Source organism: Leuciscus leuciscus, assembly GCF_965113295.1.
Source record: "Leuciscus leuciscus genome assembly, chromosome: 16".
NCBI classification, from domain to species: Eukaryota; Metazoa; Chordata; class Actinopteri; order Cypriniformes; family Leuciscidae; genus Leuciscus; species Leuciscus leuciscus.
In genome coordinates, this window is record NC_138740.1 from 15699338 (window position 1) to 15902934 (window position 203597).

Here is a 203597-nt window from a genome sequence, read left to right on the forward strand (position 1 = left end):
ATATTTAATGGATTTATTATGTTATTATATCTAATAATAATAGCCCATATAACAAACTCTTATTCCTCTTTTTCTTATAATCATTATTATTACACAAAATACAATACAAAGCAATGCCATTTTTATGCTCACACCTTCCATCATGCTGATGTGTGTATAACAGTAACGTCACCTTTTACAAACTAAAATACTTAATTTGTAAAGTTCGCCTTGCACACAGCAAAGTTTATAGCAGCAAAGTGCTTTGTGTATAGCGGTCCAACTCCCATTTGAACTATTTGGACTGTTGATCCAAATGGCATTGTGTCAAGACTCAGAGAAAAGGCATTTATAAAATAAGAAAGATCTGTCTAAAATAGGGGAACAGATCATGGCATACCCTAATGTGTGTTCGACAGTGTAAGAAAAAGAAATCAGCTTGTCCCTGGGTGGGAACTGGATGAGGGCCAGTGCAGTCGAATCTGGTATTAATCAGAACCACACAGAAAACATGGCTTGTTTCTATGCGATTCCCATTTAAGGCAGTGCAGTGGGAGTTTTAGTGGACGGCCTGCACACCATCCGTCTGCAATGCACTTGCACATTCAGGAACATGCAATACATCAGTCAATATACTGACTGACTGACCAGTCTGTTCCATTTCAGACCTTATAGATTTAAACAAATGTACCCTGCAGACACGACACACTTATTTAATGTCAAGCTCAGAGTACATCTGTGAGTGGGAAGCAGTGCCAGCCAAAAAGCCATGAAGCATTCTGTAAATACAGCGTCACTTTGCCATCAGCTAATTTTAACGTCTCTCCATCATCTCTGCTTCTGCTTAATGTTTTTTTTAATATATATATATATATATATATCTGAGTCACTGCTCGTCTGTGTAGCCTTTACTCTAGTTCAGTGTTCTTCTGACAGCAACAGTGAGGCTTATTGGAGAGAAGCAGCAGATAAGAAGAGAGGAAGGGTAAGGTCGGAATCACAGGAAACAATCCTCATGCTAGTGTGAAAGAGGCGATGACTCACGCGCCCCAGTTTATTTTCTCTGGAGATTCGAATGTGACTTATGAATATTTTCCCTGAAGAAACGAAAAGTAAATTTAAACACACTTGAGTGATGAACGAGATCGCTGTCACCGTATTCCTGTTTTGCGCTCTGTTTTGTTTAATGTTATTGTATGAGCTCGGCGTCAGAGCGGTTACATGATGGCTGAAAGGAAAAGACAGCAGTTCGTTATATATGTGCTCATAAAGGACCACACAACTTTATGAATTACTGTTGTGTTTTTCGTGCAAGTGTGAGTTTTTGTTACCGGTTATTGGGACAATGCTGATTTAATTATATTTTCATGAAAGTCGCCATGAAATCAAAATTAACCTTTTTTTTTTATTATTACTGTGCCCTCATAATCTGTACTTAAAATAACTTCGCCTCCCTCTTGCAATGATGTGTTTACTGGCGTGTGGGCGGGGCAACCTGTCACTCACATGAGATCGACCAATAGCAAACTACAACCATCCAATCAATGGACAAAATCAAGTCCCGCCCTACATTTTTTCTTGTTCAAGAAGCCGTTTCGCTCTGATACGTCACAATAGGGAAGACTATACTATAAAGTCATCTTGAAATCAAAGCTGAAAAAATCGTATTTCTATGGAATATTGCAGTGTATTATAAAAAATGAATGGCAACGTTTTGATCATTTAGAAATTTGTGAATCAAATATGATACAGTAGGCGTTATAGGGTTAAGTGATTCATAATGCTACAGCTGAAAGTCTATTCGAATCATTTGTCTGAATTGTTTAGAGTTTCTGCGTTTACAACCATGTTTCTACAAATGGTTTCACACAGTACAAATGTATTTCTAATAGCTTTTCCTCATTGCTTCAATGAGTCGACTTTTCATTATGCTGATAAATGGCTTGTGTGTTTTTATGGCAGATGCTCCAGTGTAATGTCTGTTGCTGATGTCAGTGTCCCTTGAAAACAAACATGAGATCACTATGGAAATACCGTCAGACTAGAAGAGGAAAGTCATTCATTAATTACTGCAATAATATTTTTGCCCACTTGAATGACCGCACAGGTCACGGCCCATAAAAGGTCGACTCTTGTGCCACACCTGCGACAACAACACCTGCTTTTTTTCATGCAACACGCAGATCACGCTAAATACATTTGAAGAATGCAAAAAACATATTAATAATGCACAGTTGGCCGACGCATGTGGGAAAAATCTGCCAAGAATGAAGCTCTCGGTCTTGGCATCCTTGGGGAAAAGGGAACAGCAATGGAGCAAAATACACACACACACACACACAAGACAAACAGTCTCAACCCGCTGGGGCAGCAGTGAGGCGTATTGTGAGGACATATCCCAGAAAGCCCGTGTGGCAGCAGACGTACGGTCCGGTCCAACTCTTGTCATGCTGTTTACGTAAACACAACGTTTCAATTCCGCCATTCACAGCGCCTTCTGCAAACAGAACCTGAAAACATATTAGACTTTTGTTTATCTGAAACTCTGTTTGGCAATGATTTTCTTCTCCCGCACTGAATTGCCGGGTTTGACCTTTTCTTTTCCTTTCTCTAAACATTAGGTCATGGCCTGCTTAGCTTGTGTAGCTTGGCATTGTCATTATCATGCAAACTGATGTCATTGCTACTATAGATGACATCGATAAATTGTTTAAGCATCCAGTATAGCCCGACAAAGCGATTGACTCAACCAATGGTGTGAGTTTGGGGCGGGACAATCTGTTTGGTTGACCAATGAGACATGGGAAGATATGATCAGGAAAAATGTCAGCTTTAAGGCATGCATTACTATTACTGTTAATATCCACGTTGTGCTGTAGACATGAATGATACCTCAAATCGTGCAGCTTGTTAAGGAGAGGTGTGTTCTGTGTCTCTGTTACGTTTCTAAGTGATGAGACTTTTCCTGAAAGTCTTTTTCACCTGAGACTGAGAGATAATGAAAAATCCCATTGACCTACATTGAAGGAGGGATTTGAGTCATATCTAGATGGGAATATCTTGGGGGTGGGTTGTATTCAGCAACCACCAGTCCCACTTTATATTATATGTCTTTGACTACTATAGACTAACATTTAAATTAATAATTTGATACAATGCACGTACATGTACTGTCACGATCCACACATACAGGAAAGGGAGAGAAACAGCCCACTAAACATTGGACGTCGGATAGACGTGCAGATCATGTCTATATTGGGTCCGTCGGTCCATGACCAATTCTGGACATCTATTCGACATCCAAACTAGGTCCACTATTTGGACGTCCAACCATGACCCAACTTGGACGTCATATTTACAGTAGAGCGTTGGCGCTTGGAACAGAAGATCATGAGTTCGATTCCCAGGTAAAGCAAGGAGTGTGTGTGTGTGTGTGTGTGTGTGTGTGTGTGTGTGTGTGTGTGTGTGTGTGTGTGTGTGTAGGAGAAGCCACTGTTTTGTTTGAGAGCACTGAGCGCGATTTATTGTAAACAAACTTTTGTGGACGGACGTCAACATTAGACGTGCGGAAGACGTCGAAAAAAGACGTCGCATGGCGTTACAAAACAACCCCTTCAATGGACCAAATTTGGACGTCCAAAAATTACATGAAAATGACGTCACTACGACGTCACATTGCGCAGTGGGAGGTGGATCCAAAAACAGCAATTTTATTAGTAGGGCAATCCAATTCGTCGTCATCCATGCAGGGGTCAAAATCCATATTACCAGTCCAAAGATACAAAATAAACAAACAAGGAACAGAACAAGAACAGGGGCCTGTACCATGAAGCCGGTTTAGGTGGCTAGCCAGCTATGTTTCAGTTTAGTTTCCGCCAACCCTGGGTTTTAGGTACTATGAAAGTAGCTTGGCTTGAATCGGTGTTCGTTGCCATGGTATCTTTCGCTGCACGGCTAACCTGCTCCGGGGCAGGTTATGTTCTGGATTCAAGATCTCAGACTGAAGTTTGACCAATCAGCTGAGAGCAAAGAAACATATAGGTGACGTAACTTATTCCCAGTGTCTGTTGCAATGACTTCACCTTTTCTTCCAAATCCTGTGACATCTCAGCGCAAATTGTTTGACGAGCACTTCGTAGAGAAAGAGTTTTTAGCCAGACAAAATCCCCTTGCCTTTCCTGATAGTTACTTGTATGAAAGATACAGATTTTCCGCGGAAGGAATGTCTTATCTTTGCGAACTTCTTGAGCCGCACATAAAGAATTTAACACGTCGAATTCATGCACTTACTGTGCCGCAAATATTGCGTTGCGTTTTTTTTGTTGCAAGTGGTACATTCCTGCACGGTGGGGGACGCACAGAAGCTCGGGGAAAACACGGTTTGTCGAACCATTCGTAAGGTGGTCCTCGCTCTGCAGGAGTACATGAATAGTTTCATTAATAGTGTTCCCCGGACATTTATCGGCCATGTCCATAAAAGAGGGCTTTTATAAAATTGCCGGTAAGATATATTGATAGGGTGACATCACATGAACACATTTTATTTTTATTTTTTCAAAAAGCAAATTGCACAAATGTAGGCTACTATACAATATAATACATGTTAAGAATTATTTTAAATCTTTAGTATTATTCTGTTAATCTTATGATAGGATTCCCTAGCTTTCTTAGTAGTACAAATACGTTCTATATTTATGTAAAATTATGTATAATATATGTATGTGTAGCCTATGTGTAATATAGCCTATAGCCTATTTTTATAATATATAAAAAATGTGCATGTATCATTTTTTATATATTATAAAAATAGGCTATATTACACATATAGGCTACACATACATACATAATTTTACATAAATATAGAACGTATTTGTTTAACTTACACATTAACAATCAGCAATCTTTCTCCAACAGTCTTCTCTTGCTTTGGCAGCAGAGACCGTATTGTTTCGAGCTTGAAATACATATTTAAATTCATCGTAATTCTGAATGATTATCTCTTGCTCCTCCGCGGGAAAATATATCGCTCACGCTCTACCCGCGATTGGTTGTTCAGTGTCGACGTCACTCTTTTATGTGCACGCGCGCGTGGAGTAATCATAGCTTAAGGATCAAAGAAAGCCTGAGTTGACAGAGAAAGTTGATGAGCTGCATCATGGTACCAATAAAGCCTGATTGCATCGGTTTGGTTTTGTCAACTCAAAACTAATCCTGTAACCCCGAGTTTGTTCAGCTACCTTCATGGTACAGGCCCCAGATCAAGACCAAACGAGGAACAGACTTGCGAAGTGGCATGATATACAACAAGGAGTCCGTAACACATACTAAAACAGACAGGGTATAAATACACAGGTAAATGACAATGCTAATGGGGAATTGGCTGAGTGTAATAATGAGTGACAAGGGACAGCTGAGTGCAATGAAGAGACAAGGATCATGGGGAATGTAGTTCGAATGTGACAGACACCGTGGGGAAGGAGGACATCTAGTGGTGACCCAAAGAACACAACCCAGACACTGTGACATGTACATGTTTTTACATTGTCCTAAAAAAACAGATACATTTCTGTATAATTGACATCTATAATTGCACTGTTGACCCTTCCCTTACACTTTACCCACGCTTAAACCTGTCCCTAACCTTACGCGTAATTATTATAAATATGCAACTAATCCAAAACCAAACCCTATACTTGTTGCCCAATTAATATTGTGCATGATATTTAATTGTGCGTGGTCATTTCCTCTATTTTTACATTAATATATATATATTTTTTTACCAATACTTCATTGTGTTTTTCTTACAAACAAAGTTACCATCATTAGCCCTGACAAATTTTCACTGAATGAATTCAGTGTGGAGGACATAAAAAATATAAAACGTATATACACAAGAGAAACGGATACACATACATAAAGAATGAGAAAAAAAAGGGAAAAAAAGAGAACTATATACATAATGTCAGAGATGGATGATTTACAGGCAGAAAGTGTCTATTAAAGGTGTCTATTAAAATAAAAGTAAAACAGATTAAGAAAGAAAAGGAAACAGATCAAATTTAAAACAAAAAAGAAAATTATACAGTCCCATTTGCCTTGATCTACATCTTGGTCTACTCTACTTTAGATCACTTCAGTTTTAAGAATAGAAATCAAGCTGTCATGAGTTCAAAAGTGCACGTTTTTGAAAACAGTACTGTTATCGTCTCCATGTAAATGGCAAAAACGCGAATTTGTGAAATCGGTGATGTCATGAGCATGTGACATGTTCAGATAATAGATGCGTAGTGTTTCTTTATAAAGTAACATAAGGCCTGGCAGCAGAATGTGCGTTTTTAATCGTTTTCACAGATCCATGTGAACGGGGATGTTTTTGACAATGATGTCGTCTGTACGCGAAAAAAAACAAAGGAAACACCTTTCCGTTGTTAGTACATCGTTGTCGTCGTGTAAACGCACCCCAAATACACAAGTTATAAACTGAACAGGGAACTGGGGAACTAATTAGAAACCATAACAACTAATGAATGAATGAGAACTCAGGCAAAACAGGCGACAGGGAAAATGAAACAGAACAAGGCAATGAAATTAAACAGAACATGACTGTGACAGTATCAGCCATAATATCTCTGCATCCCTATTCAGAACACCCAGTTTTGCTCAGGCAAACACACTCATATTATCTTCAGAAAATATCTTTCTTTTTTTTTAGGTTCCACTTTAAAAGTTTCAAATGTCATTCATGTATGATAGTTTACCCTATAGCTATTACTTTTCCCCCTCTACTAAATTTTCTTCTTGTCAAGGCTGAATTTGTTATGATTTATTTAAAGTAATTTCAAATGTATTACTCCAGATTGCATCTGCTGATTTCAAATTCCCTTCCTATATACCAGAACTTCCCATGGGAACCTTGATTAAGGAACAGGATAGACATGCCTTAATAGTCTTTTCTTCCCCTCATAGTTTTTTTTTTTAAAGTAAATAGTACAATGCCGTGAGTGGCAGTAAGTGAATGAGGACATTTAGATAAGGTGTATTGAACGATCTGACCATTGCCAGACCAGAGCTGAATTACTTGACATGGATGCCATTGCAGCATTTATTTAGATGCCCTTAAACATGGATGACTTCAGCCTTCATCGCCGTAAATATCATGCTGGTTTGAGGATTCCCATGTGTTAAGATTTTTTTGAGAGTGCAAGGTATCTACGATGGTAGGGGACATGTTAAAAATGGTTGAAAGTACAAAAGCTGAAAGCATTGTACTGTAGAAAGTGTTTGCTTGGACCGCAAATCCCTTTTACAACTACAGAGATTGTAAAAAAAAAAAAAAAAAAAACTTTTACTGTTTCCTATTATACTGACTGTTTTCCCCCTGAAATACAACTCGGGCATCCTCTTTTCCTTTCGGAGGCCCCATTTCTTCTCTGTTGTTCCAAATTCTGGTGACTCCTTCACAGATGTAGGTCATTATGAAATGAATTGACTGATATCTGAACAACGGAACAATGCATGTGTGCTGCAGGGAGTCACCCGAGGTCTAGTGTTTGTATTCTACTGGGAGAATTAAATTGAATTATTTTGATTTTTTTTTTATTTTTTTTTTACATCATCTACTGAGCAAAAAAATATGTTTTTTAGGATGCTAAGAGCCTTTATTTCAGTTGAACAATATGGATTTGTTGGTTAATTTATTCTAGCCTTCACAGTAAAAACACACTTAAACCTCAAACACACACATGCACAGTCTGTTTCTCTTTCCTTGTTCCTCCAGTGATGTCAAAGATTGTTGTTGGATCTGTTCCAGACCTGACCACCAATGCTCCACCAACCATAATGCAAATGCCTCAGTAAATGTTGCCCAGCACCTCCGTTCTTATCTTAATCCGTCACTTTATGTTGGTCTTTTTAAAATCATACTTTGTCAAAACAAATCAAACCTTATGTCACTCTCTCTATCACATTCAGTGGCCCCATAAAGGGAATGTCCTTAGATAACAATAGTGGCATTTTTAATGAAAGGTAGAACAAGCACACTTCTCAAGCAAGACATTTCACAATAATGTTTGTTAGGTTGTATTTGATTATTTAAAAAAAGTATTTGGACACATTCTGGTTTTCAGGCGTTAGTGAATCATGTGTGATGAACTAAACCAGGTTTTATTCTTCTAGAAAATCTGACTTAATACATCCACTAAAAAAACCCTTGACTGTAAAAATGGCAAAGTAAGTAAATAAAGTTAGTTCTGAGAAGAGATCTAGCAGCTTTTGTTTGCAGATGGTTTGATATTCTGTATCTTGTGATAATTTTATCTTGCCATCTGACTTTGTCTTTTTTTTAAATGTATCTCACAATTACCATTAAAAAAAAAATCTTCTGGTTGGGCTTCTTTAATTCTTATCCTTTGGCCTATGCTTGTGAAAAAGAAGTGGACTTGTTGAGTGTGAACTTGTAGAATGTCTTTTAAATGTTATTTTTAAAAACTGTACTTGCAGAAAAAAATATTGATGAAATAAAAGCTCACTTTAGTGCACTTATAGAGAGTACACTTTCATGACTATGTTTCTTAACATAAAGCCCGTAGTGTCAAATTAAACACTTTTTACTTTAAAGTACATTTTAAATCATTATGTTTTAATAACCTTTTAACATCATCAAGTACACTTGTAAAGTACTTGATATAATTTTAAACTGTATGTATTTTTCAGTATTAAATTTCAAGTTAATACATTATAAAAGTACATTGTAACTTAATCACTACAAATCTGTAACTACAAATATATTATTTAAAAACATGAAATTACTTTAAAACATATTTTACTTTATAAATGCTTGTCGGTACATTTGGCAGTTCACTTACAATAGAAGCGTTTAGATTCAACTAACTACATTTAATTTGATTTAAACTATAATCAATTTTTATTTAATTGTAAATAACATGCAATTAAGTTTCCGAAAACATTCGGTTTGCACTTAAAAGTTGGTAATCTTTTCTTCCCTATTGTGACGTATATCCAAGTTAAACGGCTTCTCGAACAAGAATAAATGTAGGGCGGGACTTGATTTTGTCCATCAGGAATTGATTGGATGGTCGTGGTTTGCTATTGGTCGATCTCATGTGAGTGACAGGTTGCCCCGCCCCTGCCTGTAAAAGCGTCATTAGAGAAGAGAAGTTCTGGCAAGACAGTGAAAGATTACGAGGGCACATGGATTAAAAAAAGAATAATGATGAGCACACAAATTATTTGTAATAAATACTCCAATGTTCCATAATAATTGTAAATTCCATATTTATGTTCCATAAAATAATTGTAAAGTTTGATTTCATGGTGACTTTCTTTTAAAAGTGTATCATTTCAATGATATGTAAAAAAAAAAGTAGGCTAAAGTGTATTTCTTTTTCAAAAGTGTAGATATGCAGAAGGTGCCCATCTTTGTGCCCGACGAGCTGATGCAGGCTCATGCCCTAAACTCCTGCCTACGTAGGCAGCTCACTAGTTTTCTGGAACAGAGCCACGGTCTTAGGATGGTGTATCACAGACAGCAGACACAATCAGCCCCACATTGCAATAAACCCAGTGTGTGGAACATTATCACACTGGCAGCGCTGACAGATTGACCGCGATATCACAATTAAAACAATGTTCCTGGTCAAATACCATGAACGTTTTCAGCTTCAGGCAGTGAAGTCATCCACAGATAACAGTTGAGGCTCGCTTCTATCTTGAATGAGCATGGGAAGGATGTTTAGACGTTAGTGACTTACTATCACTGGGACAAGCTGAATATTTCAGAGACATTTGAGTAATTGGTTCTGTGGTGACTATAAGAATGATCATTATTCATAATTAAGCTCAAAGCAGCTGCAGCAGCTCAAACACAATATCGCTGTCGCAAAGTTATCGCAAGTAAAGTTCCCCGGCACTGATGCTTTCGTCTACACTGAAGTCTTTCAATCTCATTACTGGTTATGGAACAAATGCAATGCAAACTTGGGCCTGTTGTGCAAAGCAACATTTTCAACATTTCCTTGCAATCTGTGTCAGCATGCAGTATTGTATTCTTGTATCTTAAGGAAGGATTTATCTTGTTTTATGCCTAATACTGTCAGAGTGTATTGTCTGTCTTATTTTGTTCTGCATAATTCAATTGCCTTTGCAATATTTCGCATTTATATTTTTTGTATATATTTTATAGTTTTCACATGATTTGATATAATTTTATTGGTTAGTTTGTTAAATACACACACTTTATCTGTTTGATCATTGTATTATGTTTAATACAGTATCTCTTCAGTTTAACCATATACGCATGCTGTCCACGAAAGTGGACATCTGAAAATCTCTTTGAAAAATGTGTAAAAAAATAAAATAATAAATTCAAATCTTGTTTTTCATGCCCTAAGAGCAATAAAAACACATAGGGAAAAAAAAATCCTGACTGAGGTTATCATAATTCAAGCATGAAAGGGTTAAAGTGAAGAAAGCCAATATACACTGCCTGGCCAAAAGAAAAAGTCACTGTTTGGATTTAAATAGGCAAATGCTTTACATAGTGCTTGACTCTTGCATTGTCAATACAAGGTCTTGACCAAAAATGTATGGAAAAATAACATCACAACATTTATTTCCATCAAGAGGAGCATCGTTTTTTGGTCAAGAGTCGAGCACTCTGTAAAGTCTCCTCCAGCACATCCCAAAGACTTTCAATGAATTTACGGTCTGGACTCTCGATTCATGTGTGAAAATGATCCTTCATGCTCCTCCCAACCATTCTTTCACAATTTGAGCCTGATGAATCTTAACATTGTCGTCCTGGAATGCGCATGATGTCTCTTCCTACATGCTTGTTTAAGAAATGAAAAGCTACACACTCCATCAATTAGAGTTAGAAGAACTTTTGCCACACATATAACATGCTAGAAACATCATAATCACTGCAATAATGATCCAATCATTGACTCTTAAGCATTTGCCTATTTAAATCCAAACAGCGTTTTTTTTTGTGTGTGTTTTTTGACCGGCAGTACGTCTGTGTTCTTGTAGTTATTTCCTGCTAATGAAATCTTGGGACGGTTTGGGTTTTGAAGTTGAGACCAAACACATTACCACATTCTCAGTGTTGTTCTCTTGGTACAAAGTGACCTTACATAAAAAAGTCTGTTTTAACAAACAATAAAACACATTAATGATCAAAAGGACGACTCTCATTCTAATGACATGTTTTACAAACAAAATCCCTTTATCCTCTCAATTTACAGCACTGCGAATGAGAAGAACGTGTACTGGGACAGCTAATAAAGGGATTTCTATTCATAGTCGCAGCATTAAGTTCTTGGCTTCCTTACGAGCCAGACGCTCTAAATTCAATATTTATATCCCTCTTCTGTGATAAGTGCTGATTCTATGTATGGTAACAGCTCACAGGTATGTGCCCGAAAGAAAGCCTTCGCCTTAGCCAGAATGTTGACGGACAGCTAACCCCCCCCCCCCCCCCCCCCCCCCCATTTCTTTGCTCCGTTTCGCTCTGATTAAATTCTCCAGCATTGTTTGTTCAGTGATTCACACTGTAAGCTCTAATGTTGTATATATAATGTGCTCACAACTATGGCATTTAACATATTCAACACACTCTCATTCTACAGCGATATGGGCGCGTGATTTATGTAATGACACGCTGGGGAGGGCTTAACTTTTTTATCTTTTTCATTGTCCGACAGGATGTTTGCCAAAAAGATGACGCAAGACAGGTGTCTCGATTACTATATCACAGCCTGAAGCCAAGAGTGAGCGTGTTTTACTTGTGCAGTTTGCAAGAAGGCTGTGTATAAGGAGATACACTAAGAATTGTGTACCTACTACATCACCATTGCTTCTCAGTGCAAATAATTCAAAAATCATAACATGCACGGGGAAGCCTATAGCATCATGCATGGGGAAGCCTAGCAACCCTGTGTTACATAATTATTTTAATTCAGCTCAAATCAAATACCAGCTTGTTTGTTATCAGGGAGCAGCTGTAGACATAATTGAGCTTATCTGACCGGCAACAATCTGCACCATGAATCACTTTGCAGCAGTTTGATAGGAGGCCAGAAACTCCTGTTATAAAATGAAGTTGTTAATGAGGAATTATTATGTGATTAGCTTTTAAAACAGACCCTTATGGTTCATTGGGTCTGTATGGATCACTAAACATCAAGTGCTTGACTGAGTGATCAATTGGCAGAAATTCAACTGAAGCAAATGACACCATGTTTGCATGGCTGACCTTAAGTATACAGTCGAAGAGGTTTGTTTTAGCTGTAAAATCAAAGTGATTGACACATTGTTACAGTATAAAATTGCACCGTTGATTGAAGTTTAAAAGTTCAGTTTACCTAATTTCTCTCTTATCTTCGACACTAGATTAGATTAAGTAGTTTTTGCTTGTGTCTCTAGTTCTTTTGGAAATAGTTCAATGCTTAAAAATGCTAACAAATGTACTACAGTAAAAGGATTATATTTTTTTGGAGTTCCATTATTCAAAATATGGATGGGAACATTACATTACAATGACTTCAGAAGAGAAACTTCGACAAATCTGATTTAGAGTGTTTCCAGCTGGATGATTTTGATTTGATGTTAATGATACGGCTCATGTCTATTTTTGTTGGGTCAACTACAATGGTCAGAAGATGACTTCAGAATTGGATGGGGCAAATATAAAGTTTGAAACACTTCTGAAGTTAAACAAATAGTATGGTTATATACAAATATGAATTAAAATGAGGGTGAAAAGTTCAACACATTAATATAAATTTTCCATCTATTTTTAAGAATCTGAACAAAAAAAGGTCCATATTACACACAACACTATCACTGCGATATCAGATCTATTTTCACAAATATTCTTTGATTGTTTTGTTTCATATCCTCCTGGTACTACTAACTACTGTTATTAGATTTTATATTTTCCAGTGCAAACCTAACAACACAATCTGAGACAGATAAACAATGGAAGAAATATAGATCACAATAATATGATCTGTTGATTTATATAATCAATTTAGTCACTGAAAATCATTTTTAATGTTTTTCTCTTGGGTTATTTTATTGGTGTGAAAACAGAATTTTCTCCTCATGTGTATTTTTCATGAAGTCCTTATTCTATACTAAAAATATATTACGTCAAGAACCAAATCTTTTATTGATACAATAATTTTTGAAACGGTTAAGGACACAAAGTTATATCATGTAATTTGATGAGGTTATGTGTTACTGCTTTTCCATGTGTGACAGATTCTTTTGATCGGTTTAAAGTAGGGCTTTTCACACTGCGCTTAACTCCGGGTTATCCTCGTTCTAAACACCGATTTTAACCCTGGATAAAGGAACGTTGCATAATTGTAATTTTGAAGCAGGATTATCACCGCTTTTGCGCTGCCGAAATTGCACAGTGTGAAACGATGCAGTGTTCACAGAAAATCACGTTCACACAGAACTTGTTTTTCCATTACACTGCGATACTTTTCCATAGTTTTTCAATGTAAACACGTACTAGACGAACGTCTTTAACCGCTGCATCTCGCGCATGACACGGTATCCTAAAAAAGCGGCGCTCAAGTTAAAAGAAGTTCAACTCTTAAAAAAACGCGTCTCTAGACCTTGTGCTTTTTTTCATTCCACTGACCTGCGTCTCGCTTTTTTAACAGCAAAAATTAGTTCTGTGTGAACCTGCCCTTAGAATGACTATATGATTAGCAATTGACAACCAATAGCATGCCGTGCCTCATATTTTTAAACAGTATGAACAGTTCTGTCATGACAACTCTCTGAGAGATTGGCATAGTAATGGATATGGCAATGTTAATGTTTTCGGTCTTGGTGGAATAGATCTGCTACGCTGCTGCAGAGCAAGTAGTAAGTACAGAGATTTGCTTCTGCCAATACACTCACAGACATTTCTGTGAGCATGTAAGATATGCTGCTGCTGCTGCACATGTAACATATATAACCGCCATAGCAGATCTATACAGGTGGAGCTGGGGAAGGTGGAGGGTTTCTGAAAGCATGATGCAGACTGCTAACAGGATTTGTTTGAATGTTGAGCCGCAGCTCATTGGCCGCTGATGCAACAGCAACCAATCAGCTGTGCTATGTAGATAGTGACAGAAAATTCGAGTGAAGAAGAGACCGTTTCATATGTACCTTTATCTAGTCCAAAAAGTCTATTCAGAATTTCTTTTTATAGTACAGTCTGCATTATATGTAATATTAGGAGGACGTGCAATGCTAGAGCCTTTATGTAAACAACGTGTGCAGCGTTCGTCCAATCAGTGACACTGACACAGCAAATATGCAAATAAGGACATTAACCAAGGGTTTAGGAATGAACAATGTGAAAGATGATTGTTGACCCCGGGTAAATTATAAGCAAAGTGAAACATGAAGCAAGATATCAAAGGATTTAATTTACCTGGGGGTATAAAATGACCTTGGGTTAGCCCTTTGAAATAGTTAAACCTGGGTCATTCTGGGTAAAACTAATTCTGGGTTATAATGTAATTCTGGGTTATCTTGCTTCTCCTTTCTAAATTACAAGTTTGAAACATTCCTTTTCCCCAGGGTAAATGCAGGGTTTAGAATGAATGTTGATAACCCGGGGTTAAGGACATTGTGAAAAGAAATAAACAAATAAACCACTTAGCTACACCATAGCAACCATCCAGAATCACTTGCTTTGCAATGTTTTGGCAACTACTACTCAATTTTTTTTTTTTTTTTTTTTGTGCTGTGTAAACAATTCTCAACTTTGACCTGAATGATTATATGATCATCTTCAATGTTTCATCAGAGGTCTCTTGGCAACTGTTGTTCCTGTTTTTGCTGGCGGCTTCGGCTCCTGGTAGGATGATCTCACACTATGCTTGAGTTACGTTGTCGTATTTCCTGTCTCTGGCTCAGTCTCTTTCTGCTTGAAGTGAAGCCTCATTTGCAGCAGACCTGAAATCAAGTTCTTACCTCAGTCATCTTTAGGGACATGGAATGTAAAACATCTGCAATCCAATGAGGTGAAGAAATGTTCCTGAATTACGCCAGAATGCTGGCACATCTAATTTCCTACTGTTAGAAAGCGAATCCAATTATTTGTTTTGGGGTTCAGTGTTCCTGCTTAACCCTAAAATTAGTTCTGGATTAAATTACTCTCAGAACTCAGATAATTCGGCTGTTGTGACTATACATTTCTGTTTTGACATGAATGATTGTCCTTGTCAGCCTGAAAAAAAGGAGCTGTTCAAAAGACGTCGATCACCCTATTGTTTAATGAAATGGATAAACCAAAAAGGGAAAACATTTAGGATCATAATTTGATATTTGAGTTGGAATAAAATCCTTATGCTTAAGTTATTCAGGAGACATGTAGTCATATTTATAGGAATTTGGTCATATGTTCTTAGCTATATTTCTCCTGCGGCGCCTCAATGTAGAACTGAGGACAATCGTGGATGTATTTCGAAATGGCTACTCATTTCATGAGAAACCCAATAAGAACATGAAGATTTCAGAGTAAGCTTTGTTTTCCCACAATCCTCTTGGCCTGGCTACTTGACATTTTGATTAATGACGCCCTTGCACTGCACTCCTTTTAATAGTTTCCCTAAGACACAGTTATTGTTGTGTGATTGTTTTCAATCCCCTGAATCACTAAATTGCATTGACGCATGGGATGAGGACTTGACAGGGCAGGCGACATCATGCGGCATAACTCATGTGACGTCAGACACTTGACAACAATGTTGTCTTTAAAGCTGTGTCACAGGAATATTAGTGTTGTTATTTCAGTAAATTATGTTCTTAGCAATGACCCTTATTCAGCAAGTGTCTGACCTCTATTTGTAATTACACCTCTTAAGATGTCAGATCAGTCGTTTTACTTGAGGCTCTTTAACACAATATATGTCAGTAAATGATTGTGCGTTATATAGTGTATTGCTTCACCCAAGTCAATTTTATATTTTACTTTTGTTTGCCTTACAATTTGGCCAGTTTTTTTTTTCCTTTACACACACATTGCTGTGAAGTCAAAAATGGAACAGACTTTACCTCATAAAAATCACAGTGTGTGTTTACTCAGTCTAAATCAATCAAACGATGTCCAGTCGCGTTCTCACACTATTCCTGTCACCAGGTTAAATGCTGGATAGTATACTGTTAGTCTGATCTGGTGTTATTCCTGCTGTAACCAATAGCAAAATGATCACTTCATTGGGAATCAGGTTGTGAAAAAATTCCCAGGAGTCCCCCTGTAAAGTGCACAAACGTAGAGGATTCATTTTGGGACTTCGTCATGAAATATTTATGCTGATGTTGATAACTGGTTCAGCTTAGGTTTTTGATCTCTTAACCAATCACATTCATAAACACAGATGAGAATCCTTGGCATTGGCATATCTTGTATTATGTAATTTGTAACAATTCATTTAAGGGGTGGTCACTGGTCACAACACTTTTCATTCCATTGACTTCCATATAAATGCTTATGAATGCAATAGACAGGGAATGCAAGCTTTCAACAAGTTTTCACTGCATTCCAAAGCAAATTCGTATCATGTGAAGACGTGTGACCAATAGAAGATTGATATGCCTGCATGACAACAACTTTAAATCTGCAGGATTGCAGTAAAGTGGAGTAGATTGCATAAGTGTAAATTGTGTGACTGTGGCAAGCAGTGCGGGGCAGAGAGCTGTGGGAACGGAGCGAGGCCGGTGGCGTGAGTGCGTCACCTGCGCGCCACAGCGGTCTCGAGCCCCACGGAGGAGCTCTGGCAAAGATGAAAGGAGTCACAACAGTGCAAGACGGCTCTCGGCCCCACCCTGCTTGCCACAGTGACATCATTTTGCGACCGTTGCAGTGTCCGTAGAAATTTAGACTCAAAATCTAGTGTGACCGTGGCTATTCATAGTTTTCACGTGACGACACACACTTATAGAAACGCCTTCCTGGAGGGCAAAAACCAGGCTTTCCTCCCTTTCCCGCCAGTCATTTTTACCAGGTTTGTGCTAATGGTGTGTTCAAGTCCTCCAGGGAAGTTCATATTTATGAGGTGGGAAACCGTGTTTCAGGGGAGTTCAAAGTCACTTTCGTCAGAGTAAGATGGCGGTGTACCTTCTATTAATTAATTAATATACAGCAAGGTTTTTTAACTCTACTTTTAGAAAATGATCAAAGAATGTGCATCAGGTGTCTTTTGCTTTTTAATGTTTTTAATTAATTTATGAAGCCAATGTAAATTTTACATATTATATTGTTATATTATAATGCTATCATTTTTTTGTGCAGGCAATTACCTTACTTCGTTGAAAATCCTGACAACGTCATTGCGAAATACGACAAGTATTGTGGTATTCCGCCATGCTTCTCACTGACACGCCCCCAACTCGTAAACATCCGGGCTTAGTGAAAATCCTGAGCTTCCCACTCGTATTTATGACATTGTGATGGTGTTCGTGTGCATTCAACTCGTAAATACGATCTTTCCGACATGACTTGAACACACCATAAGTTTAATGTAGCAAGACCGTGATATTAAAAGACCAAATTCAGTATACACCTTATTGATGATGCAAACTATATACAGGCTAGCAGTGTTCGGGGTAACACATTACTTTTACATTAAGTAACTCAAGTTACGTAATTAGATTACTTATTTTTCAAGTAACTAGTAAAGTAAAGCATTACTTTTAAATGTACTACAAAATACTTTCCAAATAAGCAAACATTTTCAAATAAGCCCATGTTGAGAGAAATCAGGAGGCGTTGTGTGCACTGCGTTAACATGACGCTGCTTATTGTAGTTAGAACTAAATGTAAGCATGAATTTACTCATCTCACATCACACAAAAACAGATTCAGTTTCTCAAAATGAATAAAAACAAACTCAGAACATAATGCAAACCTGCAATAATTAAATATGTTAAATAATATAAATTACTTTATGTATTTAATCGAACCTTATTTACCAATCAATCACACTACTGTACAGGCGTGAATTTGCATTTCCTTCAGCCTGAGGCTTATTCATTTCAATTGTGATGTGAAAAGGCCTTTCGCCAAAAATATAACTTTTTCTTTTGCTATTAAAAAACAAGCAAGCCCAGCCCAGATGAGAAAAGTAATGCAAAAGTAACATAATGCATTACTTTCCATAAAAAGTAACTAAGTAACTCAATTTGCTACTTTTTTAGGGAGTGACGCAATATTGTAATGCATTACAAAAGTAACTTTCCCCAACACCGCAGGCAAGCACAAACATTCGTAGTTTTTCGTTGAGCTTTTTCCCATATAGAAAACCATTATAAAGAAAACGCTTAACCATTTGGCATATATTCTGGGTTCATCTGCTCGCCTGTATATAATATGCATTATCAGTAAGTGTATACTGAATTTGATTAATACATTAAGGATCTTTTAAGTGTTTTTCATTTTGAATGTTTTAGAATATCCCGCCGTTTTTAGTGATTAAAATACTGCAGCAGTGCTGTATATGGACCACAAGTGCCCAAAACTTGCATTATGTTCACATATTTTTGGTTTTCTTCTTTTGAGATGGGAATTTGACTGGCCTGTAATGCAGTTCTATAGATGTTTTGCCCTCCAGGTCTCAGCACCAGTCACGTTACTGAAAACTATGAATAGCATAATTAATCCACAAAAGTGGGGTTGAAAAATATCCGAGACCACATTGAAAATCTTATCCCCCCCCCCCCCCCCCTCCCTCCCCCCTTTACATTTAAAACTGTAAATTTTACATATTTTATACATTCTTATTTTTCAGTTCCACTTTTCCCTCAAATGATTTTGCTGATATTATAATTTTATACTATAAATTGAATACGAACCCCCCTCTATATTGGTGTTAACCATCTTGCAGTATGCAAATTTACTATTCTTTCCATTACATTGACTGTGGCCTATGCACCTGCTCAAACCCTCATTTGTTTAAATATTCAAGCCCACCACATCTTTTTGTATAGCCCACACTGCAATAAAATGAGAGAAATGAGCTGAGAAATCTCAGCAGCAGTGCCAGCTTATCTGAAGGACACTTGGAAACCTATTCTGATACCCCTCCTCGCTTTAAAACCTGAGGCAGTTTCCCTCACCCTGCCTCAGTGTGCCGGCCCTTATATAGACAGCAGACATTAGGTAAACTGAAGGTAGACATTAGGTAAACTGAAAACAGGCACTTTTCAGTCAACAGCTGTATGCACAACTGCGATATGCTTCTCTGCACTGGCACTGGGCACTCCACTGCAAGATTGTGTGCATAACTGTTTTATGTGAATAGGGGGGTGGTAGGGTTTACAAAAAGCAGCTGTTGGAACACAAGAAAATTCAGGTGGTGCGGTACTGGATATATTTGTATTACTTTAATAGAGTTAGATTTTTAGGTCAGAGATCCTCAGCAAAACAAAACGCATGCCAAGTCTGCATGTGTGCTTATTGGATCAAGCATTATCAATGGACACAATGTTCTCAAGCTTTTCCTCAAATTACTTTATCAGCTTAGCAGAGGCATATATCTCCTTTGTTTATGTATAGTTATTTTTATTCCACATTTGTTTCACCACATAACTACATATTCCTCCATCAAAGTGGCCATGCAAAACCATTTCAACCATGTTTTGTGAAAGTCAGTAAAACAGACTTTCTGTCCAATTACAGGATTGTAGTGCAGAGAAAACACCCTGTTCTACTACATATCCACCTCTTAAAAAAAAAAAGAGTGACATTTGGCTGAATCAGCTGTCAACCTGATTCAGAGTGTAACTGGGTCAGTAGATAACTGGCTTATCGCTTTTCACCCAGGCCAAACATAGCGTTCAGCTTGTTTTAAAACAGTCTGCTTATTGGATATCAAGTTCACATGTGTGTGTTAATATGGGAAACTTTTCAAAAGAGACAGAAGGGGCTTGCCTCTCATTTTAGAATATGGGAGCATCATGTTTTCCTTTTTAGTAATGCTTACTATTGGGCAAGCATCATGCTTAATTAAATGTGTACAAATTCCCAACCCTAATAAATTAAACTATTCGTGATATGGACATGAATGATCGCTCAAATCTTTTGTAGCTTGTTGATGAAAGGTGTGCTGTTACTTTTTTTTAAAGCAATCAGAATTAAAATGTGTTCCTGGTGGACCATAAAACAAGCTAAGAAAAAACAGACCTACAGTACATTAAAGGAGGAACCACAATATCCTAGAGACTTAGAATGTGTTTACACTTTGCAGTTTTGGTTTGATTAAAACAAACTCTGTTGTGATTGCTCTGTTAGTGCAGTTCATTTGAACATGTGTGAACGCTGCCATCTGAACCCTGGTGCGCACCAAACAAGCAGATCAAGACAGATGAAAAGATGGATCTCGGTCCGCTTCCAAACAAACTCTGGTGAGGTTCGACTGAAATATTAACGCAACACGGACCAAAGACATGCAAACAAACCAAAACAGGACGTGATGTCACCAGATGCGACCCTAAAAAGGGCAGAATGCTCAAGCATACATGTTTTTTCTCATCATAGGAGCTACATTGCCCAATTAAGTTTGGTACAGGCGTCAGAACCGCCTCGCCGCATCTCATTTTATAAGCTCTTTATGAATTCTCAGCTTGTCAAAATGGCATCATACGTCTGCACATAAAACAAGCACATTTAGCCCAGCACACAGCATTGTTTTGGATGTTCATAAGTTTCGTCGCAAAATTTGTGGAATTTTGGACACTTCATGGACTCAACACCCTAGCAACTACCCAGAACACCCTAGCAACTGCATGGCAGTCCCCTCTCCGAATGTCCTGGAAACTAAATAGCAACACCCTAACAACCACCGAGAACTCCCTTTGAACCGTATATCAACTCCATAGCAACACCCTAGCAACTATCCAGGACACCCTAGCAAGCACTAGCAATGCCCAAGCAACAACCCAGAACACCCTAGCAACTGCATAGCAATGACCTAGCAGCCACATCACAATGCAATAAAAACCACTCAGGGCACTTTAGAAAACACAGCAACATTCTGGTAAAGTTTTACACAGGCAAACGCTCTTACGTTTTCAGAAAGTGTAAAACTCTGGTTCTATTTGATGCAAATTTACAGAGACAGACTCATTATTAGATCTTTTTACAACTAGCATGTGCCATTTAATGCTTAGTTGTCAGTGCTTTCTGCACATGATCATTGCACAGTTATGGGCATAGATCATCCATTCATTCTTCATTCTTGATTACTGAGATATGCTTCTTGTCAGCACTTCCTTTCTGAACCTCCAAACACACACATAAAGGTATTCACATGTACACCGTTTTACATTGAATTCAAATAAGCGTCTATCAGTAGAGGAATGACCTAATCTTAGTCCTTGCCAATAGCCTGAAACACAACTAGTGCTTGAACGCAGACTTTTTGGCAAAACTCCTCCAGACCAAACAAGGAGTGCTAGACAATCTGGGTTTAAAACTCAGCAAGGGGTGGGGAGGGGGATATGGTACCTTTCCAGAAAACCCCCTTGGTTTCTTTACAAAATTTGACACAAACTGCCAGAATGTATGTATGTGCAAGAATCTAACAGGCAGTTGCGAGCGATTATTACAACAGTCCATGAGTGTAAGTGACCAGTCATATAGAATGATAGCTTTGAAGATAACTGTCAAGATAAGACGTTCACAGCAGTTTTAGCATAAAGTATGAATCAAACTTGAATCTTCTGGACGTCATTCAGCCTAAAAGACTGTTTGAAGTTTGAAGTACATGACAATTTATTGCCTATTAAGGAGAGAATCAACTTAATTTACGAAAAGGCTATTTATGTATTGGTCCCAGTTGTAAGCCTCCATTCTCAGAGGTCACATTGAGCCTTAAAGATGCACCGATATTTCAAAAGTCTTCATGACTTAGCCGTCAACACCCCAGTTGGATCTAAAGGCTTTGGGGCTAGAGGGGTTATTAAAATCTGTGTTGTCAACCTTCAATAATGTGTTCCAACACACACCCATTCAGTGTTTTTCCATCACATACATGATTTCATGTGTTCCTCAGGGACTCATATGTTAATAACAATAGAGTGATAGCTGGAGGCTGTCCAAGTGGCCAAGCTCTCTTCCTTCTTGAATGATTGAATAATAGGTCCGGGCCTTAAATGTTACTTACACCCCCGTAGCTGGAAACAATAGATCACGTAATAACCTTATCTGGAGTGATTTCTTACTGCTTTTGATTGGATAAAAAATAAATGCTCTCCATGAGAATATCTGGCAGACGTTTCTCTTGGTGAGGTAGATGTTAAGAGAGAGAGAGATTTTCTCCCTCTCCCTATCCTCAAATATCTGTTGTTATTTTTTTGGCAAAGGCTTTGACTCATGTTGGCAGAAGTGACCCAAATAAATGCACTAGCACCAGTCATTTAGGGGGGGTTAGGGGTGGGGTTAGAAAAAACAGAAAAAAACAACATAATGTACAAGACCCAAGTGTGCTAGTTTCCCTAATTACGTAGTGTTCCTTCATCCTTACTTTTTTTCTCTCTCTCTCTCTTTCATTCTGACCCCCCACCCCTTATCCTTCTTGTTTAAGACATGGGTGTGTAATGATTTGCTTTTGGGGGATAAAACCCACAGTTTGGAAGTGGAGAGGGATATTACAGAGCAGGATGGCCCGGAGTAAGGTACCTCTGCTCTTGCATGGATTTCTCCTGCTGTTTCTGTGTAGACCCTCCCTTCAAGGAGGTAAGGTGTCTTCAAACTCATTTGGCTTTTTATATCTTATTGCATTACAGGTGTACTGCTGTTTTGGCAATAGCATCACACGCTCTCTTAATATCAGTACAATATTGCCAATAGTGGATGCAGTTATTTGTTATCTGTATTCTCAATGTTTTACAGGTAATGGATGGATGAATACAAAGTAAGCAATTGTTATTTAAAAGTCCTTTACTGAGGACATGCTGTGTTTTATTGTTGCAGGATGGTTTATTGTGTCAGTGAAATTTGACTTAAGTCTTGTTCCTGCATTATCTTTTAATCTTAATTAAACTTTACAGCGATAAGGCAACATTGCCCATCCATGATTCGGTAAAGCTACAAGCTCTTCAAATAAAATGAGCTGATATAGCAAATATAGAATATATATTTGACTTAATCATACTTTTTTTATTTTTGGATTATGTAGTTTAAACTAAATATTAGTATTAGAGTGAAATCTGATGTTTTTGCATTTGGTGAAAGTTTTTGATACAAAGACAAATAGTACATAAAACCAGATGGATTCTTATAAACAATGTAAATTGCATTTTTAAAGGATTTTAATTCACTTTTCACTTTCATTTTGGATAAAACAAGGTTTCCCACATGTCATCTTTTATTAATGTGGAAGGAAAGATCTGAGAAGTTCTAGTCCAGATCATTACAATATGCGATCATACACTAACAACCCATAAGCTTGTCCCAGAGGGTTTGTCCCAGAGGACTTGAGCTTTTTAGTTCTAAGCTCTTGGATAAGGTCATGTATAGGATGATGTTCTTCATATGAATCAAATCCATTCTCTGTTCCCCTATGCCTCCGAACCTTAAACAACAAGGTGATAGGACACACACAAATGCATGTGGTACTGCATTTGATGCTGTTTGAGGCTTCACATAAAAGACTAGATGTGGAGATTAGATAGAACCCCTTTGGGTATGTGGCATCATCACTGAGTAAAGAACAAGAATGGTCCTCATAAACTGGTAATGTGTTGCAGGAGTGAGATCCTAATATGCATCGTCTGACATAATAAAAAAAATGTTTTTAATGGGTTTGCAGTGCGGTGATATTCACAGCAGATTTGGTCATTTCTACGAATAATGTTTCAGAAAATATTCTCTTTATTCCCCTCATCAGTTTCTGCCTTTCTTTGTAGTTTGTCAGGTCAAACACACAACTAAATGCTTCCTTATGTCCTCAGTCTGGCATGCTATCCTGCATGGGACATATTAATAAAGAAGTTTATTAATGTTCTCTTTCTCTCTCAGGTATCTACATACCAGCTGGTGCAGGGGGAGGAGCTGGAGCTGGATTAGGGGCTGGTGTTGGAACTGGAGCTGGACTTGGAACCAATATAGGAACTGGTCCAGGAGGTGGACTTGGTTATGGAATCGGAGGTGTTGGGCCAGGAGTTGGTCCTGGAGGAGTTGGAACAGGATTAGGTCTAGGTGCTGGTCCTGGTGGATTTGGAACAGGGCCAGGAATTGGAGTCAGACCTGGAACTGGTGAGGTTTTACATTTATTCTTAAACAATTTGTGTGCAATTAGTGTCTATACCTTGCATATCAGTGCTCTGTTAATCCTATATATCATTTATGTATATAATGTCTATATGGGGGGCAAGGTGCTGGACAGGGTATTGGAGGTCTTGGGGGAGTTGGGCCTGGTGGTGGAGGGCTTGGTACAGGAGGACTTGGTACTGGTGGATTAGGCACTGGAGGACTTGGAACAGGTTGCTGAAATTTTCTGCACATATTACTTGGAATTTAACTTAAACTGCTGTTGCATGATTGAAAGAAAATTAATAAACAAGTGTCATTTTTCATTATTTACTTTTATAAAATTGTATTAATTGTATTATCTCAGATTAACATAATAAACTATTCAAGGACATGCTATCAAGGCACAAAAAGGACCTAAATATGTAATAACCAATTTAATGTTTTCTAATAGGGCCATTTGTGAAGCCACCTAAAACAGGTGCGTTGTAACTCATGTTAAAATTTTGGATAAATGTTATTGATGAAGTTTGCCAGAGACATTGATTTTACATCAGATGAGAAGTTCATTGTGTCAACACAGGAGGATATCTACCAGGAATTGGACCAGGTGGTACAGGTGTTTTTCCTGGAGCTGGATCACTTAGACCTGGAGGAGTTGGTCCTGGAGGTATTGGACCTGGTGGCATTGGTCCAGGAGGTATTGGACCTGGTGGCATTGGTCCAGGAGGTATTGTTCCTGGTGGCATTGGTCCAGGAGGCTTTGGAGCCGTGGGAACTAGACCTGGAGGGACTGGCCCTGGTGCTGGTGTTGGAACTGGAAGCCTTGGAGCAGGTATAGTTTATTTAAAAGTAATTTTACTAATAAGTAATCAAACATATCTCAACTATTCCTTAACAAGGTTCTGCTGTCTTTGTGGTATTGTAGAATAACTCAATTACCTGTGCCAAATAATACTGGAAAATTCATAATGGTTGGGTAAGGGGGTAGACTGAGATTTGTCTATTTCTGGGAAGCACTTTTTTCCCTCACCCTATATTTTTTATCTGTAGGTGTTGGTGGCAAACCCCCTAAACCTGGTGAGTGGGAGAAAACTGCTGTCAATAAAGTGCTTGTATATATTAACAATTTTAACTACATACATTAAATTAAGCAAACAATGCATTGGTTTCATTGAGGTTTGCATGAGTCTTTCTTCACACAAACAGGTTATGGGGGTATTCCAGGCACTCTTGGAGCTGGAGGTCTTGGTGGTGCTGGTGGTCTTGGGGGCCTTGGACTGAGGCCAGGGGGTGCTGGCCTTGGAGGTTTAGTACCTGGTGGTTTTGGTGTTGGTCCAGGAGCTGGTGGTTTTGGCACAGGACTACCTGGACAAGGTAGATAAACTCCACTGTACTCCACAAAGTTAAACTTTAAGGTAGACAATCTTTTATGGTGATGTTTCTAAGAATTTTGGGGGTTTTCAGGAGTTGGTGTGGGCACTGGTGTGGGAGGGCTTGGTACTGGTGGAGTTGGTCCAGGAGGTGCTGGAAGAGGTTAGACATTTAATAAAACTGCTGTAAATGTTAACTATTTATGGATATTTAAAAGCATAACCCCAAACATAGGTTTAGTTTAGTGCAGTTTTTTATTTATTTTTATTTTTATTTCCTGCTTCTAGGTGTGGGAGGAAAACCCCCCAAACCAGGTTAGCAATCTGTAAGATGCACTGTTTAAGATTTATGTTGGACTTTGGTCTTATATATATATATATACACACACATTATTTACAGGTTATGGAGGCCTTGGTGGCTTTGGACAAGGTGGCATTGTCCCTGGTGGATATGGACCAGGAGGCATTGTCCCAGGTGGTGTTGGACCAGGTGGCATTGTTCCTGGTGGAGTTGGACCAGGTGGCATTGTCCCAGGTGGAGTTGGACCAGGTGGCATTGTCCCAGGTGGTGTTGGACCAGGTGGCTTTGGACCAGGTGTCTTGAGTCCTGATAATACATCTTTATTATTAATAGTAGACAAAGAACAGTAGTTGTTTTAATACCTTTATACTGATCCTTTTCACTGTACTATTTCAATAAAATAAATAATTTTGCATTGTCACAGGAGCAGGCAGAAAACCTGGGAAACCAGGTATGATGTAAATATAAAAAGTATTTTGCAATTACTACAAAAACACTGTGCACTCACACTTCAAATCCACATTTTGTTTTCACTGTGAACGTTACTATTTCTTATTAATTCTTATAGCTACTGCATTCAGAAATATCTTAAGTTTGAAAGCGCCATACTGTCAGCGGTTTTGAAGTGCATTTACCTTTGATGGTCTAAATTTAGGTTATGGCTGGCCTGGGGGTTTCGGTGGTGGACCGTATGGAACAGGAAGTCTTGGAGCAGGAGATCCCAGGATTGGTGCTATTCCACTTACACCTGGAGGTGCTGGAACAGGCTACCCATCAGGTGGTAAGGATACACTTTCTTTCCTCCTAGGTTATAGACATAAAATAAAGAACATTTTACTGCAGTTATGAAAAACTGGGATAAAATGTTACAATAAAACTAATACCATTTTAAAAAAGCATAAAGTGATCATATTTTTCTTTCTGAGGTAAAAATGAAAAACAAACGTGCTTTGGTGCTTAAAAAATTGAATTTGATTTTAGGCAGCTATGGTGGATACGGTGGGCCTGGAGGTCTTTATCCTGGAGCTGGAACAGCTGGCCAGAAGCCACCAAAACCAGGTAAAACTAGATCTATGGACATGAGTATTGGCATAAATAAAGGTGTGATACTTTGTTACTTGTGGTAGGACACAAATCTTGATTAAAGCATCTTGTTTTACATCACAGCAAAAAAAGTCTTCTTGGCATAAGATTTAAAGCACATTTTTTTCCAAGAAAACATATTTAAACTGCTTGATCTTTCTGAAATGGGATTTGTACCTGGTGGTGCAGGATTTGGTCCAGGTGGTGCAGGAATTGGACCTGGTGGTGCAGGAGTTCGGCCTGGAGGTGTAGGAATTGGACCAGGAGGCACAGGAATTGGACCAGGTGGCACAGGAGTTGGTCCAGGTGGAGCAGGAGTTGGTCCTGGAGGTGTAGGAATTGGACCTGGTGGTGCAGGAGTTCGGCCTGGAGGTGTAGGAATTGGACCAGGAGGCACAGGAATTGGACAAGGTGGTGTAGGGATTGGTCCAGGTGGCACAGGAATTGGACCAGGTGGCACAGGATTTGGTCCAGGTGGAGTAGGAGTTGGTCCTGGAGGTGTAGGAATTGGACCAGGTGGCACAGGACTTGGTCCAGGTGGAGCAGGAGTTGGTCCTGGAGGTGTAGGAATTGGACCTGGTGGCACTGGAACTGGAATTGGAGGAGCAGGAGTTGCACCTGGTGGAGGTAGGTTTTGAGTGGCACTGATTTTTTATTAAAGTATCTTAATAATAAATATTATCATAATAAATTGTTTGCAACTTCATTATGGCTCCTAGCACCTTTTCTCCCCCAAACTGGATTACCTGGAACTGGGACAGGCACTGGGGGCAAAGTCGGAAAGACTGGGAAGGCACCAGTGCCAGGTAATCGGCGTCTATTGATAGAGCTCCCCTTTTCTGGAATAGTTTTAACAAATCTTTGATAAGAAAGCATTGTTTTATATTTTCTCTTTTTCTGCATTCAAACAAGGTGTTGGGATCCCTGGGTTATACCAAGGGGGTATTGTTCCTGGACAAGGTGAGTGACTGAAATATTTGACAGTTACAAGATTTTCCAGTGTTTCTAGAATATTCACACAGATATAACAAATCTGCATTTTTGTTTTTATGTGTAGGCTTTGGTGGTAGAGGCATTCTGCCAGGTGTAGCCACAGGATCTCAAACTGGTAATTATTTGCTATAATAATTTATAGCTTTATCCAACAATGAAAATGCTTTCTGAAGCGCTCTCTCCTATTTTGTTGTTTATAGGGCAGCTTGGTCAAGGTGCAGTTGGAGCCAATGGTAAATTAAATTACTGAAAGAACAATTCTTTCAATAAGGTATGAAAACTACTTATAACAGAGATCACTTCTCTTTTCTCTTGCAGGAGGCCGCGGAGGTTTTGGTCAACAAATACCAGGCGTGTTCCGTGGATATCCTCTTATATCACCTAAGTCTGGAGGTAGTAGGCATTTAAAATTGGCTATTTATCCATGGTAGTTATTCACATTTGATATAAACCATCATACACTATACTTGCCAAATGATTACAGAGTTTTAGAGTATTTATAGAAATTTACTTTCTACCTCATTCAAGGCACAAGCGCTGCAAAGTCTCAGGCTAAAGCTGCCAAGTATGGTAAGTCATGCAGGAACAATATTTCAATACATGTCAAAAGAACATGCTTGATATTTTTGACTCTCCTTTCAGGTGCTGGTAGTGTTCCTGGTCTAGGTGGTGGGCTTGGTGTAAGAGGTGTACCTGGTGCAGGTGGAGTCATTCCTGGAACTGGTGGCGCAACTCCTGGAGTCTTATATCCGGGAGCTGGTGGTGTTTATCCTGGAGGTAAATTTAGGGTTTACTATAAATAGACTGAAATATTTAGAGTTAATCTAAAACAGTGACAATTGCTCAAGTATTATAATATCTATGAATTGTCTTTCATCGGGAGCTGGGGCAAAAGCTCAGAAATATGGTAAGAAAACCTTTAAATTCTTGTTATATACAATCACCTGGCTGACAACTGTCTCTTTCATGGAAATGGATAGGTGTTAATAAATTACAGCAGATATAAGGGTGAAACCAGGGTGACATTTTTCATCAGTTACTTTATAAAGTAGACATGCAAAATGAAGAGCTGATTTTGCTTGTTTGACATTTATCATGCAGCATTTAGCAAATGCTCTTGGCAAATATATTAACAGAATCATCTTAATTTGTATTAATTTTGGGTTGTCTATTTTACAGCATCAGGGATAGGAATTGGTGGAGCGGGAGGACTTCCTGGTTCTGGCTTGGGAGTGGGTGGCCTTGGAGCTGGAGGACTTCCTGGTTCTGGCTTGGGAGTGGGTGGCCTTGGAGCTGGAGGACTTCCTGGTTCTGGCTTGGGTGGTCTTGGTGGACCCCTTGGTTCTGGTTTAGGAGCTAGTGGACTCCCTGGAGCTGGAGTTGGTCCTGAAGGTATCTTGAAAATAATAATAGTAGTTGAAAATGACGTTGTTTTGCTGCTGAAAGTTAATATTATTATTAACCGCACAACTATGTCTACTATTCTGTCATTTTTTAGGATATGCTGCGGCTAAAGCAAGAAAATATGGTATGACTTTACATTCTGCATTTTGCAATGTGATAGATCTATTGAAACGCAAAAAAAAATAATAATGGAATTGTTAAAAGTCTTCAGTGTCCATAAATTATATATATCTGACTGAGCAACTCTGCTCCTGGAGAGTTACAGTACCTTCCTGTCCACCTAAATTAGGGTGCTGAGGATTACTTTAAAATTACAGGAAGGTGTGTTCAGACAGGAAGGAACTCAGGAAGGTAGCTCTCCAGGAACGAGGTTGGCTGTACCTGCCCTAGCTTTTCACAGAATGCATGAGAAATGATTTGTCATGATTGAATGCTATGCAGATTTGTTAAGTATTATGTATGCAATGAGATTCCCCAACCTTATTGTAGGAGGTCAGTCAAAATTTCTGACTTAATTCTTGTCTCTTTTTAATCAAAGATAAAAAGGAAAATATTATAAATGTCCCTCTTAATGATTTAGTAAATATTGTATACCCTACATCAGGACTCCTCAACTAGTGTCCCACAGGCCAAATCCGGCCCTAATAATTATTTATTAGATCCTCTGATTGTTTTAGATTAAATCACTGTATGATATATCTGTACTCTCCACCCAAAACTCAAGACTTTATGATTTTATTACATATAAGTTGTGAGATTCTACCACAGTCATAGAAACCGTAAGAAAGGAATAACATTAATATTCATTGATAATTGCTTTGTAGCTCAGCTTGGACGTCATGGTGGGACTTTAGGTACTGGAGGATTACCAGGTGGAGCAGCCGGTGTTGGACTTGGTGGACTACCTGGTGGAGGTCTTGGGACTGGTGGACTACCTGGTGGGGGTCTTGGGACTGGTGGACTACCTGGTGGAGGTCTTGGGACTGGTGGACTACCTGGTGGAGGTCTTGGGACTGGAGGACTACCTGGTGGAGGTTTTGGGACTGGTGGGCTACCTGGTGGAGGTCTTGGGACTGGTGGGCTACCTGGAGGTGGACTTGGTGGATTACCTGGTGGAGGAGCTGGTGGACTGCCTGGTGGTGGATTTGGTGGTCTTCCTAGAGGTGGTTTTGGAGGACTTCCTGGCTCTGGTACAAAATGATACCATCATATTGTATGATGTAAATTTTATTATAACGTTTTGAGGTCATATTACATACTCTCATGCTTTGCAGGATATGCAGAGGCAAAAGCTCGTAAATATGGTAAAACAACAGTTAATTCAATCCTTTAACTAACTGTTAAAATAATTTTGATGGTTTATTGATAGCATTTATTATCCAAACTTTATTGTAGCTTACAACCAAATATATTATTTTTGCCTTTTTAGGTCTACTTGGTGGAGGTGCTGGTTTAGGCCCAGGCACTGGATTAGCTGCAGGTATTCCAGGTGGATTACCAGGCACTGGTTTCGGACTAGGTGGGGCAGGGGGTATACCAGGAACTGGAGTTGGATCTGGTGTGGGTTACGGTCCAGGAGGTGTACCCAGTGGTGGGTTTGGTCCTGGAAGTGCATTTGGACCTGAAGGTAAATTGGTATTTACAATTATTAAAAAAGTAAGTCTAAATAGTTTTGAAAGAAATGATTTTTAAATCAGTAGAAAACCAGAAAAGGTCATGGTAATTTTCCACCAGGACATTATCTGTTAAGCTTACGAACATTTCTTCTAACCCTAAAACACAACACAATGTGTAATTCAAAAAGTAGGTAAAGCACCTGTGAAAAATCAACACGTAAAAAATCTTTGTATTAACAGTACATTGTGGCCTATTTTTAAGAACTTTTCTCAGACTGTAGTTTACTCCCATGTGTTGCTCTAGTATATATATATATATATATATATATATATATATATATATATATATATATATTGTTGTTGTTGTTGTTGTTTTAAGAAAAAGAGGGGAAAAAGAGAACGAGAAGGAAGGTTACTAACCACCAGACTTGACTGAGAGTACCCTTGATAGCCCATAGCATTTCTGTATTTCCCCCTCAACAATGTGGTAAAAAGATTAAAATTCTTAAGTGTAAGGGACCACAAAGACAATGCATTGATATACTTTGCACGGAATATTGACTGTTGAGGAGTGTGAAAGGATGTTGCACAACTCAGTTTTACAGCTTTCTCTACACAACTGCCTATTGAGTTTCTTCTATCTAGACAGTCTATGAATAATGTACAAGGTTTGACATTCTTTTTGCAGGAATTCATAGACAGGCAAAGCATCTCAAAAAAAAAAAACCTCACAAACCATAGAAATGCAATGTCATAAGAAAATGATAGCTTTGGCCTTTCTTGGAGTTTAATTAAACCCTGGCCAATCTGGAAACCTAAGTAACATGTCTAGCCAGATGACCTTTCTTTGGGTTGGCTGTAAGTTTAGCCATCACATTCTTGGTCACATTCTAGTGTCTTATCAGTGTTCTCAGAGGGGATAACTGCATCATTCAAATACACGGCAATGTAAGTTTAGCGTGGTTGGAGCACAATGTTGGTTTATCTACTGGATGGTGCTTTAAGCATAGGTAGTTTTTCCATACTCTGCTCTTCTTTCTTTATAGTTCACTAATGTGTAGTCATGCATGACCACATTGGCCTGGCCAAGGTTTTTCCATAATCTGCTCTTCTTTCTTTATAGTTCACTAATGTGTAGTCATGCATGACCACATTGGCCTAGCCAAGGTTTTCTGAGGTGACATCTTGAATTTGCTAGACTGGAGTTTTTTTTATTAGCAGGTGAACAGAGGTAAAGATCTGGATGTTCCTGCTCAGATGCCCCAGATAGGAGTGTTGCAGTCAGTGTATTTTTCGAGGGTATGCAGTGATGCAAGGATCAGTGGAGGTCCCCACAGGGGCACTAATTGGGCTATAAGACCTTGCTTTTTTTGTGTGGTTTACTCTGATTTGAGACACTGAGATAAAAGAAATTGAAATCCTAATAGTAACACTGTTTTTACACAATTAGCTAAAAGGTTTAAAGTTTCAAAATAAGAATTGTATGTAGCTTAAACCACTGAAAAATCTAAATTCTTCTCAAACATTGTCTTCTTATATTCTAGGATATGCTAGGGCCAAAGCTCGCAAATATGGTAAGGGGAAGTTAAATAATTTTGTTCTCAAATTTTTAGAGCCCATGTAGAAAAATCTAATTATAAATGACATTTTTTAATGCATTTTTGGAAAAAGGGGTTCCTGGTGGAGCTGGTGGAATAGGAGGGTCACTTGGTAGCGGAACAGCTGGAGCTGGAGGAGGAACACCAGGTGCTGGAATTGGACCAGGCGGTGGTTATGGGCCAGGAGGAGTACCTGCTGGAGGATATGGACCTGGCTCTGGAAGTATGCTGACAAACTTTTCCCCCCGGTTTCACAGACAAGGCTTAAACTAATCCCAGACTAAAATGCATGTTTGAGCTGTTTTAACTGAAAGCAACTTAAAACTGAAAGTAATGGCATATCTTAAAATATGTTGTTTTATCTCAAGATTCAGACCAGTAATGTTTTTTTCTAAGGCACTTAAATGCCTTAATTGAACTAATCTGTTAAACTGGGCCTGAATTACATGCAGTTAGGAGGTTCTGTTAATTTCCATTTCTACATTTATTCTTTTTATCTCACTTTGAATGCAGCCTATCCAGGTGGACCAAAGGCTCTTAAATATGGTAGGATATTTTAAATCAGTATTGACATAGTGGGGGTTTTTTTCTACAACTTGGCATTAACACTTATTAAATTGTTTTAATTCAGGTCCTGGTGGGAGCGGAGGGGCTCCAGGACTTGGTCTGCAGGGTCAGGTAGGAACCGGTCCAGCAGGAGGATTTGGTACAGGGGCAGGGCCAGTTGGAGGTTATGGTCCAGGGACTGTAGGAGGTCCTGGGTCTGGATTTGCTGGATCAGGACTGCCTGGTAGTGCTGTTGGAGCAGGAAGCAGAGGAGGGCTTGGGCCTGGGTATGGAACAGGTGCTGGAGGTAAATTAAGCGAGTCAAAAATGGGTAATTTACACAGGCATTAGAAAATGTGTATTATTAAAGCTGTATCTGATCTACATGTCTTTCAATTTACACATAATGCCCTATAGGATATGGACCTGGATCAAAAGCAGCTAAATATGGCAAGTTTAAATATATAATTGTACTACATACACTTACATATGTCTTGCAAGTGGCTGTTGATCATTAGTTAATTTACTCTACATTCAAAAAGTTATAAACGTTATTAAATATTTTATTAATATATTTGTTTTTTCAAATATATATTCATATTTCATGTACATTAAATACTAATATTTAAATAATTATGTTATGTTTAATATCAACTTATTGATATTATATACTTACATTTAAAATTTTAAATGAAATGTTTGCCTTGTAATGACAAAAAATGAGTCTAAACCCCTTAATATTTTGACAGGTTTACCTGGTTCTGGAGGTGTGTTAGGAGCAGGAGCAGGAGCAGGAGCTGTACCAGGAGTGGGAGGAGGTGCAGGAGGTATGTGAAGCAATTTGACATGCAACTGTTTTTTTGTTTTGTTTTTCTCTCTTTAAAGGGATACTCCACCCAAAAATGAAAACTCTGCATTTAAGCACCCTCATGTCGTTTCAAAACCTGTTTGCCTTTCTTTCTTCCGTGGAATATAAAAAAAGATAATTTGAGAAATGTCAAGTGTTTTTTCATACAATAAGTAATTGTTTGGTTCTCAACATTCTTCAAAATATCTTCTTTTGTTTTTCTGCAGAATAAATAATTATATACAGGTTTAGAACCACAGGGTGAGTAAATTAGCACGTTTACATGGACGCTGATAACTCCCAAAATTCAGCTTATTGAAATAATCTATTGTCCCAGTTTACATGCAAACCAATAACCCGGCAATGCAAGTAAACCGTGCTTACAAGATTTTATTAATAAATCAGGTTATTTCCCACAAGTGACATCAAAATGTAATCATTCTTGTATCTGTCTTTGAGTATTCCAGCCAGTTATGTCAGTTGTGATGTTAAATCAAGTATGAAAAACAGAGTATTCCAACATCTCAGTGCAAATCTTACGGACTCATATATTATCCTCTCACGCAGCATTTTGACTGTACCACTTCTACTTTGGCTGCACGAGATGAGAATGCGTTAGCAATATATTTCCTCCTCCTAATCAAAAAACACTCGCTCTGTCTGGATGCTCTTAAATCCGCAGTAAGGACGCTTTCCTGTCACATATCACATGTGTACTTCAATAAGCCAACAGAAGACAGGTTAATATGTATACATGCTGGGCGAAGGGGCAAAATGTCGATCAGTTTATGCTTAAGCCGTTTATGACCATACTCCGATAATGGAAAACGGGTTAACGTGTTTACATGAGCACATGCATTGTTTGCTTATTAAGCATAATCGGGTTAAGATATGTGCATGTAAATGTGCTCAATGATGACAGAATTTTCATTTTTGGTTTGAGTATCCCTTTAAGATAAGCATAACACACCCTAAAATTTGAATAGATTATCAGACATTTTACAAACCAAACTAACAACTGATTTGTATGCTGAATTTGAATAATAAGTTTTGAATAACTTATTTAACTCTTTTTTTCAGTTCTGCCATATGGGGGGTATGGAGGTAAAGTTAAAAAAAAACTAGATGTGCAATGCTGATCACTAAACTTGAGACATAAAATACTGTTTTAAAACATTTGGTTTAAACATCTGTGGGTGAATCTCTTGTTTTGTTATATTTCATTCTAAAGGGTATCGAGGAGCACAAAAACCACCTAAATATGGTAAACCACTTATTGTGCCTAACTTTCACAATTAAAATACCACATGTATTCAGGCTAAGATTTGACCCCATGCATCTGCATCTAACAGGACAACCAGCTGGTGGGGTTGGAGGTGGGTCGGTACCAGCAACTGGTGGAACTGGGGCCACAGGAACTGGAGTTGGAACTGGTGGGTGATCACTGCTAAAAGAGGACTAAACTAAACAACAGTTAATAGATACAGGAAGGAATTCGTTTACATGCTCAGCGTTTCATCTCATGTGGTGTAGGTGGGGCTGGAGGTATACAAGGTTCAGGAACCAAACAAGACAAATATGGTGAGTTTGTGATCTTTGGTTATATCATCTCTCCAGTATAATATAATATTACCGTTCTAATTTTTTATTTAAATCCAGGGGTACCAGGCATCGCAGGAGGACCAACAATTCCAGGTAGTACAGATGCTTCCGGAACAGATCGTGGAGCAGGTCCTAAACCTGGAGTTGATGGAGGTAATGCAATTAATGAATTAATGTTCTTTAATGTACTTTATTAAGATACACGCATGTAATATCCAAAATAGTGCCATAACTACCAGTCTTATCTGATCCCTGTTTAGTGATTGGCAGTCCTGATGGTGGAACTCGTAGGGATGGAGGTCAAGGACATTACTTTTTTTCTATCAATTATAGACATTTATTATTTGTTGTTTAGCTGTTGTTTAACAAATTTGTTTGTTCCTGCATTGTAATTTTAACATTTTGTTAAACACACAGGTGGAACAAAAGCTCCCAAGACTGGTAAGAAAATGTTCAATTTTCTTCTTTCCACCCCATATATCGAATCAGGCGATTCCTTTTAGCCACCAGTTTTATTTTGTGATCATTTTAGAATCTGGAGGATCAATAGAGGGATCAGGTGGGTCCATTGGAGGTTGTGTTATAAGTATTTAATGAACAATGGAACATTTTACGGCCTTACGTTTGATTTCCAACTTTCGGAAAATGATAGGAACTGAGCAGTATGTAATATTTTTCAGGTGTTACTGGTGGCCCCATTGAAGCTGATGGGCTTGATGGAGCTGCTGGGACAAGAACACCCATCTTAGCGGGAGAACGACCAGGTAGACCCTTCCTGTTCAGTGAGCTTGTAGACATCCTTATCCTTTGCATGTTTCCATTTATTTTTGGTCACTGTATTATGGACAGATGGACTTGAAGGTGCCAGGTGCTGTCTTTCATATTTGTACTTTTCCACTCTCCACTGTATGTAAATGTACTTACAACACTTATTTTTAAAGTCTATTATAAGCTTACAAATCTGTGTTTTAAAGGAATAGTTCACACAGAAAAGGAAATTGTCAACATTACCTCATGATGATATTCCATGAGTTGTATGAAAAACGTTCATGATACTTGTATGAGGTTTTGTCCAAATATTCTTTAAAAATCTCAGCTTTTTGGTCACCAGAAGAATCAAAGTCCATACAGGTTTTGGAGTAAATTATGGCATAATTTTATTTTTTAGCCAATTATTCTTATGATGGTAAAACAAGCTATTCATATTTACATTTACAGTGGAATTATATTATATTCCTGTCAGTTTACTATATAGCAGCTGTTTCTTCATGTGGATCATGTTATAGCAAAAGAAAATGAAGAGCTACATAATACCACATTTTTAGTTCATGTTTTAGGTGTGTAATTTGTCTAATTTGTATTTAGCTTCTAGTTGTGATATCAGTCATTTATTAAGTTTGAAAAATCCCAATTACCACTGACAATTACAACTGACATTCTCTCTTTTCAGGGGGAACGGGATTGCCAAGGCCAGAGAGTAAGATCTGTCTTCATAACTTTAAAAATAATGACCTCACAAGTAATCACTGAGCTCAAGATTATTTTCTCAGTTTCTTCTTTTGGTTGGTGGTGGAGTTATTTGAGCTGATTTATACAAAATTATCCAACTACACCATGTTAAAAAAAATTAATTCGTCAGACTATAATTTGCTAATGTTACATCTCCCTCTAGTGGTGGAGGAGTCTCATGCATACGGATGTACTTGCCTATAAAACCTTATTTTAAAACTTTTTGAGCTTGTGAATGCTTTTTTCTTAATCCAAAAACATTTTACATTTAAAATTCAGACCCATAACATGTTTATGACACAGAGGCAACTTTACTGAATAACTTGTTCAGACTCAGTTGAGTTAATAATGTGTTTACAGGGGGTGGGGCTCAAGGTTAGTCAGTCAGTTTAGTAAGTAGTCCTAAAATGAGAATTTTCGAAAAGTATCTTTTTATGTTTTTGACAGATTGTCAGTTTATCTGGAAATAAAGTCTGTGGTTAACATTGCTTGAAGAGATTTTTATGCTTTGCTCATTTGTAAATGAATGTTCCAGTGTGACTGAATCTCTTCAAATAACTATATTTTCTTCCTTAGGAGTTGGTGATAGTGAAACATTGCCGGGAGCTAAACCACTAAAACCCCCAGGTACTTCATGCCATTCACTTTTACCCTTACTGTCTCAGTATTTTTGGGCAAGCAGGTGCTTTTTTATTTGTAAAAAGTTTTATTTCACTTGTCTTACTGTAGGCATTGGAGGTGGAGCCATTGCTGGACGTGGAGATACTCCGGGCATTATTGAAGGAGGACCTGGAAGTGTAGGCAGTGGTCCAGGTGGAGTTGGTGGTGGAACAGGAGGAGTCGGTGGAGTTCCAGGAGGAGTTGGTGGAGTTCCAGGTGGCGTTGGTGGTGGAACAGGAGGAGTTGGTGGAGTTCCAGGTGGCATTGGTGGTGGAACAGGAGGAGTTGGTGGAGTTCCAGGTGGAGTTGGTGGTGGAACAGGAGGAGTTGGTGGAGTTCCAGGAGGAGTTGGTGGTGGAACAGGAGGAGTTGGTGGAGTTCCAGGAGGAGTTGGTGGTGGAGTGGGAGGAGTTGGTGGAGGACCAGGTGGAGTTAAACCTCCTAAAGGTAATTTACCAGCTTTTTATGTGCATGTTTATAAAATGATAAATCTATTAAAATCAACATGTTTTTTTCTAGTTTATGGTGGTCCAGGTGGAACTGGAGCTCTGGGAGTTGGAGGTGTGGGTGGAGTAGGTCCGGGTGGAGTGGGAGGAGCAGGACTTCTGCCTGGAGGTGGTGGTCTGCTACCAGGAGGTGGTGGTCTGCTACCAGGAGGTGGTGGTCTGCTACCAGGAGGTGGAGCTGCAGGCACAGGATTCGGGGCGCAGAAACCAGGCAAAAGTAATCAAAGCATTGATCAGATCAACAAACATTTTATTGTGGAATATTAAAAATAATTCAATGCTAAATTTAAACAAAACAAAATTAATGAACACTTAAAAATCTCAAAAACTGTTTTGGGAAAACGATCATGTTTTACATAATGAGCATTTTTGGGCCTTCAGTTAGAAGCTTAACAACTACAGAAGACTTATGCTTTGTAAATCTATTGCAGGTTATGGTGGAGCTGGAAGTTTTGGAGCCGGTGGGATCCTACCAGGGACCGGTAACTCAAAAAAGCCATCATATTCCTAATATTTTATGCACCAGTCTTGTGCTGAGAACTGTATTTTTAAAACTTTTTTGCAGGCCTCAGGTTCCCCAGTGGGGCTGCAGTGGGCGGAAAACAAGGAAAAGGTGTCAGAAAACATTCTCGCTATTCCACAATTCTTATAATAAAAATGCAGTTTGGTTGTGTTTATACACATGGACTGAACTAGAAAGACTGTTAAATAACTCTTTATCACTTTGATAAAAGTTTATGGGGCAGCTGGCACACTTGGTGGGCTTGGAGGCCCAGGCGGATATGGAACAGGACCCGGTGGTTATGGTGGTGGTCCAGGCGGTTATGGTGGTGGTCCGGGCGGTTATGGTGGTGGTCCGGGTGGTTATGGTGGTGGTCCGGGCGGTTATGGTGGTGGTCCGGGTGGTTATGGTGGTGGTCCGGGCGGTTATGGTGGTGGTCCGGGTGGTCATGGTGGTGGCCCAGGCAGTGCCGGTGGACTTGGAGGTATTTACACATTTCAAGCTGTATTTTCCCTTTTTACATTTAAATATTCTAATATTGATTTGTTTTTTAAGGGCTTGGTTATGGTCCTGGCGCATTAAAACCACCTAAAAGTATGTAAAACTACTATTAAATGATCACTTTAATGATGCAATAACCAATCATTAGATAAAATTCATAATCACAAAAAAAAAAAATTCATGTGTTATCAGGCTATGGAGGAGCTGGGACATTGGGTGGGGCTGGAAGAGGAGGAGTTGGTGGAGGTCTTGGAGGTGGTCTAGGAATTGGACCAGGAGGTGCTGGCGGAGGTCCTGGTGGAGTTGGAGTGGGTGGAGGTATCATGCATTTTAAAATACATTAAACATAAGTTTGACAATAGTGCAAAATACATTTGGAAATTTGATTAAATGTTTTGTTAGAATAGAGGAATCCATTTATAGAATTGTAAGGAATTTGATACAATTATAATTAGATGTCAGTAATTATAAATGAATGACAATATCCATTGCAAATGTATACCAATATATATCCACGTTCACCTTGAAATGCATTCACTACACATCGGTGGCTTTAATAGTTAATATGAGTTTGCGTAGGTGCCAGATATCCAGCTGGAGCTGGGAAGCCTGGGAAATCAGTGGCCGGTTGCATAAACTGCTTAGACTAGTCTAACAACAACATCTAATGTTCTTCAAGACGGGTCATAACTATAAGTCAGTTACATAAAAAGGTATATTTGGTCTGTTTTGAATCTGAAAAGTAAGACTGATTAGCTGTAAGTAATAAACTGCTAGTTAGTCATGCTAGTTCTTAAGACTCAGTCTTAGGTTAGTAGCTCTGTTTATCCAACTAGTCCCAGGTTCTTGTTTTTTTTAAGTATTAACATAATTGTGACTAATTATTACAATGTCATCATTGCATTAGCTTTAGGGCCTGAATTTATATTCACCATGATTAAATCTACTAAACTGGCTTGGGTGATGGTAGAGAGAAAGAAATACGCTTTTTTGTTTCGCAATGTTCCTCAAATCCTCAAAGTATATATTTAAAAACTTTACTTATAATATAATGTGAATGTAATAAAAGGCCACATAAGTTTTCTTAAAAAATACACTTTCAGTAATGTCAAAATAAAAATTTGACTTTAAATTACATTGTAATTAATGTTTTTATCTTTTGTCATGCTAGAAGTACACTTTGATGTGTTGACTAACATACTAAAGCAAATGTCAATTAATTGATTATAATTTAAACTGTAGAGCTATTTGATATTACATTTGAAGTTAATATATTTCATATGTACTGAAGGTATCACTTTTTTCTCTCTCGAGAAATGTCTGTGCTTCAGACATTCTACTAACTGTGAGTAACTTTGCAACTACAAGTCAACTAGCAGTCATTAGAGTATTAGTAGACTGTTTGCTTAATATCTGCCAACACTTTATTTTGATGCTCCCCAACTAACTTATAGTTAGTAGAGTGTCTAAAGTGGACTATTGAAATAAAGTGTTGTATGCTGTAATAAGTACTCTTCTTAAAAGTATGCTAAAGTTTTTTTTCCCCTTAAGAACAGAATCACTAACATCTATTTAGACCCATAGCAGAGACCAGGTGATCAGATGTGGATGTGGTTGAAAACATAATTGGAGAATTATATTCGTAAAGACAACACAAGTTGAGAAGATTCAGTTGGAAAATAGCCAATTGAAACACTACTGACATCTTTACCATCATATGGTGATGATGATGATGTAGATCTCACTTCACATGTTGTTTTTATTGTAGGCTATGGAGGTTTAGGTGGAGCTGGAGGTCTTGGAGGAGGTGCTGGAAGCCCAGTAGGAACCGGTGGAGGTAAAGTTTCTGTTAATATCTTCCTGTTAAAAATTTTCAGAGGCCATATTATATTTTATTTTACTTAATATTATTTAAAAGTGTTTGCTTCTAAATGGTCTATGGTTTCCATATCCTGGCTTCTGTTTTTCATAAATGAATGAGCCTACCTCAGATGAGTTTGCCAACAGCAGTTGTATCATTGTAAATTCAAACATTGTGTAACATGAACAATAGTAATAAAGTTATTAAGTAAATTCTAACTATATCTCATTCTTGTATATTGGATATGTTACTGTTATTTTAAAGGTATAGCGGAGGATCTTTCCAAATTTTAGATAAGACCCGCCCTCTCCACTTTTTGAAAAGTTTGATTGATTCACCAGACTGATTGACAATTAGGAGGACCAATAGTTTAGACTACCCACCAGGAAGTAAAACATCCTCCGCTATACCTTTAAGTTTGAAATGTGTAAATAGGTCTATTTTTACAGGTATAAAACCTAATATTTCACTAACTTAACCAACATAAAATCAAAGAGGGCATAAAGTTTGTGTTAGAGAGGAGTAAAATGCATGTACTCAAATTGCAGGAAAAAATGTGGGATTAAACGGGTAAAAGATACATACTTACATGTCACTTCACTGTAAAAAAAAAAAAAGATCAGTTAAGTTAACTTTAAAAAAGTGAGGAAACCCATTGCTTAAATTAAGTATATAAACTTCATGCAATTGAAAAAATGTAACTATGTGGACTTGTCATTTCATGTAACTTAATTTTTTTCAAATATGCATGAAGTTTATTTACTTAACAATTTTAAGGCAACGGGTTTCCTCACTTTATTTTAAATGAAGTCAACTGATCACATTTTACAGTGTTGAGATTAATTATTTCATTTACGTTTGAGACAATTTTCCTTTTATTAATTGTAATGTTTGGTGTCAGGTCTCAGGTACCCAGGAGGAGCAGGGACAGGTAAATCAGGTAAATTCACTTAACTTACTGCATGATTTTTTTTTGTGTAAATTTCTTATTCATTTGTCCCAGCAACTGAATGAGCATAAATTGCATGTAAAAAATGTTGGTTGGTTGCCATCAGATGGATGGATTTTATTTACTTGCGTTTGTTTCAATGTCTTAAAGGCTATGGCACGGGTGCCTTGGGTGGTCAGGGCTATCAGCCAGGTGAGCCATTATATCATTCCTCAATTCTCTTTGAGGAAATGGACTTATCCACACCTTTTCAGCTGAATTAATGAAGCACATTGAAAGAACATAACAAGATACAGATTTACAGTAGATCTGTTTCTCTTGCAGGAGGTGGAGTCCCTGGATATGGGACTGGTGTAGGTCCAGGTGCTGGAAATCAACAGCCATATCCAGGTAATGAAGACATTATGACAACTTTAATGTGCACATCACCAACTTCACCAAGGATTCGAGAAAGCTTTTAGATGTTATTCAAGAGTTAATTGACCAAAAAAGGAAAATTCTGTCTTCATTTGCTCACGCTCATGTTGTTCCAAACCCATGTCTTCTAAAGGGACACGATTACTTTTTATGATAAACGGATTTAAATGGTAAACAAAGCTCAAATGTGCTGGCTCGACACACAAGAACTAATGAGGTTTGTTCTAGTGCGTCATACCATATTAGACGTGCTCTATATTAATACATTTTTAGATGTGAATAAAAAGCTAAGATAAACGGCTCAATTCATAAATTACTTTGACGCTTCAAAAAGTTCATAAAAAGTTGAGTGAATGGACTTTCAGGGACAAAAATCTGTCCGATTTGAAAAGATCTTCATTTGTGTTTAGAAGATGAACGGAAGTCTCATGGGTTTGGAACGACATTATGGCGAGTAAATGATGAAAAGTATGAGAATTTTCATTTTTGGGAGAACTAACCTTTTACGTATTTAAACGAGAATAAAGAAATGGGGGCAAAACAAAAAGAAAAGTAATTTTCCATTACAGTTCTGAATAAATTACATGAGTTTGTGAAATTTACTTTAATGATTTGAATTTCTCAAAAAACAAAAAAACAACAAAAAAGAACCGAATCATGTAAAAAGTCAAAGCTGGGAAAGACATTGAAATTATCTATACAAAAATGTCTGAATCCAAACGTTACCAGAGCGACATTTTTAAGGTGTGTAAATAAATAAGTGACGTTTTCTTGTACCGGTGTGTTTTAATAATCAATGTAAGTGGTTTAGAGTGATTAATGAGAAGTTGTGATGTTGTATTGTAGGTTATGGTGGCACTGGCGCAGGGGGAACTGGAAGTGCTCCACTTACACCTCAGCAATGTAAGACATGCTGCTATTACAGCAAACTCATTGTTGTTAGCTAATATTTCAAATGCAGCCCATGATAAAATGAGAGTTTGGCCTAAACCTGTACATTATCCATTTGGAAGTATGTATTGCATTTAAATGTGTGATTCTTTTATAGCAAAAGCAGCCAAATATGCAGCTCTTCAAGGCTTTCTAGGTGCAGGAGGCTACAGAGGTACGTAAGCAGAACGCCTAAAGGCACTTCTCTCTCTCTTTTTTTTATGGTCCATACTGCAAAAACCTGTCGAAGCAATGACTTTTAGTTGTGCATCTTCATGTTTTACTGTTCATGTTCCATTTTCATTTACAAAATGAAATCAACATTTACTTACTTTCATTATACACATTCCTGGTCTTATTATTAAGTTCTATAAATTTGCCTTAAGGAAGAAACTTGATGACAAATGTATTTGAAACAAACAAGGTTGTTGAATTGTGCATTGCATTAACCGTGCTTGCATTTTAATGCATTGTAAGTTGAATATTTTGGAGGTGAATTATGGATTATTGAATTTTTAATAATGAAAATCTGTGTGAAATATTTTGAAATTGAAAAACTCAAAGCTTAAATATACGATCATGTTGAATTTCAGCCCATAAAACGGCAAGCTCTAAAATACAATGCATTTAAAAAAATGCAAGCACGATTAGTGCAATGCATATTTTTTTCAAAGTAGTGCAATTCGACAAGCTTTTTTTGTTTCAAATACATTTGTCGTTATTTTACTTCCATATTAAGGCTAAATAGAAAGTATGAGCCAAAATACCATAGTAATTTCTAGGAACAATGTTGTAGTCAGGGTTATTATAGTTACAAAAACTAAAACTTACTTAAGTTGTTAAAATGTATATAAAAATGTTTTTATAAAAATATTTTTCCTTACTTTATTGAACTTGTTCAATTTATTTTTCTAGTTGCCAAGGCAATATTTCTAAAGGTGCGTTCACGCCATGTTGTTGTAATTACCGTAACGAATCTGACGCCCGTTTCACACATACGGGTGTATGTCACACACACATATGCGGTGCGTGTTGCGGTGCGTGTTGCGGTGCGTATGCGGCACAGGAGCAGCGCGCGCTATAGTGCTTTCACACATTCTGCGTTTGCAGTGTGAAACTGATCCGCGGCTGTACCACAAACACATACTTACTATTTTTATGTCAAATCCAGAAGTTATCAGCAACTTTTATTTATATGTCAGCATTGCGATTCTCTTTGTACACATATACACTATTTAATAGACGTTTAAACACAATTTAAACAACGTATAATTCAATGCTACTTCTATATAGATGTATATATTAAGTTGCTCAAGCAAGTGGTAAAATATTTAACCATGTAACCTACCTACATGTAAAACTATATAGACATATTTAAGAAAAACTAATAAACACATACTAAATTATTAAAACGGAAAATATAAAGTAAAAACTCATTCAAAATTATAATAGTATCTCAATGATCCTAAACTAACACTGTTTGTAGTTTGAATAAACTCACTGTTCTCAATAGTGGCAGTAGTGACTGTGTTTTCCTCTAGGGGGCGCAGGATGCCAAGGCAAATACTGCGGAAGGAGAAGGAAGTGAGAAACCAGCGGATAGAAGTGACCTCATAAACAAGTGGTGCTACTGCCTGATCTCAAATGCACTTTTATTTTTTTTTACAGTTTAAAAGTGCCTCATGTAATATGTGAGAAAGATTTGAATTTGCATTAAAGGTTTTTTTCAGCCATATGATTAGATGTGAACCTCACAAGGCACTCTTTGCACTGCCTAACTCCCTTATTTACTACTTATGTCACTAGACATTTCCTTTGCTTGATTTTTTAATAACAAATCAGACCATTTAATGTTCCATCTTAAACTGCTGCAGTTCCAGCTGTGCATCTCTTATGGTTTTGCTGCAGTGGCTCACTTACACACTTGGTGAATATTCAGACACATGTCGTCTAGGGTTGTGTCGCTGCTATTTCAGGATGAACTGACTGTGGGGGAAGCAGCGTCATTTTCTGGCTATGTATCAAAAAGTAAAGGGAGCCTAATCTCTTTCTAGCTGTATGCTTAAGACTTCATGAATGGATATTTTGTCTTTCCAGGATCTTCAATCTTTCAAAGTATAGTCAGTCACACAAAAGAATGGGATTAGGCATGCACATTTTTTTTTTTGTCTTACAACAAAATGCTTGTCATTACTGCAGTAGACAGCATCTAAGTACTGAGGATAACAAGCTGTCTTCAAAGATACCTCAGGAACTTGAAGCGGTTTCTTTTCTAGTATCCTGACCCTACCTTGTTTTTGTTTGTTTGTTTGTTTTAACATAACTCTTATTAAATTAAAATGTTGGGTTTTTTAGAGTATCTATGCATTTAACCTAACTCATTTTGGTGTTTGTGTGTTGTGAATGATGTAGTCTAGCTGTGTTTGTATAAGTGCAACTATTCAAATGTGACCTGAAAGTATGATAGAAGCAATTCATCTAGTGAATCGCTTCACATTGTTTACCTTTTTGTTCTTCACTTTTATGCACTTGTTACTTTTGTGAAAGTCCAACCAGTTCACATGTTTGTATGATCTTTTGATTTTATTTGGGCCTTTTATCCATCATCTACATTTCTAAAAAATAAATTGTAAAATAAAAAAATGTTTTTGTTTTCACTCACAATCTACTCCTCAAATGCAGGGCCAATTTTGGGACACATGAAAAGGCATGTGGGATTTTGGTTTAAAAAAAATTAATATTTAAAATTAAATGTTTTCTGTGGGTTTTATCACCAAAACTAAAATTCCAGTAATGTAATATGTAATAATTGTATTTATATATTATTTATATACAATGCAGTGAAGGCAAATTTTAACTGAAAGGTTGAACTGTGTTCTCAGGAAAAGGATATTTTTATAAATGTCAGATCGGGGCACATGTTTTGAAATTTTAAGCAATTGACCTCTTTTTTGGCCAGCACAACAATTTGAGTTTTTTAGATGTTTATACCATGTTTCATAACACTTTACAATAAGGTCCCAATTAGTTAATGCATTGAATAACATTAAAGGTAGGGTAGGTAATTTCGGAGAGGCTAGCAATAATAGCGAGCTATCTTTGAAAGCATAAGATCCCATCCTTCCTTCAGAGCGTCTCCAAAGCCACGCCTCCTTTAAAACGCATGTACAGCAGCGCCTGCAAAGCATCACGAGAACAAGAGATGGCGCTAAACTACCTTATGTCTCAAAACACATAACATTACAATAATAATGAACATAAATTACGTTAAAGCAGGGCTCAGTAGTTTCGGGATTTCTTCGCTGTTTTCTCGCTTTTTGCTCGCAGGTTTCTCTCTAGAGCTCCCCCCACAGCTTCGGAATAGATATTTGACAACACTGTTGTAAAAACTCGTTGGCGATTCTCAGACACCAGAGGCTAGTAGATCAACGACATCAAAGCAGATGGGACATTCTTTAAAACGTCTTCTTCATTCGGGTTCGAACAGCGTGAGGGAGCGCAATAATGACAGCATTTTAGCAGATTTCTTTTGGCCGTAAAGCAATTGTTTACATCGCGAGACCTGATATCACGCGATACTTCCTGACGCGGCGGCCGGCGGCCCGCTGGCTCAAAGTTGCAAGTGCGGATTTTCCGCTCACGGGCACCAGGGGGGTGCGAAACTACCACCATTCAACCCGAAATAAGTAATATAACCATTCCAATGACTCCGAAGCTGTTCAGTTAAGGTAAAAAAGTTACTTAGAGCACCTTTAAGAGCTCTTACTTGTTCCACCTGACTGCTGGAGATTCATTTCGGCATTGATAGTGTTGACATAGAAACACATAAATCCGAGTCTGAGGACATGAACAGCTCCGTAGAATGTCACGGGTTTTTAGGTAAAATCCCACGGGTTGCCATCTCGTAATTACAGTTATGACATGGCGTGAACGCAGCATAAGCTTGTTGTTTTGGTTCAGGAGGAACTGTAAAAGGCGGTGACTGTCTAAGGCGGTAATGTCTACAACTCTGCATAGCCTTAAGGAACACATGGCGTGTGAGCAGGTGTGCAGAGGTATGGAAATACATATGTTAACAGGCAGGTAGGACATCGTATCATTGTATACGGACCTAATGCAATGATTGGACGAACATTTTTTGGTCCTGTGACTTCCACAGAATATGTACATGTTTTAATAGTCAGGCCACTTCTATTACTGATTGCTGTCAGGATGTGAAGAGAGTTTCAATCAGTATAACAACAAGTGTTTATAAATCAAATCGCCTACCATACCTTTAACTGATAATGAGCAATTCATTTGTTAAAGTATTTATTCGTCTTTGTTAATGTTAGTTAATAAAAAAATGCAACTGTTCATTTTTAATTCATGTTAACTAAGGTAGGCTACATTAAATAATAAAAACAGATACAACTTGAACATTAACTAAGGTTTAACAAATGCTTTAGAAGTGTTTTGCATTATAGTTCCTGTTAACTAATGCTAACTACTAACTAACTAGGCTACAACAAATAGAACCTTATTGTAAAGTGTTTCCCATAATTGTTTTAGTAGCCTATAGCTTTTCAGGGTATTTTAGATTACACCAGTTATAATTCTGACAGCAAACATTCTTTCGAGAAATAGAAATTGCTTCGTTGGTTCCACTCACTCCTGATGCAAGTGGTCCAGAAACAAATATTTGGCGAGTAGTTCCAAAGCAAGATCCTTTCACAATTTATCTCGCATGAACACACTTACACAAACCCTCTCTTCATGAATGATTTAAATGCACGTCTCTGCTCGGTCATGTAGCTTCTGATGGCGATCAGCAGGTGACCGTGACACTGCTCGGTAACTCTATCCTCCGACAGTGTTCTTTCTGCAGACCAAAGCAGTTGAAGAAGGTGTGCTAAAGTTAGGAGTGGGAGGGATTTGAGTCTCTTTTCAGACACTTGGCAGGAAATAGTGTTCAAAGAGCTCAGTGATGCATAATGTAGATATGACAGAAAAACTTTTCGAGTCTGTTTTGCAACTGTTTTCCTCTCCTCCCACTTCACTCCACCCCTGAAATGAGCGGGTGTCAGTAAGAGGAGTAGTAGAGCTGTACCACTGCTGCTATGCTCAAGTCTTGTCAGGACCTGTATTGCCGGAGAGGAGGGAAGGCAAGGTAAAATTGGACTCGAAACTTACTAGTTTAAGTTTTCTCAGAAATGTCTATTTCTTTTTCTCGTCTTTTCCTTCGTTTCTTCAAAATGGACTCACATCTGTGGTATTACTATTAGTGATGTTGACATGCCTCTCAGAGCATTTCTTGTAAAAACAAAAACAGGAACTTCTTTGTCAACAGACTTCTTTCAGATCGTCACAAGATTACATGATTCCTGGACTCGTTAAATACGAGCTTAAATACAAAACTTTGTTACTTTATTTTCTAGATGTGCTGTAATGTGGTCTTGTGAGCTGGGTTGAGTCCACTTTGACATAACGTTAGTCAACAAAAGCACAATTGTGTTTGTGTTTATGTAAATACATAAAAATAATTCAGACTTTGTTTGTTTCACTCCCGTTCTGTCCACTCCCACTTCTCTACTGAGAATCTAGTTTTAACAAAGTGACGCAGAAGAATGATAACTCTTACGTTTTAGGTAGAATTTTGCAGTTACACAATGACAGCTAAACTTGTACAAAGAGGAATTATACATTTAAAAATAAAGAGTTTTTAGTTTCCACTAAATTCTAACTGTTAAAATGCAGTGTTACTAGTGGACTAGTGGATGAAATCTGCAAAGTATCAAAGCACATTTGAGTTAAATCAAGAGTTTCCACATTTAACAGAACCTGAGCAATTAAAAGTGAAAAGTAAAATTAGGTCATATTAGTTACCAATAGATAATGCATTAACTAACATTATCTGAGGAATACATTTGTTACAGTATTTATTCATCTTTGTTAACATAGTTAATACAAATACAATGTTAATTGTTAGTTCATGTTAGCTCGGGTCCAGTAAATAACATTAACATAAATGCTTTAAAAGTATTTTTTATTGTTAGTTCATGTTAACTAATAAAGTTACCTAATATGAACAAATGTCACCTTATTATAAAGTGTTTCCTTAACTTTTAAAATGGACTGTTGAAGAGACTCTCAAACTTAGTAAAGAAACCAGTTCAATTACAATTCACACAAAATGTTAATCAGAAACCATTTATTTATTTGAGATGAGAAAGTTTTTAGTAATGAATTAATAATATACTGCAAAACTTTGTACCCAGAAGGTCTACGAGTAAAAAAAAAAAAAAAAGAAGAATTTTGTGCTTGGAAATGTAATTGAGTAAATGTGCAAGTACTTAGTTTCAGTAGCACTCAAGTAAAGCGCAAATTCTCCAAAGTAATACTTCATGGGATAGTTCACCCAAAAATGAAAATGTTGTCATCATTTACTCACCCTCATGTTGTTCCAAACCTGTATGAATTTTTTTCTTCTGCTGAACACAAAAGAAGATATTTTGAAGAAGTTGGGTAACCTAACAGTTGATCGGCCCCATTGACTTCCATCAACAGTTTGGTTACCCGCATTCCTCATAAAAAAATCATGCAGGTTTGGAACAACTTGAGGGTGAGCAAATGATGACAGAATTTTCATTTTTGGGTGAACCATCCCTTTAAAGGGTTAGTTCACCCAAAAATGAAAATTCTGTCAGTAATTACTCACCCTCATGTTGTTCCAACCCCGTAAGACCTTCGTTCATCTTCGGAACACAAATTAAGATATTTTTGATGAAATCTGAGAGCTGTCTCACTCCTCATAGGCTTCTAAAGACATTATAACTTGCTGGCCCAGAAAATGTATTAAAGACATCGTTAATATAGTCCAAGTGACTACAGTGGCTCAATCTTAAGTTTATAAAGCGACGAGAATACTTTTTGTGCGCAAAAATAAATAAAAATAACGACTTTATTCTACTATTCATTTCCTTCTCTCTGGGCCTCGAGTTTTTTCACGTAGGATAACTGCGCAGCGCTTCTGTGTTGTACGTCACCACGCATCACACACATAACCAGCGTCGGCCAATAGTGAGCCTACGTGTGACGTGCAACACAGACGTGCTGCGCAAAAACACTACGTGAAAAAACTCGAGGCCCAGAGAGAAGGAAATGAATAGTGGAATAAAGTCGTTATTTTTGTTTGTTTTTGCGCACAAAAAGTATTCTCGTCGCTTGATAAACTTAAGATTGAGCCACTGTAGTCACTTGGACTATATTAACGATGTCTTTAATACATTTTCTGGGCCAGCCAGTTATAACGTCTTTAGAAGCCTTAGAGGAATGAGACAGCTCTCAGATTTCATCAAAATTATCTTAATTTGTGTTCCGAAGATGAAGGAAGGTCTTACGGGGTTGGAACAACATGAGGGTGAGTAATTACTGACAGAATTTTCATTTTTGGGTGAACTAACCCTTTAAGTATACTAATGGAGCACAATTACTGTATTTTACACCCCTGCTTTTCTGCTCTCTGTTTGCTATGTTTAAGACTTCATGGTGTGTTCTTACATGTGTGTGTGTGTGTGTGTGTGTACACAAGTGTATTTGTGCGTATGTGTTTCCGTGAATGTTGTTCCGTATGTTATTGAATGGAAGGATGGAAGAGCAGATAACCACCAGCTGTGGAACACATGACAGGCATCCTGCTCAGATGTTGTTGTAAGAGAGGAAAAGCCCCTGGAATTCGCTCTAGCATTTTATTTTATTTTATTCAACTCAGGCCAGTTCTTTCAGGGGTAGCATAGTTGAATCCAAAGGATAATGTGTGACGCAGAATGAATGAGAAATAGACCTTTTAATAAACACAAAGAGTGATAGCATACACATACCAACAGAACATTAACACATGACAATGAACTGAAGCAACAGAGGGCTTAAATACACTGAGGAAGATAATCAACGGAACATGAAACAGGTGTGAACTAATTAGAAACCATGACAGCTAATGAATGACTAGGGCTGCGTTCCAGTCCACTTTTAGACACGCACATGGGAACTTCCCTAAGCACTTCCCCTCGGGGGAATCCCTGCCGCCATTTTGAAGTGCGTTCCACTTCGTGAAGTGGACGAGGGAAGTTTATATGTGCTGCGTTCCAGTCCAAAATTGTCATGCCCTTCACTCGCTAACTTCCCTCCGTCTTGTTCACTCGGATGTACGTCATTGCTTGCGTTGCATGAGTGCCCACTACTGGTGGAAACTGCAATGGGCTGAATCGGAACGTCCTAAGCCCTTGATCACTTGGAATCAGCTGTGGAGTTGATTTATTATTTTTTTTAAATGTCCCTTTAAGAATTTGTTTAATGCAGCATCTAAATGTATATAGGTGTATTTGGGTTGTTTTAAATAAAAAATATATATAATTAATATATCATAAAGTTGTTTGTTGTGGTGGTGATTAGACGAGATCTGTGGTGACGTCACAATCGTACTGCATTGTGGGACATATATGTGCCTGAAGTGTACATATGAAGTAGACTCGCTTCCTCGGTCAAAATCGAGGGAACGAGGGTCTGCCCATATAAACTTCCCTCGTCCACTTCATGTAGTGGAACGCACTTCAAAATGGCGGCAGGGATTCCCCCGAGGGGAAGTGCTTAGGGAAGTTTGCAAATGTGTGTCTAAAAGTGGACTGGAACGCAGCCAGACCCTCATTCCCTTGATTTTGACATACTTCATATGTACACTTCAGGCACCTATATGTCCCACAATGCAGTACGATTGTGACGTTCACCACAGATCTCGTCTAATCACCACCACAACAAACAATTCTATTATATTAATTATAATTTTTTTTATTTAAAACAACCCAAACACACCTACTGTATATACATGTGGATGCTGCATTAAACACTTCTTAAAAAATAATAATAAATCAATTCCATTGCTGATTTCAAGTGATCAAGGGCTTAGGACGTTCCAATTCAGCCCATTGCAGTTTCCGTCAATAGTCGGCACTCGTGCAACATAAGCAATGACGTACATCCGAGTGAACGAGACGGAGGGAAGTTAGCGAGTGAAGGGCATGACAATTTTGGACTGGAACGCAGCCTAGAACTTTAATTAAACTAACTAAACTAAACTAAACTAAACTAAACAAGACAGAGAAACAAACTAAACATGACCATGACACGTTCATACAAAGAAAGATAACTATAACTATATTAGCTTTCACACCAAGGTACGATATTTTTCTGTTTATTATAAGCATGCAGCAGAACTGTTGTCTACCGCTTTAAATGCCTTAAAGAAGGATGCTTAAACGAGTCTGACTGGCTGTAAATGCTTTTATCTTTCATCAGCTGAAAAAAAAAAAAAGTTCTGAAAGAGATTCCAAAGAAAATCGTTCCTCTGTGCTGTTATCGTTGTTGTGGACTCTGCTATTCTTTTATATTTAGAACGATTTTTAAAGCTATCTTTATCGTCATATTATCATCCTTGGTGTGAATGAGCCTTTACTCTAACAATAATTAATCCTAGAATGTATGAACCAAAAAACTTGGAGGTCAAAATGACCTGTTTTGGAATTAATGTTTTTCTTCCACACAAAAAAATTAAATAAAAATAAAAATAGGTGTTGTATTAAAGGTGCTCTAAGTGATATTGGGTGACGTCACTTCTTGTTGACATTTAAAGTATTGTCAAACAAAACAGAGGCTAGCTCGACCCTCCCTCCTCCTCATCCGTGCACTAACCCCCCAAACCACACCCCAAATTCTTCTTGTCGGTTATTGGCTGGACCAGTTTGTTATGTTTCGTGGTGCGGGTTAGCCCAGTTTGTTTTTCTTGCCGTTTGTGGAGCCTGGGCTGTCTACAGAGACCTCGTTTTTTTATAGTGTGTTCAGGGGACATGCAGCTTGCGGATGATGAGGAGATGTTTGCTGTATGTGACATAAAATGTTTGGCCTAAAAAACGTGTGACATCGTTAAAGCACCTTAGAGCAGTTAAAATAACTGATGATACAGAAACATGTCTATCTGTCCTTTTTCCTTGTGTACATTGCAAAAGATGAAATATACTCTTTTTTGAAAACAAACTCTAAACTAAATTAGATCTACTGTAAAGTATATTCTAGTCTAACCCTGAACCTTCACTCCCCACTTATCTCTCCAGACCATGTGAAAATGATCTTTTCAGACAGAGACAGAACATTTCACCCAAGATTGTTGCACCTTTCCAAACATAACCGAGTTTGCACCTCTTCCTTTGTTTGGGCCTTCAGCTGTCCTTTCCTGTGGCCTTTCTCTACTCTACATCTGAAATTGCATACTGTCTGAGTGGGTTCTACATTTCATGAGTAAATTCATGACTTCTAAAAGAAATATGCATGTGTATAGTATAATATTATCGAGCATGAATGTGTGAATGCAATCTAAATTTAGGCTTCTACATCCATTGCCATGTTACCATTGTCATGCGAGTTGTTTCCCTGCCACTCACGACTCCTCTCTCTGGCCTCATGGGATAGTGATAGTGTCCATTGGATGTAAACTTCAGAATCTTGTCAGAAATAGTAGGCTAGTTCATCCGGGTACTTTATTTGCCTACTGTTTTATTAAAACGGTACTACTACTCATCTCACATGTTGCTTTTCACCGACTGTACATAGTAGGGAGATATACATATTTAGACACAAGGTTGGTGTCTGAGACAAATTCTTAGCTAAAAAAATCAAGTCAAAATATTTTAAGTAATCCTTAAAGAAAATAAATATTATTATTGACAAAAATGTATCCAAAAATACTGTGTTGGGTCAAAATTCCACGAGAAATGAGTACAGGTAAATTTGACCCCCTTTATGCATTGGAGTAGTGATACAAAAAATTTTTTTCACACCCTATGACCAAGAAACATGAAAAGTCATCGATGAGGGGTAGACATTTTTTTTTATTTTTAATCCATGGAACATCAAATAAATAGATATTTTCATTGATAAAATATTTCAAGAATAACAGCATGCTGGGTCAATTTGACTGCCTTTATGCATTCTAAAGTTAAGAGCATGAAACTCTAGATGGGGCAGTCTGATAGGTCCTCAACTCATTCTGCTTCGCAATCACATCATTCTCTTTAGGGCAATGCTGATTGGTTCCTGCTGTATCAGTAGCCAATGAGCTCACTGCTCAACCTTCAAATACTTGGTTAGCATTTGCTATAGCAGTGCAGCGCGCTTTCAGAAACCCTCCACCTTCCCCAGCTCCACCTGTATAGATCCGCCACGGGTAATATTCTATATTCTACACTATATTGTACAGGAGCAGCATGTCTGTCTTGCTCTCAACAGTGTGTTGTGTATGTATTGGCAGTAGCAAGTCCTGTACTTGCTCTGCAGCCGCTGCAATAAACAACAGCACCAGCAATAACAGCAGCAGTAGATCTATTCCGCCAAGACCAAATATATCAACATTGTCATATCCATTACCATGCCAAACACTTCGAGAGTCGTCATGACTGAACTATGTATATATAATTTTTCATTATTTCTCTCTCTTTTTGTTAGGTGTTGTGAATGTAATTCTGTTCTTTCGCACTGGTACTATGAAAGAGATGGACAGTTCTTCTGTAAGAAAGATTACTGTTCACGATTTGGGGAGCAGTGCCACGGCTGCTCAGAGTCTATCACCACCGGTCTCATTATGGTAAGAAGCTAGAACATTACATTGATAATGAAATTCATAAACATTAGAAATGTGTGATTAGAGGTGGAACTGATAGTTAAGTAAAAGTCCGTTTGATGAACAGTATATCGGTACCATATACACTGAAAAGAAATTGCCATAGGATTTTCTTTTTGTAAATTTCACAAATATTTACAATTCTGTAAATTCTGAAGGAGAATGAAATAGTATTTTCTTGTAAAATATTCTCCAATGTTTACAACCACAATTTTTTTTTTTTTTTTTACAATGTAGTTTATTAGTATTGGCTGATATTGGATATTTGTGCATGCTCATTTCCTTTATTTTTACATTTAGATTACCTTTGTTGTCATCTAATAATGTTTAATTAAAGTTCATCTTTAAAAAACACTAATAATTGAATAACAACACTGTTAAACATAAACTTTAACCAAGCATTTTATACTTTACATTATAATGTTGTGAGGCCCTTAAAATGGACTTAAAATAATTTATCATTTTAATGTGCAAATAATTATCAGCTCCTAATGCCTAGAAAGTAGCATCCCCATGTCTGAGTGCCGGCCGCTAAGTATTTACACTGACAAGACATCTGTGGGTAATCAGTTTTTGCCGAAAGCAATGGAATTTACTAGAACAAACTGGATCACTGGGCGTGAACCCAGTGGATTCAGGAATGCATGCATTCTTTTAGAAGATTACACAATCAAACAACAATTCACTCATTGAACGGCAACAGTAATTTGATCTCTCATCTTGAGACGATTAGCTTGGAGTTTTTGTGTTTTGTCGCCGTTTCCTTTGACCTGAGGGCAGATGAGGCGAACCCTCCCACTCACAATCTCACTTCCTTTCATTGTGCTGCTTCACTTCTGTAGAATGATGTCATCCGCCCTGTCCCACCTCAACACCTTCCTCACTGTTTCAGCTGAGTACAAGAGTACTAGAACATAATAGACTGACTTTGCCTTTTCCTTCCATCTCTGCAGGTGGCTGGAAAGCATAAATACCATCCCGAGTGTTTTCTCTGTGAAAGCTGCAGCATATTCATTGGAGATGGCGATTCTTTCTCCCTAGTGGATTATACCAATTTATACTGGTTGGTTTTTGTCAAATCATTTTATTACACACTGATCTTGTGAGGATTTGTGATGGATAAGTTCCTCCGTTTTGTCTGGTTTATGATCTATGTCTCTTTTCTTCTCCTCTCTTAGTGGACAGTGTCATTACCAGAAGGTTTCGACGCAGCATTCGTCAGAAAAATGTTCTCAGTTTCCTCACACAGTGACATCGATGTCATTTCCTCCCTCTGCAGAAAGTAGGCAAGGTTTATCCTTCACTGTGGAGAAGATTGACGCAGACCATTTGATCACCGTGTCTCAGTGAGTCATTATTTTAGACACAATCACAACAAAAAATATGACTATATTCATCAATATTGATAGTTTCCTTCCCAAAAAAATTCCCATGTGAGACAGGCTGGACTTGCATAACCTGAGCCCGGAGGTTAAGCCCTTAATCCATGTTGGAGATAGGATTCTTGAGATCAATGGAATCTCTGTGCAGAACATTCCACTCGATGAGGTCGGTCCAGTGACTGAGATAAGACAATAATACAGATAATCTGCATGACACATCTCATTTCACCATTTTTCCTTTTATCTCTTCATTTTTAACAGATAGATCTGGTGATTCATGACACAGAGCATTGGCTACAAATCACGATTGAACATGACCCTAAAAACCTCACGAAACAGGAGGACCTATCTGGCCTGCTGGGAGAAGAACTGGACAAGCCTGGAAAACTAGGTTTATTTGCCCTTCCCAGCACCAGACGAATAAGCTCTCGATCCACAAATATTCTGTACGAATTATGGTTCTATCAGATTTTTTTTTTTTTTTTTACATGTGATACTAAAAGTGTTTTCTAATAATACGTTTTTTCTTGCTTTCAGGTAAAAATATCTAAACATCTAAGCAAAATAATTTTTTTGAGAAGCAAAATTAGGCTGATTTTCAGATAATGCATCCTGAATTAATTAAGTTTTTTCCCCCAGTGATCATTTTTGTTATTGCATTTTTTTTTAATTACACTTAAAACAAGAAAAAAAATTGCCAGTGGAGCACAAATAATGTATTAATTCATGATATATTCTCTGAAAACAACTCTCAATATCTTAAAGGGATAGTTCACCCAAAAACAAAAAAATCAGCAATGATTTACTCGCACTCTTGTCATTCCAAACCCATAAGAGTTTGGTTAATCATCCAAACACAAATTAAGATATTTTCAGTGAAACCTGAGAGGTTTCTGTCCATCTATTAAAAGTCCTGTTAACCAAAACTAAGAAGATACAAAAAAGGTCATAAAGATGATGTAAAATAAATTCATATTTCAATTCAAGTCGTTTGAAGAGATACATTCACTTTATGTAATGAACAGTTAAATTTAGGCTTTTATTCACATATAAAAACACATGCATAAAGTACGTTAGTCACCATGATTTTGCTAAGGGTCAACGTATTTTATTCATCCTGGAACAACATTCCCATCCGAAAATGTTGTCCTAACCATAAAACTAAAACTAAAACCCCTAAAACTAACCCAACCCTTAAGTTATCTCTAAAATCAGAGGGAAGTTTTAGGTGAATAACACTGATATAGAAGCACCTAACCCTGATTGTAAGCCTAAACTTTAACTGTAAACTTGTCCCTCAAATCTGATTGGTTGATTGAAAAGTCGTTCCAGGTCAGGACCAACAAAGATGTTGATCCAGGAGCATGTTGTGCGTTCACCAAAGCACATCACATATGGTAAACATGGAAGCTCATGCATGCATCAAGCACTAGAAAACCTTATTGGTTCTTGTGCATCACACACACACACACACACACACACACACACACACACACACACACACACACGTTTGAGCTTCTGTGTTTTCCATATGTGATGTATGTGTGTCGCTTATTGTTTGGATGTAAATAAAAGCCTGAATGTAACTGTTCATTATATAAAGCGATCATTTCTCTTCACAAGACTTGCATTAAACCAATGTTGATTACCTGGAATTTAAATGAAAGGACAGAAAACTCTCAGGTTTCATTAAAATATAAAAATTGGGGTTTCGAAGGGGTTTGGAATGACATGAGTTTTTGGATTAACTATCCCTTTAAAGTATTTTTGCTTTTCATGTAGGCTATTTTTAAAGAGTGTTTAGAGATTTTTGCTGGATAACAGGACTAAAAATAAGAACATGTAAATGTTATTTGATTAAAAAATCAGTAAGCTTTTGTAATGCTGTATACAAATACATCCCTCTGTATTTGCATAAAAAGTTCAGCTATCTTAAATTCCCTGCTTTTAAAAACCCACCATACAGGTTTGTGAATGCTATATATTTCCCATAGGAATTCTCCCTATCAAGATCAAAATCCTAGATTAGTATCAAAACATTTTTTGGTTAATATGAAAAGATATGATTAAAAAAGGTCATATTTCTGTCATGCGCTTACTAACATTGTTAATTTCTTTGTCTGCCTCTGCAGGCGCAGCTGCAGCATTGATAAAGCTCCATGCTCGCAACGTCACGCCGCACTTCTTTCCCATAGAAGAGACATTAATCGATCAGAGTCTCTGCGTTTTGACGCTTTGGACAAAACACAACGTATTTTCCGACCCTCCGACCTAATATATGGTGAAGTTTTGGGAAAAGGCTGTTTTGGACAAGCCATAAAGGTAAAGCAATGAGTCTGGCTGGGCTGACTAATACATTTTAGATCACAAACTATTACCAGATTACAAAAAACTGCTTCCTTTGGGTTGTCAGGTGACACATTTGGAAACAGGTGAGGTCATGGTGATTAAGGAACTTCTTCAGTTTGATGATGACACTCAGAAGACATTCTTGAAAGAGGTTTGTTGTAGTTTTTACTTTCTCAGACACCTAAGCAGCAAATTGATTGTTTTCTAATAAAAACTTACTTGGCTCCAGGTCAAAGTAATGAGATGCCTGGAACATCCTAATGTCTTAAAATTCATCGGCATTCTCTACAAAGACAAACGGCTGAACCTGATCTCTGAGTATGTGCAAGGAGGAACGCTGAGGGACACCATCCAGAAGATGGTTTGATCTGTTTTTGTCTTTCCTGGATATACTTTCTTTGCTTGAAGTCCATATATTACTTGGCAAAAAGCATTTTCTTGTGGTTCTGAGTGAGTAACCTCATTTATGTGTCATAATTTAGGACTGGGATCACCCTTGGAAACTTAGAGTGAGCTATGCCAAGGACATTGCCGCTGGAATGGTACGTAATGAAGAGCGATGAGTGTTTGCAGAATATTAGAGATCAAATGTGAAGAAAACATCGAGTTTTAAAGGGATACTCCACTTTTAAATGAAAATTCTGTCATCATATACTCACCCTCATGTTGTTTCAAACCTGTATGAATTTCTTTCTTCTGCTGAACAGAAAGGAAGATATTTAGAAGAATGTCAGTAACCAGACAGTTTCTGGTCTCATTGACTTCCATAGTATATTTTTTTCCTACTATGGAAGTCAATGGTACCAGAAACTGTCTGGTTACTGATATTCTTCTAAATATCTTCCTTTCTGTTCAGCAGAAGAAAGAAATTCATACAGGTTTGAAACAACATGAGGGTGAGTATATGATGACAGAATTTTCATTTTAAAGTGGAGTATCCCTTTAAATGTACAAGCAGTGCATTACTATCCAACAATGCATGAAAAGAAATCTTTCCGTGGCATTACTTCTATCTTGTGCCTTATTTCTTTAATGTAAAGACATGTCTTGACTGGGAATACAAATCTGAAGCTAAAGTTTAATTAGCATCCAAATATGAAAGCTGTTTCTCCATATCTATACATATAATGTATGTCTATACATTAATTTGTTCTCTCTGTCCAATAAAGGCTTACCTACATTCAATGAATATCATCCATCGGGATCTAAACTCGCACAACTGCTTTGTTCGAAAGGTCAGAATACATGTCAATACTCATAAACTAGAGCATGTCTTTAAACAAACTGAATTGTGTGACAGTACTAGTTTTCCTCACAGAACCAGACAGTGGTTGTTGCCGACTTTGGTTTGGCCCAGCTTGTGAAGGAAGAGAAGACGTCCTCTCCTGGACTAATGTCCAAATTGAACAAGCTTTGTCGTAAAAAGCGGTATACGGTGGTGGGGAACCCCTACTGGATGGCACCAGAAATGATCCACGGTATGAATAAGCTATCACAGTAATAAGATTGACAGGGTAGAAATGACTCCATTTAATTGTGACTTTTTTTGTACATGCTAATAGTATTTCTTACCTGCAGGAAAAGTCTACGATGAACACGTTGACATTTTCTCATTCGGGATTGTGCTTTGTGAGGTAGACTTATAAATGTCCCTACTTTTAGTCATCATTTTGATTTAAAAAATAGGCCTATAACTGAAAATATATGTATATTTCCCATAACAGATTATCGGAAGAGTATATGCTGATCCGGATTACCTCCCTCGTACGCAGGAGTTTGGATTGAGTGTGGATGAATTCCTGGAGCGCTTCTGGTTCAAAGAATGTCCTGAAGCTTTCTTTCCCATTGCAGTTCTGTGTTGTGCCTTGGAGGCTGAAAAACGGTGATTGTCAGTTACTAATTACATAACCCTGCTACAAACTACATTTTATTTGCTGAAACGTGGCATTTTTTTCGTATTCTTTTCTATAGTCCCATTTTTGCCAAATTAGAGGAGTGGCTGGAGAACCTGCATATGCACTTGGAGATGAGAGTTCCTCTGATGTCGGAAGTGGATAAGATCCGCCAAGCATTTTGGGAGAACCACAGCCAGCCAAAACAAACTTATGGGATTCCTTCGAAACAAATGGACAACTCAGCGTTAGGCCGAAGCTGAGATTAGGCATGCTTCTATAGCAGACAACAGTATTTTCATTACAGTGACCCTACTTAAATATGAATGCCATTGCATGCTTCTCTCAGTGAATTCACTTTTATGAGCCTTTTTTTTTTTTTTTTGCAATGTCTTTTACTCGTTTTATCTTAATTTTGAAAAGAATATCTATTGTTTTATCATTTAAAACTTATTTTTGTGAAATGTTTTGCTTGATATTTTTGTGGTATAATAATTCATTAGAATAAATGTCATTTGATATTATGTTTTCTTATGTAATGCAAAGACATTCGTACATTTTAAAGTCCCCCTGTAGTCAATCATCAATCAGTAGATCACCAAAATTACATATTTCTCGGAGATCCATTTGTTGATGATTACAAGGTAGTTTGTGATGTCAGAAACACCAATAATTTCAAACCGCATTTTTGAGACTGTCTTTGGTTCACTGCAGATTTAAGGAGAAAATACTCAGCAATGGTGCTGACTTGAGAGTTTACACATGATTTGTCTTAAAGCATATTAAAAACACCACATAGACTGATAGACATAAACAATATTAAAACCTTGATTTTCACCACAGGGGGACTTTAAGTCTCCAAATATTGGGGTCACTGGCACTGCATATGTTCTACAAGCTATTGGTTGTACAATCTGCTGCAATAATTTGATCTCAGACACAAAGGTGCTAGATTGTTCTTGCGAATAGTATTATAAATGTAAGATATACTCTGACACACACACACACACACACACACACACACACAAAAATTAGCATAAGTATATTTAGTGGATCTGTTATCTACTTTAATTGTCTTTTTGTTTATGTTTCTAAGTACGATTGTACATCTCATTTTAATTTATTTTATTTTTTTCCATTTATGTAGCTAACGTTATATGCCTAACGTTAATTGTGTTCCACGTGTCAGAAGCTGTGAAAGTCCATGACTGAACAAATAAATGTCATGTTTTCATTTGATTTCGTTTGAGTCGACGGTTTAACGGTTCATTTCGGTCACCGAAACAGATGCAAGTAACGTAAGGATCCTTTACCAGTAGGAAATAATACAATTATTTCATAAATTTACAATTATTTTACACATTTACCACTGTCTGTCGGACATTTTACAGCCGATAAATTCTTATGTTGTTTTGAACTGTAATTTGTAACGAGTTGAGTTGGTTTACGGGACCCTACGACAAATTAAAATGGTTTTGCTACACTAACCATAGTTAACCATGGTATTTGTGGTAAAACTGGCTAACGTTAGGCTATACAAATTATAATCAATCTGCCAAAAAAAAACCAAACATGGTTACTATACTTTTACTATAATATTTTTTCTTTTATTTTTTTAATGGGGGGTTCATTGCGAGCTCATTCCTTTAGGCGAACTAGCATAATGCTGCCTTCACATGCCATCGGAAATTTCTTACTTCTCACTTCTGAAGTCCTGATTATTACGAGTGCTTCGAATTACATTATGTTCAATTATCTTTAACTAACGTTAGCTGCTAGTTAGTCCAAATGTATGATGCACACTGGTGGTGGTTGAGGAGAGACCCCCTGATATGACTGTAAAACGCTTCGGGTGTAACTTACAGTAAGTTAACTGTTATGCTACATGTATTAACATTTCCCTCCCACATTTTATAAAAATGCCTCATTCTATTCATTCATGAACTAGGAAGCTAGTTTACGATAATTCATTCCGATAGCACGTGAAGGGAGCAAAAGCACAATAGCCTACTTATATCCATGAATATCCTTTAAGAATAATTCATTATGATGTCCCTCCCACATTTTTAAGACAATAACAGTTCAACTTTCAATAAAAAAAAACAGTTATGTTGATTCAACCGGTTATACTGTTTGGATATCTAAGTAATCATCTGGATATCAGGTTGATATACTTCATTACCTTAACTAGTCTTGATAAGAAATTAAAAACAATGTATGTCTCGAGAGCCCAGATGTAACTGTTAGAGCCAGATACAGTAAAACATGAAGTTTAACATTAGCCTAACTTATTCTCTGACTGATGTATCACTAGGTTTTTGATTTAGTCACAAGGTTATTAAATGAACTTGAAGGGGAAATAAGAGGTTAGCTAATTGTAGCCCAATCACTGCATATTTTAAAACATCTATCATATCACCACAAACATAAAAACAGTAAAGTCTAACAGCGTCTATTAAAAATCCACAGTGTCTATTAACCTTCTAGGCGGTTTACAGATGGAGGACATCAACTTTCAAGGTATTAATACATCTGTGAATGTTTATGTTTGTGATTCAAATAAATGTTCTTTAATCTTACAGCAAATTGCTGTTGTTATAGAGAATAAACACTGTATGCTTTATAGTAAGTGTTGTCAAGGAAATGATTAATAATCATTAACATTATTATTGTGTCTATATCCCATGCCACATCATCTTACCATGAATATCTGCCTCAGTTGAGGAGGTAGGTCATATAATTGCATTAAAAAGCTTTAAAACGATTTAGGAATAAGTATGTACTCAGTGCAAGCTGTCAATCCCAACATTCAATCGATCTGCCTTTCTGCTAGTTTTCCCTAGTGCTGGATGACTCTGGAATGGAGAGTATCCCCATGGATCCTGACACTTCTCTATTTGACTCCACTCAAGCAGAGGACGAAGATAAATGTATCCTTTCCTCTGACGCATTCTGCTCATCCTCATCTCCTCATGAACAAAAGACTCTTCCCACTGATGAGACATCACCTCTTAGACCCAAGGGTCGCTTTGACCCGTATGACTCCTCAGAGGTATAGTAACACACATGCTGCAGTGGCCAAAGTGTCTTATCTGATCAAAAATACAGACAAATAAAATAAAAATAAAACAGAAATATTGTGAAATAGTATTACACATTTAAAAAAGACGGATGATGTGATATACCGTACAGATAATTTTTTATTGTCCCTCCCAGGAATATGTTGGCGTTGTGACACTGCCGAACCAAGTCCGACAGAAAGCGGTGAAAAAAGGATTTGTGTTCAATCTGATGGTTGTTGGTAAGAAACACAAACTATACTGTTTTTGAAAGAAGTCTCTTATGCTCACCAAGGCTGCATTTACTTGATAAAAAATACAGTAAGTTATATTTTGAGGTATTGTTACAATTTAAAATAACTGTTTTCTACTGTTTTCTACTGTGAATGCAAAGCTGAATTTTCAGCATTATTATTATTATTAGTCTTCAGTGTCACATGATCCTTCAGAAATCATTCAAATATGCTGATTTGCTGCTCAAGAAACATTTATTATTATTATCAATGTTGAAAACAGTTGAAACGTTTGAAATGTTTAAACAGTAAAACAAATTTTTTTTTTCAGGATTTTTTTAGAAAGTTTAAGATATTAATATCAATTTTTTCGTAACAATGTAAAAGTCTTTACAGTCAATGCACGTTTAATTTAATCTTACAATTATTTATTATTATTATTGTTTAGGTGAGTCTGGCTTAGGCAAATCCACTCTTGTCAACAGCCTTTTCCTCACAAACCTCTATACGGACAGATGCATGCCTGATGTTTCAGGTACACTTAACATTACTCAACAACAATTGTATTCATTCTACTTATAAAAGCAGTGCTGAATTAATTAAGGACTAGGCATCCAAAACTCATGCAGAGAAGATCTGTTGTGAAATGCATCCATTTCTGTCTCACAGAGAAGATAGCTCGGACAGTGTCAATAACAAAGAGCACCGTAGACATTGTTGAAGAGGGAGTAAATCTAAGGCTCACTGTTATCGACACCCCTGGATTTGGAGATGCCATTAATAATAATGAAAGGTACTTAAGTGTTAAAGTTGCATTTTTTGTTTATGTTGCACTTGTTGATATTGAACTTGTACATTTAGACATTTACAGTTTATCAGGTTAAACTTTTGATTATTAATCACTCAAACCTGTATCTAAACTTCTCACCGTCGGTCGCGCACATCCGCCATGTTGTGTAGTTTTTAAACACTTTTTACTCATGTTTGTACTTCTGAACCGAATCCAAAGTGCAATGGGTTGTGGGCAAAATCTACCGGAACTAGTAGATCATCCACGGACTTTTGATATAGTTTTTTCAACATACTATGCTTTGGGACACACTTATTCTAATCTCACATACTATTGAGGATGGATAGTATGGACATTGGGATGCATGGTCTTACTTCAGCGATAAAAACAAAAAAAAGGAAACACAAATATGATGTTTATCTAAAGTCATTTTTGCTTATTAGTATGGCTGAATTGGATCATCGAAGATCAGCAGCAAAGACATTGGTTAATAAAGTGTGTTTAAATACGTAAAGTATATTTGTGTAATTTAACATTTAATTATTGCAGGTTTGCGTAATATTCTAAGTTTGCACTTAACTGTTTTTATTCATTTTGATGAATAGGGAATCTGTTCTGTGCAAGTGAGAAGAGTAAATGCTCACATTTAGTTCAGAACTACAAAAAGCATCATGTTCACACAGCGCACACAACGCCTCTGCATTTGAATCACTATTTCTCTCAACATGGGGACAGGAGAGCTGTCAGTCAATACATTGTAAAACAAACTTGAGTTACTTATTTGAAAAAGTAACTTAGATATTTTTTGTAAATTTAAAAGTAATGCATTACTTAACTAGTTACTTGAAAAAAATGTAATCTGATTACGTAACTCGCATAACTTGTAATGCGTTACCCCAACATTGGCTTCTGGCATAAAATTCAGGTCATCATGTGAGCTTTTATTAGGCTATGTGACTGTATTAATTTAAACATAGTTAATTACTATTAATAATCATAATATTAATAATAAATGTGTGGGGGTTTTTTAAATGAGGAAGCAATTCTTTAAATATTTTGATGTGTTGTTGCCATCAAACAGCTGAAAAGCTTTTTCAGAAATATCGAGCTCTATTTTTCTCACGTTTACTCTTAATAACTTGAGTGACCGCTTGTTAACAGGAATTAGTACACATTCCAAGGTATTTATTTAGACATTGGTTTTGGTTACAGCTGGAAGGCTGCAGTTCATTATGTAGACCAGCAGATGGAGAAGTACCGCAGAGATGAGATCGGGCTGAACCGTAAAAACATAAGGGACAACAGAGTGCACTGCTGTTTGTACTTCATCTCACCTCATGGTCATGGGTAAGACATCTTCTCAACACAGGATTTCAGTAACCATAAACATATAGACTGAAGTCAGTTAACAGATGTCCATTGGGCTGTCTCAGTCTCAAACCAATAGATGTGAACTTCATGAAGGCCCTGGATCAGAAGGTCAACATTGTGCCTGTGCTGGCTAAAGCAGACAGCCTCACTCCAAAAGAGACATGCAATATGAAAGCCAAGGTGAGAATTAACATGTACTGAAAATCTGGGAAAGCCTACATGGATGTTTCAAAAAGTGTATCATATAGATATTTTGAGAACATGACTTTCAATGTTCAACAACAACCACCAGATCTGCAATCTGTAATGTATTGCATTTGTTTCCATAGATTTTGACAGAAATTGACCAATACAAAATCAAGATCTTCCAGGTCCCAGATTGTGATCATAATAATGATCCCTTCAGACAGCGGGATCTAGAGGTAAAGGTCAGCACTACAGGTCACTATATTATTTTCTTTTGGAAATAAGTCAGATTTTGCCTTTTGCTTTTTAAAAAGAAGTTGTGACATGAAGTTGTTTTCTCCCTGTGAAAAAGAAGTACACTTGAGCACAAAAAAAGAGAGTTCTTATTATGAAAATAAAAAGAGTAATTATTATGAAAATATCATACTTAAGTGTGACCTGAATGTTATGTTTTCCGACACATAATTGCAGGTTACTTACAATTAAAACAAGATATTTTATAGTTTCAATTTATATTAAGTGCAATTAGTTGAGCTTTGACCCACTTAAGGATAGGACTTAAGTCCATCTTTATATGTAATTACATAATTACTTCTATTGTTTTTGGTGAAATATGGTGAAATGTACTTTTAAACACAAGCATTTATAGTAAACTAAAATATACATTAATGTCATTTGTGTCATGTATTTAAATATATTTGTAATAATGAAGTTGCAATTTAATACATTGAAAATATATCTCCATTAAATGTAATATCGAATAATACACGACGGTCCTTTAATGTGTTAGTAAATATATATATATATATATATATATATATATATATATATATATGAGTATACTTCTTTAAAGTTCAACAAAAGTTTATTAAAACATAACGATTAAAAGTTTTTATTTGACAAGTTTATTTAAAAGTGTGTGTCATGAAAGTGTACTCTCTTTAGTTATTTCATTAATATTATATTATCTGCACAGTTTTTAAAAATATACTTTTAAGATTTGACATTCAATACAATTAAGAGTACTTTTCACAAGGGTTTAGTTTGTTGGCTTTTGTTATTTTATATAATCCTTTTGTGACAGCTCTACAATTTTCCCATGTCTTCTCATAGAGAAGTATACCCTTTGCTGTTATTGGGAGTAATACAGTAGTAGAGAGAGATGGCAGAAGAGTTCGAGCCCGTGCCTATCCATGGGGGATTGCAGAGGGTATGTTCACTCGCACCATCAGATGTTACATTTATACTTGATATACATTTAAGATAACAGGAATAGATCACTCAAAAATAGAAATTATTTCATTGTGTCTGTCGTTATCATGTTGTTTCCAATCTGTATGAAATGTATGGATATTAATATGCCTAAGACTTTTGCACAGTACTGTATATGGTGGGTATACTGTATGTAACAACATACTGTATGTGCTCTTTTCTCTCCAATAGTTGAGAATCCATCTCACAATGATTTTGTGCATCTGAGGAACATGTTGATCCGCACAAACATGCAGGACCTGAAACATACCACTCACTATGTGTTGTATGAGAACTATCGTATAAATTGCCTGTGCAACAACCCGCGCTTGGTAAATAATAAAAAATTGTTTATCCTTTAGCACTGAGAGAATTTCGTAAGCTTTTTAGTAATATTAATTTATTTTTTATTTTCACCAATAGGAGAATGTGTAAGGATTTGCCAGCTGGATTACAGAAGAGGACAACATGTGTCTCACGGAAACTCCTAAGATGGAAGAGGCAATGAATTACTGAGAAAAAAAAATTTATATTTAAAAATTAAACTGTTGAATGTTGAAAGGAGTGTAGCAATGATCCTGCTAATGTACTAGGCCTGACAATTTACATTTTAAAATGAATATTGTATATTTTTTAACACAGAATAAAAGCATAACCATTACTCTGTCGAATGTTTGAGCTCTTTAAATTGCTTTGAGGTGTGTAAATTTTTTTTGCATATCTAAGGTCAATGGTTAATCTAGGTTAAGGCACACACACAAACTAAAAACTATGTAACTATAATCTGCATCTTTTTTTACAGCTTTTAACTTTAAATTGTGGGTCGAAAAACATAACTATCAATACTTTACAGTGGAAAGCACATATTGTCTTGTTAATTTTATTATTTCACTCTAAATTACCTATATGGTAGCCTAATTCATACATATTTTATAGAAAAATTACATAAATTGTCAAATTATTGAACGTAAGAACTTGCTAATCGAGTTTACTGTAGGCTATATATTCTTTTTTATATATTTCATAGTTTTACAGTGTAGCCTTAATCAGAAATAAATAATAAAATAAAAAGATCCCTTTATTTACCAAAAAGTTTATTTCATTTAAACTGCTGTACATTTACTATTTTGCTGTACATGTACTAAACATTTATTTTCATGGTTATAGCAATTATTTCAGTTGAACGCATGTATTACTTAATCTAGTTTCCGTTTTTCATTGGTTTTTATATTTTAAACGCAATATAAGAATTATTATATTATACAGACAAGCAAGCGCTATGACGCAAACCAACGCATCTTCAAGCTGGCGTCGTCACCCAGTCGACCAATCAGAGCGCGACGTTTATAAGCGCGACGCAACTGAAACGCTCCTAGTACACTGCGAGTGAACGCGAGTCACGCGACGCACCGCACAGCTCTCACTGATAATTGAACAGTTTGGCCGTGCTGGTTTGTGTGTGCTGTAACTTTGCTTTCCTCCGTATATCCTGAACGTTTAGCGTTTGGAAAGTTGCTTTAATTTAATTTTCTGTAACGTTACTAATCTCCACAGATAAACTCCGCACCTACATTTTTATTTAACAGTTAGGTAAACATCAACCGCATTGACTAGTGGATGTTACTAGTCTGGTGAAATGGAGCACCTGTCGTCGACCACCAACCGGTTCGTGAATGCGATGTACAGACAACGCGGTAAGAGCTTTTTAAAATGCAAACGATTTATTTTCTAAATTATGGATTTGCAAATGTAGGTCAGAAACGCATCTGACTGATTTGGAACTTTAATATGGTCTCTTTCTCTCTGTTTACACTTTCATTGGCTCCAGATCCTGAGGTATGGATGCATAACTACTCATTTATGAAAGAAATGTAGTTTGAGTTGTAAGAAAACAATCAAACTGTGCCTTGCAGCCACGACCCCCACTTCTCTTAGCATCTTACTGGAGATCAGGGCATTAGTGTGAGGTATTAATGTGTCTGGACTAATGAACAGTGACAGGCTGCTGGATGAATGCAGGTCACGTTGTTTGCATTAGAGACTGAGCGACTTCCTGTGTTGAAGCTTTGTTTATTTGTGACGTTCAAACCTGTTGAGTGTATCCTGTAAAAAAAAAAAAAAAGTAATTTTAACTGTAAAAGCACAGTAAAACTAGTTAGTTGGTTAACAGTAAGTTCCCTTTCTATATACGTGGAAAAACGTGAAATATATCTAACCTTACATTTCATGTAATTTTACAGTAAAATTAAAATTGGAGCGTGACAGCCCCAGTTCACATTCACTTACATTTTTAGGGTGAACTTAGAACATTTTAGATGATAAAGGCCACTTATGATTTTCTCTTATAATGCTTCCTATACACTTCAATTTAATGAAAGTAAATAGGGATTGGGTCTGTCAAGCTCTGAAATAAATAAATAATTAAAAATGATCAAAACAAAATAAATAACGTCAAATAAGATTACCCGTATGTTTCTTACACAAACTCTTTTAATTGATTTATTTTGGATATGTGGCTATAGATGGTTAATTAGATGGAATAAATAAAAGGACTATTACAATTTATTATGCAATTAAATACAAGAAAATAATACCAATCACAATTTAGTATAAAAAGACATGCAAGAAAGATCACAATTCAGAAGCCCAATCACAATTCATTATGCAAGTATTACAACGATGACATAATTTTCAATATATTTTAAACATTCAATGAAATAATTTCCATTCTTAAAGAATTTTAATCTTACATTTCATGGTTTATGAAGATCAAAATAGATAGCTCTCCTAAAACTGAAGATACAATAGCCTAGTGTTTTTTAAATTCATGTTATCAGAGGTTCTCAACTGGTCATTAAGGTCCACGCTGGGACTGACGTCACACTCGAGTTGACCGCGTTCCAGTACAATTGGTCAGAAAAACCAAGTGTACCTTTGTTGCACTTGCTCTTTCGGAGCACAGACACATAAAAAAGCGGCATTTTACACAGTATGCCGAAGTATGATGTCTACAAATAGAGGTTGGGATAGTCTATGTGCACCACTGAGTTTATTAAGACACACAGAAGTGCTATTAAACAATATATTACTATTGTTTCACTTTGAATGATGTGCTGAGCATCCATATTGGATTCTGAAGTCAGGGTTGTTGCACTTCCACTGAGTTTCCCAGTCGCAACACTGACTTAAGTGTGCATTCCGGTTAAAAGTTCCTACTGGGAACTAGGAATCTCCCACTTCCAAGGACAAATGAAATGCACCATTTGGTCCAAGCTCATTATTTAGAGTTGATCTAAACAGAAACTATGAAGTCATTTGTGTCCTACATCTGCAGTTGTCTAGTTTAGCCATAGGAGACTGTGAGGACGCTGAACTGGCCTATACCATGAGAGACCTGCCCCCTAGAGCCGGTCACACTTTCCCTGGAAGTGAGATGCCCATGATGGACCGGGAGCCCGACGGCAGCAGCCACCCTCACACCCCAGGGACGCCCACTTTCACTCGACCACTGAGCAGAAGTCTTGAGCCGGAGTTAGTTCGCCGTAGCCAGCTCAGCTCCATGAGCTCTCTGGATTCTCCCATGAGCCCCTCTCGCCCGAAAAGTCCTTGGGGCAGATTTGACCCCTATGACTCTGCTGAGGTAATGTTGACTCAGGCTATTATATTGCTTGCTTCAAACTTGATTTTTTAAATCCATGTTTACCTATTTTGAAATCACATCACTATCTGAGATTTTTCCCTTTTTATAGGATCAAGATAAGGAATATGTTGGCTTTGCGACGCTGCCTAACCAAGTGCACAGGAAATCTGTGAAAAAGGGGTTCGCCTTTACTCTTATGGTGGCAGGTGAGGTCATCAGATGTCAAAGACCGATAGCCAAAGTAAAAGTTATATTTGATGTCCTATAATTTTGATCCTTTTGATGTTTCCAGGGGAGTCAGGTTTAGGGAAATCTACACTGGTCAACAGCCTCTTCCTCACAGACCTTTACAAAGACAGGAAGATGCTCAATGCTGAAGGTAAGAGTCGGGGTTATCGTTAAAGGGATACTCCACTTTTTTTTGGGAAATAGGCTCATTTTACAACTTTGCTGCTGTACCATGAGTCCAGCAGGCGTAATGATATGATGCAGGTCACTCATGGTACGGCAGCAAAGTTGTAAAATGAGCCTATTTCCAAAAAAAAGTGGAGTATCCCTTTAACTAAAGCTAAAACTAGAAAAACATTTTCATTACTCGAAATAACAAAATGTTTATTTATTTAACTGAAATAAAACTGAAATAAAATAAAATATAAACACTTAAAGGCAACAAGTGCTAAAATAATTGTAAAAATAAACAACAATTTAATACAAACTGTATGGAATTTTAGATAAATGACAAAAACACAAAATGACAAACTTTACTATTAAAAAATTTAAACAAAATATAGAAATCTAATTCAAAATATGAACAAAAACTATAGTAGTATATCAATGATACTGATTCAAGACTGGTTAGAGCAATATTCTTCTGTAAAACAACATTTGTTGTTATATTTATAAGCATTATGTTATTTATTATTATTTATGTACACAAATGATCTCTTAACAGTAATTTACCAGTAAATACTGTATGTGTGAAAAGGGCTTATGACTAGGCACGGTTAATTCAGGTTATAAAATGTCATATGATATACCCACCCAAAATTGACCTTTTCAATTTACCTTGAAAAATACATTTCAAAAAGTTTTGAAAAAGATGTGTTCACTCGCATGTATTCAAGGTGTAAGGAAAATGCATTATGCATTGACTTGAAAATAGTATAATATTTTTTTAAAGCCATATGAAACTAAAGACGGGTGCACACTGTGTGATTTTGGCCACATTTTGCCGTCTGAGACACATTTAGCAAATCCTAAAAGATTCCTCTGATCCTAGGCTAAAATCTAAAGTATTTGATCGTTAGTTTGACATGTTCACCGACAGCCGATTAATGACCGTTGCGATCAAGTTTTACCTCCGACGAAATTCTGGCAGCGTCAGAAGATTTGACTCACTGTCCGGCTTCTCCTACGACGACCGTCAAATTGTCTTCGTTTTTCAAGAAAAGCCATGACCAAAATTAAAATTAGAGATTTCTTTGTTGCCACCATTTCAATCCCGCGTGTAATGCAGCTCACATCACCGAACGTGTCATTGACTGATGATGTAAAACTCCGGACAAGTTTTCTTGCGTGCGTCCGTTTTTAACACGTCTTGACTGCCGTACAGTCTGACATTAATGACAACTGAGATACCACAGTGTGACATGGCTTACAGCGATGATCATGTTCGTACAGTCTGACAAGGAGCAATCGTAAAGGACTACAATAAATCGAACAGTGTGCACCCGGCTTAACGTGAAAACAAATATTACACGTGTAAGACCATGGCACGTGTTTTAAACAAAATTTGTCAATTTTTTTTTCTTAAAGGGAAAGTTCACCCTCATGTCGTTCCAAACCCGTAAGACTTTCGTTCATCTTCGGAACACCAATGAAGATGTTTTTTATGAAATTTGTGAGCTTTCTCTCCCTTTATTGACAGCTACACAACTGACACTTTGACGCTTCAAAAAGTTCATAATAAGAGATCGTAAAATGAATCCATTATGAATTGAGCGGAGACTCGATTGTCTAATGATGAACAGATTTTATGTAGGCTTTTATTCACATATAAACAATGATCAGCAAACATAAACAGAAGCTCAACCGAACCTACTTGACCGGTGAGAACAAACCTCATTGGTTCTTGCTTAAGCTCAAATGTGCTGCGTAACATGAGAATGAACCTCATTGGTTCTGGTGCGACAGTATTACGGGTTTGGAACGACATGAGGGTGAGTAATTAATGACAGAATTTTCACTCTATCAACTATCGTTTTTAATATTTGTCATTGACCCATTTGCAGAGCGGATCTCGCAGACAGTGGAGATCACAAAACACACTGTGTCTATAGAGGAGAAAGGAGTCAAGCTGAGACTCACCATCGTGGACACGCCAGGATTCGGTGATGCTGTCAACAACACAGAGTGGTGGGACTGCATTATTATTATAGTTAATGACACAGGAGTCATCTCTCTCAGAATAAATGTTTACTGTGTCATATTGTCTCTGTTACTCATGATGAGATTTGTTTTTGTGACTTTGGTGATGCAAAGTAATTATATCAAATACATTTGCTAATTTTCAGCTTTTTAATCTCCATTTAATGTTCATTGTAATAGTTGGAGGGCAGTTGAGGACTACATTGACCAGCAGTTTGAGCAGTACTTTCGTGACGAAAGCGGCCTCAACCGTAAGAACATTCAGGACAACCGTGTGCACTGCTGCCTCTACTTCATCTCACCTTTTGGCCATGGGTAACACTCCCTGACAAAACAAGTGGAAGTGCTTGTTGTTCACAAGTAGTGATCGATAGTTTGACCACGAGTGTGAAAGATGTGTTGGCCAAGAGAATGCAAGTTTTTTGAGAGTGCATGTGCAAATGTGCTTCACACTAGCATAGTATACGTATATTCTCTATTTCTTAGGAGCCGTTTACAAGATACCATTTTCAACTTAAGAGGAAAACTTTTTATGCGTTTTGGCGTTTCATTTACACGAAAATGGCGATTTGAGGGCCTGAAAATGCAATCTTTTCAAAACAGAAAAGTGCAAGTTTTTGAAAACGATACTGTTATCTTCTCCGTGTAAACTACAAAAAAGCGAATTTGTGAAAACAGTGACGTCACGCGCATGCGTATTAAGTGTTCAGTCTATAGGTGTGTAGGTTTTTTTTGGTTTTTTTCAAAGTGACATCGCCAACTACTGGCCTAATAGCAGAATACAGCAATTTTAATCATTTTCACAAATCCTTGTGAACGGGATCGTTTTGACAACGTTGTCATCTGTACACAGAAAACGCAAAGGAAAAACTTTTCAGTTTTTAGTACATCATTGTCGTGTAAACGTAGCCTTAAGCCTCGTGCACACCGGGACGATCACGCGCGGGCTTATTGCCAGCGTTTTTCAAGACGTTTTTCGACGTTTCTTTGTGTTCATACCCAAGCGATTTTCACTGGCGATGCGCCGAGTGAATGTGCAAATTCACTCCCTGACAGTAGATGGCGCTTATTGAAAAACAGAAATACCCCGGTACACAAGGTGTAATAAGTTCTGTAATTGCAGAATCCTATTTGATCATGCAATTCCTCTCCATAACAGCTCCCTCTTATCGAGATTTTTGTAGTCGCTGTGGCGTTTGTCTTAAAGTTCTTTGTGTTCAGACACCAAAGAGACCAGCAGCTCTACATTCATCTTGCCTCATTGCATCTTCTTCGTCTACTTACTTCCTCTTCGTCGTCTTCTATCAATGTGTGCTCGGCAAGACCGTTTTGTGCTTTAGCGCCACCAAGTACTGTAACATCAACAGATCCAGGCACGTGAACAAAAGCGCCAATCTCATTGGTCGGACAGTTTTTAATGGGGTGCGTCAAACGAAAAAAAAACTAACCTTTTTTTATTACGCTTTTACGCCTGCCGTTTGGTGTCGGTGTGCATACTCACACTGGCTCCCTTTGTTTAGTCACGAGGTGTTAATTGTCGGTGGTGTGCACAAGCCTTTATATCCTTCCTTGATCTAGCTTGTACTAATCTGGACAATGTTTGAAACTTTGTATTGTTAGCACTTATCATGCTATTGTATGGAATACAATCATGCTTATCATGCTTCCAAGCTTGTTTCTGCCACGGAATAAAAATTAATTGTGACTTTTTATCTCACAATTCAAACTTTTTTTCTCGTAGTTGCAAGTTTATATCACTCAATTGTGTCTGTATTTTTCGCAAATCGGAGTTCACATCTCACAATTCTGATAAAATGTTGCGATTACCTTTTTTTTATCTTTTATTTTACCCTTTTATTAGATGGATTGATGTTGTAATCCTCATTTGTAAGTCACTTTAGATAAAAGCATCTGCTAAATAAATAAATGTAGTACCCCGTGCGACGTAAGAGGGAAGCTGCGATTGAAGCAAACAACTGTAAATGGAGAAAAAATAGCAAAGTAGTCTTTAGATGCCATGTTTGTTATTTCCAGCAAAAATCGGACATTAATTTAATCTCGAACTGATTAATTAGCAGAAGTTATTTCTCCACCACCTACGCGATGTAATTAACGACAGTTCTATACTGTTTAACCAAAGTAGTTCAAACGATTGGTGTGCGATTAAAGTTACAAAGCTTTCAGGAAACAGTTGTGACTAGCTAGTTAATTTTTTTCAACGATGCATCGTACTACGGTAACTAAGCAGCAGCGAGATGCCTCATTGTAGGGGAAATGAACCCAGGGGTGATTAAATGGCCAGCATTTAGTATTTGGTGATTATCCTGAGAAATAAATGTAATTTTGTATTTTTTAGTGAATTTTCATTACTGTTTTCCAGATAACAGCATCACATGTTGTAGAACCTTTAACGATCAACCACTATTCACAATATAAATATAAATCTGGAGTTTTAACTCAACTTAATGACAGTGGCATTTTGTCCTGGAAATGTACCTCAGGAATCATGAGAGTGACTGTTTTTTTTGTTTTTTGTCTCAGTCTCAGACCGATGGATGTGGAGTTTATGAAGACGCTACATGAGAAGGTCAACATAGTGCCTGTGCTTGCCAAAGCAGACAGTCTCACTCCAGAAGAAGTCAGAAAAATTAAAATGAAGGTACGCACATTGTATAAAAATACTGGCTAGTGCATATTGTTACGACCCAGTCTAAGGTGAGGCCACAAAATGAAGTGGAAAAGACATCCAAAGATCCTTTGTACACTTTTATTTACAGGGTCACAAGTGAAAGCACAACTTTAGGGGGGAGCAAAGGCCAAAACAACAAACAAACACCAAACAAACTCCTTACAGGAACAGCTAAATTCCCTACCAAAAGAATAAAATTAAAATACAATTTACTACTCTACCTCCCTAACAAAAAATTAGAGTAAACCGTATTTACCAAAAAAAATGGTGCCCACCCCCTACAGTAATATCTACAGTAATATACAAAAAGCAAAGAGTCAAGCCAGCATGTATTTCAACAGGAAAGTAGTGATGGGCGATTTCCAAACACTTTTCATGAAGCTTCGAAACCTTAATAAATCTTTTGTTTCGAATCAGTGGTTTGGAGCGTGTATCAAACCGGCAAAGTCACGTGATTTCAGTAAACGAGGCTTCGTGACGTCATAATCGTTTTTAAACTTTTCGAAATTTCAATGGTTCACCGCTGAGGGGGCGATGATTTCTGTGAACCCATGAATCATGCGGATTACTGAGATCGCCCCCAAGCGGCAAACCATTGAACAAATGAGTTTTACCTGATCTCTGATCAGTTTTATACATTTGTACATGTTTTTATCAGACATTAGTATGATTAAAATTAATAATACTAGTTAATAGTCTCTTGTTGGCCTGTTTAGCTGTGCAATCCATGGAACAAACAAAACAAGCCCTGAAAATGTATAAAAGAACACATCACACAGACGCTTGATATTTAATCTTATTAGATGATTAGTTTTAATGCATTTGATAGATTTTACTTTCAATAAAACATTTGCAATGGGTTTGTAAAATGGGTTTTTATGCATGTTTGGCCTGAGTTTTTGTTGCACTTCCATTGTTACGACCAGCAGGGGTCACCAGCGTGTGGCGTTTTGAACGCTGTGTGAACGCACAGTGAAGCATTTTGCGAAGCAATTAATTCAATTGATTCAAAGCTTTGAAAAGCTTTGTTTCTCCCATCACTACAGGAAAGCCAGCAGTGTAACACACAGTAGCAAACACTCTCTAGCAAAAACACAACAGCAATTGACCAACAGGATATCACAGGTTGACATCCTCTTCAGGCACTGCAGATCCTTTAATTGCTCCTAAAGCAAATCACACATTAACTCACATTAACACATTATCTCTCTCTCTCTCTCTCTCTCTCTCTCTCTATATATATATATATATATATATATATATATATATATAAAATAGGGATGCACCGATATGAACATTTTGGCCGATACTGATAACTCTTTATATTTGAAATGATATATATTGGCCGATAAATCCAAATCCAAATTTTTATCTAATTTTTGAGAGCCTGATTACAAAAACAAAAGTCTCACCATTAAAAGCTGTGTTCCAAGCACACAATTATAATGTTCTCATTATAATTTTATGTAGGCTATATGACAGACTTGCTTGAACTTTACTGTATTTTCCTTTTTTTCCAATCATATTTCAAGCAATTCAAAAACATCATGGAGAACAGTGTGGATCTCAAGTGTCTCAGCTGAAGGAAATAATCCCATATTTATCGGCTTTAATATTACCGGACAAATTTTCTTATCGGGCCAATAACGATAACATTGAAAATGATCATATATCGGCCGGCCGATACCGATATGGTGGCCAATATATCGTGCATCCCTAATAAAAAATAAATAAATAAAAATATAAATATATATATATCACAGTCACTGTGTGTTTGTTTTCTCTCTAGATTTGTGAGGAGATCGAGAGATTCGATATCAACATCTACCAGTTCCCTGAGTGCGATTCAGACGAGGATGAGGAGATCAAACTTCAGCACCAGGAACTGAAGGTGACCCGACCCAGCTCCATATGTACATACAATTCTCCATAACACTGACTTAATTGAAATGTGGCTTTCCTTCTTTGTTACAGGACAGCATTCCTTTTGCTGTAATTGGCAGTAACGTCCAAGTTGAAAGCCAAGGCAGGCGCTTCAGAGGCCGTCAGTACCCCTGGGGTATGGTGGAAGGTACTCGGACTCTGTTGCATACATTATATTTTATTAATATACATTCAAACAATTAAGTGTCCCTGCAATTAATTTATGCAGTAGTAATCTTTACTAAATGCTCTTACCCGGATAAAAACAGTACACTCATGTAAAGCGGTATGTACTATATAGAAAATCTTGATTGTTAAAATCTTTAAAAAAAATACTTTACCTGCATACATACAGTATACTCACGTAAAGCAAAATACAGTTGTAATTAAAATTATTCAACCCCCATTGCAAATTTGGTTTGTTGGCAAAATGTACAGACTTTCAGTTGCTTGCAATGAACAAATCAAACAAAAGTAATTGAAATGCACAACAAATGATTCAAGTGGTTTCCCCAAATTCAACTGAAAATGCAACTTTTAATGACAGCAGCTTCTGGCAGCGTTTCTGAGGAATCTTAGCCCATTCCTCATAAGCAATGGCCTCCAGTTCAGTAATATCCTTCAAATCCCACTAGAGATTTTCTACGGGGTTCAAGTCAGGTGACTGATGGCCACTGTAGAATATTTCAGGACTTCTTCTGCAACCAAGCCTTGGTGGAATTTGAGGTATGCTTGGGATCATTGTCCTGTTGGAAGGTCCAATGACTCCCAAGCTTCAGCTTCCTCACTGATGGCATGGCGTTTTCTCCTAGGATTTCCCGATACTTCGATGAATCCATCTTGCCCTCCACACACTGCAGGTTTCCAGTGCCAGAGGATGCAAAGCAGCCGCAGAACATCACTGAGCACCACCATGCTTAACTGTAGTCAGCCCATGCGTCATTCTTCTTCCTCCAGAGATACCACTGATCCATAGGGCTGAAAAGTTCCAGTTTTGTCTCATCGTTACAAAAAAACAGAATCCCAAACCTTCTGTGGTTTATTTATGATTTTGAGCACTTTTCTTGTTCTATTGGGTCAGTAGTGGTGTACATCTTTTTCTGCCCCATCCGGGTAGTGTAACCAGGTAGCGAACTATGCTTCCAACAAATTTTTGCACTTAACTTTTTGGACCATTCTGTTGACTTAGCCATATTTCTAACATGCAGTCAAACATGACACTCAACAAACCTAGCCAGTTCAGATATTTCATGTGTTCTAGCTCTCAAGCACAACTGGGCTGAATCCGAAATGCCCCCTTATCCCTCATTCACTATTCCCTACATTAGTCCACTAATACTGTTCACTTGAAGGAGTGGATGAAAATGAGTGAGTGAATTCGGACAGCCGTTGAGCGTACATCGGTCACGCACTCGTTATTGCAGTGCAATGTGGGATTGAATAAGTGCACTCAATAACGTCCACTATGGTTTCGGACACCTCTACAAATGGCTGTCCCCTCAAATAGCGCCATATTTAAGGATATAGGGGGCGATTTTGGATTCAGCCATGGTGAACTAATGAAGCCCTTGATTGGTTGCATCAGGTGTGCTTGAGGCAACACCTGTTCTGCAGATTTGTGCTGTTGTGAGGGATTCTATTCAGGGGGTTGAATAATTTTGAGACTGCAGAAGTCATTAAAAGTTGCATTTTCAGTTGAAAGTTTGGGAAAGCTCAACAACAAATGTTTCAAGTGGTTATTTATATTACTTTTGTTTGTTCATTGCAAACAGCTGAAAGAATAATTTCGATATACAATATAGCAGATTGTTTATATCGTCATAAAATATAAACTATTATTGCATAGCTCTGTATATAAAGTTGTATTATATATTATCGCAACCCCTCGTCACCTCATGTACCCCAGTTTGGGAACCACTGCTAAAAGGCATAAAGATAAGATATTATAACCATTAACGTCATAATTTTCTATGAAGCAGCTTTGAAACAATGTGTTTGCGAAAGGCGCTCTACAAATTTGGATTTGACTTGACTCTTGCAGTGGAAAACCCAGAGCACTCCGACTTCCTGAAGCTGAGGAACATGTTGGTGCGCACACACATGCAAGACCTGAAGGACGTGACGCGGGAAACGCATTATGAGAATTATCGCGCTCAGTGCATCCAGAATATGACCCACATGGTGGTCAGGGAGAGGAAACGCAGGTCAGAGGATAAACGGACATCAGTCATCACTGAGTGCTTCCTATGTGCTTTATCTGACTGTGTTTCATTGGTTGTGTTCATCCAGTCTGTGTAACCGGGTGAGAGACAGCGCCTCAGACCTTCCTTTGCCTTTGGTGCCTGTGGACAGCAACACTGAGCGCCTTATTTGGGAGAAAGATGAGGAGGTAATACTGTTCTCTTTGTTTTTTTTAACTAGACCATGCAGTGTCTTCATTCCCTTTGGAATGGATTCACTGGATGGATCTACTATTTTTGAAAAATACTAAGACAAAGAATAGGTATTATGTATTGATAACTATGTGGGATATTTGTACTTGAAATGAGTGTCACATGACCTGGGCTTTAGAGTAGCATATTGGCATACTACTTAGTATTATGGTTTTCAATGTGAGTTTTGTTTAAAGGCACACTATGCACGATTTGTACCTTAATATAACAGCTTTGAAGTAAACGAACTCGTAGTAGAGCGAATCATCCCGATAGCAAAGCAGGGGGGGGACGCCGCTGGCAAAACCAGCAATGCAAGTTTGAGAAGTGGCGCCCCGACAAATCTCGCGAGAATCACAACTTGCTTTGCGGCACGACGTCACATACATCAACAACATATGAAGCAGCCTATATGGACGACACTAGCACGCATTTCAGACGTGAATCATGGCAGAGTCGACGGAGAAAGCGTGATTGGAAGAGTACAGAGACGGCTCTGCGTGAGTGGTATTTACAACAGTAACGTTAAATACAAGTACTCCACAGCGACTCTAGGGGTCGCTGTTTGAGAAAAACAGAACCTGTATAGTGTGCCTTTAATAATGTGTTTTGACAGTCTGATTTGCATACTATATTCTGCAACAATAGAAGGTATGTTAGTATATTTCAGCACAGCCCATGTTTAAAGGGATACTCCACTGTTTTTCCATATTAAACTGTTATTCCCTTAACTAAGACGAGTTGATACATACCTCTCTCATCTCAGTGCGTGCACTCAATTGCTCTGGCGCGCGGCGACACTTTGATAGCAGTTAGCTTAGCCCAGTATATGCAATGGTATCTAACAGCAATGAATTTAGAAGTGACCAAACATATCGACGTTTTCCCTATTTAAAAACAGTTATACGAGTAGTTATACGACCAAGTAGGGTGACATAAAATAAAACGTGGCGCTTTTCTAAGCGGGTTAAAAAGGATAACTATAATGGCACTTTTGGGAATACTTCGACTCGGCGCAGTAAAAAGTCACACCTAATCCTCTTCCCACTATTGACAGAAGTGAGAGGAAGAGGATCAGGCGTGACTTTTTACTGCGCCGAGTCGAAGTATTCCCAAAAGTGCTATTCCGCCATACATTATAGTTATCCTTTAACTCGTCTTAGTTAAGGGAATAACATAGTTTAATATGAAAAAACGGTGGAGTATCCCTTTAAGTCTTTCCTTCTGTTTAAACTTCCCTGATAATTGTTGGCAATTTTCCTTACAATTTTTTTCCCCCCCTTTTTCTTCTGCAGTTGCGGCGAATGCAGGAAGTTCTGGAAAGGATTCAGGAACAGATGCGTCATGGACATTAGGACAGACTTATCCATTAATTTAAATGTTTATGATTGAAATACAGTTAGAGATGTCAGAGGTTTTGCAGTGAATATATTAACTGTAAAATGTATGTTCTGTAAGTGTAGGTGCTTGAAGGAATATGTCCTAAATTAGCCTTCAGAAGTATGGGATGCATTTAAATAACTCATTATTTAGCTGACAAAAATACTTTATTTTATAATGTAAATATGAACAACTATTGTGGTACACAAGAAATAAGACCAGTACAACTTGACTTGTAAATGTCATAAGATTTATTATGAATCGTCATTGTTTTTTTGTAGTAATCTAGCATTTTTTAATAAGTTTTATTACTATTTCAGTTAAACACGGTGGACAATTCGATCTTAATGCAGCCCAAAATGTACAGGCGATATATAACTTAAACTTTCTCCATAGGGAAAAATGCACAGTTTTTCATATATTTATATATAATATCAATGTAGAATGAGGTCTAACGGTCCCGTCCACATCATACAGTATGAAACATGGTCCCAAAAATGAAATAAGGGGAGGGATTAACATTTAAACAAACAAACAAAAACTGCAATCTACATGCAAAACCAGGCATCAGTATAATCCTAAAATACATACACATATATGTGAATGCGTGCATATACCTCACATGTATACATACATCCATACACATATAAAAAAATAAAATAAAAACAATGAAAAACGAAAAACACACTAATAAATTTCACAAAGGTTAGGCTATTTTTTTTGTTTGTTTGTTTTTAACTGAGTGTGAAGCACAGACTGTATCATTTCATCTTCACATCCCCCATAAATAAAAAGGAACAGAAGATCCAAACCTCGGATTTGCAGAAGGAAGAAGATGTTAAGAGCAGGAATCACAGTGTTCCGTTTGAAAGTGACAGTATAAAGCAACAACGTGGTGTAACTAACCATCGAGTTTACATTGGGGAACGGTATGATGGCTACTTTGTGCAGGTTAAACCAAGCGAGTGCACTGAGAATGACAGGTCGACTTTAATAAGAGCACTGCTATTGGTAAAGGGGCTTTTTGTCATTGAAAAATAAAACAGGATGTTTTTACCTCCTAAAATGCTTGCAAACAAGCGCCTACAGTACTTGACGACAATTTACACAATCACGCATAAAAATCGCTGTGCATCGATGAGCGAAGAATGGGACACACAACGTCACCGATCCACACTGGACACTTGCGCGCGCGTTACAAGCCATCTATAAACGTGCGCGCGGTGACAAAAATTTGATTTACGTACGTATTCTTATAAGACTTTGACGTTTTTCAACGTGTTGCTACAAGCACGAGGACATTGTTAAAGCTGCTGATTTAAAGAGAGGAAATGCCCGACATCTCGTACGTAACATTTTTAATAAAGCATTACTTATACGTTAATCAAGTATTACTCGTTATTATGTTAAATATCTGAGCACTTGCTGGGAATTATAAATGCTTGAATGTACTTTCAAATACATGTCGGAATACAGGTCTTTCTCAGATGTTGAATTGTATATTTGTTAAGTTTCCTTGTAACCCATTCGCCTCGACACTTGTAATGGGATGATTCACCCAAAAAATTAAAATGTTGTCATCATTTAACTTACTCACTCTCAAGTTGTTCCAAACCTGTATGAGTTTATTTCCTCTGCTTTGACAGCCGTCAACTGTCTGGTTACCATAATTTTTTAAATATATTCTTTTGTGTTCAGCAGAAGAAAGAAACTCATACAGGTTTTGAACATCTTGAGGGTGAGTAAATGATGACACAATTAAAACAAATGTGGGTAAACTATCCCTTTAAGACTGTTTCGTGAGCGCCAACAGATGTATATGTGACTGTAGGTCAGGTCATGACAGTCCTGTGCGCGTGCGTGAGTTGTTGCATTGCGTAGGCAGCAGGTGGCGCCAATGGGCTTGACTTGGGGCTTAGGCACTTACATTTGCTCGCAAGTCAAAGACACTTCGAGGAATCCCATTTTTCAGAAGTCTGAATGTACCTGTTTTTGTTTTTTTTATTCAAAGCCCCGTTTGAAGAGTTTTAAAAGCCCCTAAAAATATGGTTACACAGTAAACGTTTGTTTTTTTTCTCCTCGTGCTTCCAGTATTGACCTTTAAGCACTCGTCTGTGGAATTTTTTTGGTGAATGAATGTAAAGCGTGAGAATTTGCATACAGAAAAAAAGGATAGGAGGAAAAGAGAAGAACAAATTGATTTGTTTTAGCACTCCACTCTCACATTACTAAAGACGGACACCCAATGTCTTCGAATTTAGCTAAGCAAGTGCATTACATGTATTTCATTCCAACGCTGCATGGCAAAAGACACGCAAGCCCCTTCTACACGTGAAAGAGGACACGCTCCGATCCTGAAAAGGTCCCGGCGTGTTTGAGCAACAGTAGTGAATTTCTGACTGGGATCTAGTCGTCGACTAGATCGCCGTCTATCTTGCTCTCGCTTTGTGAGACCTCCTTTCATTGAAGTCTTTCTGCGCACCCTCTCTTTTCTCTCAGGCCAGCTTTAGCGTGCTGACTGGAAAAGGAGGAACAGTTACCATAGTCACTGGATTGAGCACCGTCTGGCCCACCAGCCCAGTGTGATGGTGAGCGACCACGGCCGTGGGTTTCCCCACCATGGTGGCCTGCTGGCCCGTGACCGGTGTGCCGTTAACTTGAGCGTGAGTGTGGTGGTGCGCCAACGTGTGCGTGATGTGTCCCATCATCGCCGGTTGTGAGACGGCCACCGACTGCGGGTAAATGGCTGCGGGGAGGTGGGCCACGGGATGCACGGTGATGTGTCCGATTGGCTGGCCGGCACTAGAGGGCGCAATATGCGCCAGATGTTTGGGCCCGGCTGGGATGACGTGATTGACGGCCTGGATGACGGACGCATGGGAGACGGAGGCGTGGGTGATGACTGTTTGCTGAGGAGGGGATATGATGTGGGAAGGAGGCGCGGGAGCGATGGCTTGAGGGGTGATCACCGCTGCCTGGGGATGGCTGGGTGGGGTGGTGGGTTTGTGTTGTATGGAGATGTGCGTAGGGAGGATGGAGGGTGGAGGCATGGCAGGACGGGGCTCCGACGGCGCAGGCAGTTTAGGTGCAGAAGACGAGGGTGGAGAGGAGAGGATGTCGTCCTCTACGTCTTGGTCGAAGTTGTCTTCACCCTCTGGAAAAAGAGGAAAATGATTTATGGTAATTAGATTTTACATTGTCTCTTACCCCCTCAGACACATTAAACTGAATCATATCAGGAAATGATATTTGATACACATGAGCATGAAATCATACTTTCACTTTCAGAAGAACAAATGTCCCGATTAATTGTACACATTATGAAAAACTAAGAGAAACTGTTTCTGGTGAAAGAAACCTCAACATAGGGGGACCTCAAAGGAAAGAACAAATATTTGAAATGTTTTAATATATTAATAACTTTTTAATATTTTATATATGCATTTTTATTTAATTCTATGGGTCTGTTTCTGGTGCAAGACTTTTGCAATGATACAAAATATTCTATTTCAAGTTCTTTTGAACTTTCTATTCATCAAAGAATCCTGACAAAAGTATAAAGGTTTCCACAAAAACACAAAGCAGCAGAAACAATAAGTTCTTCAAAATTCAGAAATGTTTCTTGAGCATATTAGAATGATATCTGAAGGGTCTTATGACAGTTGCTGCGTTTACATGTATTGTAATAAGACTATTAGCACAGTAAAAAAATAAAAATAAATCACATGTAACCACGTCAATCGGAATGAACTGGCCAAATCCAATTATTATTTCATTCGGATATAAGTGGTGGTTTAAACCTTTTCTAATCCGATCGAGAGGACATGTAAACTCATGGAGATGGAAAGTTCTACACATGTGCAATGACGTAGAAATGGCGTAATGATGCTCTAAACAAGCTGTGGTTGTTTAATGAAGTGTCATAAATGACTGTTATGTCATTTTAAAATTTTCCTTCCACTCATCGTCTGTGAAGTGGAGCAGGACAACGTCCCATCAGTCCTTGTTACGGATTCTCATCCACAGACCGCTTGTTTTGGGTGCAGGAATGGACGTTTTTACTGCTTGATAAATATAAGCACATCGGTTCATGCGCTTGTCGTCTCCTAATCAAGACCCGAAATAGATAAATATCTTGTCTGCTCAAAAACAAAGAAAACGACCAGTTTAGGAGAATAGAAACGCAAAAAATCTATTCCGATTTTGAAGCTTGTGTCATATAAACCCGCACATCAACCCGATCGATTTATTTAGCGGTCATGTAAACTACGTTCGGATTCTCTCGTTGAAACGAAAGGTGTCCATGTAAACGTATCTACTGATGTCTACTGAAGTTCAGCTTTGCCATCACAGGAATAAAGTGTGATAGTCTGATTGTACCTGATGCAGTTGATGTGGAGGCCTGATCATCTTCAGGTTGGACAGTTTGTCGGAGTATCCTGTCGATCTCTATGACGTCTATACACTGGCTCAACTCGTTCTTCAGCTCCGCGAGTCTCTGCTGAGTGGCGATCTTCTCCCGCGCCAAGCGCTCCATCTCGTGCTCGTACTCCTTTTCTTTCCGCTTCAATGTCTGAAAGAAACTTGACATATTAGTCACTTTAATACTCGCATGAATCATATTTATTCATTGTACAAACACTCATCATCCCTCAATCAAACACATTTTCATTTCAGTATGACATTTCTTAATCAGCTGACAAACATGTTTTTAACAATTCACTGATGTCTGAACTTTTGAAACGTTTCTGTGAATATTCATGCAGAATAAATCCTACTCTAGATATTCACCCATCCCACAACCCTACTCTTCTACAAGAAGTGCCATGGGATTTTTAATGACCACAGAGAGTCAGGACCTCGGTTTAACGTCTTATCCGAAGGTCGGTGCTTGTTAAGGCCCTGATATACTTCAAGCAAAACTTTATTGCCATTTCCAGGCATCGTACTTTAACAAACTCCTCCAGGAGTTTTAATCGGATCATCTTCAAATTTGGTGGGTGTAATCTTAAGGCCCTGGCGATGCTGAATTGCGAAGATCTTGAGTTTTCGTCACAGATCTTGAGTTTTCGCGTGTCCTCGGCGGCCTGACAAATTCCGATGTTTCGCCATGAAACAGGAAGTTGCTGTAACTCAGGCAAACAATGTCCAATCTGCCCCAAACTTCACACGTTTGATAAGAGTTCTGTCCTGAACGTTCCTATTCAGTTATAGTCATAGCGCCATCTGCTGGCAACAGTAAGTGATGTTTAACACTGTATGCGCTATTAGCGACTTACTAAAATATGCCATTACGTAAATGCCAAAATGTAGCTATAGTCATAACGCCTCCAGCTGGCAGCAGGAAGTGAGGCAAATACAAATGACTTTGACAAAGTTGTCCTATATTTACCTAATTAAATGCATTTTGCCCACCATGCTCTGTATCCCTTTCATCGCAAACTTTTTTATAGTTTTAGTTTTAGTGAACTATGATAACCTTGGAAAGAGAACCCAGTGAAGTCCACTTTGAATGGATGAAATGCACCTTAGATGTCAAAATAAAAAGGTGAACCTTTTTAAACCAGAGCAACAGTCTGAAGCCATAAGAGAAGATTAAAAGGAAGGGATGTGGCAGTCACACAGGCAAACGGTTTGACCCACTTTTTGTGTTAGTCATCTGACCACGGGTCATCAAACCAGGCTAACGGGAACAAATTGTTTAGATATTTAAACCTTTGAAGAGGAACAGGTATGTCCATCCGCATTCAAGAAACTGTGCGTAAGAGAGGCCGCTGTGCAAGAGCAGAACTGCTCCGTGACCTCATATTCAACATATGTGCTCGTACGGTTTTAGGAAACAAACTGTCCACAGAGAAAAGCAGTTTACACAGCCCGCCCCATCTGTCAAAGCCTGGAGCATGTGACAGCTCCGACACGCTCACATCACTCAGTTTCCTCCGTCCCTCCCTCACCTATGCTCTTGCCAAAGAAACTGTGTGACAACATGGACATTTTGGCTCCCAATTAGCAGGAGCCCTGTAGAGTCACAGAGGACTGCGGTATAGAGGAACAGAGCATGTGTCTGAGTGCTGAAGAACAAAGAGCAGAGAGACAGTGAGCGAGCATGCAGAGAGTGATTGTGCCAAGGTGGATGGTGGTTTCGTGCGTGTCTGGGATTATATAACCCACTGATACAGTATAAGGGAATGTGAATGCGACTGGTGCAGTAGGTTGAGAGCAGAGAGAGAGAGAGAGAGAGAGAGAGAGAGAGGACTGTCCTAGTGAAGCCTGATCCAGGATTAGTCAGATTGGACTGTCTGGCCCTAAACCCCCTTCACACAGCAGGCCCACACACACACACACACACACACACACACACACACACACACACACACGCAGAAACACACATAAACTCACTTTACTCCAGTCTTCAGTGTCACATGATCCTTCAGAAATCATTCCAAAATGCTGATATGCTGCTCAAGATAAATTTTTTGATTAATAGAAAGTTCAAAATAATGGCATTTATTTGAAATAGAAATCTTAACATTACACATTTCTTTGTCACTTTTGATCAATTGAATGCGTCCTTGGCCAATAAAAGCATTCAATTAATTAAAAAAATCGTACTGACACTGAACGGTAGTGTATATATAATATATATGATTAATTAAATATCCAATATCTACTGATACCAATAAATAAAAAATAAATAAAAAAAATCTAATATCGGTAACTGATATTTTGCCGAAATACAGTTTTTATGGCCAGTAAAATATATTTCGTCTCAAAGTGAATTTTAGAGTTTGCTTGTAATCATTATATGAATGTTGGTCAACCTATAGCTGGTGTGTGGTGAGCGCACTGGCGCCGTTGTACTGTGGCTGCCGTCGCATCATCCAAGTGGATGCTGCACACTGGTGGTGGTTGAGGAGAGATCCCCTGATATGATTGTAAAGCGCTTTGGGTGTACAGTAGTACATATGAAAGCGCTATATAAATGCCTCATTCATTCATTAAAGCATTGGGGTGTTTTGTGGACTGAACTAAATACTGCTAGAATAGATGCAAAACTGAACACTAAACGAACAAATAGGACGAACATCAAATTAGAATGACGACAAAAATACCAGCAGTTACACAAAACTAACATTACACGCGCTGTTATGACAGTCCTTGGAAATGTGACACTTCAGCTAGTGATGAAACAGTACTGATGATACCAAACCCTGATGTGTGCTGACTGACCCCAGCCCAGTTTTGAACCCACTCCATCTTTTGTGTGCCGACTCGACATCCCTATGGACCAGATATTCAGGTCCCACTGGATATCACCACGGCAACAGCTGGAACCCGTTATGGTCTCCTTGGCAACAGAGCAGGGAAGGAGCAGCGTGGTGATGAGGAGAAGGTGTGATGGAGAGGCAAGGGCTAATGCGATTGGCTAATCCGATGGCACTCGCACTCCCTCCCCTCCTTTCACATCTTCATGCTCCTCTTCCTTCGTGATTAGAAACACTCTCACCTGCTCAACGCTCACTGTCATCACGTGTAGTTTGAAGAAGAGATCGCCACATTACAAGTAACATCCAAGCAAGGAAATAATACTGCGTGATGGAATCATATAAACTGGCTATTAAACATGCAATATTTCATTGTTTTTTATACAGTACTGGTCAAAAGTTTGGAAACATTATTATTTTTTTATGTTTTTGAAAGACGTCTCTTATGCCCATCGAGGCTGCATTTATTTGATCAAAAATACAGAAACAAAAAAAAGTAATATTGACAAATGTTATTACAACTTAAAATACTGGTTTTCTATTTTAATATACTTTAAAATATAATTTGTTCCTATGATGCAAAGCTGAATTTTCAGCATCATTTCTCCAGTCTTCAGTGTCACATGATCCTTCAGAAATCATTCTGAAATGCTGATTTATTATCAATGTTGGAAACAGTTTTTTATTACCTGATACTTTTTTCAGGATTCATTGATGAATAAAAAGTTAAAAAAGGAACAGCATTTATTCAAAATCTTTTGTAACAATATACAAAAGTTTGGGGTCAGTATTTTTTTCTTTTTCTTTAAAAGAAATTAATACTTTTATTCAGCAAGGATGTTCATTTGAAGAAAGGTGATAGTAAAGAAACATTGTTAGAAAATATTTCTATTTTGAATAAACACTGTTCATTTTAACTTTTTATTCATCAAGGAATCCTGAAATAGTGTACTTTTTCACAAAAGTTGTCAATGAATAAATGTTATTTACTGTATTTACTAGGCGCTGCGATTCTTGTCCGGTGTGCGAAATTTTAGCATTGCCTAATCGCAAAACCCCAAACCAATACTGATGGGACCAGAACATCATTGCATTGCAGCTGTGATCTGATCATGTAATTTGTAATATCTTGTTTGAAAATTCAACACTCCTGTCCCTGTAATATTACACTGTAACCAGTGGGCGTAAAAGAAGAGCGCTATGCCTGGTTAAACCCGCAGAAAGCATTTGACTGCATCCAGACCTCGATCTACAGACAGAGGAACCCCCTGCTGTTCCCTGACCACCAGTCTCCTTGGTTACAACGATTCACAGGACTAAAGAAAACAAACACGCAAGGCCACCGACTCAAACAATGTAGCGTAACCTACTTTTACAGACGTATGCCAAACAACACGCATCACACCCGTAATGAAACAGTCTATCAAGACGCATTGTTTCATTTAAACAGCCTTGTTTGGCATGTGTGGTTCTGGCTTGAGCAGCAGGGTTGCCAGGTTTGCAACAAAACCAGCCCAAGTGCTATTCAAAACCCGCCCAATCACGGCCAAAACTAGCCCAATCACATTCCGGGGGGTTCACTTGTATAAACCTTGATCCTGGCTTATGGTCGCTATAACCCACAGACTAAAAAACAACTCGCACCACCAGTCAGTGTAAAAGTATCCAAATTCAGCGGGAAATCGCCAGACTTGGCAACACCGCTGAGCACGCTGAAGGGAGAGAGAGGGAGGAGGACAGCAGCTGACGTCACCGAGCTCGCGCTCGCCATGTGCTCATGTCTCACGTGGACGCGGGAGAGGGAGAGAGAGAGAGAGAGAGAGAGAGAGAGAGAGAGAGAGAGAGAGAGAGAGAGAAGAGCTTGCAGATGAGAGTAGCGTGCAAGTGGGCGGACCACACTCCCTCGCTTGTGCTTATTGTGTCTTTATAACCATCGCCGGCTTCAGTTTTATAGCTTTTCAGATCATGTTAACTCAGGCATATCATTCATTAACAGGTCACCTTTCCGCCCACACCATTATATTAATTGTCATGGCTGCAGTCTGCAAATAAAATGATGGAGCGTGACCTTGGCGCTTTTATGTCAGCAGTATCTACGTCAGTCTTAATGTTCTGATCCGGGCAAAATATATGCACTTTAGCACCTTAACAAAGGGAAATATAATGTTACGTTGATCCACACTCTGTGACTGACCATCAAACTTAGTTTTAATGTGCAAAATGTTTTGTAAAATAAAAATAAATCAAGGATTTTATCCTCTCAGGAATCCGAACTGAGATTTTTAACATTAGACGTTGAACATCAGGCCATGAAAAACCAGATGGATAGAGAAACAGCCAAATGGAAACAAAGTAAGGAAAGAACAGGGGAAGAGGGTAAAGAAAAGATATAATGAGCCCACACTGAGAAGAATTCGACCCAGGATGTTTTGGCAGATGCACATGACACCATTCTGCCAGTAAAGTATGTGCAGAGAAGTGGATGTGGGTGGGAGGGTGAGAACAAGAGGATAAGGAGGAAACGGTCCACAAATCCCCATCTTGTGACCTATTCCCAACACGTTTTACAATTACAAGTTATTAGTTATCATACTGTACAATATGCTTAAGAATTAAACTATTTTATGAATTCAAGTTGACGTCTAACTTGTTTTAATTTAGGTCAGAGGCGCGCCAAAACAGGCGCGATCAAAACTCCATCATCACATTTAAACATTAACTTTTACAAGCAGACATAACAGTCCACATCGGTTATCCAGCAAATGGCATAAGGCTCGATGTGTGTTTCTAGGTGAACATCATAAAAACACGACTGGTTCATCAAATATTTAAAAAACAAACAAAAAAAACCCAATAATAATAATATATGTGTATATATATATATATATATATATATATATTAGGGCTGTCAAGTGATTGGAATTTTTTATCTAATTAATAACATGAAGTGCCGATTAATTGGTCTCATTAATTGCACATTAAAGCTGCAGTCCGTAGTTTTTCCTCTTTGTCGCCATCTCTGTTAGAAATCTGCAATTGCAGTTATTCACGGAATTATCAACTTTACGTGGGTTGTGCCTCAGCTCGGCACAGCACGGATGAATCCAATGTTTTGAGGAGAATGTGCGGCTGTCAGTCGGTGTGGATACTGTCATTCGCAATCACAGATTCTACTTTTTGGAAGTATGACCAACATAAGAATTTTCACCGGAAAATGTCAATCTGAACAAGAAAGTAACATCCACTTTTGTTCTGACCAACTAAGGGGAAAAAAGCATTGCAGTAAATCGTGCTGATTAAATCTAACGATCGCTTATCATATCACGTCAAACCGTGCAAATTATACTTTGTTCTCAAATTGTTAATGTTAACAACATCAGCATTGCGTGACTACATTTAATGCCCTTCCGATATTTATCCTTGTTTTCGCATGGGCCGGTTGAGGTCTCTTTTTTTTCTGTAGCCACTCCGAAGTCCGAAGTCTTTTGCATTTTACAGCGTAATTGCCATCAAATTGCTAATAGTGCTGTGAGAAAAGGCTATAAATCTCCACCTCCAACATCCTCACACACAATATGGCCTACTAGCCAAGACTCCTCCTTTATGTGTACGGATGTGACGTAATGACGCAAAGACATGCTCGAATTTCCCGTGGAAATCCACCAGTACCACTGGAGTTAAAAACATTATTACAAGCTTACCTTTTTGAATCGAGCTAAGGCAAGCAGAGAGTTTTGAACACTGGCTGATTATGTACTTGCTCAAATTTATTTTGGATAATTTTAACCCAAAACAAGTTACGGACTGCAGCTTTAAATTTGGCTGAGAAAATCCCCAAAAGATAGTCACTATTGTGTTAAATGAGAAAAGTATTAAATAGACATAACAAAAAATTGCTTAAGAAAGACATTTTTTATTTGATTCAACAGAATTTATTTCACCTTTTAGGCAACAACGGCCATGATATTTTCAGAATATACTCAGAAACTGCATCTGAATTAGTATTTAGATTTACAGAGCAAAACAGTTTTGTTTAGTAATATTCGTCAAAATGTCTTCTTCAACGTTCTTCTTCTATTACGATTCGCGTGATATTGCAGTCGTTGCACGTGGGATATTGCTTAACTATATCACATATAAATATAAGGCAAATGAGAGAACATTTTTGCCCTGATATCTTGAATTTTAGGGCCATTTATAACTGCATTCTATAGGCTCCATTAGGCAGTGAGTTGTTGCCCTGCATCATGTTCGTAACCAATCAACTGACTGAAATGTAAAATGGCCTACATATGGCTGGGGCGGGTGCGTTAAATCATTTTAAATCGCGTTATTTTTCCCATAATTCATTTAATTAACGTGTTAAATTGACAGCCCAAATATACATATATATATACACACACACACACATGAATGCACATAAAATCCTTGTTTTATAGCACACACATTCAATTCCATCTTTGACTTACCTGGATGTAGCGGAGGGCACTCCTCAGGACACTCAAATTGGAAGTTTTCTTTTCATCCACATTAGGAACGTTCTTCTTGAGGGTGTCAAAACATTCTTTTAGATGTGCTCGTCTGTGACAGAAAGAAAAGCACTAATCATTTTTTTTTGTGCAAAGCAAGTGAGAGTTTTAACAGCAATGAGGTTACCAGTAGGGCAAAGGCCTTCAAGCCAATAAAACAAATAGTGCACTAATTGCGAATCGACCAAAGGTTAATGTATCTGTGATCAGTCCTGCAACCAAGCAACTTACATTAAGGCGACTGCACCTCAAACTCAATGAGTTCATATGCTCCGCTTCCGTTTGTCGAAATGAATAAACACAAAAATGTAAACAGAAGTTCACCCACCTGTTCTTTTCCAGCTTGTTGTGAACTTCTCGAGTTCCAGCTCTGCAGGGAAAATATTAAATACGTTTCTACGCTGCATGTAAACTTTCATAAATCAACCCATTACATTTCATATCATGGTCTCTTGCACGTGTGTACAAACAAGTACTTCACTGCAAAAATCAACAAAAAAAATCAAGGATTTATGCTGTCATCGCTCACCCTCATGTCATTTCAAACCCTTTTTTCTTCCAGGACACACCAAAGATTGATCGATCATGCAGCTCTAACACAAATAAAGACAGCATACACTAACCAGGGGTTGGTCAAGCTCCAAAAACTAAATATATAAAAGCAATATAAAAGTGGTCCTTAGGTGTCTTCTGATGCCAAATGATAGCTTCATGTGAACAACAGGGCAAAACTTCACTGAAAATCTTCCTCTCACTGGCACGTATGTGAGTCACGGAGTAATTGCAAAGTTTAACCATCATAGAGTGACAGTTTATCACTTGCACATGTTTTGTCTCCACATTCAAGCATCATTCACCATTCCAGCGCAAGAAGAGGCAAAAGAGAACTCAATTCGGTTTTCACGTGCTGTTTTTTGTGCGCACAGCCGCACGCACACACACACACACACACTCATGTTCTTCCTCACCGATCAGGGCTCATCAAGTTAGGAATAACTGACGACCAGCCGGTGAATTATTAAAAAAATAAATTACTGTAGCATTACCACCTCGGTATGCATTATTATTCTAATAATTCACCGACTGGTCATCAATTATTCCTAACTTGAGCCCCGATCAGTGGCAGAATACATGAATGTGTTTGGCATTGACAAACCTTCCATTTTTGAAAATGTGCGAAAGAGATTTAAGTGCAGCAACAGCTTTTTATCTGTGATCTCAATGAGTAATAAAAACATACTCATATTTCATTGTTTCTCACATGACACTATCATTAGCCTTCAGAATATAGTGGAGGCAGCGGGGGAGCCAGAGGGGTGTCAGGGTCCACTGGACACCCCTGACATGTGATTGGCCACCCTGGGTGCCACCCCAAAATTGAAAGAAGCATTTATTTTGATGTGTGGCGGAGCGGCACACTGTTAGCCCGCGGTCACACTAGACTTTGAGAATGCTAAATTTCTTCGGACACTACAATGGTCGTGATATGACGCCCTGCGGCGTCTTTTTATAAACATGAATTAAACATATAACAAATAGCAATACATTGAAACTGTAAAAATACAATCTACTCGACCTTACTGCAAAGAAATCGTGCTTTAATTCAGCCAAGGGGTGAAGCCATGACATATGGATCTTCTACCGGTCACACGTCTTCACGTGATGCGGATTCGCAGGTCAGAGTTCACCAAACTTGAACTTTGGTTCGCAGCGAAATGCGAAACCTTTCGTATGAGCTTGCGTTTGCGGTCTGACGCATTCACATGCATATGAATGGAAGTCAATGGAAAGGAAAGTGTGGTGTGAGTGACTGCCCCTTTAATGTATTAATGCTGATAAATTAAGATGATATTAACGTTAGCTAAAAGATACAGAAGAATAAGAATGAAACGTGCTATGGGAACGCGTCCGGTGTGCATCACATCCGATTAGGTGTGAGTTAAAGGTTTACCAAAGGGTTTAGGTTTCCTGAAACTCTTTTACGAATATGAGTCACCGTGCAAGTGAACTTTTGCTCCATTAACAGACAGTTGATCAGATAAGAGAAATAAGAGTGTTCCAACTTTAGCCAACCATACATTAGATTCACATCTGTGCTAGTAATGTCACAGTGTCATTCTCAGAAGGTTTAGCTAATGTGGGGTAATGTGAATGTGAAAGTTACACTTTTAGACCACACACTTCTATTTCTAATCAGCAATCGTGTGATTCATTCATGTTTTTGATTAGGCAAGTTAGGGTTACACACAAATTTTCTTTCATGGTCTACTACAGACCCCGTGAAGTAGCCTTGGCCACCCCGTGTATGAAACTCTTGTTCCACCACTGAGTGAAGGAGTCATTAAAACTAATTTTATTGTGCTTTTCTCCCAAATATCACTTCACAGAATAAATAAAGTCATTGGAGTTTGGAATGACATGAGGGTGAGTAAATGATGAAATCAGAAATCACAAACGCAGTTTGCATCCTGCAAACACAAAGCATGACCCGAGGGGCAGCGTTACTTCTGGGTCACCGACACCGTACAGGACAGCATCCTACTTTTCAAAATTGCAATCTCCCCCCAAAAAATAGCCAACCCAGTTTCATTCAGTTATGATTACATGATGTGTCTCCTACAATTTAATCTCCACTGCTTTGAAAAATCTCTTCATCTTTCTTGTAGGGCTGCACGAATAATCGAAATCAAACAGAAATCGCGAAATGGCTTGGTGTAATATTCTGCAGTTTTCTGTAAAAATAAAAGTATTGTAATTTTACAGTTGTAATGTAAAATAAAATCATTATTATATTATTTTTGTATATTATATAAAAAAATATATATATTTAGTAATATAACAGTATATTAGTAACAGTAAATACTTCATTTTGATAGTATTTTTTATTTTGTAATAATAATGATTCTTATTATTATAGTTATTATTTTATAGCCATACTGATATATAAACATATATACATACACATACACACACACACACATTATATATATATATACACTAGTGCTGTCAAATCTAACAAAAGTTTTTGTTTGCATATATATTATTATATATATATTATTTATTTGTATGAGTGTGTGTGTGTGTATATATGTATATTTACACACACACACACACACACACACATACATATATACTGTATATATAGATAGTAATATATACGGATATATATATTAGACAAAAACTTCTATGTCAGATGTGATTAATCGCAATTAATATATTTGAAAGCACTAATATATACACAGTATATACAGTTAGATATATATCGTGCCGCTCTACTTTCTTGTATAAAACCACGAAACATGGCTCACCCTCCAGGTCTCCTTTTCCCGTCCAGGTTGCGTGGATCTTCCACCGTGGCTCCATTAGTCCTGGGCGGTTGTCCTGCCTGAACCTGGGCCGGCGTGGGCTGAGGTTGGGGTGGCGCTGGCTGGGGCAGGAGGGTGTGTTGCTGTGGTGGGTGCTGGGCTGTGATGATGGGGGCTGGATACGACTGCAGCAGTGTCTGCGTCTGCTGGGGCTGCAGCTGTTTGGGACCGTTATTCGACGGAGACGAGCTGTTAGTTTCTGTTTTTACATGTGCAATCAAGTGACGATGTTGCTGCTGTTGCTGCTGCTGCTGCTGAGGAGGGGAGTGCGCATCTTTGCCATTGGGGCTGAAGAGAGGGGCTGCTGGCGGGGACAGGGCCGTGGCCAACGAAGTGACCACTGGCATCGGAGAGACCGTGTGTAGGGACGAAGCAGTCTGAATGGGAAGGCCTGCAGGGTTGGCAGGGACCACCGGGATGGGAATGACAGCTATGGGAACAGGTGGTGGGAGGGGAGGGGGCGGGACCGGAGGGTGGTGCTGGTGCTGGCGGTGCGACCCGAGCCGCATGTCTTCTGCCCAGGTCACATGGTTGAGTTGGACAGTCTGGATAACAGGGGCGGAGAGCTTCTGCTCAGCCTCACGGGACAGCAGGGCCTTCTCTCTCTGCTGCTCTTCCTCTGTAGGACAAGGGAAAGAAAAAAAAACGTTATGCACGAAATAAGACAAAATCCAGGCTTGAGAATAATATACACCTTTTTCCTAACAAGCCTACAGCATTTTAGATTATGGGAGGGGAGGCACTTCCGGTTTGGGGAAGTTCCACTCAAAATGACTGAAACAAATCATTTGAACTCATAAGGCTGTGCTACAAATAACCCTTATCCGTCAGTTTGACTGAATGAGCTGTAAAATGTCCTTTAACATATATTTTCAGACGAGTATATAGATATATATAGTATATAGAGTATATTTTTCAAATAATGAAACGCTTGGTTATGATAATGTGAAATCGTATAACAAGAATATATGTAGCAAGACCTCTTTTCAGTCACTGCATGCTTTTCCTCCTGATTATTTCCCCCCCTTTTTTATTCCACTGTAACAGTGTGAATAAACAACAACAACAACATATACTGTGCATTTGTGGTTTGCGCTCCCGATTTACTTCACGATATATCCCATGAATAATTCACTGGAATACACTAAGAATCTCTCATTTTTCTGCCCAAATCCTCACATCTCTTTTCGGGTTTGTTTTCACATGGATGCTTTAAAATGTAATCGTCTCCCTTTTTCACTTCTAATCCCTATTAGCAGTGTTAACTGGAATTTTTCTAAAGCGGGTAAATACAATATTTATTGTCTGTCAAAATGATGGAAACCACTTTGAAATATTATCTCTCAATGTTCCAGTTAATGAAAATTTTTGATTAAGGCAACGTATGTTACATAAATATTACTGCTGCAGAAATCATCAAGCTTTTGGGGTTGGGGAAAATCCTTATTATTTGCATAGCAAACCTTTTGCTGATTGTTTACAGTTTAACAGAAGTTACTCCATAATTCAGGAAATTATGCAAACTTTTGGGTGTTGTATAAAACTGGACGGAAACACCCAGTGAAGTGACTAAAAATACATATATATATTTGCTTGAAGTGAACACTTTAATTCTGTAAAAATGGACTACAGTGAAAACACATTTAATGATTAATTCCTAGATGCTCATTGCGCAATAAAAAAAACCCTATCAAGTCATGTGATCAGGGTTAGAGTTAGTATTTTGATTTATCACATAAATTAAATTTGCTGCTTGAATGGAAACATAGTTATTCCAAGTTATTCCAGAATAATATATCAGCCAGGCTTAATAGTGATTATAGGAAAATAACTTTTTGACACCCATTGAAATCGATATTTATATATTGTGTGAAATACTTCTACACAAAATTGCAGAAATGAAAGAAAATCGAATTTGTGGTCATTAAATTGTATCATGTCAATTTCAATTAACCATAAAAAAATTAAACCATGTTGGCCAACCACGATTTGCATTACTTTTGTTCTTGAGACTGTAAGAGATTATTTATCTACGTAAGAACAGACTATCACAGCATAATCTAAATGTTTTTTTTTGTTTTGCTCCAGGTCTCGTCTTACGGTCATTAATTTTCCATATGAAATTATATTACCCAAATGTATTTGCCTGGTTCATTAATACCCTGAAGTAAATGGTCACAGCACAGATTTCAAAGGGTGTTTTTTAAACATTTATTACACAGCTATGATGGTAGTTCTGATTGACTTTTGGGGATTTTTTTTATATTTTTTTTACATTTGAGCAAGAGGAGTAGAATAAACTATAGCCACAGCCCACAGCTAATACATAGACATAAGTAATGGAACTAATTAGTGCTTGTCTAAGCTCTCAGGACTGTGAAATGTAAAATAATTATGAGAAGCTGCAGGCCAACAGAGACAATCCTGTGATTTAATACATCAAAACGGTGTACGCTATTCATCTAACCGGGCTCAAAGCCTGCAGTGTCCCTATAGTTTCCATTTTAAACAGGAAAAGCCGATGAAGGGCACAGTAATTCATGACTCTGTCTAAATTGCGCGGTGTATGTGAGCTAGCTGTCCTGAGCGCTCTGTCTCTTTAAGAGAGAAGCCCCAGTAAGAGTCTTGCCTGCTCTCCAGCTCTACACTGACATCACACAGCAGTCTGCAGGAGAAGCCAAGAGCTGCCGTGGGGAATCTGAAGCCGGGCCGCACCATCTGCAGCCGAAAATGCCACCATGACCGGACGATTTCCATGACTGATGGGTGGATCTATTGTTTAGCCCAGCCGATCAATATTCAGTTGCATCTGAGATGTGACTTCAGATCAATTTTTTGAATTTTAATACGACAGGGGAGGAATTTGGGCTGCGGCCAAGTGTCATTTGCACTGCAAGGACTGGGGCAGTTGTGGCCTAATGGTTAGAGAGTCAGACTTGTAACCCAAAGGTCACGACTGAGCAAGGCACCTAACCCCCAATCGCTCCCCAGGCGCCGCAGTGAATGGCTGGGTGTGTGTGTTCACTACTCACTGCTCCTAATGTGTAATAATAATGTGTGTGCGCACTAACTTGGATGGGTTAAATGACTCGGACAAATTCCGAGTATGGGTCCACTTCCCTTCACTTCACTTCACTGTGCAACTTGTAACCGGTGAATGAAAGCACGCCGCAGACAAAGTGGTGACCTGACGCAAACCCAGACAGCAATATAGTGTCGGCCCAGACCCGGCCTAGATCTGGTACACTATATTACTTGTCTAGGAAGCGTTCTTAAGGTTCAAACCATGATATGTGGGAATCCTCCTGCATCAGCAGAACTAATAATCCTGAGTGCAAAAATCATTTGCAGAATCCCTCAAAAATAAAAGAACACCGAGTTCATGCATATTTCTCCATTATATAACAGGAGAGGAAAAATACATAATGAAATGTAATTTCCCTTGATATTTAAATGCATACAAATAAATAAACAGCATAATAACCAGCAGGAATGGAATCACAAACGCTTCAAGGGCACTCCTGAAGTGAACTGTGTCATTGTGCAAACATTGTACAGCCGGGCTAATAAGCTCTCAACAGCTCATGAATATTTTGCTCTCCATAAGCAGCATGTAAAGCTCTTGAGACGTCAGGACACAGATGAGAGACAAAGATGGTCCGCAGGCTTTAAGAGTGTGTGTTATAAACATGGCATACTGTGTATTTAGGACAAAGGAACCTTCTGATAAAGTTCCCTCACATCTAGTATACTGCAAAAGTTCAATTCTATTTTCACAGGCTAATGTGGAAATCATGACCGAATATTCTCAAACAAACTAGACCAGAATAGCGCAAAAGATTTTAAGAGGCTTTTTTATCAATTGCGTGAACTTTTCTCGCATTAAAAGAAATTACCACCTTAATTTTGAGCAATAAAATCAAATGCAAACATGACATTTGATTTAACAACAAACTTATCAACCTAACCTGTTAACTCATAGATAAGCAAGTGTGTGCTGGCTGGTAAAGGGCTCTTGTCTGGGCAACTAGTTAAGGACCATTTCATGTCTTTAACGCTATATATTAATTTAGTTTATGTCTAGAGCAAGTGAAAGCTTAACCAGGTTTGACTGTATTAAAAATGAAAGGAAATTCTCTTCGCTTTTATGCGAATAAAAGTGCTTTTTTGATAACGTTGGTCAGGAAATGTGGGGGATCATTTCCACTTCCTTCAACATGAAGCCCCACAGAGTCTTTCAAAGAGATTTCATTTAATAGGCCACATTTGAGATTGCATGCAATTTTCTACATCTAGTACAATGTCAAATATTGTGTAAGTGTATGCGAAGATTGTGCATTTAAATAGAGCCTTTCAGGAGAAAGACCTTGCAGAGATGTTCAAAAATACGCCAACAACTGCACTTATTGTTCTGCAACCTATTCATCTGTATACCAAGAAAATCAAACACAGTCTGCAAAGCTCTTACTTGGATTTGCATGTAAAATGCACATTATATAACTTCTGCATTGAGGGCGGGTGGCGTTGCCCTATTTTCTCCCCAGTTGTGACCTGGGGAGGGGGGGCTGTCTGGCGCGCACGTGGTCGAAGGGGGCGGTCTTTCAGCACGCGGTATTTGCTGTGGGTGTGGCTCTACTGACACGTCACCTCGAGAATGAAACAAAAAGCCCCCCGCTCTGTTTAAAGCGATAAATACATCGCGACTATAATCTTACATCGCCTGCTTTATTGAATATGGGAATATAGTACTCTAACAACAAGCAAAAATAGTTTAATCACGAGGAAGTGTAAAGGGAAAAGTAGGCTGGTCTTTAAAGTCATGAGTGAGATAACCACTCAGCAATGTCATTATGTAAAAAAAATAAAAAAAACCTTTGGTCTAATGCCACCGCCCAACGCATAAGAAACACGACATTCGCTACTTTTAGCTAGCCTGTTTCAATTCTAGCTACATTTGTAGCTGTAATTTAAAAATTTTACCCAAACAACATAAGTGCAAAAATGTTTAACTTACGTTGTCTGACAAGATAAAGCATAAATAAATAAATAAAAACGACGACCCGTGCACTGGGGTAAACGTACCCACCCACCGCAGCGCTATTGAGCGAGTATAGTAGCGCACTATATATAGCATGGATTTAACCCGGAAACCGAGTGAGCGAAATATGCCCTAGTCACCAAGACTGCACCCTACAAAGAGTGGAAACCCGTGAACATGACCACTGAAAAGAGCTCTTATTCACAATGCTTATAATAAGAAGCTGATTTGCAGGTGTTTTTTTTCTTCTTTTCTTTCAATGTTGTAGTTATTTATCTTGACGTGAGCCGGCATGAAAATGCAATTTGCTGGGCAAAATCCCAAACAGTTCATGCGTATCTAATTTATCATGTCGATCTATGCAATCACCCAGTTCTTACCACGTGTAATCTGTTGTTGCTGGGCTTGCCACTCCAAATACCTGGCCGCCTCCAATAGAGTATCGATACTCATTTTGAATACCGATACAATAAGTTCCCGTTAAAATGTATGCAAGTCCCCGATACAGATATACGTGTTGGCTTAATCACAGTAAAATCCACTGGTTTCCAAAGACAGTCATAAGACATCCAGGGCGCTCCCGAAATTCATCAGACACACATTACTTCACTGGCAACAAGATGGCGATTGGAGTAACAGAAAACACAACAAGTCGAAAGGCATACCGTCCAGGGTCCGCCCTCGTCGTGCTACTCCTCCCTCATACTACCAGTGATTACAAAGTAGGGCAGAACACGCTGTCACGATAAGCGATAGGATCGGGAATCCATGATGAACATGACATCGCAAATGACATCGAAATGTGTATATAAATGATCAAGACTTCGGGGTGAGATTTATGACACAATAGATGATGTGTAAATTGGTTTCCGGTCCCTTCCTAGAACATAAAAGGAGGAAATAGTGTGAAACGTCTATGGATTCCAGTTTCCGGGTTTTCGCGGTAGTCCTACCCTGCAGTGCATTAGCACATGTCGATGCGAGGGAACCAATGGGCGTGGAGAACAACAAGGCATGGTGTCTGTCCACATGGGCACCCGCTAAAGACTGAGCGAGGCTCATTTGCATGGCGAGACCGTGTACGGCAAGCCGCTTTACATTTATTCCTCTTTACTAGCATCTACTTTTGAGACTAAGACTTGTATAGACACTACACTGTAAAAATGCTGCGTAAAAATAATAATTTCTGGGTTATTTGACAACCCAGCGCTGGGTAAATATTAGACAGAGGTTAACATGCTGGGGTTAGTTTTATACATTAACCCATTTGCTGGGTTGTTTTTGACAGTGCTGAGTCAGTCAACCTATTGAAGATTTTTCATTTAAAATAATAAAAATGCACTTTAAAATATGTTACAGGGTTACATAAAAAAACCCAGCTTTACCTTGTGTTATCTCGTCTTTCAGACATTTAAGTTTCAATCACTCAAATGCATAGCGCGACCACAGCTAGTTTTAACCGGTTTGGCACCGACTATCCAACATTGGGTTACGTTGACCCAGCACTGGATTGGTTTGTGAGGGGGTTCATCATTTGTATTGACAGTAAAAATGACCCACCAGCTGAGTTACAGAAAACCTACTCAGCACCTGGGTAAAAATATTTAAAAAATAACCCAATAAAATGACCCAACAGGCTGAACCCAGTTTTTGGGTTTAAAAAATAACCCAGCATTTTTCAGAGTGACCCAGCACATAGGTAAAAATGATCTTTGCTTCATTATATTAACCATTCACTTCTGACTGCGTATGTAGTTCAATTGCTGTTGGTATGTATTCCAATTTTACTCAATAGCTAGTAGGCTACTTCTTTCTTAGTTAGTTGTTACTAGTGGTAGTAAGCTACTTTTGAAACACTATGGCTATGGCCACTATGGATTCTTTACAAGACAAGTCAAAATGACGACTTTATAGTTCAATTAAAAATCTTACTAGGCCTAAATTTTCGAACAATTGGAATACACACTTTCTGATAAAAATAGATTAGGCTAAATATATATATATTTTTATTCAGTTAGTACTGGGAAACTATATGCTATTGCAATAAGAATGAAAAAGTAGTTAACTGAAAGAGATAGTAATCATTTTTGTTACTAGTACATTGTGTTACTAGTTTTTAGTTTTAAGGAATACATGTCAGGGTGGCTTGCCATAAAACGTGAGCATGCCTCGCTGTCTTTCTACCTGCCAATCATCCTGAACGAGTATCTAAATGGTCACGCCCAGATCGTGGTTAGGATTGTTGAAAGTGAATGTTCGCATACCTACGAAAACAAAGTGCAAAAATCTCTGCGCCTTGGCTTTACAAAGATTTTTATTTTGTATGCGGTAGTCGCACACCAGCATGTTTGTCTGGTGTGTGTTTTATTTGATCCTGCAATTAATAAAAGTTCTTGAGCAACCGAGGGCGCGGTGGAAACGACGCAGTCACGAGTGACGTAACTCAAATATTCAGCTCAGCTTGTTTAACAGGCCAGTTCTGTCACTGAAGAAACACGTTATTATGATTTTCACAAAAATGTCTAAATACATTTATTAAGTAATTTAAAGAAGTAACAGCTAAAAGCAAAGGTATTAGCTACGAGTCAGATAAAACTTGGAAAACTGTTCAGTATTTAAATATAATTATTTAAATTATATTTCATTTAAATTGTATATTCAAACACATCGTATTATTGCTTAAATAATGTTTTAATGCATATAAACATGAATACATTAAATACTGACCTCTGTATTACCTTGAAAGATGGTCTGAATTCATACGTTTATAAAAATCGGTCTATTTCACAATATAAATACTTTTTAAAGGCACTTGTATTATTTAAGATTCAATATTGTGAATAAACAAGCGTGTTTATGTGGTGCTGTAACCGCATTGTGGCTCGTGCCATGCTGACATCTCTATGAATGAGTGCTTGCATGGCAACAGACTGTGATTGGCTGATTTGTAGGGATACCCTACATGACCAGCTCACAGTCAGAGTGTCTCGGCCAATCAGCACTGAGCTCAGAGGTGCGTAAGACGATCTAACACACGCACACACAAATACACACGTACAGACAGTCAACATTAAGTGCATGCCAGTGTTTCACACACAAACAGCAGATGCCGACACATGCAGCTCATGTATTAGACGGCACTGTCTTTGCTAACTATGCTCAGTATGCAGCACTGAGAGTCTGCAGTCTAACTGCTATTCACAGCCCTTCCCATGAGCTATTGCAGGTTTGATGAAGATGATGATGATGATGATGAAGTGATGTCTTTCTCCTCTGACCTCTGTAAGTCAACAGCATACAGAAAACATTTTAACCTCTCTGTTTGTATACTTTATATCTGTGATTTATATTTTATAATTATGTGAATTGAAAATGAAAATGAAAAGATATGCTGGTAAATATATATTTGTAGCCCTTTTAGTTAAATGGAGAAAATGCAGGTTAAGGTCCATTTTGACCCGTAAGAGATCGGCTACATAAAAATGCATATAGTTTTTAGAATCGGAACCAAACTTTACAAATAAGCCAAGACTCTCAAAATACACATCATTAATTTATATATTTATTGTAAGAAGAGATATAACCATTGTTTGAAAAAATACCATGAGTAATATTTATGTTGTTTTTATTTTCTGTTAGAAAAAAATGTAGGTTTGATACATCTTGACTGTCATTAGTTATGTTCAAAAAAGAAATTACTGGTTAATACCAGTAATTCTTCAAATTAATGAAAAAGGAGTAAATGTACTAATAACAAGGTAATAACATGTTAAAATGCAAACCTTTAAAAACGTTGTGCATTCACTCATTAATGAGAAGTTATTGATCAGATACAATGTGGGGTTTAATTGAAAAACATGTTATTTGTCTTAATAAGCTTCCATTCCACGGGTCCCAACAACGGATCCGGGAATGCAAAAGTCGTATACAGATTTTTTTAATGCAGGGTTAAAGAAATTAGTCTGGAAGATTTTGTTTTTTTAATGTAAGAACTCCCTCTAGTGGTGAACTAGCAGATAGATAGATAGATAGATAGATAGATAGATAGATAGATAGATAGATAGATAGATAGATAGATATAATTTTTTTAAAGAACTGCTTTATAGATGAAATTAACTAATGTAATATTTGATCATCTTTACAAGAGAACTGAATCAACACTGAACTGACAATAGCAGAAGTGCATAATTTTCCTGTTATTACTGTAAAGCTACTTTGAATCACTCCCTTACAGGTGAAATATTAGAGCAGGAAATGAAGACATTGGCTAAAATGTCACATGATGGCCATTGTGTATGTGCGGTCATATGGTGTCTGTTACAAATGACCATCTCATTAGACTTCATAGAGAGAGTCGAGTCTTCTGTCTCACTCTCTCTCTCTCTCTCACACACACACACACACACACACACACACACACACACACACTGTTGCCAGGATACAGGAGCTGCCTTCTACATGTCTGATGTAGTGGGCTGAAATAGAGAATATCCTCAACACTGGGGATGTAATGAGGCCTTAAAAAAAAACAACAACATTATAATAGTGTCTTTCTACAGCTCTCGCTCTCTCTTAGAAACATTCTAAGTTTATATAAAGAAGTTTCTTCAATTAAAGAAGAATATGAAATATGAAGAAATTCAATTAAAACGCTTTATCTTTCAGCCTGAACAAACCAACAAATAAAAAGAAATAGAAGCTAGACATGATGAACATCTTTAGTGCCGTGTCCATGCGGCATCAGCCACTGTTTCCATGGAAACCAGTGTGTAGAAGTTTCTCAGGCAGGGCATCATCAGATGTGCACGTCATTGGCGCCGATCAAAGGCTGACGCAACACAATCAGTGCATGGATTAAGCCTACAAAATATTCAATGAGCAGTCTCACTTAAAGAGCTTTGACAGGGTTTGGGCTTTAACAAATGAATGCTGCCTTAAGTTCTGGCTAATGTCTGAATATTATATTACTTCTGAGGATAAGTGGATTATTTATTTGGTCTTTTTTTGTTGGTCTATGTACATAGACACCAAAACAGAGCATTGTATTTTAAACCTGATCTAGAACCATGTGTGTAGTACCATATTATAATGCATACATAAAAAAAAAAAAAAATGTAAACAAAATTTTTTATAATTTGCCGTTTCTTAAATTATAGATATAAATTACTTTTTAATTAAAATTCATTTTAAAATATTTTTTTTGTATTTGTACGCTTATTTTAAAATTTTCTCCTCAAATATGACTGAATAATACTGAATTCCACTTGTTTTCCAGAAGAAAAAGCCACTATATTTGGCCACAACTGTAAGAAAAACAACAACAGATGGGCTGATTTATATTTACAGATATTTTATTATTTTAATTATGTTGCAAACAATGACATCAAGATATACTGATGAACAATTATTTATTTATGTGAGTGCATGAGTGTGCATCAACAGTGAGACCACAAAAAGCAGAATGAAGTCCTCGATATTGGGGATTCTCAGTACATTAACAAGGCAGAGAAAGCGAATAGCTGGAGTCAGAGTCCGCTGTGTGCTCACAGACAGGAAGTGACGTCCGTCCACACACACACACACACACAGATTCTACATACACAGCTTTTGGGATGGCAGTGTTTGGGCATACATGACGCTGCGGACCAGCAAGCACAGCAAACTACTCACCACTGATGTAGTCTTATAAGATGCTAATTGTTGCCTTGCACGGCAGCCAGTGGAGAACATTTGAACCCTGCTCTTGTCTGTCTGCCCCAGGACGCCATCTTCCAATAAATGTGTTCGTAGGAAAACACATACACACCTTAATAGTTAACACAGAGCAGCCTATAGATATTGCACGTCGATCTACCATGGAGGTGTCGTCCTCAAACTCCACGAGGTCCAGGACAGCGAGTGTCTTCTTCTGCGACGCCAAAAACCTCCCCGATTCAAGAAAGACTGACTAGATCGCTCGTCGGCACGAGGTGACCGAGCAGAACCGCGGAGTACGTCAAAAAGCCTGTACGGGCGACGTCTCCGGCACACAGGCGGAGCGGGCAAGCAGCAGAATGACGGAGAAGCAATGAAAGCGCTATATCAAATGACGTAGAGTGGTTCGCCAGGAGGGGTTAATGAAACCTATGAACAAATGAAGCCATTTTTGAGAATAGCGAGGCAGAACGTGGCCGATCAGAGTGAAAGCTGGGAAATATAGTAGAGGTGCTAAATCAGAACGTGGAGGAGATGTAGCTGCATTTGTGTGAAGTGTTTTGTCCCATAGTCCTGAAAATGGAGAATGTGCACAATTAAGAATGAGTAAAATGGCACTTCACTTGCCCTCTATCAGTAAATAAAGTATATCAAGGCCCTCCATTACCAAGTTGTGGCGAAGGAGGGTGTCAGAATTATATTTTCTGTACAAAAAAAACACAAAAAAACGATGTAAACCCTGTGTGAAACGCTATTGCCTCCAGGGACAAGTGCACTTTACTGATCCATGTCCTTATAAAAGAGATTCCCCTTCTCATATTGTGTTTCTGCACTCCTTTTCTAACAGGACAGCATGTAGATTTGCCTAAACTGCTTCAAAAAACGTGTTTTTAAAATGGAAAAGGACTTCATGGATGAGCTTTGAATGTGAACTGAAGTTGCATCCTACCATTTAGCACTTGTAAAAGTGACGAATGTCAAACACGAGGGGAGAGCTGCGCATCCAGACGTTCGTACGGTGAAATGACGTCACAGACCCCCCCGGAACAGACACCTTAAGCTGTTCATCTTCAGTCAGTTTACATTTTCTGTAAAGCAGAATGCGACAAACGTTCAAAGGAAAGTAAACGTAAAACGGTTTCGAGCGCCCTGTATCCTGAATTCCCCAAACAGCATCATTCTGCCTTCTGTTGATAAACGCTTGAGGCGAGAGCAGCACCTGTGCTCTGCATCCCTACCGTACTTTAGATGATGAGAAGCAAAAAATTTACAGTATACAAGTTTTGGATTCACCATGCAAGAATACTTGTTTGACTTTTTACTAACTTTTTTCTTCTTGTGAGTGTCTTGTGTAACATTTAATAAGCTCAAACTACATCCAGAGTAATTTACATAAAAGGACAATAGTAATTAGAAGAGAGCTGGATGAGGTGGTAACCATAGTAATGAGTGCATCCTGGGAGTGGCCAAAGTGGTGGTGCTGGGGGGAAAGGGAAGGGGCAGATCCTACGGCGTTCAGCGACATTCCCACACTTTGACCGTTTGATCTACACTTCCTGTCACCACGTAAGGACAAGTCTTGTGGAAATCTGTGGAAGAAACAACATGAAGTTGAATTAATGGATGAATATTGCATTGATGACAGTGTGTGATGCATTTCCAGACAGCACTTTCTGCTTGGCTTACCCAGAGAGGTAACAAAGTGTTCATGGGCACACAGGGTCTTCATGCAGCGCTTGTTCTTGTAGTCCCAGATGCGAAGGGTCTTGTCATCAGCACAGCTCACTACGAATCTCCCACCGGGATGGAACAGAACTCCACGCACCCAGTTATCGTGGCCGACCTGAGAGAAGGCGAGAGAAGTAAAAGATGAATGAAAAGCCATATGATTCAGAAGATCTAATAAACAGTAAAAGTCACTTCAATGTGTGTTTGAACAAGATTTCGCTCATTTTCTATACAAATCAAATACAAATTCTATACTTATCATAATATTTTAAGCCAAAATAAAGAGAGGTTTTATTTATTATTATTAAAATAATATTATTGTAATTATATTATTATCAGGACCCACAAATATCCTCCCATTGCATTATTACACCATTCTATATAGTAGTTTAATGTAGTGATGTCACTGAAACGTTCATTTTTGCAGGCATTCGTTGATCAGTTACACAGACTGCACACACAGACTCTCCCTGTGCTCGCTATGCTCATGCACAATACATTTAAGAATAATCCATCAAAACGCTTTGAATAATCATACTACTAAAACTAAATGTGACATGGTGATTTAAATGATGTTTGGGGTTTCACTTTGAGGAGTGCCGCTCCAGCGCTTCAGATGATCAATGCAATCAATCACAAGAAAGCGTGTCAAAATAACTATTCCCAAACTGTAAATGATCATCCAAAAAAGTAAAGTCTGCATTTAGTCACTCTCGTGTTGTTTTCGCACGTCACACAAGCATTTGAACGTCCGTGTTTAGGCTACTACAGTATGTGCGTCGTCGTAAATCTGTTCATCATATAAAGCCATCGTGTCTCTTCAGAAGACTTGGATTTAGATTAGACCACTCGATCGATTATTTTTACGATGCCGTTATTAATTTTTTTTCCCCTGATCTTTTAAGTTTTAGAGGAATGTACTTCAAGGGACAGAAATCTCTCAGGTTTCATAAACAATATCTTCATTTGTGTTAGGAAGATGAGCGAAAATCTTATAGGTTTGATACAACATGAGGGTGAGTACATGACAGAATTGACATTTTTGGGTGCATTATACTTTATAAACACAGTAAGCTGAGCCTTGGACAAAACTAACTCAATATTGCGAATCATATCGGCCCATTTTCATATCGCAATTATCTCGATATAAAGATATATCGTTACACACCTAGTTGCTAATATTTCATCAAACAATAAATCAAATACAGAGCAGTACTACATTATGATTTGCACACTGATGGTTCAAAATAGTCCAACGCAAACTTTCTGTATTAAATACCAGAACACATTTGCTTAACTGGAGCACACTGTGCTGGGTACTGCACCCTACAATGCAACTTCCCTTTTCCAGCATGAGAAATAAGCAGAAGCAGTTAGCGGCTACTTTATCGTCATGCAACTAGAAAATGTCATGCTTTGGTAAATCATAATTATTACAAGTCAAAATTAGTTTATACTAAGATATAGGATTTTTTATTTATTTATTTTTTTACATCAAATAATTATAATATTACTCACATTAATTATCATTTTGCCTTATCTCATAATTACAACAAATTTTCACAGGCGAAATAGACATTTCATCAGGAATCCACATGATTGAGAATTCCATGTGAGGGCAAAAGATTTTCTCACACAGACTTTTTTTCAACATGTTCAAGTTGGCCAAGCAAATCCACTGCATAACTGTGCTTTATACATCACAGCACTACTGACAATAGACTTTTTGGTTGCACGTTATTTTACAGTATGTCCACTTACAGTGTACTTACCCAAGAAAGTACTAGGGCTGTACTCAACCAAAGAAAATCTTGGTCGACTGAAGTCCTGAAATTTTCGACAAAAAATCGACCAAAATCGACTAAAAATGATGGTAGAAAAAAAAACGTTAAATTAATTAGATGCGCACTGTGCGCAGTACTTGGTAGCCTTGTTGTCCGCCTAAATGAATTATAAATAAACAAAAAACTAGTAGGCTATTTGCAGTATATTAAATCGTTTTTGACCTAATTATTTTGCACTGAAATGAGTCTGACACTCGAGTCTGTCGGCTCTGACAGCGTTGCATCACGTGCACCTGCGCAATATCAGAGCTTATGATTTCCGAAAATAGTACTATGTTGTCAACTAGTGATATCATCACAAGAACTGTTGAGGAATATGCAACATAATTTAGACAATTATTTTTGTCATACGTTATAATAATAAGTTATAACTGTCAGACACTATCATTTCACCGTGCATGTCCTCGCACCGAGCGAGGCTGAACATGAGCTCAGCTTCGCAGCTGAGACACGAATAGACTATTAACTTAAAGCTTTTACTCTTAATAAACACAAAAGGCACGTCCACTTTAATAAAAAAAGAATATTTATTAAACAAACCAGATCAAGAGCAGAAACGAAATAAAGTGCATAACTGAAAAATAAAGCAACCTAGGCTCAAAGCTAACACAACCAACAGCACAGCGCAATTGCGCATTAGGCTCCAAATAAAAAATAAAAAAGTTCGGTTATCACACTAAAACATTGAAATATGCAAATTCTGATATGTTCATATAGCCTACTCAAAACAGACAGGGCAAGCTAACGCAGACAAGTGAGCTTACCACTTTTAGTCATGTTTGTCGTCGAGCTGTGGAAAACTGTTGCTTGCAAACTTTGCATTCGACCTTTTTCCTGTTATCAATTTTAACAAAATGCTGCCACACTGTCGATTTCTTTGTTGTTGACATGTTAGAAGAGGACTGACTAAAACGCTCTCACAATTAAATAAATAATATTCAGCATCAAACCTTCTATAGTTATCGCTCTCTCTTGGGTTGGGCTAATCCAAAAAAGGTGAAAACAAGGGGGGTGTTCTGAAGACAGACTGTTACAGTGAAACAAGGGTACTCTGAAAACACCCCCATTAGCAGTTAGTGCTTTCCACCTGATGAAATGAGCGCGCCTCAGCGCGGCAAAACTGATGAAATGAACGCGGCAAAAAATCGACCAATCAGAATTTTGGTCGAACCAGAACGTATCGACCAATTAATCGACTGGGACAGTACAGCCCTAGAAAGTACTATTAGTAAATTAGTACTATTACTATTACTAAGTACTATATAATATTGGTGATACTGGGTAATATAACTACATAGGTTTTAGGGGTAGGTTCAGGGTCAGTACCTAGTTATATAACCCAGTTATTGTAATTACTCTAGTAAGTACATAGTATGTTCATGGGGACTGTAAAATAAAGTGAGACTAAAGTACTGACTTTTTTGCTAAATGCTAATGTGAGCGCAACTTTAGAACCTCATGATTTCAAATTGTCATAATTATACTATAACTTCTCATAAATTCAACACTTCATGTCATAATTATGATTTAACTAAGCATTATTTATTTTTTTTGTGGTGGAAATGCAAATAATGCACACCGGTTTTTAAAAGAGTAGCAAACAGTACATTTGTTTGCCATTCTGAACACAGACAGCGTGACTATAGATATGATACAATGAAACTGCCTGAACTATAGCTCTACTCACCAGTGTCATAAGGCACATGCCAGTACTTATGTCCCACATTTTAATGGTCTTGTCTCTGGATCCAGATAACAGGAATGGCCCAGGCTTTCCACTCTTCTTGTTCTGCAAGAAGAGAGTTAACATGACAAATTATTAACAGAATTTCATGATGCAGAAAATGCAAAAATAGGCAGTAAAAATACCAGAAATCTGCCATCAACGAACACAATGTACCTCAGAGCCTGTAGCCTCGGATATGGTGGGGTGTGCGGTCTCAGGAGCCCAGGAGATGCACTCCACCACATGCTCGTGCTCCCGCAGCTCCGCCTTGCACTCCTTGGTGGCCACCACCCACACGCGCACCGTCTGGTCATTAGAGCAGCTGGCCAACAGGGTGCCGTCTTGATTGGGCCGGACCATACGCACCCACTCCCTGTGACCCGTGAACGTCTTCACACAGTAACTGAGACAAGACAGAGAGAATCATTATACATTCACACTCCCAGAATGTTTTGAATTGCTTTGAAATAAAAATGACCAATTATGTAATTGTTTCATAAATAAAAAAAAGTCCATAACCATTTCTTGAGGCAATACCATGGCAAAAATTACAATGATATTCAGAGCTCAACATGTGACTCACTGAATTCCATGAAGAGTACAGTATTCAGCTCACAATGTGCTGCATTAAGACTCACCCAGTGGCCACTTCCCACATTTTCATGGTCTTATCCCTGGAAGCAGACACTATGTGATCGCCGTTGGGCATGATGGCAACCGACGACACATTGTGATCGTGTCCTGAGGATGGGAGGAAGATGAATGAGGTGTGATGAACAGTTTGTTTCAAGCAACTGGATTTTTGACTTGCATAACCTTTGCGTTGAGCAAAAAAACTCATTTGAATCTTGATTCTAAGGTTACTGACCGATGTAAAGGACAGGACTTACGGCATATGATTAAAACAGGCACCTTTGTTATTTGAGTGAGAGATTAAAGCTGTCAGCCTGGGTAATCCTGCCCCCAAACAAACCTTTACCCATCCCCCCGGACCAACAGGTCCTGACTGAGTCTCAGAGACAGGATTCTCCAGCACACTAATAAGCTTAAAGCCTATATTGGAGGTGGATGCAGTCCACGGTGGGTCAAAGGCCAGGAAGTTCCCCCACTAAATTTGAATAATTATGTGGTAGCAAATGCAGTAAATGTGTACCGTGCATGGTCCTGATGCACTCGAAGCCCTGGAAGTCCCACAGTTTGATGGTCATGTCTGCGGAGCAAGAAGCCAGCAGCTTTCCAGTCTGGTCAAAGGAGATGTCCTGCACTGAATCAGTGTGACCCTTCAGGGTCCGCTCGAAATCCCCAGCCTCGTAGTCCCAAACCTGCACAACAACACAACGGGACAAACATACACACTTTATTCTCAAAGGGATTTAAAATAATATTGCCCAATTTTGAAAAACTGTTTTTGTAGCTTGAGTAAAACATCTGAGTGCTCTGGTACAGCACAGCAGAACAGCACATGGAATACATTTTTTAAATCAAACTACACCAATACAGTTCTGGACAAAACCCACAGCCAATAAAACTTAATAAATAATAAAAATATAACAAAATATGTAATACATATATATAACAGAATTTTTAGATTTACTGTGATGTTTGATGACTGATATAATTACTACTATGAATACTATACATAGCATTTTTCCAATTTGTTTTTCTAAATATACACTACCATTTAAACATTTGGGGTCGGAAATACTTTTTAATGTTTCTGAAAGAAGATTCTTATACTCACCAAGGCTGCAATTATTTGATAAAAAAACAGTAAAAACAAGTAATATTGTTAATTATATAAAAATTCATTCAAATGAATTACAAATTATATTTTAAAATGTAATTTATTCCTGTGATTGCAAAGCTTCAGTGTCACATGATCCTTCTGAAATCATTCTAATATGCTGATTTTCTGCTCAAGAAATATTTATCATTATCAATGTTGAAAACGGTTCAGCTGCTTAATATTTTTGAGAAAACTGATAATTTCCCCCCCAGGAATCTTTGATGAACAGATTTTTTTTTTTTAAACTGCATTTATCCGAAAAATAAATAAATAAATAATTGTAAAAATGAAAGTGTTTACCTTTACTTTTGATCAATTTAATGTGTTCTTGCTTAATAAATAAAAAAAGATTTCTGATCCCAAATGTTTAAATGATAGTGCATATGGAATAATGAAAAGAATAAACAATGAGTGCACATAAGTGAACCATATTGGTCAGGACATGACTGTATTTGCACAGTTCACACACAGTTTTAACGCAGTGCAGGATTTTCCCCAAAACAGAAAACTGCAGAGCGTCATTTACACAAGGCAAGTATTAACCCTGACTCATCAACTACTTTTTAGGACAACTAGAACAACCGAGCAGTTGTGCGAGCTCTATTTCACATTAGAGCGCCAATCTAGAATGTTAAAAGTACAGTGGCAAAGATGAATAGCAGGTTTTACATCCCGCACAGAAAGACTACACTGCTTCAACTACAACTGCAAATGGCAGCAGGTTAGACAACAAAGTACACTGAGGGGATTCAATCTAGGAGGAAAAAAAAGGTGTGATGCAAAATGTCTCTAGCAGTCTAGCTGTGATAATTATTGGTGACCTATAGATCTTGACATGGGAAAAGGAACAAAGACAAGCATAAAGAAAAGCAGACCGAGAACGCTTAAAACTGCACTGCCTGGTGTCCAGAGAACCACTCACTGCGCCGTTGCCCTGGGAAACCAGAGCATCACGATTTCTCCATGGAGATAGGCAGTGACTCAGCAGAAAAGAATGAGAGCAGATGGATTTGAAAACTAAAATGTGGCACAAGAAAACATCCATATAGCATATGCATGCATGCATACATCCTTGTACAGCCTATCAAAGTCAAAACATCTGATGCATAAAAATACAGAACCAAAAAAACACCTTTATAGTGGCGTCCTCTGAGGCGGAGACCATGAGGCTGAACACAGGGTGGAAGATGACACGTGTGACAGGGCTTCTGTGACCGCTGAGGGCGTACTTCTCAGGCGGGCGTGGGATCCACTCTTTGGGGTCTCGTTTCTGTGCCACGGGGCCTCCCAAAGTGATCTCCTCCTTAGCTTCATTTAGTTTGGACTCCAACTCCATCACCTAACACAATACAGGGAAAACTGGGGTTAAAAATGCTGTATATTTTGAAAAACAGACATCTGTGCAATCATTTTAACAATACTGCCTTGTTTTCATTTACTGTACTGACCTTTTTTTGTAATCTGATGACTGAAGTCCATTTCTTTTCCAAAAGGCCTGCATACTTCTTATCCAACTCCTCGTTCTAAAATTATAAGTCAGAACGACAATGTGACATACTTACACATCAAATGGGATTGCCTTTTTTAATTTTAAATCTTAGTGTGAAAATGTGTTAATACCATATCTAACTCTGCCTCCTTCTTAAAAACAGAATATGCCTCTTCGTAGCCATTGGAGCGCAGATAATCTGCTATTGCTCGATTTCTGAAAGGCAAAGATGGGACTTTATTAGACAAAGAGATGCGTGATCGTGCAGTTCAGCCCTAATAAAAACTCCCAGACAGTATCAGTATGTGATCATCACCCAAGGGTCAATTTAACCAGAGGTCCCTGGTTCAAACTTTTGATTTTGTTCATATTTTTCTGTAGAAAGACGAATATAAATGGTGATGAAAGTCAAAATATTAAATGTCACAGATGTACATTTACGGAGTAATCCAATATTTTGTAGAGGGGGTCAAAAGAGATTTGGAGCCAATTTAGAGGGGTGTAAAAAGGACTTTTAAAAGATGGCAGCATCATTATTTTATTTTCACACAGAGATTGGTAGGTCAACTAGTAAAATCTGTAGACTTTAGCCATCTTTGTTTCATTATATGCCAATGGTGACAGTTCAAATATGGCAGATTTTGCCTCAAGTTTGCATGCCTGTAACTCAAGAAGTAATAAAAAAAATCTTAATATTCTTTTAGATTCTGGTTCTTATCTTAAACTTTAATTTTGGTATTTTAGTATTTTCATTTTAAAGGCCCTCAATGGTTCAATCCCAGAGATATGGAGATCTTAATGCGGCTCTATCAGTAAATTCTACACATTTTCAGTGGTCAAAAACCTAATCTGGGTCACTTTACATACAGCGGATACTTTTTTTCTTTTACAGAGTTATATCTAAAGAACAAATAATGTTAATACTAGAAATGTATCTAATTTTTTTCTATCAGCTCAACTGCATTGAACCAAACCTGTCTGAGTGCCATAGATATTATTTTTCTAAAGTGGTCATTCCTGAAACTCAATGTATTCAAGATATCTCAATATCCTTCTAGATTCTCCTTCTAGATTCTCATTCTTAATTAACTTTTCTTTTGAAATCTTCCTTTTCAAGGCCCTATATAACTCAGTCCCAATATAACTCAGTCCCATAGATACGGGGATCTCAAAGCAGCTCAATGTTCAAATTGTTGAATGTAGTCACATGTGGTCACATCACTACACAACCATGCAAATGTTGTTGGGGACATCAAGACTGCACAGTGCAAAGTTTTGTGAGTGACAACAGAATTGAATCTGCTATATTACTGTTCAATGTACAGAATCCAGATATCAGTCCTGAAATACAACTGTGTACAGAGAATGAAATTAAAGTGACCACTATATTTAGCTGCAGTGTGTATGTGGCCATTCTTTAGCATTTGTTTGTTAGTTAGCATATACAAACAAGTAAATGTAAAGATTTTTTATTTAACCAGACCAGCTGGCCATCAATTAACACTATTAAAAGAACTTAATCCGGACCTGTTCTTCACACAACGGGAAACACAGCAGTGTTGACACAGGTGGCAACAATTCGAAAAGCAGAGGCTAAAAAAATGCCTCTGCATCATTCACAATATAACACTATCTTTATAGATACTCTCTATACTCTGTAATGTAATCCCTTACAGTTTATTTGCCATTGTTACCACTTTACTCACTGATTTGATAGATGTTTTGGTGATGCAATAATTGTCGCACTACATGGTTATAAAGAGTGCTCTTCCATCTCTTAATGAAAGTGGAGACCGGGGGAAAACCGGAGCAGGAAAGTAACCAAAACAGTGCCCTGGTTGTCATGGACACCTACCAGTGAGGATGGAAAAAGTCTCAAATGACACAGCAGGAACGGCCAAAATGGAAGACTGGGCACTTTCACTTAGTCTCAGTCTCGACACACACGCAGAGCCTCTCCTTTTATCTTCCTGTGCTTCATTATGTAAATGACTCTTTCACCTCTTCAGATGATAGTGAATATTTCATTAGCTGAACATGGTTAAACTGAGGTAGTGACGTCAGCACCCTCGAGACTAAACTTAGTGACTCCTCTGAAGGAAACTGAACAGAACACAAGGATTCAAAAGAACAGACACCTGAAGATAGTCAAATGAACCAGGCGTTACGTTTCTTAATGGTGACTTGTGGGAAAAACTTTTCCCCCAAACCCATCCTATCCTGAGCTGAGCTGATGTCATATGCAGCAGACAGAAAAATAAATCCATTTCATACTTTTAAGTGCCCAACCCAAAATACGTCCACTATCTTCTACCATCTACTCTGAAAAGCAAAGTAGCAGATGCAATACAAATCCATATAAGATACAATCACGATTCATATTATGTGATTACATTTTTCCCACCACCTCTAGTAAAAATGCCCCTGGAAATTCATTTATGGGGGGAAATTATCACTCCTTAATGGAAATGTTAATTTCTGTCACTGCACTGCACAGAATATGAAAATATTTGTGAATCAGCTGTCCATGACAGGCCTAAACCAGCCATGGTCTCAGAAAAAAACTAAATATAGTCTAATTCCCGTTATTGACAAAATCCCCCAAAATAGATTATTTTCGTCAATATTACACACCCCTAGAAACCAGTTTGACAAAGGTCATTTGGTGTCAGAGCAGAAATTATACACTTTAAAGAAATGTTTAAGAAAGTAAAGTGAGATTCAGCTTCAGTTATAGTGATTAGATAGGCCTCAACTGGTTACGTCTTTGATGTTTGTTATGTGGCTTTGGCTTAAAGGCTTCAGCAGTACAAGCTCCCAGAAATAACTTCCCTTCCAAACAAGGTGGCCAGCCAACAAGGACACATCCAAAACTGCCTTTTCACCTATTTCATATCTTCTTAATACAGCTTCTTCTAACCATCACCCTTTAAATCAGCGAGATTATCCAAAAGACCCCTGGTGCTACATGAAGCGTGGAGGATGCACAAGGATAGTCACGTAATTATGAACCCATCCTCCACTCCTCAGTCATGAGGCTTTATGAAATATTAAACCTAACTTGCCGTCGCAGGAAGCTCCCTGAGGCGCAGGCAGTCATGCTCTTCACTACTGCAATGAACTGCACTTGATATCAGGTTTCACAAGGTATAGCCTAATCATTTTATTTGATCACATGTTGATATTTAAGCATTTCAGAATCAAACAGACACTTACTGTATTTTCCGGAATACAAGTCGTGTTTATCATCTGAAATGTTCTCGACTTGTATTACAAAGAGCCTTAAATAATGCAATTAACACCTAGCACGCAAAACAAACACAAAGTGTGCACTTTTTTGATTTTTTTATAATATTTAGATTTGAGCCAAATGAGAGAAGTACAGGAGGCCACATTTATTTGTATAGTGCAGTGACAAGTTAAATGAAATGGATACACCAACGCTTCTTATTTGTTTTGTTTTTCTGCAATTACAATGCAATTCTGACCAAGTGTGACTTTTTCACCTCATTTTTAATGTAAGGGCAGACACAGCCATTGAATAATTTAGCTGTACAAAAATATTCCACTGTTGCTTGATATTGCAAACTGGCATCATATTTTATTTATTGTCATTATCATAAACAACACTGGTCTGTAGCGCACACAGTTTTACCATTTACTGCACTTTGTTATTCTTCTAGTAATACTTGTAGCTAGGGCTGTCGCAATAACCGCAATATTGTTTTCTTTTTTCATAAGGCTATATCCTTCTTGTTTTGAACTTAATGCACGTGTATTGAATGTTAAATAAGTTAATCATGATAACAAGCCTGTTTATCATGGTTATTTGTAAAGAGGCTTCGTGGATTTGCACTTAAGCCTAAACAGACAGTGAATGACAGATCGACTGAGCGCACGTGATTACCTGCATCTGTCTTTGAGGCCAAGTCATATATATTTGTGAAAAGGTTGCCGAGTCCAAGAAAAGCAAAATATTTGTTGTATCACCCTTTTAACGTTTAAGGGTATTATTTACCATGAATGGCGTCAGCGCTGATCAGCATCCACAGTGCGAGGAAGCCACGGGAAACAAATATCAGCGCGTCACGCATTGAATCAATGCCATTGGTCTCTATTAAGTGAAGCATCAGCTTCTGCATTACCCATTGCTGGTCAGCTGAGCCTTGAAAAGTGGAGCTCAAAGTTAAAAAAAATTAACACCTTGTTTCATTACATATCTTTTTAATGAATCAGCGTTTTTTTTACGTGTTTGTTGAATGAACAGTTTAATGACTCACTCAAAGACAGTCCGTTGCCGTAACAATGTAACTGCGTGCTGAGTGAAAGCCTTTCAATGCGCATAGACGCTGTTTAGTTTCGGTTACATTGGTTCCTGAAAATGTCCTCGTTTTTGTGCATTCTGACCACATCGTTACACTTATTTATGTAGCAACAAATAAATATAAATAAATCCAAATAAATAAATAAATGGCGATAATACCGCCACTCAAAATTACCACAAGGGTAATTCCTTCACCGCGATAGCCCTACTTGTAGCAGCGAATGAATCTGAAGTCTTGCACATTGACAGAAAATAGCTTACTTCCGCATTGCAAATAGTCAGGTGTGACTTATTTTCTGAAAAATATGGTAAATGTCAGCCTATTAATGTGATTGAGATCCAGAGATGCATGTTTTGACTGCATGAGAATATGGACTCACAGTTCATCTCGTTGCCTCTGTGACAGCACCATTGTGTCAGGAGGGTGGGGGCGCTGTCTCTGCCCCGAGTAAGGAGCTGGCGAACAGTCCCGAGCAGCTCCTCAGCAGGACGAACTGAGGGATGAGACACAATCTCACACTCTTGTGCAAATCGAGGTTACTTGGGCTTGGATGCTTCCTCCACAGCGACACACCAGACCACAGCAAAACAGATGCTGGAACTAACACCAATTTGATCCACTTGCCATCTAGGGAGAAATAGGGGGAAACAGATAAATTAGAAAAGAAACATTAAAGCAGTTCATACAAGATAAAGGTGAAGCGGCAATAATTGTGAACTTGACTTGAGCCATGTACCCAGACATAAACCTTTACAAACACAATTAAAGAAAGAGCCATAATTCATCCATTAGCGTTTTTACTCACTCTCCAACTTATATTAAATCAAATGTGTATCTGCCATTCTGACCATATGCACTCATAATAAAGCATCACAGCCCTCCCAAACATCCACACAGTAACATTCAGCCCTGTGATGACAACCAGACTTGAAGTGCTGGCGGTGGCGTAAATCCCCTCTGCTAATCCTGAGGGGATGGTGGTCCAATAAAACAGTCGTCCAGACGAATAGTGGGGTGTTGGGGACTGAGACAAGACTCTGTAATCCTTTCAGTAGGTTTTGACGGCCTGCAAACATCCACTCTAATCTGTATGGTGCAAACTAAAATAGCTTGATGCAGGTGAAAAATGTCTAATCTGGCCTTCCTAAAGCAGATGAGATACCCACATTTTGGACTTGGAAAAGATATTAGGCCTAAATATTGTTCAATGCAATTCATTTCTGAATACAATGTTCACTTCAACAGCCCTTTAATTTGAATTTTAAAAAGAAGTTTTGCTGTCAATTTCAAAAACTGGTTGGGTCATGCAATATATAACAAGTAAGGAGAGGTAGAATAAGCAAAGTGTGTCATATGACGACACATATAATGTCAGTTGTCACAGTGTAATTATACATTTCGTTGGCGTAATTAGTAATATTAATGAACTATGTACATTAATAACAACATAATCATTAACTAACTACATTACTAAAGGGATAGGATTACGGCAGGGGTGCAAAACTCAGTTCCAGGAGGGCCACAGCCCTGCAAAGTTTAGCTTCAACCCTAATTAAACGCACCTGATTCAGCTAATCAAGAAAACTACAGGTATGTGTGTTGGAATTACACTCTTCAGGGCTGTAGATCTTCAGGTACTGAGCTTTGCAAAATATAATGAACATACTGCTGCTGCCAAGACATCAATCCTAAAACAACAAAACAGCAACAAACTAAGAAGAAATGCCTTATGTATCGGAAGTGAATCTTTTTTTAGTCACTTTAGTTGTTGTTATTATTGCATTACACAATATTTCTGTAGTAATTTCACAATCATCCAAGTCTTTATTTTGGTGGGAAACTGAAGGATAAAGCCCCGTTCACACTGCCAGCGACACGCAGCGACATGATCCCATTCATTTCAATGGAGCGCTGGCGACTTCCGGCGACACGAGCGACAGTGACCGTTGGCGACAGAATGTGGGTGTGTCAAGCGACACGAGACGCGCGACAAAAGTTCAGAAATTTCAACTTTATGCAAATGAGAAGCGATTTTCGCGAGCGACAACCAATAGGAAAGAAGACTTTCAGAGGAGCTCAGCTCACGTCACTGTCTCGAGTGCAGGCAAGACAGGAGTTCAACTTCGAGGGCGATTTCACTGTTTTATATGATTTGACTGTAACCACATACATGGATATAATAAAATGATGCATGGAAAAGAAACTGTCGACAGTCTCAGTGAGTTTAATTCACACATTTAGTTCGAGTGTTGTAATTATGATGCAAGTTTAGCACTGCTGCAGATCATTTTACAGTTTCCCCTGCATTATGTTGACTATTAGGGACAAGAAAATTTATTATTTGTCAAATTCGAATGACGTTTTAGTAATTTATGACAGTGTGAGTTAATCTGTTGATTGATCGATCGTTAATCCAGTAGGCTAAATGATTTAATCCACTGAACACTGCTGTGTGGTAATATAAAAACACTCTCCCAACAGCATACTGTTTCTTTTGAGCCTAAATCCTAGTCAAATTAAAATGATATAGTTGTATATATCACTTGTGATGGTATTTTGTATAGATATGGCCAGACGTGCAGTCTACCAGTCACATTAGAGCGACAGCACTATGAACGCCCACAAGCGACTTCACAGTACAGAGACTAGCGACATGCAGCGACAAAATCGCTGGCAGTGTGAACGGGGCTTAAGTGAGTTCAGCTAAAATTGGTAGGCTAATGTGCAAAGGTTTTTAGTTTCGTGGATTTTCAATGAATTGACTTTGGACAAAAATTATGAGAGATGAAAAATGATACAAATTATTTATTTATTATTATTTGTTTTGAAAATGAACAAAGGTCTCATGAGATTGGAACAACATGAGTAACTTTCAGAATTTTCCCTTTTGGGAAAACGATCACATTAAAAGTCCCCCTGTAGTCAATTTTATCCCTTAAAACTCATCTTTGATCACTAAAAGGAGATATTTAAAATAAAAAAATCCTGTGAAGTTTTTTTTACTTACACCTTAAAATAGCTTGAATGTAACTCTACACACTCGCTTCATTTAATATACGTGGATAGCAGATACATGAATATGAAAATTAGCCCAGGCTCCACTCACTCACACCAGCTCAGAGACCGACTCAGCTAACTCATATACACAAGCCAATGTATCAGAATGGTAATGCGTTTTATGTATTGCTCTCTACAACGTCGGACACATAATGGTAATTAATTAATTAATTAATATGATTAGCCTTTGGCTTGACTATGTTATTAAACAGCTGCTTATGTTACAAAAAACAATATCAACAGAAAAATATACTGGGATAACCTGTCTTCTCTCGAGACCGCAGTTAATATGCTGAAGCCCGCCCGCATGTTGACGTGATTGGTTACAAGGTAGTTTGTGACGTCAGAAACATCAGCGATTTCAAAATGTGTTTTTGAGACTGTCTTTGGTTCACTGCAGTTTAAAGAAGAAAACACTCAGCAATGGTGTTGACTTATGAATTTGTATATTGTTTGTCTTAAAGCATATTAAAAACACCACATAGACATATAAACAACATTAAAACATTTATTTTCCCCACTCTTAAGTCTTTTGTGTAGCTCACTATAGTTTGAATTACACTCCTGCCAAACATAATAATCAGGTTTGGAATAACGTCAATGCAAAAATAAAGTAAACAGCACTTTGCATTCTGCCTGCATGTTACCACAAAACTGAACTGTGGACAAAAACTGAACCAACTTTTCATGTGGAGCAGTAAAATATAGCGAACTTCTGAGGCTGCTGAACACACTATCACGAGACACATACCACGTGTGCTAGGAGTACGTGTAGTTAAGGACAGAACGTCGCGTCGCTCATTCACTTTGAAGCATGCAGCACATTCAAACTAACACATTAGCCACACTCTCTGACATAGGCCTATTGATTGTAACGTGATAAATTGTGCAGCTCTACTTGTATTATTATTGAATACATTTGTGTGAAGGTATTACTTCTGCCTCAGACAACTAATTGTTAAGAGTTACGATTCATGTCCCAAGCAGGGGAAATAATTAATCGTAACTTCCCTGCATTACGCAGAGTAAAGGTCAGTATCTCCGTTAATGAACAGGAAAAGCAAGCTGTCATTAGAATTCTCCTCCTATGAAATTAAATAAACTCAACAACAGCTTTCATTTCTAAACTATCAAACAATGAACTGAATGATCAACAGAAAGCCCAAATACAAATCAAAATGCAACTTTATAAGACATAAGCTTATTAGACAGGGCTCCAGACTGCAAACAAATTGACAAAAATTGGAAAAAGCAACAACAAAAAAATGTATTACAGGTGCAAGACACAATGCAGTCAAAGAAAAAGAAAAGGTGAACATCATGAATACTGATTTCTTGCTCCAAAAGGAAAATGCTTACTTGCACTTGAGAAAAGTAAACCAAACAGCTAACAGAACCTGAGACAACACCATGTTTGAGCCCCTGGTACAGCTGAGTGGAATAGGTCTGGTGTAGGGTAGCTTCTTGAGGCAAGTCAAACATGAAAATGTGTTGTAAATTTTTTATTATATGTGAGTCTGTCTGTGACAGAACAACGAAACGCATGAAGTGGGTCAGTGGCACGATATATTGTTTCAGCACAGACATCGCGGTGTGCGCATCAGCGGGTTTAATGTCAAGTGGGGATCATAATTAGAGATGCACCGATTGCAATTTTCTTGACCGATTCCGATGTCCGACTGATTTTTGCTGATTCCCGATTTTCTTTCTAAGAAATGTAATTGACAGCATATAAAAACAATAATTTACTTTTCTTCGCTGCTAAATTTTATTTTCATTTAAAAAAACAAAATAAGTAAAATGTCAGTAATAAACTAAGAACAACTAAACAAATTGCAAACAACAGCACAAATAAATGCAATAGAACAGGGATGGGCAACCTCTGGCTTGGAGGGCCACTGTCCTGCAGCGTTTAGCTCAAAGCCTAATCAAACACACCTGAACAAGCTAATTAAGGTCTTCAGGGTTACTAGAACTCTATAGGCAGGTGAGTTATCATCAGGGTCTGAGCTAAACTCAGCAGGACAGTGGCCCTCCAAGCCCGAGGTTGCCCATCCCTGCAATAAAATAAAGAGAGATATGAAATAAACACGGATTTAAGTTTTTCAGGTGGGTCTAACAGAACTGTTCAGGTAAGAAATACTACAGGAATTAGGTGCCTCAGGCCTTAGGTGATTCTTATGGGGGTGATTTTTTTTTATTACATTTATATCACCTCAATTTTTGCTCACTAACTGTATTTGTGTTTTTTGTTTTGTTTTTTTACTTAAGAGTTTACACAACACAAGGAAGCTTGTTTTCAATCTTTGAATTAAATTGAAAAAAGTAGCACAAATAAATTGCCCAAATTGCCCAGTTGACAAGAGCTGCAATTTCTGTTGCATATGAGAAACATTAAACAGCATCCAGTGAGAAAGCATTTGAATGCGGCGCAGAATTCTGTTACAAACTATATCCTATTTAAATGTTATTTTTAATGTGATGACCAAAAACATTAGGCTATTTGTTTATTAATCAAAGATTGTCCCCATTTGAAAACTAAAAGTTTCAAGATAGGAAAACTAAAATGATGTGGCAAACAAACACTTTAAAAATAAAAAAAATATAAGAAATTACCAGTATAACCAGTAGGTGGCGGCAGAGGACACTTACTAGTCATTTCCACTCCCTATTCCCTAATATTTTTCTTCACACATTTTGCTTAAAGCTACAATATGTAATTTTTTCCGCCGCTAGGGGTCGCTTGGTCTCCACTATCACACTAAACTGCATTTGAGTTTGTTGAAAGTTATGTTATTCTATGTGTTAGCTTATCTGTATGAGACTAGCAGTAAGCTAGATCAACATTAGAATAACATACTGATCATATCCTAACATTTCATCATGTTGAGCTATATAACATTGATTAGTTTTATATACATTTGCGCGTCTCTATCAAGTCGAAGTTTATCACGCACGTGGAGCTCTCGGCATCTCGAAAATGCCATGCTGATATTGATCCTCGTTTTAGTTCTCCTTTTGTCCCAAAGCCTGCTTGCCATGGTCCATAATGTTTGAACGAAACAACAACAGCGTGAGCGTGCTGCTAGACGTAACGCAGTTGTCCACATCTGTCGCCATGGTTACTATGGCAGTACGAGCAGAAACCAGGGATAATGCGGATTTTACGTCATCGACAAGCCAAATGACCAGGGACGAGCCATTATTTAAAACTGGAATTGATCTGAAATTAAAAATCTTTGGGAACTGCTCTCAAATGTTAGTCTGGAGCCCTGGCTCTCTTTTGTTGTTTTATCTCTTTTGCTGCCAAGTTACCAGCACACAACTGCATTTGTATATTAACGACTGACTGACCATTTCATGTCAGTGTTGTTGGGGCCTTTTTGAAGGGGTGTTAATCCTAATTAAATGAATGTGAAAAAAGTACAAATAAAACTTGAGCATACTCTGTAACCAATGACATCATCCTGATTCTCCAGGGAAATAACAGTGCAAAGCAGAACAGCGCATGTGTAGATCGGTATAACAGCGCATGTGTAGATCGGTATAACAGCAGTGCATAAATGAATAGGCCTACTCCGATCCCTGTATAGAAAACATCATGTTTGGACCGTGGCTGTAACCCGAATACAGACCTTAAAAAGAAATGTGATGAGCATGTTAACATAACATAACGTTAGGGCTGTACTGTCCTAGTCGACTAGTCGATTAGTTGGTCGATACGTTCTGGTTCGACCAAAATTCTGATTGGTCGATTTTCTGCCGCGTTTATTTCATCAGTTTTGCCGCGCTGAGGCGCGCTCATTTCATCAGGTGGAAAGCACTAACTGCTAATGGGGGTGTTTTCAGAATACCCTTGTTTCACTGTAACAGTCTGTCTTCAAAACACCCCCCTTGTTTTCACCTTTTTTGGATTAGTCCAACCCAAGAGAGAGCGTCGAGCGTAGTAGGTTTGATGCTGAATATTATTTATTTAATTGTGAGAGCGTTTAATAGTCAGTCCTCTTCTAACATGTCAACAACAAAGAAATCGACAGTGTGGCAGCATTTTGTTAAAATTGATAACAGGAAAAAGGTTGAATGCAAAGTTTGCAAGCAACAGTTTTCCACAGCTTGACGACAAACATGACATATCATCTACTGTAAAAGTGGTAAGCTCACTTGTCTGCGTTAGCTTGCCCTGTCTGTTTTGAGTAAGCTATGAACATATCAGAATTTGCATATTTCAATGTTTTAGTGTGATAACCTAACTTTTTTATTTTTTATTTGGAGCCTAATGCGCAATTGCGCTGTGCTGTTGGTTGTTAGTTTTGAGCCTAGGATGCTTTATTTTTCAGTTATGCACTTTATTTCGTTTCTGCTCTTGATCTGGTTTGTTTAATAAATATAATTTTTTTATTAAAGTGGACGTGCCTTTTGTGTTTATTAAGAGTAAAAGCTTTAAGTTAATAGTCTATTCGTGTCTCAGCTGCGAAGCTGAGCTCATGTTCAGCCTCGCTCGGTGTGAGGACATGCACGGTGAAATGATAGTGTCTGACTAATAATAACTTATTATTATAACATATGACAAAAATAATTGTCTAAATTATGTTGTATATTCCTCAACAGTTCTTGTGATGATATCACTAGTTGACAACATAGTACTATTTTCGGAAATCATAAGCTATGATATTGCGCAGGTGAGGCAGGGCTGTCAGAGCTGACAGACTCAAGTGTCAGACTCATTTCAGTGCAAAATAATTAGGTCAAAAACGATTTAATATACTGCAAATAGCCTACTAGTTGTTTGTTTATTTATAATTCATTTAGGCGGACAACAAGGCTACCAAGTACTGCGCACAGTGCACATCTAATTAATTTAACGTTTTTTTTTTCTAACGTCATTTTTAGTCGATTTTAGTCGATTTTTAGTCGAAAATTTCAGGACTTCAGTCGACCAAGATTTTCTTTGGTTGAGTACAGCCCTACATAACGTCCTAAAGTTTAGTGGATTAAGGCCACATAGCCTAAAGGCCCACAAACTCACACCAAGACTAATGTTCTGTGTGATAACCATTTGAATTTGAATGAGTTATAAACATTTGCATGCCGTCAATATAACGACATTTTATTACGGATAGAAGTTAATATCTTTTCATTTCCATCGCACTGAAAAAAGAAAAAAAAAGGCGGCCAAACAATAAGATTTGAGTTTTTTGGTCATTAGACTGTGGATGCTGCGGTTACATAAACTACGAATTGGTAGCACTCATGTTTGAAGACATAACACTGTTTGACTTTGTTTCTTCTCAGTGACATGGGTTTCAGAAATGGAAAATTGCACACCACTGCCCTGTTTAATTCAATTTAATTGGAACTAGCATAATTATGCGTTTATTAAACATAATTATAACAAATAGCCATCAAATCAAACATAGAGACTAGCATAATCATGTTAATAAAAAAGAAAATCTACAAATAAAGTGCATGAGCATCTCGATAAGCAAACAGCATATCACACCAGTGCACTGCATCTCAGCTTTTCCATAAGCACCACCTCCTGTCACCATTTTCCCCCCACAATTATCTGAACGGGAAAAATTAGGACCAAATTATCATGGCAAATATTGTTTAATTACAAGAATTCCAAACATATTGGAATATATTTGATGCATTCATGGGGAAAGCTTATGAAGTGTATAATCTATTGATTTTATTTCCATGAAATTATCTCAAGAATTATTTGTCAGTTGAGTCATTTTCACAGCTAAAGGCTAAAAAAGAAGAAAGAAAGAAAGAAAAAAAAAAGAAAAAAAAATGTAATTGCAATGAAGACGTCACACTGAATGACGTCAGATGTAAGGCAAGCTCAGGCAAAGTAGCCTAAAATGAATAAGGCCGGATAAATAATCATTAGCAACAGAAAGGCAACACCCACGTGGTGGAAGAGAGTGATGACAGCTGAATAATCTAACTAAGGTGTGTGTGTACATATATCAAGTGTTAGCCAGGGCAAGGCAAGCGCTCACACCTCTACATGTCATGATTCTTGAGCTGGTGCTGATTTAACTTTAGCCAAAACGCAGTCATGTCTGTCCATTAAGAGTCCGAGGGATCCCAATAACATTAATATTCTTGTTTATTCCGAAAACATTACATCTTGAACACCGAATCAAAACATGATGGCAGCCAGACAGTCAACGTTGGCAATTTGTTTGCCAACTATCATGACCGGCTCGGCTATTAATAAGCAAACGCATAATAACATATCCTGCACACCCTTGTTGACAGACCGAATAGTATATTATTATAACAGTACAGTAGTGAACCGTACAGTTATGCACCGGCATCGATGTGATGATCTCCGGCCTTCAACCATCAGGCACACCCAATCCCAAATATCACTCTCACCAGCCAGTTAAATAAAACTTTAACGCCTTTATGAAACTACTTTAGTGGGAAAGAGGATTTGATACGCAGAAATACAAATGACACTAGCTGTTATTACTTATTCAGTTAATGTATTGCTGAGATGATGCTAACATGAACTAGCTAACATTAGTATGGGTCAAACCACTAAAGGCCGGCTGTCACAAATGCCCCGTCAGGTAAGAGGCTTAATTTAATTAAGTGAGGATTAAATGCAAGTTTTGGTTCTGTATCCTCGTTTGTATGCAAGTTATGACATTGCCGGCGTTAGTTTATATTGCTCTCTCTCTGATATTCCCACCCTTATTTTGCTCTAACGGCCTGTCCGCCATTTTGAGTCAGGCAGGCAGGCGGCGCAAATTTCGCAGCCACATACACACTTTAACCGACTCACTTTCACCATAGCGCAGCCAGCAACAAATATAAATGATCCTTACCTTCTTATATGAAAGGATTCTCGTCTGCCAGATCACACAACTAAGTAAAAAACTAAAACCGAATGAGATATGTCTCCGCTGAAAGTCACTTCCGATTTCCCGGCTCAGTCAGCGCTGTTTCTCCACCTTGATTTCTGCACCGCATAACCGTCTACTGGTGACGTGCACGCGCACGGTGCAGCCGGGGCCGCGCCCGCCTTGAGGATCACAGCGGTCACTTACATCATAACCTTCAGCTGACACTGAGGATAAGACGCATTTTAGGATCTTTTTGAACTTGTTACGTTTAAATTAATATGTTGGCATTTATAAATACTATTTGGTTTATAAAAAAAACACAAAAAAACATGGTAGCCTATCTAAAATGGCAAATTTACTACTACAAATGTTACTAATGTAAAATCACAAATTATGTGATCTCTTTAAGTTACATGCACTAGGACTATATGGAACTCTAGTATAGCTGGATGGAAATGCCAAATATGCGCATAAATTCTAAAAATGCACATAAAACCCTTAATCGGATAACTTTTTGTCTAGCAGGGCATAGTGTTCACACACAACATGAAGGCTTTGGTCAACAGGAGGATCTCCCAAAACGAACGCAAAACTATGACTAGAGCAGGAATTAGAGACAAATGAAATGGTACATGTAGGCATACTGTAACTAAATCTGGTTTTGTTTACATTTTGTACACTTTTCAAGTTAATAATTTCCTAAAAATGTTTGTTTCAGATTAGAAATCAATGGATATGTTAGTTTAACTGAACAAAAATGCGCTAAAAATCACTTTGAGATCAGTATGTTAGCTCTGAGAAAAGCTCTAGCATCATTTGTTTGTATTCCAATTGATTTGATATTTTGTAATGTAATATAGTTCAGACATTGTGTGACAAATGAACACACAAAACCCCCCAAAACTGACACTTTTACCGCCTCGAGCCTCTTACCTCTAGTGCTGGTCCTCTCTAATTTTCTCACACTGGAGTAAGTATCTGTCAGAGAAACTGAAAACTGTTTATCTTGTCTCACAGTTTTCAGGTGAACCCTTCCAGCATGTTTCTGCCTGAAGAGTGGCCGCTCAAACACATGCGTCACTCTATGTACACATCAGCATTCACAGAAAGCCACGTTACAGAGACATTGCTGGACAACATATTTAGAATAGGTGAATATAAATTCATGACTGAATATGTGAAGACGTGGTAGTAGAAGTTGCTTTTGTCTTTTCCATCCTAGCCAATTTTAAGAGAGAAAAACATTGACATGATTGCCGTCATGCTAAAATGACTTCATGCAATAAGGCTCGCTGGCTCTCACATGCCAGAACATTCCCTTTACATATCTTTGTGTCCTTTGGTGAGCTACTGTGAGAGCTGTTTCGCCACAGTAAAAGAACCTGGAGCATAATTGCACGGTGAGGGATCTCTGATAAAGCAGTTTAGTGTTTTATATTTTTCTTTTGTATGTATGTTTTCTCATATAATCAGATTAGGTCTTTCTCTCTCACACATGCACACTTTGAGCATTCTTTAACCATTTCAGAAATTGCAATAGAATCTATATCTCGAATCTATAGAAACCTAGATTTACCAAATGATTAATCGATTAAATATTAAGATCATTTGGATTAAATGAGGGAACAAATGTGTTAAACTGAACGAGAAGCGATGCAAATGAAACGTTTTAATAGCACTAATAAAAGCTATGTGAATTACATTTTTATATAGATGAGACAATTATTTTGTGTCACACCTTGTTGTTATTTGGAACTATTGAATCTGCCTTCACCCTCTTCCTTGGACTTGGACGTTACAGAATCCTAGAAAAGATTGTTTGCGCCATTTTTTGTGATTTTGAATCCCTTCACAATGGATCTGCAGGGAAGACTGTTATACCTGGAGCAGATGGACCATTTGCTGGGGGATTATACCCATGACTTTTTAGATCTGGCGTGCCTTACACACATGACAAAATCGTGTTCAGCATCTTCTTCCACGCCATGCCTGAGCGAGCAGGTGAAGGCACGTCTGCCAGCGAATGCCAACTAAAAACCTGAGGAGGACACCAACCCCCACTCCCAACCCAGAGTCCAGCCAGAGAGATGTACACGACGCCTGAGCCCAGCGCAGACGGAGAGCCAGCGTCAGGAGGAGCGAGTACACGTCCGACCAGGTGTGTGAGCTGGCCACATCATCCATCGCCGTGGGAGTTTTAGTGGAGCTCGAGGGAATGGGGTTGAGCCCTGCCCACACTCTCGCCACTGTGAGGGAGTTCAAATTGGACTCTATGAACTGCTGTTTTGACTTTGGAGAGGATGATTCCCTACCGCAACCCTCTCCCACCAAATTTGGTGTTATGACCATGGGATTATAAGGTATGGTTGCTAGGTGATTTTGTTTTGGAACCTTCAGAAAACTTTAACTCGAATGAAATTTTTATTTTATTTTTTATTTTACTTTGCTGAAATAAGTATTAATTATAATAAAATAACACTGGTTTCGACTGCTTTATTTGAATCACTTTTCACAAAGTATTTTATCACAATGCAATAATCATATTTCTTGGACTACATTCCTGAAATCAAGCTAAACTCAGTGTAAACTCAAGTATGAAGTGCATGCATTAGCCCTCTTTACTAGTCTTGTATACATACAGTGCAATCAGCACACATCAACATACAAAGGAAGATATAAATGACCAGACAGGCCAGTTTACAAATGTGCAAATTTGCCTAGTTACAATCAACAGCCAGATACACTCATGCTTTTTAAAGGGAGTGCTATATTTTTTTGCAAGATCATCCACTGCACCGTGTGGTCATCATGAGTGTGAGCTCATTTACACTTTTCTTTTTTAATTTCCTATTAATATGTTTAAACCTAAACTAGAACATTCTTCATTTAATAGCTCATCTGTCTGTTTCCTTAATTTAAAGGCGTTAGTCGTCTTGAGGAACAGCTTGCAGTGTGTCGAGGTCCTCAGACGGCCCCTGCAGATCCTCCATTGACTCAACATTATTTTGTGTGGGCTGACATGTTTTCTGAGCGTCAGTCCTGAGTTTCTCAAGGTCACTGTCACTTCAGGGATAAAAGAAAGCGGATGAAAATTTAAATAGTTATTCAAGACGATGAGAGAAATGCAAAGAGAGAATAATATAGAGAACAGATATTTTCATATTTGATATTGAAAGTATGGGTCTGACACAAGGGTGAAACAATACATTTGTTTGTTTAGCAAAATATAGTTGCAAAAATCAGTGAAGACATGAAAAAAATTGAGAACAGTTTTAATGTGACCTTCATATAACAAAAAGAAAGGAAAAGTGTTCCGAAGTTTGAAGTTGATATGATTTTTTGAAATATTTTATTTGATTAAAAACACAGTAATATTGTGAAATAGTATTACAATTTAAAGGAACTGTTTTTTATTTTAATATATTTTAAATCGTAATTTGTTCCTGTGGATGCAAAGCTGAATTTTCAGCATAATTTTTTTAAAGATGAAGATAAAGTAATTTTTTTTGAAGACTCATCTATGACAGAAATCATTCTAATATACTAGCGGAATGCTTGGCGCTCTAGGTATCATTCGAAAGCTTAAAAACTCAAAATTCATCCTGTGAATAACGTTTTGAAATCGGACACTGCGTTACCATGGAAACTGTAATTTAAATCCTTTTAGCGGCTCCTCCCCCTAGTGGGTGGTGTCATGTTTCATATTACAAAATGTATTTTAATTATATTTTATAATCATGACAAATCGCATATCGCCAGAAAGGAATGAGACTCAATGTTCGATATTTGGTGACTGTTTTGTGATATGAGTGATACTGTGACAGAAATGTATTAATTTGTTACAGGAGAACGCATAATAAACAATTCAAGGGAATGTGGGAGACACCTGGTGGCTATTTTTGGTACAGCGCCTAAACAAAATCACATAGGAACTTTCATTTTTGTGATATCAACTTCAAATTTGTAACACAACCTGGTTAGACAAATGGTTTTGATTGTAAAGCAATTTTGGAGTAAAAAGTATTTTGTAAAATATATATTTTGTATAAAATAAAACATGTTACTTGTTTTACAGTAAACTTAAAGTTCTATCACTTTTTTACACTTTCATTTTAGGTCTGTCTTCCAAAGCATTCATGAATTACAACCATTTAAGTTTGGAGAGTGCATTTTCACATTTACGCTCAAAAAGAAGGGTGACAGTAAAGGGTTTATATTAAAAATAAATGAAGGCATCTAAAAGTTTGAAGACTTATTACTTTTATATAACAAAAAATCCGTTAAATTAGTTGAATACATATTTTTCATCCCTCCCTCACATCCTGTAACAAATCCTTCCCTCGCGGGTCAAAATGACCAGAAGCCCTAAAATTATATTTTTTTTTTTCCCAGAAAGCTTATATCATTTCATTTTTATAATATTTTTTCTATTTTAATGCATTTTTTGGTAGATTTTTATTATTTTTTATTTTATATACCTTTAAATTACTAGATTGTATCAATAAATAATATAATTTAAGCACATTCTTTCAACTTAAATTCAAAATAACTCACCAATGCATAAAATAACCAGCTCAAATCGGCTCAAAATATCTCACACTGGGTCAATTTGGATGTCTCTGCCGACCTCTTGTGGATAAATAAATAATATAACATGCCACTAGATGGCCTTATGACCTATATGGATCAAATGCACTCTTCCGCTGGGTCCTAAAGTCAGTTCTCGAGTTTATCTCTTCAGTATGCATTCAGATACACATGTAGACATTAAAAAAATATTTTTGGTAAAGTTTTAGCATTTTTAGTTTTAATTTTGAACATTTCAAATGTGTGCTGTGTACTATTTGTACTGAAGCATTCCTCGCATTCCATTCATTCCTAAGGGGGTCAAATTGACCCGTGAGGGAAGGATTTGTTACTTTTTCACATAAACTCCTCAAATCCAGTCCATTTTTTTGAGTGTATTTGTGGTTCAAGTGCGACAAAAGTCTTAAGGTCTTGGACCACTCCGTTGAACACTCAATTTTCAAAAAATAAATTAAAATAAAAGAGTTTCGGGTCAAATTATCCGAGGGAAGGATGAAAAACAATCACATCCACATAAAACTGCCCTTAAACGCAAATTTATGTTATAATTAAATTGCAATCAAAGAGCAACTGAAAAGTTCCCAGTACATTTTCAGATCTTACTGACTTGTAAAGGTTGTTTTTCTTACCTAAGAGGAATAAGGACAATCCCAGTGACAAGATTTAGCTGCTCCACTATCCAGACACGACTTGGAGAGTTCAGCTAAATGAGGGGACAACCCAATTAATTCATTATTATTATTATACATTATATTATTATACAGACATGTACAGTACTAACATTGAGACGGGAAATATTGGTGTCTGATCCAGTCTTGTAGATCCAGTTCATGGTTTTCTGTAGAATCACTGCCTGATGTGTCAGATGCTTTAGGTACTCTGAACTGTCTTGGGTCTTCTCGTGTGCTTCTCCCACCTATTAAAAACAGCATTTATCAAAATCTAGACTAGATTCAAGGCAAAACAAATCTGCTCATTTTGTATGGGCTTGTAACCATTCACCTGCTTCCTGTATATGCCGTAACGCTCCTTTTCATGCCTCAGCGCAGCACGGAAATCTCCTTTACTTTCATGCACCTTTGCCAATAAGTGATGACTGTAGAGAAGGACAGGATCATGAAATGTTTTCTTCAGGTTCAGAACATATGAGTACTGTATCCACAACAAAGTGGCTTGTTTGTGTTTCTGTTCACCCTTCACCTTTGTGCCAGTTTGAGAGATGAGGGTCCCTGATATTTGGAGGTCAGGGCAAGGGCGTTCTCCAGGAACTTCAGGGCAAGATCACAGGCCATCATGCTATGAAGCACAAGGCCTATTTTACTCTGTACAGGACATGAACGCAAAGTATGCTTAGGATAAAGGTGCTTTAAAACAATTTTGTGCATTTAGTACTTAAACATTTGCACAGATATTCATGAGCATTACTTATTATCATCAGTATTGGGGGAGATGCAAATAACATGGGAAGATTTTTTTTTATGTTTTTGAAAGTAGTCTCTTGTGCTCACCATTTACTTGATCAAAATACAGTAAAAAAATAGTCATATTGTGAAATACTTTTACAATTTAAAATAACTGTTTTCTATGTTACAATATGTAAATTGTATACATATGTATACATATTGTATACAAAAATAATAAATGTAATTTATTCCTGTGATTCAAAGCTGAATTGTCAGCATCAATACTCCAGTCTTCAGTGTCACATGATTCTTCAGAAATCATTATAATATCCAAATTTGGTGAAACATTTCTTCTTAATATTAATGTTGAAAACTGTTGTGCTGCTTAAAACTTTTGTGGAAACTGTGATACATTTTCTTCAGCATTCCTTGATGAATAGAAAGTACAAAAGAACAATATATTTAAAATAGAAACCTTTTGTAAAACCATGTCTTTACTGTTGCTTTTGGTCAATTAAACGCACCCTCGCTGAATCAAAGTATTAAATTCTTTAAAAAAATATTTTGAACAATAGTGTGTGTGTACACGACTACAGTCAAGTCAAGTTTATTTGTATAGCGCTTTTCACAATACAGATTGTATCAAAGCAGCTTCACAGTATTAAATTAAAATAATACAACAAAGTTTGTTTCAAGAGGAATTTATTGATTGATAAAATTAAATTAAATATCCCCAAAATATCCCCAACTGAGCAAGCCAAAGGCAACAGTGGCAAGGAACCGAAAAACTTCATCAAGTGACCTAATGATGTCCTAAAACTCCATCAGGTGACCTAATGGAGAAAAAAAAAAACCTTGGGAGAACCCAGGCTCAGTCGGGGGCCAGTTCTCCTCTGGCATTTATGAGCTAGAGGCCGGATTGTAGTTTGAACTGTAGGATTATATGAATGCCTGGCTGAGGAGATGCGACTTTAATCTAGTTTTAAACTGGGAGAGCGAGTCTGAGCAACGAACAGTATCAGGAAGACTATTCCAGAGTTTTGGAGCCAAATGTGAGAATGCTCTCCCTCCTTTGGTGGTTCTGGATATCCTAGGTATGACCAAAAGCCTTGAATTTAGTGATCTTAAAGAGCGCGATGGATTATAGGGTGATAAAAGATCCGTTAAATAGACTGGAGCTAAGCCGTTTAGGGCTTTATAGGTCAGTAGCAATACCTTGTAATTAATACGGAACTTTATAGGTAACCAATGCAGTGATGATAAAATCGGTGTTATATGATCATATTTTCTTGATCTAGTAAGAACTCTAGCGGCGGCATTTTGGACTAACTGTAGCTTGTTTGGTAACTGTAGCTTGTTGACTACAGTGGGTATATATATATATATATATATATATATATATATGTGTGTGTGTGTGTGTATATATATATATATATATATCACAGGAATAAATTACATTTACTGAAATGTTAGTTCACAGTGCATTGACTAATGTTAACAAACAAAATTTTTGTTCATTTTAATAATGTAATAGTAAATGTTGAAATTAACATTCATTTAATAAATGTAGAAGTATTATTCATTCTTAATTCATGTTAACTAAAGTAGTTAACTGTTAACTAATGAAACCTTATTGTAAAATGTTACCGAAATATTTCACAATATTTTTTCTGTTTTTTTTAAATCAAATTAAATGTACTTTAATTGTAAATGACTTCTTTTTAAAAAACCTTGAAGAAATCTTATATATACATAGTATATATAAATCTGTACATACTAAAAAATATCTTTCAGCAGATGTACACAACATAAAATAACAGAATCAAATGTATAAATCAATATACATCTCTTAACTAATATGGGAAAATATACAAGAACTATAAAAATGTTGTTTAAAATAGTTGAAGATTGAGTACAGCATGTCATACTGCAGGCCACTGGTTTGTTTTCAATGTCCGTTATTCATTATTATCACATTGCTATGATTATAATAACTCACGTCCAGTAAAGTCATCTCAGGATGGTCTTCTCCACACACCAGGAGCATCAGGTATCGGGCACGGTATAATAATCGCAGCGCTGTCACTGGCTGCCCTCCAGCAAAGCAATAAAGACCGAGGTGCTTCTACACAAAGAGGAAACAACTTTGTTTGTCATATTCGTATATTGACACAGCATAACTGTATGATACTACAGTAAACCATACGTTTAATTGACATAAAGAAGATTACGTACATATTCCTGTATAGTGTTGGGATGCTCAATTCCCAGGACTCTTTCACTGATCAGCACAGCCCTCTGCTGGTGACTAAGGGCCTGACAGCAGAAAATACACACATTTCATTTCAAAATGTCATTTTTAAAAACTATTTATTTGGGTTCTGAGTTCTTTATTCTTTCATATGTCATTTTTGAGCATGTGATACCTCAGCATAGTCTCCGAGGATGTAGTGTATGCGTCCCAATAGCCTCAGGCATACGCAGACGTCCTGATGCAGAGCCCCGTAGACATTAGTGAAGAGACCCAGAGCCTGGCTTATTAACTCACAGCCCTCTTTCAGACAACCTAGTGATGCACAAATGCATATCAAAGACTAAAGATTGTTTGAATATTATTTTTGTTTGAAATACACTACCGTTCAAAGTTTGGGGTCAGTAAGAGTTTAAAAAAAAGAAAGAAATTAATACATTTATTCCGCAAGGATGCATTTAATTGATCAAAAGTGTTTTGTTTTCCACAAAAGATTTCTATTTCAAATAAATGCTTCTTTTGCAATTTTGATTCACCAAAGAACCTAAAAACTGTTTTCAACGTTGATAATAAAAAAATAAAAAAAATCTGAACAGCAAATCAGCATATTATAATGATTTCTGAATGATCATGTGACACTGAAGACTGGAGTACTAATGCTGAAAATTCAGCTTTGCATCAGGAATAAATTACATTTAAATACATTAAAATAGAACAGTTATTTTAAATTGTAAAAACATTTCACAATATTACTGTTTTTACTGTATTTTAAAACAAATATATGCAGCATCGGTGAGCATAAGAGACTTCTTTCAAAAACATAAAAAAAGCTTACCAACCCAAAATATTTCAATGTTGAATAGTTAACATGCTTATGTATATCAATTGTTTTTGTGTTTTTTAATTATTATAATTATTTTTTAAAGTGCCTTAGAGTTACCTTTAAAGGCTCTCGATAAAAATTGTTTATTATTATTATTAATAATAATAAATACTTTTATTTAGATTTTTGCTAATACATTCCAATAATAGTTGCCACTAAAAAAAAAAAAAAAAAAACTAAATAAAATATTATATCTATCTATCTATCTATCTACATTATATATATATATATATATATATATATATATATTTATTTATTTCAGCCAGATAAAGTCCCCAGATTGAAGCTACTTTGGATGCTCACCTTGCTGGACCTGAGACTGACCACAACGCAAGAGATAAAGAGCATCGTTGGCCCTGGGACTGATGTGCTTTACTACGGGGAAAATGTTAAGGATGTCCTCTTCAGTGAACACAGTTCTGTGCTCAGAATCAAAGTGATACTCTCTTAAAAGAATCTGAAGGAGAGATAGAAACGGGGTAGTTATCAGAGTAAGAAAAAAGCACAATAGTCTCGTTAATAAATCCAATCTGAAATACCTGAATGCCAGTTTTGATGGCTATCTCTCTGAGCAGGGTGTTTCTCTGCAGTCTGCATTTGTCCACGGCCTCCTCCACACTTCCACTGCCAGAAGGAGATGAGATCCCACTCATATCAAATCACAGCACAACATCTATTTGTGTTCAGAGAACTGGTCACTCACCAGGGCAGGCTGTAATGGTAGTACTCCTGGGCCTCGGTTTTGATGGCCACCCAAAGGTCACTGGGAGTGAGGTTGGCCCAGACAGTCACGGTGCCGCCCACAGATGCACGACTCCGCCTTCTCCGACTCCTGCGTCTAGAAGCTAACTTGTCGTTTTGCTGAATGACTCCGGCATCGGCAAAAGAGCTCAGGAAGCAGTTGAGGAAATGGCTGACGGAGGCAGACAGGGCAGATGGTTCCACTGCCTGAGGATTAAGGATACAAGAACCAGTTTTGGCTAAAGTGTCATAATATTCAGCATTATATTTGTGATATCCCACTGAGCATTATAAATACCACAAGCGATTTCTGGACACTTACCAAAAGATACGTCTTAAACAGATGTTTTGCACATCTGGTGATCAGCTCACAGAGTGCAATTCTCTGAAAGAGGTTCAAAATAGTTAATAGTTGGTGGTCAGTTTGTGTGTAAATGTTTTTATGACCGACATTTTCCACTTCTGATGTCATTTCTCGTGAGAAATTGCTATGGTAGTAATTAAATATCCACTTATTTATTACCAAAGCTCTCTCTATTTTGCTGTAGATCATTAAACTGTTACGATGCCTCAGACGTCTGTCTAAAATCAGTTTTTCGAGGTGCCTTCATGCACCAGCGCCGCCACAGAAAGACAAACTAAAAATCCAAGGAACCAACAGAAAACAGACGTGATAGGCATGAGTAAAATACACACTTACATAGACATGATCAAGCCTTTCTTTCTGGGGTATCTTCTGAATATTCTCCAGCACAGCGCCCAGGTAGCGGATGTTGATGCCGTGCTCATGCAGAGCCTCAGTTAGTGTGACGCCGTCTATCGGCATTGATGTGTGATCAAGGCAACTCTTCATCTACAAACACACACAGTTAAAGATGTGATTTTTTTCCCATTCTGCTCGGGGTTACACAAGGACAGACATCAGGGATAATCTGTTTTATATCCTTATTCAATTTTATATCCTTATCTATATCTTCCAGTCCTAATAAAAAGCAAAAGGGATGGTCGATTATGGCAAAAATCATAATCACAAATATTTTTGGTAAATATTGAAATCACAATTATTTAACACGATTATTGGTGTTATGATCATATGATCAAAGTCTTATTTCATGAAATTTGTCATTTTAAATATCAGTTGAATTTCACAATTATCAGTACTTCAGCAAAAACGAAATAAACAGTGTTTTAAGTTTTTCAGGAAGATGTACTAACAGTGGCATTCAAATAATCAGTAGCCTAAACAAAAAAAATTAATAATCAAATGTAAAATAACATTGCATAGTCTTACTGTACATATTAAATATAGATTAATCCTTATTAAAGCTGGTAAAGTTATTCAGTCAAGATCCGTGATTGATTTTCCTTTGTCATTAGTTGTTTGATTATCATTAATGACAGACTGTCACTTTAAGAGCTAATACACGGATCCAAAATGCTGATACACACGTGTTTTCTTTCTCAGCTGTGTACGGTTAAGCCATAACCCACTGTGTTTACGTGAATACTCTTTAAAAAGGCATTTTTACATTTTTGCCGGATCTGGGCCGACACCGTGTTGCTGTTTGGGTTGTGTGTACGCGTTTACGGGCATATTGAAGCCCATTTGCTTATACGCATTCGGCTCTGACTCGAAGCAAGCACAAAGAAAGGCGCCTGGGGAACAGTGTCTCTTTTGTGGCTTAATGCGCTTTTAATAACACTGTTTAATATCAAACACGTCCTGCAGTTTAGCAACAGTAGACTGTATTTTACAATACTCTCTTATTTGGCTGTTTGGATGTTACGTTTGGGCTTTTGGGGAGGAACGAAATTACACGCTGAAGAAAGGTGCGCTGGACAGAATCTGATTACCTCGATTATGTTGTTTTTCATTATTGTTGGAAGCCAAACTTTTTTGGAAGCGAAAATCAATTACGATTAATCGCACATCCCTAAAAAGCAACTTACAAAAGCAGGGATTTGATTGGAAATGAGGAAGACTGCAGCATCCTTTAACTGCTGTTTCTGTTTCTGGATATCTTCTGCACTTTCCTTGGGGAAACGTACACCTGATAAAATAACAAATATATTAGTAATGCAAGGTTCATATTTAGCCATACACATATTTCTAATATTGTCTGCTCATGTTTACAGCCAAAAGAGCTGCGAGGTAAAAACAGAACCGGTCCAAAAAGCTAACATCACACAACACACCTGCACAGAAGACGTTGGGGTTGAAATGTATGTCAAAAGTTTTCCTGAGGGAGGAGAAGATATGCTTTATTGAAGAACCCTGCTGGGTGTTATTCACAGGCACAGTTTTTAGGGAAAGGTGCTCTGAATCCTGGTCTGGGAGTGCGACAGAAGTTGAGGATAGCTGAGGCGTAGTAGTTGGGTCACTCTTTAGTGCAGATTTGCCGACATCTTTGATTTCTCTGTCATGCTCCGTACTTTGAGAGACAGTTTCCATAAACATCTGGTATCTGGTGGCATTCACATAAAAAGATTGTTTAGCTCAAAACCTCATAGCAGGTTAATATTTGCATCATGATGTAGAGCTTTTTTCATGCTGTGCATTTCAAATATTTTTACTGTTGTAATCGCTATACCCAAAAAATGGATCTTCATAATAGATTTTCCTGTTAAACTAAATATTTACACTTAATAATAAAAACACTAAAACAGTTCAATATGAATTCAATATTTTCACAAAAAACTGGCAAGACCAGGCCAAGAATCATATTTCACCAAATGCCTGTATTCAGGACCATTAAGATTTTGCATCTTGTTTTGATGATATTTAAGCCCTTTTTTCTGCAAAATTCTCAGTACTGTAATGTGGCAGGACGTTTATTTTAAGTTTATATTTATTTTATTAATTAATATGATATTCTCAATTATAGATTCACATTAGTGAGATAATCGTTTACTGTATTAAAGCAAAAAATACTTATATTTTTTGTATTAAATATTATATATTTTTTTTTTATTATTATAATTTTTTTATTGTTTTTAAATATATATATATATATTTTTATATTTATTTGAAAGCATCAGCAAAATCCTTCCATATTATTGCAAGGGGAATTGAGGTAGAAATGTGTAAAGTAATATGGAAATGAATTATTATTTAAGATAATAAAAAGTATTTATTATCTTAAAATAGGCTTCATTCTCAACTGTGGATAAAATTGTATTTACATTTTTTCTTTGGTTTGATTTGGGGTGAAATACAACATTCTTGACAGGTTCACCTGTGTATTAATCATAAGACAGGTAAATATAATTACCGGTGCTCCACAAAGGCGTCAATGAGTTCCTGTCTCAGGCAGACCAGGCGATGAGGATGTAGCCTTGGGAAGCCCAGTTGTTTACACACAGGACTTAAATCCTCTCCTTCCACAGGAAGGAAGTTGAGGTCGGGTGGGAAGGTAAAAAGTAGATCCAGTATGTAGTGCCGACCATCATTACCCACAATGCCCTTGTGCTCCACCGAGGAGCACAACTCTACAGCTGTATCATCTTTGTTTAGCACTAGGTGGCGCTGCACTCGCAGCTTCTTACTGGGTTTGTCAAGCAGCTCCAGATACCTTCAAAGAGTTTGAAATGTGTGCGGTTACGAATTCAAATATGTTGTTTATGTAATTTCTGACAAATTCTTCAGCCTAAAGGCCGATTCACACCAAAAACCATGAAGATAACTATAATGATAACTATATTAGTGTCCACCACACCAACACATGATAATGCTCTGTTTATCATAACCACGTGCTGCAGTTCTGTCGTCTACCGCTTTAAATGCTCAAGCTCTTTAAAGCAAGATGGATTGTGATTGGCTGCCAATGTTTTTATCGTTCATCAGCTGGAAAATTTTTTTTTCTGAAAGTGCTTCTCCTGTGTCGTTATCATTATAGTTATGGTGTGAACTTCCCTATTCTCATAGAATTAGAACGATTATTAAAACTTTATAGTTATCGTTATCATAATAACGTGAACAGGTCTTAAAAATGATGCTTTTACCTGTCATCGGACACAACGGTCTTGCCAAAGTCATTGGAGCCATAGACAACACTCTGTGCTTGATCACGGTCAAGAATTCCCGGCACGATAGTTTGGGCAGTGACGCGGTAGCCGCGGTAATCGATCACTACAGTGCCAATCAGGTAGAGTTCTTCTTGATCCACTGCCCAATAAGCCCTCACACCGTTCAGGTCAAGAACAGGGGCGGCATGGGCCGCAGCCTCCCCTCCCAGATCTCTGTATTGGTCCTGCACATCAAAGCCTAAACTGAAGAAAATATTGTTCCAGATGAACATCTGCTGTCGTGGTTCTTCACAAGGGTTGATAGGCACCACATTACCATCCACCACTGCCATGGCTCCTCGAGTGGCAGTGCTGACAAAATCACTGTTAGCCTGATAAAGTCAGTAAAAGGTCAGTATTAAAAACAGCCTATGTAAATGTTCCTGATGTTACATTTTAGATCAGATTTGGCTTCTAGAGAACAAAGGCCCTGTTTACACCTGGTATTAAGATGCGTTTTGGTCGATCGGATCACAAGTAGACGAGGAAGACACATATCTCTTTTGTCCACTTTCAACCACTTCTGTCCTGATTTCATTGAGGGGAGGGTAAAAGTACATGTAGTTTTTCAGATATTTCGATCTAATGGACAAAATAAGCTTGCACAATTTACATATGAATGTGACCGGAGACGATGGAAAAACATACGGAGAGCATCAGCTTTCGTTTCTGCTCTGACAGCCGCAAGACACGACGAATGCTGTGAGTGTGTGTTAGAAATCAGGAATGGTGAGAGAGAACACTGTGCTTGGTACATTTTTCATCCTCAAACCAAACTTGGGTCTTTAGCCGACAAAGTTTAAATCCAGTCTGGCAAGAGCTCTTCCCATAATGTTTACGCATTAGGTCAGTAAGCGGAGAGTAGACGGTCTTTTGTGGCTGTTCGAATGCATTCGACCACATGAGCGTTTACACTACGAAAGCAATCGGGTCGAATGTGTTTTCAGCTACCTCTGGAAGTGGTCGAAAGTGGACAAGCTCAAAACGTTTTAGACCCCGTTTACACCTGTATTTAGCGTCATCTACTTGTGATCCGATCGACCAAAATGCATCCAAAAAGTACTTTGTGGAACTGTAAAAGCCCCTTTTGGTTCTAAGTTGAACACATATGATAAGTGGTAAAGATACCTTAAAAACCGCTCTGTCCCTCATCAGACGATCAGTCACGTTTTTTCTCGGAAGCTCTCTTGTGGCCTGAAGTTCTTCATTCCAGTCCCGGGCCTTTGTTCAACACAGAGGGATGAGTGAAAAACGACTTGTGTAACTGGCTTGTGCGCTGACTTTCAACATGTTTACCTGAACAGGCACATGTTCTTCATAACCCAGGCGGAAGGAGATGACATCCTCCGCTCGAACACAGTCCATTGTATGGTCAAGTGCTGGAGCAGTCCAGCTAAACACCTGGAACGGTGTGGCAATCCTTTCAAAGGGGTGTGTGGACCCTCTAAAATAAGAGAGAAGTTGAGTAGTTTCTACATACTCTAAGAAAAACAATCATATTTAGTATTATCATTTTATTTAGACAACTAACGAACATATTTTGCAGGTAAAAAAGATTTAAAAGTTCATTAAAAAGTTCAAAGTTAAGCTTATGTTTTATTATTTAAAACAGACAGTACGTTTACAAATGTGTAAATGTGAAATTGCTGTATCTCTGTATCTCCAAAGTTACTTTAATCAGTATAATTACATATGGTATCTTCAACTCAAGCATGTTTTAGCTAGATATTTTGACTATTAATTTCATAATTATACAACGGAAATAATTGAATATAAACAAACTGTGTGGGTAAATTTTACAAACCTGTCAAGAATACGTTTCAGATTTTATTTCACTTCTGCATCTTGACATTGCATATTTTAAAATTGTTTATTTATTTATTCCAACTTATGATTATCATTATATTCTCATATTCTCACTGCTGTGATAAAGTAATGTTTTACCATTTTACAGTTAAAACTTTTGATATAATTATTTTTATTTAAAATTATATTTATATTTTAAAATGTGTCTTTAAAATATTTATTTTCTATTCATATTTATTTTGTATTATCAAAATCTATTAAAAGCAGGACAAAGCATATAAAAAATACTTTACATTGTAAACCACTATGATGCATAAATACTTATTATATATACAGGATTTCATTATCCATTTCACTCTTGGCGATTCTATGGGCCATTACATGGCTTGGGACACACACACACACACAAACACACACACTTAAAAAAAAAAAAATGTTACTTAGATATTTTGACATTCTATTGAGTAAAATATTGGCACAGTACCCATACTTTAGCACAGTTTGTTATACTCTTTTCACTTCTGAAAACTGGCATACCTCCTTTTCAGCAAGGCACTGAAGTTCTTCTTAAAAACTGGACTGATATGACCCAGGAGATCCAGCAGAGCATGACTGAGGGCACTAGGTTTGGCTGGCTTTGGATTAAAGCTGTAAGTCGTGGATCTAAGTAAAAAAAATAAAAATAATTGTATTTGTTTTTCTAGTAGGGCAAGGACAATTTGAAGGGCAACTGTACATTGTAACTCACTGATTTACGTAGAACCCACGAGTTGATGCTGTTATACTGAAGTGTCTGTCTTCCATGGTCACCACATTGAGATACATGAGGTCTCCATGCATCTTTCTGTTTCCAGGAGGAGGATTCCAGCTACTCATGGTCAGAACCTTCAAGCACTCTAAGGACTGTATAAAAGACAGACAATTAAATATTCATGTGCTATCTTCATCTAGCACATTTTTAATGCCATACTGTCAAAGTTCCTCAATTCCTACCTTTCCAAAATCTGTATGAGGTTGCAGAGGTACCAGCAGACGCTCCTTAGAGCCTGGAAGAATGTGATTTGGAGGACTGCAGCTGATGCGCTTCAACCCGTCACCTCTTCGCTTAGGTTTGCTGCTCTCTGGGATTTAAATTCATTGTGTATTATTTACAGGTCTCATGAGGTCTACTGTATAAGGTTATCTTATATTAACTTCTAAGCCCGCTATCCTACCTAAGTGTATTTTATCCTAAGACTGGTTTCTTACCTTCCATACGATCTTCTGTGACACAGCTGAGAAATGACGGTGAGCTGCCCTCCACTCCATTATAGCCATCAGTAAGGTCAAGGCTCTTTAAAAGGTCTCTGATGTGGCGTAAATGGATACGCACTTCTCGAACATTGTACGGCTCTTTGACATAATTAAAAGGGGAGCGGGAAGACAGATTTATGGCTATTTGTCACTGGTATATACAGTGGGGAGAACAAGAATTTGATACACTGCCGATTTTGCAGGTTTTCCCACTTACAAAGCATGTAGAAGTCTATATTTTTTATCATAGGTACTCTTCAACTGTGAGTGACGGAATCTAAAACAAAAATCCAGAAAATCACATTGTATGATTTTTAAGTAATTAATTTGCATTTTATTGCATGACATAAGTATTTGATACATCAGAAAAGCAGAACTTAATATTTGGTACAGAAACTTTTGTTTGCAATTACAGAGATCATATGTTTCCTGTAGTTCTTGACCAGGTTTGCACACACTGCAGGGATTTAGAGTTATCGGACACAACGGTTATAAAGACATTTGGCCCGCTCCTCCATACAGACCTTCTCCAGATCCTATAGGTTTCGGGGCTGTTGCTGGGTAATACAGACTTTCAGCTCCCTCCAAAGATTTTCCATTGGGTTCAGGTCTGGAGACTGGCTAGGCCACTCCAGGACCTTGAGATGCTTCTTACGGAGCCACTCCTTAGTTGCCCTGGCTGTGTGTTTCGGGTCGTTGTCATGCTGGAAGACCCAGCCACGACCCATCTTCAATGCTCTTACTGAGGGAAGGAGGTTGTTGACCAAGATCTCGCGATACATGGCCCCATCCATCCTCCCCTCAATACGGTGCAGTCGTCCTGTCCCCTTTGCAGAAAAGCATCCCCAGAGAATGATTTTTCCACCTCCATGCTTCACGGTTGGGATGGTGTTCTTGGGGTTGTACTCATCCTTCTTCTTCCTCCAAACACGGCGAGTGGAGTTTAGACCAAAAAGCTCTATTTTTGTCTCATCAGACCACATGACCTTCTCCCATTCCTCCCCTGGATCATCCAGATGGTCATTGGCAAAGTTCAGACGGGCCTGGACATGCGCTGGCTTGAGCAGGGGGACCTTGCGTGCACTGCAGGAGTTTAATCCATGACGGCGTAGTGTGTTACTAATGGTTTTCTTTGAGACTGTGGTCCCAGCTCTCTTCAGGTCATTGACCAGGTCCTGCCGTGTAGTTCTGGGCTGATCCCTCACCTTCCTCATGATCATTGATGCCCCACGAGGTGAGATCTTGCATGGTGCCCCAGACCGAAGGAGATTGACCGTCATCTTGAACTTCTTCCATTTTCTAATAATTGCGCCAACAGTTGTTGCCTTCTCACCAAGCTGCTAGCCTATTGTCCTGTAGCCCATCCCAGCCTTGTGCAGGTCTATAATTTTGGTTAGAGGTTGGAGTCTGTTTGATTGAGTGTGTGGACAGGTGTCTTTTATACAGGTAACGAGTTCAAAAAGGTGCAGTTAATAAAGGTAATGAGTGGAGAACAGGAGGGCTTCTTAAAGAAAAACTAACAGGTCTGTGAGAGCCGGAATTCTTACTGGTTGGTAGGTGATCAAATACTTATGTCATGCAATAAAATGCAAATTAATTATTTAAAAATCATACAATGTGATTTTCTGGATTTTTGTTTTAGATTCTGTCTCTCACAGTTGAAGAGTACCTATGATCAAAATTACAGACCTCTACATGCTTTGTAAGTAGGAAAACCTGCAAAATCGGCAGTGTATCAAATACTTGTTCTCCCCACTGTATGTCTAAAATGTACGATTTCAACCAGTTTACTATTAGGTGACGTTTCCAGTGAAAGCTTAATTGATCAACTATAACGATGTGATTTAGTGCAGTACATTTTTGGGGCTTACCCTCCACAACCCTCAGAACGGAGCCCTCCTGAAGGCCTGGTATGGATGTAAGGTGGGTAAAGTTGTCAAGAGTGACTCCGTTCAGCTGCAGGGAGAAGCAGGTGCGCCGACAGGTCTCCTCCCGGTCCATCAACACTTGCTTAATTTCTTGCACCATCGCTAAAGGTGACACCTTGAGTGCAATAAAGACAGATAGATGGATGGATGGATGGATGGACAAATACACAGACAGACATTAAATAAATAGACAAACAGACAGACGGACGGACGGACGGACCTGGAAGTCAGTGGGTTCTGTTCCTGGAGCTTGGATCTTCACAGTGAATCCCGCATCCTCAGATGGGTCCATGTCAGGAACAGCAGGAAGCTCTTGTTTTTTGCAGTCGTCCTCAACCTGTTCTGTCATACTGTCTGCTGGGGTGTTTGGCACATGCTCACCGGTTATGGTGTCAGGGCTGGGTGCTGGGTGGAAAATACAACAACATAAATATAAAGTGAATTACCTACAAGGTAAAAAAGAGTTAGAAACATTCACACATGTTTATCGGCACTACAACACAAATACCTCACAGAATTAGGGGCTGTACTGCTGTTAATTATTTGGTTACATTTAATTTATTTCTAAATATTATTTTCATGTTATGTCTGACTGATATTAAAATTCTATGCTATTTTGTCTAAATAAATTAACTAAAATGTTTTAAACGCTGCAAGTGAATTCAGGCATCACAACATTATGGATATTCATTATTTAATTACTAGTGTTAATAAAAATTAAACTTAAGTAAGCAATAGATGACAGCATTATAGAAAGTGGGGAATATGAGCATGCACAATTAAATATATGATACCAATAAAAACAAATCAGTGTGGTACCAGTATTCCTAGACAGAATACACACCTTTAAAGTTCGGAGTGGCCAGAAACAGTTTATCAACCATAAAAAGTGTGAAGCGTTCAGTCTGATCCTCTTTTTGTTCTACCTGTGTCACAGCGAGTGTTTTCTGCACAGATTCCTGCAGTGATAACCCCGTGCTCTTCTTTAGCGCTTCCAGGTCCCACTGCATCTGTTCTACTTCTGTCTTTTTCCATAACAAATCCTGGGACAGGCTTTGCTCCATCTCCCCTAACTCATGCTCCACCAGCCCAAAGCTAATCTCTGTAATGCCTACTTGCTCTTCATGAGATATGTTCTCCTCCACACAAAGAAGAAGCTCTGCAGTTGTAGTAGCTTTCTCATTAGCATGCTCTCTTGTCATCTCTCGTGTCTCAGAAGTCTGTGCGTGTTGCTCTGAGTCTGTTTTTTCCAGTGCATCTTGGTCTTCAAAGTCATCCGGTTGTGCTACGAGTTCCAAGGCTTGTGCTTCCCTTTGAGTCTTTAGAAGCAAAGGATCTTCAGTTGTAATGTCATACACATGTTGCATCTTCATCGCGTCCAGATGTGTTTGTGCTGCACTGTTTGGACAATGTTCATTCAATAGCTTCTCATCTTGTTTCTCCTCAGTGTGCATCACAGATTCCTCGCATCTGATGTACTGCTCTGTTTGAGTCCAACCATCTTCTCTCTGACTGATGTCAATGTCACTTTTTGAGGCATTTAGAGAAGATGCAGCAAGCACAGGAATGCTAGCTGGACCAGAAAGTGAAGTTTGACTATTTGCAAATAGCCCCGTCCCATGACCAAGGAGAGAAGTGTCTGCTCCACTTCCGTGAGTGCATATTCGGTTTTGAGCTGCAGGTATCTTGTATAGGGATGACAGAAGGGGCCATTCATCCTCTACAGAGCATAATTGATGTGTGCCTGCAATCTTTGTGCTTGGCGGCCCCAACAGCTCTCTATTCTTCTCTCCTCCATTTCGCAGATTGCTTTCATCAACTCCATCCTCTCTTATGGCATCTTGTGCTTGCCCCCTGACCCGAAGGTTGCTGCTAAGCACGATGTCCGGGAATAGGAGATGATCTTGGTCCAGAACAGGAGATGCCAGCAGGTCAGCTGAAGTTCTTGAAGGAGACAGACTTTCTATATCGCTATTTTCCTGGGATAGCAGCAGAGACAGCTCCTCAGTCTGACGCCCGACTCCCTTGGCGTTAATAATCTCAGACACCTTGCGGCAACAACTAAATATGTTCCCCATGTTGTCCATCTCATTACCAAAGAGCAAAAACTGTAATGCTGGACAAACAAAGCCCACTGTGAGTCAGCTAATAAATTTAAATGACCTTGGCAGCTAGAAAAACAGTGCTTTGTTGGTAAATCTGTAAGACAAGCCTGACAGACAGTTGACATACCCAATTACCAAGTCTGGCATCTGGCCTGCGCATCTCTACAATAGCTGAAACATGTTCGGATCTAGTAAAGATAGTAAAGACATTCTATATTTTGCAAAAGGATTTATACATAGATTAATGATTGACTGGATAGTTGTATCTACTATATATTCATGTATATAACAGTAGAAGACCAGAAACATTGCACAGATTTAAAATAAAATGCTTTTTTTTTTTTCTTCAATTTTCGGTAGGCTATATTTGAAACTAATGCAAGTCATATTACACATGCAGGCGTCTTCTCACAGTTCATTTCCTTCATAAATGTGCCTGTTGTCTCATAAATCTCCACAGAACCACAGGAAAGCAGAACAGCTTGCTCCATGCAGGGATGTCACTCTCTCCAACAAAACGCAACACAATGTATAGTGTCATTTCTCTGCCCTTCATCTCCCCATACACACGTTCATTCTCGGGGGGAGGAGTCTTGATGGAGTTCCCTGCATCCCATTCCTCTTCCAGATAAATCGTAACTCATTTCTTCAGTTTCTCTAAAGAAGAAAAAAGCATATGACATGATTTCCTGAATCCACCCCAATGCATACATTCGCTCAGAAGTCTTCTATATTCCCGGCGTGCTTCTGAAGTGCGTTTCTCGGTCTCTGCTGTCCCAGCGTTTGCTGCTATGACAGACTGCTGCAGTACCGGCGGAATGTGCAGGAGGACCTGCTTTGAAAAGCTACAATAGTCGGAGAAGTGGAAGGACTAGAGCACCTTACGAATACTAAACGAAGTGAAAAAGTAAGCGTCATTGTTGTTGGAAGCTTGTCGACCGTCTCCTGACCTTATCTGTCTTCGGTTGTCTTCTCTAATGCAAGCATATTTGCGGTTAGAATCTCACCTTTACTTGATGCGCATGCGCACACGCTACTAAGTTTTGCTAACTATCCTTTTTAATTCTTATTTCGTATTAATATGGTGTATTCAGGGTCCCCCGCCCACATGGTAGCCTGTTAGTTCTATTTTTTAACGTCTTAAAAAGTTCTTAAAAACTATGCAGATACCCTGCAATTTGGAGGAATCAAAATAAATATATTTATACATTTCACAGAACTAAAAAAGTATATATTTATCTAATATGTTCGAGGTCGTTAAGCTAGGTGACATTTCTAATATTGTAATATTTGTATTAAAATTAAACAAAACACAAGGTGTTCTTTATTGTGGATAGACACAAAGTGCCACAGGTTACTTGCCCTTGTTGAAAATAGCTACATTTAATGAGCATTAGAATGTTCTTCACACAAATGTCCACCATTTAATTTGATTTTCTCTTTATTTGATCAAAATTATTACATTATAACTCACTAGCCCTATAAAATCACTTGTTCTCAGACCATAACTAATACTTCATTAAATTAAAATATATATATTCCTACTTAGAAAAAATATATAACTATGTATATTTAAAAGACACATTATTACTAATCTATATAAAACACATTATCAGGCAATCAGACAATATCAAAGGCAGTTTTAATCCTGAAGACCCTCTTTCTTTCTTTCCATAGTTCAACAACATCACACAGACTCTGTTGAGTTTAATACATTTTTATCATTTAAAGTAATTGTGCTTATACAATCTGTCACAACCTTGACATGTCATTTCTGTTACAAACTGTAAAGAATTTTTTTAAATTTTATAATCACTATAATTTTATGTAATTCCTATCCTATCTGTTTAACAATGGAATATCACTTAGAAAATTGAACTTTTTTTAAAATCAAGTCAAGAATTATAAGTTTCTCTAATACAGCACCAGAAAAACAACATGACTGCTGCTGTATTTAATACATGTATGATAGTGTGATTATTTCGTCCGCACTGTAAGATTCCGTGATTTAAAAAAAATCCGTTTTGTAGCCTTTTTTTTTGTCCCAACTTTCATAAAACATTATAAACATATTGTATAAGCATTTATATTTATAAATAGGACAAACTGAACAAAACAACACCAATACAAACATTTTTGTATTATTTAATAAATAAAGCATGATTCACTTCATGTTCAATACATCATAAAGCTCTTTACCAACTGACCCACGGCAGCGCCATCTTTGATTTTTAACGTGAATGAAGGCGAGGCTGTAAGGGATAGATATAGGTTGTACTGTTATTTAATCTTTAAAGTGTTTTTGGATTTTGCTGCTGACAAAACACTGCAAAAATATCTTTACAAGAAATTTCAGTAGACAAAAAAACTCGACAACATGAACTATGGAAAAATATAAGTGATATAGGAGCTTTTTACAGCGGATGCCATTGAAAGCATGGTAAGTCTATCCCTCACATTCATACCTGTCATAGTGATGCTCTGAATAAGGTCTATAGAGACAGAGAGACCAAAAACACAAAAGCAATATAATACACCTGTTTACCTCACTGCCCTCCCTGTTCTTTTAAAGTGTGTCTAATGTGACCAGAATAATTCACTTCATTGACACAAATAATTACTGAATGGAACGTTTTAGTGTGTTCTGGATTCAACAATGAAGACTAATTTTCCAAAATCTTCATATCCAGCCTTTATATGTTCTGGAAGAAAAAATCCCATTCATTTTCTCCATAGGGGAGTGCATTTTGAATAATATTTTATAATTTAATCTACTGTGAGCTGCAAGGTTGTTTAATTATTGTATATGCTTCTGTTGAAGACACCAGTCCAAAATTTATTTAAAAGAAATTAATTAATTGTGTTAAAAGAAATTAATTAATTGTGTTCAACAGCAGAATTCCAGTTGAAAAACTACATTACCCATGATTCTGTAGAGAAATTGACCAATCAGAGAAGAACACGCGCCCACTGACATGAAGCACCACAACTGATGTAGATTCAGCTTCCCTACACTTAAACTACTTAAACAATTTTACAATAATATAATATAATTAAAGTCTTCAAATCAATAGATTTATATTCCTCCATCTGGTTTAATTTTGATTATGTTATTCGTAGTGCTTCATGGGATTGTAGTTCTTTCCCTCATTAAAGCTGTGAAGTACACAGGCTTGTCCCTTTGTCTTTTTGTCAGATTTTCAAAAACTTTTTTGCTTCAAATCAAAGTTTGTAATGTTGTGATTCGCATTTTAGCTTGTTGGTTTAGTTCATGGCTTAAAATTATAACTCCTATACGAAGATTTTTGAAAAAATCCCATAGGAAAAAATGAATGGGAAAAACACCTCTGGAACCAAGACTGATGAAAAAAGGGACGGGCACTGTTACACTCTATAACTCTGTTGTCTCTGGTCCAATGTCTTCCCTCAGTGGTCGGTTCCTGAATCTACCTTTTCGAGCCTCCGACATCCTTGAAAGGCCGGCTTCACTCCAGGGACCTCCGAGTGACCTGTGCAAGGGGAGGAGCCTATGTCTGAAAGGATAAAGGAAAAGGGCGGGGTCAGGCATGGGGCGGGGCTCCTCGGGCCCAAGCACCCTTTCGCGGGGCACGCATTCCCTCACTCTCTCCGATCTCCGCATCCTTCCTGAAGCTCGGCTTTGACGTGTGTTTTCCGCCATCACTGGAGATGTCCACGGAGAATTTGCAGTCCATTCCGATTCCTATGAACAGGTAAAAGAATGAAACTGATTCATGTGTCAGATTATGAATAGATCCATTGGATCCATAGTGCCTCCTACCTGCATGGCACCTCCATCATCATCTTCTTCTTCATCATCTTCCTCAAAGTCTTCTGCCTGGTGATACAATCGAAAGTGTGCTGAATGGAGTTGGAAAGAGAGTTGAGCGGCCACATCGGTCTGCTTGCGGAGGTCCCGACTCAGTGTCGTGATCTTATGGCTGCGCCGTTTTAGCTCATCCAGGAACCGCCGCTCTTCATCTCGAAGCCGAACCTGCAGTGCGCTCGCAAGTGCCCCCTTTTTCCGTAGCTCCACCCGAAGCTGCACCAGCGCACTTTCCTGCTCAGCCAAATGCTGCTCTGTCTCCAGTAATCGTGCCTGCAGAAGCTCTTCCTCCAACTCAATATCTATAATAACACAGAGTTGAGGGAACATGTGGGAATGGCTGGAATTTTGTGATATTTTATACTCACCATCTTGGCTTCTTACTGGCGGTCTTTTACTTAGATCACAACTCAGCTCTGTAGAGACATGCAGAGAGGCGGAAGTTAACAGACATACGATTGACAATGCAATGTGGCTTTTTCAGAATGGAGAATCTATACAGTGAGGCTGAGTGACGGACCATTGCATCGTTTCTTCAGGTTGTGTATCTCTAGCCGTAGACCGGTCAGGAGGATCCGATGTTCCTGCTGCAAAAATGCTACATTTCGCTCAACACTCTCCACCTGTTGGGCAAGTGTGGATCTATCCATGGATTGCTCCCAGATGTTGGCAGGTAACAGCCCCTTATTGCAATTAAAATGAAAAATGTCAGTACAAAGTAAACACACTTTCTTCACTATAGGCCTAACCATTCATTTAAAGCCTGAAACAAACTTGTTTCCATTAAAGGGTTAGTTCACCCAAAAAATTGTTTTTGTCATTAATTACTCACCTTCATGTCATTCCAAATCCGTAAGAATTTCGTTCATCTTTGATACACAAATGAAGATCTTTTTGATGAAATCTGAGAGCTTTCTGTCCCTCCATTGACAGCTACGCAACTACCACTTTGACGCTTCAAAAAGTTCATAAAGAGCTCATGTTACGCAGCACGCAAGAACCAATGAGGTTTGTTTTCGCGTGTCAAGCACGTTCGGTCGAGCTTCTGTTTATGTTCGCTGATCAATGTTTAAATGTGAATAAAAGCCTAAATTAAATCTGCTCATCAAAATTTGGACTAAATCGCTCAATTCATATGGATTAGTTTTACAATCTATTTATGAACTTTTTGAAGCATCAGATTGTCAGTTGCATAGCTGTCTATGGAGGGACAGAAAGCTCTCAGATTTCATAAAAAAGATCTTCATTTGTGTTCCAAAGATGAATGAAAGTCTTTGGTTTGGAACGACATGAGGGTGAGTAGATGATTCTCATTTTTGGGTGAACTATCCCTTTAAGGCAGAATATCCTATAGCCACTCCCCTCCAACCACCACTCTGAGGCGAGCTAGAGATGGCAATGATGATGTGTGTTAAAATCAAATCCCACCCTCTATTTTTTATCTTTCAATAGTGCAACAGTGGCCTTGGTTCCAGAGTGTATGTGAAACCGGCTCTACGTCATTCGCAATGCTTCACTTGACTCTGTCATTTGATTCTCTGGTAAAAAATTATTTGCAGGATCATAGGTAATGTAGTTTTTTACTGTTAAACATGATTATTTAGAAAATAAGTTAATGCGGGCAGATGGCTTCAACAAAAGCATACCATCAATTAACAACCTAGTAACTCACATTAGGTCTTTCTTTAAATAAGTAATTGTTTGCAATTAATTCCCCTGTGGAGAAAATTAATGGGATTTTTACTTCCAGACCCTGACTGTTGCACTGTTCTGATTTACTCCTAATGATGTCACAATAAAACAAAAATTCCGTTTCACATGGACTTTAACAACCTTCTCTTCACTGAGATGTTTAGTTTGACAAATGTGTGTGTGTGCTATAAATCCAACTTGGTTTGATAAGCTGTTTTTTTATAGTGCAAAGATACATTTTTAAGTGTGACTTAAATACTTTTTGTGGTCACTCTATGCACCAATAACATTTCAGATGGCTCCCTATTATTCTGGATCGTAAAATGGCTCTTTTGTTACAACTGCAGCATCAGCAGCTTAGGATTCAGTTTAAAATCAGCATTATGTCATTGATACATCCGGGAAATTCTGACCCAGGAAATGCGTGACGACGATAGGCGTATGTAAACATCGCAATGTATCGCCTTTAAGGCGAACAAATGTTGGCAAACCAAGTTTTTTCTTCTTCATAGAAAGCACACAATCCTCCCGTCGACGTCTATTAATCCTCTTGTATATTTAATTTGTATTTTATGCCGTTTCCACAACGATTTCAACTATAACTACACACCCATCAAACTTCGCGCATTGGAATAGGTCAGCAAATGATGATCATCTAAATAAATATGATATACTGATTATTGACAGCTGAGTCTGTTGAAACATATGATGATATCGTGAAGGTTACGTTTTCATCACGGCTCTGACGATCTTGAATCTTTATTTAAAGTAGGCTACACCTCCATCAATACGATGTTTTAAAATCACTGCACCGCGTTATTCTCAATGATATAAACATGCAGGTGGAGGAACATCACGCTACAATGATACTTACGGTTTGACTGAATAGATGAAGGATGCAGGACACCTCCAGTGCAAAGCATCGCCACCAAAACAGTGCGTCAGGGACACGAAAGGGTTAGTTAGCCATCTGCCATATCCATCCCTCCATCTCATTAGGATTTATCAGGCTTTGCAAAGACATACACATACATACACAAAACAAAACTCATAACAAATTGTATTTATACCCATATTTATTTAACTGGAAACAACAGCTTTTTACTTAAGATGCAACTATCTTGTATAAAATGTTACTGTTAAGTTAATAGGAGCTATTTTTTTTTACAAACACAAGGTTTTAGTTCTGCTAGTTTATGTCATTGAATATGTGCTTTGTAAGCTAACTAGCCGAACTGTTTTACTATTATTTTGCACGTGTTATTTCACTCATATGGTGTAACTAAGGTTTATAGCAGGTGTTAACACTTAAAGGCACACTATGTAATATTTTTGGAGTAAAATATCCAAAAACCACTAGAACAATGTTATATATTTTGTTGACTTGTGTACTTACATTATCCCAAATGTTTCCAACAATTCCAGAGAAATCAGCTATTTTAACCAGTGTAACAGCCCGTGTCATTGTGTTGCCTGTTTATGACGTCATATCCACCTTACCCTCGATTTCCAGTGTTACTGAAACCATGGAAACACCAAAGACACCAGAGCCCGTCTATGGAGAGCCTGCCCACTCCCTATCCGATTGTTAAGTCTGACGTCACACGTCACGTGTAGCCTTTTCCGGGTCCAAGCGCTCCTCTCGTCCAGAAATAACAATGGTGGAACCTGTACATTTATTTACGATCACGTCCTTCTTAGTGAGGCACCCTTGGCGGTCAAAAAGGGTTTAAATTCCTTTAACACCAACAGAGTGGTTAGTGTAGCTCATCACTCAGGTGGCATAATTAAGGGTAGAGTCCAGGCATCAATGAAAAAGAAGATTTACAAGGTTGAAGTGAGTTAGCTCGGGACACGGGACACAGCACTGCGGCATTGTAAAAACACTCAATAATAACCAAAACACTAGCAAAAGCGGTAGGTAGGTAGAGAGGACCTGGACTTTGGACCCGGAAAGAGTATTATCGGAGAGTGGTTACGTCACGACTTAACAACCGAATTAAGTCCTATTGTACCGAATTTTGGTTGTAGTTCCACCAGAGTTCCACTGGGGGCGATCGCCCACGAGTGCAAAATGAATGGGAGTCTGTGGTGCTAGACGGCTAAATTTGTCTCTTTCACCCGATTGCCGTTTAGAAATCTCAGATGTGATCTTAGGTTTTGCAAGTTCAACATGGGTTATAGGTCGAAAGTTGAATGCACAAGTACTTATATCCTTTTGATTTCTTACAGGTTGAGTTGTTGTTGCCCATAACACGCTAGCATTCTGCTAATGAACGCTGATTGGTCAGTGAAGGACTGATTACGACGAGAGATACTGCTTGATGGCATCGTGGCATCAGAAGCGGGACCAGAAACAAACAAAACAAAAACTCGTCTAGCACGTGCATTTACCTGTGTCAGCTGTGTTGTCGACGCCTCGAGAGAAAACAAAGTGCAGAGCGCGAAAGCACCAAAGTGACTGAAGGATTGCCGTAAAGCAGTATCTCTGGTCATACGATGTGTATGACGTCATTGACATTTTAAAAGACTTTTTAAAGTGACTCTAAAAAATCGAACACGCAGTAATGTGTAATTTCTTTGCATCTCCTTTCGAAAACAACATTCAAATTACTAGACAAAAAATTATATCCTGAGAAAAGTGGATTTTGAGGGGTAAAGCGCCATAGACCTCCATTCATTCTGCACGCGTCCTGTGAGCGCCCTCATATGGAACCAGAGTGGATCTGCAATCAGTTCAGAAGCCGGAAGTTTACTGGGAGTGAAACTTCTCCCCTTATTAGACATTCTCTGAAAGACACCTTGATATGTTATATATTTTATCAGAAAGTTGAGCAAATGTTTGGATACCTTTACCGACAGAAAACAAATTGTTGTTATATAGCTCAACACGGTTAATCTTATTGTTTGAATCTCGTTTTCTTGATTTACCGCGAGTAACTTGTTTGTACCATGCCTCAGAGACAGCACAATTTGGTCAAGTTGCTAACATAGCAAAATCAGAAAGAGCTTTATTTTTAGTAACAGTAATAATTTTCTCCACCACACAATATATTTAAAAATTAACTGCATGCCATTTAGCACCACAAGTCATCCAGTTTTTATTAATATGATATTCTAATATTGATCTAGCTTACTGCAGTGTGCAACAAGTGTCTCACACCATCCACTGAGCGAACGCATATGTTATAACATAACTTTCAACACTCTCAAACGTGTTTTTAGTATGATTGTTTTGACCAGGTTAAACAGCGCTGTGTTACCCCACAATTTTAATTCAGCAAATAAACTGACCTGTATGAGTAACAAAGTTTAAGTTCAGGGAAGAAGGAGGCAGACGATAAACATAACTTTAATCGTAAAATAAACATAAACAAGACAAAACGGAAGGAGCGGTAGTGGCCTACTGCGGCATACAAGCATAATAAAAGCTCCGGAGCTCCTCCATCATGGGACTCTGTTTTGTGCAGGAGTCTCTCATTAGCATTTGCTCCACCGGCCTCGTTCCGCTGTAGGCTCCGCCCTACTTCATACTTCAAGTTAATACAACTTTAATACATTAGCTCATCCATGAACATTTCTGCCTGAGTCCTGTCAGATTGCTTTCCATCGGCTGTGGAGGTGAAGATGGCAACTCCCGTGATTCCACGCTCATTCACTGCGTCATCAAGCTACGCCTTTGTTACTGTTTTGAATAAGCGACCTCTAGTGGCGAAACTTGCATACTGTGCCTTTAACAGTGATTAACAACTATACAAATATTTGGGGTCCATGGTCTAGTGGGGTGCTATAAACCATTCAAGCTCATTTAATTAGAGAGAATAACCGGAAGCATGTCTATGTTCCCACAGCCTTATGTTCCCACAGCCCTAACCCTAACATACCTAAACCTACCCCTCACAGGAGGGAGACTTGTCTGGGGTGTTATTGGGCTATCCTTGTACCAGTACAAGCACTAAAACCTACCCTTCATAGGGGACATAGTTAAATGAGAGAACATAGGACTGTGGGAATATAGGGCTGTGGGAACATATGGTTGTGGGAACATAGGGCTGTGGGAACATAGGGCCTAATTTTCAAATTTTTCAGTAAAAAAAAAAAAATTCGTAGAAATGTGGGAACATAGGGCTGTGGGGACATAGGGCTGACCCCGAATAGCCACAATGTGATCCTGGTGTTGATCACTATGTCACAGGCTCTCGCCTCGGGAGAGAATTTCGCAGTTATATACAGGATTCCTGCATGCTGTCGTCGTTACACCAAATGAATGCAATCACCTTCATCACTTCACCTTCACCCTCATATCAAAGGGTATGTATTAAAATGTGTTCCAAACACATTCTAAATAACTCTGTATGCATCAGCAGCAGAAATCTTATATATAGCCACATACAGTACTGAACCAAAAGAGTCGGGATACACTGACTCTAGGAAGTGTTTTCTCTCCACTTCATCAAATGAGCTTATATGTTTTATAGCACCTCACCAGACTCCATTTAGATTTGTAGTTGTTAATCACTGTTAACACCTGCTATAGTTACCATAAGAGTGTAATCATAACACATATACAAGATAATAGTAAAACAGTTAATTAGATTACAAAGCACATATTCAGTGACAAAATACTAGCAGAACTAAAACTGTAAAATCCTTGTGTTGTTGCACACACGCACACACATTGAGCATAATGTTTGCATTGCAATATCTGGATTTATAAACCCCTGTGACTCTGATATAGACTCTCAATATTATATTGATGAGTCTTGATGTTTTCAAATATAAGCATTAAAAAAATAGTAATACTCCAGCAACCCCAAGGAAGTTTAATGCTGCCCTCTAGTGGTCTGGACCACTACTTCACCAGCTTCTTTCTCATATTTAACAGCCCTAAAGCTTTTGTCTTTTATGGCTGCAAAACATGTCAAAGTTTAATTTTTTTTAAAAATGTGAATACCTAATCTAAATATAGTGCATATCTTGCGATTGTTACATTCGGGTCAACAAAAGTTTTGACCTCTGAAGACAAAGATCTCTGCCGTGAGAACATTTTGTCCAGATTCTAGATGTTACATAAACTCTAATGATCTTACCTACACTGTAAAAAAGATTTTAAGTTATCAACTTGGCTATAACTTAAATTACATTAAACTGACTTACATTTTTTTGGACTTTTTTATAACTTGTATTGGTGAGTTAAAGCATTGTAAAAACATGTTGTCAACTAAATATGTTTTTTTTTTTTTACAGTTTAGAGTTTATTTAGCACCATGAATCTTGTTTTTTGTTTCCTTAGTATCTGAGACGTTTGTACCATGAGTTTATTTTGATTAAAAAATTGCATGCAAATAGATCCAGCTCTTTTATTTTACGTTTGTTATTCAACCCCTGCGTGACAACTTTATGTTTTGCTATAATTATCTATAAAAGACTATAATTGTCTTTTCTCTCTTATCTGCTAAGCATTCGGGGGAAGAATAAAGAATATCACTGTATACAATACACTCAGAAAATACAGCTGAAATAATGTCAGTTGTTGTTTCCACATTTAATGCTATAAAGTTCATGCAAAAAAAAAAAAAAAGCTCATAAATCAATTTTTTGCCAAAACAAATGTGACAAGATCTGTACAAAAAGTAAGATACTGACATCGTGTTACAATATCTCAGAAATTAGTACCTTTTAGATTTTGTACATTAGGATACTGCCCCAGTGACAGCTTTGCACCTTTTTTTCTGAAAGTGTAAAAGTTGGTTTGATTTGTCAAATTCAACAGTGATTCAACTTTGATCCATGATGCTGATTGCATGACTGGATCACTTGATAGTAAATAGAATAGTATTAGTATTTATTATATTAAAATCTTCTTTGTCAATATAAACCTTACTAATATCAATTGTATCTTGAAAGGAGCATGTGAGCACGAGCGTCAGTGTTTCAGAGAGAGGTGCAGAGTCACGCACTTTGCCCTATGCACATGTCTATTGTCGCGTGCTGCTTGCTCAGCCGTTCTCTCTTCTGTTGTCATGCCACAACAAATGGCATTGCTCTTCTACTACTAAATACCCTCTATACACTCTACGCAATCCTTTGGAAACTTTTAACGCTTTTGAAAACTCAATTTCCCCTTTTCCACCCACAAAACTCTAAATTTGACCTCTTTTGTTTTTTTGGAGTAACAAACTTCATGAGTGAGTTTGAGCATCCGAATGATGAAATGTCTAAAGGACAGGTCTGGTCTCCTGGATTAGGGGCTTGTGAACCGATCATTACGGTCATGACAGCCGTCCCAAGAGTTTGATTGTATCACAGCTGTCAGAAAGGATTGTTTGAAAATAAATTACTGGAGAAAGTCTTCTCTTAATGATTAATCAGTGATGTCTGAGAAAAAATCAGGTAAGCATACAATCATATTTTATTGAATTTTATTTAATTTATTTAATTTTAGGTTATTATTGTTTTTATGTTTTATTTTATTTATTTTTTGAGCATGAGTTTACTTTATCAGGTTACTTTGTTTGGTTAATCTGACATAAACTGAATCAATTCTTAATGTTTACACTGACAGTGTGACTATGCTGTTGACTAAACTGACGTTTCATAATCTAATTCATAATATGGTGTAGTTGAAATCATTGTGATATCATGCTTTTATCCGTGGCATTGTTCTTGCTATGTTGATGATTATGATTTATTATTTTACCCTGGTCATTACGGTTACAGGTTTAGTAGCTGGTTTGGATCCAGAGGAAGAGGTGACAGATGTCGTATGTGGCGAGTCAGATCTCAAAGATGGAGAGTAGGTTCCATAGAAATGCCTGCCATGTTCATGTGCATTATACTTATAATAAACATATTTATTTATGAAAGAACATTAAAAAGTCAAATTTTACTTTAATGTATTTGCATATTTATATTCTTGGATTACAACAGATTGCATCAGGTTTGCTTTTATGTCTGTAAATGTATTTTGTGTCATATGTTTTGTACATATACAGCTGTTGAAGGACAAGATTTCTGACTGTGTTGTTCTTGTGATCTAGAATGATGGAGGTGGAGGTTGGTGAGCACAATGTTTTGCTGGTACGCTGTGACGGGATGTACAGTGCCATCAGTAACCAATGCACACACTATGGTGCTCCACTGAGCAAAGGTAGTGCATTACGAATCAGTTTTGTCAATGTAAATCGAGTTTGGTGCAACTGACTTCTGTCTGTATATAAATAACATGGGAGAAGTGAAGTGTTAATACACCTTGTTCCTCTGCAGGGGTGCTGTCAGGTCACAGGGTCCGCTGTCCTTGGCATGGTTCCTGTTTCAATGTGAAGACCGGTGACTTGGAGGAGTATCCTGGGACTGACTGTCTGCCCTGCCACAAGGCACTGGGACATAGATTCACACACACATAACTAGAATACAGTATTGTACTGCTAAACATAATTTTTTTTTAAATGAATAATTTAAAGCTGCATTCTGTAACTTTTTTGGGTTAAAAATGATCCACAATAAAATTGAGCAGGTACATAACCAGCCAGTGTTCAACACTATCTGCTTGCCTTAGCTCGATTCAAAACGGTAAGCTTGTAATAATGTTTTTAATTCCAGTGGTACTGGTGGATTTCCACGGGAAATTCGAGCATGTCTTTGCGTCATTACGTCACATCTGTACACATAAAGAAGGTGTTCCGGTAAAGTATAATTTGCACGGTTTGACGTGATATGATAAGCGATCGTTAGATTTAATCAGGGCGATTTACTGCAATGCTTTTTTTCTCCTTAGTTGGTCAGAACAAAAGTGGATGTTACTTTCTTGTTCAGATGAAATTCTGAAATTCTTATGTTGGTCATACTTCCAAAAAGTAGAATCTGTGATTGCGAATGACAGTATCCACACCGACTGACAGCCGCACATTCTCCTCAAAACATTGGATTAATCCGCGCTGTGCCGAGGCACAACCCACGTAAAGTTGATAATTCCGTGAATAACTGCAATTGCAGATTTCGAACAGAGATGGCGACAAAGAGGAAAAACTACGGACTGTAGCTTTAAATAATATGTAAATGTATATTTAATGTAATATTTTATATATTGTATATAAATATTAGATTATTTATTATACATTAAAAATATTTAATTTAGCTTGTTCATTTAGTGTTTTCATTCACTAATTGCCAAAAGATTTTTTTTTTTTTATGTTTTTGAAAGTCCCGAATGCTCACCAAGGCTGGATTTGAAGCAGTAATACTGTGAAATATTTCAATATATTAAAAATGTAATTTATTCCTGTGATGGTAAAGCTGAATTTTCAGCATCATTACTGTCTTCAGTGTCACATGATCCTTCAGAAAATCATTCTTATATGCTGATTTTCTGCTCTAGATAATTTCTTATTATTATCAACTTTTATTCGGCAAGAATGCATTAAATTGATGAAAAGTGACAGTATAGACGTTTATAATGTTTAAAAAACTTTTAGCTAATCCTAGGGGGGGATAATAACTAACATTATAATAATAATGGAGCACCAATAATAATTGATAACTGAGCAGTGAATCAGCATATTAGAATGATTTATGAAGGATCATGTGACACTGAAGACTGGAGTAATGATGCTGAAAATTCAGCTTTGACATGACAGGAATAAATTACATTTTAAAATATAGTAACATAGAAAACAGTTATTTTAAATTGTAAAAATATTTCACAATGTAATTTTTTTTTTAATTATATATATATATATATATATATTACAAAATATACTATAAAAAATCTAATAAACTTCTTCTAAAAACATTTTAAAAATCCAAACTTTTAAATTTGGATGTCAAATTATTCTAAACTTTTGAGCGTCACTGTACATGCTAACATTTTTAAATGATTTAATCAGATTTTTTCTTGACAGGTGAAAGTTGAAAACAACAAAGTTTATGTGTCTGTAAAGAAAAGGGTAAAGTACCTTCATATAGACATGTTATCTTCTATAAAAAATGAATGAAACCAAAACCAAAATCAGGCCAGTTCTGACAGTAAAATCTCTCTGTGCAGATTCAGGGTCAGCCTAAACGTCTAAAATGGATGGGGGCCAGAGATCTAGGGGTGTCGCACACTGTGATGCTCCTAGGAGGAGGTGAGACAAATGCCTGATACAGATTTCCTTTATTTTCTGTGACAGTTTTGATGTTGGTGGATGCTGGTGTGTGTTTGTTGAGCACAGGCGCTGCCTCTTTGATGTGTGCTGAGACACTACGGCAAGAAAACTATGGCGGCAGGATTATTATGGTATCTAGAGACGAACTCCTTCCTTATGACAAAACCAGACTCAGCAAGGTAAGGCACATGATCTTTGAAAACTGATGCTAAAATAGTTTTTGCTGAAATAAAATGTTACATGTTAAAATTATCGTAAGGCACAGCAACACTCAAAAACTGAAATCAAAATTGATTTTTTTTTAAATGATTTATCCGTGCACATCATTTTTTTTCTTTAAAAAATAAATAAAATAATGAATGTACCCTCGTAATCTTTAATCAAAATAATGTCCCTCCCTCTTGCAACGGCATCTTTTCTCGTCTCTGATGACATGTTTACTGGCGCAAATGTTTAGTATTAAATAAGAATATGCTGATTGTTTTGGAAATCTTTTTCCACAGATACAGTATATTAAGCAGCACAACTGTTTTCAACATTGATAATAATAAAATAATTGTTTCGTGAGCAGCAAATCAGAATATTATAACAATTTCTGTAGGATCATGTGACACTGAAGACTGATGCAGAAAATTGAGCTTTGCCATCACAGCACATACTTTATACAGTGGGGAGAACAAGTATTTGATACACTGCCGATTTTGCAGGTTTTCCTTCTTACAAAGCAGAATTTTTATCATAGGTACTCTTCAACTGTGAGAGACGGAATCTAAAACAAAAATCCAGAAAATCACATTGTATGATTTTTAAATAATTAATTAGCATTTTATTGCATGACATAAGTATTTGATCACCTACCAACCAGTAAGAATTCCGGCTCTCACAGACCTGTTAGTTTTTCTTTCTTTCTCCACATTACCTGTATTAACTGCACCTGTTTGAACTCGTTACCTGTATAAAAGACACCTGTCCACACACTCAATCAAACAGACTCCAACCTCTCCACAATGGCCAAGACCAGAGAGCTGTGTAAGGACATCAGGGATAAAATTATAGACCTGCACAAGGCTGGGATGGGCTACAGGACAACAGGCAAGCAGCTTGGTGAGAAGGCAACAACTGTTGGCGCAGTTATTAGAAAATGGAAGAAGTTCAAGATGACGGTCAATCTCCCTCGGTCTGGGGCACCATGCAAGATCTCACCTCGTGGGGCATCAATGATCATGAGGAAGGTGAGGGATCAGCCCAGAACTACACGGCAGGACCTGGTCAATGACCTGAAGAAAGCTGGGACCACAGTCTCAAAGAAAACCATTAGTAACACACTACACCGTCATGGATTAAAATCCTGCAGCGCACGCAAGGTCCCCCTGCTCAAGCCAGCGCATGTCCAGGCTCGTCTGAAGTTTGCCAATGACCATCTGGATGATCAATGGGAGGAATGGGAGAAGGTCATGTGGTCTGATGAGACAAAAATAGAGCTTTTTGGTCTAAACTCCACTTACCGTGTTTGGAGGAAGAAGAAGGATGAGTACAACCCCAAGAACACCATCCCAACCGTGAAGCATGGAGGTGGAAACATCATTCTCTGGGGATGCTTTTCTGCAAAGGGGACAGGATGACTGCACCGTATTGAGGGGAGGATGGATGGGGCCATGTATCGCGAGATCTTGGTCAACAACCTCCTTCCCTCAGTAAGAGCATTGAAGATGGGTCGTGGCTGGGTCTTCCAGCATGACAACGACCCGAAACACACAGCCAGGGGAACTAAGGAGTGGCTCCATAAGAAGCATCTCAAGGTCCTGGAGTGGCCTAGCCAGTCTCCAGACCTGAACCCAATACAAAATCTTTGGAGGGAGCTGAAAGTCCGTATTGCTCAGCGACAGCCCCGAAACCTGAAGGATCTGGAGAAGGTCTGTATGGAGGAGTGGGCCAAAATCTCTGCTGCAGTGTCTGCAAACCTGGTCAAGAACTACAGGAAACGTATTATCTCTGTAATTGCAAACAAAGGTTTCTGTACCAAATATTAAGTTCTGCTTTTCTGATGTATCAAATACTTATGTCATGCAATAAAATGCAACTGAATTACTTAAAAATCATACAATGTGATTTTCTGGATTTTTGTTTTAGATTCCATCACTCACAGTTGAAGAGTACCTATGATAAAAATTACAGACTTCTACATGCTTTGTAAGTGGGAAAACCTGCAAAATCAGCAGTGCATCAAATACTTGTTCTCCCCACTGTATATATTTAATTTTTATTTTTTACATTGTTCTATTTTTAAAGTTTAATCTCGATTTAGGTAATGAATGCTGAGAGCGAAAGTCTCTTAATGAGAAGAATGGATTTTTTCCACAAGTATGATATTGAGGTCTGGCTGAAAAAAGAGGTGAGAGTGAATCTTGTGTTCTTTCTCATTTATACCACAAGAGACATATGATCTCTCAGAGTCGTTCTTTGTGCAGGCTTTATCGATTGATACAAACAAGAAAACAGTGACATTTGATGATGGCTTAATCCAGTGCTATGACCAAATCCTTATTGCAACAGGGTGCAGGTAAGTATCTGGTGATAATTAGTGATATAAAGTATTATTTAACCATCTAGATACAGTATTATTTTCATTGTTTACTCAACTTTCATCAACGCAGAACTTACGCACTGCTTGATCTTTGTTTTTCAGAGCAAAAGGCCTAGACTGCCCAGGTGCAGATCTGGAAAATGTGCTGATGCTGGAAACACCGGAGGATGCCAGGTGCATCCATTACACCTGTATGGGCTGCAGGACAGTCGTCGTAGGCACTTCCTTCATTGGTAAACACACTCACCACACTCTTCCCAGCACATCTGTAAGGCTAATGCTATCAGTTGACTTATGGATGTATCACAAAGAAGAATCATCAAAGATAGATAGATAGCCCTGGTGAGCATGATTTAAAAAAAAAAAAGTAAACATCTTTCCAACCTCAAGCTTTTGAACAGTAGTGTCGTGATTCCAATTCTGTGTCTTGTGTTTGGTAGGACTTTTATGTTGAAGTGTATTCTCAGTTCCCTTTGTTTCTGTGTTCATTCCTGTGTCATGTCGCCATGTTTGTAGTTTTTCCTGTTGATTAGTCTTCCCCAGGTGTGTCTTGTTACCTTGTTAAGCTTGTTTGCCCCTGTGTAGATATACCCTTTGTTCAGTTGTCTTTTATCAGTTGTTTTCTTTGCTTGTTGATGTGAAGCTGTGTTGGTCCTGGTCTTTGAATGTTGTTCCTGTTCCTGTTCCTGTTCCGGAAATTCAGTGTGAATTATTTTTGTTTGTGTTTGTAAATAAACTGTGCTGCATTTGGATTCTTGCTTCTTCTCAACCGTGACAAGTAGTGTATATACAATTTAAACATGGGCACTGAAACAAAACATCATAGAAATTTGTGAAATTATTTGTGAACGTCTATTCTTCACACAAAGCTATCATATGGTTATTAATATGGACCACTTTTTGTCACATAACGTGATGTATATAAACTTGCATGAAAAGGAATACTTCAAGGAGACAGGCTTTAAAGGGATAGTTCACCCAAAAATGAAAATTCTGTCAGTAATTATGCACCCTCATGTCGTTCCAACCCCGTAAGACCTTCGTTCATCTTCGGAACACAAATTAAGATATTCTTGATTAAATCTGAGAGCTGGATCACTCCTCCATAGGCTTCTAAGGGATTGAAACTGGCTGGCCCAGAAAAGTTATTAAAGACATCGTTAATATAGTCCAAGTGTGATGTACGTCATGCGCATCACACACATGACCAGCGTCGGCCAATAGTGAGCCTACGTGTGACGTACACCACAGAAGCGCTGCGCTATTACACTACGTGAACTCACTCGAGGCTCAGAGAGAAGGAAATGAATAGTGGAATAAAGTCGTTATTTTTGTTTACTTTTTGCGCACAAAAAGTATTCTCGTTGCTTGATAAACTTAAGATTGAGCCACTGTAGTTATTGGACTATATTAACGATGTCTTTAATAACTTTTCTGGGCCAGCCAGTTTCAATCCCTTAGAAGCCTATGGAGAAGTGATCCAGCTCTCAGATTTAATAAAAAAAAATCTTAATTTGTGTTCCGAAGATGAACGAAGGTCTTACGGGGTTGGAACGACATGAGGGTGAGTATTTACTGACAGAATTTTCATTTTTGGGTGAACTATCCCTTTAATAACAAATACTCAGGAAACTTAATTGAAAACTCAGGCTTAACTCAGGAGAAATACACACTGACGCTATCAATAATGAAAACTGACAAACACTATTGGAGAACTGAAGGCTTATAAACATTAACAAACAAAGGGAACTAATAAGTTAATTAACAAGACACAGGTGAATTAAATGAATAATTTAACAGACTGAGGAAAACTAGGTCACAGGACAGAACTAAAAACACAATAAAGGGGGGAACACAGAACATACATGTTACACTTTTATGGTGCTTTTTTAAATTTTTATATGGACAACCCCTGGTCACTGTCGTCTTTCTATGTGTAGAAAAGAGCAGCATGACCATTTTTCAGAACATCTCCTTTGTGTTCCACAGATGAATGAAAGTCATGTAGGTTTGGAACAACATAACATAAGGGTGATGACAAAGCATTATGTGAACTATTTTTTCAACATTGAAAAATATTTTTTTGTGCGGCATTGAAGGCATGGAAGTGGCGGCCTATATGATAGATATGGCCAGTAGTGTCACAATCATCGGAAGCAGTGAACTCCCTTATCAGAGGACTCTGGGCCCCGAAATAGGGAAGGTCACCATGATGGTATGTGATAAGGGCCAATACAACCATCTCATTATTTCAATATGTGCTTTATCTGCTTTATGATGATCCTCTTATTCTGTTTTGCTTGTTCTTCGAGATGCTGGAAGAGAGAGGGGTGACGTTCTACATGAATGACGCTGTCGCAGAGGTTCAAGGAGAAAATAGGAGGGTGAGGTCTAACTTGTTCTAAGTGTCATTTGTCTTAATTTATTTATTTATTTTTCAAAAAACAACGTAAGTCCATTCCGTTGGAAGTTAATTAACTGAAATAGATTATCAAGAACAATTAAAGGAGCCGTATGTAAGATTGTGGCCAAAACTGGTACTGCAATCACTTTCAAATAACTGTAGAGCGGTGTATTCCCTCCCCCTCCCCCTGACTTGAGGTTGCCAGATAGACTGCAGGATCGAGCAGGAACGTAGGCTGATACATAGCTGTGGTAACTAGAGCAGAGCTGGCAACCCCGATGCCGAAACACTACTGACTTCGTGATTGGTAGATAGGTGGAGGGTGGCGCTTCAGGCCAAAACACAAGATGACAACATCAACATCAGTTGAGGGCTGCAACTTCCCTTTTTAAATGACAATATCCTGGCCGGACTACTGTTGTCAGTGATATAAGTATTTGAAATGAACATGATTTCTTAATGTCTAGTGACATATCAGGGCCATTTTATGATTAATTGAAATACATTTCTTACATACAGCTCCTTTAACTGGACGATGGCCACTTTTGTTATACTTTATTTCAAGATGTCCTTGTTACAGTGTAACGCTGCCCCAAAATGGAGTGTCTGTAGTGTCACCAAACTTAGTGTAAATAGCGGCTGCCTTATACAAATAAGTACTGAGTAATATTACATTAACAACATGTACTTAACTTACTATACAGTTAGGGTTTAGTTTAGGTTAGTTGCTTTCTTGTAATTATGCTTTATTTACTGTTATTACTATAGTAAGTACATGTAACGGGGACACTATAAAATAAAGTGTTACTGAATTTTTCATCCAGTTTATTATGACTTGCATGTTTTTCCGCAGATTAAGGCGGTGAAACTGAAGAGCGGTCTTAAAATTGAAGCTGATGTGTTAATTGTTGGAATTGGTATGTACAGTCGAACTAAGAACAAAGTGCTACTTCAATTTAAATAACTGGAACAACAATTTTTGTGCTCTCGTCTCCCTATTATCTCAATACAAGGTGTCAATCCCAATTCAGAGTTTTTGAAAGGGACTCAGATAAATATGGACTCGAAGAACTATGTCATTGTGGATGAGGTGAGTGTTTATGACTAATTTCCTTGAGTTCAAACAATCATCTTACACTTCCAAACTCTTCAATTGTATCCCGGTCTGTCTAGTACATGAGGACCAACATAACAGACGTCTACTGCGCAGGAGATCTGACCTGCTTTCCTCTCAAAATGGCAAAAGGCCAGAAAGTGAGCATCGGCCACTGGCAGATAGCGCAGGCACATGGTAATCAAACATTTTTAGATGTGTACATCTGGTCATTTTGCCAACTTTTCGAAGCACATTAGCATAAAGACACAGTAAAGCTAACAGACGTGAACTAAAATACTTAATAGTGATGCACCGGCCAAAACGTGAATTTTTTGTTTATGCTCCACAAAGCACTGAAAATTTGTGCTTCTGCAGAATATTTTGGTTCACTGATGGAAATTCATTGAATGAAACTGTTCAAAGATGCGTTTTACTGTGTCAGCATAAATGGATAAGCTATAACAGGAAAATAACTTTACTACGACCTGTGAACACGACACCCTAAACACTATACCAACAATTACTCAAATTTAAAGGTGCTCTAAGCGATGTCACACATTTTTTTAAGCCGGATTCTTTTTTTGTCGCATCCAGCAAACCTCTCCTCACTATCTGCTAGCTGCCTGTCCCCTGAACACACTGGAAAAAAACGCGGTCTCTGTAGAAAGCCCAGGCTCCACACACGGCAAGAAAGACAAAGTGGCCCAGCCTGGACCACAAAACATAACAAACAGTGTTCCAGCCTATAACCGACAAGAATGATTTGGGGGGGGGGGGGGGGGGGGGGGGGGGTTAGTGCGCGTACACATGAAAGGAGTGTGTGGAGTGGAGGAGAGAGAAGCATGAAGAGGGAAGTTAGCTAGAGGAAAGATGTACTAGACAACGACAACGACTAACGTTAGAATTATATTCTCTTTAATTTTGAAGGAGAAGGAACGCGCAAAGTCCCGAATTTACATCGGAAAAGCACGGAAGGTAGGGGGAGGGGACGGAATGAGGAGGAGGGAGGGTCGAGCTAGCCTCCATTTTGTTTGACAATACTTCGAACGTCAACAAGAAGTGACGTCACCCAACATCACTTAGAGCACCTTTAAGTTCCAACACTTCATTACCAGTTTTGGATTTAGCTGAATGAAAACTTTGATTTTGGTTTCAGTAAAAAATCATTTTGTTGCATCACTACAGGTAGTCTTTAATTACAAGCATGAAAAGAAACGTTGCTTTGATACTATTATAACATTTTCCTTATTAGGAAGGATCGCAGCCTTGAGCATGTTGCGCAGGGAGGTGGAGCTAAACTCAGTGCCATTCTATTGGACCGTCCTGCTTGGGAAAACCATTCGTTACACGGGTACAGCCTTTTACTTACATTGCCCGACGTGCTTTAAGGATTGTAAAATATGAGTATTTGTACGTAATTATGTTCTTATTCTTCATTATGCACAGGGTACGGGGAGGGATACACTGAGTTGGTGCTGAAAGGGAAATTTGAGAACATGAAGTTTTTGGCACTTTACCTCAAGTAAGAAGCTTGTAAGAAGTCTTTATACCCGTTTTCTCTTTCAAATGTGAAATATTGGCTTTGTACTTTTAAATACAGGCATGGTGAGGTGGTGGCTGCAGCAGGATTGAATGTTGAACCGGCTGTCTCTGTGGTGGCAGAAAGGTTGGCAGAAGGAAGAGTGATTACAAAGGCGGAAGCAGAGTGAGTGAGAACTCAAATTCAGTGATGTTAGAAGTGCACTAAATAATTTATTCATCATTCATTTTATTCATCATTCTAAACTGATACAGTCTTAGCTGGTTAGCATTAACCTAGTTAACCCCTGCTGGGTTCCACTTCTTTTTTTTGGCATGCAGCAAATAATGTTAATATTTCATTATAGTTTAGTTTACCCACTATACTATACATAGATGAGGCAAAACATTAAGAACACCTGAACAATGGCTGCATCCGAAGTTGCATACTTACTATATAGTTGGCGAAAAACAGTATGTAGAATAGTATGTCTGAATAGTAGGCGTAAAGTACCCGGATGACCTACTACTCCGCATCTAATGGACACTTTACTATCCCCTGAGGCCACAGGAGAGGATTTGTGAATGGTAGTGAATTGATGCAACTGATACTGGTTGGTCACATGACAATGACAACATGACGGATGTCTCAGAACATTCTCAGAACTTTGGCTAACGTTCAGACAAGGTTCTCTCAAAGTTCTGAATAAATATTATTCCAGTAATGTTAATAGAACTTTCATTCAAAGTTATATTGTCTTAAATAATGTTCTCAATTTTTTTAGCACAAAAACATATTTTATACACAGTTTATTTTCTGAAACATTTTTGTTGGATGTTCGTCTAGCATTTTTTAAATGTTACCACTTGGTTCATTAGAACTTGCCTAGAGAACATTCAAAAGTAACGTTCCCATAATGTTTGCAAAATGATAAAATGGTATATTTCCTTAAAATTTTTATAACCAAGAAATTATTATCATAATATTTTTTTTTAAACTTGACGTTTTGAACTTAACTTAATTAATTATAACCTAATGGGAACCTTAGCAAAACGTTTTTAGAACATATTTTTGTTAGCTGGGTACACACATTCATACGACAACAGTCGCAAAGTAATTACTTATTCAAAAGAAGTACCTTCGGAGAGTATGCGATTTCGGACACAGACGGTGAGAAGGAAAAAGCTGGTCATGTGATCTCAAAATGGCCGCCACCATGATGGAGGTACCACCCTAATGGAGATTAAGAGTTACTTTTTCTATGCAACTGATATGGATTATTCTTCAAATGTGAGTGTACAATTTTTTTAAACATTTAGTGAACGATTAATTTCTTCAGATATAAAAAACATTTATGTAGAAAAAATGCTTGGTTCACTTTTTAAAGAGGCTAAATGCGACCACATACTGGCAGAGCTCTGATGTATTGTTAATGTTTTTACCTGAGGTTTTCTTTTTATTATAGGTCAGATGACCTTAGCTGGCTGAAGCTGCCGCCCATGTGACCACTGACAAACAGTTTGAACTCCGAATGATCAGAATTCAGCCATTCCACAGTCCATCCCATCCAATCATGCCTTTACTCAGAAGATGTTTTTGTAACATTTATTAAGGCCAGTACATTACAGTATGTCTCTTAAAGAGCTTTCTACACAGTTCACAGAGAGTTTGCCATTTGAACATGGATATTCAGAGAGGAGACCCACTACCCAAGTGCAACTAAGAGAAGAAGAGAAGCTTTTATTCTGTTCTTGCTGCGGTTCCAAAGACAGAGTTTGCCGGTTAGCTCAGGTTCACATTTTTTCAATACTGAATATGAACACAATGCTTCAATCGTATATTTATTCTAATCATTATTATTTATTAAGATAACATTTAGGAATGAGCTTATGAAAGATGATTTTTTTTTTTTCGTATCTGGTTTGTATAGTATTTACTCAGTGTTCAAATGGAAAAGTAGATGAATTAATCAAATCTTAAGTACAGTCACTCTGGCATACTGTGTGCTTGATGGATCTAGGTGGCGTAGTTGGTCATCAAGCTGTGAAATGGAGCATGGGTAGTGGAAAAACAGACAATCACTGAGCGCACATCCAATCATAGCGCTTAGCAGGATTAGATGAACACAGAGCGATGGATGCTGAATGTGATGGTGGTCACAAAAGCGATGTTACAAAAGGGCAAATTACAAAAGAAATGCTGAGCTGCTCTCTTATATCGCCTCTTATTCTCTATCTCTTCTGCCACGCAACCCAGTTTTTTGCTTCCAAATCCTCATAATTCACTTCTGTTCTTATCAGGAAGAATTTGTGCAGAGATATATGGGTCATATACGACAGTCCAAATCTGGAGGTGAAATGTGGGCCATGAAATAGGGCTTAGAACTTAAGAAGCTATCGCAGAGAATTGAAAAGATCCCTTTATCAAGTACACTAGATGGTAAAAATCTAACATTAACATTTTCCATTAACAATTAGTTAGTTAGGTGAACTGCCTATAGTTTTTATACACACACACATACATTTTATTGCTATTATTGAGACAGAGCAGTTATCCACAAAATGCACAAAAGAAAGGAGAAGAAGCTTTGCTATACTTGACATTTTGTCATTCTGTACAGACTGATATTGCTGATAAGCACAATATCACTTTTATTTTTATGACTTCCATGTTGGTCCGGTTTTTCTATCAGGAAGCATGTTGCAGTTCTAATGCATTTTTAAAATAATGCATATAAAGGAGCCCTTTAACCCTCTAGGCCTCTTTTTTGCTTCATCGGAATGGGATGACACTTGGTGACTTTTGCCGCATTAGCTATGTAAATACACAAAACTAATTGGAAATACGAAAACTCAGAGAATCTTTTGGTGGAACAAACTACAAATCAGCCACTATGCAGATAAAAAGCACAGCAATGAAGAATTATCACTATCCATTCCTGATTTTGTTAGTTTTTTTTAAAGTATTAAATACTGAATAACAAAAATGCTTTCCATGTGTTCCCTTTCTAACAAAAATGTTAATGATTGATTGTAATCATAATGCAAAACCTGACACTTATCTAACAAAAAATATCTAAACCTTGACTAAATGTAGTCTTTTAGAATGTCTAATATATATCTAAATGCAAAACCTAATAAAATTAAGAAATTATCTCTAAAAAAACAACCTCTATATATTTATAGGGAGCTAATTAGGTGTTTTTAACGTTTTTACGCATCCACATGGTACTAATCTTTTTTTTTTTTTTTTGATTTTAAAAGGATCATTTTAATGTGAAATATTGCATTTATTGAAAAATAATAAAAAAGTATATATATAATTCTAATGGGAAAAATAGCTCATCAAAATTGTATAAATATTGCATAGTATCATAAAATCCCCTCAAAATTCTAAATAATAATCAAAAAATATTATTTAACAAAAATATATTACATTGATTTTCAAGGCTTCAGTCACTCTTGACCGAGAAGGAGCCAAGTGTGACCCCTAAACTAAGAGGTCCAGGGGGGTTAAGAGGTCATTTCCCACTGCAAGATGTGAACACAGGATGGCAACCATATTTTAGAGTTTTAGCTTATAATGTTATCATCATCGTTTTAGATACAGCACAGTAAGGAATGAATTGTTTGAATGTACACATGAGTCGCCATGATAATAGTCAGACGACAGTCACACACACGGTTATTTATATCAGAACAAACATTACAATGTGCTGCAAAACAAGTGTATCATTTGCACTGGTTGGGCAGTTTTAGTCACTGTTACTCATTCATGGTCTTGTTTTTTAAATACAACACAAGTTTGTCATGCTCATAAACATCTGTAACCCTTAAAAAGCAATAAATGATTATGTTTTTCTGGTTTAGACTTTGTTACTTTCATTAATTATAGTGGTTTGTTTGATACAAGAGTGTGAGAATATACGTATTCAAGGTAAGATGCTTTAATGTTTTTGAAAGAAGTCTCTTATGCTCACCAAAACTTAAAATAACTTTAATATATCATAAAATGATTCAGTAAATGGCTGACTGCATGAAAACAATGCATGAAAAGTGGTAACAAAACCAGAGATCGATGTATAGGCACAATATAATGCACTATATAACAGTAGGCCTCCATGTGAGAGTATCTGATTGCACATTCAGGCCTAAATAACTTTCTAACTACAGTTATGTTACTAATAACACCACAAAAACCTGTTCATATCTAACAGACTCTGCACATGATAGTAGACCTGATAATAAGACAAAGTTCTTCAAGTTAAAACTCCAGGCTTGTTTTGTGTATTTAGTTTTGAGGTGTTTGAGTCTGTGCACAAACCGGTGTGAATGTTCTTGATGCCATGTAACGTTTCCGGCGATTGGCTCTGTAGACCTCCAACCGCTGGGCCTCTGCAATGGGGTCTTCCAGAGCTCCTTCCCACCTCAAGCTGTCCTGTCCAAGGTGGGTCAAATCAGATTTGTCCTCCTCAGTCGGAACCGAAGCCACTTCTGATACAACCTTGGGGTCTTTGGATTTGCTGCTCTTTCGTTCTTTGGCTTTGGCATGACCTTTGCCCTGAGCATCACTTATCTCTCCGTTGGTCCACTGCTCTGTCTGGAGTTTCTCTGGAGGGAGGAAAGACGGGATGATGGATAAAAATATATTTTATTTCGTTGGCAGCACTGGAAAATTACTATTCCTATGCCTTGAATACCAATTAAATATCTAAACATCCTTACAGCAAGATTTGTTTATTTAAACTACAAATGATATTTAGACTTTTCAGATAATGTGCTGTATCTTAAATATCCATGAATTTTGCATTGTCCTATTAGCAGATTTTTTTTCTCCACAAGTTTAAAGCATAAATTAAATTGAAACAGTATTACATTTAAAATTAAAATGATTTAAAGGGACATTTGACCTAAACCGTGAACATTATGTTATCATTTACTCACCTTCAAACATTATGTCATCATTTACTCACCTTCATGTCATTCAGAACCTGTATGGGTTTCTGTCTTCTGCAGATCATAAAAGAAGATATTTCGAAGAATGTTCATAATCAATCAGTTTTTGGATATAATTGACTTCTATTGTATAGAAAGAAAAACATTGAGACATTTCTCAAAATAAGAAAGTCACACAAGCTTGGAAGGACGAGTAAATGATGACAGAATTTTCATTTTTAGAAAAACTATGCTTTTAAAGGCCCATTGAAGTGTCTTGAAATGCACAGAGTTCAATGTGTTGACGTAATTTCCACTGAAACAGGAAGACATGGAGTGGGATGTATCGAGTAGCTCCTCCCCCTTTTAAAATAGTCAATAGCATTTCATTTATATCCCAGCTTGGCCAGAGCTGTTGAGCTCAGCAAAGCCGCATTTGACAGCCGCAGTCTAATCGATTTCTCATTCAGATTTAATATAACTATAACTAAAGCAAAACAGTGAAAGTAATCATGCAGAGGATGTGTAGTTTGAAAAGTACTGTATGTAATTTATGATTCTCATTTACTCGTCAGTGCTGTTTCTAATGGCGAGTCTGTCTAAACGTTTAATGCTTATTATGTTTAATACGCTCGTGAGCAACCTTTTGAAACCTAAAATGACAAATGGGACACCCTGCGATCTTGTGGACTTAACGGACACACGCACACGGTAGCCATTGCAAGTACCCAAGACTGGCCCTGTCCCAAATGGCACACTTCATAGGCACTTTCGGTCTTGTGGACTTACAATGGCTGCCGCGTGCGCGTGTCCGTTAAGTCCGTGAGACCGTAGGGTGTCCCATTTGTCATTTTAGGCCTCAGAAGGGTGCTCACGAGCGCCCCCTTTGCGGCCGATATGTGCCCTCGATGCGCACTTTTGCCGAGCCCGCACTGATGCGGACTCCGCAGCAGACTTCTTCCCGACAGTCAAAGCGGCATTACGTCACGAAAGTGCGGACTCATAGGAAGACCACGAGTGCTTAGGGTGCCAATTGGGACAGGGCCTATAGGTGCATATGAAGTGTGCCATTTTGTACAGGGCCTTCCTTGTATTCTATCTTCATCACACTCCAGCACAGTAGGTGGCGGTGTGCACCTTTTCAATTGGTTTGCAGCCCGCCAAATCCACAGAAAAAAGAAAACTGTAAGTTTTCAATGCTTATAACTTGTAAATGCGTAAATTTTGTCATTGTTTTGGACAACACTAGGTTATAGATAAACTTGAAGGCTAACAGACTACTAAAAGCCAAACAACTTAAATTGTGATTTCATGGGGACTTTAAGATTTATTGTTTTCCATTTGCTACTTACTTGCTTACTTTATTTATTTCACCAATGACCAGGTAAAGCGTTCACAAGTTTTTAAAACCAACTCACCTGAATCCTTAGTTTGGTTAATACAATTCCTCGATTTCCTTTTCTCTTTTGTTGGGTCTTTCCTTTTCTTTTTGCTCTCTTTCATTGTGCCAGTCAAAGGTGGGACGTGAAATCCTTTTTTATCTGAAATCTCCTGCCGCATGTTTGTTGTTTGAGAAGCACCTTTAATCCGTTTTTCTCTAAACGATGCCATTACTCACAGCTTTCCCAGCACTTTAAAACGAGAACATTGCTTATAAAGACTTTGAATATACTTTAAATACAAATTCCATTTTAATGAGCATTAAAACTTAAAAGAGATATTATTACATCAACATCTATAAACAAGTAGGTTGCGCACGCGATAGAACGATAGAACTCACAGCGTTCTATCAAAGTGAAGGTCGTTTGAGCGTGATGACGCATCTCCATGGAAACGGAACTCCTCCCATGTGCCCAACAGCAATGGGGGAAACAATCTTATTTTCCAAGAGCACTTGCAATAGAATAACAGCACGCATAATATTTAAATCATCACCAATTTTATTCATCCGTATACGAAAGAAAAAATGCATAATGTGCTTTTGGCTCAGACACTGACCCTATATTTAGAACAAGACCGTCAGTTAGTGAGAAGAACACGGTGCTGAGCAGCCAAACTTAGTAACAGCAATAAAGGTTACGGAGCGGAACCATAAAGAGAAGTACCATCCAATTTTTTTTTATTTTTTTTTTATTGACAGACGCAGACCTTTTCACTTACAATTTTTTTCCCTCTGTGCCACTGTAAATATATTTGTTTGTTATATAAAAACTTTGAGAACAATTGATAAATAAACATACTTGTTTATTTATACAAGCCCATTTTGCCGTTTTGGAATCTTTTGAAGCAACTCTAACACAATATTTACTTTAATGAACTTTTACATATTTATACATGTATAAAGTGCGACTCAAAAATTAAATAAAATAAAATAACTTTGGGGGTTGTTAAGCAAACTTTTACATGTACAGATGATTGGCTGAAAACGAATCGTCCATGAGCAGGAGACGTTTTAATTGGTTGGAACGGTTTAGTCCCGCCTCCTTTCTTGTGAGTCGAGGCTTAACGTTGGCTGAAGCTGAAGTCAGTTATAATCTACGGAAGTCAGTCGTCATAGCGAACCCTTGACGTCGCAGATCCAGTGGCCAGCTGTTACTAATCGCGTCACTCCCTTTGCCAGCTGATCGCAGACGCCGGTAAACGTGAGAGCGAGAGGCGAAAACGGAGGAATCTCTTTGCAAGCGAGGTGAGCGTTTGAGGCAATCAACTTTTCAGACATTACCCAGATTCGTAGTAAATCTAATCCGCATCCTGCTTCGGTCGGGTTTGAGATAAAACAGCTTTATCCGCTTCGGGGAAAGGCGAGGCAGTTCACTTAGGTGGGGCGGAGAAAAAAATCCTCTTCTGAGGCACGAACGCTTTTTCTTTTCGCCATAAAAACGAAAGATTATAACATTAGAACAGGCCATCATCGAATATGTTGGACGCCGGGCGGAGGTCATTACATAAGTTTCATTCCATTATACCGGCCAAACTTCCAGCCTACTAAAGCCTTTACTCGAGGACGCAAGCCGGTGTCAGTGTAATCTCTGTGTTTAAAGTTATTTCTAGAAAAATATAATCCGAGGCAGCAGAGACATGTTGATCAAATACAGGATAGTTATTCAGTACAATCACGTCAGTCCTCTTTTTTAATTTTTTTTTATTGCTGCATAGATGCCAACGTGTCTGCTAAAGTGTGTTTCCTCATTTGGTTGGGTAAGAACATTCTTATGTAATTCATTCAAATCTCAGTAGATTTTGCTCGATGTGACGTTACAATCGGTTTTGCTGGTTAGGAAGTGACGTAACAAACTATATATGCCTATATGTATAATATTTTAGTACGTCACATACACAGTACTGTAGTTTTTTTGTGTATGTTAAGTGTTATAACACACACACACACATATATATAAAAAATAAAATGTGGAAAAATAGGTTTAGTCTAACAGAATTGTGTTTATAGTAGTAATCATTGCACAATATGTGCCCTTTTTTATCCCGTGATACCATATAATTTAGTTACTCTCAACTTGCTCTTGGCAATGCAATAACCTTTGAATGTCACTGAATGTACTGGCATGGTTCATCATTTAATTTTTTATTTTGTTTGTTGGTCAATATAAACTACAATGAAATCTACATAAGAACAATGTTGCTTTTAAACTATATTTAAAACACGTAGACGTGTAGATTGTCTGTACCGAGCAGGCCTCAAATGCTGACTATTTTCTAAGACGTCACTCTGACAAGGCATATCAGCAAAAGTCCTTGACAAGACGCTCTTCGTGACACTATGTATCTGTGGCTCTATAGTATTGGTTTTATTTTCTGTCAGGTTAGTTTTTGAGTCACGGCAAGTCAACACTTTTCAACCAGGCATCCAAAAATAGACATCTCTTCTGAATCTGCGTTCAAATCACAGTACCGTAATGCAGTTACAGCCCTTTAAGATACAGAGAGCAAACTTGGCTGCTTTTTTTTCTCATGTGTGAGGAATTGGGTTATAAACCCGGACTGTACTTCACCCTGTAGTGGATCTGAATCATCATCTGTGAGAAAAAAAGTAAATGTTTCAATTGACACAACCACATTTCTTTATATAGATGATCTCAATGGTGAAGTACGTGTGCACCACACTTCCCTCAGTAATGGTCATCATGATGTGATGCTATCAAGCAAGGTAATTATTTACATTTAAAGACCTTACAGCTGATCTGTTCATGGATGAAAAGGAATAAATGTTTTTAAGTACAAAAGGCATGTTTCTGTACTGATATCAGTGCATTAAAATGGCCACCATTTGCCCTATATGCAGAATCCATGGCAAGTCAGTACTCGGTCACATCTGATTCAGCCTCGGGCTTTGCAGTGCGATGAGTTTTTCTTTCCGCCCTTAAACGGCAAAGAGCGATGAAGAAATATTCCCACCCTGTTCCTCAGTACACGCACACTAACTGATTCAGTCCTTTGTGTGCTCATAGATATCACTTTGTCAGCCCTGAGAAAAGATATCAGCGTTAGCACAAAGTCAGAGTTTAACTGTAGGGTTTATGCTTGTGTATGACCACTGATCATGTTGGCTGAAGATAAGCAATTGAATTGTTTGTTCTCGTGCGAATGCTTTAGATACCAAGGGTCAAACACGTCTTGGTACCATAAGACACTTTTTGTGTTAACAATGTAGGCTAGTGTGTTAGCCATTAGCAATAGCGAGCTGACCTTAATGTTTCCCTTTTCCACTCACGCACTGCAGCTTGTGTACACCCAGACCAGATCAATAGATCGACTGGTGACAGGGGAACGAGACGAGCGTGTTCAGATATTCAAACACTGTCAATACACTGTCAACTGGCTAATTTGCTAGCCCTGCGGCGACACCCCTGGATATTTCATTGTGCTGAAATCAACATCCATTCACTTCATTTAGGCGATTCGTATTGCATGTAGTGAGTCCAAGGTTTGAGGTACTATATACTAAGAACTAATTACTATACTAAAAATAATTGACTGATTTTGTTACAAAGAGTAGAGGCCACAAACTCTGCCCTTATGTAGTTAAGGCCTCCTCCTATCAATCAGAAATCATGAATTTTGGCTCGTCTCTATCAATGTTTTTTAGCCAAACTAAAAAATTTGTTGGTATAAAAACAATTCACTGCAGTTTCCAGCTACATTTGAGGTACTAATACAGGGGCAGATTATTGGTTAATAAAGAATTACAGAATACTATATTATGTTTATTTTATTTATGTATTATTATTATACAGTTTTATTAGAGTTGCTCGATTCTTCTGGATGTATTGAATCATACATTTTTTGTTTCAAATAGAGATCATGATTTCCCCATGATTCTGAACAGACTACTAAACCAAATAAGGAATTTACTAGAGGTTCTTACAAATCTTAATAGCTATTTAAAAAGGTTTAATTTGCAGGAATTATAAAAAATAAATCATTTTGAATTAATGATTCAATGACTCGCTCATAAATACTTCGCTTGTTTTATTGCGGGATGAAACGGCGTTTTTGAATGCATCTCTTGAATGAATGATTCAATGACAAATACATTTAAGCCATTTGCTGCCATCTACTGGTGAAACGATGGAATGACACAATCGTTATTTGAAGCGCGAAGTTACTTTCAAAAGGTGATTTGCTCTATTTTGATCGCTTCCGTAGACATCAGTGTTTATATCTGAACTATTAACTTTTATCTCGATACTTCTGTGATGATTAGAATTTTTGTAAGACAGAAATAATGACACTATGTGGTTGAAAAGGCTGTTTGTGAAGCGGTTTCATACCTAAACATGACAACTGCTCTCTCTGGCTCAGCGCCAACACAGATTTAAATGTTCTGTGATTTTTATCAAAGGTTTAATAGACAAGCGAATCATTTAGGAATAATATCACGTAGGTGTTTGAATCGAGATCACGATCTTTTCAGAATTAATCGCGCAGCTCTTACTTTTACCGCAGTGCCTGATTTGTAAACTAGTAAATTAAGTTTATCACATAACCAGCTCCATATGTCTTTCTTTTCTAACATTGTAAACTTGCTCGGTTGCTCACCTGGAACAACGCCACACTTGCAATGCGGAGCGCTCGGGTTCGAGTCCTGTGAAACACGAGTCCCAACTAGAGATGGCCTGGTTGCTTTAGCAAATGTGTTTTTATCTCACATTTGCTTTTAACACCATCGGTTTGGTTTTAATAAATATTGGTTGACAGTCATGGTCACCATTTTAATCTCATTATATGGAAAGGTGAAGCTTGGTCATTCTTATAAAGATCTTGTATTGTGTTCCACAGATGAACTAAAATCATACAGGTTTCAAAAGACATGGGGTGAGTAAATGATGAGAGAATTGTCCTTTTTGTTGTTGTTGGGTGCGTTGTCCCTTCAAGCTGCCAATGTGAGAATGAAACATTTGAGTTATGAGTAATATTCAAACTGTTTATCATGTTCGTGATTGTTCTGTGCATCATAGATTGTCTGAAATGTGCTCTCAAGGCCTTACCTTGTCCTCTGGCCTCCACCCCAAATGCCTGCTGATTCATGTCTGCGTGTCTGCGCCGGCTCGCTGGATGGGGGAGGGTGGAATGAACGAGGGACACAGAGTACTGAGAAAGAATGGTAGATGATTACCAAACGCAGTTCGGGGAGGGAAGCAAGACGGAAAGTGCGAGCAACCTAAATCTTTGTCATAGAGTAAGCATGATTCAGCATGCCATTTATTTATTTCCTTGTGCAATGGAAAATATAGACTCTTTAAAGACAAAACACGCTTGTAAAGCTGGAATGTTCTGCAAGTTTTATATCAGCATTTCTTGTTGGGAATGACAGGCATTCTTGGGCTTCATTTGTGAAACTCCTGCATCATGATTGACGAAATTGTTGCGTTTGATTAAATTCAGTGATGCGTCACAAATGTGCAGCCACTTCTGTGGAAAGAACATGAAATTATTCAGATGCACTGAAACAACTAGAGACCATAAATAATGGGAATCTTATGTCTTGGAGAAAAAAAGTAGTAAGAAATTATAAAATTAAAATGTTTCCTTTAAGTAATCAATTCTGGGATGTTAAATAAGATGAAATTAATTTATAGTTAAACTTAAAGGGGGGTATTTTACCCAAATATTCTGTAATTTAACTGCATGCTGTTCTAAACCTGTATGACTGACAGACTTTTTGTAGATCACAAAAGAAAAAATCTTGAATGTTGTTAGCCAACCATATTTGGTGACCATTGACTTTCATTGTAAGAACAAAAAATAATAATTCTGTTCCACAGAAGAACGTCATACAGGTTTGGAATGACTTGAGTCTGAGTAAATGATGATATAACTTATTTTTGGGTGAACTAACACTATTTCATGAGCTTAGACTAAATATTCTTAACTTAAATCAGCCCTTAACAGTAAAAATAGTTACTTACTAATACTGTTGCCCAAATTTTTTTTATTTATTTTAAATAGATTTTACTTATCTTTATAGATTTTACTTATTAAATAGTTATACATTTTAATTGTATTTTTTTTTATGATAAAAAAAAAATTCAACTCTTTAATGAACTTTTTTTTTTTTTTTAAACAAGTTTCAATAATACCTGGAAATTATAGGTCTGATTAAACAGGAACTTAATGCCATAAATGAATGTTCAATAAGTTGACAAGCAGAATTTTCAACCAAATGTATCACTTATTTTAAGTGTTTCACATTAAGTTTGCAAGGCATAAAAATGCACTTGATCAAAAAAATCTTCAAATGATATTGCACTGACCCAATGGGGCAAATGACTCACACTGACCCAGGACAGCAGGCCTTTCTTCTTACTGAACCTGTGAAGGGTTTCTTTGTGCTGTCAAAGGAAATGGCTGTAGAAATATGCAAAACTGATGTCACACGTTCTCCTCATTCATGCTGTAATTACAGGAGAACATGAAGGGAAAACTGCTCATAATAAACGTGTGTCAGTGGAACATATCTTGCATTGTTTGTGAAAAGTAATCCATCTTGTTTTTATCTTCTAGGTTTGTTGTGGATCCTGATGAATGAATATTGGCTGACCTACCGCAGTTCTTCCCTGGCAAACTTTATGAGCCTGTCCTGACGCTAAAGCTGCCAGCTGAAGAACTGTTGTGGTCAGCTCTACCCAGCATGCACCGTTTTCATCGGAGACTGCCGTGGGACTTATTCATTCTGGATCATCTCTGTTGTAGATCTTTGATGGGTGACATTTTATGTTGAAGGAGAAAATATTTCTTAGGAAAAAAGTCTTTGGTAAATGTTAAAAGCTTTTAAATATGTTTGAAATTCAGGATGTTTTTTCTTGAAACCTTTTATTTTTGGAGGAGAGCTAATATTAAACTAACTGATGAGTTTTATAATATATATTTGAAGTATGCAGGATATTTTGCATGGTCCGACATTATTAAAAATAATATTCTGTACATTTTAGCCTTTGCAACAGCTGCTGACTCCAGGCATAAAGGGGGAACTTGCATGTGTCCAATAAACATACTGCTGTCTCTAGTTTCCATTGTGCATATCGTCTCATTCACAGTAGCTCACAATTTTGAATCTGTTTGAACATGGGATAAGGGTACATCTGAATGATTTGTGGTTCAGGCACCAGCATTAGTGATGCATTGAGACCACTGAATCACTGCAAGTTGTTTGGTCTTCAACAGGCTGACTCAAAGCCATTGTTTATTTGGAATATTATGAGGACTTTTTTTCTGAGGGAGAGTGTGGCTTTGGTAATAACTAGTGCCAGATGTGTGTTGATTCAGATGGGCACTTACACATTCTCTTTACTGACTTTTTGCTTCAATTTGGGGAATAATACAAATTACATGTTAATATTCCCCAAAATGAATTTGATTATGACATTAAAGTTTAAAATATGTTTGTTTTGCTTGTCTAAATGAAGAATCGGCATCTATATTAATATAAATTTCATGAGCTACTTCGATTCACACAGACACAATTTATTAGTTGTGGGCAGATGGAGTCATGGAGGCTTCGTGGAACAGTTGAAGCAAGTCAAGACTTCGAAACAACCCGACCCCCGTCCCCACGGTGACCCCTAGTGGTCAGAACAGCGTAAATGCAACAAAAACCCGGGCCAAACATGCATACCTTTTAAAAAAAAATTTATTAAAAAAGTAAAATATTTCATATGCAATTATCTAATCATATTAGATTATCAAGTGTCTATATGTTATTTTATCAATTGTCTGGGTTTGTTTTGTTTGTTCTATGAATGGCTCAGCTAAATAGGCCAATAAGAGGCTAACTACCATTATTCATTTAAATTATAGCCTACTAATTAAAACGTCTACAAATGAATAAAACTGATCAGAGATCAGATAAAACCCACAGACACTTAACTGGTTCTCAGTGACTCCTCATGATGCATGGGTTGACAGAGATCATCGTCCCCAGTGATTCATTATTTTGTATGAAATGCTTAAAGAAACGAAACAAAAACATTAACAACAATTATCGTCATTGTCATAACATAATACTGAAATTTCGAAACAGTTATGACGTGACTGAAATCACGTTTACTGATTTCTGACGAATCCTCGTTCACTGAAATCACGTGACTCTGGCAGTTTGATACACGCTCCGAACCATTGATTCGGAACAAAAGATTCGTGGATTCGAAGCTTCATAAAGCAGTGATTTGAAATTGGCGTCACTAAAATGTATATTTGTACCCCAGACTAATTGAAAGGATTTAAGCACATAAGCATGTATATCAACAGGGTTGGTTTTAAAAACACCTTCTTAAATTAAAATATTTTTGTGAATTCTTTATTTAAAAAGTCATAGTTTTTGATATATCTGTCATGCAGGTAAACGAAATCACACTGACAATTTCAGACAAGAATCACATGTAAAATCAAGCTTTTAACCGAAAGGTTAAACTAACCATTTATTTTTCATACATTAAATGCTACAAATGTATAAATTAGTATGTATATAGGCCTAAATAGTGGGGTTATCTCGCGCTGAAATAAAGTTTATAGTGCAATACAACATTATGACCAATAGAGCCAGTGGTCAAATGGACAATAGGGGAGAGTGGGGTGATTTGTGCCAGGGGGGAAGTAGTTCCACCCCTTGTTTCTGGAAAACCATAGAAGAAATTGGTTATGTGACCACATAATTTTGAAAAGCAATCACTTTTACTCATCCTCCAAAGAAGATAGACACATGGCATGAGAGTTAAGCACATTTTAGTGCAAAAAACTGTTTTTTCCCTTTCAAAGTAAAAATTCAATGATTAAGGTTTTTTGATTGTAGTGTCTGAACAATTATAGACAAGTTTGAAAACATTTCACACGTTTTAGTGCTTTAGTAGGCTACACAATGAGTCTATACAGTTAGCATGATGTTAGCTCTTAACTGCTGGATCATGCTAGTTTTTCAAACTTGTGGGTCTAGGGTGATTTGTGCCAAAGGGCCTGGGTTAAGTTGTGCCAGATCCAGACCACCTAGACCAGTGGTTCTCAACCTCTCCTGCAGGGACCCCCTGACAGGCCATGTTTCTGTTTTAACCCTGAAATGGCACACCTGATTCAATTAATTAAAGGCTTAATGAGTAGTTGACTAATTGATTAATTGACTAATTCCTACTCTTCCTACTCTAATAAATACTCATTAATTGAATCAGGTGTGCCATTTCAGGGTTAAAACAGAAACATGGCCTGTCAGGGGGTCCCTGCAGGAGAGGTTGAGAAACACTGACCTAGACCTACATTCTCACAGGGGATAATCTTGGGAAGTGAGGAGATGGGCATGCCTCATCATTGTTTGACTTAGGCCTGCCTGCTATTTGTTTAATTTAGCTAACACTGATTTCAGTTTTGAGTTTGCACTATGTTATTAAAGAGAAGTTTTATTCAGTTTTTAAGTGGCCTATGTCACAGTAGGATGTTTAGAAATTAGCCTAGTCACTTTATTCTTATATGTTACATAATTGACAGACAGCGCTATGTCAACAGGCATCTATTGCCAAAGCCTTTTTGCCTGAAATGATTCACAAATATCATATATTGTGTTGCTATGGTGCTCTAAATGGTTGCTAGGGCGTAGCTTGACAGCTTCACAATGATCCTGAGAGACTGATTGGTCGTCTGAGTAAAATGAGCCCGCCCCCTTGTCTCTATGACACTGTGATCCAGAGTTATGTTCAATACAAAATCCCTATGCAATTGACCATAGTAGAAAAAACGCATGCTATGGTATTCCAGGGTGACAATATCTAAATAAACCTTAAATGAGTAATTTTGTATTGAATTTGTCTTGCTTTCATATAGCATTACGGTTCATAACATTAAAATGTTCTGTTTTACTTCAGAAATCACTGGCACAATTTACCCCAATGTATTCCCCCAAAGGCACAACTTCCCCCGCGCCAGGGGCAAGTTGTGCCATGAGACCACTTTTTTTCCCAAAAGCTATATTTCTGAAACAATTTATTTCAGATCCAAAGTTATCCAAAGAGAATCGTGTAGGCTACTGCTTCAATTAACACCTGAATCCAAAAAGTTGACATTTCCCCCCACATTTCCGGGTTTCTCAGAAGAGGACGTCGTTATAATTGAACTTCTATCCACCTTATTTTTCAACGCGGAAGTTAGCTATTTTCTGTGAATATGCAAGACTTCCGATTCATTTGCGGCTATAGGGAAATAACGAGAAGAATAACAAAATGCTGTAAATGGTAAAACTATTTGCGCTACAAACCAGTGTGTTTATTATTACGACAATACATTATAATAATTCGGTTGTTAAGTCGTGACGTAACCAATACTCTTTCCGGGTCCAAAGTCCAGGTCCTCTCTACCTACCTACCGCTTTCGCTGGTGTTTTGGTTATTATTGAGTGTTTTTACAATGCCGCAGTGCTGTGTCTCGTGTCCCGAGCTAACTCACTTCAACCTCGTAAATCTTCTTTTTCATTGAGGACTCTACTCTTAATTATGCCACCTGAGTGATGAGCTACACTAACCACTCTGTTGGTGTTAAAGGAATTTAAACCCTTTTTGACCGCCAAGGGTGCCTCACTAAGAAGGACGTGATCGTAAATAAATTTACAGGTTCCACCGTTGTTATTTCTGGACCGCTTGGGACCCAAAACGTCACGCGTGACGTCAGACTTAACAATCGGATAGGGTAAGAAATACCAGTTTGCAGTATCAAGCAGCATAACAAGCTTTTTTGCACAGCTAAAAATAACTGGAAGCAGATGACACCTGAAGCGTCACACATTCAATTTACAAATGGCCCCGCCTGCTATACCTAAAAAATAAAGTGGATAGCGGTGAATGAAAGACTACATTAAATATATATATTTTTTGTGTTCCATTTGCTCAAATAGCAAATGAAAAACTCCACAACAGTGTTTTAACATCTTTCAAAAAGAGAAAAAAATGGAGAGATTGATAAGGGCAGTCAGAAGAGAGAAAGACACTCCCACAGCCACTGTATTAGAAACTCCCTCAGAGCAGCCTTAAAGGCCCACTGCTTTGAAACACGCAGCATTATTCAATGTGTTGACGTTATTTCCACTGAAACAGGAAGACAGGGTGGGAAATATCGAACAGCTCCTCGTCTTTTTTAAATAGCCAACAGCGTATTGTTTATAGAGCGGTGCAGGTATGACATCACCAGAGCCCATCTACGGAGAGCCTGGCCACTCCCTATTAAAGGGTAACTAAACCCTAAACCAACTTTTTTTAGTTAATGATCTGTAAGAATGGGGCTTTATTAGTGCTGTTCATTGATTCGAGTAACTGTTTTGACATTTGGGTATAAAGTGTTTTAATTCTACAATATATGGTGTAAAAACGTCTGAGTGCTGCCCTCTTCAGGTTGAACAGTGGCTACTGCAGTTGAATTTTCCTATTGGATGTTTGCGGTACTACGTGACGTAAGCGGTACTACGTGACGTAAGCAGGTTCCAGCTCACCACGCCCCTGGTACGAGCTCACCACGCCCTTGGTATGAGCTAGCGTAGATTTATCTGTATTTAGTACAGTGGTCAGGAGGGTACGTACGTAGGTGTAGTGTTGCTGGTTGCAACAGCACTGCTGGACTGCATAGCTTTCCAGCAGACTTGGAAATTAGGCGCCAGTGGTTGCATGCACTTGGCCTGGAAGACCGTGAGTGTGAAACCTGCATTTTACGCGGAATTGCTTTTCCAATGCAATAGAGGTGGAAATGGGCTTCTCCACACAGCTCGCGCTGAAAAGTGACGCAGTGCCAAACGCTGCTCCTCCTGCATGGACTCCACCACCGCAGCGGCGTCTTGATGTGAGTGATCATATATATTTTAATCACAATTTATGGTTAGGCTAAAGTTAATCCTCTGGGGTCGACAAACGCGCCAGCGCATTTTGCTGGATTTTTTCACATAGCGGCAAAATATGAAAATGCCTACAGAAAACGCGCGCTATTGACATCAACTCGATAAAACTCATCAGATGCATGTACTTTACGTCGTCTTACGACCCTGTGAGTCACTCTCCATTTTAGAGAGTCTGACAGCAGGTCTCAGGTGCACGCCCCCCCCGCTCATGGTTCGTCCCCTCTATCTCCACTCTTCTAGCATTTTTCAAATATTGCCAGTGGGTGGAGTCAGGCTCTGACCAGGGGTTTAGTTACCCTTTAAGTCCTATTGTACCGAATTTTGGTTGTAGTTCCACCAGAGTTCCACTGGGGGCGATCGCCCATGAGTGCAAAATGAATGGGAGTCTATGGGGCTAGACGGCAAAATTTGTCTCTTTCACCCGATTGCTTTGAGAAATCTCAGATTTGATTGTAGGTCGAAAGTTGAATGGACGAGTACATATGTCCTTTCGATTTCTTACAGGTTGAGTTGTTGTTGCCCGTAACACGCTAGCATTCTGCTAATGAACGCTGAAGGACAGTGAAGGACTGATTACGACCAGAGATACCGCTTGATGGCATTGTGTGTGTGTATTTTCGGCGTGGTCTTTTAAAACAACAAAACAAAAACTCATCTAGCACGTGTATTTACCTGTGTCAGCTGTGTTGTCGATGCCTCGAGAGAAAAGAAAGTGCAGAGCGTGCGAAAGCACCAAAGTGACTGAAGGATTGCCGTAAGCAGTATCTCTGGTCATACGATGTGTATGACGTCATTGACATTTTAAAAGACTTTTTAAAGCAAATAAGTGACTCTAAAAAATCTAACACCCAGTAATGTGTAATTTCTTTGCATCTCCTTTCGAATACAACATTCAAATTACTAGACAAAAAATTATATCCTGAGAAAAGTGGATTTTGAGGGGTATAGCTCCATAGACCTCCATTCATTCTGCACTCGTCCTGTGAGCGCCCTCATATGGAACCAGAGTGGAACTGCAACCAGTTCAGAAGCCGGAAGTTTACTGGAAGTGAAACTTCTCCCCTTATTAGACATTCTCTGACATCACTTTGTAGGCCAAAATGCGGAAGCGAGTTAGCATTTTAGCACTTCCGGTTCCATTGTCCCGAAGTCAATGGGTTTTTACATGGTTTTTATTATGGTTTTCCTCTATCACTTTTGGTCAGCTTTGACGAAACTCCTTCCAGCTAGCGCGTCTTTTCGAAGTGACTAGCAGCCTTGTCACCTGACCTGAATACTGCACACTGACTTATCGGGTTGTATTCACAAACCACAAGGGTGCTTGTCAGTTTCTGCTGTAAAACATGAACTTGCGATGCCTTGACAGTGGACGAAATGGACACAGCGACCCCATTGGATTCAACGGAGAAAAGTGAAGTCAATTAGAAGCTCTCACTTCCTGATGGCTGAGCGTACTGCGCAGACTCAAACTGAGCTTGACGACGTAGATGTGACGTGAGCAACCTGTCTGTCTTCTAGTAGCTGTGCCAAGAGAAATCTGAATCATTCCCTTCCAAAACTTGCAGAGACACAGAGTGTGAGTAGGAGGTGTCCATGAGCTAGGAGCAGGAGCACTTTTGCTAAGTATTCTGATGAATTATTTTGTCATTTTGCCTCTACATCCCCCCGATTGCCCGCGAGCTTCTCCTCCTGTCCATACGGTAATTTCTCTACTGTGCGACAGAGAGTCGCGTGGTTATGATGCAATCGTTAGCCTATTTTTACAAAAACTGCTTCTACGGGGCCATAAAGATACAAGGTAATGGAGCCTTTTATACATTGTCGTGTTTCTTTAGAAATAAATAATGGACAAATGGAGTCTTTAAACACCTCAGATGTAAAGTTATTCGCTGTCAAAGTGACGCCAAAATGAATGGGAGTCAATGGAATGCTAGTCTCAGCCTCAGACGTCACGCCCACGGAACGTTGGCTAAACGTCTGATGCATATGGTACACTTACCTGGAAACACTTCAGGAATGTCGAAGTCGTCATCTGATTGGTTGAATTTTATCGGATTTCCGGGGGGCGCGAGTGTCGCGTTTATTTTCGGTCTGCCGGGAAACAAATGTCATGACGCCAAAACCCCTCGTGGAAGAAGAAAGCCGTTGTTTTTACAACTGAGACAATGAGCGCTTACCACGATCAACTAAACGCTGTATTTTCAAAAGTATGTGAAGTTCGCGGCTCCATTGATGCAGTAAACTTGCACAAGGTTCCTGAATGAATAATTTATTAGATGCACGCCGGTCTGTTATTGTAGGGACATCAACATTATATTGTCACGCCCCTAAATATGACGCGGTACAAAACAAACTGTGATTGGTTCTGTTACAAGTCAGTCAAACGTCCTCTTGGGGCGGTCCTTGGCCAAGAAATGCTGCGATAGAGTCCAGACCTTCTGCCGTCAGTCTGAAGGTCTGGCTATGCGAGACTAATGGAATGCTAACAGCAGGTGATGGTCTGCTAATCAATGGCGGCCCCCGGGGAAGCTTCAGTTTCCGGGTGAAAGATTACCCCCTTGTGGTGAGTTAACGAAAATGCTCGCTTTGGTGGAAATGCGTAGATGGACGTTACATGAGGATGGGGAGAGTGTCAAAATAAAAGTATTGTATATCGATATTTTACGTGTGGCATCGATGCATCGTATCGTTAGACGTTAGATTGATGCATCGATCCATATCGATGTATTGTTACACCCCTATGTGAAACCAGACTTCATTCACCCCGATGGAAAACATATTTACACTGTCCGAATCGTTCCCTTTCCCCTATATAGTGCACTATATGACATTCACCATGTAGAAAATAGTAAATGTGTTAATAAATGACTAGTTTCAGCAAAGCTTCAGCATCTATTTATAATGTAGGGGCGGGACGCTTCAGATTCTTGAAAGCATTTAATTGGACAGAGAAGCTGAGGTGCAGAGTGATTGGCAGAAATAAGTGATAGGTAAATTTTGAATGCTTGTATCTTCTAAATGCGAATTTTGTTATTGTTTTGGAGCACACTACCTTAGATAACAGTAAGGCTTACATCTGCATACTAAAAGCCAAAAAACTTCAATTTTGATTTCATGGGGACTTTAACTCGGTTTTTTTGTAATAGGATGCAAAGGTAATTTAATACAAAGTATAGTGTTATAAATGTACATACATTTTTTTTTTTTATGAAAATGAAATAAAATAAAAACTTTTCTTTCACACAGTCTGTGAAAAGGGACCATAAAGGATGCGCTTGAAAAAAAATAAAAAAAATAAAAAATAAATAAAGGATGCGCTTGAACTTAATCTGGACTGAAGACTGAATGACGCTGGAGTATTGTTGTATTATGTTATGACAATGATGATAATTGTTGTTAATGTTTATTTTATTTTATTCAAGCATTTAATAAAATAAATAAATAAAGGATGCGCGCATGTGAGTCCACCAATCAGATGCGCCGGTGGTGCGTCCTCCTCACAACGTGCCCGAAGCAAACTGATTGATTTACTCCAAGTGTCTAGATTCGCTTCTCCAGTGATGCGAGTGTTAAATATTGATGAAGTGGATGGATGTCCAATAATAGGTGTACGAATTCCTCGCTCGAGCTGCTCTGCGAACAGTTTTATCAAATAAAATCTTATGCTGACAAAATAACATAGTAAGAGTGTAGGCAACATTTTATGTTGTTTTTACACAAAATAGATTTATTCTGTAAGAGATGGCTATAAATACGGACGCCCGTCACGCGGCAGATGTTCTGCGCGAGGGCGCCGCGCTGCAGTCCACCGATTTCGGAGATACTCAGAAACTTCTTGACATCTCAGACAAAGGGCAGAAGAGAGAATTAAACCACACGCCTTCTGATACACACCTCGATACGTATCTTGACTCGGACAAGAACGAACAGACTGATGTTAACATTGCCTCAGTGCCCTGCTCTCCATCGCGGGTCAGTTTCAGCCGCGCGCCATCGCCCACGCCCGGAGAGCGCGAGCCATGCAGCTTCATGTGGGTGGCCGTGATCTCCTGCTTCTGCCCGGCCGTTCCAATAAACCTGTTCGCGCTTTATTTCGCGCATATGGTGAGTAGTGCCACCGGAGTACAACTTTTAAATAAGGCTACTTTTGGATTTAAACTTTTTAAATTACGTTTAATTTCAGTAATAACCCAGAATGCAGAGAGAGAAAGTAAAAAGAAACATTTGTTTGATTTTATGTTTAGGGCTGTGGCTCATGGGGCGCCTGATAGTTCATAATGTGACTCACCAACTGTTCCATTGAAAATCTACTATCTATCATAAAGCTTACTTATCCATGGTTTTCTTTCTGTTTCACTTCAGTCTCGGACCATGACACAAGCAAAAGATTATGATGGGGCCAGAAGACTTGGACGTCTTGCTTTGTTGCTTAGTGTTGTTTCCATTGTTGTGGGTCTGGCTATAGTCCTTTATCTGGTGATGACAGGTAAACCACCTCTCTTTTTCTCTACACACCGCACCCGGGGGGTATTGAGGTCACGTCCCAATCAACTGAACTTCAAAAACATGAAAACTGTCAATAATACAATCAGAATTATATACAAATATATAGCTGTTGTCCACAACCAAGTTGAAATGAGATCATTGCTTCTGCACACACTTAAATGCCTCTCTCATTTCCTTTTCTCTCTCCCAGAGATTAAGTAGTTGTGGACATCCTACATCCAAAATTGATGTAAACGGGTATTGGAGCTGAATCCAAAGAAGATGAATGATAAATGCCATGTGAAAACCTTCAAAAAACAAAGCTAGATTATCCATTTATGTAATATACAGTTTTACATTTTTTGACGAGTTAAATTTTTTTCTTGATGGCTTTCAGCCCTTTCTTTTTCTGTTTTGGCAAATGAAGCTTTTTGCTTTGTGATGTATAAGCACAAAACTAATTTTGCACAAAAAAAGAAGAAAAAAAAGGCCTTTTTAATATTATTATCTACATGAAACAATCAGCTGCATAATTTTGAATTCCATATATTTGAAGTCTTTCAAATAAGAATGATTCCTATGCAAAGTTAAATCTATACATTTTATTTCTTTATTTTGTATTCTATTGTACTTTATGCTAATGTATGCATGTTGCAATAGTGAGAAATATGACATCTGTTCTGAAGCTGGTGCATACAAAAGCACATTGTATTATTGTAATATACACTGCATTTTGTGTAATCTGTTTAAAAGGACAGTTCACCTAAAAATGAATCTTCTGTCATCATTTACTCACCATTATGTCATTCTGATGAACTCTTAGTGCATGGACTATCCCTCAAAACATGTTTTTTTTTAATAACATTTCTTTTTCTTCCTTGTCATTTTGATGCATAGCCTTATATAAGATCGCAAAAATGCAAGAGGGAGGTATGCAGTGGAGATAGCTGGGTATAGGAAAAATATTGTATTGAAAATATGTATTGAAGTAGTTGCACTGAGGCTGAACAAGGGCTATATTCAACCAAAAGCACATGCATGAATGAAAATAGTGCATTCGAATTGTGCAAATTTGCTAAAACGGTGCCATATTTTTGCATTTTATAAATTAAACTAAACATACCCAATTGTCTAGTCGAAGTGTGATTTTTTTTTTTTGAGTTCCATTCGCACAGGAAAAAAACATGATGTATTCTGTTTTCACAAGGATAAAATCAGGTGTGGTTATTTCATTTTAAAAAGTGCATCCTGTTCTGCTGTCAGCCATCAAGCCGCCAGAGCAACGCAGATCAGAGGAAGCACATCTGGTAATTGATATCCTCGTCACATAAGTGCATTCCTTTAATCTTTACATTTAGTCATTATCGGCCTCAAATGGAGGTTATTATTATGCTATTCTTGCATTCGAATCTAATAACATATGGTAAGACGTGCATAAAGAGCTTTAAAGCCACTGCTTTAAATGTTATTTTATGTTTTCGTAGTGCTTCAGACATAAGAAAGAGTCTGATGTTGTTGTTCCTGGTTTTGACATGGCAGGACGTCCAGCACACAAAGATCTATTTTCCAAACCCACAGAACTTTTGCTTTCTTCCTGTTGATGATCTAAACCTCCACTAATGGCTGTGTTCAGATGGGGATAGTTAGAACGATAAAAGCTTGTAAATGGGTTCGATGCAGAGGCCAATGTCACAGAGCAATACACGCTATGTACCAGTGTATATTACAACATTTGCCTCTAAAATATATACTAAAACACATTTTATAATATATTGCTTTCGCTTCTCCAATTTAATCAGAATGGAGTCACAAACATGAATAAAATATTTAGTGTATTCTTATTTATAAATTAGCTTATTGCAATATATTTTTTAGAATGATCTTGTACAAAATACCACTAAAATTAAGTATTTATAAGATTATATATATACACATAAATACACATACATACATTCTCTCTCTCTCTCTCTCTCTCTATATATATATATATATATATATATACACACACACACTATATTTGGGACGCCTGCCTTTACATGCTCTTGAACTTTAACAACATCCCATTCTTAATCTGTAGGGTTTAATATGGAGTTGGTCAAACCTTTGCAGCAATAACAACTTCAACTCTTCTGTGAAGGCTTTCCACAAGGTTTAGGAATGCGTTTATGGAAATTTGACCATTCTTCTAGAAGCGCATTTGTGAGATCAGGCACTGATGTTGGACGAGAAAGCCTGGCTCGCAGTGTCCGCTCCAATTCATCTCAAAGGTGTTCTGTTGGGTTGAGGTCAGGACTGTACGCACTGTTCTTGAGATAATCTGAAGGCCACACAAAGTTTGGAGCGTGTGACTCTGCTGAAAGTTGCCAACTTCTGTGCACTGTGCGCCTCAGCATGCGCTGACTCATTCCGCTGGCCTACCACTTTGTGTCTGAGTTGCTGTTGTTCCCAATTGCTTCCACTCTGCTATAATACCACTAACAGTTGACCGTGGAATATTTAGTAGTGAGGAAATTTCACGAATGGACTTATTGCACAGGTGGCAGCCTATCACGGTACCACTCTTGAATTCACTGAGCTCCTGAGAGCGACCCATTCTTTCACAAATGTTTGTAGAAGCAGTCTGCATGTCTATAGGTGCTTGATTATATTGTTTAAACAATATAATCACTAAAATAGTAATAGGCTATATTATCCTAATATTAAGTCTCACAACACTTACAAATATAGTGTATTTAGCTTAATATATGTTTTTTGAAACAGTCATGAGTGTTTTCTCATGAGATAGGCTTATTTCTTTTTGAAGCAAATAGCAACAAGACAAAGCTTAAAGTTGCGGTAGTTTTTTCTTCACTAGTGTGACGTATATCTGAGTGAACCAGCTTCTCGGGCAAGAAAAAAATGTAGGGCGGGACTTGATTTTGTCCATGGGGAATTGATAGGATGACTGTGGTTTGCTATTGGTCGATCTCATGTGAGTGACAGGATGCCCCGCCCACATCATCAGAGAAGAGATGTCACTGCAAGAGGGAGGGGGAAGTTATTTTGATTAAAGATTATGAGGGCACATTAATTAAAAATAATAATAATAATAATTGTGCACTGATAAATCAATTACTAAAAATACTGCAATATTCCATAAGAAAATAAGAAATGTCCATTTTGATTTCATGGTGACTTTAAGATCATTCAAGTGATTAATAAAACTGTCATTCAATATTCTTTCCCCTTCACAGATCTTCATTATCTTCTATTATACTTGAACCAAACACCCGCAGTATTGAACTCTTGACCTATGGAGAAAGTGTTTAAGCAGATTGTGACACGTTCAAATGAAGTTTAGAAAATCAATAGCACTTATCAGTCTTCTCTTGCAGACAGAAAGGCCCAGTTAGCCCAGCGGGAGGAGTAATGCACGGCTGTGAGCTTCACTTAAACATGAACGGAGAGTGGATTCCTCAGCTCACATATCCTGTGAGCACAGCGTGAAAGCTTGCAGGATTTATTAAGAACAGAAATGTGTTTTATCGAGACAATGGACCCCGAAGAGCCAGTGAAGCCACGTAAAAAGAGTCATGTGATGCCGAAACGAGGTTTAACGTCAGTGTTGCAGCGGAGTCCTGTTGTCTCGGATCATTTTTCTGCAAGTGTTGCTATATCGAGAGACAGGTTTGTGGAAGTTGTTGAGGTAAACCACAGCTGTTAAGCCAATTCCAGGAAACTTCTAATGGACTTTCCCACCCAGAATCCTCTGTGAGAGAGCTGACATTATGGCAATACACCAGAATATAACAAGAATGATAATGAAAAGGGAATCATCTACAAAGTAGCTCACTGTAGTCTATTGCTATAGTCATCTTCATGCTGTTCTAATTTCTTTTCTTGCGTGAAAACAAAATGAGATATTTAGCAGTTTGAGCAAGCTGCTCTTTTCTATTTAATGAAAGTGAATGGTGACCATGATTTTAAGGCCCGTTCACACCAAGGGCGAACTAATAGAGCCTTAAAAATCATTCTAAATTTAAAAGAATATCATTGGAATCGCTTTCAGAACAATTTTTTTTTTCAGCTGATGAACAACTCTGACAGCCAATCAGAACCCATCCTACTTTAAAGAGTTTAAGTATTAATGTGGAAACATTACATATAAACAGAACATTACAATCTCTTGGCGTAAAAGGCTCTTTACTTTAAAGGGTTATTTCACCCCAAAAGGATAATTCAGTCATAATTTACTGACCCTCATTTCGTTCCGAACCCGTAAGACTTTCGTTCACCTTCGGAACACGCATGAAGATCTTTTTGATTAAATCCGAGAGATTTCTGTCCCTCCATTGACCGTTACAAAACTGACACTCTTGACGCTTCAAAAAGTTCATAAAGAGATTGTAAACTGATCCATATGAATTGAGCAGTTTAGTCCAAATTTTCTGAAGAGACACAATCCCTTTATATGATGAACTCTTTGAAGCGTCAAAGTGACAATTATAATTTTTGGGTGAACTTTCCCATTAAGAAAAGACCAAAAAACTAACAAAAAAAACAACAACAGTATTTGTGCGTCTGTAATCACACACTATAGTAGGGTAAGAACTACATTTGGTTTGAAACTTACTTTATGATTGTTATATTATGAATGTGTGTAGTGTGAATGTAATCTGGACGTACTATATCCTCCATGTTGTCATTATCATGTGACCTACCAGCATCAGTTATGTCGCTTCACAAATCCTCTCCCGTGGCCTCATGGGACAGTAAAGTGTCCATTATATGCACACTACAGAATCTCATTGGAGGCTGTACTTTTATGAGTGCTACGAATTTGGACATACTACTCGGCTCACACATACTGTTTTTCGCTTGCCATATAATATGAAAGTAGGCTTATTCAGACGCAGCATGTGTTAAATACAAGTTTGAAATGGTTTTATCTTCTGGAAATGGGCTCCCTTTAAGATTTTGGTCACACAAACCATCTCGGCAGCACATGGACTCTCTCAGCTCTCTCACTGTACCACTTACAGGAAATGAGTGTGATGGGACTCCCTGCATTACTTAGCTTCTCCATCAGCTCATTTCCAACTAAATACTCAGACTGATGCAGCACTCAATAGCCAATAATTTAAATGTACCATACTAGATTTGAACACTTCCTTAAGAAATTGTGAACGATGCTTGTCTGCTTTTGCTCCATCATACCAGGGATTTGTGTGGTTCACGCAGCAAAAAAATATGGTTATATATTTGAGTCTTTAACAGCGGCTTCACTAGACCCTCTTTACTGGGACATGAGCCCCAGTGTTTTTACTGTGCCCCAGTAAAATATTACCAGAATAATTTTTTTCTCATTTCAACAATCAATGAGAGTTCTCAATCAGTTGTTTAGAATCAAAACTAGCAATGTCAGATTTGCAAATAAATCACTCGGATCGATCTAATCGGTCAAACTGCTTTGCAAAAAAAGGTCTGAAATCGTTCACGATTCAGTTTGATTCATTTGGACAGTTCACTCGCAGAGTCAACCATTTACTGCAGTAGCTATTATGGGCAAACTTTTTTTTTTATGGGGGGAAAGGGGGCTTTGCCCCAGTACTGATGAAACGCCCTGACCCCGAGTGACAACCAAATTCTATAACCCAACTCACTTAAATTTTCAAGATTAAATAAAATTTTACCGCATTATGGTTGAGCCCATGCTCTGGTCTCTAGGGTCGAGCACAGCGGGCTTTAATATCACCATGAAATCAAAACTGACAAATCTTGCATGTTTTTTCCCCCCATTGGAATATTGCAATATTTAAAATACTTATCTGTGCACATTTCTTTTAATTAATGTGTCCACATAGTATTTAATGAAAATAACTTCCTCTCCTTCTTGCAGCGATATCTCTTTTCTCCGATTACTGGTTCACTGGCATATGGGGCGGGACAAACTGTCACCCACATGACATCACAGCAATAGCAAATCATAACCATGCAATCAATTCTTGACAAAATCAAGTCCTGCACTACATTTTTTCTTGTTCGAGAAGCCGTTTCACTCGGATACAGTGTGTACAATAGGGAGAAAAGTGTGAACCGCACAGATCAAATCGCACCAGGATTTGTTCACAATTGGCATGTTTGATTTGGTTAAAACGAACCCTGGTGGAATTGCTGTTAGTGCGGTTCATTTGATTAAGTGTGAACGCTGCCATCCAGGCCAAGACCACTGAAAAGATGGATCTCGATCCGCTTGATACATGAACGCAACACGGACCAAAGGCATTTAAACGAAACAAAAACAGGAAGACGAGACCCTAAAAAGGTCCGGACCAAACAAACCGAACTACAAGTGTGAACACACCCTCAGATAGGATATAAAAACTGCTGTTGGATAATTTCAATCTGACAGATGAACTGGAACGGCACCTGAATGTTAGTCGTTTCAAATATGATAAGTTATTTATATCACCATCTTTGATATAACTTTAGTCCCTGTCGCTATGGTTGCATGCAATTGAATCCCAAAAACAGACAATATTGCCTAAAGTCTGAGGTGCTTAGCCTATGTGCTTATGTTGAATAATTAGGGGTTAGGGA

The 203597-nt window shown here is 38.0% G+C and overlaps 11 protein-coding genes and 2 long non-coding RNA genes across 29 annotated transcripts; 7 read left to right on the forward strand and 6 right to left on the reverse strand.

Moving 5' to 3' along the window:
- Window positions 1-22588: 22588 nt before the first annotated feature.
- Window positions 22589-46008, forward strand: elnb (elastin b). Of its 13 annotated transcripts, none has more exons than XM_082142068.1 (59): window positions 22591-22747; window positions 24032-24268; window positions 24388-24495; window positions 24717-24743; window positions 24846-25097; window positions 25316-25342; window positions 25472-25639; window positions 25730-25798; window positions 25924-25950; window positions 26036-26230; window positions 26361-26387; window positions 26592-26717; window positions 26918-26995; window positions 27209-27646; window positions 27739-27825; window positions 27932-27979; window positions 28077-28127; window positions 28213-28245; window positions 28331-28405; window positions 28541-28582; window positions 28655-28789; window positions 28896-28919; window positions 29192-29404; window positions 29511-29540; window positions 30241-30606; window positions 30691-30720; window positions 30846-31043; window positions 32577-32606; window positions 32704-32853; window positions 33144-33176; window positions 33262-33483; window positions 33594-33626; window positions 33926-34003; window positions 35104-35127; window positions 35255-35287; window positions 35376-35456; window positions 35557-35604; window positions 35683-35778; window positions 35886-35924; window positions 36043-36066; window positions 36158-36184; window positions 36306-36389; window positions 37076-37102; window positions 37711-37761; window positions 37864-37941; window positions 38005-38241; window positions 38314-38517; window positions 38732-38782; window positions 38866-38913; window positions 39035-39286; window positions 39358-39396; window positions 39496-39621; window positions 41072-41140; window positions 42066-42104; window positions 42264-42305; window positions 42438-42503; window positions 43377-43433; window positions 43579-43635; window positions 45002-46008. In XM_082142068.1, exons 1-59 carry the CDS (start codon window positions 22609-22611, stop codon window positions 45046-45048), a joined length of 5742 nt encoding a protein of 1913 aa, XP_081998194.1. In that variant the 5' UTR covers window positions 22591-22608; the 3' UTR covers window positions 45049-46008. The 13 variants fall into 13 exon arrangements, with proteins under 13 accessions (XP_081998201.1, XP_081998200.1, XP_081998199.1 ...); XM_082142069.1 differs by having other exon boundaries at window positions 38089-38241; XM_082142079.1 differs by having other exon boundaries at window positions 22592-22747; window positions 37864-38094; window positions 38158-38241.
- Window positions 46009-48428: 2420 nt separating this feature from the next.
- limk1b (LIM domain kinase 1b) lies at window positions 48429-61774 on the forward strand. The gene is made up of 15 exons (XM_082140864.1): window positions 48429-48609; window positions 54990-55128; window positions 56118-56227; window positions 56343-56510; window positions 56607-56712; window positions 56808-56992; window positions 58679-58868; window positions 58960-59046; window positions 59125-59256; window positions 59378-59437; window positions 60065-60130; window positions 60214-60373; window positions 60474-60529; window positions 60620-60777; window positions 60867-61774. The coding sequence occupies exons 1-15, from the start codon at window positions 48560-48562 to the stop codon at window positions 61048-61050; spliced, it is 1851 nt and encodes a 616-aa protein (XP_081996990.1). The 5' UTR covers window positions 48429-48559; the 3' UTR covers window positions 61051-61774.
- A 29-nt stretch (window positions 61775-61803) lies between these two features.
- On the forward strand, window positions 61804-68338 carry LOC309477590 (septin-4). Of its 2 annotated transcripts, none has more exons than XM_082140865.1 (10): window positions 61804-63839; window positions 64004-64088; window positions 64528-64614; window positions 64749-64872; window positions 66082-66216; window positions 66303-66420; window positions 66570-66668; window positions 67540-67636; window positions 67870-68009; window positions 68101-68338. In XM_082140865.1, the coding sequence occupies exons 1-10, from the start codon at window positions 63648-63650 to the stop codon at window positions 68110-68112; spliced, it is 1089 nt and encodes a 362-aa protein (XP_081996991.1). In that variant the 5' UTR covers window positions 61804-63647; the 3' UTR covers window positions 68113-68338. The 2 variants fall into 2 exon arrangements, with proteins under 2 accessions (XP_081996991.1, XP_081996992.1); XM_082140866.1 differs by having other exon boundaries at window positions 66570-66662.
- Window positions 68339-69107: 769 nt separating this feature from the next.
- Window positions 69108-82882, forward strand: septin4a (septin 4a). The gene is made up of 12 exons (XM_082141857.1): window positions 69108-69371; window positions 71012-71317; window positions 71427-71523; window positions 71610-71696; window positions 73609-73732; window positions 73925-74059; window positions 76286-76403; window positions 78223-78324; window positions 78408-78504; window positions 80398-80560; window positions 80646-80745; window positions 82084-82882. Exons 1-12 carry the CDS (start codon window positions 69351-69353, stop codon window positions 82141-82143), a joined length of 1410 nt encoding a protein of 469 aa, XP_081997983.1. The 5' UTR covers window positions 69108-69350; the 3' UTR covers window positions 82144-82882.
- Window positions 82397-103203, reverse strand: mntb (MAX network transcriptional repressor b). 2 transcript variants are annotated; one of them, XM_082141854.1, is made up of 6 exons: window positions 102746-103200; window positions 97271-97946; window positions 94291-94332; window positions 93903-94014; window positions 86549-86741; window positions 82397-85322 (listed from the first exon to the last, which is right to left on the reverse strand). In XM_082141854.1, exons 1-6 carry the CDS (start codon window positions 102816-102818, stop codon window positions 84664-84666), a joined length of 1755 nt encoding a protein of 584 aa, XP_081997980.1. In that variant the 5' UTR covers window positions 102819-103200; the 3' UTR covers window positions 82397-84663. The 2 variants fall into 2 exon arrangements, with proteins under 2 accessions (XP_081997980.1, XP_081997981.1); XM_082141855.1 differs by lacking the exon at window positions 94291-94332 and having other exon boundaries at window positions 102746-103203.
- A 4492-nt stretch (window positions 103204-107695) lies between these two features.
- pafah1b1b (platelet-activating factor acetylhydrolase 1b, regulatory subunit 1b) lies at window positions 107696-131020 on the reverse strand. The gene is made up of 11 exons (XM_082140369.1): window positions 130860-131020; window positions 121337-121584; window positions 116764-116848; window positions 116592-116666; window positions 116276-116482; window positions 114511-114679; window positions 113996-114098; window positions 113532-113760; window positions 113319-113420; window positions 109746-109902; window positions 107696-109648 (listed from the first exon to the last, which is right to left on the reverse strand). The coding sequence occupies exons 2-11, from the start codon at window positions 121366-121368 to the stop codon at window positions 109575-109577; spliced, it is 1233 nt and encodes a 410-aa protein (XP_081996495.1). The 5' UTR covers window positions 121369-121584; window positions 130860-131020; the 3' UTR covers window positions 107696-109574.
- Window positions 110375-112940, reverse strand: LOC309477206. Its single transcript, XR_014198576.1, has 3 exons — window positions 112926-112940; window positions 110554-112882; window positions 110375-110497 (listed from the first exon to the last, which is right to left on the reverse strand). It is a non-coding gene; the product is annotated as an uncharacterized lncRNA (long non-coding RNA).
- A 2335-nt stretch (window positions 131021-133355) lies between the features above and the next one.
- cluhb (clustered mitochondria (cluA/CLU1) homolog b) lies at window positions 133356-152445 on the reverse strand. 2 transcript variants are annotated; one of them, XM_082140368.1, is made up of 26 exons: window positions 152352-152445; window positions 150055-150239; window positions 149778-149949; window positions 147862-148005; window positions 147607-147734; window positions 147362-147516; window positions 147151-147276; window positions 146104-146251; window positions 145936-146028; window positions 144745-145139; window positions 144015-144314; window positions 142939-143207; window positions 142693-142793; window positions 141443-141595; window positions 141065-141127; window positions 140705-140949; window positions 140541-140625; window positions 140305-140458; window positions 139294-139433; window positions 139103-139183; window positions 138867-138992; window positions 136665-136786; window positions 136467-136560; window positions 136246-136380; window positions 136094-136167; window positions 133356-133940 (listed from the first exon to the last, which is right to left on the reverse strand). In XM_082140368.1, exons 1-26 carry the CDS (start codon window positions 152428-152430, stop codon window positions 133802-133804), a joined length of 3906 nt encoding a protein of 1301 aa, XP_081996494.1. In that variant the 5' UTR covers window positions 152431-152445; the 3' UTR covers window positions 133356-133801. The 2 variants fall into 2 exon arrangements, with proteins under 2 accessions (XP_081996494.1, XP_081996493.1); XM_082140367.1 differs by lacking the exon at window positions 152352-152445 and adding an exon at window positions 150679-151936.
- A 1623-nt stretch (window positions 152446-154068) lies between these two features.
- On the reverse strand, window positions 154069-158550 carry ccdc92bb (coiled-coil domain containing 92Bb). Of its 2 annotated transcripts, XM_082140371.1 has the most exons (5): window positions 158350-158540; window positions 156304-156466; window positions 156152-156199; window positions 155739-156085; window positions 154069-155660 (listed from the first exon to the last, which is right to left on the reverse strand). In XM_082140371.1, the coding sequence occupies exons 2-5, from the start codon at window positions 156431-156433 to the stop codon at window positions 155331-155333; spliced, it is 855 nt and encodes a 284-aa protein (XP_081996497.1). In that variant the 5' UTR covers window positions 156434-156466; window positions 158350-158540; the 3' UTR covers window positions 154069-155330. The 2 variants fall into 2 exon arrangements, with proteins under 2 accessions (XP_081996497.1, XP_081996496.1); XM_082140370.1 differs by having other exon boundaries at window positions 155739-156199; window positions 158350-158550.
- A 4174-nt stretch (window positions 158551-162724) lies between these two features.
- On the forward strand, window positions 162725-176480 carry aifm5 (apoptosis inducing factor mitochondria associated 5). Its single transcript, XM_082140373.1, has 19 exons — window positions 162725-163868; window positions 164196-164271; window positions 164516-164625; window positions 164742-164851; window positions 166376-166420; window positions 166519-166600; window positions 166688-166800; window positions 168927-169013; window positions 169090-169181; window positions 169308-169438; window positions 171305-171420; window positions 171518-171589; window positions 172463-172526; window positions 172623-172699; window positions 172783-172900; window positions 173958-174056; window positions 174152-174227; window positions 174306-174410; window positions 175690-176480. The coding sequence occupies exons 1-19, from the start codon at window positions 163850-163852 to the stop codon at window positions 175727-175729; spliced, it is 1632 nt and encodes a 543-aa protein (XP_081996499.1). The 5' UTR covers window positions 162725-163849; the 3' UTR covers window positions 175730-176480.
- Window positions 176481-178204: 1724 nt separating this feature from the next.
- On the reverse strand, window positions 178205-180952 carry liat1 (ligand of ATE1). Its single transcript, XM_082140372.1, has 2 exons — window positions 180577-180952; window positions 178205-178834 (listed from the first exon to the last, which is right to left on the reverse strand). The coding sequence occupies exons 1-2, from the start codon at window positions 180767-180769 to the stop codon at window positions 178515-178517; spliced, it is 513 nt and encodes a 170-aa protein (XP_081996498.1). The 5' UTR covers window positions 180770-180952; the 3' UTR covers window positions 178205-178514.
- A 300-nt stretch (window positions 180953-181252) lies between these two features.
- Window positions 181253-187682, forward strand: LOC309477205. Its single transcript, XR_014198575.1, has 2 exons — window positions 181253-181844; window positions 187181-187682. It is a non-coding gene; the product is annotated as an uncharacterized lncRNA (long non-coding RNA).
- An 8445-nt stretch (window positions 187683-196127) lies between these two features.
- On the forward strand, window positions 196128-198101 carry trarg1b (trafficking regulator of GLUT4 (SLC2A4) 1b). Its single transcript, XM_082142183.1, has 3 exons — window positions 196128-196637; window positions 196896-197019; window positions 197230-198101. Exons 1-3 carry the CDS (start codon window positions 196275-196277, stop codon window positions 197238-197240), a joined length of 498 nt encoding a protein of 165 aa, XP_081998309.1. The 5' UTR covers window positions 196128-196274; the 3' UTR covers window positions 197241-198101.
- Window positions 198102-203597: the final 5496 nt, after the last annotated feature.

What these genes read in the sequence shown, in the direction of transcription:
- trarg1b (XM_082142183.1), top strand. Translation starts at nt 196,275, where the DNA reads ATGGCTATAAATACGGACGCCCGTCACGCGGCAGATGTTCTGCGCGAG. An exon ending in CGCTTTATTTCGCGCATATG is followed by an intron (nt 196,638 to 196,895) that starts GTGAGTAGTGCC and finishes GTTTCACTTCAG; the next exon opens with TCTCGGACCATGACACAAGC.
- septin4a (XM_082141857.1), top strand. Translation starts at nt 69,351, where the DNA reads ATGCGATGTACAGACAACGCG. An exon ending in TGCGATGTACAGACAACGCG is followed by an intron (nt 69,372 to 71,011) that starts GTAAGAGCTTTT and finishes CTACATCTGCAG; the next exon opens with TTGTCTAGTTTAGCCATAGG. An exon ending in GCTGTCAACAACACAGAGTG is followed by an intron (nt 73,733 to 73,924) that starts GTGGGACTGCAT and finishes TCATTGTAATAG; the next exon opens with TTGGAGGGCAGTTGAGGACT.
- elnb (XM_082142067.1), top strand. Translation starts at nt 22,609, where the DNA reads ATGATTTGCTTTTGGGGGATAAAACCCACAGTTTGGAAGTGGAGAGGG. An exon ending in GGCCAAAGCTCGCAAATATG is followed by an intron (nt 32,607 to 32,703) that starts GTAAGGGGAAGT and finishes TTTTGGAAAAAG; the next exon opens with GGGTTCCTGGTGGAGCTGGT. An exon ending in AGGATCAATAGAGGGATCAG is followed by an intron (nt 36,185 to 36,305) that starts GTGGGTCCATTG and finishes AATATTTTTCAG; the next exon opens with GTGTTACTGGTGGCCCCATT.
- LOC309477590 (XM_082140865.1), top strand. Translation starts at nt 63,648, where the DNA reads ATGGAGAGTATCCCCATGGATCCTGACACTTCTCTATTTGACTCCACT. An exon ending in ATCTCACCTCATGGTCATGG is followed by an intron (nt 66,217 to 66,302) that starts GTAAGACATCTT and finishes GGGCTGTCTCAG; the next exon opens with TCTCAAACCAATAGATGTGA. An exon ending in CATGCAATATGAAAGCCAAG is followed by an intron (nt 66,421 to 66,569) that starts GTGAGAATTAAC and finishes TTGTTTCCATAG; the next exon opens with ATTTTGACAGAAATTGACCA.
- ccdc92bb (XM_082140370.1), bottom strand. Translation starts at nt 156,433, where the DNA reads ATGGATAGATCCACACTTGCCCAACAGGTGGAGAGTGTTGAGCGAAAT. An exon ending in CCTGAAGAAACGATGCAATG is followed by an intron (nt 156,200 to 156,303) that starts GTCCGTCACTCA and finishes ATGTCTCTACAG; the next exon opens with AGCTGAGTTGTGATCTAAGT. An exon ending in ATGATGGAGGTGCCATGCAG is followed by an intron (nt 155,661 to 155,738) that starts GTAGGAGGCACT and finishes ACCTGTTCATAG; the next exon opens with GAATCGGAATGGACTGCAAA.
- limk1b (XM_082140864.1), top strand. Translation starts at nt 48,560, where the DNA reads ATGCTCAAGTCTTGTCAGGACCTGTATTGCCGGAGAGGAGGGAAGGCA. An exon ending in AGAAGACATTCTTGAAAGAG is followed by an intron (nt 59,047 to 59,124) that starts GTTTGTTGTAGT and finishes ACTTGGCTCCAG; the next exon opens with GTCAAAGTAATGAGATGCCT. An exon ending in TCGGGATTGTGCTTTGTGAG is followed by an intron (nt 60,530 to 60,619) that starts GTAGACTTATAA and finishes TTCCCATAACAG; the next exon opens with ATTATCGGAAGAGTATATGC.
- pafah1b1b (XM_082140369.1), bottom strand. Translation starts at nt 121,368, where the DNA reads ATGGTGCTGTCACAGAGGCAACGAGATGAACT. An exon ending in GCATGTGCCTTATGACACTG is followed by an intron (nt 109,903 to 113,318) that starts GTGAGTAGAGCT and finishes GCCTTCTCTCAG; the next exon opens with GTCGGCCACGATAACTGGGT. An exon ending in ACACTTTGTTACCTCTCTGG is followed by an intron (nt 109,649 to 109,745) that starts GTAAGCCAAGCA and finishes TTTCTTCCACAG; the next exon opens with ATTTCCACAAGACTTGTCCT.
- aifm5 (XM_082140373.1), top strand. An exon ending in ACTGTCTGCCCTGCCACAAG is followed by an intron (nt 164,852 to 166,375) that starts GCACTGGGACAT and finishes TTTTCTTGACAG; the next exon opens with GTGAAAGTTGAAAACAACAA. An exon ending in ATTACAAAGGCGGAAGCAGA is followed by an intron (nt 174,411 to 175,689) that starts GTGAGTGAGAAC and finishes TTTTTATTATAG; the next exon opens with GTCAGATGACCTTAGCTGGC.
- mntb (XM_082141854.1), bottom strand. Translation starts at nt 102,818, where the DNA reads ATGAGTATCGATACTCTATTGGAGGCGGCCAGGTATTTGGAGTGGCAA. An exon ending in AACAAGCTGGAAAAGAACAG is followed by an intron (nt 94,015 to 94,290) that starts GTGGGTGAACTT and finishes TTTCTGTCACAG; the next exon opens with ACGAGCACATCTAAAAGAAT. An exon ending in CTCCACATCAACTGCATCAG is followed by an intron (nt 85,323 to 86,548) that starts GTACAATCAGAC and finishes CTCTTTTTCCAG; the next exon opens with AGGGTGAAGACAACTTCGAC.
- liat1 (XM_082140372.1), bottom strand. Translation starts at nt 180,769, where the DNA reads ATGGCATCGTTTAGAGAAAAACGGATTAAAGGTGCTTCTCAAACAACA. An exon ending in TAACCAAACTAAGGATTCAG is followed by an intron (nt 178,835 to 180,576) that starts GTGAGTTGGTTT and finishes TCCTCCCTCCAG; the next exon opens with AGAAACTCCAGACAGAGCAG.
- cluhb (XM_082140367.1), bottom strand. Translation starts at nt 151,921, where the DNA reads ATGGACAACATGGGGAACATATTTAGTTGTTGCCGCAAGGTGTCTGAG. An exon ending in CGTTCTGAGGGTTGTGGAGG is followed by an intron (nt 148,006 to 149,777) that starts GTAAGCCCCAAA and finishes ATTATGTCAAAG; the next exon opens with AGCCGTACAATGTTCGAGAA. An exon ending in AAAGGCTTGATCATGTCTAT is followed by an intron (nt 141,128 to 141,442) that starts GTAAGTGTGTAT and finishes AACCTCTTTCAG; the next exon opens with AGAATTGCACTCTGTGAGCT.